Consider the following 253,137-nt stretch of genomic DNA (forward strand, 5'->3'; position numbering starts at 1 on the left):
AAGGTGGTAGGACAAGCTGGATCTAGGCAAGGAAGAGAATTTTTGGAAGTGTGGTATTCTGGAAATGATGCAATTAACTGGCATATTGATTTGGATCCGGTGTTTGAACCCATGAGATTGAGAGATAATAGAAGAGGAACAACTAATGAGAATGTGATCACTGGCAATCAGTTTAAATTGGAAGGCATGTGTGACCAATTAAGAACTAATGACTGATTAGGACTATGGGAAAGGACTATATAAAGACTGGTTTTAGAGGATCTCTCACTAGGCACTGTTGATGTTACTTCATTTAGTAACTAAATGTTTGTAATTAAAAATTGTTAAGCTCGGTGAACATTTTAAATTATTAAATGGAACATCCCAAGCTGTTTTTACTTTTATTATTAATTAATTAGCATTAGAGAATGTAATGAAGAGGCAACATCAAGCCAGAGAACCTCAGATTTAAAAATGGCAGACAGAGAAAAACCGTACAGGTATTATATACTGTAGTAATAATGTTGTAACATTTTAATCTCTCTCAGCTTTCTGATCCTTCTGTGAATCTTCAGATGACTAAATAAAAGGAACATCAATTTGAAACTGACTTACTTGACTTAAACCCTTGTACTCCCAGTGGAGCATAGGTCAACTACAAGTTTTTTCCACTTCACTCTGTCTCAAGACAAAATTTCTAACTGACTCCAGGAGTACCCCAGTTGTCTCAGTAGATTTTCTCCATATTTTGTGTTTTCCTTGCGGATTCCATTTGAGAGGTTGGCAGACTTGAAATTAGGTCCATTTAAAAGTTGACTAGTCTGGTTACAGATTTTACATTTGGCTCAAAATCCACTGGGAATGTTTATGGTTTTTACAGCTGCTCATTGCTGTTTTTACTCCTCTTTGTTGCTGTGTGAAAGACCTGCACACCAGGGGATATTGAGGCAAAATCTATCTTTAATATCTGCGAAATGGTGAGTGTACCATGCTGTCACTTTCACAAAATATGCATATTGCAAGAATAAATGAAATAACATTTTTGCTAATCTCTTGCTGTTAATTCTCCTGGACCTCTCAACAGCTTTTGATACCACTGACCACTGTATCCTTCTGGAACACCTGGGGGGAGTTGGGTATTGGATGCACTGTTTTGCAGTGGTTCTGGTCTGACCTGTCAAGATGTTTTCAGAAGGTGGAACTAGGGGGCCGTTATTGACCGCATGGCAATTTTGCTATGAGGTCCTGCAAGGTTCCATCTTGTCCCCTGTGCTGTTTAACATCTACACAAAGCCACTGGGAGAGGTCGTAAGGCATTTTGGAGTATAGTGTCACCAATACACAGATGACACCCAAATTTATTTCCCTACCACAACAGAACCAGGCATGGCAGTATCTGATGTAAACATGTGTCTGGAGCTGGTGGTAGACTAAATGAAGACTAATAAGCAGAAGTTGAATCCAGATAAGACTGAGGTCCTGCAAATCAGGAGACCATGTTGTTACCTCAGGGACTCAGGCAACTATGAAATTTGAGCAAGACCCAAATCTTCGTTGTCCCTATTTTAGAAGCACAGGCCTCCTGCCCACTGCTGTAACTGTCACCAGTGAATATCACAGCCAACTAAAGTACATTAAGATAAATTAGAAAGAAATGGGCACTAAAATGTTTTTTAAAACATGTATTAAGTAGAGAGGGATATAGCGATTCAATTAATTAAACACAGCATCCATAACATGACACACAGCAACTATAATTTACAATAACTGTAACCCACAGTAACCAGAGGAATTAATTAGGCCTGAAGCCTAGGACCTAAAATATACCATGGAGAAGGAAAGAGAAGATAATAGTGAAGATCTTTGGCAAAAAGGAAAATAACGTTACAGTCACTGGTGAGGAAGGGCAGCTTGAAGCCTGGGACCTTCTACCACTGAGCTATTCGAAAGGTCTTTGGGAGGAACACTCGGGAGATCCCATGAAGAGATGGGGAACAGCTTCACTAACTTGCTGATGAAAGATAACCAGATGGAACTGACTCTTCGTGGTGGCTGTCTGAGGAAACTGCTCTGATGGAGCTGCAGCTGGAACTTAAACTGCTGCTTAACTGCTGTTCAACCACTGCTCAATTCCCCCCTTGATTAACAGGCACAGTATTTTATTTGACCAATGGCACAAAAGTTCTGTTGTAAAAGAGCAGAAAAATCCACCTGAACCTGGATTGACCCAGCCTGCCTATGCTACTGTCATCTGATCTCTTCACAAAATGGATTCTGCCTTTTCAAAATGGAATCCCACAGGAGACCAAACACATAACATAGTTATTTACAGAAAAAAAAAATCACCCACAATAGTGTGTTCAAGAACATAGCATGCCACCTGTTTTAGGTGGGGTTACTCTTCCCCTGAAAAAACAGGTACGCAGCTTGAGAGTCCTCCTGGACCCTTTTAACATTTGAAAATCAAATTTCATCAGTGGCTAGGAGTGCTTTAGGGCAGCTTTGCCTGATCCACCAGCTGCAACCCTTCCTGAACAAGCATGACTTGGCCACAGTGATCCACGCTCTTGTCACATCTCATCTGGATTATTGTAATGCATGCTATATGGGACTGCCTTTAAAGAGTCTTCGGAAACTTCAGCTGGTCCAGAATGCTGCTGCCTGAATTTTAACTAAACACGCGTTATGCAAAGCGCCTTATGCCAGTGTTCCAGCAGCTGTGCTGGCTTCCAGTATATTTCCAGGGAAAATTTAAAGGTATTGGTTATGATGTATAAAGTCCTAAATGGGTTGGGTCCACAGTAGTTAAAGGACTGTCTTTTTCCACATGAACCTGCCCAGGGACTGAGGTCAGCTGGGAAATACCCTGTTATTTCATAATAGCTGAAATAGTGGAAGCCACTGCCCAAAGACTACACTGAATACAAACATGAGGGCTAGGGATTGATTTTGATTGTAGAAACATGTGTCAGAAGCAGTAAAGAATCAGAAAACCAGGAGATAGTAAAAGAAGAACTTCTAGTATGACCCTGAGGGAAAATGAAGAGAATTTTTGGGAAAGAGGGCTGAAATCAAGTTTGAAAATATGAGCGTGGAAATTGCGTACTGTTTGATCATACTGGCTACCTCTACACTTGGATTCCTCTTCTGAAAAAGGAATGCAAATGAGGAAATCAAAAATGCAAATCAGGCACTGATTTCCATAGCTTGCAGTTCATTTGCATAATTTCTTTTCAGAAGAGATTCTTTCGAAAGAAAGCAGTGTAGACAGGGCTGTTTTGAAAATAACCCCATCTTCAAAAGATCCCTTCTTCCTGAAACAAAATAAGAAGGGTTCTTTCGAAGATGGGGTTATTGTCAAAACAGCCCCATCTACGCTGCTTTCTTTCTTTCAAAAGAAACTCTTCTGAAAAGAAATTATGCAAATGAACTGCAAGATATGGAAATCAGTGCCTTGTTTGCATTGTTGATTTTCCTCGTTTGCATTCTTTTGAAAGAGGAACACAAGTGTAGATGTAGCCACTGTGTTCATGGAGGAAGGATGCTGTGTACATTCTTTGTAAATAAAATGTATCATCAATTTCTTGTTCCAGTACAGACATCCCACAAGACACAGAATACTGACTAATTGCTCAGGCTAAAAGGAGCAACAATAATACCAAGCAAAGATATATTGTGAGCACTCGATGTTGCAGATACCTCAGTTACATCTATCTGTATCAAACATGGCAGATCCCAGACTGCAGCTGACAGGTGCCTGAGGGTGGGGAAACATTTTGGGTGCTGGGGGAACCCCTTTTTGTTCCCCTCTTAAGTTCAGAGGGTGCAGTCCTACAGGCTGGATAGGCAGCTGGGGCTCATCAGGAGTCAGCCAACAACAGGCCATAATTAAAGCACGGTGACCAGTTAAGGCCTCCAGGCTTTTTATAAGAGACTTTCCCCAGGCAGCAGGAGGGGAGGGAAGGGGTGCCCAGAGAGAAGGAGACTGGAGGGGACGAGTGGAATCGAACCAAACAGAGCCAAGCTGAGCCCAGCCCAGCCCAGCCCAGCCCAGCCAGGTACCCCAGCAACACGGTAAGGGGATGGGGGGGTGGGAAGACCCAGAAGGTAGTGACGGATGAAGAGGCCCAGGGAAAGGGCACTGCTGTGGGGGAGGGGCAAAAAGCCCCACCAGCTCCCTTCTTCCTTAGGGTCCATAGGCCAGAGTCCAGGGCAGTGGGAAGGACAGGATTCCCCTCAACACTTCCTCTGGAGGGTGGACCAACTAGGGCAGAGCCTGAGCAGCTAAAGATGGGCAAAGAGGGACCTGCTCCACCCCAAATTCAGACTGGCCTGGGCTGAAAGTGGCTCAGTAAAGGGAGACCCTTGCCTTTGGGAAGTCACAGGGTAATGGAAGGGGCCTCTGTGAATTTGACACACATAAGGAGCCACCCAGAAAAGCAGAACCCTTAACGGGCGGTCGAGGGGTCTGTCACACAAGTTTCACTGTAATAAAACTCCAACACCAAGTGAAGATTTCTACAGATTGTATTAATATGCCCACCCATAAACGGTATTTTTAAACACCAAAGTGTGAGAGTCAAAGTCAAACCTGGTACCACTGGAGCCACTCCACTGAGTTAACTAGAGTTAAACAAAATAAGCTCACATGTATTTGTCCCTTAGAACCAAATTCTGCTTCCATGTTCATCTGTACACATCTATTTCATTATTTAACCTCTCTCTTCAATGCCAATAAACTCATGATAACCATAAACTGTTAAAGAAATTGAAGCACTTGCAATGAGTATTATTCTTGGAGACACCTGTACCAATAAGCTTCTTGATCTTGGTTGTAGTGCTGTAGAAGAAAGATCAGTGACAGTTTTTGTAATCATTATTTGCGTTGCTGTAGCAACTAGAGGACTCAAGGAGGGATCCATATCACCAATGTCTTAGTCCCTGCCCTAAATTGCTTCCTATCTCTCCCTAAGTGACGAGTGATTTTTCCCTTGCTTCCAAATATACCTTTTCCTAAGCTGTTAGGACCTACAAAAATCAAAAGTTTATATATTAGTTAAATTTAAGGGTCACTCCAGTTCTGCATTCAGATTTGTGTGGGCTGACCCTTGCACCCTTGTCTTCACTGAGGTTCTGTACAGGCCACATGTTCTTATTACAAGACAATCAGTAGTCTGTATTTTTTGAGTACGTTGTTATGGCAATCCCTATAACATGCGTACACCAGTTAGCATTTATTATTTTAAAAAGACACAACCAACTTGAAATTTCTCTCTCACCCATCTCTTTTGCTTCTATATTCCATGCAGAAGACAGGGCCTTAACCACTGCCTTCCATCTTTACCAGTCTCCTACTGCAATCTCAGCTTCTTCCCTGGTCACTTTGCTTCCAATTCTGCTTCTATTGTTTATTTCCATGTTATCATTGGTCTACCTCATTGCCTTTTGCCCTGGAGGCTCCTGTCCACTACCTGTCTTATTATATTATTTAGGTATTTCTCCATGTACATGCCAGCCAGCTACCTTTTGGCTAGCTTGATTTATTGAAACATAACATTGAATAAGGGACATTTTCTGGAACTTTGATGTAAAGCATGCTGTCATAATCCATTCGGACACTGATGCCTTCTATATCAGGCTTTTGGCTGACCTTTTTGACAGTATCAGTCCCACACCATCTCTGTGTAGATCACTGGCACTCACAACATAGTAGGATATGTCCAGTTGACAGTGTAATTTGTGCTGGTGATAGCCATCTCATTTCACATAGGCCTAGTATATTTCTGTCCATTTGCTTTGTTATTTAGACTGTTTTGTGGCATATAATCCATGAACCAATCTTGGTCATGGATTTAGCACACAGCAAATTTATCAGTGGAGTAGCTTCTTACTGGGTTTGGCCACTTAGATTCATCATATCTCTTTTAGCTCTGTCTGAACTGGCGTGAGTTGGGTTGAGGTTGTTGAACTGAGCAGCAATGCAGGTTGAAGTATAACAAAAAAGTTAATATTTTTTTCTGATAGTGGCCCAGAATCTTCTTCCTTCTCCCTGAAAACCCCCTTGCCAGTTTTTGTGGTTTTACTGTAACATTTTTCTGTTTCTCTTTTCAATGTTTTTCATTCTGCTCATACTACATGAAGTTTTACAAACAAAAGCAGAAACTAGCTAAATGACTATGCAATGGAAATTCTGAAACTGGCTACACACAAAATGTTGTCAAATGCCAAACAAACTGAAAACAGAGAAAAATGTATTGTTTCCTCATCTCTTTCACTTACCATAATCTTGGGCATTTAACATTATTAAATACAGATTTACTCAGGCTGTTTCTTTGGCTGCACAGTGCACTTTAATACTGCAATGCTCGGTATTATATGTTGAAATGAAAGATTTCTGCCAATGTTCTAGATCTATAGAGCTAAATAAAATTGCTGTAAAACATGGGGAAAATTGAAATAATTAACCTTCTCTCTTGAGAGAAGAGAGTCTTTTTTTAGTATTATTTTACACATTTCAGTTTTGTTTTTTTCTCTAATTGGGAAGAGTAATTATTAGATAGTGACTCATATATATACAGTAGAACTGGTATTGTGTTACACTAAGTATCCCATAGCTGATAGTGTCTAAATTTGACAGCTTGATCCACCTCCTTGCATCTGCTGTAGCTTCTATATTAGAAGCAGGGAGGTAAGGCTTGCCTAGCAGGAAACACAATAGGAAGAAAACAACAGGGCGGGGGGAACCAATGTGAATATGTATGTTACAAAGAGAAGTCAAACAAAAGATAACCCAGAGAAAGCGCAATACTTTTGGTGGTTCCTCCAATACATTTATTTTGTTATGAAACACCCCATCAGTCATTTAAAATGGATACATCATATGTCTCCCATTTTGGCATCCATGAACAAGACAAACAAAAAAAGCCGTGCATTTTATGCACAAATATTTACAATAAGAAGAGGATACACACTGCTCTTACAGACGGCCAGTAACTAAAAACTGGTACAATCCATAACTGAGTAAACAACTGATTGGGTCTGAGGCTTAAACTGAAAAGGAAGTGAAGAGTTAGCCATTCTGCACCAAGAACAATTTTTCAGGTGGCAAAGTGAATGCTATCTGTGGCATAGCTACAGTTCAATGGACAGGGGAAATTTTCATTTTATAAAGCAACAAGAAGTCCTGTGGCATTGTATAGATTAACAGATATTTTGGAGCGTAAGCTTTTGTGAGCAAAGACCCGCTTCATCAGATCTGAGTGGGGAGGTTTTCAAAGGAGGATTTAACGAGGGAGTCTCAGTCAAGGAGATGGCCAGCCCTGACAGTATCTGTTCAGTTAGGGTGGATGTGGCCCATTATCAGCAGTTAATGTGGAGGTGTGAACATCAAGAGCAGAGAAACTACTTTTGTAATGGGCCACCCACCCCCCACTCTCTGTTCAATCTTTGGTTGATGGAGTCAAATTTGTAAATGAATTGCAGCTCTGAAATTTCTCTTTGGAGTTTATTTTTGAATATTTGTTGTAGGACTGCTACTTTTAAATCTGTTATTGAATGTCCAGGGAGATTGAAGTGTTCTCCTACATGTTTCTGTACATTACCGTTCCTGATGTCTGATTTGTGTCCATTTATTATTCTTTTACATAGAGATTTCTCAGTTTGCTCAAAGTAAATTGTAGTGGGGCATTACTGGCACATGACACCATATATATTATATTAGACAATGTGCAGGTGAAAGAGCCCCTGATGGTGTGGTTGATGTTAGGTCCTGTGATGATAGTCACTGGTGTAGATATGTGATCAAAGTAGGCAGCGAAGTTTGCAGGGATTGGTTCCAGGTTTAGAGTTATTGTGTTGTGGTCTATAGTTGCTGGTGAGAATGTGTTTAAGGTTGACAGGCTGTCTGCTGGCGAGGACAGGCCTGCCTCCCAAGATCTGTGAGAGTGAAGCATCGTTGTCCAGGATGGGTTGTAGATCACCGATGATGCACTGGAGAGGCTTTAGCTGGGGGCCACATGTGATGGCCAGTGGTGTTCTCTTGTTTTCCTTGTTGGGCCTGCCTGGTAGCAGGTGGCTTCTGGGTACGCATCTGGCTCTGTCAATCTGTTTCTTCACTTCCTTAGGTGGGTATCGTAGTTTCAGGAAAGCTTGAGAAAGGTCTTGTAGATGTTTCTCTGTCTGAGGGATTGGAGTACATGCGAAAAACACCTTGACTTCCTCTGAATGAGTATTTTCTGTAAGGTTGTATCTACACTACAGATATCTTTTGAAATATCATCTTCTGGAAGATCTTCTTTTGAAAGAACACATTCACACACAAAAAAGCAGACTGAAAGATCAATCTACTCTTTTGATAGAGGGCATCCACACTGCCTCCCCACCCTTTTGAAAGAATAGGCCAGGGATTGAAAAATCCATTACCATGAAGACTGCTTTTGGTGAAAAGAAAGGGCCCACGGAGTGTCTGCGCTTTTTTTTTTTTTGAAAGCAGCTTTCAAAAAGGAGATGCTTTTCCTGATCTGGGAGTGGAAGAGGGCTTCCAGCAGAAAAAAAGAAAAAACCCACAAACACATTCTTTTGATTTCAGATCGAAAAAGTGCATTGTGTGTGGATGCTCCATGTGTTCTTTTGAAAAAGGCTGGATTTCTGAAAAAACTTGCTAGTGAAAAATCAGCCTAAATGTTCACTTTGATTTTAAAAAGTATTTAAAAATATTTAAGAGTAAATGTTGTTTGGCATATTTGCTATGTGAATAGCAAGCCAGTCAAAACTAAAGAGAAGGTCAACCGAGAAAAAGAGAGGCAACAGAAAGTAGACAGCAGCATTTTCTTCAGAAGGATAGGCAGGATCCTTTCCCACAAGCAGCACATTTCTTCCAAGAATGACTTCCTGTTTCTTGGTTTTTGTGGATTGTTTTCATAATGGCTGGATAAATCAACAGGTCTCCAGTTTGCTCAAGCAAGCTCTCTCATACTAATCACAAGAAAAGGTTCCTTTGCTGTGGACAAGATTCAGAAGGGAGGGAGCAAACAGAGATTTTTGGCAAACAAGTAACTGTGAGACGGGGGGAAAAATGTTCTTGGTCTAACTTCTGTGAAGAAGGAAACTGTTGTTGACATACAGAGGGATTTAGAGAGGTTTGTAAGTATGCCCAGTTTGGAGACCTAACATGGGATATAGTCCTAACATGAACTCATAGAAGAAATTACATACGAACAGCTCTTAACCTGTGTTTCATGATTCAATATTTCTTATGAGAGCAATTAACTATAAAAGAATGGAGAACACCAAGTCCATGCAGGATGGAGGTAAATTTGAATCTAAATATGGGCCAACTCTCATAATGAGGTATGAGTTTGGGTGTGGCAGACGTTTGGGTGGCTGTGTTTGAAATTAGCTCTGTGGCTGAACTGTATGGGAAAAGCATGTGCAGTTTTCTTCATGTTACACGTAAAAGTACAAAATGCATATACTTGGGTTTTGTTGTGTTTAATCTTCTTTACCTGAAAAAGCCTTGGGTATAAGGCTTTCATAGCATGGTTCCAGTTCCCCACTATATAGCTTGCAATATGTAACGTGCTCTAGTCCAGCGTTTCTTATACTATGTTCAGTGAACAACTCGCTGATATGTCACAAGCGTTTGGAAAAATAATTCAAGGTTTTTCATAACATACATGGATGGTACATATTGTTATTAAAAATCAGATAAGATGGCATTCCTTCATTGCTATGATGTCCAATTAAAAAACAATTTTGTTTTGCTGTATATGTTGCTGATGGGGTTTTCCTTGGTCTGACAAGAAACTGTTCATAGTTGTTCCACAGAAAAAATAGAATTGTTTGGTGTTCTGTGGTCTCAATTTTAAGAAACACTGCTCTAAGCTAGTGAAAAGTGAAAGCAATGGCAAGGTGGTCATCCATTGTATGAACAAGATGGTTCAGGCACCTTCCATGCTATTGTCTCCACCAACTCCATGCCCTCAAGACAGCAAGGACAGGATTTTTACTGTTAAGTCCAATCCTCAAAGATATTAAACACCTGGCTGGAGCTGCTAGATAGCACTTCACCTCATAGTGCCAAGCCCTTTATTTCATTCCAAATTTTGGCTGCGCTGAGCAGACACTGCCATTACATAACACATGCACTTTCTGTCACTGGAAGGAGGAGATGAGATCCTGGGCTATTTCCATGAATATTCACCCTAAATCTTTAGACCATATACATCCTTGCAGGATTTCTCAGTTAAAAAACCTGCTAGGATACTGGTATTGCACTCATGACACTAACTGGCAAAATTTGTGACAAATTCTGCCCTATCATTGACTTTATACTAAAGCAACAAAGTCCGTGGGCTACATGAAGTGAAGCTGGGAAAACAAGAGTGGGTCTCTTTTGTATTTAGAAAATCAACCCAAGCAGATTGTTTCAGTGATGCCAACCCAGCAGTGGCAGGAGATCTTCAAGTTAGGAAGACGTGCTCTCTGTTGCAGTACTATGTATGCACTGAATATTGCCACCACAAGGCTCTTCCTTTCATCCTTTTTGATGAACTGGGAAACATAGCACGACAGGACTGTTAATGCAGTTTCTGTCCCTTATGGAACCCCTTTATCATCACAGGGCCTGGCAAGTTCCCAAAGGTTTTTTAGGTTCTCTTAGGGGTGGCTGCGTCAGAAGGATGGATTCTGGACACTGGGAGGTAGGGCCAGGTAGACTCACACTGCTACTGGTTTCCAGCCACCCCCTTGATCTGAGGTCAGTGAGAGAGGAAGCACTGAGTTGAAAGTTCAAGGGCAGAGAAGACATATGCAGGCTAATAAATTTATCAGCCATCTAAGAGAAGATGGGATATCAGGAGACAGTAAGGGAGATGGGAATTGTGCTATGTCTGAATGGTGGGGGATAGAAATCTTGATTGGAGGGGAAAGGAAAGCAGGAGAGGGGCACTATCCATCAGTCTGAACTTTCATACTAAGCACATGTGCCTAAATCTATCACAGATTATTTTAATTGAAGTACGCAGATGTTCTTCTCTTCGGCTTCTTATCATAAACTATATGCAACCTTCAACTGCATTTAGCATTTCTGAGCCTAGTGCAGTAGGGAGACGCTTTGCTGAAATGTGAAGAGAGAGTCCACTGTAAGAGACACTGAATCAGTGTGGATAAAACAAAAACTAGCCCGAACTTTGAATCTGATCCAAAAGGTCAAAAAAGTTGTGTTTAACTATGGCCTGGTTATACAGGTTAAAAGGGATTATCGTAATGATCCCTTATGGCTTTAGACTCTATGAACTTCTAAAAAATGTATTATTCATTTTGATGTATGCAATTAAAATGGGTGCACTTTTAGAAAATAGGTGAATACAAATTTTTCTGGTACCTCACAATTTTACAGAGCCAGTAAAAGCTAAAGAATAGAAACTAAGGTTTGAAACAAATTGGATTACATGGGGACAGAACCCTATAAAGTAGTTAGGAGTTGTAGGGTAAATATTTTTAAATAATAAATGCCAAAAAGGACATATCTAAAGTTTCCTTAAGCTCAAAGATGTGCACGTATGAGAATCTGATTTGGGCCAGTCCTTAAATTTTGATCTTGGAAGTCTGTCATTTTTGGAACTCGTTTTTTTAATTCAGATTCGTCCTTTCAATAAGCCCTTAAGATTTTCCTGCTGATGGTTAAACAAACAAAGCACGTTGAAAACTGGTTTCTAATCTCCTATTTACAGGCTTATTGCACCAGGCTCCCAGCAGCTCGCATGGGTGATTGTGGTTCTCATATAGTCACCTGAGAAAGGAGTTCAGAAGTGAACAATAGCTAGTTTCCCTGCACTTGACAAATGCAGATTTTTCCCTGCAGGACACGACTTTTTGCTGATATGATGATCCCACTTGACAAAGCAGAAATCTAAAGAAAGGGATAGAGGAGGATGAGGTATTGAATAAACAGCTGATTTGCTTCTCCCTCTTGAGATCATTATGTTGGCCCAAAACGTCCTAGCCACTGACATTTTGACTTATATTCAATCCCTAAATAAAGCATGTAGCACCACCTATTCTGTCATCTATCGTGCTTTGGGCATATACTGAAAAATTTATAGTTCTGTCTTGGCAAGAAAAAAAAGAGGATGTGATTGCCAATGTTTAGCTGCATCAAGAGCAACGTTCCTGCTAATTTTTCCATGTGGATGTGCACCGCCAGTCAAAACACATGTTGCCTACTATGGGTGCTCTGCTAATCAGCTGGGCAGCACCTGAATCTTTCCTGTGCAGCCACCCAAGAGCTCAGCTTACAGGGGATACTGCTTAAGAGACATAACAGGGCTTCTAACCTGGCCTTTGGGAAACAGTGTATAATCTGTCATCTGGTACACACAACAGTTTTAAAATAGCGTACCCCAGAGGATCAGATTATCCAGGAAGAAGAGAAGAGAAACATGCAGCCAAGGCTTCTGAACACATGCTACAGTGGCAGGAAATGAGTAGCAGATATGGAAGGAGGGACCAGCTAGAGAGTTTGAGAGCAGTAAATACATTAGATCTAAACACGTGCTTGCACACAATCAAAATCTACCTGATAAGCAACCCCAGCAGGTTCATCAGGATTCCAGGAAATACAGTATAAATCAGCACTGAATTTGGACATTAGACACCAGTCTAGAGTGGCTGTGAACTAAAGAGAAACTCCTGCAAAACATCTTGTCTTTATTCCTACATTTATTTGATTTGGAAAATGAAGGGGCTAGCTGTGCTAGTTGAGAACCTGTAATCAGGCAGGTGTTGTGGACCTCCCCAGGTCCTATAAGTCCAGCGATACACCTCAGTCAACATCTACATTCTCTGCTACTCTACTTGTGGGTCACAATAGTCACAGGATGTCAGTTTTGCTGAGCTGAGTGGTGGGTTTTGTTATATAAGCAGCTATTCACTAGTGACTAGGAAGAGAACAAAGCTTTCCTTCCTTTGGAATAAGTGGATAGGGTGGTCCCCATCTTGCACACTTCTCAAAAATGGGTGGCTTTTGGAAGTATAAAACTACAATTTTTTTTAAAAAAATAAATAGTTTTGTTGGAGAGCTTATGATTGATCCTGCTGTGGTGTAAGTAGATGGAAGTTTTGCCACTTATTTCAATGGAGGCAGCACTGGGTCCTTAATTTGTGTTTTTACCAGCTCCTTCCTCCATTTTCTGATTTTTTTAATCAAGAGCTGGGAATCACCTACCAATGACACAGAGCAGGAGTAAATCCAGCATCACATCCTCCTTCTCTAAAAGTTCAAAATACCCCAGCTAGAGAGTGAAACCTCTGCTGCTATTGTGAATCAGGCAGAACGGGCAAATCAGGCAGTCGGTGTAAAAAACATGGGGGAGTTGAGTTTGTGCAGTAGCACCAGCGAGAGCAAGAAAGAGGCTACTTCTAAGTGTAGGAAAGGCAGCAACATCCTGTAAGGCTCACCTTCTTCAGTCCTCCAAACAAACAGGGTTAGTCATTTGGCAATGTTCCAACAACTCAGGCTTTCCTCTTTCTCAGTGCTGTCAGGGGCTGCATCTACGCTATGAGATTAAAGAAAAAACTAAATCAGTTAGCCCAGTTTTTTCCAAGTGCCTGTCCCCACTGTAAATTCCATTAGCTTGATTTATGGACCACTAAAAAAACCATAGTAACCCGACAGGTGTAGCATTCAACTCAAATTTAAAATTCCAAACTAAAGGTAGTGAGGAAGTGCCATGTCTAAATCGAATTCATTAGCCTCCACAGATCTCACATATGTGCCCCACAATGCACCACAGGTCTCCGCTCTGGCCTCTTACATCTCCACTGCTCTCAATTGCAGAGGAATTAGGCAACAGGAAGATGGTTACATTTGGCAGCTGCAAGCCCGTGGCTGTAGGGTCATGAGAGGCTGAAAAAAAAAAATTCTTTCTTTGCTATGAGCATAGCTGTGGTGTCTATGCTTTGTGTATAACCCTGCTAGCTGCCTTTTTTCCTGCACTGCCTACTGCCAGCCACTGCCCCCGCCCCACATGTGTCAGCTAGGCTGTGGGTCATGCTTGCCTGGTAGTACAAGAAACTTCTTTTCAGCCATTCATACATTGTGTGGTGCCTCCAGGGGGAGGGAAGGCAGGGGATGTGGGGGTCAGGACAATCTGGAACATTCCTGCACCCAGCTGCATCACATGGCTTGACCCCAAACCAATAAAAGGACGTGCTGTGCTAGGTGCCAGGCTGATTGCATCTGGCGAGAGTCATGATTTTCAGGAGCTGGCTGGAGCTGGGGGATCTTGTAGCCACCCGGGGACATCTACCTCGACAGTCATGATTTTTGGGGGCTGGCTCTAGCCTAGGGTCTTTTAGCAACTCCAAGCCATACTTGTTGTTTCAGTGAAGGCACTGTAGTAGTAGAAGCAGAAGTAGATCGTCCGTCATGTCCAACGATGACGTCTTGAGCTTGCACAGGCTCATCAGTTGTGGACTTGCATGTGGCTGCAGAGTCCAAGCTTTGAATGGCATGGACGTTCACAGTGGGGGCAAGGGATTGTCCTGGCTCTGTTGGTGCAGCTGCCACTGTTGCTTTCTTCCTCTCACGAGCAATGAGGCATATGCATCGCTGCCCTTCAAAGTTGTCATATGCGTGTCATATGAGAGCACGCCAGCCTGTTCAGACTTTTGCATTCTGCTCTAGCTGATCTGGTTTTAAACCAGCATGAACAATGTTGGCCTTCATGCAGTCTTTATACCTCTTGCGAGGCCTACCTTGAGTTCACCGTAGAGGAGTTGCTTAGGGATCCTTGATGCCTCCATTCATATGACGTGCCCTGTCCAGCAAAACTGGGCTTTCAGAATCATGGTTTTGATGCTCGTGGTTCCTGCTCTGTCCAGGACTTCCAGGTTCGTAACTCTGTCCTGCCATTGAATGTCCAGTATTGACCTCAGGCTGTGTGCGTGGAAGCGCTCCAGCAGTTTTATATGGTTTCTGTACAAGGTCCAGGTTTCACAGCCATACAGGAGACTGGTCAGGACTACAGCCTTGTACACTTTCAGTTTAGTGGACTGTCGGATATTGTGCTGATTCAATACTCGTGCTCTCAGACGTCCTAGTGCCTGGCTGGCCTGGCAATTCGTGCTCTCAGACGTCCTAGTGCCCGGCAGATTCTGGCATAGATTTCTTTGTCAAGGGATCCACCATTGGTTATCACACTGCCAAGGTATTTGAACTCCTCTATTGTTTTTAACTCTGTTCCTTAGCTATACAATTACCATAGTTGTTGAAGTAAGACTTGCAACGAGGAATATTCTTGTTCTGAGGGTCTTCTTTTCCACGTGCAAACCTCTCCGTAGTCCGTGGTCTTTTAGCCTGATGAATCATTCAAGTGTCAGTGCAGCAACCATGTCTACTTAGACATGAGGATCTTTAGTAGGAGGCCTAAATCGAGATTCAAGTTCCTGAAAGGACCTCCGGGGCAGTCACGATTTTCATGGCTGTCAATAGTATACTGGTTTTAGCCACTCTGGGCCATTACTGATGATTCATTGGAGTTTCAGTGTAACAATTGTGTCTACTTAAGCACAAGGGTCTTCTTTTCCAGGTGGCCTAAATCCAGATTCAAGTTCCTCAAAGGGCCTCTGTGGGCTGTCACAGTTTCATGGCTGTCAACTGCGTACTGTCTTTTAGCCACCCTGGGCTATCACAGCTTATTCATTTGAGTTTCAGTGTAGCACCTGTGTCTACTTAAACATACTTAACAGACAGGGAAAAGAGGGGAATGAAATGTGGCATCATATACCCACATCTACTTGTGGGGCCAGAATGCTATGGGGTTCAGGAAACTGGGGTATAGGTTCCCACAATACACTGCAGCAGCACTTGGATTTAAGCTACTTGTGTGTAGGAGCAGCAAGTTGATTTTGTGGGGGGCATGTGGGAAGGTGAAGATGCTCAAAATTGAATGGATAAAACCCAGAGTTAAATCAATTTTAATAAAATGATTCTCTCAATGTAGATGCAGTTGAGATGGGCCCAGAACACCAAGAGAAATTTGGGGCCTTGGTATACCGTGTTCCCTGGGATCCTACTTCTTTCCTTTTCACTTTGTTTACACAGACTTCAGATGTTGTTGGGTGAAGAGCTCGTATCCCCAGTATAATAGTCTCCTTTATTCACCCTCTTGTCAAAACTGCTTGGAGAAGCAAACATTCAGTATGACAGGCCCCTCCCGGCTGGCTTTGCTGCTCTTGCTCACTAAAGTGAAAATCCTCATCCTGAAATGAAAGACTGTCTGCCATAATGACCTCTCAGCCTCAAGTGTCCGATTCCTCCTTCCTTATACAAGAATGTGAGGCAGGCAGGTTGTTCTCCTCAGTGCAATTTTCCCCATCCTCTGCTTGAGCTTATGTTAAATACAGATCCCACTGCTGTCTCACACCAAAAAGTAGGAAAAGACAAATTAGGTCCTGATTTGCATATGAGTCTATTTTTTAGACACTCCAGTAACTATGGATGCAATTAACAGCATTTAAATGCTTCAGTGCCTGCTTGTGCTGGCATTTGAAAGTGTATTATTTTTCCCCCCAGTTTTTATGAGACCTGTAGTCCGAAGTACTGAAACACCAGGGAAGGAGGTGGCTGTTAAGGGAGGTACAAGGACCATAAAAGCTTGCTCTTATGGCCTCACCAACTTGATTTTTAGACCAAGAAGAAAGCTCTGCCCCAATCCTCTCCCTTAAGTATAAGGGAAAGAGCACCATTTCTGCAACCTCCTAAATTAAATTGAGAGGAAGAAAGAAACCACTCTGAGGCAGAGAAAGACAACACAAACAAACAATCACAATATTATTTCTTACTCAGCTTTCACACTTTTTTTTAAATAATTTCTCTGCTCAGACCAACACCTACTGAAATCAATGTGTTAGCATAAAGAGCCAAATAAGGCCTGAGTAAAAACTGAATAAAGAGCTCAAGACTTGCCCACATAATAATGCCTGGAACTTGTCAATCCATATGATAGAGCTGAGAAAAATACTGTTCTCCTCTATGACAGGGTGTATAAATCCTGAACCGACAGAGAAGGGACTTGGGAGGCTCATGTTTTAAGGTAGGTCTGCCACTCTGGTTCTGCAGAGAAGGCTGCAGTTTCTCTCCCCTAGGTGAGCGAGAAATGAGGGTGGGTACTAACTGATGAAGAAAGGTTTATTTAGTAGGCCTAAGAGAGAAGGGTGATGAATCATAGGATACTAGAGCTGGAAGGGACCTCAAAAGGTCATTAAGTCCAGTCTCCTGCTCTTATAGCAGGATCAAGCACCATCATCCCTGTTAGATACTTATCCAACTGTTCTTAAATATCTCCAGTGATGTAGATTCTACAGCCACCCTATGTAGTTTATTCCAGTACTTAACCACTGTCAAGGAGGAGCTTAAAGAAGCATGGTAGGTAGTAGTAGTACAGGGAACATAGTAGTAGGGTTGAGGTGCCAGGCCTTAGCTGCTTACCTTAGGGCCCTGAACTGGAACCTAAAATTCCAGAGGCTGGGCCTAGGCTCTCCTGCCATCCACTACAGAGTATTATTGCTAGGGGGAGTGAATGAGAATCCTGCCTGAGCCACTGCAGGAATAATGTAGTCAGGGCAGCTGGTGTGAGGACTGCCTGAAGGGGAAAAAAAGGTGAGACCTGGCTGGAGGTTGAAGTCAGGGAGCAGCCATGCTGTGACTCCATGAGTAGGAAGAGGACTGCAGTTGCAGAAGATCAGCAGAGGGACACTGAATCAGACAGAGCTAATCGCTGGAAGGAGGCACCACCCTATGGTGAGAGGTATACCATGTGACATTAGGATTTCAGACAGAACTATACTCAGAGAAATTTTTAGTACACTTTCTTGGTCAAAGCCACTACAAGTATGTCTGCCCAAGCTGGAAATCATACCTCCAACTGCTGCATAGATGAACCCCAAGTTCAGTGCCTGTTCAGATATGCAAGTTTGAAATCCAGAATCTTAGTGTCAGCTAGTTTGATTCATCACAAAACATAGAAAAAACTTACTCAAAGGAGGCCATGGATTTCTTCAGTGCATTTTATGACTGCCCTGATCTTTAACATGGTTGCAGCCCACAGAAACTACATGTGTTTGCAAACAACATTCAGTCATGCCTGGACTGGAAGGCCAAGAATCTAATTTATTTTTGGCCACCCTTCAGAAGCATTCCTTCCATGATAGGATGAGGTAACATTATAGTATTTGGCAGAAAATAGGATATTTCTCCTCAGGGTGAGTCTTTTAAGTATACTCCCAGGAAGTTGCAGACCCAAATGGAAGTTTTGCTGTGTTTAGTTAACTTTGGATTTCTGTTTCTTGGTATATAAAGGCTCAAACTCTCTTCTGCACCCTTTACCTGAGTCAATCACCAGCTCCAGGTGGATCAAGCACAGCAGCAGAAGTCAGTAGAGCTTACATAATAACAAAAACAGCAGCATGATTTGGAGCAGTAAATGAAGCCTTGCTAGGATCACTCTTCTGCAAGAAGCCATTTTAAATGCTTTCTATGCAATTGCTCTAAAGTGGCAGCTATATATATACATTAATGAATGTCAGTTAACAAACTACACATGTGAATTTGTTCACAGACCTCAAAAAAGGGAGAACAAGGACTGCTTTTTACACATCTGGCAGTCATTTAGTCATTATAGAACTGTGCATATGAAAATATTGCATAACAGATTTACAGAACCAGACTCTTCACTAGTGTAATCCATTAATGTCAATACAGTTACACCAGGGATGAATTTCTCACATTCTGTGTAAACGCTTTTCTTGAAAGACAGAGAGAGGAAACAGTTTAATATGAAGGCTTCTCCTCTCTCTTTCTTCCCTGCCCCTCTTAAAACAGCTGGCAGCTGGTTAAGGCTGGCTTACTGGCCAAGAGCAATTACAAAAGTGAGCCACGAAAAAGAACAAGAATATGGAAAGTTGCCGAGAGGAAGGGGGGAGTGCCACTGAGAGTGGGGTAATCTTATTTTTGAAAAAAAGAAGATCTCTGTCTTTCCTAGGTGAGAAGTAAGAAGAAATTATGTTATGCATCAAGAACTGAAGCAGATTGTCATCTGCTACTTCCAAACCAATGTGAACTGTGTCCTCTGATCTGCTGATGCAAGTGAGTCCCTCCACTGAGATTTCTCTAAGGTACATGTGAGCAATTGAATAGCACAGTGTATGTTTGCTTGGCACAGGGGGTTCATTACAAAGGTAGCAGTATGACCATCACATTGTACGCACAGAGGATTTTGTTTCTCTGGTGGGCTAAGATACTATTTTAGGTTGCAGAGATCTACTCACTGAGTATACAGTGCTAGCCTGAGTGACTGTGGTAATAATCATCCTTAATACTAGCTCACTGTCAAATCATGTTAGCTAACTAAAACTGTTCTTTCCTTATCAATTTTGGGTAATATTGTGTGTGCCTAGACTGTCATGCACTTGCTGTATATCTTGTGGGGAGTCACTAAAACTTTTTGTGCCTCAATTTCCCCATTCGTACCATAAGCAAAACCATACATATGTAACCACTATCTCTCACTAGGGTGATGCTAGTTAATATTGGTTTGTTTGCAGCAAAAATGTATTGAGCCTCTAGTTAAGTTGGTGAATGTGAAGACTCAGGAGCTTCTCAATCTCCTGCACATCTACTTATAACAGGGGGTGTGTCTACACTAGCTGGCTACTTCGAAGTAGCTGGCACAACGTCAAAATACCACGCGTCATCTCTACACGCGTCGTGTGCTATTTCGATGTTGAAATAGAAGTTAGGCGGTGAGACGTTGAAATCGCTATTTGCATCCAAAGATGGGAATAGCGCCCTACTTCGATGTTCAGTGTCAAAGTAGGGCATGTGTAGATGATCCGCTTCCTGCTACTTCGAAATAGCGGGGTCCTCCATGGCAGCCATCAGCTGAGGGGTTGAAAGATGCTCTGTCCAGCCCCTGCGGGGATCTATGGTCACCCTGTGCAGCAGCCCTTAGCCCAGGGCTTCTGGCTGCTGCTGCTGCAGCTGGGGGTCCATGCTGCATGCACAGAGTCTGCAACTGGTTGTTGGCTCTGTGGGTCTTGTGCTGTGCAGGACAAGTGTGTCTGAGAGGGGCCCTTTAAGGGAGCGACTTGGGGCTTTGCTGGCCCCTTATTTCGATGGGGAGCACTTGTGTGTGTGGACGCTCCACAGTTCCTTCCGGGGCAGCTCCTTTCAATGTTCCCTGTCGCTACTTCGACATTGAACGTTGATGGCACCAGCCCTGGAGGATGTGTAGACGATACACATCAAAGTAGGCAATTTTGATGTCCTTACTTCGACGTAGTGTGCTAGTGTAGACGTAGCCCCCAGGGAGTGTTCCTGTTTCATGGTTTCTTTGTTAATTCAGCTCAGTCACATCTCAGGCATTTTCTGCTTTAGCACACGTGCATGATTTCCACCCCCCCACCCCCAACAAAATGAAGGATATGTCTACTCTGCAGTTGTACCCCATGCTCCTGTATGTGTTTTTTGTCCAAATCCCATTACTGTCCATACACACCACACTCAAACATTTACTAGTTTAAAGCTTTGAACCCAGGCTTGCTTGCACAGCTGGGAGTATGGGTTAAAGCTGAGCTTGGAAACAAGACAGCAGAGGTGTTACTAGGCAAGAATCAGGAAACAGGAAAAGAGTCAGGCCTGGAGTGGAAGCTGGAGTGCAGAGAGCAAGGTGTGGCCTTGAGTCAGTCAGATTAGTATCAGAACCAGTCAGCAGGCAACCTAATAAATATAGCAGGCCTGTAGAAGACTACTTGATTGGTGGCAAAGGTCAGCAGACCCGCTCTTAAGCCCATCCGCAGCAATTCCGTGGCTGCAGAAAGCATTTCTACTCTGCCTTGCTTCACTCCAGGTAACCTACGCTCGACACTAACATCTGGACTCATATTCCTAGCAGCTGACTCCTGCTCTAGTCAATAGGCACATCCATCCACGTCTCAGTCTCTGACAGTCTGAGCAGCCTTAAAAACGCAAACAATAAGAAAACTAGAGCTGACCTGGCAAGCCTGGATCTCACAAAGGCCAATATTTCTGACAGAGGTAGTGGGAGCCCTATAGAATCTACAGGCCCAAAATGCAGCCTTACAAGCTGGGCCACTCCATCAGTTCTGGATCTTGCACTGTATTATCCAAAGCTCTCACTGGCTGACAAGTTGAATGGTGATCATCAGAAATATTGTGGGCTTCTAAACCACTGTTGGCTCCTACTTCTGCTATACCAGCCTTTGCACCCCACTAACTAAGCCTGTGTGGGTCTGATTCTCCTCCTGCTGAGCTAGAGGCCCACTCTTGGGAGTCTCCACCTCTGAATAAATTAAGGCAGCTTGTGGGACAACGTGACAACTTCATTTACACCATGGCAGTGATTTTTCAAGGATCCAAGTAGCAAGCATACAACCAAAGCCCTGCATCAGTTGCTGTGGTAGTGAGGCCAGCCAGTTGCTCCAGGCAATAGTATTCCAATGCTTGGTGGTATACACTGAGAGGAATAAGACTACCTAGTGTTATCATTTACCATTGGCCATATTAAAGATAAACAGGCATATATGGAATCCCTGTCTGGCCTAATTTCTTGTGGATCTGGGCATCAAGATCATGGACTGTGAGTGAATGCCAGCAAGAAAAAAATGGCCTCCTTGGCTCCAGCCAACCCAGCTGGCTCCTCCCAGGGTCATTCTCATACCAGTCCCATGCCAGTTCACCTGATCCAGCCCTACCTATGTCACATAAGGGAAGAATCAACATAAGACGTCACGCTCAAGCCCATGCAGTGGGGACCCAATATCATTTGCTTCAAGCTTGATCTGCTCCCTGATCAGGAAAACGATCAAGTCCCTGCCCTGATAGAGGGTCTGGGCTTCATTGGTACTCCTTCCCAGCAATATGCAGCAATGTTTGTCCATTCATACTCTAGTGGCCATTTTGCATTCAGTACCTCTCCAGCTCCGGAACCATATGATGCCCAACACCAACCTAGAGGGATTGGTGGACTTGGGTGTTTTAGGTCATTTTAAGGATCTGGATCTCATATGAGAACAGAAGATCTGCACACAGTTCAAGGACTTCCCTGAGTTAGTCAAGCTCATAGGTCACTCCTTGTGTTGGCCACCAACAAACAGATTTCTTAGTAATAACCTCTCCTCTGGAGAAATCCACTGAGAAGTCCTCCAGTTTAGACTAATTCATACATGCATATTCATCAGTTGCCTTTGGCATCTCCTAACTCATTGCTCGTGAACCACAGATCCATTGCCAGTCAAGCACAGTATGCGTTGACTCCCATTTTTTGCCAACAGATCTGTATCCTGAGAGCTAACCCTAGGACCAGCAACAATCTATGGCTTACTTGTGCCTCTTAAGAATTCAGAAATGCAAACGGGATATAAAAGTAATCCTGGCAACCACAGTGACCTCTCCAAATGGCTTCAGGGAGTCTTGTTAAATATCAACACTTGGAAAATTTGCTAGACACAAAAAGGGGCAGTAGGCTGTAGGTTTTTTGATAGCTACAGTTGCACCTCTGAATTTCAACTGGTAGCAGAGGTTTCCTTTTAGACTCTTTTACTCAACCTCCAAACCTGAACTACAGGCACTCGAGAGCCATCCTGAAAAACACCTGCAGAAGAGGTTAATTTGCCCCTCCACATCCCCAGTGAGAGTCCTAATTTTTTTGTGTTAAAGGTGGTGCCCTTTATCTTGTGTGGACTAGCAAGCTCTGAACAAGATTATAATCAAAACTAGTACCTCATTCTGCTTATTAATGAGTCATTCAAAAGACTCTTTTTTGCCTAGATCTTCATAAATCCATGCCTTTGCAGAGTTTATGACCTAGTGGGAATCCAGGAAGGAGATGAATGGAATGCCACCTTCCATACCAAGCTCCGCCACAATAGGCACTTGCTCAGTCCATTTGGTTGTTCAATGCCCCAGCAACACCAGCATTTCATAAATGACATAGTCAAGGATGTGCTGGACCAACTTATCATTTACTTGGACAATATTTCATTTTTTTTCTGAAAATTGTATGCACATGATTGCTTAATGCCTGTCTTGGAGACTCTCTGCTGAAAGCACTTGTACTTAAAGCCCAAGAAATGTGAGTTAAATAAGGTCACAGTGGAATTTTTTAATATATTTTCCCTCCTGAACCTCCCCACACCTTGCATGGGTCCATGGTGACAATATATGTCTGTCCCACATCTAAAGACACACATGGATGCAATGGTTCCTCTGGTTTGCTAATTTCTACTGGCAATTTAGTAAAAGATTTTCTAGCCTGGTTCATGCATAATGGTACACTTGCAAAAGAGGAATCAGTTTTCCTGGTCCTCAGATGTTCAGTTGGTTGGTAATTGACTGAAGAGGACATTCATGTCAGCATCCATTCTGATTCACCCATTCAGCAATTTCTGATTGAGGACAACATCTCACATTTTTGCCATAGATGCAATTTTATCCCACCTGTGTGCTTTTTATTCTGAGAAGCTAACCCTGGCAGAAAAAATAGGTGGGACAAAGAACTACTAGATGTCAAGTTGGCTTTCAGAGGGTGGGCTGATTCCTACTCCTCAGAGACCACAAGAATTTGGAATTTGGAATACTTACAGACTGCTTAGACATCTTAGCCAACATCGGATCCACTGGCACCTCTTCTTCACTCACTCTTACCCCTTGGCAATAGTTTATCACAAAGGTAAGAAACAGGAAGGCAGATGCCATAAGCTGTAAAGATGAGTAACTCAAACCTTGTGATGAGCCTTCTGCCGCCATACTCAAGAGCCCTACTTTCAGAATGGGATGGAAAACTAAGTCTGATATCCTGTACCTGCTCTTTGACAACCTATTTACAACCCTGATTTGTGAGCCACCAAATGATGTCATTTCCTGACCTAACTACACATTCAAATTCCAGAAGAGCCCCTTCTATTGCAAAGGCTGTATGTGTGATCTGGAGGACTAACCTAGGCTTCAAATATTGAAAATGACATGGTTCCTGGCTTGCTAGCCATTTCAATATGGGACAAGTGTTCATAACCATCTCTTTTTCATGGGAAGGGGGTGGAGAGCACTCAACGAAGTCTTTATCCTGTGGTTGTCTTCTTTTTTTTTTTTTTTTTTTTTTGCCCCACAATGGCTCATTTGGTTTCATTAGACCTTCTTGTGTTGAGGACCTTAATTAATGCTTCTTTCCTGTTTAAGTTACAGGAGTGTACAGTGCAAACACTCAGTGTAAGTTCATACCATGCCATATGGCTGTTTTAAGTGTTATACAAGTATTTCATCAAGTCTAAACACATTCTTATATACTTAACATCTGTTTTAACAATACTAACACACAAGTGACCCAAATTGGTTTCCATGTCAATGTTCAGTGAAACCTAGGGGCCTTGGTATGAGCAAGTACGTGGTCAACTAGCATCACACACACACATCTGATCCAGGGGTTCCCTGTAAAATCCTATGTATCCCCTGTGCCAATTGGCACCAAGGGTTTTTGGGTCAGTCTGCCAATAAAGACAAAGGAAGGATCATACTCAGACTAAGCAGCTGTGTTAATTAACTGCTGCAAAGTCTAAGCTTATTCCCTTTCTTTATGTTTGCACTATTGCATGTTTATTAAATGAAGTTGCAGGACTTGTACATATCCCTAGTTCAATAGGCAACTTTTGTGTAGATCCCCAGTGTAAAATAGCTTATGCAGATAATTTCTTTCATTGCTACAGACGATGGAACAGTTCCTATTTATAACAGGCAAGGTTTTTAGCAGCATTTATGTGGCTTAGGCTTTTAAGTCCCTCATAAATCCCTTTTGAAAAAGGTTTTGCAAATAGGACTCAGGATCTTAAGTCATTAAGAACTTCTGAAAAGTTTGCCTGATGTCATCTCTTCGTGCCTGTCTATCAGAAACCCAACTGCTTATGATAGACTTAACTAGGTCATCACACATGTGGTAGGTACCTTACATGAAACAAGATGGTATAATTGTTAATCACATGTACCAAACATTCATTCAGAAAACCACAAAATTTAACAATGGCTGTGTGACTCCAGCATAATGGGTAAAGTCTTAGTTGATATATTTAATGAAACGTCATAAACTATAGTTAAGTAGTTGCTGTGCAGATCAAAATGGCCATCCCATGAGAAGGCTTGGCTTGATTCGGGGCCCACTTATGTTTATTGCAAACAAAGCCTGTAATTTACCACCAGTGGGCCTTCATTATCCCATGTGCAAAAAATACCCTATCTCTACCTCTTCCTACATCCCTTTGTACACTGTTGGGAGCCCCAGGACCCATAAAGCACTTGCCAGGGCACACACACTACAACTGGCATTTGTACTGGCCACACAAGAGAGAGCTAGTTCTTGCATAAAGCCAGCTGCAGGTTGGCCCTGAACTCAGTTCCCTGAAGACAAAAATCTTTCCAGTTTCATAGAATTGCAATTTTAAGGATACATGTGTGCTGTTCTATTGATTTACAGTTTGTAACATCTTTTCCATATTGATCTCGTGTCAATTTATTTATCTGTGGTAGGCCCAGTCCTGTTTATGTTCAGTGGGAAGATGATCGGAGTCCATAAAGGCGAGGCTATTTATGGTGACTGTTGGATCTGAGTCTGCTGTCACACTGGTTAGAATTGAGAACAACCCCATTGATTTCATACAGGTTACAACAATGGAAAGCCTTGATAGAATAATTGAGAGGCAAATCCTTTTTATTTTTTTTCCTACCAAGTTCAGGAATTTAATTTAAAATTGAGGTTGTTACCTTATATGCTGTTCTAAGATCAACATTTCAGGCACAGAAATTTTACAGTGTCTGCAACTTTGGAGGGAAAAACTGACATCCTCAGTCTAGTCACAGCTAACCACATAGTGACTAAATATAGCATCAGCTAATCTTCAGGATGTGTCCACAATAACAGATTACTCAAAATGTTCTGCTGCGATTCCCTACTAATATTATGCCTACAACATAATGTGGAAGTTTTAAAATACCTCTGTAATTATGGTAAACACAGACAATAACCACCAAAATTGCAGAGTACTATTTGCTGTTCCTGACCTACATGCTGTATATAGAAAAGTAAATTAAACAATTCTGCCTGCCATGTGTAAGTGGTTATGTGAATTCCAGGTATCTGGTTAAACGTAGGGAATTCACATTTTGGGGTGGTACAAAATTCAGCGTGTGTGTGTGTGTGTGTGTGTGTGTGTGTGCGCGCGCACGTGCATACACTGATTAAGGGGAAGAATTTTGTATGGTGATCTGTTTGTTTGTTTTATCCATCATTTCAAGAATTTTCAGGTGAAACTACTGAAAATTAACATACAATGCCCACCATTTTCAATGGGAATTGTATGTCGTGTCCCACGAATATTTTCTCTGAATTGCCCATGTTGGAAATATATGTTGCTCAAGGGCCAAAACCAACAAAATTTTCATTGACTGAAAAAACACTGGGGAAGGGAGCATTCTCTCTAAGGCTATGCCTACACTAGAAGATTTGGTCAACAAAACTGGCATTTTGGCAACAAAACCCAGGGAGCAGTAAATTGATAGAATGCACTTTTGTCAAGAGTGTTCTGTCACTCCTCACAAGGTATAACACCCCTGTCAACAGAGATAAATTGACAGAAAGCCAGTCTGGATGTTCTGTGGGGGGGGACCCCCTGTCAACAGACGGCGATTCTGGGACACTGGGCAGCCCTGTCTGCTGTGATTCCAGTTAGCCGTTTTGTAGAGAGAGCAGCTGAACAGTCTGGCTACTCTCTGTTGACGGAGTCGATCACTATTGCGATCCACTTGGCAGTTTGGCTGTAATCTGTTGACAGAAGTTTTGTCGGAAGATATCTTACATCAAGAAATCCATGTCTGCAGGAACAACTGTGGCACACAGTTCTGCATATTTAAAGAAGTCTACTTTGGCTTAATTTTGAACAAGAACAGATAGCACCTTGTATTTCTGGAGTCAGACATTAACTACTTTATCATTTTTTACAAATGCTTGCTTTCCACACAGTGCTGTAAGATTTACTGAGCATCATATTAAGCCACTTTTTTTTTTTTTGGTCTGTCCAGTAAATCTCATTTAAATGTTGGATAATGCAAATAGGACCACTGTATGTACCAATCTTGCTGTACATAGTTTTAGGACATTTGCATAGAAGGTATAGTCACTAACACATACTGATCATAAGGTGCCATATCCTGAGAGGTGTTGAGCAGCTAGATTCAGCCCACAGTGCCCAAGAAAGCATGCCTTGATTTTTCTGAGCCAAAGCCTGAAGTCCTTACTCAGTTTTTCATCTGATTTCAATGGGAGTTTGCATGAGTTAGGTCTAAGTAAAATTTAATTTTTTTCAGATCCATTATAAATGTACAATGCTTTATATTAACCCTTACAATATTAAGAAAATATCCTTAGTAAATTGCACTGAGAATGGAAATCAAGAACTCTCACTCACAGCTGTGCACTTTGCTTGCAAATTCCTGAAAGCTCCTCAGACTAACTTCCCACTTCCAGCTGCCAGTTCCCTCATGATGCTGCCTGAAAAAGTCATCATCTGACCCACTTCCGGGATGGCAGTTCCTTCATTCCTTCCTGTACACTGAAGCAGTGTTCCAAATAGCCTAGATGAAAGGTGAAGTAATATGAATATTCCTACAGCCTTTATAATGTGTATTTATAAAACTATCGTGTTGGGTTCTGGGAATAGGAGACAATGAACTCATTTCACTGTGAGGACTTTTAAAGAATAACTGTTTTGGGTAAATGGAAGAAATAAGCTAACCAGCATTAACCTTAACACTCACCTGAGAAGAGGGTTGAATTTGAACTCACGTCATTGGTGATGGCTCTAACTGCCAGGCTAAGAGTTGGTGGCACAGCATCTCCCTACTTATTTGCCCTTAGGGGTGGGGAGGTCTGCAAGAAAGGCCTTAAGAACCTAACTCTAAGGAGGAGTCCATGGTTGTAAATTCCAAGATGACTGAGGTGCATCCATACGGCTCAGATTTGAGCAATGCCCCCTTAGCATTTTTAACTGGTTTGTTTAGATGGCTCCCCACTCAGCTGGCCAGCTTTTGTGGATCACATTCTTAGATACCTATGTGCCCCAGAGCCTCCCAATGTCAACTGGCTAAGGCTTCACTGCTCTGTAATAGCAAGTTCTATCAGGCCTGGCACATTCACTACACCTAATTCATTATTGTCACTATATTTATTCCTAAATAAGATAATGTGAAATATTAACTGAAAGCTCACGTCATACTGATCATCATTATCACTTCAATATGCGTGTTGAATAGTAACAGAGAGGGAGCCGTGCTAGTCTATACACTATCAAAACAAAAAGCAGTCAAGTAGCACTTTAAAGACTAGCAAAATAGTTTATTAGGTGAGCTTTCATGGGACAGACCCACTGTCCCACAAAAGCTCACCTAATAAACTATTTTGCTAGTCTTTAAAGTGCTACTTGACTGCTTTTTGTTTCAATATGCATGTATAGGTGTTCTCCAAGAAGCTTGTATGTGTGTACTTAAAGGCTGGGTCTACACATGCCCCTTCCTTTCAAAAGGGACATGTTAATGAGCGGGTTCAAAGATGCTAATGAGGTGCTGCAATGAATATGCAGCGCTTCGTTAGCATAATGGCAGCCGCAGCGACTCAAAAGTGTGTCTTTTCGAATCGTGTGCCGCCCATGGAGACAGGACCTTCCAAAAGGACCTGTGATCAGAAGAAGGGCTTTTAAAAAACTGGGGGGTCCTTTCGGAAGGTCTCGTCTCCATGGGCGGCGCGCGATTCAAAAAGCTGCACTTTCGAATCGCCGTGGCCACCATTATGCTAATGAGGCGCTGCATATTCATTGCAGCGCCTCATTAGCATCTTTTGAACCCACTCATTAACGTGCCCCTTTCGAAAGGAAGGGGCACGTGTAGACCCAGCCAAAATTTTTAAAATTAGGTAACGAGGCAGGGTTAATTAAATAAGATTTTTCCCAGACAAAGAAATGTTCATGTACTTGTCTGCCTAGATTTCTGATATAAATTAACCAGGATGAGCCAAATACAGTAGGACATTATTTGCATCTGAGATTAACAGGATGATAAGAAAGCAGCATGGTGTCCTCTCACAAGGGAAAAGGAAGGAAAAGAGAACTTCAGTTGGGGGTACACTTCAGAAGGGTTCATTTCGAAGATCTGCTGGACTGTGAGGAGAAGGAGGGGAAAAAATGCCTTTGTGATCTGTTCCTGAGGAAGGAAAAAGGACAGTGCTTCTTGTATCTATGAAAGTTAGATCCTGGGTCTGTGGGCTGGTGATACTGAGTGGTGCTTTAAGTGATAAGCTTATCTTAGGCCAATATTTTAGCCATCTAAAGTTATATTTGATTTCTTAGATGTGTAGAAGTTTCTGTTTTATTTGTAGCCATATCTGGTTCCTCTATCCTTGCTTTATATCATTTAAACCTCTAACTTCGCTTAATATTACAGCAACAAGGAAAAGCTGATTAACAAAGTGTGATTTCCTAATTGAATCATACAAGCTGGTGTGCACATTCTCTTCAGAGACAGCAAACTTAGGAATTTCTGCATGTATTCAGTGATAGGGGCTGAGTTCTCCAGCTTGGGAACTGGGGTGTGCCCAGTGTTACCTACATTATACAGGCTGGTAGATTTTTGGAGAGGATTGATTGGGTCACTGATTTGTGAGCATCAGGGAACTGATGCACAATTTATCAGCAAGTCTGTCTTTTGCTAAGACCGAGAAGTAACAAGGGCTACGTCTACACGTGAAGCCTACATCAAAGTAGCCTATTTCGATGTGGCGACATCGAAATAGGCTATTTCGATGAATAACGTCTACACGTCCTCCAGGGCTGGCAACGTCGATGTTCAACATCGACGTTGCGCAGCACCACATTGAAATAGGCGCAGCGAGGGAACGTCTACACGCCACAGTAGCACACATCGAAATAAGGGTGCCAGGCACAGCTGCAGACAGGGTCACAGGGCGGACTCAACAGCCAGCTGCTCCCTTAAAGGGCCCCTCCCAGATACACTTGCACTAAACACCACAAGATCCACAGAGCCGACAACGAGTTGCAGACCCTGTGCATGCAGCATGAATCCCCCGCTGCAGCAGCAGCAGCCAGAAGCCCTGGGCTAAGGGCTGCTGCACACAGTGACCATAGAGCCCCGCACGGGCTGGAGAGACAGCGTCTCTCAACCCCCCAGCTGATGGCTGCCATGGAGGACCCCACAATTTCGACGTTGCGGGACGCGGATCGTCTACACGGTCCCTACTTTGACGTTGAACGTCGACGTAGGGCGCTATTCCGATCCCCTCATGAGGTTAGCGACTTTGACATCTCGCCGCCTAACGTCGAAGTTAACTTCGAAATAGCGCCCGACGCGTGTAGCCACGACGGGCACTATTTCGAAGTTAGTGCCGCTACTTCGAAGTAGCATGCACGTGTAGACACAGCTAAGGTGATAAAAGTTCTGGTCCCTGAGAAAGTGTCACAACCATGTATTCTATAGGGAGCCTGGGCATATCACTTAGAACTATGGATTCCAAGGCTTCTAAAAATTGTGTTGCAATTCTGAGTGATCTCCCTTTGTGGATATACCTTCAAGTATCTGTGATTGGTCATCTTTCCTGCCAAGGGAGGATGAAAGAGTTTTGGGTCCACTCCACCCCAACCTGCTGCATCTGTAAGACCTTGTTATTTTTCCTGATGTCCAACTTAAACCACCCTTGCTGCCATTTAAGTGCATTGCTGCTTGTCCTATCAGTGGTTGAGATGAATAATTTTTCTCTCTTCTCCTTGTAATAATCTTTTAAGTATTTGAAGGGTGTGTTTCCTGTCCCCTCTCAGTCTTCTCTTTTCCAGACTAAACAAACCCAGTTCTTTCAATCTTCCCTCATACCTCACATTTTCTAGACCTTTAATGTTTTTTAGTCTACATCTGTCCTGAAATGTGGCACCCAGAACTGGACACAATCCTCCAGCTCAACTCTACACTGATTAGGCATCCAATGAAAAATTACTTCTTGTGTTTTTGCTTAGAACACACCTATTACTACCCTCAGAACACTTGGTTTTTCTAGCAACAGTGACATATGATTGACTCATATTTAGCTTGTGGTCCACTACGATTCCTAGATCCCTTTCTGCAGGGCTCCCTCCTAGACAGTCACTTCCCATTTTGTATATGTGAAACTGATTGTGCCTTCCTAAGTGGAGTACTTTGCATTTATCCTTATTGAATTACACCCTATTTGCCCTATACCCCTCCTCCAGTTTGTCCAGATCAGTTTGAATTGTAATCCTAGTCTCCAAAGCACTTGAAATCCCTCTGTTTTTGTATCATCTGCAAACTTTATAAGTGTATTCTCCATCTTTGATGAAGATACTGCACAGAACTGGTCCCAAAACTGATCTTTGCAGAACCCCACATGTTATGCACTTCTAATATGACTGTGAACTGTTGATAACCATTATCTCTAGCCTAGTCTGTCATTATCAGATGTCATTGTAAGTATTTCCATGAGGTTATGCAAGAGCTGGGGGAACAGGATACCAGAAATATGGGCTCTGCTTTGGTGCATGAAGCAGATGGGTGAGACTAAGCAGAGCAGGGGAACCAGAAGACTTCCTTGAAGCAAGCTTGGGAACTTCATCTCCCCCACCAAGGTCACAGAGGGAGAGGGAAGTAAAAGGATTATCACTGAAGGACTAAAAACATCACCACATAACACAGATTTTGTCGATGAGCAGTTAAGAGGTGTAATGCTGAGGTAAGCCTTTGAACAAATCACCTCCGCAAATGACGAAATAGCGGAACCCCAATGGGTCAGGCAATGGTACCTCTGTTCTGTGATAAATGCTTCTCTCATGTACAACATAATAAAAAAAAACTCGGCAAAGTAAGAACATAATTGCTGGAACAGTGGATGTACCACCAGCCACTCCTGTTGCTAGCACAAAAATCCCTGGTGCGGGACACTTATGTCTGGGGAAAAAAGCATGTCTCAAATAGTGTCCTCCCATTATTACTGACCTAGGGTCCACCAGGAAATAGAGATTACTTGGCTTCCTGCCCAAAGTGCCCACTGGCTGTCCCAAAAGGGGTCCCATAAACTCACCTAAACCAGTTCCTGCTGATAGAAACCCCCTTCAAGTACGTTACAGTGAACCTTTGGAGAACAGCATCAGTACATTCTTGTAATCTTGTTACTCACAGGCCATTCTGATATATTTCACAAAGGCCAGGATGGTTGCCTCAGAACTCATGAAACTTTTCATACAGCGGGGTGAACTCCAGGAAATAAAAGATCAAGGGACCAATTTGACATCTAGATTGATGCAGGAGCTACAGGCCCCTATAGACCATCAAGTAACATCTAGAAACAAATGAATTGGTCAAGAGTTTCAACTAAAAGACAATGCTGAAGACATTCATGGCCTCTGATACCAAGATTTCAGACCAACTACTACTCTCCTCTTGTTCATTGCAAACCTCCACTGGCTTCTCTCACTTTTGAGTTTTATAAGATGGTAGCCTTGGAGAATACTAGATGTCTTCCAAGAAGGGAGGTAGGTATGCCGTAAAGGCCATTAACTCGGTCCAATACAGCTTCACCTTCACAAGCATCCAAGAGATTGAGGGCATTTGCTCATAAAAACCTTTCAGGTGCCCAACAAAAGGAGGAGCAAGTCTACAATCAGAATGCTAGCCTGATCATCACCATCAATAACCATGGGCTCAGCGTCCGTTGGTGTCCAATGACTCCCTCACTATTTCCTTCCATCTTTCTCTGTCCAGTGTGGAGTGGCTGACTTTCTGTAGACTAATTCCACACCAATCTACTATATCATCTATCCATTCTCTGTGGGGTCTGCCTCTTCTATTCGAACCATCCATTATGCTAGATACCAGGGTCTTGATTTTTTTTTTTTTAATCCATCGTTCATTCTGCAGATATGCCCGAACAGCTTTAACTTCTATTGTATAATCTTCTACAGTAGATTCTCTTTCAGATGTATCTTCCAGTATAATTCCTTGTTGGTGACCTTCTGCATCCATCCTATTCTCAGGATCTTTCTATAACTCCTCTCGAATGTCAATATCCTTCTCTTCGAATCTTTCGTTATCACCCATGTCTCATGTGTACAACATGATGCTGAATACATGCATTTTCAAGATACTCAGCTTCGTTCTTAAGCTAATCACTTTGCTTTTCCAAATCTTATCCATCGCCTTCACACTTGCTCTTGTGTTTTGTTATTCTAGTTGCTATTTCCCTCTTACAGTCTAGATCATGCACTATGTTGCTGCTAGCCTGCAGACTGTCAAATCAACTGAAGGGTATCCTGCAATGTATCTAAATTATTAGCTCATATGGCAATGACCTTCTGAAGTGATGCGTTGGGCCCATAGGCTATGGAGTTCATCTTCCCAGGAAGATGAATATAATATAGAAATCTGCTGACACCGTGGAAGAACAAAACGGAATGAAGGTAGCTTCGTGACTGCCGAAACCTGAAGAAAAGTCTCAGTCTTCCAACCTCCAGAATCCTGTACAAGTGTAAGTGTGTTCCAGACTCCCACCCAACAGAGAAACTAAATATGCCAACTACTGTGGGAGGATGCCACAGCCCCAAAATGTCAATATTTTATTTATTTCTCCAGTCATGGGGAAGCCTTGTACTCAAAGTCCAGCATCATGTTTACAAATCATCACAAAAAACAAAACTAAACCCTTTCCTAGTAATTTCCTCAGTATTTCATTTTGAGGGGCGTCTTAATTTTGTGACCTTAATAGCCCCAGTTTCCTAACACCTTTTCCATAGTTACCAATAAAACACCACTATGATGGTTAAATCCAATGAAGGGAATCACTGCATGCACCAAGTGGCTGTATTTGTCACTTCAACTTTATCACTTTAAAGTCCAATATTGTGCAGGAAAAGCACAAACTAATGAAGATTTTTCCCCCCATACAAAGTAAGAGAGCTAGGCTCAGACTGCATGATCTCAAGCTCTGAAGCAGGTATGTGGCAGAGTAGATCCACATCCCGTTCAAGAAAGGGTTAAATACCTTCTCCAAATCCAGTCAGGTCCAACCCACTGCAGCTGCATAACTTGCTAATCCTGGAGAATGGTGGGCTTTTAAAAGGGAGGATCCCTGCTCAGGCTAGCATTCAGGAGCAAACAGAGCTAGCTAACAGAGCTGAGTCCAAAGAAACGGGTCTGTCTACTAGATAAATTGCTTGTGAGCACCAGCCACCAGAGCGCTGCACAGCTGGACCCTCTGTGGAAACAGAGGAACAGTTTATCTTTATTCTTCCAAGTTCTGGGATTCAGCTTTGGTTGTTTGGGCCTATTGTCCTACACCCTTGCATGACACCACAGGAGCATTTTGGATTATTTTAAACTCACAACCTCCAAAAGGTACAACCTGGAACCCAGATGACCGTGATGTCACCATCCAAAGAAAGAGGTCTAAGACAAGAAATGTGCTCTGTTTCTTTCCAAGGAGGCACCACAGAGGTGCTACCAAAAAACAAAGCCTCTTTGAAAATGGGACTAAGCTGTTTGATTCACTTGTGCACTTTTGAAAAAGTTGCCCATGATTAAATTTAAAAAGATAAAAGACAGTATGACTTACATGGCTTTGTTATCTTTCATCAAGTTATGACTAATAAAGACTCAGAAATGTTCTAAAATGTACAATGACAAAAAAGGAATAAAAACTGAGATGCCTGCCATTTCAGAGGGAGCTAATATTAGTACATATGTCTGGAAAGCACCATTGAAAAGCCACTTCTGTATTTTGAGGAAAATGGAGGCAAGCCCCATTGCATTTTTTTTAAAGAAAATTTAAAGATTTACAATGAGTTATACTAAAAGATGTTGTCTGAGGACTAAACAAAATGGTAGTTTACCGTATAAATGAGATCATGTTCCTTTTGACCTAAAAACCAATGAATATATAAACTGTGGCTCTTGAAGATGAGTTCCCATATGGATCCACATTCTTGGATGTTGCATACCTCCATGGAAATGTCTAGAAAGCTGTGTCCACAGAGGAGGTATAATCACCATGGTATGAAACCGCTTCTTTTTCTCCTTCAGAATTTGCCCACATAGTTACATATGCAAAACAAAAAGCAGTCAAGTAGCACTTTAAAGACTAGCAAAATAGTTTATTAGGTGAGCTTTCGTGGGACAGACCCACTTCTTCAGACCATAGCCAGACCAGAACAGACTCAATATTTAAGGCACAGAGAACCAAAAACCGTAAGCAAGGAGGACAAATCAGAAAAAGATAATCAAGGTGGTTTGTGGATCTGGAGTGTTTTGATATCTGTTTTGTGCCCATTAAAAGAATCACAGGCACTATCTCATGCTCCTCTACTAACATCATATATGCCATCATGTGCCAACAATGCCCAGATGCTTTGTATATTGGACAGACTTCTAACTCCCTTAGACAAAGGGTTAATGGGCACAAAACAGACATCAAAACACTCCAGATCCACAAACCAGTCAGTCAACATTTTAATGGAATGGGGCATTCTATTAATGACCTAAAGGTATGTGTGTTACTGAAAAAGAACTTTTGCACCGTTCTTCAAAGGGAAGCAGCCAAGCTGGCTTTTATATTCAAATTCGGCACATTAACACATGGTTTAAACCGGGACGGGAAATTTCTGAGTCACTATGGCTAGGTCTACACTAGCCCCAAACTTCGAAATGGCCATGCAAATGGCCATTTCGAAGTTGACTAATGAAGTGCTGAAATGCATATTTAGCGCCTCATTAGCATGCGGGCGGCCGCGGCGCTTCGAAATTGACATGGCTCGTTCAGACGGGGCTCCTTTTCGAAAGGAACCCACCTACTTCGAAGTCCCCTTATTCCCATCTGCTGATAGGAATAAGGGGACTTCGAAGTAGGCGGGGTCCCTTTGAAAAGGAGCCCCATCTGGACGAGCCACGCGGCGGCAAGCCGCATCAATTTCGAAGCGCCGCAGCCGCCCGCATGCTAATGAGGCACTGAACATGTATTTCAGCCCTTCATTAGTAAACTTCGAAATGGCCATTTGCATGGCCATTTCAAAGTTTGGGGCTAGTGTAGACACAGCCTATAGGGCTCGTCTGCATATTTGACTTAATCTAATTCTTGACCTCCCCCCCTACCCCTCCACTCTCTGATTTGCTCACCTTGATTATCTTTTTCTGATTTGTCCTCCTTGCTTACTGTTTTTGGTTCTCTGTGCCTTAAATATTGAGTCTGTTCTGGTCTGGCTATGGTCTGAAGAAGTGGGTCAGTCCCACAAAAGCTCACCTAATAAACTATTTTGCTAGTCTTTAAAGTGCTACTTGACTGCTTTTTGTTTTGATAGTGTATAGACTAGCACAGCTTCCTCTCTGTTACTATCGGAGGGGTAGCCGTGTTAGTCTGGATCTGTAACAGCAACAAAGGGTCCTGTGGCACCTTATAGACTAACAGAAAAGTTTAAAGCTCATGCTCAAAACTTTTCTGTTCTTCTATAAGGTGCCACAGGACCCTTCGTTGCTGTCTCTGTTACTAGTTACATATGCTTGCAAGATTAAAATGGTAGACACAGTCCAGCAGGTGCCTCTGAGATGTCATTACTTTAAAAATGACTGCAATACTGAGGGAATAATGCTCTGTAAAGGAGCATATTTCTAAGCAGAATATTTCAATGATAGAGGTGTTGCAAAGTCATAGTGTTGAGGGTTCCTTAGCCTGACAGGTTGTACATGTGGTATAGCAAAGCTTAGGAGAGCAGTATAATTTGTAAAGAACTTGAACATATTGGGCTTTAACTGCCTGGTATAGACCCTGACAGTGTATTCTAAAAGATGTCTAGCTTTAAGTTGATAAATCTAGTTCCAGTACAGGACTATGTTGATACAAACTAGGTACCTTTTGAGAGCACTCTAGCAGCGTCAATGGGAAAGTTAGAGGGCACATCGTTACAGCACTTTACTTCTGGTGTGCTTTGCCATGCTGTATAGACAAGCTCTTAGCTGAATATATGCTAATTCACATAGGTGGCTGAGCACCTTTGGCAAGTTATAGCAGGCAAGTTTGCATGGTCTGATTTATTTGGATAGATGGACCAAGCCTTGGTTTTATTTTGATACAGCAAAAAAAGGCTAGGAAACTTACAATTTATTTGGTGCTATATCAATATTAACTTAATGTCTTCTTGGCATCTGAAGTATGGAACGTGAACCTCCCTTGGACGTGAGTGAGTGTTTGGAGGAAAAATACAAACAAGTTAATGGCCTGATTTGAGATGGAAACCAGAGACCACTTTAGAACAGGAATTTGAAACTGAGAGACAAGATTTGGTATTTTTGCGGAATGCAGTGTTGCAGGGAAATCCACCTTCGGGAACTGGATCTCACTAACTCTGAGCTGACATTATGATGATGAGTAATACCACAAACAGAGAGAGATGGTAGGTGGAATATTCCAATAAAGGTTTGACTAGGGCCTTATGTCAAAACAAGTCTTAGGGTCCATGATGGAGATCACTCATACATAGTAGGGTAAATATGCAGCCAGCGCAGCTGACAGCCTCCATGGGCCCCAGAGCAAGGTAGGAGGGTCCCATCTCCACTCCTGCAGAAGGAACAAGACCTCATGTGGAAGGGGCAGGGCCTCAGGCAATCCATCCTCAGTGCCACTTGTACCATAATGCTGCCTTGACTCAGAGCCTTGCAGAGCAGTGCTCCAGTGGCATTTCAGAGTCCAGGATATTCCAACCCCATACCCTATTGGCAGGCCTGAATGCAACATCTATTATAGAAACTTTATTACTGGATGTTTGTTAGAAAGCTAGAATTGCAGCCAGGTGGTGTCGGATGGAACCCCAAATGAATTAGTCTATCAGGTCCCCTCCTTTGTGAGCTGCCTAGAGAAACAATCACTTTTCATTTCATTATCAAAGTTTTCCAGGTTAAAGGCTTGCTGCTTTCTGATAGAATCTTCTGACTTTTGCAGAGCCCTCCATCTACTGCCTCCTGAAACCCAGAAGCCATGCTGCCAGTTTAGAGACTTGTAATCTGGGTAGAGAATCTTGCCCCTATCCTAAAATAACAGATCCAGAAAATTGGGAAGCTGAACTTTATATGGTTCTGATATCAGTTTAAGCTAGAGCTATCAAATCAAGCCTAGGCTATCGACAATATTTTGGCTCAATTCTGTTTGATTTCTGGGTGGTGTGCTCTGTATTACACAACCCTACCCTTTGTGGATGATTAAGGAACAACGTTGCTGGGCTACAAAAATTCCCAGTCAGCTCTTGACTGTAAAAATGGTGCTCTGGATGGAGTAAGTGGCATGAAATAGAATTAAGGGAGCAAGTCATCTGTCTCAGAGTGAGGCACAGGTAGCTAGTGTCTGGATCAGTGGACCTAGAACCTGAGATTGCGGCCTTGGTGACTGATGCCTTCGCATCCCCACTGGGAAACTAAGCAAAATGTTCTCCACACCAACTATTTAAACAAAGAGGTTACCCAGTGATCTGCCTGGACAGCAATTGACTGAGGCCAAGTCTACATTACCTGGAAGATCAACTCGCTCAGGGTCAATCATCCATCGTTTGATTTCATGCAAAATCTACCTGTCAAGGGTCAACAAGGAGTAAGGGATGTCAGTGGAAGAAACTATCTCATTGACGTTCTTCAGTGAGGACAGCCAGGTAAGTTGATTGATTGCAGGTTAGTCAATTCTAGCTGCACAATTGCCTTAGTAAACCTAGAGTAAGGCAAGCTTCTGGCATGCTAATGCTACAGACCCCAACTTTTGCCTTATCCTGCTCCTGACTCCTGCATGCGACCCCATCCCATCTTGACCTTGCTACCCATTTCCTGACTCAGCTTAGTAACTATTCCCAATTCCTGCCTTTGACCCTAGCCCATATTAGGCCCAGCCAACGGTGTCCTGGTTGTGACAGGTGTAGCCAACTGATGCACAAGAAAGGGTAATCATCCACAATAGCTAAGAAAAAAGGAAACCTGTGTTACTGACATGTTTATGGGTCAAGTTCTAAGGATGGATGGGAAAGAGAATGCTCCTCATATTGACACTGCAGATTTTATATACTGCCTGCACTACACCAGCTCAGACAATGATGTACTTAGAACCATAGAGTTTAAGGTCCCCAGGAACTGCCATATTATCTAGCGTATCACAGGCTCCCAGCACCACTCAGCCACCTCTGTTCCAAGCCCCACAACCAGAGTTAGACCAAAGTTTAGTTTCCAGAGGGCTGTAATAATTATACTAACAGGGTAAATCTCATACACCACTTAAGCACATAGTCATGTCCTTCTGATACATTGTTATCAATATCAAGCAACAATTAATTACTTTGATTCTTTATGCAGCTTTTACTCCTATGCTCTGAAAACCATCCTTTCCGATCCACAGCACAAAGAATCCATCATAATAATAGCTGACATTTATCTCTTGCTTTCTATCTATATTCAGTGGGCTCCAAAACTCTTGCTTATTATGAAGGTGCTTTAAATATGCTTAAGACACTTTAAAGACACTTTTCCAGTCACCTTTAATTCTAAAAAACGTAAGCAGGGCTGAGGATCAAAAACAGTAACACCCTGTCACTAAATATCTTACAGCTTCAGCATGAAGCACCGTGTTATGTCATCGCCTCCTAAAAAACTCCATTCTGATAAGGTGTGACAGCTGAGCTTGCACACATTTATTATGCCCTTGTGAAGTATTATGGCATGCTGTACAGAGTGACATCCTGATAAATGCTTAATTGTCCCCTGTTTACAAACATCCTTCTTCCCATTATATCTTCATTCACCTCTGCCATGTTCTGTGTTACTTTGGACTATAGAATAACCATTGTCCTTTTTAGTTTTCATATACAGAACATATTTCTAAAGCCTTTTGTGGGCATTTTAGATGACTAACTTTATACAGAATAAATCAGATTGTACTGATTTGTTCTACATATAGTCTTTTTAAGTTAAAACTATGGCATGAATATTTGCTAACCATTAGAATACCAAGATTATGCCATTCATACTCACGTATTGTGCTCTATAGCAGCATCTGGAATTCTGAAGCAAAAATCTATTTGAAAAGTAACATTTTTTTTCTGAGACAATGTTCTGTGGCTTAATATTTCATAAACTATCCTTCCATATTGCTGTGCTTTCCTGTCATTTTTCCAGCCTATGTGATCCATCCTGTTCTCATACTCTTACTCTGAATTTCACCTGTCTGCTCCCACTTAGAGATTTTCTTGCATGAGAATGAAGGTTATTTATGTAGTGCCCTAAATATATATAGGGCTATACCAGACAAGATGTTTTCACTTCTGTGACGAGCTTATGCCACATTCATCTGCATTTTTAAAAAGAGGGGTGGGAAAAGGCTATGCCTTTCTGAGGACAGCAAGTAAGTCAACCTCTGAATATTACAAGAGCATAGAATGGTTTAAATGTGATCATTCTCCTATGCAGTGAGAACAGTGAAAGCATTTCTGGTGTCCTTTTGTCACATTGCACACTTTTGGGGAAGAATATAAGAGTAGCCATTACTGGATCAGACTAAAGGTCCATCTAGCCTATTGTCCTGTCTTCTGACAGTGGCCAATGCCAGGTACATCTGGGGGAATGAACAGAACAGGCAATCATCAAGTGATCTTTTCCCTGTCATTTATTCCCATCTTCAGACACAAAGAAGATAGGACACCATCCCTGCTTTATAGTCTTGGTATTCATGATGTCTGTGACTACACTACAGTGAGCTGTCGACAGAAGTCGCTGTAGGAAGAGATCTTCTGACAAAACTGTCAACACAGTGAGGCCACACAAAAGTGGATCTCAAAAGCGATCCACTCTGTCGACAGAAAGTGACTGGATTACCTGACTCTCTCTTGACAAAATGGCCAACTGGAACAGAGCAGACAGGGCTGCCCAGTGATCTGGAAGCCCTGGTTGTCAACAGAGGGGTCCCTGGAGTGTTCATACTTTGTTGTTGTTGACAGATTATGTTAAGAAAAGTGTTCTGCCTCATGGGGGAGAGGCAAAAGGCTGTTGACAAAAGTGCTGAATTTTGTCAACGTACTATTAACCAATAGCATTTTGTATGTGGATACTCCTTGACTTTTGTCGACAAAACTTTGGTAGTCTAGTGTAGCAGTAGGTAACATCTTCTGGCAAGGATTTCTGCAGGTTGACTGTGTTTATGTGAAAACTGTCTTCCTTTTACTTGTTTTAAAACTTTTGGCAATTAATTTCATTTGGTGACCCAAGAGCTCTTGTGTTATGAGAAGTAAATAACACTTCCTTACTTTCTTCCTCCATACCAGTCACGATTTTATAGAAGTCTATCATATACCCATTTAATTATTTTTTCTAAGCTAAAAAGTACCAGTCTTATTAATCTCTCATATGACAGCCGTTCCATAACCCTAGCCATTTTGTTACCCTTTTCTGAACATTTTCCAATTCTAAAGTCTCTTTTTGAGATGGGACCAGCACATCTGCACACACTATTCATGAGGTGAGTGTACTATGGATTTATATAGAGGTAATATATGTTCTATCTTTCCCTTTCATAATGAATCACAACATTCTGTTCACTTTTTTAATTGCTGATGCATATTAAGTGGATCTTTTCAGAAAAGTAGCCACAATGACTACAAGATCTCTTTCACTTGGCGCGTCTGGGGGAGGTATATCATGTAGCCTGTGAGCCACATCCAACATGTTCCTTCTCTGTCCTGTCCACCCCTTCCCACTTGCAGCACCTCCTGCTCAGAAAAGTGGAGATGATGTTTTAAAGCTGGCTGAAAATGCCCTTTTGTGTGGGAGGAGAGAGGCGTGCATGTGGAGGGGCCCTTCTGCATGTGCAGATCTAAGGGACACAATCTGTCCTTGAGTTCCCTTAACATGTTCCATACTCAATGCTGTTATATTATCCTTCCTGGAAAACTTACGCTCCAAAGGAGATAATTTCCATATCTGGCAAGAGTGCTTGATTCACATGTGCATTAAGTTGGGCTTCCTCTTTTGGGAACTAGAGCAAGCAAGATTCTCATTCAATCTGTTAGCGTGCCTTAAATGTAACAAATAAAGCAGGATGAATAAAGGCAGTAATTTTTCTTTCTTTAGTTGTAGCAGCAATAAAATCAGAAATGCTGAAAATGGAAACAACTGCATGGCTTGTTATGGTGGGAGATCTCAGTTGTGATACCAATGTAGTTGTAACCTATGAGTGTGATTAACAAGTAGCTATTCAAAAGTCAATAGAAGTGGATGAAACATGTAATGTATGCTCATCAATCTCCTCCTTCCAAAGTATCATTTATTATGATACAATAGATTGGGTACTATATTAAGGGGTTGATCTAGCGAGGCATCCATAGACTATGTTACTGGCTACAAGAGACTGACAAATTCATTACAAGCATGGAACCAGCTTGGTGATTCCAGGAGACACCATCATGTAGCCCATCAGGCTCATCCACTAAGCAGAACTTGGTAGCTTCACACTCCTATTCCATAGCTTCTCCCTGCCTGATCACTGACTGTTTCAATTCTCAAATTATGAATATTTATGACTCCAGCCACCATGACAACTTACTCTCCAGCTCATGGAAAAACACTGATTTGCCTAGCAACTACCAGCTCTTCTGGATGGTTCTGGGCACCTCAGGTAAATAGCCTTGCTCTGTCTCTCTGCATGTAACCACAGACATACGCAAGGAGTCAGGGGATGGCTGTTTAAAACACAAATCCATTATTTTCTCAATTGTCTTCCTGTCTCTGAACAAATAAAATAGTACCATGCAGAAGGAATGTGGAATACAGGACCAGAATTCTTAGAAAAGTTCTGAGCCTGCTTTACATTACACTGGACTGGACAAATTTCTATCTGGCCCCAAAATCAGGTGAACAGAAAAATAAGTTTAACCAACTATTGCTACATCCTTGCCCCTCAGCTGCACCAAACTTATCTCAGTTATAGATGGGAACATAACCCGCTATCCTATATTATATACCGTTTATTTTTGTTCCAAAACAGACCAGTTATAGATACTAAATCAGCTAGCTACTGGTCCAACATGCAAAATACAGCAGCTGAATCTGGATCTATATTTCAAACCCCACCATTTTGGGAGTGTTTAGATCCAGAGATGGTTTGACTAACTGCCAAATTCAAAACAAAAACCATGTTCAGATTCCAATCACATTGCCAAAGTTTGGGCGCGTTTGGGTTTGTGTCCAGAGAAATCTGAATCCTGCATTAATGTGGTCTGAGCATTGGAATGACTTGGGTTCTGCTCCTGGCTCTTCTATAAGCCTGTTGGATTACTTCAGTTAAGTCACTTGACCACTCTGTGTGTCAATTTCCCCATCTGTAAAATGGGAGAACAATACTTATCTCCTTTGGACAGTAGTATTACAAATGCTGTATGGCACAGATTTAAAAAGAAAATGTTACCCTCAGTGGTTTATCTCACTAGAAGTTTGGAAATAGGCAAATGGCAGTGGGTCAATTATTGAAAACCTCCATGTAATTCCATCCTACTGACTACTCCCAAATATTATTGGTTACTTATTCTCTCAGTAAATTTTAAAGAAAAAATTGTTAGTTGTAATTATATATTTCATGTAGTTGCACTAGTAGCTGAAAATTGAGATATAGCTCTGCTCAAGTGATGAGGAAGCCTTTCATAAATTACTGTTCAATAGATATACTGTTCTGTATAGGTATATGATCTATAGATCTATATACCTAGATTTCCAGAAAGCCTTTGACACGGTCCCACACCAAAGGCTTTTATGTAAATTAGGCGGTCATGGGATAGGAGGAAAGATCCTTTCATGGATCGGGAATTGGTTAAAAGACAGAAAACAAAGGGTTGGAATAAATGGTAAATTTTCACAATGGAGGGGGGTAACTAGTGGTGTTCCCCAGGGGTCAGTCCTGAGACTGATCCTGTTCAACTTGTTCATCAATGATCTAGAAAATGAGGTAAGCAGTGAGGTGGCAAAGTTTGCAGATGACACCAAGTTGTTCAGGACAGTCAAAACCAAAAGGGATTGTGAAGAATTACAAAAAGATCTCAGCAAACTGAGTGATTGGGCAGCAAAATGGCAAATGAAATTTAATGTGGGTAAGTGTAAGGTAATGCACATTGGAAAAAATAACCCAAATTACATGTACAACATGATGGGGTCAAATTTAGCTACGACAGATCAGGAAAGGGATCTTGGAGTTATAGTGGATAGTTCTCTGAAGACATCCACGCAGTGTGCAGTGGCAGTTAGTAAAGCAAATAGGATGTTAGGAATAATTAAAAAAGGGATAGATAGTAAGACAAAAGATATCGTACTTCCCCTATATAAAACTATGGTACGCCCACATCTTGAGTACTGTGTGCAGATGTGGTCTCCTCACCTCAAAAAAGATATATTGGCATTAGAAAAGGTACAGAAAAGGGCGACTAAGATGATTAGGGGTTTGGAACGGGTCCCATATGGGGAGAGGCTAGAGAGACTGGGACTTTTCAGTCTGGAAAAGAGGCGATTGAGGGGTCATATGATAGAGGTATATAAAATCATGAATGGTGTGGAGAAAGTGAACACAGAAAAATTATTTACCTTTTCCCATAATACAAGAACTAGGGGACACCAAATGAAATTGATGGGTAGTAGGTTCAAAACTAATAAAAGGAAATTTTTCTTCATACAGCGCACAGTCAACCTATGGAACTCCTTGCCGGAGGAGGCTGTGAAGGCCAGGACTCAATTAGGGTTTAAAAAAGAGCTCGATAAATTTTTGCAGGTTAGGTCCATAAATGGCTGTTAGCCAGGGGTAAAGTATGGTGCCCTAGCCTTCAGTACAAGGGCAGGAGATGGACGGCAGGAGATAAATCACTTGATCATTGTCTTCTGTTCTCCTTCTCTGGGGCACCTGGCATTGGCCAGTGTCGGCAGACGGGATACTGGGCTGGATGGACCTTTGGTCTGACCCAGCATGGCCATTCTTATGTTCTAAATGCTCTAATGAAGAACTGATGGCAATGCCACAACTACTTTTAGCTGGGAAGTTATGATTAGGAAGGACAATGTTTTGTCACAAGTCATAGATTCCAAGACTCCAGGACTTTCAGAGACCTCCATGATGTCTTCTGCTTCTCATCCACCGAGATAGCAGACCCCAGCTGTCACTTGGCAGTGGTCACCATGGGCACTGCTGGGACCCTGGAATGCCAAACCACTGACCCAAGAACCTCAAGCCACCACAAACAGTGTGGATCCCAGAGCTGTCAGCCATGGCAGCATCAGGTGCTGGATCCCCTTCCACAGCAGGTCTCTGACTCACATGTCCTGCTGCATGTGATTCAGACTTCTGTTGTTCCCTTGCCTCAAGGCCCCACCACCATTACTTTTTAGTAAAAGTCACAGACAAGCAACAGAATCTTCACCTTCATTATGACCGATTCATGACATGGGCTTGTTAGCCAAAGCATGGCACACTGTAGTAGTGTAACTTATTGGTTCTAACAAAATATTTGCAATGATCAAATTTCCTGCCAAATAGGCAAAGAAGCAAACACTCCTACTCATTCATAGGTGGAGTTCCACTGAGGTTAATGGGACTTCTCAGCAGTCCACACCAGAGCATCTGTTTGCAGGACTGGGGTAGGAATGTGTAAAGTAAGATTTCTTCCAATCACCAAGTACCCATTATCTTTAAATGAAACTTGCCATTTTACAATTCTTTGAGATGCTTTAATAACAGCAAATTGTTTGTCTACATGGGTACATGCAGAAAAGTGAATCAAAAAAAGGGTGGCCAATTTTTCCAACTGGATGGCCGGATTGCCATGAACAATGTCCAGTCTGTCTGGTCGAGAAAGCTGGCAATCTTATAATTAACTAAAGTTATACATTTAAAGTAGATTGAACCACATCAAACCCTCTTGTGCATATTCTCATTCAGAATTCAAGTGGCCTTTTGGTTAAACTTAATCCTTTTTGGAAGTGAATCAAGATAAATTGATTTAAGCCAACTGTCAAGAATCAGGGCCTTCCATAGAGCCAGTCTCCCCACAACCAAATGAGTGCAGCTGGCCTGTAACAGGCTGCTTGATTAGTTTTACTGCCTGACTAGTGGGAACAGTTAACAGAACAGTTCTTCAAGCCAAAAACAGGAGCATTTTAGTAATTGCTTGTGGAAATTCCTGCGTGTCCCCAGCTATGCTCCTATTTTGGACTCAACACTGCTCCTGGCTATAACCCTGGGCTCTTACTTGTGCCTGCCTGTCTCTTGTTGTGACCATTGGGAATGACTGCCCACGTCCCATCTCTGACAGCCACTTTAATTCTAAATAAGAGTGTGCTCGTATGAGTTTAACATGATTTTACTAATCCACATTAAAAGTTAATTTGAATTAACTTTTCTGAGTAACACACAGACACATCCTAATGATAAGGAGCTAGTTCTCTATTGCCTTGCACCTTGTGGTTGTATACACTGGTGCAAAGGGAAGTACGTTACCACTGGCTTGAATGAAGACTTAGGATTTAATAGCCTTCTTCACAGAGGTAAATGACTGCCTAAGTGAAAGGCAGTAGAGCATTAGGCCTATATGTTTTTTTTAATTATAATTCTTGCGGTGAACTCAGCTATCTAGCACTTGAATCATGCTGCCTCACAAATTAGCCACACCGTTACTCTGACCTAAATTATTGGTTTGTAATTGAACACAACTTTCAAAAGGTTTCTCATTTAGAACTGAACTTTTTATGACCTGTGTAGAAAGCATTCAGTATAGAGTAAAAGCTATAATTAAAATGTCCCAAACTGATTAGCCTTTTTCATACCAAGGCGCAGTTTACATGAATAGTCATTCCACATGAAGCATATTGCAAAAGTATGTTTTTGTAGGGATAATTGTAGAATGCACCCTATTTAACCATTGTGGGACTGTTCCTCAACTGACATAAACTGATTTAACTCCATTCACTTCATACAGCAATGGTGCCAGTTTGTACAAGCTGAAAATTTGTCCCAAAAATCCTTTAAACCATTCCCACAACTTTTCTTTTTTGCCCTGCTGCCACTCCATGGCAGGTGAGAAGTGAAAGGATTCTACCACCGATTGTGCGTATGAAGACCCCAGGCCCTATGTGAAGCTACTTTGGCTGATCATTAGGAAGGGGTTTGTTCTGATGTACATAACTTTTGAAAAACAGAAAACATTGAGGTCCAGGGTCCACTACTAAATATTGGGCACATCTAAATGGGCACTTAGCACAGCACTGCTGCCAGCAGCACTATGCTAATGAGGTTTCTAGAAGTTGCAAATGATTGCCCATTTGCAAACTCACGTGGCTAATTAGCATAGCTGTGCGAGATTTCACTGTCAACAGAAGGGGTGCCAGCAGCACAGACGCCGTGTGGACGTGCTTCTGCTGGCTAAACCCCACCCTCTATCACCAGTCCCTTATCCCGGAAAAAACTCAGTGCTGCTGGCAGCAGTGCTGTGCTAAGTGCCTGTGTAGATGTGGCCATTATGGCCACAGAACACTACAGTGATCTGTCATCTGAAGTTCTGGTCAGAAGAGATTTTCCAGCAAAACTTCCATAGACTGATCATGTCCACACACAAAAGCGGATCAAAAGAGCAATCTGCTCTGTCGACAGAGAGTGACCAAATTGCCCAGGTACTCTCTCGACAGATTGGCCAACCAGAAGCACAGCAAACAAGGCTGCTCAGTGAACTGGAAGCCCAGTCTGTCGACAGAGGGCCCCCCAGATCATCTATGCAGATTTTTGTTGACAGAAACTGTCAACAAAGGTGTTATTCCTCATCACAGAGAGGCAGAACGCTGTCGACAGAAGTGCTGAGTTTTGTCGACACATTGTCGACAAAACGCATTTTGTGTGCAGACACTCCATGAGTTTTGTCAACAAAATCCTGGTTTTGTCAACAAATCTCTCTAGTGTAAACATAGTCAATGAAATTCTTGCTTATTTGTTTTTTGGGGTTTTTTTCCCCCTATGCAGGTTTAAATCCAGGGCTTGGGTAGAACAAATTTCATATGCCTGCTGAAATGTGGCCTATGACATGTAAAATGACCAAGGTGACTTTTTGAAGTACCATTGTTTATATACAGCTCGCCTTAGCCTAACGCAAACTATCATTTGACCAATTATTATTATATACGCCCTGTATGCATAAAATAATCAAATTTAGAGCCCAGTCCTGTAACGTTTTATGCATGCAAGCAATCTGAACTCAGGTAAATAGTCCTATTGAGCCTAGTAGCCCTACTCAGAAGAGCACGATATACTCAACTAGCGGCTTGCAGAATCATAAGTGTATTGTTGCCCTGTACCTGGCATAGTCTTTGCATTAGTGCCATGTAATTCCAAACAAAGTGTAAAAGTTACCAAATTAGAATGGTAACACCTTACACTGTTTGCACTCAGCTGGTTCCATTGTAAATTACTCTGCAAGGTACAGAACAATGAAAAATTTAGCCAGTGCTTAATCTGTAATGAAAGAGGTGCCAGGCCTCAAGCATTTATTTATTTATTTTACATTAATAACTGATGCAACAGGCCAAGAGATGCCAGGGCTATGAACTGCCCAAGCTTCGAAGTGCTGGGGCTCAGCCCTAGCAAATCCTGGCACAACTTAAGCACTGAACTGGGCCCTCAGAGAAGCTACCACCAGTGAGCAGTGACTTTTTATAGGAAAAAGGCAAGAATTATTTAATTAATCATGCATGCTGTATGCAAGATGTACAAAATAAAATGTTGTCTCATACCATTTATTGTTTAGTTTCCATCTTTTGAGAAGTACCTTGGGCCAATGTTTCTGTTTACTGGAATTTAGAAAGAATTCTAAGTTTAAATGGAAAAAGAACAAAATCAAAAATAATTTTCTAATTTTAAAAAAATGTACATGTTCAGTTTTGTTTCGGTTTTTTTTGGTTACATAGTGCTCTTTCTAAACCTGGTTTTAGTTATAAGTACCTGATGCTAGTCAAAACAGACAAGGAAATGAGACTTTAGATGCTTCATTTTTAGCTAACTGGTATAGTCTGCACTGAGTTAGCATTTTAAGTCAAAATGCCTGTGTAAAAATCATAAAATAAATACTACCCTAACAAGAACTTTCACTTCCACAGTGCCTTTCATCTGAACATCTTAAATTACAGTCAAACCAGAGAGTAGGGCCACTGATGGAGGGTGGGGGGCAAGAGGGTACTGCCAGATGCCTGTGCAGTATAGTCTGGGCATCACTGAGAGCTAGCTGGGGGAGGCATGGTATGGTCCAGGCAGTGCAGTCGGCTGGCTGCCCCTATCCCTGTCCTTTCTGCTTGTGGTCCTGCCCCTTTTGTGGAGCCTGGAGCTGAGCCCCACACTTCCCTCACCCCCACAAACACACACACACATATTGCCCTGAATGGCAAAGACTGTCATTAGCCCCACATGAGAGCTGTGAACACCAGAATTACGAACTGACCAGTCAACCATGTAGCTCATTTGGAACTGGAAGTGCATCATCAGAGAGCAATAAAGACAAAAGAACTCAACTCTCCAATCAGCTGTATTTGCATTCTGCTTCTGAAAGGGGAATGTAGTATAAATGCAGCCAGGGTGTTTTGTTTTTATATATGTTTGTTTTAGGTGTCTGCACTTTTCCTTCTCTAATGTGAAAAGTACTAAGATGCTATTCTGGGAACTATGCATCTAACTTCGTGGACACTCTAGCTACCAAAAAACCTACAGTCCTCTGGCCACCAAGTTGTGAAAAATCAGGTGTTCTGAAAATAATTACCCTGTGGTGAATTACAGAAATAAAATGCAGACCGTTATATGTTATCCTGGTTACAGAATTAGCAAAAATGTACCCTCTATGTTGTCTAGTTCCTGTTGGAGAAAAGTACTGCTGAACTGCAGGTTTTTGTTTAAAATTAACCTTCTTACCAGCTTCAGGCTCTTTAGCATATATTTACTGGGTCCCTAAAGTAATGTTCTTAAAATAAGTACCAAGGTATTAAGGGCCTGATTCTTGCCCTTTGGCAAAGAAAATATATTAGGCTGAAAATATTGGCAGATATCAAGCAAAGTAAAACTTCTTTCTAAGTGTATTCCTTTTCACTTAGGGCAGGTTTCTTTGTAGAAATTGTTTATAGATCTGCAATTCAGAAACACGTTGTCAGGATTTAGCCATGAGTTACCTATGGCTCTGTTTCTAGACTTAAAATGTGGTTGTTCTCCCCACATAGTCCATTTGAAAATGGACTATAAAATGGCATTGTGGGGTTCTATATTTATGGTGTGCCAATGACTCAAAAAGTCTCCGCTCACAAGTTAAAGGATGTTGTTTCTCCTAAATGCCAACAATGCAAACTACCGCAGGCATGTGAAAGTAAAACTGCATTCTTCCTTTCTCCCACATAATCACCAGAAATAAAAATTCAGTTCCTCCCTCTCTCCTGGCGTGTCCTTCCTTGAGACCCATTTTGGCAGTGATGCTTTGGTGAGTGGCTATTGAGAATAGCTGTTTGTATGTATTCATGGAATTAGAAAATGAGGGTGAGTCATCAAATGATTTGGTGCTATAAATTTGTACACATAACACATTGTATTATCATTATCCTACTCCTCCCTCTCACTTCTTCTCTTATCACTTATCAGTCTCACTAGTTGTTTCTTGTTCCCTGTAGCACTGTACGCTCTTAGGGACAGAGACCCTTCTTTCTTTGTGATTCAACAGTGTCTTGCACAATGGGGCCACCAACCTGACTGAAGCTTTTGAGAACTCTGCTTACTGAAAACTCAGCTAACACACCACCATGTCTAGAAATGTAGGTCGCAAGAATCTAAGGTCATGCTGCCTAGCGGAAGGGGACTGTATTCTGGTAGTGATTATGGAAAAGACTTGGAGGGCATGACGGATAACCAGCTAGACATGCCTTCTTAGCTACTGCATTGCACTGGGAGGTCATTAATGTGAGCCTGGGACACATACGCAGTAGAATATTGAGGAGGAACAAGGAGGTAGTATTGTCTTTATAAACAGCAATGGTGGGTCCATTACCATAAGATTAGGCCCAGGTCAGCTGTTCAAGAATTGGAAATGATTCAGACAAGAGCTACAAGAATAGTTTGAAGTCTGGAAAATTAGCCTTACTATAAGGTACTAAAGAAGCTCGGTCAATGTAACTTATCCTAGAGAAGGCTATGAGGTGATTTGCTTGTGATCTATTAATAGATCTATGAGAAGACGATTTGATGGCTCTTTAATTTAATAACTAAACAGTAAAATTCAATAGTAACAGAGAGAAAGCCATGCTAGTCACTATACTATCAAAATAAAAAAGCAATCAAGTAGCTCAACTAGTGAAATTCAAGGGATGGAAACTGAAGCTGGACAAACTAAGACTAGGAAAAAAGGCAGATATTTTCTAAATTGGTAAAAAATACCAAAGGACATGGTGGATTTTTCAACACTTGAAGTCTTTAAATCAGTGCTGCATGTCTTTCTAAAAGATGTTTTATAGCTCTACCAGAAGTTATAGGCCTTCATGCAGCATTGTGAAAGTTGACATTCTTGTCCTCTCAGAGGTGTCCCACAGTGCCCCAATATGACCATTCTGGCCACCACTTTCAGCTCCGCTGCTCTCCAAGTGTGCAGAAAATGGCCTGGAAAAGTTTGAATTTCATTTCCTGTTTGCCAACTTGGCCAGTGGAGCAGGCAGTATGCCTCAGCAGCACATCTCAGCAACACATCTAGCTATGAATTCCCCGGGTCACAGACAAGTTCCAGCATGGAACATGCAGGAGATCCAGGACTATATTTCTGCAGGATGGGGAAGAGGATGAAGCTGTGCTGGCACAACTACTGTAGATTTACCCACTCTGAATTGACTACTCACTGACCGCTAGCTGTCTGGCATTGCAAGCGTCCACAGCGCTGTTGTCACACTCTTCAAAACTGTCAGAGCCAGACTCATTTCAGTAATGCTGCACTTCAGGGCAGGGGGAAAGCTATTTGCAAAATTCCATGAAAGTGGTCTTATACATGTGGAAGTTTTACCGCCACTGAGGATCATCCCGTATTTGCAAACCAATACAGTCCTTGCCATTCTGAGCCTGTTTCATGGTCCCCCAAACAAGCTTCCCACTGAGTGCAGCCAGTATCCCCCCATTCTTCCTCTCCAATATTTTATACACATGTATATCTGGGTCTTCCTCAGAGTCTTCATCATTCTGAAGGCTGCTAAGGGTCTGTACTTACTGCAGCTCAATGTACAATGTACTCACAATACTTGCCACAAGTCTGAAGCCAGACGGGGTCCACGCCAGCTATGCAATGGCACCTCCACAGAAATGAAAAAAGGTCAGACCCAGCCATGCGATTGGGTGCACGGTCGGGAGCTGGCTGAGTACTGGCACCTCCTTTTTTACACTGAATATATAACCGTGCATGACATCAAAAAAGTGTCAGATGGTTGTGGTGCAGCTGCCAGTTATTCATGGAACACCAGTGTTCTGGGGAACATAGTTTAAGAAACGCTGCTTTAGGTATTGATGAAATCATCAAGAGTCCTGTTCACTTACGATGTTCATTATTTACACGTTCAGGTTGTATACATTCTGATGACATTTTTATATCCAACCAAACCTCAGTCTTCTCAGGATGAATGAACAGAAAATGACTGCTGAACAAGAAATGATGATACCTCTAATTAACTGTCACTGTATTATAGTGGAGCCCAATATGCTGTGTAAATTAAGTGTGTGCCTGATTTTCTCCTGCCTCACACCTTGTGTACCAAGTTGATGTGGAATGGCAGCATTTGGAGCAGAATGATAGCATTTTACACCAAGCTGGCAGAAAACTTAAGACAGCAGGAAATCAGTCCTTCTCTCAGAACTTCCATTACAAAGCTACATTTTCATTTGGTTTGCATGTGGCTATAAATTGCCCTGTGCACTTGAATTCAGTATAAATGGTTTCAATCAGGGAACACGTTCTTAGAGCAATGATTTTTTTTAAAAAATAAGGTTAGCTGTTTTGAAATTATATAAGTATCTTTAGAATGTACATCTTTGCTAGCACATATTGTGGGTGTTTTTGTGCTCGTACAGCTTATTAAGTAGTTTTCATTTTCAAACTGAAAGTTGGAAAGGGACTGAACTACTTTACAGTTTAGAATAATCTCAATACTTTAGAATACTTAGTCCCACAATGACTGCAGAGGACTGGACTAGATGACATTATGAGGTCCTTTCCAAGCTTCCAATTCTATAGTACAGTATAGCACCTCATGTTTGTCAAGTCCACTCCTATCATTTTTACCAAAATAAGCAGTTACGCTTGTTTGTGTCTTGTATGACCACCAAGGCGCATATCACTGTTTGCAATAAATAGGACAAGTGTCAGCGGGGTAGCCAAGTTAGTCTGTATCTTCACAAACAACAAGAAGTCCTGTGGCACCTAATAGACTGATATTTTGGAGCCTAAGCTGTCCTGTGTAAAGACCTGCTTAGGAGGGCCACTTTTTTGTAGGAAGAAATCTATCAAATGCTAATGACCTGATTGTGGCAAAAATCAGGTTGTTAGAGATGCATGCACTTAGATTTGTGCCCACATTTCACTTTGTGTCCAGTCTTGATCTTGTTTAAGTTACAGGCATAGCTCATGTCAGTTGTAGAGGCCCAAGCCTTTTGTTGGTGGAAAATTATTCCCACAACACAGAGGCCAGGCCATGACCCCACTTAAGCTAGACCTGGCATGGTCTCACTAATACATACCCATAAACTTTCATATGTCAGGCTTTTGTGGGGACCAGGATGTGTCTCCTTCTGAATTTTGGCTTTCCTTAGAAATCACATAATATCTTTCCAGAGCCAATTATTCCTTTATACTCACATGGAGTAAATCAATGAAAAATTATCACAGTAATCAGTAGAAGTGTTACGTGTGCATATTTGTTTATGCCAGTTACTTGATTCTGAATGTTTTATTAAAAAGTATTTGATTTAAGTGCAAGTCACTATAATAACATTGAAATTGTATATTGTGAGAACAGAAAGGATCCAGCTAGCTGAGATTTTAAAGTTGGCAGTTGTGACTGCCCCCACCCCCAAAAAAATAGGATCCTAAACCTGGCAGGAAATCTCCAGCTACAGAGGTTTCCAAAAATTCCTGCAACAATATTAAAGATGTATGTCTCACCTTATTCAAATGAATGTGAATAAAATTGACTTTTCAGAGTGGTGAAGAACAGCATCCCATGTAAATACATTCAAATACCAGAACAGTGAAAGAACCTGGTGCACACACTAGCTTGATACTGCTCCAGCTAGGGTGGAGAGGGGAAGAATTGGAAGAAAAACATGTTTTGGCCCATGTGCTCTATTGATCCCTAACTATTGTTTAACTTTAAGCTATTTTTGCACCTCCCCTGTCTCCTACTTACGCTAGACTTGAGGATCTGAGCCCCTCTTTGTTTTCTGTACTTACGAAAATTGAGGATTTCAGTGTCTGCATAGTTTAGAGAACCTCAGAAATCATGGGGTAAAATTTAAGATCTTTAGATCCATCTCTCCCTACAGCTGTGATGCACAAACTGGGAGACTCACCCCCTGGAGGTGGATAGGGAGGTTCTCGGAGCAGCCGAGAGTGTGAAAATGGAACCTGCTGTCATAATAGCAGTAGCAGGATACAAATAGAGTTGGTAATGTGGGTGGCATGGGACCTGCACTTAAAAAAATAGGCCTCCTGCATCAGAGACAACACAAATAGCCAGTCAGCAGCCACTGCTCTCCAAGTGCCCAGCTTTGAAGGCAGCACAGCTGCCAGCAGAAGCACAGAATATGGGGGCAATGGAGGGGAGGGCAGGACAAGTTCCTTGAATGGTAAGGGGGATGCAACTGGAAAAGTTTGTGCACCATTGTCCTATAGTATACTTCTGAGCTACATCTACACTAGAGAGTTTTGATGACAAAACCCCGGTTTTGTTGACAAAACGCGCAGAGCGTCCACACTAAAAATGCATTCATTGACACACTGTTGACAGAACTCGGCACTTTTGTCGACAGCCTTCTACCTCTCCCACATGAGGCAGAATGCCTTTCTCAACAGAATCTGTTGACAAAAAAAAAAGCTGTGTGGATGCTACAGGGGCCCTCTGTTGAGAGACACGGCTTCCAGGTCGCTGGACAGCCATTTCTGCTGGGTTTCCAGTTGGCCATTTTGTCAAGAAAGTGGCCGGGCAGTCCAGCCACTCTCTGTCAAGCAAATGGATTGACACAGTGATCCACTTCCATGTGTGGCCGCAATCTGTTGACAGAAGTTTTGTGGTCAGATATCTTTCAACAGTAACTTCTGTCAATTGCTGTAGTGTAGGCATAGCCCTAGTGTTTGTCTGTGTTTAAATACCCAAAATGGTGGGACTTAACCCATTTTCCTTGAGAAAACACTCCGCAATCTAATGCATCCCTATAATCAAGGAGATTTTCTTGATGTTCAACTCAGTGCAAAGGTTCTCATAATGACAACATCATTTTAGTACAGAATCCATCTAGAAGTCAAAGGAAGAATGGCACTGTTTAAAGCATTCCTGTATGTAGGCACCTGACTAATAGAAGCATTATTTGCAATTGTATCTTTTGCCTCTCTTTATACTTCTCTCAAAACAATCAAATTTGGGGAAAAGACAAGCACCAATTTCAGTCATTCCTTGAATAAGGGGGAAGTGTTGTTATGAAATGGTGCTCACTGGAGGCACGCCAAAGTTACCATGCTTTCAACATCTAGCAGGAATAGGAAGCTGGAGAGCACAAACATCTGAAAGTCCAGAAAGGATAACATACTTCCAGTTACAGCTTTCTATATTTGGTAGACAACAAAGGCATTGCACATCACTAATTAAACCATATGGACTACATTTAAAAAAAAAAAAAAGCCAGGCCTTTCCTTGTGGCATCATATGGTTTCAGCATTTGATCTGTTCCACTCACCCCTCCCATGTCTTTGATATAATTAGTTGCACATGTAGGTTTGTTTCTGTCTGTTCTGATCTCAGCTGGAATCTACAACTGTGCGCTCCTCAAAGAGAAGGAAGAGTCAGGACACATAGTTACTTTTTATCAGTGTATTTTACTGCTATCTGCTCCTCACGGAACAAATCACTTGTATCCCTAGGCATTTTGTTTTCTGAAACTTGCACTTTTTTTTTTAAGTAGCCTTTTGTATTTTGGCACTTTTCTGTCAGTATAATACAGGAATTGTAAATAAAGGAATACCTATATAAACATCACATACCTACTAGTGGTGTCCAGAAATTGTCAAATGTGGTCCCACACTGTTTTCTAACTTGAGCTTATCAGTATGGTAAACTCTGTCTTAGCCAGCATGCTATCATTCAGAACTCTCTAATAACTGGCATTTTAACCGTAAGTAAATTTTAGTTATGTTTAGTTATGTTTTCCGTAAGTACAATATAGTAAAAGTAAATACAAATACATATAGCAAATACAGTATGTTTACAGTATACAGTACTACTGTTGTTGGCAAGGTACCCTGCATACATTTTTGAAAACAAAAAAGCTGTCCAGTAGCACTTTAAAGACTAACAAAATAATATACTAGATGATGAGCTTTCATGGGACAAACCCACTTCTTTAGATCATAGCCACATTGATTAGCTATGATCTGAAACCAGTGTGGCCATGATCTGAAGAAGTGGGTCTGTCCCACAAAAGCTCATCGCCTAATACATTATTTTGTTAGTCTTTAAAGTGCTACTGGACTGCTTTTTTTTCATAGTATATAGACTAGTACAGCTATCTCTCTGTTACTATGCATACATTTTTGTTCTTTTTTTTAATATCTAATCTTGTTTTTCTTTAGTGTTATGCATTGCTAGGTATACCTCTCTATCATCCAGAATATTTGAATATCCAGCAACCTCCCAGTCCCAGGACTGCAGGATATGAAATAGTTTACAGTAGTATTTATTTGTGTAACTGTGGCTCCTAGGTGACTTAGTCATGGATCTGGATCCCACGCAGTGGGTACTATACAAACTATACTATACAAACATGGAACAAAACCAAAATGTAGCTCCTGTCCTAAGATGACGATGAAGGAAGCAGGGAGATCAAGCTGCAAACCTTTTCCAGTAAGCCATACAGTCTGTAGTGGGTAGAGTTGTTTCATGCCTCAAAGATCTGAGGACGGCTATTCTCAGATAACATGATAGGTTTAGTATAAAGATACAGATGGAGCTTTGTGAGAACATCCTATGTGCAATTGTGCAGCACTCAGTCACATTGAAGAAGGCTTACTGATGCAAGCAGTCCCACTGAAGTCAATGGGACAACTAGTATACATTATTATCACCTATATGACCTGCATATCTGGGTTTGGGGTGAACAAATAATACTTCTTCAAGGTCATTAAGGACTCATTTGTTCATATGTTTCTCAGTAAATATGTGATTGTTTTATATAGCATCCTTCATATACTTTAGTCTCTCTTTCTCTCTCTCTCTCTCTGTCATGTAGAATTGAAGGTTTTCGGCAGTTGTTGAGAAAATGTCAAAATTTTGACAGGAAGTGGAAAGCTGTAACATTTTTATGGATTTATTTTTCCAGTTTTTGACTAAGTTCTAGTTTTCAGGCAAGATTTACAGTGCTAAAGTGACTCACTTGTTCCAAGAGAAGGAGGAGGAGGAGATTCAGAAATAGGGCAACACAAGAAAAACACAAAAGAAGAGTGACTTCCAAATGAATAGGAATGGGGCAATGTATATCTATATGAGAGAGAGAGACTAGATTGGAGAAGCAGAATGAATGAGCAGAGCAGATGTCAAAGCAGAGAGGGTAGAGGCATTGGAGGAGAACTTTGCAATCTATGAAAGTGGCTCTTAAGGGGACACAGATGTTGATAAGAGGGTGCATGTCTTGTTTGCTTGTCTCCTCTTGGTATGTTTTATGTAGACAGGATAACCTACATTAAGCTCTTTCATGTGCGGCATCCCCAGAACAGGGAAGTTGCCAGATATTCAAATATTCTGGATAATACAGAGGTATACCTAGCACTGCATAACACTAAAGAAAAGCAAGATCAGATATTAAGAAACAAACAAAAATGTTTGCAGAGTGCTTTAATTTCTCAGCAACAGTAGTATTGTACACTGTAAACTTATACTGTATTTGCTGTATTTATTTGTTGTTACTATCACTATACTGTACTTATGGAAAAAGTAACTGAAATTTACTTATGGTTAAAATGCTGACTATTTGAGAGTTCTGGGTGATAGAATGCCAGATATGGACAAGTTTACTGTATAAACTAGTTCCACTTGAGAAGCTGATCACATTTTGTCTAGTTCCTGTGTGTAATTTGAGAGCTACCATTTAACTGAAAATTCACAGTAGGAAAAATTACTCGTTCACCCTTTCATTATGCCCATTTTTAAAAGCTATAGTATTTTAAGTGGAATAACAACACCTTAGCTCAGAGCTGTTTTTCTCTCAAGCTAGCTGACACATATTGACTCACAGGCTTTCAGCTTGATACCAAACAATGTTCCTTCTGGCTGATGACTATCAAAAGAGAAACAAGATGTTAGCACCACTTCAGTCACAAGGATTGTGACAGGAATCATTGATCCAGGGAGTGGGGATTCCTGATCCAGTGGAATGCAGCAGGCTAAGACCACAAGTTTTGTGATGTGGAAGGATAAAATGTTTATGTCCACATGACACAGGAAGGAAAGGGAACTTCTTCAGAATAGAATTTAAAAATAACAATGAGACTGTGGCAGCAATTCTGAAAGTAAGTTGAAAACACTTTGGTCACAAATGTATGTAATTTTATTCTAGCAATTCTGATGGATCTGTCCTTTGGCATTTGCAGTAGTTTTTTGCACAGAAGGAATTATAAACTTTTTGCCATTTGCTGGAACTGTCTTAGTTCAAGATTTCCAGTGGAATTTGGCCTGATACAATGCACATTGCCCATTGACCTCCACCCAGTACTCTCCTCCCCACAAGCAGGTGACAAATCTCATGGAAAACCTTCTAGAGGGATTTCAAAGTGAGGTATTGGGGACTACACTGAGATACTTGAACCAGAGGAGATCTGTGCCCAGAAGGTTAAGATTGACGGGGCTAGTACGTGTTCACCCAAAGTCCATTATCACCATACATTGGCTATTTATTTAAGTAATGAGTGTGGTCATGAGTAGAATATGAGGAATCAAGTGACTGCCAGGTTGAGATATTACCAAAGCAAATCTCAGGAGCTCATCAGTCCTAAAAGATGCTGATTGTTAATATATCACTAATGGTAAAACATTATTACTAGTGTGTAGGAGTGCAAAAACAATCTTGAAAGTGGAGTTTAAGATTAAAAGCTTGACCCTGTGATTCAGCCAAGCAGAGCTCAGGACCACACTGGGTGGGTTCCCAAACCTGAAACTGAGTTTCTAAGGAGAGTAAAAGAAGGTTCAAGGCTATGCAATCTTATATGGTTACTGTTTGTTGGCCCAAAATGCAGTTCCAGCAGCTAGGGCCTGTCTGGCTTCGTAGAAGCCCTGATCTGTTTTGCCCTGAAAACATCCTTTGCACTGCTAGGGTGAGGGAATGTTATGAAGACTATTTGCTTTGATCTACAGGAAGGTACTTTCCTTGCATCTGGTGCAAATTCAGGCCTGGTGAATCTCATTGAAGTCAATAAAGTTGTAGCCACTTAAACCAGTGGTAGATCTGAAACAAAATCCTGTACAGGCCTTATAAAAACAGAATATATGCTCTGAATATTAAACCTGAAAAGCACAGCAAGCATATGCGTACTTGGCAGTGATATGAGAAGCATTTGTTAATTAATTGCTAGAGTGGAGGAGAGGATTTTGTCGCCAACTGGATTCAGATGACATAGCACTTAAAAACACATAAAGGAGTCGTATGTTTTTCTATGACATGCACAATCATTGACTGTAACTCTGTTAGTTGATGCTGTCTATGTTGACCACATAAACCACAGATTTACTGCAAAACTGCAAGAATATATTGTTAGATGCTCTGTGTCCTACACAGCAAAACTTGATATGCAAAACACAGTTTTTATAAGTGCACAAGTACTAAATAAAACTTTATCACCAGCTAAAAATAACAGCTTTTTGTACTTTACCCACCATGGTTTTGTCCCACTTCTATTTCATTACTGGATGTTTTCAAGCCTTCTTGGTGAATGTCATTGATTCCATAGAACCACCTCATTGTAAAACACCACACGGCCCAGTACTTCTTTGCCAGCTTCAGTACAGCAAGTGATGTAAAACAGATGAATAAGTGAAATGAACATGTTTTGCATGATTCCTCCCGACTCCTGGAGACAAATCGCCTCCCTTTCCTTGTTCTGAAGTCTGAAATCTTTGAAAATTACTGTAGTTGTATGTGTGCTGCTCAGATGGTTTTTGAAGATGGAGTTTGAATAAAGGTAATTACAGGGTTCACTTAAGGTGCCAAGGTTGGCACATGCTACACACACAGTATTATACAGCCACCCTGTAAGAGTGCTCCAAATCCATCAGTCACCATGGAAAAATTAGAAGCTTTACTGGATTTTTGCCTTTCCAAACAGACCATTTCAGCTTCTAAATGGACTCCATAATTCTGCATTTAGGCACGAAGGATTTAGGTGAGTCTACTTCTATGGCATGTTGTTGGTAACTTGGAGCAAGGCAAGAGAAGCGAGTCAAAACAACTAGCTATTTCATTAAAGTGACAGCGTTAATCTTGATGCCCAAACCTGACTCGTAATGTCAAAAATTAAAACTTTGCCTCTGAGTACAAATGGGTCAACCCACCAATTCACTGCTAATGGTGATCTTCTGGAGGTTCCATTCTGATTACTACTACTATGTACATGTACACAGAACTTTTCATTTCAAAGGCTCCCAAGAACATGAGGCAGTGGTCCTGTCCATTCATACAGTATAAAGTGACAGCCAATAAAAGTGGTAAAAGCTTATGGGAAAATGTTGCCAAGTGGAAGATAGCTTGAGACTTTCTTTGAAAAAGACAAGAGAGATATGAGAGTTGCAACCACACCCTACAAATATAGTTTGCATGAGTGGACCTGTGCCCCTTTGCATGAAGTCAGGGTCTCATGTAAGAGCAAATATCTTTTATGTTTTATCAAGTCTGTAAAGAAACTAGGTATCATTTTTACAGCCCTTTGGATACTTAGGAGTTACATAAAACTGAATGCTGAACTGAGTGAAGATTCCTGAGAGTTGTCTACTGGGGCAGACCCTTGATATACGCTTTGTATTTCTAATCCACTTGCCTTTTAGTTGCCAGTAAAAATTGTTTGAAAACTTAGAGTTCAAGGATTAGGTTTGCAGTTCTTCCCATTTATTTCATTATTTCACCTTGGTATCCTTACATAACAGCCTACACCACTGCAATCAAATGGTGACATGCATTACAGAGACAGATTGGTACGCAATGTAGCTGATAGTTTCAGAGACTTCCCAGGGGCCCAAGGAATGGATGAACACATGAAGTTGAAAGTTTTTAGTCTACACCTGAATGCAGATCCTCTCAGAATAGGGTCTTCAATAGCTCCTTGTTTGACACATCCCTCCCCTTGTAGTAAATGTATTTTTATGAAATGATCTTGAAGAAGAGTGATACAATTGATATGGGTTAATATTTCAAAGCTTTTCTCTTTCTCTTCCTCTCCTTTTTCTCTGGAGTAGATTTCATAGGGTAAACGTCTCTTTAAAAGTATCCTTTTACAGCTTGTTTCTTTATCCTTACTGTTACTAAAGATTGGCACTTTTTAGAAACACCATGTTTTTCACTATCAGATGCTAATCTACATAGCAATATGAAAAAGGAGAGCAGGGGCTGTCCTACTTCGGTGAGAGTTTTGCTTCAAAGAGAGTACAATCATGCACTGACTTTTATCAAAGCACTTTAATTTTCTAAAATACTGGATGAATGCCTACGCAATACTATCTTCTGCTGCTTAAGCTGATCCCTGTTTTGCACTTAGTCAAGTCAAATACAAGTTACAGGCTCTGGGTTTAACTGTTATCTCTGACCCAGACAAGTCATTTAATTTATCTGTGCCTCAGTTCCCCATCAGTAACCACTTACTTTGTCTTTTGCCTGTCTTGACTATTTTGATCTTATCTTCTTCCAGATAGGGACTGTCTCCTCCTACACCTACCTACAGTGTCTAGCATCATGGGGACAGATCTATTTTGGGCCTCTAGATTTAACACTAACATAATAATAATTACTAATAGCTTAACTTTTTGCATTTATTAATTTTGGAAATGTAGAATATTTTCACATTAGCCATATCTTGCAAGGTCTATTAGTATAAATGCTTCAGGATTGAGGCATAATGGGGGAGAAGATGAGTGTGTATGTATGTGTGAGAGAGAGAGAGAGAAAAGAGGGAAAAAACAATGGCACTTTACAAACATTTAAGAGAGGAATGACTTAGTAATGGAAGAATTCCACAAAAACCCAGAGCACATTTCCAACCATGTGTTCTATATTGTACTTGTATAAATTTCCTAGTTAGAGTGAACAACTGGAAACACTCTGTCAGTGTCCCGGATTACAAGAAAAGCAGTATGTTTCCTAACTGCCACAGGTTTCTGAAATGAACATAGACTGTTTGGGTGAATTGCCATAATGCAAATTAGCTTTAGCCAAGGAGAAGAAATTCTCTCTCACCCTCCCCTGCAAAAGCTATTTATGCCTGAACAGGTCATCTATGTTCAAGCATTTTTGTTAAGCCCACAGACACAAGATAATGCATTAAATTTCCTTGCTTTCCTCAGGTAATGCAGAGATCTAAAGCTAAGTCTGCGCTTGTAGCATCCGCACAGTAGCACATGTCCCTATGGCACTATGCTAACTGCCTTGAGTCCAAACATGCCTGAACCCTGTTGTTACATACTGAGGGCTGCTAGCCCATGCATTGCTGCTATTATCCATGCTGCTGAGACTGCAGTACTATTCTCATAGACTAGTTATTCAGACAAAAGCCATAAAAACAAAAAAGCAGTTAAGTAGCACTTTAAAGACTAACAAAATAATTTACTAGGTGAGCTTTCATGGGACAGACCCACTCCTTCAGACCATGGCCATACCAGAACAGCTGAAGAAATGGATCTGTCCCACGAAAGCTCATCTAATAAATTATTTTGTTAGTCTTTAAAGTGCTACTTAACCGCTTTTTTGTTCTTATAGTATATAGACTAGCACGGCTCCCTCTCTGTTACTAGACAAAAGCTAGTGTAAGTCTACATGAGCTGGGAATCATCTTCCTAGATCACAGTATAGATGTAGCCAAAGAATGAGGCATCATAATATGGAGTAATTTAAAAAGAGCATGCAAGACCTGTCTCTGAATTGTTTATACTTTTGTGAATTTGGTCTGACCATTCACATTACCTTAGTACAGTTCTGAGTGCAATTAAATTTCCTTTCTTTGTTGCCTCTGATGAGTTTTTTGTTTGTTTTTAGTGGGCAAGGAGGATAAGAAATGGCATGACAGAATGGCAGATGGCATGACCCTTCTGAGAGAGAAGAAGAGCATCAACAATAGGTGGAGAGAGCACTTCAGCAACCTTCTCAATCGACCCTCCATTGTTGACCCTGTGGCCCTAGACCAGATCCCTGAGAAACCCACAATAGACAGTCTTGATCTGGCCCCTACAATGGATAAGGTCAAAAAGACAATCAGCCAGACCAGCTCGTGCAAAGCCCCTTGGATGGACAGTATCCCTGCTGAAATTTTCAAAGTGGCAGGACCAGCATCACTTGAAGCCTTTCCCAACATCTTGATCAGCATCTGGGAAGAAGACATGTCCAAAGACTTTAGTAGTAGTAGTAGCTTCCTTCAGTCTACATAGACTATGGATCGCGCCCTTCGTAGTTCCATTTGGGATCATCATTTGCAGCGTCAACTGTGACTGTGAAGGCCCACACGTGAGTGACAGTCCCTGCTGCACCTGTTGCATGTGTAGTGGGTGTCTTGCAGGTCCTTCCTGTGCTTTCTGTGGGCTCGCTTCTCCTCTGCTAGTTGTCTGATCCTCATCTCACCCTTCTGAAGGCCCTTGTGTAGTTTCTGCCTCCATCTGCTGTGGTCATCTGCCAGCTCCTCCCAACTGTCCGGCTCGATGTCTACCCCCCTGAGGTCCCTCTTGCAAACATCTTTGTAGCGCAACTGGGGGTCTCCAGGAGGTCTTTTGCCAGAGGCTAGCTCGCCATACAGGATGTCCTTTGGGATCCTTCCATCATTCATCAAAGACTTTAAGGATGCCACAATCATCTCGCTCTTCAAGAACAAGGGCAACAAAGCTGACTATGGAAATTACCGGGGCATCTCCCTTCTCTGTACTGCTGGGAAGATCTTGGCTCAAGTCATCCTCAACCGTCTGGTCAACAACATCTCAGAGGAGAACCCACCAGAGGCACAGTGTGGTTTTCACCTAGGCCGCAGCACCATTGATATGATATTTGCTGTTTGTCAGGTCCAGGTAAAGTGCATAGAGCAGAACTTGAATCTGTACACTGTCTTTATAGACCTGACCAAGGTGTTTGACACCATCAGCAGAGAAGCCCTGTGGATTATCCTGTCAAAACTTGGCTGCCTGAGAAGATTCGTTAACCTCATATGCCTGTTCCACGATGACATGACTGGCTTTGTTCTTTCAGATGGCGAGTCCTCAGTTCCATTTGAGATAGCCAATGGTGTGAAGCAAGGGTGCGTGCTGGCCCCAGTGTTATTCAGCCTCTTTTTCACATGCATCCTCAGCCACGCAGTTAGGAACCTGGACCATGGCGTCTACATGAAATACAGACTTGATGGGTCACTTTTCGACCTTCGTCATCTGAATGCTAAAACCAAGACGATTGAGAGACTCATCCTTGAAGCCCTTTTTGCTGACGACTGCACACTTACGGCACGCAAGTCATCTGATCTCCAGCTCATCGTCAACAAGCTTGCTGATGCCACTCACCTCTTTGGTTTGACCATCAGCCTAGGAAAGACCGAGGTACCATTTCAACCTGCTCCAGGATCTGCTGCTCTCCCTGCTTCAATCTTTATTGAAGAACAGAGTTAAAAACAGTAGAGGAGTTCAAGTACCTTGGCAGTGTGATAGCCAATGATGGCTCCCTTGACAAAGAAATTAATGCCAGAATCTGCCAGGCCAGCCGCGCACTAGGACATCTGAGAGCGCGAGTGTTGAATCAGCACAATATCTGACAGTCCGCTAACCTGAAAGTGTACAAGGCTGTAGTCCTGACCAGTCTCCTGTATGGCTGTGAAACTTGGACCTCGTACAGAAAACATATAAAACTGCTAGAGCGCTTCCACACATGCAGCCTGAGGTCAAAACTGGATATTCAATGGCAGGACAGAGTTATGAACCTGGAAGTCCTGGACAGAGCAGAAAACACAAGCATCGAAGCCATGATTCTGAAAGTCCAGTTTCACTGGATAGGGCGCATCATATGAATGGAGGAGTCAAGAATCCCTAAGCAACTCCTCTATGCTGAACTCTCCCAGGACAAAAGGAATCAAGGTAGGCCTCTCAAGAGGTGTAAAGACTGTGTGAAGGCCAACATTGCTCATGCTGGTTTAAAACCAGATCAGCTAGAGCAGCATGCAAAAGACTGAACAGGCTGGTGTGTTCTCGTACAACACACGTATGACAAATTTGAAGAGCAGAGACGTGTACCCCTCACTGATGCTCATGAGAGGAAGAAAGCAACAGCAGCAGCTGCACCAACAGAGCCAGGCAATTCCCTTGCCTCTACTGTGAACGCCCATGCCGTTCAAAGCTTGGACTCCTCAGCCACATGTGAGTTCACAACTGATGAGCCTGTGCAAGCTCAAGACGTCATCATCAGACATAACAGACTACCTACATCATCCCTCAAAAATGTGAGGCATAACAGTCTCTGGACAGAATACTGTCAACCGAAGTGCAGCGTAGACTCTTCTGTTGACAGAATGGGCTTCCAGTTGCAGGGCAGCCCTCTTTGCAGAGCTGCCATTCCGTTTTCTGGCACCAGAGGGCAGTGCAGCCTGGTAGTTCTCTGTCGACATAGCAAGTTGTCTGTAGATGCAATCCATCGACAGAATACTGTCGAGATTTCCCTGCCAAGAGTAAATTCTGTTGACAGATACTTCAAGTGTAGACATAGCCTAGAAGTGAAAGGTTCTCATTTTCAGTTGTAAACATGAGTTACCCTAAGCCTCTTCCTCCTACCTCTATAAAAATCATTTTAAACCTGAATATCTTGAGGTTTTTACATTTTAAAATTATGCACAAGGATTCTGATTCACATATCAATTTTATTGAGATGTTTATGGATGATGTGCAATAAACTGATCCTGAGAGCAAAAGGATGTGAAAGACCCAAATGTGGGCAAGACTGATGCCAGTAGGTCTAGCCCTATGAAAATGGCAGTGTGCAGCTGTTCTGTTTTAGGGAAGGAACTCAGAAACACACAATTCCCTTCCCAAAGTTCACCATGCCTTTTAAAAGAAGCACATTACTTTTCAACCATGATTGTTAGCAATACTGGCCAGGGAGGAGGATAAGAGGCAGAGCTGAAGTTCTACCTACTCTTCATTCATTTTCCCATCTGCTTGGCATTGGAAACTGTAGCCTTAGAACATTTGCTCATCATTCTGTGCTTAGAGGAGCAATCTGGATAAGCCAACGTGCATGAGTGTTTAGGGAGCCTTTATGCTCCTTTATTTCCCTGCACAGCTTTGTAAGAAACTTCCAGGTCCAACTTAACTAGAAAACATTTTAGTTGTCTACTACTGGGTTGCAAAAATTCAGCTGTTCTTGTGTGAGCTTTGGTATGTTTCGGGACGTATAGAGCAAACTTCTACAATCAAGTTGAAAAATGCTAACAAAAGGGGTTACCATACAAACACTGATAATAGTTCTTACCATAGTCCGGGAAGCAGATCATATGGTCATTTTTTCCCTAACTGTTAGTATCCCCAGCATAAAGGATATCTCTTGAGGTGAAAATTGTGTAAAGAAGTGAACAAAGTTGATTGCTTAAGCCCCGAAGAAGCAGATATTGCTGAAAACTGGTAGATAGTAATTTCATTCCAAAGCAAAAGTTTTCCCAATTTTCTTTTGTGTTAAATCTGTGAATCTGATGTAAGCCTACAGGATGAGTCCAGGTTTATTGGCTGGTCATGATTGGGCTTGTTTAGCAGAGTTCAGTTCACTACCAAAGTGCTTGATCTGGATCTATAAACTACCTTTTTATGTTTCACAAGTTGTTGCTGTAATCAAATTGGCTGTGGGCCTAAAGCTAGCTGTGTAACTCAGTGACAGTTGCTACCAGAGCACCAGCAGAAAAGACAAAGAACTAATACATTTGGAAATCCCAGCTATGGATGGAACTGCTTGGAGAGCTTTTTACAAAGTCAGTTTTTTGAGTCCTTCAGAGTAAAATGAGGTTTTAAAAAGTACTTGCTTCATTAAGTAACACACATATAACATTGAACTGTGGTGAATTTCATTTTTATTTGTCATTTTAAGTTTAAACAGGATATGATATTTTACAATAGTATCAAAGGTTTTGTAATGTCTTTGTTGTTAGGCCTTAGTAAAGCAAAACACTTCAATGTGCTTAACTTTAAGCAAGTGAGTAAATTCACAATAAAACTTAAGCATATGCTTTATTAGATTTTAAGCATTTGCTTAATTCCTACTGACTGGAATAGGATTTAAGCATATGTTTAAATAAAAATATATGCTACGGTATTTTGCCTAACAATAGCCACCTCCATCCCAGAAGTTGCTACTTGGAGCGTTGTATATGTTATGATTTGAGATTAAAGGAATTATGTAAACATAAAGGCTACATCTACACTAGCGTTCCCCTTTCAAAAGAGGCATGCAAATGAAGGAAATCAAAAGTGCAAATGAGGCACAGATTTACATATCTGGCACCTAATTTGCATATTCTAATTTCAAAACAAGAAAAGCAGTACTGACATGGCTGTTTTGAAAGCAATCCCCATCTTGGAAAGAACGCTTCTTCCTAAAAAAAAAAATAGGGAGAAGGGTTCTTTTGAAGATGGAGATTACTTTCGAAAGAGTTGTGTCAATACTGCTTTTCTTTTTTCGAAAGAAGCTCTTTTGAAAGAATATGCAAATGAGGTGCCAGATATGCAAATCTGTGCCTCATTTGCATTTCCAATTTCCTTCATTTGCATGCCTCTTTCAAAAGAGGAATGCTAGACTAGACGTAGCCAAAATGATTATAATTTCCTTTCAGATAAATCACGTAATCCTGTAATGTGCATCTCTTGCTTAAATTCTCTCAAATTAATAACAAGAATTTTGGTAGACTTTTTGTGCTATATCTGTATGAACAAACAGGAACCAGAATACTGACTAAAGGCTGAAGGGAGAATAGATAATTTGGCCCAAAAGAACTAATCACACCTATTCTCCCTTTTCTTCAAAGAAGGATGAAATGCAAAAATCGCTTGAGAGTGATTTAAAGTTATCCCTGGATAGCTCTAATTTATGTAACAGTCCTCCCACATTCTCTGCTAGTGATGCATTGCTATTTCATGAACAGCTATCTCTATAAACTTAAAGCAGTCACCCACAATCACACATATGCACATAACCCCCCCACAGTTCCACACATCTATCCAAATTTCCTTCACAACATTGTCATACATCAAATAGCTGAAAAATGGACTTTTATGGGAAAATATGGCATATCTTTATTTTTAAATACCCTTTTGAACTCAACTGCTGCATCAGTGGAAATGGTGACATGATTATCAAAGAAGATTAGATTACATAGAAATTGTCGTACTGGTTCAGATAAGCTATCCATCTAGTCCAGTGGTTCCCAAACTTTTCGGCATCACGTCCCCCTTTTGATTTTTGAGATTCCTTCACCCCTCCATCTCTTCTTTACCATCATCCAACCCCACTTTTAACAAAAAATTAAATTCATAATTTAAAATAAACATAAATACGTGATATAAAAATGTTATTTCAAATTAAAAACAAGCACAAATAGTTTTTCTTGGCCCAAAAATGTAATAAAAATGTAATTTAACATCAAAAACACCAGAAACAAAATGAATGTAATGCGAAGGATGACACTGCATTTTCTTCACAAGTTGGAAAATCCTAGGTTTGAAACATGAAAATGCACAACACACATCACTTTTGACATCCAGTCGATTTCTTTGTTTTGTTTTTTATGTGAGTAAACTTGAAAAGCTTTTTTCATGGGGGTGTATTTACAAATATAGAAGAATAATATGTAGCACTTTTTCCTCACCTGTCCAAGCCATAGCCGGCTGCCTCAGCCTCACACTGCCAGGGCCAGCTGCCCAAGCCCCACAAGCCACCCACCTGAGCCCCTCTCCTCCCCCAAAGCCAGGCACCACCAGCCCCCCACTCTTACCCCATCTCCCTGCCCTCCCCTCCCCTGAGCCAGGCTCCCCCAGCCCCATCTAACCCCATTCTCCTCCTCCTCTCCCCCAACCCACACTCCTTTGCAGAAGGCAGCTAGCTCCACGTGGGTCTTTGCCAGCAGCCTGCTTTTTATAGCAGCTGCACCCAGTTGGCCACGTAAAATAGCAGGAGCTGAGAGCTGGAAGCAAAACTGACTCTTTCCTGGAGTAGGGGGAATGAAGGGGGGATCTGGGTTACCTCATGCCCCCTGTGGAATTTCTTCACACCCCTCAGTTTGGGAAACCATGATTTAGTCTATGGGATCCATTTCTAAGGCTGTGTCTACACTAGCCCCAAACTTTGAAATGGCCATGCAAATGGCCATTTTGAAGTTTACTAACGAAGCGCTGAAATACATATTCAGCGCCTCATTAGCATGTGGGTGGCCACGGCACTTCAAAATTGACACGGCTCGCCGCCGCATGGCTTGTCCAGATGGGACTCCTTTTCGAAAGGATGCCACCTACTTCGAAGTCCCCTTATTCCCATCTGCTCATAGGAATAAGGGGATTTCGAAGTAGGCGGCATCCTTTTGAAAAGGAGCCCTGTCTGGAAGAGCCGCGCAGCTGTGAGCCGCGTCAATTTCGAAGTGCTGCAGCCACCCACATGCTAATGAGGCGCTGAATATGCATTTCAGCACTTCATTAGTAAACTTCGAAATGGCCATGCAAATGGCCATTTCGAAGTTTTTGGCTAGTGTAGACACGGCCTAAGAGTGACAAATACCAGATGCTTCAGAAGAAGGTAAAAGAAACCCCTATACTGGACAGTTATATAATGGAGAGGGTTCTTCCTAAACCCAAGGGGTGCATCTACACTTGCATTCCTCTTTCGAAAGAGGTATGTAAATGAGATAAATCAAACATGCAAATGAGGTATAAATTTGCATATTGACATCTCATTTGCATAGTCTAATTTCAAAAGAGCTTCTTTTGAAAAAGAAAGCCAGTGCAGACGCTGCTCTTTTGAAAGTAAACCCCATCTTCGAAAGAATCCTTTCCATTAAATAATGGGAAGGAGGCTTCTTTCAAAGATGGGTTTACTTTCGAAAAAGCAGCGTCTACACTGGCTTGCTTCTTTCGAAAGAAGCTCTTTTGAAAGTCGATTATGCAAATGAGGTGTCAAATATGCAAATCTATACCTCGTTTGCATATTTTGATTTGCCTTATTTGCATACCTCTTTCGAAAGAAGAATACAAGTGTAGACACACCCAAGCAGTTTGTGGCTGGCTAATGCCTTAAAGCATGAGGATTCGTATGTCCTAGCAATGTTTATCCTAACTTATGTAATTGGTGATGTGATTATCCATACCCTGCTTGTGTGAAAATCACCATGAGATTTTTAATAGGACCTTCTGGCCGTGTCTACACGTGCCCCAAACTTCGAAGTTTACTAATGAAGCGCTGAAATGCATATTCAGCACTTCATTAGCATGTGGGCGGCAGCGGCGCTTCAAAATTGACGCACCTTGCCGCCGCGCAGCGCGTCCAGATGGGGCTCCTTTTCGAAAGGACACCACCTACTTCGAAGTCCCCTTATTCCCATGAGCTCATGGGAATAAGGGGACTTCAAAGTAGGCGGGGCCCTTTCGAAAAGGAGCCCTGTCTGGACGCGCCGCGCAGCAGCAAGGCGCGTCAATTTCGAAGTGCCGCTGCCACCCGCATGCTAATGAAGCGCTGAATATGCATTTCAGCACTTCATTAGTAAACTTCGAAATGGCCATTTGCATGGCCATTTCGAAGTTTGGGGCACGTGTAGACGTAGCCTTTATGTCCCAGCTAAAAGCTATCATTGAAATCTAGCATCACAGAGTCTCTCTGTAACTGCATTAATATATGGGTCAATCTGTGTTAATACTACCAAAGATATTGGTCCTATCGATATCTTGAGGTAGTTAGCTCCCTGGGTTATACATTACATAAAACAGCCACTGAACTGCTTGCTGCCTTTGTGATTCTCAGGCAGTGCAGAAGGTTCAAAGAATTGCTGTAACATTGTCACTGGGTATTCTTAATAGATGTTGAGCTGGCATAGCTGAGTCCTATGCTAGCTTCCCACCAGCTCCAAGCACAGAGGGCATGTCAGGAGCAGGGATGGATATGCTGTGGGTGGGGAGGAGAAGCAGTGGCAAACATTCTGCTCAGGTTGGCCTTAGCTGGCAGATGGTCCCTTGAGGAAAATGCCAGCTGGAAATTGTTAGAATAGCCACTGGGTTGCTCTAAAATGCACAGGAGATGGAGGTGGCACACAGAATCAAAATGCTGTAACACATTCCCCAATGGCCCCCAAAAGAACCTGGCCCACTCTTTAGTTTTATTAATTTTAAACTTGTTGCCTTTTAGTTGCAGTGACTGACTTTGTTTTTATCTAAACAAAATTAAAAAGGGTAAATAGGAGGGCAAGACTGACCTCCATTATTTCATGTACCTCTATTGTGCTCCCTTTTATTTATCTTTCTATCTATTTATCTCCTTTTTGGGGGGTTAGTTGGTTTTTTTTTGTTTGTTTGTTTAAATGGGGTGACTCGAACTGAACATACTGTCCACGATGAAGGAATTATGTTGAGTTATATAATGATACTGTAATATTTTCATCATTTTTTCTCACTTTCCATATCCATCCTAACATTTTCTTTGCTTTTTAACCATTTCTGTACGTGATGCAGATATTTTCATTGAGCCATTCAGAATTACTTCCAAGCTTTTTCCTGAGTGGTAACAATTAATTTAGAATTTAGCCATGTGCAGAAGTAGTTCAGATTACTCCTTCTAATATGCATTACTTTCCATTTGTCAACACCCACTTTTATTTGCCATTATGATGTCCATTCACCTCCCTTTGTTTATTTCCCTGTAGAGATTCTTACAGTCATTTCTGGTCTCAACTAACCTAAAAATTCTTATTTCATCTGCAAATGTCATTGCCTCATTTTTAGCCCCTTTCTCATGACAAATAATAAATATATTAAACAAAACTGAAATACTTTCAAAGGCAAAGGCAGATGCACAGAACTGGACCCAGTATTCAAAAGGAGCCTCCTTTGCACAACATTTTTGTGTGTCATGATTTTTTGATGTCAGATGTAAATGATGAACTGTGACAGATCATGAAAAGATTTATTCATCCCCATACAGTCTAGCAGGATGAAAAAGTCTGGATATTAGCAGTTCTTCCTCTGACTCACTAAGGCCGTGTCTACACGTGCACGCTACTTCAAAGTAGCGGTGCCAACTTCGAAATAGCGCCTGTCACGGCTACACGTGTTGGGCGCTATTTCAAAGTTGAAATCGACGTTAGGTGGCGAGACGTCGAAGTCGCTGACCCCACGAGGGGATGGGAATAGCGCCCTACTTCGAAGTTGAACTTCGAAGTGGGGCACGTGTAGCCCATCCGCGTCCCGCAACATTGAAATAGTGGGGGCCACCATGGCGGCCATCAGCTGAGGGGTTGAGAGATGCTCTCTCTCCAGCCCCTGCGGGGCTCTATGGTCACCATGTGCAGCAGCCCTTAGCCCAGGGCTTCTGGCTGCTGCTGCGGCAGCTGGGGATCCATGCTGCATGCACAGGGTCTGCAACCAGTTGTCGGCTCTGTGGATCTTGTGTTGTTTAGTGCAACTGTGTCTGGGAGGGGCCCTTTAAGGGAGCGGCTTGCTGTTGAGTCCGCCCTGTGACCCTGTCTGCAGCTGTTCCTGGCACCCTTATTTCGATGTGTGCTACTTTGGTGTGTGGATGTTCCCTCGCAGCGCCTATTTCGATGTGGTGCTGCCCAACGTCAAAGTTGAACGTCAACGTTGCCAGCCCTGGAGGACGTGTACACATTATTCATCGAAATAGCCTATTTCGATGTAGCGTGCACGTGTAGACGTAGCCTAAGTGACCTCAAACAAGTCACTGAAGACCAAATTGTCCTTGGGTCCTTCACGACGGGGGAAAGAGCCTCTTCCAGCACATTGAGCAGCCTGTAAAAGGTATAATATGTACAACTGAAATCTCAGTGTTAGGTAAATGCAAGAATTTCTCCCTCTGTACTCCCCTGCAGATATGCAACTACCAGAGGGTTTAAAGCTATGTGTCTACTTCCCTCTGGCCTGACCAACAATGAACACTACACAGAGCTGCCATTGTAATGAGCAGGCTGGTTCATTACTGGGCATTGTTACCCTCCCGTTGAACACCCAGGCAGGAGAGGCTTCCACAGCCCCTTCAGCACAGGAAAGAAAAGTAATCTCCAAAGATCAGAAGAGACATGACTCAGAAGGCATTGGTGACTGACCTGGGGGCAGTCAACTGGGAGTCAGCTGCTAAGGAAAGGCTGGAGAGCAGGCAGCCTGGGAGCTGAGGCTGGAGGGTCTCAGAACTGAACAGAGATACACCTTGTTGTTGGCAGGAGTCTAGCAGTGTGTGCAACAAAGGATACACAGCTGTGGCCTTCAAGCAGGATGATCATGTGGAGGAATTATAATGACACTATTATCTCATTAACCCGCTACTGGACTGCCATTGGGGTTGCACAGTTTTGTCACCTCCAACGTGCAGAAAAAAACAGGCACTGCCTTCCTCCCACACACACCAGCCTGGTCTTTCTTTTCCTCTCTCAGCCATAGGGTTGCCAACCCTTCAGACTGTTCTGGAGTCTCCAGGAATTGAGGGTTAATCTTTAATTAAAGATTATGTCATGTGTTGAAGCCTCCAGGAATACATCCAAGCAGAACTGGGAACCATATAGGCACCGAACCATCACCAGCTGCCTGAATCCGCACCTCTCCTGCCCTCACGCAACTAGCGGTGCAGCATGAAAGTGCAAGGCTGGAGGCAGTCTGAGGCCTTTTTGCATCTAACTTTCCCTTCCCCCAGGCTCTGTCTGACAGGAGAGGAAGGAGATACCAGACCACTGTCAAATCCTCAAGCAGGTAGTGGGGAAGGCTGACCCACGAGAAACAACTCACCTACCCTCTTCCTTGTACCAAGACAGCAGCTGAAGAGACCAGACAAACTCAGAGCATGTCTAGAAGGAAGGGAAACTCTGGGAGACCTGAGTCTTAACAGGACATTGCATCTTTTGACTGTGAAGACAGTAAAAAAACATAGCCAAGCCGACTCCAACACAGTATAGTGCTCAAAAAAGTACAACTGAGCCCTCCACCCTGTGGGCTTCAGTTACCATTTGTAAAATAGGAGTAATAATGCTCATCCACCTTTGTACTGTACTTTGAAATCTACGACTTTAGAAACAGGGCTCTTTTATAACAAAATATTATTACTACTGTCATCATCAATCATCATCATCCCGACTGAAGAGAGGCAAGAACTATAACTCTTGGAGGGGTAGAAGAGGAAAACTTAAACAAGAAGTTCCATTGCTGATTTCCATCACCATGATAATACATGGATATACTCTTTGGGAATAACTGAATGATCCCTGAGTAGTGTTCTACGTGGTTGTTTTGGCAATTTCTCTTACAAGCATCTCAGTGATACACAGGGTCTTTTCTAAGGCTATGTCTATACTAGAGCTTATGGTGGTACAGATATACTGATGCAGCTGCACTGCTGCAAGATCTCTCATGTAGATGCTCTAAGCCAAGGGGAGCAAGCACTCTTGTTGCCATAATTAAACCACCCCAACAAGTGGTGAAAGCTATGTCACGGGGAGAAGGCCTCTCACCAACAGCACTGTGCCCACTGTCACTTATGCCAGCAAAATGTATGTCTCTCAGGGATGTGCTTTTTTACACTCCTAAGTGACATACATTTTGTCAATGTAAGTAATAATGTAGAGAGGGCCACAGTCAACAGAGCTTGCAACTGTCACTCAAGCTAAGTGCACAAGATTACATCTAGACTTTGTTCATTTTTCTGTGCTTCTTCTCTGTATTTGAACCCTAGAGGTTGAGAAAAATAATACGTTGCAATTATATATCATGTTTTTAGCCTTCAATCTCAGAAGCACTTTATAAAGCATTATCATACCCATTTTACAGATGAGAAACTGAGGCAAGATTTTAAATAACTGGCCAAAGATCAAACAATACTAGAGTAACAAAGATGGGAACAGAAGTCAGAACTGCTGACTTTTAGTCCTGTGTTCCATGCACTAGACCACAACTTCCCCTAAACAACACAAGCTTTTGCAGATGAAACAAAAATATGTCTGTAGTTCCTTTTTTATGTATATTGGAGCAGACTGTGGTGAATTGTTTTATCTGTTCCATGTTGCTGGCCCGCAGGCAATGCTGTAATTTTTGAATATATTTAGAACATTATTGCTTTTCCTTTTGAAGATTTAGAGGCTTGCGTCTCCAGGACTGATAAAGGATAATGATAAATAAAACCAAGAAGAGGCACAGCGTCCATTATATTCAACCTAGAATAAGGGAAACAGGGACAGATCCCTGTATAATCTACATTGAGCAAAACCCTCTTTTAAAAATTATCAGATTTCAATGGCTTTTACTTGTGCTTGGATTAGTTATGTTTTCCTCTTATGACCCACCTAACTGTTGCAGTACTTCATTATGCTTCAAAGGACTGGGCTGAAGATTTGACTGCAGATCATTGGAAGCTTTTTCTCTCATTGCCATTTTTCATAGTTACACAAACACACACACACTACCTATTCCAGGGATTAGGCAAGAACACTTGAGAAATACTGAAGTGACATCCTCAACAATAAATTCACTAGTATAGCTTAACCCGCAGCCCTGATGGTGGGAGGAAGGAGGAAACAAAATAAACACTCCTATTTCTCAGCAAATGCTATCATTCAATATACGCCCCCTTCCCTTTAACCAGGGAGAAGGGATGACCTAATCTCTTAAAGATGAAAGACAAATTTTGATTGAAGGTATACATTTTTAAGAATAATGGAAATTAATCATCAGAGCAATTTATAAAGGTGGTGCAGTCTCTATTAATGGCAATTTTAAAATCATTATTGGATTTTTTTCCCTAAAAGATCTGCTCTACAAATATTTTTAGGGAAGGACTATGGCCTGCATTGTACAGAAAGTCAGACTAGATGATCTCAGTGGTCCAATTGGGCCTTGGAATCTGTGAATGAAAAGATCTGGCCTATTTTGAAACAATGGGGAAATAAGTCTAAAGTCAGGCATGCATAATCCATCTTATACGTTATGCTGATTTTAATCATAAGTGTCATCCAGGGAGAGAGGCAGCGTCTTCTTTATGTGGATCCGGAGACATTTGGAAATAGTAAAATTGTCAATAGTAAAGCAGGAAAAACAGAACCGATCAATACTATTTATGATCAGTATTTCAGATGACATAATCATATATGATGGTAATGATAAAACAGTTCAACAATTTTTCAGGAGGTGTTAAATAGCACCTAATAAATCACACATTTTTAAAATCAGCAAATCTGAAAAACTTGTATCCAAGAGTTTTTAAAGAGCTGACTGAGGAACTTGCCGAACCATTAATTTCAATTTTCAGCCACTATTGGTACACTAACTAAATTCCAGAAGACTGGAAGAAAGCTAATGATATGTCAGTGTTTTAAAAGAGTAACTGAAAACCTGAATAATTATAGGCCTGTCAGCTTAACACTGATTTCAAGAAAAAGATTGCAACAGCTGTTAGATGACTCAATTAATAAAGAATTACAAGAAGAAATACAATTGATCCCTTGGGTTTATGGATAACAGATCCTGTAAAATTAACTTGATACAGTTTTACAAGATCACAAGACTGATAGCGATAGCAAGGTTGGTGTAATAAACTTCTGCAAAGCATTTGATTATGATATTTTGATACTAAAATAAAATTATACAAAATAAACACAGCTTATATTGCACAAAATTGGCTAATTCATAGCTCTCAAAATGTTACAGTAAATAGGGATTCATTATTAAGTGGGTGTGGAGTCCTAAATGGATCAATTTACTGTCCTTGAGATGGTTGAAGACTTTACCATTGGACCCATTTGTTCCTCGCTGTCCTTTTCCAAATAGGACAGCCTATATAAATAAACAATATACCCAACAATTCCAATATTTCAGGATCACAGGGCAGTGTTCAAGCTGGGAATTTATGTTTGTATGGTGTCTGCTCAGAAACAGACAATTCATTCCAAATCCATGTGACTTTATCCACAAATTGACATGGAATTCTTTCTAAATGGTAGAAAACTCTTGTTTACCTTTTCCTTCTAGGAATAATTACCAGCAAAACAAACAGAATTGAGAGCAAACATCTCAAAGCAGGCTTGTGCCTTAATGCAGAATGTCTTCCTATCTTGTCTCTATTTGACCACTATTGCAGGGATGAAAGCATCTAAAACCTTACAACCCACCCCGCATCTGGGGCTCCCATGTCCCATAGGCACAGAAGCTAGAACTAAAAATTATTTTTCCCTGTAGTGCAAATTATTTTAAATAATACACATCAAATCACAGGAATAACTTCAGAAATTCAAACTGTTTGTCACATCTACCTAGATGATGCAAGTAATTACAGAACTTTGGTTGTAATCTGTTCTTATAATGTGATGGGGGAAAAGCTTGTTTTCAACATACAAGGCTCTATGGAGGAAGTCAACTTTCTGTATCTTTTGTAGGCATCTGGAACCTTGCTTGGAAGTTAGCAAGATCTGACTTTTTGTTAAAGTACTATTATATATTTAATCAGCTCATTTTAGTTAAATTTTTATTAGTATGATATGTGTAATGACCACTAAGTGTTTAACTAATGCTAAGATTGCGATTGTGGAAAGTTGGAAACATTACCCTACCCCTTGAAAAAATAAAATAATTTTGGACAAAATGCTGTAACTCAGGAAAATGTTTTAGCATCCATATTTCATATTTTTGTTAGTTATCTACACTAATGTCTGGATGTGATCATAATTTCTTGTGATTTGTGAGGGAATACTTCCAAATTAATAGTTTAGAATTGAAACCTAAACACAGCATTGTCAATTTAATTCCCACAATTACACAATGCTGAAATAAATATTTGAGGTGGACTTTTTAACACGTCAATCCCATGCTGATAAAGAATTATGCACACAAACTCTACTAATTCCCACTCTTTATATAAGTCCCCAATCAGAAATGTAAAAGGTGTGCCAACCAATGTGAACAAATATTAATTCCTATCTTCAGCTATTTCTTTAGCCACATTCACAAGCATAAACACAACACATTTTAAGAGATGCTGAATATGTATATTAAATCAAATTGACTCAGGTTTACATTTTCCCCCTCATGTCAAGTAAGTAACCATCACAAGACATGCTGGACTAGTGCCACACCACAATAATTTCTTGTTAATTGAATACTTTCAGTTCAAATATTTGAGTAGTAAAGAATGCCAAAGACAGGTTCAGACCAGGGCAGAGCAGTTTTAGATATGTCATTTTGCATTAAATCTGTGAATGTAAAAGGAAAGTATTGCAGGAAACTTCATGCATAGTTCAATTAATTCTTGTATGTTTTATGATTTCCTAATTATATACATTTCCTTCATTTTATCTAATCAGTGGCTTCAGGCTACCCCTATTTCTAACCCATGGCAAAGGAAGGGAAATTAGTTGAAGCCAGAGCACCCTTGTCTTCTGATGGTCCTTGGTTGCCAAAATGGCACCTTGAGCTACCGCCAGACACACATAAATGTCAGCAGTTGTGACCAGCATGAAACCAGACACTGTCAGCAGTAGAGAACCACAAAGCTGCTGTGAAGCCACTTTGGCCTGTCCTATATCTCCCAGCTGTGCCAAATGCCCACAGTTGAGGATCAGTTTTCATAATTATAATAAAGTGGGGTAGATATTAAATATATATTGTTACAATACAAGGTTCTAATAGCCTGCAAGCTATGATTCATCTTTTCCAAATCTTGCAGATGGAAGGGAACTTTGGATTATGCCTTTCACAGGCATAAAGAGCAGTGACTGTAAGCAGTTACATCAGTTTGGATGCGTCTACACTTGCATTCCTCTTTCAAAATAGGTATGCAAATAAAGGACAGCAAAATGCAAATGAGATGCATATTTGACACCTCATTTGCATATTCTTATTTCAAAAGAGCTTCTTTCAAAGGAAGAAAACCAGTGTAGATGCTGCTCTTTTGAAAGGAAACCCTATCTTCGAAAGAATCCTTTGTCACTTTATGTAATGGGAAGAAGGATTCTTTCAAAGATGGGGTTTACTTTCAAAACAGCAGTGTCTACAGTGGTTTTCTTCATTCGAAAGATGCTCTTTCAAAATAAGAATATGCAAATGAGGTGCCAAATATGCAAATGTGAGTCTCATTTGCATTTTATTTCCCTCATTTGCATGCCTCTTTCGAAAGAGGAATGCAAATGTAGACACGCCCTTTGCGTTTTGTTTGAACTCTGGAGGGTGGCAGAGGCTTAAGACAACCTCTCATGACAGAGCAGCACTGTTTAGCTGAAGTATCTGCAAAATAGGATTATTTATGTGCAGGCTATCACTACCGCTGTTCAGGGAAACAAGACTTGCGTACAAATTTATAAATAAATAAATTACACTAACAGAATACCAGATTCAGCCTCACTAATTTCAGTTCCAAACAGAATTTAAGAATGACCATACTGGATCTGACCAGTGGTCTGAACAGTAGTCTTCCAACAGACCTAGGCCATGTGCTTCAGAGAGAATGAACAGAACAATCAGTCAGTCACAGAGTAATCCACTTGCTATCATCCACTCCCAGCATCTTGCAGAGACCAGGGACGCTCAGAGCATGTCCAACCTTTTTACCTAATGGTGCCACAATCAACACATATTCTCTTACTTCTGCTCTCTTTGCCTCTCACAGATACTGCCTAAGGGAGCAGAAATCACTCACAAGTCTCTTACTACACATTCTCCAGCTTAGGAATGTTCCCAGGAGCAAAATTGTCATAGCTGGCTGTGGAAGTAATGGGAGGTTCTTGAGCACCTGGCATCCCCTAACTCTTACATGTACTGACAGTACTGATCATGACACTAAGGCCACACCTACATTTCTGGAAAAAGTAAGTCTAAGACATGCAACTCCAACTTTGAGAATAGCGTAGCTGGCGTCGACTTACCTTAGGTTGAATTTTTGCAGTATTCAAACTAGGGGAGGTCAGCAGGGGGAAACTCTCCCATCAAGTTCCTTTACTCCTTGCAACCTAGTGGCGTACCAGGTACAACGGGGTGCCATCAACAATTGATTTAGTGGCTGCAAACTACACCTGTTAAATCGAACCCCAGGAGATCAAGCTCCGGAGTCTCATTCTCTGAGCAAGTGAAGACAAGTCTTTAGTTAAAAAGAAAATGTGAGCTGCACCTTGCATCTTAAGATGCACCTTTGAAAACCCCTGCTTAAAATGCCACAGGTTCCACTCCACTATTCTGGTTTATGAAGGTTCACGTGCTGCATTTATTTGAAACCCTTTGTGTCTTCATGATATTCTGCAAAATGTTTCATCTCATGAGGTACCATAGTGAAACAACATTTAATAAAAGCCTGCAAAAAAAATCCTCTCCAAACATCCTCTTCTACCTCATGAGCCTCTGTCTCTGCTGCATTTGGGATTTAAATAGAGCTATATCATTATTTGACAAAGTGAACTGATTCCTGAGCACTTCTTGTACTGGAACATATTAATCAACTTATCTTTGTAAACTATTAACTTATAGGATCTTAGCCATTTAAACTTTGAAACTGGTATAAAACAAGGATTAAGTTAACAGGAAATTACATTATCTGCCAGTCTCAAAACAGAAAGTAAACTGAAAGCACTCTCACTTAGGTAACTAGAATAATCCTTTGTCTATGGCTCAGACTAAAATATTTTTCTTCTTTCACACATATGCTGTGATACAAATAACTATTTTATTCTTCTTGATTATATTTTGGGGTTTACGATATTCAGTTTTAACTGATAAATGCCAATATAACACTCACAAGAGAAAAAAATGAAACTGGCTGTTTATCCAGTAAACACTAGAAATGGTTACTAGTATGTAAGTGTTTGTCAGCTCAGAGCAGTAATGCAGACTATGGGAATGTGATTTCCAAATCATGCTATCATATTGCATATTAATTGACCCATGTAGGCTCTGCTGGTGTACACTAATGTTTCCATACTTTCCCTTAACATTCGAAACAGCACTACATAAAAGAGCTTTTGGGAATATTACGAAGAGATTATTCATTACAGCATATACAAAGAGAAAGCCTCCAAACTCCTGATTTGTGGATATTTATATAAAATTTTAAAAATTGATTAAAAATGCCCTTAATGAAATTGATACATCCCCCACCCACTCCCAAAGAAAACAGAAGTACTAATTATATTGCAAAGGTCTTGTATAATCATTGGTTGCTGGATGAATTTTTATGTATTGAAATGGCATTGTGCCACACAATTGATCTATTCTTTGAAGAGAATATTTTTAAAAAGATTATACTTGTAAATGCCTTAAGGTTTTACAAAGCAATTAGTAATTACTCCTCTAATCCTTCTAAGCAAGAGAAAAAATATTATTACTGCATGTTATATATTAAAGATATACATTAAAGCCATTATCAGAGAAACCGTGATACCAGTTACAATAAACGTTCCATGCTATTTAAGTCAGAACTCTTCTTACACACAAAACTGCTGTCAGTAGGAATATTTATAAGGAATTTAAATATAGTATACAAGATAGACCTTTTTGCATGACTACATAATGCTGTGTGAAATAAAAATGGGTCTATTGAAATTCCTGGACAGATGGAACAAACTAAAAAAGTGTAACCTCTTTGAGGCAGAGCAGAGATCACCCTTGTTGCTGTGTTTGTAGGGCTCCTAACACAATGGAATCCTGGTCCATGACTAAGCTTTTAGGTGTTTCAGTAATACAAATAAATATGCCTCTCATTGTATCTTCTTGGACTGCTTCACCCATTCACAAAAAGCTTCTGAGAGGGACTGCTGAAACTTGATCACCTGACCTAAGCAACTACTCAAGGTAGCCAGTAAGAAACTGACCAACAGAAGTGAAACAAAATTATATTGGAAACATGGAATAATTGTAAGTGGTGGAATAAGAGAAGGAGATAACCTTTATCAAAGAAGCTCTTCTAATTACCCACTCCTGACCCGGGGAGGTAGTGACGAAAAATAACAATACAGGACTCTTTCGAGGCCCTGCAATTGGAATGAGTACAGTAACATGCTTACTCCATGACTGCCTGAAATGGGTTAAGGCAGGGTTTTTAAAGCTCTCTTCCTCCAGCATACCTATGCTTCCATTTTATTTTGTATATGTTTTAGAGAGGTTAAGTCTGTGTTTCATTTATTGTTATGAGAGGCAAGGTGGGTGAAGAAATATGTTTTACTGAATCACTTTCTATTGGTCAGAGAGAAATGAGCTTTCACGTTCACACACTGCTCTTCTTCCCATCTCTGTATGTCTCAAAGCTTCTCTCTTTCTCTATCAACAGAAGTTGGTCCAAAACAAGATATTACACTGCCCACCTTCTCTCTCTAATATCCTGGAATCTACACAGCTACAATGCTGTGTTATGCACTATACCATAAACTGGTTCCAAATTCACAAAATGAAGAAACCAGTTAAAAAGGGGTCTTTCTTCAAAACTGAAAGTGTACCGTGACTATTGTGCATTTTTTATGGACAGTACATTCACAAAGATTTAAACTGGTTGGATTCAAGGCAAGCACACCACAGCACATCCCTAACAATTTAACCGTGCCTAGATTTTCCATTGCATGGTTGTTCCTAAAAGCAGTACCAATGAAGAATTATAGGGAAGAGGACACACTGACCACATAAATTATTAAAGATTCAGTTCTGTCTTCTTCCAGTCACCTCCTCTCCAGAGTACAAAAGAAAGAGGCATAGGTGCTGCTGTTGCTGATATCCCCGATAGCCTTACTGTCAAGCCTACAGGCGAGTTTAACGAGGAAATATTCGATTCTCTAAGAACACGCTGCATGTGCCTATGTGAACTCTGCTAGCCATAATAAATTGCAGTCATGGGCCTCCTGCGCCCACTGGAGAGGGAGAGGCATTTGTTTGAAGTGTGTCAGGCCACGCTTCAACCTCTGACGGCAAACACTATCCCTTCTCGCATTCCTCCATGTCTGCAATCTTACACCTCGTGCTTATTAGCAACTCCTCTCCAAGCATGTCGGAAAAGAACGTGTTGAACAGACAGGAAAGTAGAGGCTCGTGTTTATAGAAAGTATATTGATTCCTTGCATTGGCAAACAGAATAACGCATGCAATGAGCGTGTTCTGCAGCTACTGGCATGTAACCGGAGCAGCATCCTGTTCCCTCTGAACTCAATGGCAAAAATCCCATTGCCTTCCTTGTAGATTAACCATTCCCTTCTTCGTGAACAGAAGCAACTCCCGTTTAGCCCAGCAGCATTAATGAATACCGTGCAGCGTTTCGTGGTGCAGCAATGCAACCTCAGCACTAGCGCTGCTTGCATGCACCCGGTCCGCCCCCTTGCAGTGTGGCAGCAGATCCCACTTTCTGTGCAGAGGAAGAGAGGAGTGCGTGCTCTGTGCTGCACCCAGCCAGCCGCCCTGCCTGCAAGCGACTCCAGCCCTTACGGGGAGAGAACAGACCCAGCCGATCCAACTTTGCAGGACTGCAGGCGAGTTGGCTCCACGGCGCCAGTGCAGCCCTGTAGCCTCGCTGGGCCCTCACCCGCGCCGACCTGGTCGGCAGGCAACTGCTCCAGTTTTCTAGCTAACTAGCTCCAGTTCTCCCTCACTGGAGCGCGCGCGCGCACACACACAGTCACAGGCTCTCACACACGCACATCCAGGCGGCAGGGAGGGTGGGGGGTTGTCGATTTCGGTGCTTTATAGATCCCTCCGCGAGTGTGTGCCGCTGCCAACTCCTTGGGAAGTGAGTGGAGCAGCAGGAACTACTTTCGGGCAACTAGCTGGCCCCGGAGGCGCGGAGCTGGGAGGCGCTGCAGGCCTCTCCGGCGGCTGGCGAGGAGGAGGAGGACGGGGACGGGGACCCGAGAGGATTATTTTCCCTGCCGCCCCCCACCCTCTCGTGCTTCGCTGGTCTCAAGCTGTGGTGGCGGAAGGAGCCTGAAGTCAACGCTTCCGCCCAGTTTTCCTGCGAGGCGGTGGGAGGCGAGCGCGGGGCTGCGGCTAATGGAGTTGCTGCCGCCGGGGATGGAGTACGGCTGCTGAACTTCTCGCCGGCTCCGGCTGGGGGCTGCCGCCGTCCGCTGCGCCGCGGGCTCTCGCTCTCCTCCGTTGCCCCTCGCCGCACACCGAGAGCCGTGACGCAGCCCGGCGCCCCCCGGGCCGCCCGGCTCGGCCCCCGCTGGGGTCTGCTGCTGGCTAAAGGCTGGGTGGGTGAGGTGTCCCCCTCCCCCGCTGCCTCTCGACCTTCCCCCGCGGCTCGCGGGCGCTGCTGGTCTGGGCACTGCGGCGGCGGCTCCCTTCCCCTCCCCGCTGCCCCGGGGCTGGCTGCGAGGGGAGCGCCCGCTCGGCGAGGAAGAGGAGGGAGGCACTGAAGGCGGCTGCAGCGGGAGATGAGCTGCAGCAGGAGGACGGCGGCGCGGAGTTCATTGCAGCTGGGAGCCTTCCTCTTCCCCCAGCGCCAGGCGCCTGCTCCTGGGGAAGCGCGGAGAAGCTGAGGCCGGGACCGGACAGCGGGCTGCCCCCCTGCGGCTGGGGGATCCCTCGATGTTGTTCTCGGTGGGGAGGAGGCAGCGGCGGGGCTTAACAATGGTGAGGGGTCTGGTGAGTTCCTGCTGCGCCCTGGCTGCGTCGGTGCTGCTGCTCCATCTCGCTGTCGGATCCCGGTGAGGAAGAAAATGAGCGAAGAGACGGCGACTTCTAACAACGAGTAAGCCACGAGCGTTGCTCTTCTCGTGACCCCTCCGGCCCCGGGCTCCTCCGCCGGTGCCCAGTGCAGCTCTCCAGCTTTGTGGCTGCTCCGTGCGCTTTCCCTGTGGGCGTCTCGCGCGTCTGTGGCTGCATGTGAGGGAACCCGGCGGGGGCTCTTTTCGAGTTGGGAGGCTTATTTCACTAAGGCTGGGCTCCGGTCTCTGCAAGGGCAGTGCCGTTGCAACAGGGCAGGGGCGGCGGCGTGGGTCGGGGTTGGGGAAGGGCTGGGGGTCATGTCCGAACGGATACCCAGAGCGCACCCCGCCTGTCCACATGCAGCCTAGGATCAAAGCCTAGATCGTGGCTGTTTCCCACTAGTGTGTGGGAGCTTCATCCTAAAGGCAACTGCTGCTGAATTTTAATTGGGTGAGTCAGTCAATGTAAATAAAGTTTAAACCTTTCCCTAGAGCCCCCCCTCCGTTTTTTTTTAAATGAGCTGTTGGGGACTTAGTTTTTAATGGGGAGGGGAGTGTCTTAAATTCGTAATGTACCGAGCTTGATCGAAATCAGGCGGCCTCGTGGAGTTTTTAGGCATTTGTGCTATTACATTGAGTCTGTGGCTATTTACATCTTGAATGGCGGGGTAGAAATAATAACTTACTAGGAAATGTGCCCTCATGGCGTTTAGAATTGGAAGTACTAAGTAGTTTGAGGTATGTTTGGTTTCAGCCTTCATCAGTAACGGTTAGTTACGGGCTGGGTAATCCTTTCCAGAATCATGATGTGCAATTTAGTCATTTGCTGGAATTTGTTTTATGAATTATGTGGCTTGTCGTAGGGCAGAGACAGCTCTCGGTGATGGAAAATAACCACTCCGTGCCTTTAAAAATGCATTTTAAATAGCGAGTTCACTTATATGACAAAAACGTCCCCGGCAGTGGCAGGCAGATTGTCATTTGCAGTCATACCGCTAAAGAAACCACTCCGTAAGCTGTACCTCGATAAGCAAAGCACATTTTTTCTTTTTAAAACATTGATTAAATTTTCAAGGTTGGGTAACTGGAGTTTTGAGAAATCCTGAGCGATAATCGATAAAGCACAATGATCGGTGAATTGCATGGTTTAGAAAGAGAATTGCTTCAGTATCGGTGTAACGAGCCAGAAGCAGTCGCCATGTTTTCTTTTTTGTGAATCGTTCTAATTTGCATACCACAATCTTCATTCATAAAAAAAAAAAAAAATTTAAAACACTATCACCGTTGACATTAAACGAGACCTGCCATGTAAATTGTATAGGCCTTTCCCCGCACGTCAACGGACTGGTTATTGTAAGAAATGGGAACATTAGGATTTTCAGTTCTATTTGATCAAAAAAAATTGGTTGTTGACAGAGTTATGTGGGAAATATCAGCTTGGGGAGGTGCTGGAAGCACGTGATCTACTCCATTCATAAAATACCTGGTTGTCCATTCACATTGCAGTACACTGTCTGCTCCGAACAGACTTGCAGGTTACATCTGGATTGACAGAGAGAGACAAGGTTTATGTCAGCGTGCAAGGGGGGTGGCAAGACTGCTTGCTGCTGGGGAGTCTGGAGAAATGTGTACTTTTTGTTGTTGGTTTTCTTTTATTTTATTTGCTTTTTTTTTAAATAAAGATTTCAGTAGGAGAGAGAGACATTAATCCAGAAATTACTTTATTAAATTTCAAAATTTATTATAGAAAGCATATTAAGGTAATTTTATTTTTAGTGAATCAGAAATGAAATACTGACAAATCAAATTGACCCATGCATTTTATTGCATTGTTTTCAATACAGACCATTTTGCTAATTCCCATAGCAGTCAACAATTCAAATTACTTTGTAGAATACTAATTGTTTCTGTGACATGGAAATAATATAGTTTTTATTTTTATTATAAAGTTTCTAATAAGTCAAATTTTAATGAGAATACTACAAATCACAGCTCAGGTAATGCTGTATCTTCTGTTAAGTAATGCGTTATATTGGAAAATTGAAAATTCAGTGAAATATTTTTCTTTATGAATTTTACAGTATTTACATGCAGTCTTTCATATTTAAACTTCTTTCTCTTACTGAAAGTTTTTTTTGTTTACATATCAAAGGAGCAGAACACTTTTTTTTTAAAAAAAAAAAAAAAAAAGAGAACCAATATAGAAGGTGCTGTTTTTAAAAAAATTACTTTTAAATTAGGCTGCCTAAATATTGTTGAGCATCTCAGTTTAAAAAAAATCAAATATTCTCGGAAATTTAGTTGTTGGATTCAAGTTATGCAGCCAAAAAACAGCTGGTGTTTGGTTACCTGAATCCTTTATTAGAAATACTACATTAGTTGCTGTATGAAAATCCTTGTGTGATGTTGATAGATACATTGTTTGCACAGTTTAACTGCATGTGAAGGATACTTTTTGGAGGGATTGGGGGAATTTTGTTAACAAACCAGCAGAATGGTCTTTGAGTGATTTTTAATACTTAGGATGGGACAGTTTTTTCCCCCTAGATTCTTGAATGTATACAGATAACTAATATAAAAACTTATAAGACAATGTCAACTCAAAGATGATAATTTTTCTCTGTGTATAGCTTTGTTACCTATAATTATAATAGGTAAAAACTCAAGATTACCATAACAGAAACATTCAGAACAACCTCCTTTTTTCATTTTCTTTACTTTGTGTTTTGACCTCACTTAGTTTAACTATTTCCTCTGCTTATGTATGTCTTTCACATGGCGACAGAGGAGAGAACAACATTATTGCCTTATACATTAATCTACAAATTTCTCATTACATAAAGGCAAATACGGGTACTCAGAAAGACATTTTGTTGCAATGTAAGTAACTGAGAACTATACTTGAAGCTGGGTTGTTACTTCTTGTGCTTGAAAAACTCCCGTGTATAGAAATGGCTTAATGATTGAGCTCTGTATTTGTTTAGAGTTTGATTTTATTTAAGAATATATTTTTATCTTACTGTAAATGTCAGTGAAATAAAAGGGTGGGAAAGTTAAAAGCTGTTTCAGGTGTCACTGCTTGTTGTGTTTAAATGAATATGTAGATGGTCGCCTTACAAAACTATACTTGCTAAGGACAGGATTTTTTGTAGTTTTGATTTTTGTTTATTTGCCTTAAATTTTCATCTTGTTGTAAAGCATGATCAAGGCTTGGGGGGCGGGGCTGGCCTGTGCTGTGCTGGGCGGGGCCGGGCTGGGCCTGGCTATTTCCATGACCATTTGACATAGGTGATAGACAGTAAAGGAAAGTGAGTTGTTTTTGTCATTTCAATGTAGTGGAATAGTGAAGATTTTTCTTGAAGCTGATAGGCATAAGCTAATAATGCTGATTTGATTTATGCATAATGTGAAAATGCATCTTGCAAAGTTTCATTCTTTCTTGTGTGCACCTCCATTCTTAAGCAGAAGCACGCCAATAATTCAACAATCAGGCTTGTACTGAGCAGAAGAAATTTACTATTAAGTATAGAGGGAAGGTGAGTGAGGTAATAAATGTTATTGGCCAACTTCACTCACCTTGTTGTACCAGTGTTGACCTCAGGATGTTTCGAAGGCAACAAGACTGCATATGTCAATTCAAGTTGCATTTTTTATGTGGAAAAGCAACCACTACACTTGAATGAAAGTACAGTATTAAACTAATTTTGTCAGTACAGTTCTGTTTTGGGATCCGTTAGTTCAAAAGTAAGTGGCACCCTATTGGCAGATTTTCCTAATTATTTCCTGTTGTTGCATATGTTAGCTGCAGATTGTCTGTCAGTGAGAGAAGTGGTGCCTGGTTCTGCAAGCCTTCTTCACTGTTTCTCCCGACGTTTTGGGGGGCATTTGTGCATATGTTAAGCTTGCACATTTAGACTTTGATTTGTAAGTTGTTCGGATTTTTGTGGATGAAAGATGATCTTATGTTCATATGTAGCGTTCTCATTTCTTTTAACAATCAAGTCATATATTTTCCCGTTAAATATGTTTCAGGGATTTTTTTTTTTTTGGTAGAGGTATGTTGCTATCTGCACTTCAACAAGGAATAGACAGTCTCTTATTACAAGGCTATATCAGTCTGTTATGTCATGGCAGATCTGAACTATCCAGTTGCAAGATGTACGCACAGAAGATCATGTGTGGAGGGGAAAATGTTGTGTCTGATGTATAACCTAGCTTTGTTTCCAAACAGCTTGTTTTTGGAGGTACAACATCCAAAACAAATGAAAGCATTCCTAGGACTTTAAAATTGCAGTACAGTGAATATATTTTAGGTAGCACGTTGTATTTCTAGCCAAAATATTGAATGATTGGGTTAATATGAGATGTTGACCCTAGAAATGAAACCAACTAGCTTGTTTTCATTGGTTTTCGGGTTTTCATTTGTTTCTAATGCACTTTTGCAGGTTGCACAAATACTCTGAAAAGAAAAAATATATACTTTAAAAAATCTAGATTTTTTTTCTATTCTATCACTTAATAATTAACGTTTGTATAAATAAAAGGTGTTTAAATGAGATTTTAAAAAAGTAAATTGATAGTGTCCATTCAGTATTCATTAATTAGCTTATTGCTTCCATTTTATAACATGTTTCTTTCTGGGGCTTATAATTAGTTAAGATTAGGTATTTGCTGAACATACTCGTGTGTATATGCAGGTCGGTTCTTTGTTACGAGTATTTGTGCATATGCAGTCTTTTTATTCTGCATGTAATTACTGTCTATGTCCTTGCATCTCTGTTACACTACAGAAATTTATGTGGATAAGTGTATGGAGATGCACCAGTTTACTTAACAAAGTGAACCCTGAGCTTCATGATTTAAGGTTTGTTAAAAATTGTAATCTGAAACAGTATCAGGAAAATTTAGAATTGTACCTTTGCTGTGGATAATCACATGATATTGTTATAATTTTCCTGATTAGAAAGCCAGGATGGAGAGACTCTGTGTTTTATATAGAGCAGGTAAATCTAGTTTCTTATGAAATCTACAAATGGACACTGAGGATGCCAATATCTGCATAAGTGGATTAACAGGATTCAAAGATGGAAGTGTTAAAATGAATACTGGAAATCTGTGAAATAATAATACATAAAATACTGAAAATATAAGGCAAAAAAGCAGAGAAAATTAATATTTTTTTTTTAAATTTTAAATTGACTTTTTAAAATATATCTTTTAAAATTTGACTAACTCTGTTAATGCCTAAACTTATTATAATCTATGCTAAATAATAAAAATTATACTAACAGATAACTATTTGCTGTTAATTATTTGATTTGCTTTAAAAACTAGTGGACAGTCCTTTTTTGCTTTAGCCACCGTGAGATTTGTTTCCGCGCTGATGAGTTCTGCTTCACACACGTTCACTTTCCATCATCTGAGTCAGATGCCTTTCACAAAAAGTTGATTTCCTTTTTGGTAGTTTGGTTTCTGTAGTGTTTTCACCTAACTGTTGCTCTTTAAAAACTTTTGAAAGCATGTTCCATACCTGGTCTCCTTAGATTTTGGTAGGCACTTCAGGTAGTGCTGTAGCTATTTTTAACAATCTTATATTGCAGATCTGACAAAAGGCAAAGAAGGTATTGGTGAAACAGAATCAAACAACATATGCTGGCTTATCATCTGAGACTGCCATAACACTAAATATATGGCACAACATAGGTGAAACCACAGAGCAGGAGATGGACGATTCTCCCCTAAGGAGTTCAGCGAAAAATTTTACACCTTTTTTTTTTTTTTGATGAGCAGCCTCAGTTTTGAAACGTTCTCTGGAGTAGTGGCTGAAGCATGAAGGGGCATATGAATGTTAGCCTATTCAGTATGTAAATATCTTGCAGTGCCAACTACAATAGTGCTGTGTGAATGCTTGTTATTGTTTTCAGGTGACATTGCTAATAAGAACCAGGCAGCATTATCTCAGAATCATAGGGCTGGAAGGGACCTCAGGAGGTGATCTAGTCCAGCCCCTGGCTTTAAGCAGGCTCAATCCCAGCTAAGTCATCCCAGCCAGGACTTTGTCAAGCTGGGACTTAAAAATGTCTAGGGATGGAGAATTCACCACCTCTCTAAGCAGCATATTCCAGTGCTTTACCACCCTCCTGGTGTAGTAGTTTTTCCTAATATCCAACCTACTCCTCTCCTTCTGTAACTTCAGACCATTGTTTCTTGTTCTGCTATTTGACACTATCCTCTTTCTCTCCATCCTCAGTAGAGCTCCTCTTCAGGAAGTTGAAGGCTACTATTAAATCACCCCTCAGACTTCTGTAAACTAAACAAGCCCAGATCCCTCGGCCTCTCCTCATAGGTCATGTGCTCCAGCCCCTTAATCATTTTTGTTGCAGTCTGCTGAACCTTCTCAAGTACATCCACATTCTTTTTATGCTGAGGGCCCAAAACTGGACACAATATTCCATATGTGACCTCACCAGTGCCGAATAGAGGGGAACAAGGCCTCCTCTAGATCCGCTCGAAATGCTCCTCTTAATACACCCTATTATGCTGTTAGCCTTCTTGGTTATAAGGGCACACTGTTTACTCATATTCAGCCTTTCATCCACCATAACTCCCTAGTCCCTTTCCGCTGTACTGCTGCTGAGCCAGTCGGTCCCCAGCCTATAACAATGCTTGGGATTTTTCCATCCCAAGTGCAGGACTCTACACTTCTGCTTGTTGAACTGCATCAGAGTTCTTTTGGCCCAATCATCCAATTTATCCAGGTCACTCTGGATCCTGTCTGTACTCTCTAACATAATCTATCTCTCCCCCCTAGCTTAGTGTCGTCTGCAAACTTGCTGAGGGTGCAATACAGTCCCTCATCCAGGTCATTGATAAAGAGGTTGAATAACACTGGCCCCAGAACTGAGCCTTGAGGCACTCTGCTTGAAACTGCCCACCATCCACATATTGAGCCATTGACCTCTACCCGTTGGGCCCAACCATCAACCCAGCTTTCTATCCATCTTTATAGTCCATGGATCTAATCCATACTTCCTTAATTTATGGACAAGAATGTTGTGGGAAACTGTATCAAAAGCTTTGCTGAAGTCCAGGTATATCACATCCAGTGACTACCCCACATCCACAGAGCCTGTTACCTCATCATAGACACTAATCAGATTGGTCAGGCACAACTTGCCCTTGGTGAATCCATGCTGACTCTTCTTGATCACTTCCTCTCTTCCAGGTGCTCCAAACTGGATTCCTTGACGATCTCTTCCATTATTTTCCCAGGGATTGAGATAAGGCTGACCCGACTATAGCTCCTTGGATTGTCCTTCTTTTCTTTTTTAAACATAAGCACTATATTTGCCTTTTTCCAGTTATCCAGGATCTTTCCAAATCTCCAAGAGCCTTCAAAGATAATGGCCAAAGGCTCAGCAAAGTAAACAAACCTGCTTGTCGTACTGATTGGCGGCAAAGAAGATTGAGTTGGCTTGCAGGTGGCTCAAAGTTTTACATTGTTCTGTGTTTGAGTGCAGTTATGTAGCAAAAATTATATTTGTAAGTTGCAGTTTGACATTTAAGAGATTGTATTACAGTATTTGTGTAGGGTAAATTGAAAAGGATTATTTCTTTTTTTACAGTGTACATATTTGTTACAAAATGTACATTGCTCAGTCTAGATTATTTTTATATTCTATGTTGTAATTAAAATATATTTGAAAATGTAGAAAAATATCCAAAATATTTATAATTTAAATTGGTATTCTGTTTAGCAGTGCAGTTAATCACAGTTATTTTAAACAAGTTGTTTTGAGCAAATTGCTTCAGTTAACCACCATTTATTGTCAACCTTAATAAAAACTATTTCTGATAGGATGAGGCCAACTAATTCTAAAAATCTTGAAGTGCAGGGTGACCAGAAACAGTTTAATCAGTAACTAAAAGTAATCCTTCATTTTATTTAATCAAAGTTTTATATACAAAATATGTTGATAAACTTGTTTTTCTTGTGTGTCCAGCATATATAAGGCAGTTTCATTTAATAAAAATATGCTGGTTTTGTGCACTTGTAATTGAATCTTAATTTCCATTAAAATAGAGCTTAATGCAAATTAGAAGTCAAATTTTAATCATCTAGTGAATAAGAAATGCATCACTCACTGTTTTTTTACCACAAAAATATTAGAATTAAGGCTCTGGATGAATTAATTTAAAATATCTAATCACTGACATTACAGTTACATACATATATACATACCTGTATGTCCTTGGTTAGTGCAAAGCAAAGAGGCCAAATTTTAGCATGAAGGATAGCAAGCAATGAGCATCAACTAATCTTTGGAGAAATAACTAAAAGCACAATTGCAAAACAAGATTAAAATTATTTAAATAAAGATTTCCTGTTTCCAGATTTATATCAGGATGCTGGTGATTTTATTGCTTTGAGCCAGATGAATTCACCCTCCAGAGAAGTGATCTTTTATTTCTAAAACAAGGGATGCCTTTTTATATAAATTAAACACAATCTGAAAGGAATTAGTCCGTAATAGAGTTTTAACATCATCACATAAAGTAGTTGGAAATTTCTGGGGAGCCCAAATACGCAAACATATTCTGCAGATTCCCTCTTGGTTAAGTGTGTCTTGTGGAATCTGGACTGAACATGGGACTGACAATATATCTATAAGGGCCATCTAGTCTAGTGTTCTCTTTTAGATAGTGGCCAGTATCTGTGGCGTTAACAGCCAGTGTAAGAATCCCACAGTAGGCAACTGTAGAGTATTCTGCCCTATAGTAGATCTCATCGTAAATCTAAAAGTTGATTTAAGCTATGAAGGAGGATATCCCTTCCACATAATTTTTACCTTCAGTTGCAATAAATCTGAATATTTTTGATATTCACATTGTTTATTGAATATTGTTAGTTCCTGGTTTCTACTGCTTGTTGCAGGGGTCAGCAACCTGTCTAAGGCAGAGTGCCGAAGTTTGACCTTTTGACCTCTGTATATGGTCCAAGTGCCACTCATAGGCCTACTTACATCAGCTTTGTTAATAAGTTAAGATGCAGAGTTTTACCATTTAGTTGGTGGTTGGTAGCATTAGCTGGTCTTCCATTAATCAACAGGCAGCATGGGTTTGAGCAAACTTCCAGCTGCATGGGGAATGAGGAGCAGGTCTGAGCTCCTGCCCTGTGTGCCGATTAAAATCGCCTCATGTGCCACTCTTTGCAGTAGTGCCAAGGCTTACTGTCCCCTGTCCTGTGGCAATGAGTTTCCCAGCATTTCTTTGAATTGCATTCGAATTTCGCACCTATTGATTTCATTGTCCTTTGTTCTGGTGTTAGGAGACCAGGAGAAGGGAAGTTCTTGATTTCCTTTTTTTGCTAAAACAACAAGAAGTCCCGTGGCACCTTATAGACTAACAGATACACTGGAGCTTAAGCTTTTGTGGTCCAAGATCCACTTCATTTGATGCATTTCTTTATGCTGTATATTTATCTTTTCCTCTTTTAATCATCTTTTCTAAAGGAAACAGTTCCAACTTCCATCCTTGCTTCATATGAAGAGTTACCTTATCCTTGCCTCATGTTGTTTTTTACCAAACCTCATTCTAGTCCTGCTGTCTCCTCGTTGAAAGGGGATGATGAGTATTATACACAGTATTGCAGATGAGACCCCCATCAGTGATTTAGAAAAAGTATGTCATATGTAGTATTCACAATTTTCTTCTTCATGCTGCTTAAAATTTTATTTACTTTTTTGACTGTAGCCTCAGATGAAGCAGAAGTCCTCATTGATTTGTTTGTTGTGAGACCATGTCCCTTTCCTGAGGAAAGAAGGAAATCCATAGCACAGAGTGAAAGAAATGCTTCCTTATCAAAGAACTGAGGGTAATAAGTGGAATAGCTTACTCATAAAACAGCTATCTTGCTGTACAGTAGCGTGACAAGATATGGATCACCTTGTGTGTCTCTTTTCACGTATCTCATATTGCATAAAAACTCCTTTTTGACTCCAGACATTAGTTTAAGAAGCAATTGATGATTAAAAATTGCTGATGTATATATTCCAGTGGCTTTTGTTCATATATGCCTTTGGGAAAATAAACATGCTGCATATCTTTATCAAGAAAGATCTGTTATAAAGACGAGACCTCAAGTGAGGAGTTTGAAAACATTTTATCAATATAGGGACCAAGACGACATTTTTTGGCCTTCAATTCATCTAATTCTTATCTATCATTTTCGTAGTCATAGACTTGTGATACTGTAAGAGATCTCAAGTAGTCCTTTGTCTTAGTACCATGCAGTCATGGCAGGATTAAATATTATATGAATTCTAAGCTATCCCTGACTGTTCTGTGTCTAACCTGCTCTGATAAATCTCCAGTGATGGACATTCCACAGCCTCCCAAGGGAATATATTACAGTGCTTAGCTACCTGGGCTGCACCGACACTGAGATAAATTCTAATTTAATTCAGTTAGCTTGATTTTTACCATGTGACTGTATTCACTGTGAAGACCATTAGCTCAATTATTGGGTGCACTAATCTCAAGATTACAAACTTGCAGTTACCTGACGGGTATAGCATCAAGCTCGAATTCAGAAATTCGATTAAAGGGCAGTGTGGAAGCACCACATCTTAAAATCGAATTTATTAGCCTTGAGAGGTGTCCCGTATGTAAACCAGAATGCCCCCTCTCACTGCTACTGTCTGGCTGCTGCTCTGCAGTAGCAGGAAGAGCCTGGTTTTTCCAAGTGTGAGCAGCAAGCCTTTAGCTGTGGGTTCATGTTAGTTTATGGCAGCCTGAGAAATGGCTTCTTTCTTTCTATGCTGTTAACAGTGTGCATGCATAGGGAATTCGCAACTGTCTGTACACTTGCTGTTTTTTTTCTGAGCTGCCTGGCACCAGCCCCTGCCCTCCCATACCATGTGTCAACAAGAATGTGCTGGGGGTTGTGCTTGCATAACATGCCAAAAAAACTTCTTCTCAGCAGGTTACATTTTTGTGCAAACCCCCTTCCTCCCCCATAGGTGCCACACAGCCTGAGTTTTTCCCGTGCTCAGGCACATCACGTGGATAGCCCCCAGCCAAACCTGGTCAAGATTCTAGGGACTTTGCTGTCGTCGTGGGGGAGTCTCCTCCAGTGGTCAAGATTCTGGGAGTTTTGCTGCTGCCATGGGGAAGGATCAGCTCAACTGGTCATCCAGCAACACCCCGTCTCCTTCCTTGACCTATACGTGGGCTCATGCTGTCAATGGGGAAAAGTCTCCCCTGGGGGCTAAAGGGCTTGCTGCTGCCGATGGGGGAGAATACTTCAACTCGTCTTTCATTGGTTTCCCCACTGTCCCATGTGTGGTCCATACCTGGGCTTGCTGCCTCTGGGGGAAAACCAACAATTCTTTTTTTTTTTTTGTGCAGTAATGGGAGGGGGTATGGATGGCCAGTTGAGAATACATTCACTCCACCCTTGTTGACAATATAGTGTAGGAGGGAAGCCAAAAATTATTTCTTCCTACATTCTTCTCACACTCAAGAAACCTTCCAGGCCTCGCATGATTTTCAGGGATCACATTTCAGCAATGGTGGAAGGGAGTATGGATGACCAGTTGAGAACACAGTCATTGCACGGAAGCCTTATAGTGCACTGGAAGGCCAAAAACCCTTTCCATTAACAATAATATGGACACAGACTGGCTAACCTAGTGAGGAGGGCTTTAAACTAGGTTCGACGGGAGCGCGGGAGCAAAGCCCACAGGTAAGTGGAGAATATGGAAACCTGGGTGATGGCTCAGAAATGGGAGGCAGCATGGGCAACAATGTCAGAGTAAAAAGAGGGTCAGGGCAAAACAGGGAGGCAAGATCAAATCAGTATCTTAGATGCCTATATACAAATGCAGGAAGTATGGGTAATAAGCAGGAAGAACTGGAAGTGCTAATAAATAAATATAACTATGACATCGTTGGCATCACAGAAACTTGGTGATATAATACACATGATTGGAATGTTGGTATTGAAGGATACAGGCTGCTTAGGAAGGATAGACAGGGAAGAAAGCGGGGAGGTGTTGCTTTATATATTAAAAATGTACACACTTGGACTGAGGTGGAGATGGATGTGTTGAGAGTCTCTGGGTTAGACTAAGAGGGGTAAAGAACAAGGGTGATGTCCTGCTAGGCGTCTACTACAGGCCGCCTAGCCAGGTGGAAGAGGTGGATGAGGCTTTTTTTAAACAATTAACAAAGTCAAGCAGGGCCGCAGATTTGGTGGTGTTGGGGGGACTTCAGCTATCCAGATATATGTTGGGAAACTAATACAGCAGGGCACAGACTATCCAGTAAGTTCTTGGATTGTATTGGAGACAATTTTTATTCCAAAAGGTTGAAAAAACTGCCGGGGGGAAGCTGTTTTAGATTTGATTTTAACAAATAGGGAGGAATTGGTAGAGAACTTGAAGGTGGAAGGCAGCTTGGGTGAAAGTGATCATGAAATCACAGCGCTCACAATCCTAAGGAAGGGTAGAACAGAAAACAGCAAAATAGAGATAATGGATTTCAGGAGGGCAGATTTTGGTAAACTCAGAGAGCTGGTAGGTAAGGTCCCATGGGAAGCAAAACTGAGGGGGGGGAAAACAGCTGAGGAGAGTTGGCAGTTTTTTCAAAGGGACATTATTAAGGGCCCAAAAGCAAGCTATCCCGCTGTGTAGGAAAGATAGAAAATATGGAAAAAGACCGCCTTCGCTTAACCAGGAGATCTTGCATGATCTCAAAATAAAAAAGGAATTGTATAAAAAAGGGAAACAAGGAAAAATTACAAAGGATGAATATAAGCAAACACAAGAATGCAGGAGAAAGATTAGAAAGGCTAAGGCACAAAATGAGCTCAGACTAGCTACAGACGTAAAGGGAAACAAGAAGGCTTTTTATAAATATATTAGAAACAAGAGGAAGACCAGGGATGGGGTAAGGCCATTGCTCAGTGAGGAGGGAGAAACAGTAATAGGGAACTTGGAAATGGCAGAGATGCTCAATGACTTCTTTGTTTCGGTCTTCACTGAGAAGTCTGAAGAAGGAATGCCCAACATAGTGAATGCTAGTGGGAAAGGGGTAGGGTTAGAAGTTGAAATAAAAAAAGAACAAGTTAAAAATCACTTAGGAAAATTAGATATCTGCAAGTCACCAGGGCCTGATGAAATGCACTGTAGAATACTCAAGGAGCTGATAGAGGAGGTATCTGAGCCTTTATCTGTCAGCTTTGGAAAATCATGGGAGACAGGAGAGATTCCAGAAGACTAGAAAAGGGCAAATATAGTGCCCATCTATAAAAAGGGGAATAAGAATAACCCAGGAAACTACAGGCCAGTCAGCTTAACTTCAGTGCCAGGAAAGATAATGGAGCAGGTAATTAAAGAAATAATCTGCAAGCACTTGGAAGGTGGTAAAGTCATAGGAAACAGCCAGCAGGGGTTTGTAAAGAATAAATCTTGTCAAACTAATCTGATAGCTTTCTTTGGTAGGATAACAAGCCTTGTGGATAGGGGAGAAGCGGTAGATGCGGTATACCTAGACTTTAGTAAAGCATTTGATACAGTCTCTCATGATATTCTTATCAAAAAACTAGGCAAATACAATTTAGATGAGGCTACTATAAGGTGGGTGCATAACTGGCTGGATAACTGTACCCAGAGAGTAGTTCTTAATGGTTCTCAATCCTGCTGGAAAAGTATAACAAGTGGGGTTCCGCAGGGGTCTGTGTTAGGACCAGTTCTGTTCAAAGTCTTCATCAATTATTTAGATGTTGGCATAGAAAGTACGCTTATTAAGTTTGCAGATGATACCAAGTTGGGAGGGGTTGCAGCTGCTTTGGAGGATAGGGTCATAATTCAAAATGATCTGGATAAATTGGAGAAATGGTCTGAGGTAAACAGGATGAAGTTTAATAAGGACAAATGCAAAGTGCTCCACTGGGGAAGGAACAATCAGTTTCACACATACAGAATGGGGAGAGACTGTCTAGGAACAACTATAGCAGAAAGGGATCTAGGGGTTATAGTGGACCACAAGCTAAATATGAGTCAACAGTGTGATGCTGTTGCAAAAAAAGCAAACATCATTCTGGGATGCATTAACAGGTGTGTTGTGAACAAGACACAAGAAGTCATTCTTCTTCTCTACTCTGCTCTGGTTAGGCCTCAGCTGGAGTATTGTGTCCAGTTCTGGGCACCGCAGTTCAAAAAAGATGTGGAGAAACTAGAGAGGGTCCAGAAGAGAGCAACAGGAATGATTAAAGGTTTAGAGAATGTGACCTATGAAAAAAGGTTGAAAGAACTGTGCTTGTTTAGTTTGGAAAAGAGGAGATTCAGGGGAGACATGATCGTGGTTTTCAGGTATCTAAATCTACACCTACCAATACAATTTATGCCATCATGTGCCAGCAATGCCCCTCTGCTATATACATCAGACAAACTGGACAGTCTCTACATAAAAGAATAAATGCACACAAATCAGATATCAGAAATGGCAATATACAAAAACCCGTAGGAGAGCACTTCAATCTCCCAGGCCACACAGTAGCAGACTTAAAAGTAGCTATCCTACGGCAAAGAAATTTCAGGACCAGACTCCAAAGAGAAATTTCTGAGCTACAATTCATCTGCAAATTCGATGCCCTCAGCTCTGGCTTAAACGAAGACTGCGAATGGCTGGCTAAATACAGAAGCTGCTTCCCCTCCCTTGGTGTCCACACCTCCAGATCAACGGCTGGTAGTAAGCCTCACCCTTGCTGACTGAGCTAACCTTGTTAGCCCCACCCTTGCTCTGGCTTATTTATACCTGGCCCTGCAGATTTCCAAGACCAGCATCTGATGAAGTTAGTCTGTGCTCACAAAAGCTCATGCTCAAAACTTTTCTGTTAGTCTATAAGGTGCCACAGGACCCTTCGTTGCTGTTACAGATCCAGACTAACACGGCTACCCCTCCGATACTTGACAGGTATCTAAAAGGGAGTCATAAAGAGGAAGGAGAGAACTTGTTGTTCTTGGCCTCTGAGGATAGAACAAGAGGCAACGGACTTAAACTGCAGCAAGGGAGGTTTAGGTTGGACATTAGAAAAAGTTCCTAACTGTCGGGGCGGTCAAACAGTGGAATAAATTGCCAAGGGAGGTTGTGGAATCTCCATCGCTGGAGATATTTAAGAACAGGTTAGGTAGATGTCTGTCAGGGATGGTTTAGATAGTACTTGGTCCTGCCACTGGGGCAGGGGGCTGGACTTGATGGCCTCTCGAGGTCCCTTCCAGTCCTCGTGTTCTGTGATTCTATGATTAATATATGGGGGAACCAAAAGTTATTTCTTTCTTCTTACATTCTTCACCCTGCATTATTTTCAGGGATCACATTTCGGCAATGATGGGAGGTGGGATGGATGGCTAGTTGAGAATACAGTTGCTGCACCCATGTTTGCAATGTAATGTGTGGGGAAACCAAAAATTCTTTCTTGTAATTTTGAGTGTCTTTTGCATTATTTCCAATGGATTGACGTATTTTCAGGGATCGGGAGGGGAATGGTGAAAGTTCAGTGGAGGAAGATGACGTCAAGACTAGTGAGCATACTTGGAACACTACGGCAATGAGAGAACTGTGGCATAGCTTCCCAAAATGCACTACTACAACAGTTAATGTTAGCCAATATGTGTGTGGCAGCAATGACTTGACTTTGTGGGGAGCAAGGTATGAAATGAAGATGGTCAAAATTGAACTTATAAATTCCAAAATTAGAAGATAGATATAAATAAATTCAAATATATTTCATAGTGTAGACGCAGCCCTAGACCATTAGGAAGTTTTCCCTTATGTTCTGCCTAACCTACCCCTGCTGCAATTTAAACCCTTTATTGTCCTAGCATCAGAGGTTGAAGCAGAACAGTTTTTCTCCCTGCTTCTTGTAGCAACCTTTTAGATACTTGAAAACTGTTACTTACCCCCAAGTCTTTACTACTTAAGAACAAACAAACCCAGTTGTTTCTATATTCCTCATAGGTCATGTTTTCTAGACCTTATTAGTTTTTCGTTGCTCTTCTCTGGACTTTCTCCAATTTGTCCACATTTTACATGAAACATGATGCCCTGAAAACTAGATACAGTATACTAGCAGAGGCTTCATCAGTGTGCTATTGAGTGAAATAATTACTACTTGTTTTACTTTCAGCACTCCTGCTAATATATCCCAGAATGGTGTTTGCTTTTTTTGCAACAATGTTGCACTGTTGATGCATATTTAACTTGTGACCCAGTATGACCCCCAGATCCCAGTCCATTATTTCTGTTTATCAGCTATAAAAATGAAATCCATTTTATTTCTGTTATTCGTCTTTTTTAAGGTAGATGGGAATTAATATAAATTCCTTCAAGTGTGAGGAGGGAAAATGTATTTAAGTGTTCTGAAGGCTGCAGTTCACTGCAAAAAGTACCTTTAGCTCAGTAATGAGTGGTTTCCTGCAAATAATTGCAGTCCTGAATAAACTTCCAACTCAATCCAAGTGAAGTGGGAGAAGAAAAAAAAAAGTCATCCTCAAAGTAATAAATCATGATCATTGTATTTATAGATTGGCTGTCGCCATGTGGAAGTAGAAAAGAACACACGAACATTAAAAGCTTCTAGTTCACTGGTTCCTAATGCCACGACAGATTCATTAAAAATAGATTAAATAAGTGTATAGCATACTTTAAAAGGCTGTACTTAAACACAGGAGTTTGGGCTCAGGCAGACAGATCAGAAGCCACTGATGACTTAACTGTATCCTGCTTTGTAGCACTGGGGAAAAAAACAAAACAAACCACTTTTTGTGTCACAGATTTTTATCTCAAATGTGCTTCTGAAGATTTTCTTTAAAGTACCATTAGTGTTTAATACATGTCGCCATTATAACTGTATTGTTTCATCTAATGATCTTCATGTTAACTTGAAAGGCAAAAAGTCAATGTTATTTTAGTGCCTCTTCTGTAAGAATGCATTGATTCTGGCAACATAAAAATTTAATAAAATGATTAGTAATGTGATATGCCACAGAAACGTAAGTATTCATGTTCTTTCTCTCTGACAAGCATAGATACTCGTTAAATGAGTAATGCAAATGACCAAACAATATGGTCCCAATGTGTGTCACAGAAGAATATCACAAACACCAGAATCTGAAATATCCTTCATTTAGTTAAAGTAAAGGGGATGACAGATTCTTTCAAAGATGAGAATAAATGTATGTGAGTAAAAACAGATGTGTTCATCACACTTTACAAATTTCCACCCAAAATTCCTAATTAATATGTGTATTTTGAAAAGCCAAATATTTCTCTATTTAAAACACTTAAAGGAATATAGTCAGCTTTCATTGGTTGAAATATTTTTGTAAGAACAAGCTTCTCTGAAGCCTGTAGAAGTGCTTCCCTGTCCATTTAAAAATAACTCAATGAAGAACAGTTTAAAAAAAAATCACCTATAATGTGAGATGCCCCAGTGTCAGCAGCATGGATACTGAAATTGATCATGAACAGAAGTTAAACTGACTTATTTGATTTTCTTTTTTAAAGGAGCTGAGACTAATGCAGAGAGTGAACAAGCACAGTAAAGAGTAAATTATAATTTTAAAATTTTAATCTTACTAATTTACTTCAATGTTGGTAACATAGCTAAATAAGTTAGTTTTTAAAAGCTATTATTTTAACTTATGTGATTGGTTTTAAAAGGCTATAACAGAATCAGTATGATGTGGTCCACAACACGATATAGTGCCTGTGATTTCCCATTCTGGAATAGCACAGCACTATTTTGGTGAAGTGGTAGATATTTAACGGCAGGAGGAGTGACATTCAGGAAGGCAGGAATTAAAAAGGCAGTGGGGAAGGGAAGCACTCGGGTTGCTCTTATTTAAGGCAGTTGTATGTGGCTGCCTGTGGGCTTGTGTGCACTCCAGAATTATTAAAGTGTTATGTGCTGTAGTGCTTCCACTCTTGCTCCCAGTAAATTACTGTGAGGGAACCTCAATGGAGAGGCATATGTAAGCTAATTGTATGCTGGAGGACTCTTTCTGTTGGCGTCTCTTCTTCCCTTATAGCTCTGTATACACCTGAAACAGTATAAAGGGGTTGTAGAAAGGATTAGAATCTGGTCTCGGGTCTCCAGGAGGTCTCATCCAATTCTTAATCATACTGCCTTTGAAAATTAATATGGAAAAGCTATTAGTTTGGCAGTGCTGTATTTCTGCCAGTTTCCAGGCCAGAAATAGAATCTAAGGCTACGTCTGCTCTTACGAGGAATATTGACAGCTGCTACACAAGTTTGGGTACGCAATCTGCATATCTAAAATCAATTTTTGCAGCCATCAGCTTTTGTCCCTATTCTCACTGCAGAATATCAATGGGAGCACTCCTCCCATTGACATTCCTTAATCCTTATGGCTTGCCAAAGTTCCAGGGTCGACATTGACCCTGGAAAGCACTGTGCGAGACGGCACCCTGGAAGATTGGCCCCAGGCTTTCAGTCTTCTGTGGCCAGTGTAGACCTGGCCTTAAATTCCCAATTCCCTTCATTCCTCTGTCAATCAAATACTTGTAAGCCAATGGCAAAATGTTTCTTAAATCCTTTTCTCCTCTTCCAGAGGATAACTGTCTAATGCTGTTACTCACATAGCTCAAGTGTTAGAGGTCTGTGTTTTGTCATTTAAAGTCCTGGTCTCTGGCCACAGTGGTGGCCCATGCGGGGACCGTTACTATAATTCCACGTGATGGCATTTTTGTATTTTCAGTTTGCTCTTTAATAAAAACACCTGCACATGCATAGAACACTAGTCCCAAGGAACATAGGCATTACAAGGTTGAGAACTCCAAAGTTTGAAAATGCATGCATTTGCTTTTTGAATCTTAGTGCATGTGTATAAATGGTAAGACCTCTGACATGGTTGTAGGGCCAAGAATGCAACCCTCCAGTACAGTGCCTTAAACACAAGGAAACGTCCTTTCCCTTCTTGTAACCCTCTGGCTGGTTCGCTGTTTGACCTGCAGACTGAATGAGGCAAGAGTAGAGCAAATAGCATGTGACCATGTAATTAAACTATCATGCTTGTGGTCAAAGGACAGAAATAAGGTTTCTAGCCTTAATTCTGACATTATCTAACTTCAGAGTAATGTACTTTGAAACACTGACCTCGCCCTAATGGGTTTTTTGTGTGTAATTTAGATAGAATTTTATTCTGATTCTTTGCTTCATCTATGAGTCAAAGGGTTTCTCATTTACTGTAATTTCTGGGTATTATTGATGTTATTCCTGGGCAAGTCTGTACAATGCTCTAATATTTTCTAGCTAGGATTGTTGTGAATTACTTCTTAAAACTCTTCAGCTTGATGGTACTTTTCTGTGCATAAAAGGATACTTTAATGCTGGCCTGCAAGTTTATTCATTACATATCAGTTGGGAAGGTTTTCTTACCCCCCACTTCCCCAAACTGAAACTGTTTGCCCATTCTTTTCTCTTGCATTGTGGGGAAACATACATTTTTTACTTTTAAATATGCTTTTAGTCCTCCTTTTTAAGTTTTCATAAGACATTAGCATGATGAAGAGAAGCACACAAACATCTGACCTGTGTCTTTCTGCCTAAATTGCATTGCATATCTGTGATAAAAGCACACTTTATGGGTAAAAATTAGGGCCAACATCTTTTACATTCAACTAATCTGGAGCTTCATTGATTGGGTTCTTTATAAAATCATACATCTAGAAGGAAAAATTGCACTAACTGTGTTTCTTAAACTATGCATGAACAACTCACAGGTGTGCCTCAAGTATCTGACACATTTTGATCTCTTGAATTTGTGATATGTATTTTTTGTAATTAAAACCAGATACAATGTTACTTTTTCATTGCTATGATAGCTGATTAAATTTACTTCATTTTGTTTGTGCTGTCTGTTTTGTTGTTTGGTTTGTCTGTTTATTTGGTCTGACAATTTTTGAAGAAAATTTTCATGGGTGTTCAATATAAAAATATTATTGTTTGGTGTTCCATGATCTCAAAGTTTAAGAAACACTGCACTAAAGGACCTTAGCTGAAGTAAATGAGACTCTTTGAGTGTTCTCTAAAAATGATCAGTAGATATTTTAAGAGATCCTAAAACCTAGTGGAGAGGCTTGAAAACTTTGGCCTTCCTCTCTCTCCCTCCCTTCCTCCCCCCCCTTTTTTTTTTCCCGCTGAAACCAGTAAATTCATATTGAAATGGTTCTTAAGACAATGAGCCTCCATGGAGGTTCAAAAGAAGCTGGTGGGAGCTGCGGATGCTCAACATGTCTAAAAATCACATACTGTAACACATACTGAATTACTAGAAAATAAGCCCTGTAGATGAGCAGGCAGAATTTTAATATGCCTTCACCTGTGCCTCCCTCTAGGCAGATGAATTTTTAGTTGGTTATTAACAAATGTTGAAACTTAATCACAAGATTTCCAGTATGTTATCATTGTTTTTGTATGTGTCCTGAACTTCTGTAGTTTAAAACAACATGGTATTGTTATCTTAGCTGTCATAAGCTTTAAATCTTCCTTGAAGAACCCCATCCCTGCACTTTTTTTTTTCATACAGCATTGCTATGGCAACGGGAAACAATTCTGCATATTAGCAAATCCATGATAGATATTGGAGGCTTTTTATAAATCATTGAAGTGGTTGCCTGGGGCACTGAAAATTGAGGCTCCCCCACCCCCATAAGAAAGCCACTACTAATTAGCAGTGGCAGAAACATTTTAGAAATTGAAGAATAGCGCTCTAACATTTTATAGAACCCTCAAGTGTATATGTGGTGATACTTCACTATAGCTATGTCCACACTACATTGCTTTTTCAAAAGGGGAATGCAAATGAGGGAGATCAAAAATGCAAAGGAAGCGCTGATTTACAAGTCTTGTGCTTCATTTGCATAATCTCACATGATCACATTTTCAGAAGAGACTGTTTCAAAAGAAAAAACAACCATGTAGACAGGGCTCTTTTGAAAATAAACCAAGTTTCTTAAAGAACCCTTCTTCCTTTTTTTGTTTGTCTCTAGTTTTTCATGTTATTGACTGTCTTCTAATGCAAGAAAGTTAAAATGCACCCACATTAATTCCTTTGCTGTGAGGTGAGGTGTTTTCAACTGTTTCCACTCCACTATCAACATCAGACTGTACCAGTCCACGCAAGAGATCCACTTCCTGGATACTACAATGCAAATAACCACCACCCTAAACCAGAAACCTACTGGCCGTTGTGCTTATGTACATGCCTCCAGCTTCCATCCAGGGCACACCACACAATCCATTGTCTACAGCGAAGCACTAAGGTACAACCTCATTTACATCAATCCCTCAGACAAACACCAACAAGACCTTTACCAAGCATTCTTAAAACTACATTAACCACCTGGGGAAGTGAGGAAACAGACTGACAGAGCCAGATGTGTACCTGGAAGCCTCCTGCTACAAAACAGGCCTGAAAAGCAAAATAAGAGAACACCACTGATCATCACCTATATCCCCCAGGTAAAAACTCTCCAGCACATCATCAGTGATCTACAACCCATACTGGACAATGATCTGTCACTCTTATAGACCTTGGGAGGCAGGCCAGTCCTCGCCTACAGACAGTCTGCCAACCTGAAGCAAATTCTCAGCAGCAACTATAGACCACGCCATAGAAACTCTAAGGCAGGAATCAATCTCTGTAATTAACTTTGGTGCCTATTCTGCCCACGTATCTACACCAGTGACACTATCGCAAGACCCAGTCACGTCAGCCACACCCTCGGGTTCATTCAGCTGTGCATCTGCTAATGTAATATATGCCATCATGTGCTAGCAATGCCCCTCTGCCATATACATTAGCCAAACTGCATAGTCACTATGTAAAAGAAAAAAGGGGCAGAAATCAGATATCAGGAACAGTAACGTACAAGCAACATGTAGGAGAGCACCTCAGTCTCCCTGAGCACTTAGTAGTAGATTTAAAAATAGCAATCCTGCAACAAAAAAACTTCAAAAAGAGACTTCAAAGAGAAACTGCAGGGCTACAGTTCATTTGCAAATTTGACATAATTTAGGATTGAACAGAAGACTGGGAATGGCTGACTGCAAAACTACAAAAGCCAGTGTCTCTTTTCTTGGGGTTCACACCTCCACATCAGCTGCCAGAAGTGGGCCATGTCCTCCCTTACCGAATTGACTTCGTTAACTCTGGCCATCCTCTAGATTGGTACTCCCTTCTTTTCATGTGCCTGCTGTATATTTATACCTGCCTCTAGAATGTCTTGAACAGAGGCTTGCATATATGGAGATGTTACTCAAGAGTCAGGAAGAATGCTATGTTATTTCAAGTGTTGTAGATATTCCAGAGTAACCCTGTGTGGACACTTATTCCAGACATTCTGCATGTTGGTCATTTTCCCCATGTAGACAAGCCCCAAAAGATCTCTTCCTCCTGGTATCCTCTGATTATTTTTTGCAGATTTATAGAGTCCAAGGTCATCTACTCTGACCTCGTATAACATAGACCTTAGAACTTACCAAATACAATCTCTAGAGCTCATACTTTAGAAGAATATCCAATATTGATTTTAAAAAGTGTATGCAATGTAGAATCCACCATAGCTCTTGGTATATTGTTCCAATGGTTACTCTTGCTGTTAAATATGGGTGCTTTATTTTTAGTTTCAATTTGTCTAATTTCAGCTTCCAGCTGCTGGATCATGTTATACCTTTTTCTGCTAGATTGAAGATCCTATTATTAAATATTTGTTCTCCATGAGGATACTTAGACTGTACCTAAGTCACACTTTAAAATTGTCTTTTGTTTAGCTAAACAGATTGAGCTCCTTAAAACTTCCACTGAAGCATGTCTTCTGATTATTCAGTTATTTTTATGGCTCTTCTCTGAACTCTCTAGTTTATCAATATCTTTCTTGAATTGTGGACACCAAACACAGGGATTAAATAATCTCTTCTCCCACCCAAGATACCCTATTTTAAGTAAGTTCATTTGACCATAGTGTCACACTAGCAGCTCATATTCACTTTATTATTACCTATCATAACCCTCCAAATCTTTTTCAGATTCACTGCTTCCCAGGATAGAGCACACCCATACTGTAAGTATGGCCTACATTCTTTGTTCCTAGAAGAATACATTTTCATTTTGTCATTTTAAAACACACATTGTTTACACCCTGTTTCCCAGTGATCCAGATTCTTCTATATCCCTCACTTCTTCTTTACTTAACATCTTCCCCCAATTTTTGTGGCCTCTCTGAACTTTATCGGTGATTTTGTTTAAGGTCAAAATCCAACCCTCCCAGTAGGCCTTCACTAGACAACAACATCCATTTGATAATGATTCCCCATTTATAATTGCATTTTGAGACTTATCAGTTAGCCAGCTTTTAGCTCATTTCATGTGTGCCGTATTACAGTAAACTCTCGTGCGATTTCGAGTTGCATTTAACTCACATTAAGATAAGTTAAGCGCAACTCAAAATCCCACTCTACCCTGTCTCCAGTTCAAACCCTTCCACCCTAGTTCAACCCCCACGTGGCCCAGCTCACCATCCCTCGCCCGTAGCTCTGGCTCAACCCCCCATGACCTGGTTTACAACCCCCCGTGCTTGTCTCCATCTCACCACCCCTGTGCACAGCTCTGGCTCAACCGCCCCTTCCCCCTCCGGCACATGGCTCTGACTGACCTCCCCCACACCCCTGCACACAGCTCCATTTCAACTCCTCCACCCCAGTTCAGCCCCCCCCCACCACCATGTGGCTCCTTCTCAACTCCAAACTCCCCCGGCCCCAGCCCACTGCCAGGCTTAATTCTCCCTAGCTGCTCCCCCGCAACTCTGGGACTTACCCTTCGAAAGGAGCTCCAAGTATTGCAGCTGCAGAACATATGTTCCACCTGGGAGAAAAAAGCCACCCCACCCAATTTACATGAAATTCGAGTTACGTGAGTGTGTGTGGGAGTGCAACCCTCGCATAACTTGAGGGACTACTGTAATTTTGTATTTTTCTAGTTTCTAATTAAAATATCATGCAGTACCAAGTGCAATCTCTTACACAGGTCTAATTATATTACATCAAAGCAATTACTTTTATCAAATTTGTAAACTTATTTAAAACAAAATATGTTAGTTTGACTGAGTCTGTTTTCCACAAACCCACGTGGATTGGCGTAAATTACATTACTTCTCTTTAATTCTTTATTAATTGAGTCTCATATCAACCTCTCCATTTTCTGGCCTAAGATCAGTGTCAGACTTTCAGACCTGTGATTACCCAAGCACTCTCATTTACTCTTGTTTATCCTTTTAAAATATTTCTGTAAGATTAGTTTTTTTACTAGAATTTTCCCTATATTCCAAGACTTACTGAGAAATATTAATAATCTAGCAAGTTCCTTGACCAGCTCTTTTTAGGTGCAAGTTATCTGGATCCTTCCTAATTTTAAATTGTTTAACTTAACAGTTTCTGTTTTAACATTGTCCTAAGATACTGGTGGACTGGAAGGAGAGTGGCATGGCCGTAGGTATCTCGTTATATACAGACCAGAAATATTTTTGAATGCTTCTGTCTTTTCTGCATTATTTATGGTAATTTTTGCCTTGCCATCTAGTAATGGACCAGTACCATTGTTAGGATTCTTTTTGTTCCTAGTTTGATTTTAAAATCTTGTCTTGAATTCTGCTGGCAATGGGTTTCTTCTTGTGTCCCTTTTGCTTCTCTCATCATTCTTCTATAAGTTCTAGCTTCTAATTTTATGTATTACTATTGACTTGCATTTTTTTCCATTGAGGGGGGTGTGTGTGTGTGTGTGTGCGCGTGCGCTTTTTTTTTTGCATGTGTGCCTGCATTTGATGGTACTGAGTACTGGCATCTCTTCAGCCCTAGCCATGGGATTGGCCATGGGTAGGGGAGCCAGCTGACTACCAGCTCTTCTTTCTTTACCAAAAAAAAAAAAAAGGTGGGGGGGGTGTGAAAGAGAGCATGAGTGAGATATTGATGTTCTCACTTCCTCATTAAACCAGGTTTTTCTCCCTCCCCACTTTTGGAAATATGACCACCTCCTCAATTTTGGGTTTGGAGGCCTCTAGTAGAATGTTTGGGTTTTTTCACATTTATTTATTTATTTATTTATTCCCTCACAGTTTTTAATCCTAGTCTTTGGGTGCCAAAAATGTTAAGCCTATTGACCACTGTTGAGAAAAAATATACACAGTGTGCTGTTACAGGCATCTGATTGTATAATGGTTTCGGGATAGTCATTTCTAAGCTTCTTTCATTGTTGAGTAGACTACTTTTATCTTTTAGTTAAGAAACTGAGGGTATGTCTATATTACGTGGGTCAGTTTTGCGCACCTGGTAGAGACATGTGAAATTGAAATATAAGGGGTCAGCAGTTGTGAGGAGTAAGGAGGTCAATGGGAGAGTTTCTCCCATCCACCTCCCTCTGTGAAGACAGCCAGGTAAGTCAATTCCAAGTAAATCAATTCTAGCTGCACAGTTCCCATAGCTTGAATTTGTATCTACAGTCAACTTACTTGCCTAATGTAGACCTGCCCTAAGACTCTGGCCAGGTAGCACCTAAGAGATTTTGGATAGTGTATTATTGCAATCTAGAAAAAACTCTGTTCGTTAGTCTGAGACAAAAAATGATAAAATGGTCTGAAGTAACATTTAATTTCTTCATTATTGCTAGATGAACACTGCAATTGACAGTGGGGATAGAGGTCTGCTGGGAGACTCTGTTCAGTGTTCTCCCACTTAGAGAGAGAAGATTAGCATCGACATGGAGCAGGGCCTGCTCAGCCATTGCTCTGAGGCTGTAGAATTCTCTTCCCTGGGATATTGGCATGGTGCCAAAATTAGCATTGTTTCTGCTCCACACTAAAGCCACCCTTGTACTCGTTCTTATATTGATGTTCGAGTTTGTGTGAGTGTGTGTTTTTCCTTCTCTTGAGATCTTTTATGAGGTTTTATATCCCTTTTGGGGTTTTGTATTTTTAGGCTTTTTATGAGGGGTGTGTGTGTGTGTGTATATCTATAGCTATATCTCTATAATTGTGAGCCATCTCAAATATTTTAAACAGAAAGGTGGGGTAAAATATTTTAAATAAATAATTTCTGTACCACATCTACTATAATTTCAAATGATCAGTTCTATTAACTTTTTAATTTTTTTTACAAACTCCGCAGTCTCCAGTTAATTCATAAAGCAAAGGTATTATTGGGCGTATTAGTGTGCCTTATTGAGTTATTAAATGTAATAACATATTTAATGATAAATGCAAGTGTATGTGGAAAACAACAAGAAGTCCTGTGGCACCTTATAGACTAACAGATATTTTAGAGCATGAGCTTTTGTGGGCAAAGACCTGCTTTGTCAGATGTAACCCCTCAGAAAAGTATATGTAGGAAGATTGTTTGTTCTTTCTTTCAAGTAATAGGGGGTTTCTTTCTGTTAAAATATTGTCAACTTCTTCAGCTGTTGCCTCTAATTCAGCTGAGAATTGTTTTAACTCTTGCAGCTCGTTTTTTCCCCTCCACATAAGGATTTATTGTTCCTTTAAAAATCTGTTTCATTGGGCATCTTCAAATCTTAAATGTGGGTTTATAGCTATGGTTTTCAATCATCCTGTAGTGGAAAATGACTTCCAGTGTGAGAGGAAAGTCTGTAGTGTTGATCCTGGCTACTAATAGAACTATTCTTCTGTTCACCTTACAGCTGCTAAGTGTTTTATTTTGCATCCGTTACAGATGATGCTCAAGTAGCTATCATCACAGGAGACAAAAATACAATTTGATTAAGTCAATTCATATCAGTTGTTAAAACAGAAATATCAGTATTTTCTGATGATAGAGAAAAATCCATTGTATTCTATTAATTTACCTTTAAATAAGTATGAGGGAATGTATATATCCTGAAGGGGAGGTGACTGACTGGCCTCCCTACTCTGTCAGTCTACTTTAAAACTTGTAAGTTAGTCATAATGAGTGTAATATTGTGTTTCATCACTGGGGTTAAATCTGTGTCATGTAATCCATGAGAAAATTCCATAGCAAATAATGGCTCTTTCTGTTATAGTTTCAGGTTTAGTTAATGTTGGGATTATAAAAACAGCAGGGGGCAGAGGTAGGCTAGGTGGCTACCACCTACTTCAGCCCTATGTACTTGATTTGTCAGGTTTTTATTGCAATTTTTTTTGGGTCCTTTATGGTTGTAAATGTCAGTCTGTATTGGAAATGAGATTGATCTGATGAAGTGAGTCTGTCCCACGAAAGCTCATCACAGAATAAATCATTCTGCTAGTCTTTAAAGTGATACATTTCTTCTATTTTGTGAATAGTGAAAAGTCTTCCCGCTTGTCAGACCTATTAGCATAATATAGAACCTATGAAAGAGCCTTTAAGTGGTAATGAAGCTATTTAATAAACATGGGCCAAGGATACTGTTAGTTTATTTACAGACAATAGTTGTGTATTATTGTAATAGGTTTATAAAACCTTAGTTTAATCAGATACTTAAAACAAATTTTAGATTGTTACTGAAGATTTATAAAACCACATCTCTAAAAAACCTTTTGAGTATTCAGCTTTCACCTTAAATGCTATGCTCTCCAGACATAGCTTTTCAAAATAAATTCTTCAAGACTTTGTCTAAATATGCATTTTACTTTTAATTTTATACTACAAAAACTTGCTCCCAAAGTCTTTGGCTATGTGTACGCTAGAGCGATCTGTTGACAGAGATCTCTCTGGCGATCCACTCAGAGATTTTTAGTGTGCATCCTTCAAGTTTTAATGATGAAATGAGGGTTTTTTCGACAAAACTCTCTACTGTAGACATGTTTTTGTGTCCTTTCTTTCTGTCCCTGCTATAATCTTTCTCAGCCCTATTGAAGAAAGACCTTAAAGGAGCAACATTCCTTTTTTTCCAGATAGGGAAATTCATTTGTCCAGTTTCCTTTACTTCTGGCTGTTTGAGTGAGTGAGTTTTAAGGGAACCCTCACCCAAAATCAGTCCCTTTTAGTAAAATATAAAATCCTTTGTTATGACTAAAATCTTAGGGAACATTTTTAACATATGGTGAAATTTCATAAACATGTCTATTGTTATGGAGATCGTACAATACATTAGTGTTTCCTTTGTTATGAATACACTAAACTGCTCTGACAGATTTCTTTAAAATAATGTCTTTGTTTCAGTGCATTCAATATGTGATAATCTGGAATAATTATTTTATGAAAGCTTAAGAGTTTGATTTTAAACAATGAATGAGTTTAGATATACTGATTTAGAAAACCTGAAAGTCAGCAGAGCGGCACATTTTATTCCATAGATAATAAACCCTCAATTTTACAGACTCTGATTTAGCAGATTTAGGGGAAAAATGGACATCCGCCAGTGTCATTCCCCACCTCGCCCCGTTGTTCCCCAAGTCTGCTTAATTGGGGCCTGTAAAATCCTAAATCTTCCCCCCCTCCAAAAGTAGGGTGACTTACTCAAGCCACTGGAGCGGCCATTGCTGCACCCTTTACCATGTCCTGGACTGCTGCCACCGGAGCCACCACATGCTTCTCCCATGAGGGGTGGGGCACATACACAGGCAGAAGGCACTTGCATACATGTCTCACCCTTGTGGGGGAGACACATGGTGGCTTCTGCGGTGGTGCAGCAGGCCAGCTGCTCCACTCAACCGGTGGCAGGCTCCAGCCATGGTGAGCTGGCCACTCTAGCCATATGGCAGTGGGCCCTGGTGTGTTCCTCCAATGGCAGTGACTCTGAGTCCCAGGCATTTGGGGGGAGTTGGGGGAACCAGGCAGGGGTGGGTAGGCAGTGAACCCTCATATTTAACACCTCTCCCCCTTTATTAGTCCATTAAATGGAGAGATGATCGTATTTAATGTTGTATTCAGCGGGACAGTTGACTTGCTTTTACTACAGTTTTGCAAATTCATCTCTAATGTGTTCATGGTGTGTCAAAAAACCTGTAACTGACAATTTTTATTCCCAAATTTTGTATTTTTTAGTATTTTAAAATTTAGCATTTAAGTCATTAGGTACCATCACATGTCCAGTTTTCACAATCTAGAATGGAGTGGAAAATATGCTTCATTTTCATTAGAAAAAAAAATTTTGGGTGTGCATACGCTGCTTTTTGGCTCAGGGATTTGGCTGAAAGGATTGAGCAAGGAGCAGGAGGGAAAAGAAGAGGGGAAAACAGTGTGGGGCCTGGGCAGAATGGGAGTGGGGCCCATGTGCAGCAGGCATGGAACATGGGCAGGGGCACAGGCTGGGGAGAGTTTCTGCTCGCTGACCAAGACTTGCAGTTTATATCATCATAGAAGATGGTTTATGCTTTGGTTTAAACCATTGTTAAGCAGACACTTCCAAGTTAAAAATGATTATCATAGCTTGATCAAGCAAGGCTAAGGTATAAGTTTGTGGAAAATGTGCAAACTGGTAGTACTCCTGTGTTGCTTCATCTTAAATTTGATGCCTGAATGAGGAACTGTTTTCATCATTCCGGTGCCTTCACAACTACATTGAAACCTGTAAAGATTGAGGTGAGGGGAGGTATTTAATGTCTTCTTATCCATAGTGTAGTGCAAACAAAGTAAAATAAAGTTATGCATTTATTATTGTAGCTAAGTATCAAATGAAGCAAAATCAAATGTTATGAGGCTAATGTTAAAACAAAACCCCAGATAACATTTTCATCTATACTAAAGTACAGTGTTTTCAGTAGCAAACAATAGCCTTTCCCTAATGTCTCTTAGCAGTTAGAATTATTCGTCAAAACAGTTGTGTAAATAATTTGCTTAAGCCTTGTGAGAAAGGTGAGTGGTAGAGAGAAATTATTCTGCCTTTACCAGTTTGAGTGAAAAATACTAAGACTTTGTTTGGAGATTTCTTCTTTAGCAAAATGCTGAATTCATTTTCATTTAGTAATCAGGTCTAGGATTTCACGAATATAATTTCAAAAGACTGCAGTTAAGTTTTTCCCTGTGCTTTTTCCATACGTAATTTTTCTCTAAAACAATAATAGGAATTATATTAACTTCCTCATTATGGGCAGGGACTAAGGATTTGGTCCACGATGAGTCTGAAAGTTCAAAGCACAGAGTTATAACTAATGAAATTCCAGTAAGTCATCTTTCCTAGTCTGAAATTTCTTTATAGACTGAAAATTCTGATATGCCTTTACTGATGAAACAAAATCTTTAAAAGCAGCAACAGTAGCTTTGTTTTTCTGGAGAAAAAGTTAAAATGGATGCCAAATGCTCACGTACTGAAATTTTATGGGTCTCCAAATAACGTTTATTAAACTACAGACACATGTTGAAGTGACCAGATGGTAGTACATGTGGGTCTTAAATTGCAAGTCAGTTTACATAGCACACGATAGGTAATAAGTTGTTGTTGCATAATGAATTAAGAACAGATTTTTAGTTTAAACTGAATTATGTTGCTTTTATGGTTTATGCATAGTTAAATTCGTCATTTTACATATAATGGGATCGTAAGATATCTGTGTGTTTTCAGAGGGAATGTCAAGGTGCTGGAGCTAGTTTGGGTTCACAGACTTCTTTCTTAGGCCCACTGTAACTGCAAATTCACAGATCACAACCGAGAACACCAAATTTAGGAAAAAGTGCCAAGAAATAGGACAAATTTACCTCAAAACTAGAGATTATCCACCCATAAAATAAACCAAACTCGCAATGAAAATGAACTTCTGTCTCAGCCCATTAGCTGACACAAAGTTATGAAAGCAGTTTCCTTGGGCATTCTAGTCCTTGAGTCAGCCCAAAAATCAATGGATTTAAAGGTGAATCGTTCTTTAACACCAGTTTAATCAAATAACAAGTTCTTCTGATCCCAAAGGACTTAACAGTATATATCCTGGCTCTTGCGCAAAAATCACACTGATTCTAATCCTTTAGTGTCTCAAAGGTTTTTTCATAAAAAGAAAGAAAGCTAGGAGTTCCAGTTGGGTCAAAGAATCAAATATATACAACAAATATAACATTCTTGATAACAATGATGAACTAAACTGCTGGATTAAGTCAAGTCCCCAGTTTCCAAATCTCTGAAAGATTCTCAGTCTTTGGTTAGTCTGCTCCCATTAGCATAAGTCCCTAGTCCAGAAAAGAGGCAAATTGGAGATGTTTCCAGAGCCTTTATAGCTTCTGCCATGTGGAGGGAATCCTGATGTTCTTGCCGTGGAAAATTACAGGTTAAGATGGAATATGGAGTCACATGGGCAAATCACATATTCATGAAAAATCTTGCTGAGTCACAAGATTACCTAGACTTCAGATGGAACGTCCACAGGAAAGTTCATTCAGTGAGCTCAGTGTCTCCCATGGTCTATTGTGATTTAAGTGTCCCTTGATGAGCCACTTAATTTAACTTGTCCCTTCAAGATGTTCTGGCTACCTAGCTCAAACACACACATTTGAAATGCAGGCATATAGCCAATATTCCTAACTTCAAATACAAAAAGAATACGGTGAACTCTTCCATATCTGGTAACCCCTGACTGGGAGATTTCCTGATATGCAAATATGCTAGTTAATGGAGAGCAGCTGGGGAGGCACAGGCAAGGCTCAGAAGAGGCAAAGCCACAGGATCCCCAAATGGGGTTGGGGGAACGCTGCTGGTGCTGGGAAGCCAGCAAGCCACCAGGGCTGGGAAGCTATTAGCACCAGGGCCAGTTGGAGGGGGGGAGCAACACCAGGAAGATTGCTGGGGCTGGGGGAACCCTGGAAAGCTGCCAGGGCTGGCAGAAAACCAGCTGGGGCAGGGGGAACGCTGGCAAGCTGCCAGGGCTGGGGGAGCTCCAGCAAGCTTCCGCGGGAACACCAGCAAGCCACCAAAGCTGTAGGAATGCCATCTGGGGCCAGGAAGCATGCAAGCCACCTGAGCCAGAGTAATGACAGTAAGCTGCCGGGACCGGGAAGTCATCAGCACTGTGGCCAGGGAAACGCTGGTTGGGGCCAGGGCCATGAAGCAGGCAAGCCACTGGGACCAGGGGAATATGGGCAAGTCGGCTGGGGCCAGTGTAACGCTGGGGCGCAGGGGAATGGTGGCACCTCTGGGAAGCCTACTGGGACTGCAGGTACTCTGGTAATGACAGGGCCAGGAGGAAAGCAGCATGTTGTGCTGGTTATCTGAGAGTGCCAGTTGAGTGAATAGCGGATAAGAGTTTATTGTACATGTGTACAAATAGCATAATCATGTTAAGCAAATCATAACATTTCCATAGACCTCTTACATGCCATATTTTGTATAAGCTTTGTTGCAAATGTCCAATAGTGGTTGCAACAATGATTTATGTAGATGCATTTTAATCAGATAATGTCACACACACTTATTAATATGATTGCTGTAATAGAATTATTAATGTGACTGTAAATACAAGAGGAAGTGATGGAGTGGAGGAGCAAGGGCAAATTAATTAATTTATATAACAATATGAGACTTCATTACCCTGACTTGCAGAACATGGCCCCAGGCAAGAAACTTTAGTTTAAAAAAATGAAAAAGTATAAATAATGTGGGCCTATGAGCACAGTGCAAAGAAGTCTTGCCTTTTGTTGGTTTTTTGTTTCAAATAAAGTCACTTAAATTCACATTTACTTCCACAATTTTAATTGACCTCTAAGCAATAAGGATTTTACCTGTGATGTCACACATTTGACCTGCTATTAAAAACCAAGTGATGCGGGTGTGCCAGATATGTAAAACAATGTAATATAGTTTGAAAAAGACTGGAAATAAGCTGTTATCAGCCTCTCTAGTTAAACTGGCAATAAAAGAAAACTAACATATTCCTATTCCAGTGCCTTTGATCCTATAATCCTAGAGCAAAATACTGCTTTGACTTTATAAGTCATGGATCTATGGCTCCTGTAAAAAATTTATCCCCACCATCTGCTAAAGAAGAGGGTATTGGTATGCTTAGCCAGGTGCTGTCCCTGAGCCTTGTTTGGGGAATCTTTCATCACAGCTGTTTGCTATAGATGTCTAAAACTAAGATTCTTCTCCCCCATCAGCTTTGGAAGTGAGGAGAAACTATGAAGGAGTATTTCTTTACTGCTCTCCCTGCCTTAGTTTCCTGTCTGCTACAGGTGTAGAGATGGGCTTGCATTATTGCCCCATCACTGTTCTTCATTTTCATCACCATGACCCTTCACCTCATTGATGGCAAGCTTTCAGATGGTGTGAAGCTTGTCTATAGAATGAACGGGAAGCTTTTCAATGTCAGGAGTCTGAAGGCTAAAAGCAGGACCTCCACAACCTTGATCATGGAACTCCAGTATGCGGATGACAAAATGATTGCTGCTCTTTCTCCCACAGCCCTTCACACTACCTTAAGTGTCTTCACTGAAGCATACGAGGGTCTCTGCTTCACACTGAACATCAGAAAGACCAAGGTGCTCCACCAACTCTCACCAATGGGACAATCTCATGTACCTTCTATTGAAGTCAATGGAGAACTGTTGGAAAATATGGAACAGTTCCCATACCTTGGAAATCATCTTTCTGATACAGTCGACACTGGTGCAGAAATCCAGAATTTTCTGAGCTCTGCAAACTCTACTTCCACCCGCCTGAGACAAAGGGTCTTCGAGAACTGGGACATTAATCCCAAGGCAAAGCTCCTTGTATACTGTGCGGTGGTTGTTCCAGTGCTACTGTACATGTATGAAACCTGGACAGCATACAAGCATTATATGAAGGTGCTTGAACAATATCATCAACGTTGCCTCAGGAGAGTCCTAAAAATGTCTTTGGAGGATAGGTGAACAAACAGTCCTGGAAGAGTGGAACGTGACCAGCATTGAAGCTATTATTATTCATCAACAACTTTGTTGGGATTGTCCACATGCTTTGGATGTGTGATCAGCACCTCCCAAAACTGAGTCTGTTTTCCGAGTTGGAGGAAGGACAGAGGAGCGTTGGGGGCCAGCGAAAGTGATATAAGGACATGCTGTGAAAACACACATGGAAAAGTGCAGAATCAGTGTCAACACTTGGGAGAACTTTGCCCAAGCCTGTCCCCAGTGGAGAACGATAATCCATGAGGGGGTGACACAATTCGAGAGGTCCCACTGCAGTGCAGATAAGGAGAGTCAGAGAAGAAGAAAAGGACATCAAAAACTACCCCACACCCCTCCAACAGCTACCAACACCTGCCCCTTCTGTGATAAGATCTGTGTCTCCAGAATCTGGCTGATGAGCCATCAACGAACTCAAATAGGAGGGTGACATGAAGACGTCTTACTCATTATCAAGCGACCTCCAAGCAAAGAGACTATTCTCTCTTTTTCTCATTCTTTATCTCAGTCTGATTCGCCCTACTAGTAGCACTGTTGCATTGGTACTAAAAAAAATTGTTTTTCATGTAATAGTGTTGGTTTGATCTCATTTTTCGAACCCATAATTTTCAGCTTCACATTTTTCGTGCTGGATTATGCTTTAAATTTTTTTTTAGTTAACTCTAGAGAATCCAAATCACATGTAAGCAGCCAGCTTCGTTGCTCACATGAAGGCAATCTTAAAATGCAAGTTCCAGTTATAGGTTGGCTATAATCTGACTCTCTTCTTTTTCCCTGCACAGTTTCCCTCTGCAGATAGACAACTTGGCTGTTTCTACATGTGCCGCTTTCTGGCATGCTAATAAACAGTCTGAAATATGCTAATGAGGTGTGTATGTCCATTCCTGATGCCTCATTAGCATAAGGTCACATGATTTGGAGTCCGGAACACGCTGTTCCGGACTCCAAAACAGCGTGTAGAAGCGCGGCCCCCGGGGAGGAAGAAGCGGCCTCCGGAAGGAGGACTTCCTTATGGAAGACCCCCCGGGAGCCGTGCTTCTACACACCATTTTGGAGTCCAGAACGGCATCTTCCGGACTCCAAATCATGTGACCTTATGCTAATGAGGCATCAGGAATTGACATATGCACCTCATTAGCATATTTTGGGCCATTTAAAAGTGGCATTTGTAGAAACAGCCCTTGTGTAATGCAGATGTCTTATAAATCCCTTTCAGTGAATTTTAGGGAAAGTGTTTGTGTGTGGCTGTGCTGCTCAGGTTTCTCTGATGCTGGGAGTCATGAGTCTAGAAGCTGCTTCATTGCCCATGAGAAGGATTGGAGGATTTGATTAAAAGGGAAGGCACAGTTGAATAGAACATCGCAGAGTTCTGTAATTCTATACAGTAGATTTAATCTAGCAGTTTGACATTCTGCAGCTTTGTTCACTGACAGGTTTTTATGCATAAGGTCAGTACTCCATATAATGAAATCTGGATCACGTTTCTAATAGAAATGTGAATGTGGGAATCTACATTTCCTACCCCATCTGGGTCTTTTCATAATATGCTTCTTTTTCCTCTGTCAGACCGAGGGATCATGAGAGATGGACCACTGATGTTTGTGTACAACTACAACCAGAGAGACAGACTCTTTGAAACAACAATGGGGTAAAGTCTAAGGTGGAGGAAGTAAGAAAGACAACAGATTTGTAGATAGAATGTTGGGCAATGGGATTAATTCTTTTATCATTTTTTACCAGAAGTTTATTCTAACGGAGATCACTTTTGAGCCATTTGACTCTTGCATGCTATACACTGCATCAACAAAGTCTTGGATGTAGCAGGAGCATATCCATCAAAGGGTAAACACATAAATAGGCTTATTGTTCCAGCTTGAAATGAACTACTGTACTATAAAATGCAGCATTTCATAATGAATGTAAAACAGCCACTAAATGTGGAGCTATTGACCTGTATTCACTACCCATATTTAAAATTTTTCAATTTAAATATTGCAAATATGAACATAAACACCTAGATGCATATATCAATTATACAGAAGTATGTGCCTTGCATATTGTATTTTCACAATATCTATCCAAACTAGTAGGAGAATATAACTATCAATCTTGATCTAAATAGTCCAGCATTAGAGGTAGTTTTACTTCAAAAGTTACTAGGTCCTTTAGAAGTAGGAGGTAAGAATCTGCTTGTTTCAGTAGAGGGGTGTGATTTGTAAAGTTCTCTAATGTATTGGCTGTAAGTGCTTAACATATATCCAGCTGGTATATGTTTCTCAACCTTTTTTATGAAGTACCCCTTTTACAAAAAAAAAAATGCCCCCAGCACCCACAATTTTCAGATGCAAAGTTCGCCCCTCCCATTGCAACGCATTTGTTTAAACAATTAATCAACTTAATTGTAACTAGTTAGTTGGAAGAAATTGCTTTTAGGCAATAAACATGCCATCATACTTATGATTGTACAAAGAGGATAAATTAAAAAAGTGAACATAAAATAAGTCCAATATTTTTATTCATACATATGTATATATTTTATGTAAACATCAATGAACAGTGATCAATGAAATTACAAGAAAATTTATAGTTAATGACAAATTTGAGTTTGTTTAGATAAAATCAAATGTTCAGACCTAGGTTTCAAACTGCTGAGGGCCACAGTTCAGTCTATGTTTCTGATACAGTTTCCTGTGTACTACCTTCTTCCAAATCTTCAGTTTTATTCTTTATTTTCACAAGGAAAATAAACCCTTTTAGTTGTAATTATAAATACTAAACTAAAATTATACAAATAGCAATTCTGTCACTTTCTTTGGGTAACAAGCATAATATCCCAGAACCAGGCACCGCCAGCTCGTGACTTGAACCCAATCCCCCCTCCCCTCCTCCAGAGCCAGGCAGCCCCAGCCTGCCCCACCCTCCACTTTAGCCCAGTCCCCCCCTCCTCCAGCCACAGGCACAAACACACCTTCTTCTGTGATCCAATGCTGGTGACTCACTGGAGCTGCTGCCATTGCCGTGCACTTCTCCCTCGAAGCGCTAGGGAGGGATGTGTGCACAGAGTGGCACACAGCGGTCTCTTGGATCTGAGCGTTTAATTGCTCAAAGAGGCGCATGTGGCTCCAGTGTGCACACCCCCCAGACTTCTCTGGTGTACCCCTAAATGTACACGTACCACAAGCTGAGAAACTGCTCTAAGCCATGACTAGTTCACATTAATGTAGTTCTGTGGAGGAACATTTTAAAGTGCGCCAGCAGGGTCTAGATAGGGTAGTTTGAGCACAGCATGAAATCACATGCCTCTAATGTGTTCCAAAGCCCTTACGCCAGCTTTGCATATCCTGTACTGAAATCTGTCCATTATATAATTAGAGCTGTTTTGCTATTAAAATAAATAAACATGATAGTTTGAGTTTTATCCTCCTTAATGTCTATCAGTGTATCTGGAATAGAAAATTTAAATGAGCAAACTATGAACTGCAAATAATTACTTATAATGCAAAGTTGCAGGACAGTGTGTTGAACACAGAAGGTATTGATGCATGTGTGGTAATCCACATCCTTGACCAGATCTCATGTGTGACTAAAGCTATGTAGATACTTTGCTGTTTACAGGAGTATGACCAAAGTTAATATTGATTGCGCTAGGCAGAGGAATTTCTACCATATGACTCCTTAATAGTGTCACTTTAGATGTGTCTGTAAAATATTTACTCACTTTGAAATGTCTGCATTTAAGGAGTATGGGATGTACTTATCCTCAAAAGATAGTATACCAGAGCCCAACATTAAGACGTAACGATTTGAGACTCCTGAGAGAGACTGGATGGATGAGGTAATATCTTATATTGGGCCAGCTTCTGTTGATGGAAGAAATAAGCTTTTGAGCTCCACAGAGCCCTTCTTTCAGATTGCTGCATTTTTTTTGCACCATATAAATCATTGGGGATCCTCACCTTAAATAACAGAATCTTTGTACAAGTGGAATTCCAGGAATCCCTGTACTGGTCCTGTTTGTGTATATATAATATATTTGTCTTTATATTTAAAACAGGGAGGTTTTTTGTGGGACAAGGGGGACGGAGCAGAGGAAAGGTACGCAAAAATAGCCAATAAATGCACATCAGCACAAGTATATTTGGGGAAAACAGTAACATTTCAGAGTATTATATAGGATCTTCATGACCACAGTCGTTACATTAAAATTATGTTTTCATACTACACAAGATGAATTAACAGACTTAAGTGAAAGTCCATAGAGTAGAAGTATTATTACACAATAAACTCTGTCATTGGCGTTCTGTCATCCAGAGCGCTCAACTGGCATTTTAACCATAAGTAAATGTTAGTTAGGTTTTCCATAAGTACAGTATAGTGAAAGTATATACAAATAAATACAGTGTAAGTTTACAGCATACAATACTGCTGGTTTTGGTACATAAAGTACTCTACAAACATTTTTGTTTGTGTCTGAACATCTAATTTTGTTTTTGTGTAGTGTTATGCATTGCTAGGTGTACCTCTCTGTTATCCAGCATATATGAATATCTGGCATCCTCCCAGTCTCCAGGCTGCCAGATATGAGTTTACTGTAGATAATGAAGATGGTTTGAAGAACAATTGATTTCAGTATTCTTTGCAGTGGGAAGCTTTTTGTATGCTGAAAAGTTTTTATCATAACCTGTTTCTCTTGAGGATATTCAATTTTTAGCTCTTGATTTGGTGACACATATGCAATTTCTTTTAATGTAAGTCACAGAAAAAATGTTTCAACGTGTCAACCTGCAGGTCTCTTTAGACAGAGCATATTGATGTAGTATATGTTACGTTATCTGAAAATAGTGTCTTGCGGAAGTCTTGAATATAAAACAAGAAGAACGAGATTGAATATTTACCTCTGTTTCAGAAAACTGTGAGTGTAAAGCATTAGATTTCAGTCTCTCAGCTGGATAAAATTGTGTTTAGAACTTTGCCACTGTTGTCGCTCCCCTAAAGTATTGCAGGATAGCAAAGTGAGAAATTTCAGTATTTTGACAACAGAAGCATAGCATGTAATGAATATGTGGCTTTAATGGTCTATATATTTTTGGTAACTACTAACATGTTAACATCACTACTATATGACATTGTATTTCCATGTCTCCATACTTAAAGAAAAGTGAAACTTGAGAAGCTTAATAGTGTTTATGTTCTAGTAATTTGTTTATTAGTAAAGTATCCACAGGTCCAGTCCTGTTCTTTGTGGATTCTGAAGGAGTTTTAGAAGTAGCTTAGAGTGGAACATTAGGGACTTATTGGGGAGCCTCTGTAGCACCAAATAAACTACTTGCAGAATTAATCTCAAAAATGCATGCTTTTAAATACCTTTGGTTATGTTTGTACAAATCCTAATACAGTGCAGCTTCAAATCTAGTTAGAACGTCTAAAACATTAGCATAATACGTACATTAAATAACTAGACTAAAGTTTTGACCCAGTGTGCTTGATTTGTTTTTAAGTATACTGTGCAGAGTTGAATATAGTCATTATTTAACTTTGAAAATAGCAATATTGTACAGTATTTGAAAGCTGTCAAAGTAATGATTATCACAGAAAATGACAGCTATACATGTTAGATTTGCTAATATTCAAGTATTTTTTTCAGTTGAATTGTTTCCCTGCAACCTAATAGTTACCACACTGATGATCAACCCTTTTTAGAGAGGCCAGAATATCCATGTTTTCTGTTACCAGACTTTCTCTCCTTCCTCTTCTGGAACCAATTTTGCTTCCTACTTGTGTATTTAGTCATACGAAGTAAGTTTAATTTTTGTGCTACAGACACACACTTCACCACCTGTACTCCAGTTTATCCTGTTAACTCTAGCAAAGAACACTTAATTAAAAAAAAAAAAAAAAGAGAGAGAATCCTCCTCTGGGATGAAGCAACTGTATTTCTTCTTCGAGTGTCCCCGTGGGTGCTCCACTTTAGGTGTCGGGCTCTCCCGGCGCCGCAGATCGGATCTTCCAAGCAGTTTCTGCCGGACCGCGCATGCGCCGCTCCCTTGCGCACTCCTGGCCACGTGCGCGATCTGGTCCCCACCAGTTGCTCTTAACCGCCGTCTGCTGCAGACGGAATCCAACTAGGCTACAGCCAAGTTAGCGTATTCAATGGTTTTTAGCTGTTTTTCTTTAAAGTTTTCAAGTTCTTAGTCTATTCTTAAGTTAGCCAGTTGTTATTTTCAAAAAAAAAAAACAAACAACAAGAAACAACAAGCGGGACGGAACTCAGTCCAGTCCTAGTAACAAGCGGAGCACCGGAGGCCAGGAGCCTAGGACCATGAGCCCTCCTGCCTCAGCAGGCTATCTGAGAGGGGGAAAACAGCACAGAGAAGGTGCTAAGTACCCCATTAACAACTAAAAGACTCACCAAAAATGTCCTCTTCAGGATTCAAGAAATGTGAGTCTTGCCGAGAGGCAATGCCAGCGTCTGATGGGCACAGTCACTGTATAAGGTGCCTTGGGGAGTCCCATGTCACGCAGAAATGCTCCTTCTGTGCAAAATTAACAGCCAGAGCAAGGAAGGACAGGGAGATGCGGCTTAAAATGCTGCTATTCGACAAGGCCCTCCAGCCAGACGTGCCAGAGCGGCCGCAGCAGGAGGGACCCTCCAGGGCCCATAAAAGGAAAGCTGCCTCCCTCACCCCATCAGCACAAAAATGGAGGAAAGTCTCCCCAACCCGATCCCTGCCGGCAGCAACAGCGAGCGGGACGGGAGGAGCGCACAGCCCCCAGCTGCAGCGACAGCTGATCGGCGGCAGCACGGACAGCCACGTGGAGGCGGCTCAGCCTCTGATGATCAAACAGCCGCCCCGCACTGCAGGCAGGGCGGCGGCTAAACAAGCGCCGGTACCGGCGGCACCGCAGGCAGCGGCAGCGACTCCCGGGGAACCGGCGGTGCAGAGCGTGCAGGCACGCAGCCTGCAGGCACTGGAGGACACCGCCCGCGCGGCACTGCCCAAGAGCGTGCCGAGCGCGGCGCAGATGGGGCCGAGATCCCCTGCACGTCAGGGGGCGGAGCCACCCCCTCAAGGGAGGGGGAAGGCTGCACAGAAAACAAGGCACCGCAGCCCCTCTCCAGACAGGGCTGCAGAGTTGCTTTCTCTCAGCCCTCCGCTCATGCTGCGGACTCCAACTAGAAGGCAGGGGTCCCCCCCTAGCCAACCCGGAGCCCCCGTCTCCATTTTTACAACCAGCCTCACCCTGGCTGGGACCACCCTCACCCTTCTTGGGGTTTGAGCCGCTGGAGTACTATCACAAATCGCTCTCTCCAGTGTCCCATGTCTCTCGACGATCTCGCTCCCCCAGACGCAGGGGGTACGCGCCAAGGGAGTGGTCCAGGTCACCTTCCCAAGAACAGTGCCCATGCTGCCATGGTCGTCCCTATCACGCGGGGCATAGACACCACCGGCAGTCTACCAGGGAAAGATCCCCACAGACGGTCCCGTATCCCCGAGGGCAATCGCGAACGGGGACAGAGACTCAAGTATCTCAGGGGGAACTGGTTACGGAACCCCAAGATTTTCCCTCGCAAGCTTCCAGCGAGCGGATGTACCATCGCCAACAGGAACCGGAAGGGTCCAGAAAGGCGTGTCCTAGTGGTTCCTCACTCTCCTCCCCGGACAAGGCTACGGCCCCGGGGGATGTCCATCCTCCGGACGATCTCAAACAGTTTCAAGAGCTGTTTAAAAGGGTGGCCTTCACGCAAGGCATCCAGACAGCAGAGGTGCAAGAGAAACACCATAAGCTCCTCAAAAATCTGAGACCTCCGGCCTCCTCTAAAATAGCAATACTGCTTGACGAAGCAATCTTGGAGTCCGCCACTACGATATGGCAGACCCCTGCGACTATTCCGCCTGTCCACAAGAGAGCGGACAAGAAATACTTTGTGCCGGCGAAGGGCATGGGGTTCCTGTTCAGCCACCCACAACCAAATTCCTTGGTGGTAGAGTCGTCGCAACAAAGATCAAAGACATCTCAATTCAAGACAGGGGGAACAGACAAAGATGCCAAGAAGCTAGAGCTGTTCGGCAGAAAAGTCTACTCCTCCTCCACACTACTGTTGCGAATGGCAAATTACGCGGCGCATCAAGCGAACCACAATTTTGACAACTACACTAGGTTAACCTCCCTCATGAACTCGCTTCCAGAGGACAAGAAACCGGTGCTCAAGGCCATCGTGCAAGAAGGCTACGCGGCCTTGAGGACGGGAGTTCAGATCGCCCTGGATGTTGCGGACACAGCAGCACGCTCCACAGCTACGGCAGTGGTGATGCGAAGGGAGTCCTGGCTCCAGACTTCGGGTATACCGAGGGATCTGCAGGCAAAGATCGTCGATCTTCCCTTGGACACGCAGAAGCTCTTTGCTGAATCAACTGACCCGGTCCTTCATTCCAGTAAAGATTCAAGAGCCACACTTAGGACCCTGGGGATTTACACCCCTCCATACAGAAAGAAAAACCACTACCCTCAACAAAGATGGTACCAGTACAAGCCACAGCGTCCCCAGTACCACAGGGGTTACGAGCAAGGGCGACATCAACAGCACCAGCAGTACAGAACTCCCAGGCGACGTTCCCAACAGAGCCATGCATCCTCGGGGCAGGGCCAAAGGCCACAAGTTTGACACACAGATCCAGGGCTGCGCCATCACTACCATCGCACAAGGTCATCCGAAGCTGTTATTCCACCATCGCCTCCGACCATTCTACGACCAGTGGCAAAGGATCACCACAGACAAATGGGTGGTGGAGATCATAGCCATGGGGTACGCCATCCCCTTCCAGTCGCTCCCACCGCCACGACCTCCACCCAGGCCCCACCTCCAGGAGGCCTCCCACGTAGCGAGGCTCAAGCAGAAAGTAGACCATCTCATGCTCATAGGGGCAGTGGAAAGAGTGCCGGAGCAACTGCAAGGGAAAGGGTTCTACTCAAGGTACTTCCTCACGGAGAAAAAGACAGGAGGCTGGAGGCCCATCTTAGATCTTCGAGGCCTCAACCGGTACCTGCGCAAGCGACGCTTTTGGATGATCACAATTGCCTCCATCCTTACGGCACTGGACGATGGAGATTGGTTGGCAGCCCTCGACTTACAAGACGCGTATTTTCACATAACTATCCATCTGGCTCACCGACGATTCCTCCGGTTCATGGTAGGCAAAGAACATTTTCAATACAAGGTCCTACCGTTTGGCCTCTCCTCGGCCCCCAGAGTCTTCACCAAGACCTTGGCAGTGGTGTCAGCCTACCTGCACAGACAGGGGGTATTTATATTCCCGTATCTGGACGACTGCCTACTCAAAGGGGCCTTGAAGGAAGAGGTACTACGCATGATACGCATCACAGCAGGCACGTTCTCTTCGCTTGGCCTGGTTATCAGTCTGGCAAAATCAAAGATAGACCCCACACAGGACATAAAGTTCATAGGGGCACGCATAAATTCTATTACAGCGAGAGTGTACCTACCAGAGACACGCTTTCGGGCCATCGGCTCCCTCATGCAAGTCATCACCTTCAGCCCTACGGTGCCGGTTCCGACGTGCTTACAGCTGCTGGGCCACATGGCAGCAGCGACGTTCGTAGTACAGAACACCAGGTTACACATGCGCAGCATGCAGCACTGGCTGGCGAGCGTATACAAACCGGCAGCATGCACCGTTCACAGGGTGGTGTCGCCCACGACAGGTGCGCAAATCCCTGCAATGGTGGGTAAACCCCAAGAACATGCTAACAGGGGTACCCTTCCACCAACCACAAATATCGTTTTTTCTTACTACAGATGCCTCCCACATAGGGTGGGGAGCACACATGTGCGAAGAGGTGACGCAAGGACTGTGGTCCTCCACAGAACAGTCACTGCACGTAAATATACTGGAGCTCAGAGCAGTGTTCAACGCCTGCAGACACTTTCGAGACCAAAAACAAGGCAAAGTAGTCGGGATCAGTACAGACAATACCTCCACCATGTTTTATATAAATCGGCAAGGAGGAGCTCGGTCCCGTGCCTTATGTGCGGAAGCAGTCCGGTTGTGGAACTGGTGCATCGCCAACAATATAACCTTGAAAGCCTCGTACTTACCAGGCGCTCGCAATGTGAAGGCAGACCAGCTGAGCAGGCGTTTCGCACTCACGCATGAGTGGCAGATCCGTCCCGATCTGCTACGACCTGTTTTTCACGCATGGGGCTTTCCCCAGATAGACCTGTTTGCCACTCAACACAACAAGAAGTGCCCACGATTCTGCTCTAGGGCAGGACTGGGATGGGGGGTCCCTGGGGGACGCATTCGCGATCTCCTGGAGGGGTCCCCTGCTTTACTCTTTTTTCCTCCCACAGTGCTGATCCACAAAGTCTTGCAGAAAGCCAGGAGGGAAGGAGCCCGAATGATCCTGATAGTCCCAACGTGGGATCGACAGCAATGGTTCCCCCTACTCCTGCGCATGTTGGACCGTCCACCGATGCCCCTTCTGGTGGCTCCAGATCTGCTCACGCAAGCCCAGGGGTCCATAGTGCATCCGCACCCCCAAGGCCTGCAACTACAAGCGTGGTTAATCCATGGCTCAGCTCCCTAGAGAGCACATGTACGGAGGAAGTGCAACAAGTCCTAGAAAGTAGCAGGAGGACTTCCACCAGGAAGACCTACAAGCAGAAATGGACTCGCTTCACGGCATGGTGTTCTACCAAACAGCTAGCCCCCCTTTCGGTGCCTATACCTGTAATATTAGAGTATTTACTGGACCTCAAGAGAGGAGGACTCTCACTATCCTTGTTAAAGGTCCACCTTGCCGCCATTTCGGCATTCAGACACGAAGAGGAAGGGCACACGGTGTTCGCCCATCCCATGGTTACCAGGTTCCTCAAAGGGTTGGTAAACCTATACCCCCCCTCGGAAACAGCTTCCACCTTCGTGGAACTTGGACCTGGTGCTTAATGCGCTAACGGGACCACCGTTCGAGCCTTTAGCCACGGTTTCCCTCCGCCTCCTTACGATAAAGACGACCTTCCTTCTTGCAATCACGTCAGCTCGCAGGGTGAGCGAGCTTGCGGCAGTTATGGCAACGCCACCCTGCACAGTATTTTCCAAGGAGGCGGTAACCATACGGCTGCATCCAGCCTTTGTTCCTAAAGTTTCTTCAGAGTTTCATATTAACGAACCTATTGTTTTACCCTCGTTTTATCCAAAGCCTCATAACTCTAACAAAGAGGCGCGCCTACACCTCCTGGACGTGAGGAGAGTGCTAGCCTTCTATATAGACAGGACCAAGTCCTTCCGGAAAACGCATAGACTCCTACTCTCTCTCTCTCCCAAATCGAAAGGAGAAGGTCTCTCTTCGCAGAGAATCTCGAAGCACATCGTGTCCTGCATAAAAATGTGCTACGAACTCAAAAAGACTCCTTTACTGGCCACGCCCAGGGCTCATTCCACCAGGGCGGTGGTGGCATCAACAGCCTTTTTCAAGGGCGTTGCGCTAAAATACATTTGCAGAGCGGCGACCTGGTCATCCTGTGACACCTTCGCCAAGCACTACGCCCTTCAGAGGGTATTCCAAGAGGATACCCAGCTCTCGACAGCGGTCCTCTCGGGGACAAGCTGTACATGATCCGATTACCCACCTCCTATCTTGGGTTACTGCTGGGTAGTCACCTAATGTGGAGCACCCACGGGGACACTCGAAGAAGAAAGAAAGGTTACTCACTGTAGTAACGGTGGTTCTTCGAGATGCGTCCCCGTGGGTGCTCCACTACCCGCCCATCCTCCCCACTTCAGATCTCTGTTTAGTGTTTTGCAGGAGCATCCGAGGCGGTTGGTCAAGGAACTGGCGGGGACCGGATCGCGCACATGGCCAGGGGCGCGCAAGGGAGCAGCGCGCACCGGCGCATGCGCGGTCCGGCAGAAACTGCTTGGAAGATCCGATCTGCGGCGCCGGGCGAGCCCGACACCTAATGTGGAGCACCCACGGGGACACATCTCGAAGAACCACCGTTACTATGGTGAGTAACCTTTCTGTACAGTTTGATAGCACCCTGTTCTGCAGTAGATTTCACATCTAAGAAGTCAGGCTTCTATATAGGGAAAACTTGAAGCTCTTAACGTTTCAGATCCTTGTACCTCCCCTGGTACAGGAAGAACTTCTGAACTCAATAACTGTAGAAGATGCTGGAATCATGGGTTCGATTCAGCAGGAAATATCCTATAGGTCAGATTGTTATGCACTTGTTCAGTCTGAATGTATATTTCTTACATTAGTGGGTCTCATATTTTCCCAGTTCTAGTCTGTCCATTTTTTTTCTTCTTCCATGGTGACTCAACCCAAAAAGTGTTTCATGTTATCACTACAGCACATCTTCAAATGCAGCTAAAGATTAAATACTGAAGAAAATTAATTGTGTTTATATATGAAAAATAGCACTAACTTAATAACTGATTTTTGCAATCTGTTTTCTGTCACAAAAACAAGACACCTTCTACCCACCAGTTTGTGTGCATATTCTGCAGTGCCACCAAGGTTCTCCTTTTGTGCCTCAGTCTGAAGCTGCCAGTCTTGCACGTAAAGATGTTGTTGTATTTTATTTTTTTATCTCCTTTCACATTGCTACTGTAGATTCTTCAGACGGGGACAGATGGACCTGGGGACTTCTCTGTTCCTCACCCTTATCCTTTATTTAGGAGCAGCATCTCTTACCTTTTACTTCATTTCTGCTGCCAGAGTTGCTACTTTTGTAGGCAACCTCACCTCCTGTTCACTTACAAAAATGATGGTGAATCAATAGTATTTTTCCTTTTTTAAAAAGAGTCTCATTAAAAAGTAGATCTATAAGGAAATCTATGTACTAACAGAGAGGCTTTCAGATTCATGTCATCAGTGATGTTTCTGAAGCCTATATCAGACTAACTACTAGCTCTTCGAGCGTGGCTTGAAGGACTTTGCCTGTGCCCTTTCAGGGGCGGAGAAAGAGTGAAGTTATGTCTACACTACACAGCTGACAGCAGCAGCACAGCTGTATTAGAGCAGCTGCGCTATTGCAAGGTTTCCTGTGGGTAGCCACTCTGGGCTGATGGGTGAGAACGCTCCCATAATGTAGTTAAACCACCCTCAATAAGCAGTGAGAGCTACGTCAACAGGACAGCATCTCCTGCCCACGTAGCATTGTCCACTCTGGTGCTTTTGTTGGTGAAACTTGGGGTGGGTGGAGGTTTCCACACCTGGGACTAACAAAAGATTTACCAATAAAAATGCTAGTGTAGACATAGCTTTAGTATGATATCTATTGAGTTGGGCTTTTGGGTTTCTTTTATTTCAGCATAGTGGAATTTTCCAGACAATTAGTGTCATTTGTCCTTCAGGATCTTGCAAACCTGGGAGTACGTTAGAATCTGCAGTGCAAGGTGATGTACAAAGGATATTTTTAAACATAGTGTTGTGCCCTTCTCAGCCTTGTTGTTGTTGTGATAGAAAGAAGTCTTGAAAAGTTAAGTTCCTGGTTTTGTTCAGGATAGTCTGAAAGATGTCTAATGTTAATGCTGTTTTGTGTAGGAAGGCTCAGCATCATGTAGTAGATGGTGTACATACTCCTAGGCCTTGTCATCACTGGTGGGTGTGTGTGTGTGTATATGTGTGTGTGTTTTTAAACCTTGGGACAGCTATTCTGCATGACCCATCCCACCTAGTTTGCCCTGTGTAAACTGTAAGGTACTCTGTCCTTGCTGTTTCTAGTTTGGGATAGCTTGTGCACATGAGCTGCTCGAGAGTTAAAAAAATTTTTTTTTCCTAGTGAAGACTAGGCCACAGGGATGGCTACAAGGTTAAACTTAAGTAAATGAAAAATTAATTAAAGCACAGATTTTTTTTATTTGCATAAAAACCAGAGTTCCTTTATTTAAAAAAAAAAACAAACCAACAAACAAAAAAGCTCTTTAAAATTGAGATTTACTTTAATTTGTTAAAGTTTGAGTTAAATAAATCATTTAGTCAATACATGTTTGCTGCTAGAGTTTAAATAAAGGCATACCACAGAGCTAGTGGAAGTCAGTGGTTGAGCACTTAAAACCACAACTTTGTTTGTGCTAAACCAGCAATTGACCATTAGTAGCCTCTTCTGTAGATGCAGAGAATATTCTGTGTGTCAGTTAATTCAAATAGTGAAGTTTAATGACTAGTTGGTTTCAAAGTTAAAGAACTGAGTGGGAACTGAGAACACAGTAAAGCTTATTTTTGTTTTCCACATCATGAATCAAGTCAAGATGTGTGAGTATGAGTTTTACAGTGCTGAATGAAGCAATCCAGTTCATGTAACTGAACGTAATACCTCCTTTGTTTAATTTAATTTAATTTTAAATGCAAAGCATTTTGGTTGCTTTTAGTTAAAATAAACATTTTAAATTTTTTTATTTGAATTATAATGTCCATCTAGTGCAGCTTGATGCAAATTACGAGTTTTAAAAATCTATGGCTATGTCTACGCTAGCCCAAAACTTCGAAATGGCCATGCAAATGGCCATTTCGAAGATTACTAATGACGCACTGAAGTACATATTCAGTGCCTCATTAGCATGCGGGCGTCCATGGCACTTCAAAATTGCCACAGCTCGCTGCCATGTGGCTTGTCCAGACAGGGGTCCTTTTCGAAAGGACCCTACCAACTTCGAAATCCCCTTATTCCTGGATTTTGACGTTAGTGGGGTCCTTTAGAAAAGGACCCCCTGTCTGGACGAGCCACGTGGCAGCGAGCCGTGGCAATTTTGACGTGCCGCCGCCACCTGCATGCTAATGAGATGCTGGATAAGTATTTCAGCACGTCATTAGTAATCTTCGAAATGGCCATTTTGAAGTTTTGGGCGAGTGTATACACGGCCTATATGTTTTAGAGAATTTGTGCCTCTTGGCTGTAAGTGCATTTGTTCAAGAATCTTCCTAAATGGTAACATCTAGGACCACCAAATTTGGTGTGCACATTCCTCTTCTCCTAATTTAAGGCAAGATCAGGATTTGGTTCTGCCAGGAAAATGGGATGTGCTTGGAATGGCATTGTGTTCCATAACACTAAAATGGAGGGATCCACTAGGAGAGACAGCGATTGCAGAGTGACCACATTGGAGTGGCCACACCAATAAGGGAGAGGCTAGCTGGTGGAGGGACTCTAAATACTGCAGGTGCTACCCCCATTCTCATCCCCAGCAGGCAGCATGTGTTTCTATTGGTGGTGCACATCTGCACATGCATTGGTGCACATAACATTTATTCCACCTATGGGCTACATCTACACTAGCCCCAAACTTCGAAATGGCCACGCAGATGGCCATTTTGAAGTTTACTAATGAAGCGCTGAAGTGCGTATTCAGCGCTTCATTAGCAAGCGGGCAGCCGCGGCACTTCGAAATTGACTCGCCTCACCGCCGCGCGGCTCATCCCGAGGGGGCTGCTTTTCGAAAGGACCCCCCTACTTCGAAGTCCCCTTATTCCCATGAGCTCATGGGAATAAGGGGACTTCGTAGTGGGGGGGGGTCCTTTCGAAAAGGAGCCCCATCGGGATGAGCCGCGCGGCGGCGAGGTGAGTCAATTTCGAAGTGCCGTGGCCGCCCACATGCTAATGAAGCACTGAATATGCATTTCAGCGCTTCATTAGTAAACTTCAAAATGGCCATTTGCGTGGCCATTTCGAAGTTTGGGGCTAGTGTAGACATGGCCATGGAGGGAAAAAATTAGAGGGAACACTTGTCAGGAGCCCCAAGGAAAGAGAGAGAGATAGACGTGGGTGAGGGGGGCCAAGGCCAAGATGGGGAGGGGAGCGAGCAGGACCTGAAACATGGCTGTAGCCAAGGGCTGAGGTTGGGGATGGGGATGGGGATGGGGATGGAACAGAACTGGGAATGGAGAGAGGCTGGGTGGTGCTGTCTGCCCAGCCAATGATGGTGTCTGGTCCAGACTCTGCTGTATCCCTTGAACGTTCCTCCATACCTCTATAGGGAGACATGCCTCACAGTTTCTGGATCTGTTCCCTAGACTATCCCTGAATAGCATTTATTCTAGTATGTTCATAAAAACTTCCACTTGGGTGGATTCCACAGCTTGCTTGGAAGCCTGTTCTGATGCTTAACCAGCTATCTCTTATGTTTAGAAACAGAAATGACTCTCTTCAGTATCCCTGACTGTAGCGTAAGCCTTTTACTTCTTGTTCTATCTTCAGTGGACATGGAGAACAGCTGACCATTGCCCTCTTTTGTAACAGCCCTTAACATATTTGAAGACTTTTTTTTAATACACCTCAGAACATTCGCCGCCTTTGCAACTGCAGCTCACATTGCTGACTCATACTTAATTTATGGTCTACCGTGAACCCCAGATCTTCTTCAGTACTAGTATCTTACCATTTATTGCTCTCTTGTAGCTGTTCATCTGGTTTTTGTTCTACTTCCTAAGGCTGTGTCTACACATGCTCCCTCCCTTTCAGAAGCGGCATGTTAATGAGACACTTCGGAACATGTTAATGAGTTGCTGACAAGCATATTCAGTGTCTCATGAGCATAATGGCAAACAGTCATGCTTCAAAAGTGCTGCTTTCAAAATGCAGGCTGGCGGTATAGACACTGGCGCTTCAAAATGAGCACCAGGCTTAGAAATTCCATTTTTCCCAAAATGAATTGAGAATAACTTCTCTAGGTCTGCTGAAAATGCTTCTCTTAATGCATCCCAATATGCCATTAGCCTTCTTGGCTACAGGGGCACCCTGTTGACTCATATTCAGCCTCTCATCCAATGTAATACCCAGGTCCTTTTCTGCCACACTGCTGCTTAGCCAGTCGGTACTCAGCCTGTAACAATGTTTGAGATTCTTTCATCCCAAGTACAGGACTCTGCACTTGTTCTTGCTGAACTTCATAAGATTTCTTTTGGCCCAATTCTCCAATTTATCTAGGTCACTCTGGACCCTTTGCCTGCCCTCCAATCTGTCTACCTCTGTCCCTAGCTTAGTGTCATCCACAAATTTGCTGAGGGTGTAATCCATCCCCTCATCCAAGTCATTAATAAAGATGTTGAACAACATGAGCCCTAGAACCGATCCTTGGGGTACTCCACTTGAAACCGACCACCAATCAGATATTGAGCCATTGATCACTGCCTGTTGGGTCCAACCATCTAGCCAACTTTCTGTTCATCTTACAGTCCGTATATCCAATCCGTATTTGCTTATGGGCAAGAATGGTGTGGGGAGACTGTATCAAAAGCTTTGCTGAAGTCAAGATATATCACATCCACTGACTTCCCTATGTCCACAGAGCTCGTTACCTCATCAAAGAAGCTAATCAGATTGGTCAGGCATGGCTTGCCCTGGGTGAATCTATGTTCTTGATCACTTTGCTCTCTTCCAAGTGCTTCAGAATGGATTCTTTGAGGATCCCCTCCATGATTTTTCCAGGAAATCAGGTACAGCTGACTGGCCTACAGTTCTCTGGATTTTCCTTCTTCCCTTGTTTTTTAAAGATAAGCACTACATTTGCCATTTTCCAGTCATCTGGGACTTCTCCCAGGCTCCAAGAGTTTTCAAAGATAATAGCCAAAGTCTCTGCAATGGCATGTGCCAGTTCTCTCAGTAACCTTGGATGCATTAAAACTAGACCCATGGATTTGTGTGCGTCTAGCTCTTAACCTGTTCTTTCCTCACCGAGGGTTTCCCACTTCTCTCCCATACTGCATTGCCTAGTGCTGTAGTCTGGGAGCTGACCTTGTCCATGAAGACTGAGGCAAAGAAAAGCATTGAGTACTTCAGCCTTTCCCACATCATCTATCACCAGGTTATCGCCTTCATCCAGTAATGGCCCCATGCCCTCTTGGATAACCCTCTAATTCAGTGTTTCCCAAACTTTTCAGCATCACACCCCACTTTTGACTTTTGAGAAACCCTCATGCCCTCCCGCGTCTTTTTTACCATCATCCAACCCCCCCATTTTAACAAAAAATTCAATTGGTAATTTAAAATAAACACAAAAACTTGATATAAAAATGTTATTAAAAATAAGCACAAATAGTTTTTCTTGGTCCCTTGTGGGTGCCTCTTGCAGCCCTAGGTGCCTGAGCCTATTGCCAGCCGTCAGAGCTGCCTGCACAAGCCACCTACCCACCTGAGATCTACACTGGCAGAGCTGCAGGCCCCAACCCTGCATTGCCAGTACCAGCTGCCTGCCCACCATCCACCCATGTGCCAGCTGCCCGCCCACCTGATAGCCTGAACCCCTCCCCACCTACAAAGCCAGGCACCACAAGCCCCTGCTCTTACCCCATCCCCTGCCCCCATCTATCCCCATCTTCATCCTCCTCCCCTCCCGCTCCAGCCCACATTCAATCACGTATGCAGGAGGCAGCTAGCTCCAAGTGATTCTTCGTCGGCTCTCTGGTTCTTATAGCAGTCGCGCCAGGTCATCCACATAAAATGGCGGGGGCTGAGAGCCAGAAGCAAAGGCCATCTCTTTTTCCAGGTGGGGAGAATGATGAGGGGGCTGGGTTGCCTCAGGTTCCCCCTGGAATTTCTTCATGCCCCCCAGTTTGGGAAACCATGCTCTAATTGTTAATATGCCTGTAGAAACCTTGTTGCCCTTCACATCCCCTTGTAGCTGCAGTTCCAGTAGTACTTTTGTTCTCCTGATTACTTCCCGGCATTGGCCAGCCACATATGTATACTACTTCTTGGCCGTCTTTCCAAGTTTCCACTTCTTGTACCCATCCACTTTGAGTTTAAGCTCACCAAGGATTTCCCTGGTAAACCAAGCTGGTTGCCTGCCATATTTGTTTTTCTTATTGTGCATTGGGATGGTTTGCTCTTGTGCCTTCAATAAGACTTATTTAAAATACTGCCAGTTCTCCTCATCTCCATTCCCCTTCATATTAGTTTCCCAGGGGATCCTGCCCCTCCGTTCTCTCAGGGAGTCAAAGGCAGCTGGTCAGTACTTAAAAAAACAGAACTGTAATTCTTCTTCAAGTGGTCCCCGTGGGTGCTCCACAATAGGTGTCGGGCTCGCCCGGCGCCGCAGATCGGAAATCTTCCAGCAGTTTTTCCTGGATCATGCATGCGCCGGCGCGCACCGCTCCCCCGCGCGCCCCCCGGCCACGTGCGCGATCCGGTCCCCACCAGTTCCTTCTCAGCCGCCATCAGCTGCAGACAGAATCCACTCAGGCTAAGGCCAGAGTCAGATAAGAGAGCTGTTTTTCGTGTAATTTGTTGTTTTTGTCACTTGGAAAAGAAAACAAGGACAAAGAGAATATCAGCAAAAAAAAAAGAGAGAGAGAGAGGAGCGAAGGAGAGAGGAGTGGACGAGAAGGCCCCTTAGGCCACCCGCTGCCCCGCAGGCCGGTGATAGCTATTTGGGGCGAAAAGGCACTGATTATGCGCTAAGTACCCTATTAACAGTAAAGGACTCACCGGGATGGCAGCCTCAGGTTTTAAAAAGTGTGAGTCATGCTGCGAAGCTATGCCGGCCTCCGATGGGCATAGTGAATGCATCCGCTGCTTGGGGGAATCACACGTTACCCAGAAGTGTTCTCATTGTGCTAAGCTCACAGCCAGGGCCAGGAAAGACGGAGAGATAAGGCTTAAAATGCTCTTGTTTGATAAGGCTCTCCAGCCGGAGTTGCCGGAGAAGCCTCACCCAGAAGGGCCCTCTGGGTTGCATAAGAGGAAGGCAGCCTCTCTGACCCCCTTGGTGCAGAAAAGGAGGAAGCTCTCCCTGGCTCGATCCTTGCCAGCAAGTTCAGCGAGCAGGACAAGCGGCGCGCAGAGCCCCCAGCCGCGAGCTCAGGGAAGCGGCGGCACAGCAGCGCACGTGGCAGAGGCTGAGCCTCCGATTACACAACAGCCGGCACGCAGGGTGCCGAGAGCGCCAGCAAGGCAAGCGCCGGAATCGGCGGCACCAGCCCCCGCGGCACCAACGGCGCAGGGTCACCAGGCACGGAGCCTGTAGGCGCTGGAGGAAACTACCCACGTGGCACCGCAGCTGAGTGTGCCGAGCACGGCGCCGACAGCGGGGCCAAGATCCCCAGCACGGGAGGGGGCGGTACTGGCCCCACAGGGGAGGGGCAAGGCTAAAGCAAAAACCCGGCACCGCAGCCCATTTCCAGACAGGGCTGCGCTGCCTTTAGCACCAAGCCCTCCCCCTGTGATACACACGCCTCACCGAAGGCCTGTGACTCCACCGGTTTATCCAGAACCTCCCTCTCCATTCCTCCAACCAATCCCCCCCTGCTGCTCAATACTCCCGTGTACACTCTCGATCGGGGACAGAAACACAGTTGTCTCAAGGGGAGTTAGTTTTAGAACCCCGGGACTTTCCTTCACAATCCTCCAGGGAGCAAGTGTATCATCGACCACAGAAGCCTGAGAGTTTGAGGGAGGTTTACCCCAGTGGTTCCTCCTCATCCTCCCCAGATGGTGCCGTGGTCCCCGGGGATGTCTTCTCCCCCCCCCCCCCCCCGGATGACCTTAAACAATTTCAAGAACTGTTCAAAAGAGTGGCTTTCACACAAGATATTCAAACGGCAGAGGTGCTGGAGAAACATCACAAACTCCTGAAAAATTTGAGACCCCCGGCTTCATCCAAAATTGCTATTCCGCTGGACGAAGCCATTTTGGAGTCAGCCACTACCATATGGAAGACTCCGGCCTCTATCCCGCCTACGAACAAGAGAGCGGATAAGAAGTATTTCGTCCCAGCAAAGAGCATGGAGTTCCTTTTTAGTCACCCACAACCGAATTCTTTGGTGGTCGAATCGTCTCAGCAGAGGTCAAAGGCCTCTCAGTACAAATCGGGGGGATCGGACAAAGAGGCTAAGAAGCTAGAGCTGTTTGGTAGGAAGGTATATTCCTCCTTTACCCTGCTATTGAGAATGGCAAATTACGCGGCACACCTAGCAAACCACAACTTTGATAATTACTCCAGGCTTACTCCTCTCATGAATTCACTCCCGGAAGACAAGAAGCCAGTGTTAAACGCGATTGTTCAAGAGGGCTATGCAGCATCGCGGATGGGAGTACAGATTGCCCTGGATGTGGCGGACACGGCGGCACGTTCAGCAGCTACAGCAGGGGTCATGCGTAGAGAATCCTGGCTCCAGACGTCTGGTATCCCCAGAGACCTGCAGGCGAAGATCATGGATCTTCCCTTTGATACACAAAAGCTGTTTGCAGACTCCACCGACTCGGTCCTCCATTCCAGTAAGGACTCGAGAGCCACACTTAGAACCTTGGGCATTTATACTCCCCCATACAGGAAGAAAAAATTTTACCCTCAGCAAAGACGCTACGCTTATCATCCACAGCGTGCTCAATATCAACGAGGCTACGACCGGGGCGCCATCAACAGCAGCAGCAGTACAGAACTCCCAGGCGACATTCTCAACAAAGCCGTACGCCTTCGGGGCAGGCCCAAAGGCAACAAGTTTGACGGATACGTCGGGGGCTGCACTATCAATACCATCGCTCAATGCCACTCTCATCTCATGTTCCATCATCGCCTCAGACTGTTCCACTCCCAATGGCAAAAGATCACCACAGACAAATGGGTGCTGGAGATCATAGCCACGGGTTACACGACCCCCTTGCAGTCACTCCCACCGACGAAGCCTCCTGCCAGGCCTCACCTCAGAGACGCTGCCCACGAAGCGAGGCTCAAGCAGGAGGTGGATCACCTCATGTTCATAGGGGCGGTGGAAAGAGTGCCGGAAAAATTCCAGGGGAAAGGTTTTTATTCACGCTACTTCCTAACAGAGAATTAAACAGGAGGCTGGAGGCCCATCTTAGATATTTGGGGCCTCAACCATTACTTGCGCAAGCAACGTTTTCGGATGATCACAGTTGCCTCTATACTCACGGCACTGGACGATGGAGACTGGTTTGCAGCCCTCGACTTACAAGATGCTTACTTTCATATAACAATCCACCCAACACACAGACACTTCCTCCGCTTCATGGTCGGCAAGGAGCACTTCCAGTACAGGGTTCTACCGTTCGGCCTTTCTTCGGCTCCCAGAGTCTTTACCAAAACCCTGGCAGTGGTGTCAGCCTACCTGCACAGACGGGGGTGTTTATTTTCCCATATCTGGACGACTGCCTGCTGAAGAGGGCCTCGAAGGCAGAGGTCTTACGCATGATACACGTCACAGCGGACACGTTTTCTTCGCTGGGCCTAGTTATCAACCTCGCAAAGTCAAAGACTGAACCCACACAAGATATAGAGTTCATAGGGGCACGCATAAACTCTTTCACAGCAAGAGTATACCTGCCCGACGCCCGCTTCCGTGCCATCAGTGCGCTGGTGCAGGTCATCACATACAGCCCCACGGTGCCGGTCTTAACGTGCCTACAGCTGTTGGGCCACATGGCGGCAGTGACATTTGTGGTACAGAATGCCAGGTTAAACATGCGAAGCCTGCAGCATTGGCTGGTGAGCGTTTACAAACCGGCATCCCATACTGTCCACAGGGCGGTGTCGCCCACGACAGAGGTGCGCACATCCCTGGCGTGGTGGGAAAATCCCAAGAATCTGCTAGTGGGGGTGCCCTTTCACCAACCACAAATTTCTATTTTTCTTACTACCGATGCCTCCCGCATAGGATGGGGAGCGCACATCGGCGACAAGGTGATGCAAGAGCTATGGTCCCCTGCGGAACAGACACTGCACATAAACATATTGGAGCTCAGAGCAGTGTTCAATGCCTGCAACATTTTCGAGATTACCGGCACGGCAAAGTAGTCGGGATCAATATCAACAATACCTCCACTATGTTTTACATCAATCGACAAGGAGGAGCACAATCCCGTGCTGTATGTGTGGAAGCAGTCTGATTGTGGAACTGGTGCATCACCAACAACATAACGTTGAAAGCCTCGTACTTGCCGGGCGCTCACAACGCGAAAGCAGATCAGCTGAGCAGGCACTTCGCACTCACGCATGAATGGCAGATCCGCTCCGATCTGCTACGGCGCATTTTTTGTACATGGGGGTTTCCCCAGATTGATCTGTTTGCCACCCAGCACAACAAGAAGTGTCCCCAATACTGCTCCAGGGCAGGAGTGGGACGGGGGTCCGTGGGGGACGCATTCATGATTTCATGGAGGGGCCCTCTACTTTACGCGTTTCCCCCCACAGTGCTTATCCACAAGGTTCTGCAGAAAGCCAGAAAGAACAGAGCTCGCATGATACTCATAGTCCCAACTTGGGATCGGCAGCAATGGTTTCCCTTGCTTCTGCGCATGTCGGACTGCCCACCGCTTCCTCTACCAGTGGCACCGGACTTACTCACGCAGGCTCAGGGGTCCATAGTGCACCCGCACCCTCAGGGTCTGTGTCTGCAAGCATGGTTAATCCATGGCTCAGCTCCTTAGAGAGCACGTGTACCGAGGGAGTACAACAAGTCCTGGAATATAGCCGAAGGACCTCCACCAGGAGGACTTACAAGCAGAAATGGACTCGATTTACAGCCTGGTGTTCCACCAAGCATTTAGCTGCCCTTGACGTGCCTATACCTGTAATACTAGAATACTTTTTGGACCTCAAAAGAGGCGGGCTTTCTCTATCCTCGCTAAAGGTCCACCTCGCTACTATATCAGCCTTTCAGCATACAGAAGAGGGGCCCATTGTATTCGCCCATCCTATCGTCACAAGGTTCTTGAAGGGGCTGGTAAACCTGTTCCCCCCTCGGAAACCGCTTCCACCATCATGGAGTCTGGACTTGGTGCTCAGCACGCTATCAGGTCCACCTTTCGAACCATTAGCCACAGTTCCCCTCCATCTCCTTACGATGAAAACAACCTTTCTCCTTGCGATTATGTCAGCCCGCAGGGTGAGCGAGCTCGCAGCAGTGATGGCAGTGCTGCCCTGCACAGTATTCTCAAAGGAGGCAGTAACCTTAAGGCTGCACGCAGCCTTTGTTCCAAAAGTTTCTTCAGAGTTCCATCTTAACGAACCAATAGTTTTACCCTCATTTTACCCGAAGCCTCACAGCTCCAGCAAGGAGGCACGCCTGCATCTCCTGGATGTGAGGAGGGCGTTGGCCTTCTGCATAGACAGAACTAAGTCCTTCCGGAAAACGGACAGGCTTCTAGTCTCTCTCGCTCCCAGGTCAAAAGGAGAAGGTCTCTCTTCACAGAGAATCTCAAAGCACATTGTGCCCTGTATAAAAATGTTCTACGAGCTTCGAAAGACTCCTTTGCTGGCCCTGCCCAGGGCTCACTCCAACAGGGCGGTGGCGCCATCAACAGCCTTCTTCAAGGGCATCACATTAAAAGACATCTGTAGAACGGCAACCTGGTCATCCTACGACACCTTCGCCAAGCATTATGCCCTACATCGGGTATTCGAAGAGGATACCCGTCTGTCGACAGCAGTCCTCTGGGGGGCAAGCTGCACATAACCCGATTACCCACCTCCTTACTTGGGTTACTGCTGGGTAGTCACCTATTGTGGAGTACCCACGGGGACCACTCGAAGAAGAAAGAGAAGTTACTCACCTGTAGTAACGATGGTTCTTCGAGATGTGTCCCCGTGGGTGCTCCACCACCCGCCCATCCTCCCCGCTTCAGATCTCTATCTAGTGTTTTTCAGGAGCATTTGAGGCGGTTGGTCAAGGAACTGGCGGGGACCGGATCGCGCACGTGGCCGGGGGCGCGCGTGGGGAGCGGTGCACGCCGGCACATGTGCAATCCAGGAGAAACTGCTGGAAGATTTCCGATCTGCGGCGCTGGGCGAGCCCGACACCTATTGTGGAGCACCCACGGGGACACATCTCGAAGAACCATCATTACTACAGGTGAGTAACTTCTCTATATCTGCCCTAGCTTCCTAAATCAGTATGAGAAATTTTGTGCCCGTAAATTGACAAGATTCTTATATGATTGTTATTATAAGTTGCTGAAGGGTTGTTATTTGAATATGTCACTTGAAATAATTACAAACTTGAGACCACAGCCAGCTTTTCTTCCAAATGCCCTGTTGCAATTCTATGCAAACAAGGACATTTTCCTTACTGTGTTCTTTCCTAAGCTGTATACTAGCCACAGGAAATAAATGCTCCACTCCCTGGCAGTCAGACAAGCAGTGGCCTCCTACACTGAAGGAGTGGAACCATTAAAAAAAAAATCAATGCCACTCTTCATAGGAATTGTGGAACATATAAAGGGACTTTTCCTTCTCTTCCAAAAGGATCTCTTCTTGGAACATGTCCTGGATCCCGGAATGCTCTGAGTTGGCAAAGATACCTGTCCCAGCACCGATAGCACACTCCACAAGAACACCGATGTTCTCAGAAGTGCTCTTGGCACAAGTTAACGATACAAGGAATCTGTAGGGCAGCGATGTGTTTATCAGTCTACAGCTTTCCATCTCACTACACCATTTTGTATCAGGCCAAAGACAATGGAGCTTTTACAGAGCAGTGCTACAATCAGCATTTGTAGGTAAGGCTTGTGAGTCACCTGCTTGGAATCAATATGCGCAAGTACTAAAAGAAGAAACAGTGGTTACCTACCTCTTCTTTAACTGTTCGAGATGTTACTCTTGTTCATCACAAGACCCACTTGCTTCTTCTCTGGTGGTGTATCCAGCAAGATGGAACTGAAGGGATGGCAGGTCAGTACAGACCTGTGACCACTACCATGACTGTGCAACTCTAGGGGGTTTGATGGTTGACCTGACAAGTACCCCTGTGGCCAAGGGGGGGAAATCCTTCTGATGATTATGCACATGGCACGCACCTTCCTACTTGCAATGGACTTGAGGAACACAAGTCAAGGACAACTGTTAGAAGAGAGAACTTTTCTTCAGTTGATAACCATTAAAACACATTGATTTGTAACTAAATATAGACTTTACAGTAAGCTTACGATGACTTTTTTTCTAAGTAGGGGAATAAGTTTTATTTATATATTCTAATGCTATAAATAAATCTATATATTGCTTAGCATTATGATTTTTAATGGTTGCAGTTATTTTGTTAGAAAATGGCTAGTGGACGGATTTCTGAGAAAAATGAGAATTCATTTTTATTTGTGATTTTGGTTAAGTTATAGTTGGATGGAAATTCAAACTCAATTTATGCACAAAACCATGATTTTTAAAAAAAAATTAACAGGCTTAAATGTGTGAAACATATTTTGCATTTAAGACTATCTGGTTTACTGAGAAAAGGTGTTTTCTGATCACCATTGTCCTTCACAAGACAGTCGCTCATCTTGTCACCTCCTGGTTCTTAGATTGAAGATGGAAACAAATTTTTCTTCTTTTTCAACTTCCTTTTAATTTTTGCACAAAATAGTCCTTGAACTGAATTATCTGAATGAGCTAGAACAAATTGAATTAACTGAAAAGAAGAAAATTATTCTTTCATCATTACAGAAGCTTCTGTCAAAGATAGTTCGTTGACATGCTATACTTGTTTCCAGGTGCTTAGTCAGTGTCTTCCACCAGCTCAGTCATTCAGCTCTCTTTGAAACTCATTAGCAGCCCCAACATACTGTTCAAGAATTTATTTTAATGATTTTATTTTATTATAATTTTGTATTGCAGGTAGGTTGCCATAATTTCAAATAGGTTTATTGGGGCAAAAACAATTTTCCATCATAGATTTTTTTTTTTTTTTGGCATTTTAAAAAATTTAACAGACTTTTTTTTTTAAATCCATCTTGTGTAGAATATAAATGGATTAATAAACAAACTAGTTAAGAGTTTCTTGGAATTTAGCACGAGTTTTTATATTGTCTAATAAAACTTTGTAACTAAAATAATATTGCCACAAGAAACTTCCTACTTTTCCAAACAGAAATCCCATTGTTCTTAAACTGTAGGTAAGGTTTCATCTCTTATATTGAATGGTCCTTGCTGACTTGGATACATATAACTGCTAAGTAAAACAGATACCCAATATGGAGTTTGCATTCTCTTATGGGCTGTGTCTACCCTAGAGGGTTTTGTCGACAAAACGGGCATTTTGTCAACAAAACCCGGGAATATCCAATTCCCAAAGCATTATGTTGACAGTAAATCAACAGAACACAGCACTTTTGTTGATAGTCTTGTCCCACTCCCCATGAGGCATAATGTGTCTGTTGACAGAGATCTGTTGACAGAAAGCCAGTCTGGATGTTTGGGGGGGGCGGGGGGCTCACTGGACAGACAGGGCTTCAGGGACACTGGGCAGCCCTGTTTGCTGTGCTTCCGGTTGGCTGTTTTGTCAAGAGAGTGGCTGGGCAGTCTGGCCACACTCTGTCGGCAGAGCAAATTGCTCTTGCAAGCCACTTGGTAATTTGGCCGTGATCTGTTGACCAAAGTTTGGTCAGAAGATCTCTTCTTACACAAACTTCTGTCGACAAATCACTGTAATCTAGACATAGCCATGCTGAGCCTGGTTCCTGGAGCTTCAACTTATTCCTTTTAAATCCCTCAGAGCGTCTTTCAATTAATTTCATCCAATTTTTGTTTTTAGTATTTTCAACCTTTTTTAAAAAAGAACTCCAGAAAGGAAGCAGCAAGATGAAGGTATAACCAACCATGTCATGATCTCTGTTCGGAACTCTTTGCTGTTGTCAAAATAAGGATATGTAAAAATATATACCGTGGATTCCTCTTGCAGTTGCTATGCTTTTTTAAAAATAGGCTGGCTGCTTATGCTACCTAATACTGTATGCATGCCAGTTCAGAATAATACACTGAGGGCTTCAAAGTGTTATCTTTATTCAAGAAGAAGACATCTCCCCAAAGAGAGTACCCCTGCATGATTAAGTGGGTGTTTTTTACAGGTGATGAGCAAGTTGTCAATTTTTTTGGTGATATTCAGTTGCTGCTGGACTATACAGACCAGTAGCAAATAATGTTACATTGCAATTAATTTCTTTGAATTAAGAGGCTTATTTATTGTCTTGTTTTATGTTTTCTTCCTGAATGAGCACACACACTTGCCACCCTCACTTTATTTCCATAATTTGGTCCGTGTGAAAGATAACAGCTTGGCAGTATTTGGAAATGAAGCTGCCTAACCACATAGGAGTTAAAATGAACTAATAGCTGTCAAAGGCTCTCCTGGTGATATCTTAACACTGTTCCTCAGTTCTCTGAATTAGAAGGAATATTCAGAGCATAGTTGTCACCATTTCCTTTCAATCCCTGGCATTTGAGACTGCCAAGAACTGTGCTAATTATAACAGACGTAGAAATATGCATCATAAAGTTGTACATGGGCTACTTAAAAATCATGTTTCTGATCCTTACTGACTTTATCTGGATTTTTACTGGTGACTGACTGCAAAACCGTTAAAACAACCTTGTATCATGAAGTTCCTCTCTTCTTTTAAGGACTGCATACCTAGAAGCTTGTTGATTTCCCTTTTGTTAGTCTGTAAGCCTCATTATAGCCCCTCTTGTGAAAGTTATGCAGTTGTGAAAATAGCTGAACTACTAGTTCAACATGATATAGGGGGCTTTTCATGCTAATTATGTAGCTGCTTTGTCATCAAGTGGTAGATTAAAAATTGGTGTTTAGATTTCGTATCTTAAGATAGATCAAAATTTGAATCTAACTCGCATACTGTCCATTTCAATATTTTACACTGAAAAAATCTAATGAAAAATTGCAAGCTAATAGTCTACATTAAAGGCACAAAATCTTTTTTGTTCTGAAACTAGTAGATTTACTAGGGCTGTCAATTAATTGTGATTAGCTCAAAACAGATTAACTTGATTTTAAAAAATAATTACAACTGCAGTTTTAATCACACTGGTAAGAAACAATAGAATACCAATTTAAATTAGTTATAAATATTTTGGATTGTTTTTACATTTTTAAATATATTGATTTCAGTTACTACACAGAACACCAAGTGTACAGTGCTCACTTTGGCATTGTTTTATTACAAATATATGCATGGTAACCAAGATAAACAAAAGTAGTAGTATTTTTCAGCTCGTATCATAGAAGTCTTGTAGTCCAGTGAGAATGGAACTTAACATAGGTTTGGTTTTTTTGTCACATAACTGCACTCAAATAAAAAATGTAAAATTTGGAGCTAACAAATCCACTCAGTCCTATTTCTTATTCAGCCAATTGCTGTCAAGTTTGGCTATGTTTATGGGACCCTGTGCATTTTCCTTTTGTTATTCCATGTGCCTCACTTTAGCCCCTCATTATAACCTGTAATTCCCTGACCCGTTACGTACTTTCACAGTAAAGAAATTGCACATGAGAACCTGTATGATGTAAATTGCAAAGCACTATTTTTATTTATCTTTATTTCAGTGCAGATATTTACAATAGAAAAGAGTATACACGGTATTCTGTATAGTAACTGAAATCAATACATTTGAAAATGTAGACAACACCCAACCATATTTAAACAATATGGCATTCTGTTGTTCAACAGTGCAACTAAACTGATTGTGATTTTTTTCATCTAGCAATTAATCATTAATTTTTAATTATATGACAGGCCTAAAATTTACTAGTATTTACTAATAGAAATGTGCAAAACATGGGGATTTTTTTTTTTTAAATAGAAGCTGTAGCTAAAACTTAAATACTTGAGTTTCATTGTAGGAACAAATTTATTAACCAAAATATACTTTTTTTCCTAAGAAATGAATCTTTATAATGCAATTGTTGACAAACTTCGCGGTACTGGTGTTGTTGCACCTGACTGTACCATGTATACTTCTGTTCAGCATACATTATACTACTTACGTACAAAGTTCATAGCCTGTTTAGAGATTAACAATGACATTTCTAAAAAATATTGTCTGTTTTACCTAACATTACTTACATATTTGCTCAGGACTGCTTGACTTGATGTGGTTTGCCTAGATTTTTCACCAACGCATGTGGGAAGAGAAACAAAGAATGATGCATAGTTTGTAAACAGATATGAGTGGAAAGGTAGGTTTAAACTAAATGTAGGCTCTAACTTAATTTCTGCTTCTCCACTTCATAGGGAACTGTTTGGGTTGACAGTAGGCTTACTTCATTTAAGTTTAGTTGAAGGATTGAGGGTTGGACTCCCATTTTCCTCTTGGGGAGAAACTGTGGTGGAATTTGCCAGTGGCTCTGGAGCTGAGCTGACTGTATGCCAGGCACTTACAGTGGAAGGAGCTGCCACAGAGATGTGAAGGCACCATGGGATGTGGGATGCAGAGACCATTTGTGTATCCTAGATGTGATCTTCCCCTTATAGTATTGCTGGCTTTAGAGTTTTACAATCCATGAGAGAGGATGGATCTGGAATGTTGTTAATAGTAGCATTTCTATAGTGCTGGGAACCCCCTGGTGCTAGGTCTTATACAAAGACAGAACACAAGGAAGTTCCCTGCTCCAAAGAGCTTAGGATGTAAGCAAAAGACAAGAGACAACATGTCTACAGACAGAGCAGTACAAGGAAATAGTAAAACAGTACTGGTTGTCATGAAAGGCAGTATTTTCAGGGTATCAGACAACCTCTAACCATTGCTGGGTTGGTCGCGGGGGAAGGAATTGTTTTAAGGCATCACAGCAAATGAGGGCTCTGAAGGAAGTATTTCTAATTATGAAATAGCTTTATGGATATTTACAGGGAGTTTCTCTCAAGGGTGAGGGGCACCATGGCAGAAGGCACAAAGGTACTTTGTTTGAAAACTTTAATGCGTTCAGAGTGACATGATATCCGCCATACTTCCACATAAAATGTTTACTGTAAGCTACCTAGTTGTTTTAGGTATCCCAGTCTCATTTACTCTGTCAGCAGTTAATCATCCATTCATTTTATTCCAGACATGCCCGCACCTCATTGTGCGCATTGAGGGTTGTTTTTCTGCTATCCATCACTGCCGTGACTAGTACCTTACACTGGTTTTACTGTTCTCACATAATCTGAAGGTGTCCAGTTACTGAAGTGATTCTGTCTATACACCTAAAATGGCAGAACCTTGAGCGTGAAAAAATTGTAAATTAGCAAAATCTAGATAGTTCAGGTACCAATACTAACTGAAAACTGAATTGTTAAGCCAATGACCAGTCATTTTTCAGAGAAAGCCAAAGCCACTGCTGATTCCAAACTTCATTTTTACATTTTTTTCCAAAGGAGGCTGGGTGTTGTCTGACTACATTTTTTTTAAGTGTCATATCATCTAAGATTCAGTTAAGTCTGCCTTAGGATACACACTTGTGCATGTCCTCGGCTTGGTGAATTGGCTGAAAAACTTACAAAGCCCGTCTTCCTTATAATTGTTAGGTGTTTTCAGACTTGATTCTGCTGATAGACAAAATATCAAGCTATTCTAGTGCTGTTGTTACTTAAAAGATCTTCAAAATTCAGAAATAAGTTTTACTTGTCTTTTTCCAAGCATTCTGGCAGAGGCACCTAATGCAATATGGTCTCTGTTCTGAACAATGTACAGTTTTGACTGGATGTGCCACAAGAAGTAAGGGTCAGACAGATAGGTAGATTACATAAGAGGCAAAGATAATAGTTAAGTTTGTGGGGTGGTGGGGGGAAGGTGTTCCTTGGTTCATGTATTGCAGACACAGTTGGACAACCATAAATATAGCAGGTTCCAACACTTCCCACTGTAAGAGCGTGTTCTCTCTGATGCTTACAATTCTGGCAAATGTTAGTTGTTTACTTTACACTACACAGTGTGTCTGCCTCCAGGCTTTTTATTTTGTTTTACTTTTTTAAAGTTTCAGCTCTAATTGCCCTGGTTGTTTTCAAGAATGAGGTTAGGAAAAATATTTTGTATGCTTGTGTTCCACATGATAGAATTTGTTCCAGTTTTGCTTTTTTTTTTTTTTTTTTTTTTGGGGTGGGGGGGGGAGTTACATCCAAAGTCTATAACCAAGTCAATGGGAGCTCTGCACTGAACATGTAGAATATGCTGAGTACTCTGAAAAATCAGGCCCAAGATGATCCAAGTTACCCATCTGAAATTAGTGGAAAGTTCTGACAATTTTATCCTTAATATCTTTATACCTCAATTTTCCATGTCTTTAATTGGGGATAATAGTATTATCTAACCTCACAGGGATGTTGTAAGGATAAGTTAACTGCTGATGAGAATACCATAGAAACATCCTAGAAAAAATGAATAACTTTTTTATTCAGTGCTGGGGTTGGGCATTGTGTGTTAAATAAGGACTACAGCAATACATTGAATGTAGAGCATAAATATTCATTAACAAAATGAGACACAGGTTCTACAAGGGGAGACAGTATGCTTATGGCTCCACTGTACTTGCTATTTCAGGATACAAATGTATCCTGAAATAGCAGCTCTATGGCTAAACACGGCACGAAATAGCAGCGCTCTTGCAAGCATGGTATTCCGGTTCCGGTACCCTTGTCGTATGAGGGATAGTGGAAACTTTGAAATAGCTGTTTATTTTGAACTTTGGACAGCACCAAGTTCAAAGTAAGTTAACTCAAAATAAACTACACTATTTATGCAACGTCAAGTTATGTCTACATAGCTGTAGCCTATATGATTAAACAGGGAAGCTGAATGAAGGTTATGTGACCTCTCTTTATTCTGGCATTTCCTAACTTGGTTTAATTTTGTAGCCTTAATGTTCTTTTTAGTATAGTTTTTGGTTATAAAACACAGCCTGATGGCTCAGTTTTCTTGTTACAGGTGATAAATTGTTGGCAATATTGCCAGGCTTAAGGTGCCAGATATAACGAGATGGACTCCTCAGAACTGATGAGATTGGATGCCAGAATGAAAGATTTAAAAAATCAAATAGTTGTTAATCTGTTTTTGATTTTTCCTCTTCAGTCCTCTGCCAATGTATGTGATAATTTTAAGCTGAACACAAAAATGCATGCCTCTCTCTGCCTACTCAGACAGGGAGAACTGCTATCCATTTCCTAACTCTTTCTTGACTCTCTCTTCTTCTAGTAACAGAGAGCTAGCCGTGCTAGTGTATATACTATCAAAACAAAAAAGCAGTCCAGTAGCACTTTAAAGACTAACAAAATAGTTTATTAGGTGATGAGCTTTCGTGGGACTCTGTTCCTTAAATATTGAGTCTGTTCTGGTGTGGCTATGATCTGAAGAAGTGGGTCTGTCTCACAAAAGCTCACCACCTAACAAATTATTTTGTTAGTCTTTAAAGTGCTACTGGACTATTTTTTTCTCTTCTGCTAGTTTATTTCATTGATTTTTTTAAAAAATGAGCTGAATGATAAATAGTTTTAGAACTGCCAACCTAATTAATACATAATGGTTTATACTCTCATACAGAGCTCATTACCTTCTTAGGGTTAATGAGTTTCACAAATTGATACTCATTTGTCTAAATAATATGACAATAAAAATGGAATTGGTTTTGCCTTTTAAAAGCAGCACTTCCTTGACATCCTTTACCATTTCTCCCTCAGCCCCACATTGCCTGAGTGGACAGCACTCTACTCATTTCTCTTGTTCCACTCCCTTGCAATCACCAAATCCACTTCCTGACTTCTTACCGTTGCTTGCTCATTCTCATTCTCCATATCTGCTTTCAAAGTGTCTCCATTGTTCCTCACAGTTCCTGTGGCCTGTCTGGCCCTTTGAATCAGAGAGGAAGTCGCTTTGCCTGTGGGCATAGCTTTAATCACATCGAAAACTGTGGGAAGTGGCAGCTGGCTTTATTGAGGACAGCCTCCCTTACAAATGCAGATGAACTGTACAGAAATGGTGGCTATCAGGTATCCTGCTGGCTTCAGCCCTATTTATAGTAATTGGAGGCTAGTTTGAAAAGTGGAAACTTTATGATTTGTCAGCTTTTAATCTTTTCATCAGACAGGTAAAAAAATCCACCCAAAAGTTGCTGGAGTGGCAACTAAATGGTGAGAGTCAGGGTTACTGGTTAAATACATTCTCCTCTACTTCCATGGCTCATAACAGGAAGTGGATTTTAGGAAGGCTTTGACTGGGCACAACATGTAGCTGTGTGAACACATTCTAGAAGTATGAGGAACAGAAAAAGACTGCTTCAAACACAAATACTTTGTTTTGTAGTAAATTTGCTCTTGTGTCCCAAATGATGAATTTTAGCTTTTTTTGCTAAAGACAGCTTCTGAGTATATTCTAGTGATATGAACTTTCTGAGTGGTTACCTTTTCAAAACAAGCCTTGTGGAGAAACTGATTATGATTAAAGCCATCCTGCACCCCACGTGCATTTAACTGTTGAAAAGGGAACAAGTTGTTTTTTTTTTTGTTTTGTTTTTTTTTACTAAAAGGACGCTGTCAAAAATATTTTTCACATTTCTTAATGGCCAAGTTGCTGTCTGTAATAATCTCTTGAATTCAAATCAGTTTCTTACAAATTCTCCATTTATCATGCATCCTTTCAGTGTTTTGTTGTTGACATCCTGTAAGGACTTCTAATATATTAAATGACTTCCTCCCAGCTGAGGATTGTACTGAAGTGATTCTGTTTATATACACCTACAATGGCAGAACCTAGAAGGAAAAAATTGTAAATTAGCAAAATTTATCTTGATCAGGTACAAATACTAACTGGGAGATAGGGAGCAAAGGAACACTAATGCATTTTATACTATACTCAGATAAGAAAAAACTAGGTCTAGCTTGCTCAGTTCAAGTGTTCAAGGAATCATTTTTAATAAAATTCAAGAAAATGAAACTTACACTATCTGGAGTCTGGGAATGAAATGAGTAGTCTTTCATGTCTCAGAGCTCTCACACAGTGCTTTTTTGGAATGATGGTATGTCTTCAATACAGAGAAGATCAACCTTGCTGCAGATGATCTTCTGGAGTTCGATTTAGCATGTCTAGTAGAGCCATGCTAAATCAAACTAAAAGGGTATCTACATAGGCACTGGTACTTTTGCCTATCATTAGGAGAAGGGGAAGTATATGGTAGAGCTCCTCCATCCATTGTGTGGATGGCAGCAAAAATTGATTTTAGAGAAGCTGACACCCATTATGCAATTCTTGTAGCTGGATTTGCGTATCTAAAATTGATTTTACCTGCTAGTGTAGACCTGGCCTAAGATGTCCTTTCCTGGTGTCATAACAATTTCCACACACTGCTCAACTGAGAAGGCAGCTTTCATTCTGGTATCCTTGTGCTTCAGTTTGGGGACCAGCTCAGCTCACAGCTCTAAGAAGGTTGCTTTACACATCCGAAAGTTCTGTAGCTACTGGTCTTCATCCCACACCTGCATGATGTGCTTCCCATTAATCAGTGCTGGTTTCCTTAATCCAAAAGCACTGATGTCCCCTGTACAACTGCTCAGTGACAGCAAATGCAGTGACAGGTTGCTGCTGTCCACATCATGCATGCCATTAGGGTCCTCTGAGTCTTAAGAACATAAGAATAACCATTACTGTGTTAGACCAAAGGTCCATCTAGCCTAGCATCCTGTCTGCAAATAGTGGCCAGTGCCAGGAACCCAGAGGGGGTGGACTGAAGACAATGATTAAGTGTCTTGTCTCCTGCCGTCCATCTCCAGCCTCTGACAAACAGAGGCCAGGGGCACCATTCCGACCCCCTGGCTAACAGCCTTTCATAGACCTACCTCCATGAATTTATCTAGCTCTTCTTTGAACTCTCTTATAGTTCTAGCCTTCACAGCTGCTTCCGGTCAAGGAGTTGCACAGGTTGACTGTGTGCTGTGTGAGAAAGAGCTTTCTTCTATTAGTTTTAAACCTGCTACCCATTAATTTCATTTGATGTCATGTAGTTCTTGTGTTATGGGAAAAAGTAAATAACTTTTCTTTAGTCACCCTCTCCACACAGATCATGATTTTATATTCCTCTATCATATCTCTCCTTGCCCCAATTTTCCTCTTTTCTAAACGGAAAAGTCCAAGTCTCTTTAACTTCTCCTCATATGGGACCTGTTCCAAACCGTTAATCATTTTAGTTGCCCTTTTCTGAACCTTTTCTAATGCCAAAATATCTTTTTGGAGGTGAGGAGACCACATCTGTATGCAGTATTCAAGATGTGGGCATACCATCATTTTTATAAGAGGGGCAATAAAATACTCTTCTGTCTTATTTTCTATCCAATTTTTAATAATTCCTAACATCCTATTTTGCTTTTTTGATGGCCACTGCACATTTCGTGGGTGTTTTCAGAGAACCGTCCAAGATAACCCCATGATCTCTTACCTGATTATTTGTAGCTAAATTAGCCCCCATCATATTATATGTATACTTGGGGTTATTTTTTCCAATGTGTATTACTTTACACTTTAAATTTCATTGCTGTTTTGTTGACCAATCAGTCGGTTTGGTGAGATCTTTCTGAAGTTGTTTACAGTCTGCTTTTGTCTTGACTATTTTGAACAGTTTAGTATCATCTGCAAACGTTACCACCTCACTACGTACCCCTTTCTCTAGATCATTTATGAATAAGTTGAATAGGATTGGTTCTAGAACTGACCCTTGGGGATTACCACTCGTTACCCTTCTCCATTCAGAAAATTTACCATTTATTCCTATCCTTTGTTAGTCCTGTCTTTTAATCAGTTCTCAATCCATGAAAGGATTTTCCCTCTTATCCCATCCTAATTTACATGAGAGCCTTTGGTGAGGGACTTGGTCAAAGGCTTTCTGGAAATCTAAGTATACTGTATCTACTGGATCCCTCTTGTAGGCATGTTTGTTAACCCCTTCAAAGAATTCCAGTCATAGAATCATAGAATACTAGGACTGGAAGGGACCTCCAGAGGCCATCAAGTCCAGCCCCCTGCCCCAATGGCAGGACCAAGTACTGTCTAAAACATCCCTGATAGACATCTATCTAACCTGTTCTTAAATATCTCCAGCGATGGAGATTCCACAACCTCCCTTGGCAATTTATTCCACTGTTTGACCACCCTGACAGTTAAGAACTTTTTCCTTCTGTCCAACCGAAAACTCCCTTGCTGCAGTTTAAGTCCATTGCCTCTTGTACTATCCTCAGAGGCCAAAAAGAACAAGTTTTCTCCCTCTTCGTTATGACACCCTTTTAGATACCTGAAAACCACTATCATGTCTCCCCTCAATCTTCTCTTTTCCAAACTAAACAAGCCCAATTCCTTCAGCCTTTCTTCATAGGTCACATTCTCTAGACCTTTAATCATTCTTGTTGCTCTTTTCTGGACCCTCTCTAATTTCTCCACATCTTTCTTGAGCTGCGGTGCCTAGAACTGGACATAATACTCCAGCTGAGGCCTAACCAGAGCAGAGTAGAGAAGAAGAATGACTTCTCGTCTCTTCTTCGCAACACACTTGTTAATGCATCCCAGAATCATGGTTGCTTTTTTTGCAACAGCATCACACTGTTGAGTCTCATTTAGCTTGTGGTCCACTATAACCCCTAGATCCCTTTCTGCTGTAGTCATTCATAGACAGTCTCTCCCCATTCTGGATGTGTGAAATTGAAATAGATTAGTAAAACATGATTTCCCTTTACAGACTTCTTCCTCTAGCAATAATTTCAAGATGACCTCCGCTGTCATGCATGACATTCTCACCACAGTTAACACAGCATGCGAGAGAAGTGCGTGATCCAGAGGTCAGATTGCACAGCAAAGAATGGCACTTGGAAAAAAGATGCAAAAGGACAGTCGAAGCCCCTGAATAAAGTACTGCCTGGCAGAGCAATTTTACCAAGTTCCAAAATGCCCCTGCTCTGCTCTTGCTACCACAACACCTAGCAACATATGGTGTTGCCAGGCACTGTAGGATATATATCCACAGTGCATTGCTTTTGTTGTCAGCAGGAAGGCTAAATATGTGCACACAACCTGATGAGACCAAGCGAGTATAAACAGGCTTTGGTGACTTTTTTGGCAACTTGTGTGTATCAACATTAGTTTCCTCAACAAAACTTAATAATGCAGACATAGTGCAGGTGGAGACTTCCACTTCCATTTACCACTGTGCCAATTAAACCTAAACAGTAGTTTAGAAATGTCATGTCAGAATTAATACAGAGGTGGGAACTCTGAAAGATCTTACAGTCTTATCTATACAAGCCAGTACAAATTGATTCATAAAATTCCCAAATGTAGATTTGAGTTCTAGGGCACAAGAACATGTGAAGTATTAGAGATTTTAGAGGCTAGTAGCTGAAATTGCGTGAGAATTCATAACAAATCTCTACTGTATTGGCAAAAGATACTGAAAATTTAACCTTTTGGTTGTTGCAGTTTAACTCACAAATACAGATTTGTTTCTGTTACTTAAGTGCACTCAAAAATAAAACTCTAAAATTTTAGTGGCTATAAATCCGCTTAATCCTACTTTTTGTTCAGCCAATCACTAACACAAGTTTGTTTACATTTACAGGATCCTACCTATAATTAGTATTCCTTCCCCAAAGCATTTTTACAAACAGAGATTATGTCAGTACTTGTGTAAAAGGAAACTGGGGACAGATATTGCTTTTGTTTTATCTTCATTGCAATGCAAATGTTTGTAGCCAAAAACAATACAGAGTACTGTACACTTAGTATTCTGTGTTGTAATTGAAATAAATGTTTGAAAACATAGAAGAAAACTCCAAAATATTTATAATGTAATACATTTAAATTGCTATTCTACTATTGTTTAACAGTGTGATTAAGACTGTATTAATCATAATTTTTAATAATTTGGCAGTCCTAATTCAGTTAATGTTTAGATGAGAAGTTTTCATCATTTTAGTATGAAGGAGTTATTAATATACTTCACCAACTTAATTTGTGTGAGGAATTTTTATTTTGGAATTGTGTGCTCATTGACCTTAACAACAACAAATGGATTTCACAGAAGTTTATCAAAATATCTGTGGCTTGAATGTTGTCATAGCTCAATACGCTTAACAAGCAGATTTATGTGCCATTACTCAGGTCCGTAATTAACGTGGTGGTGTTGGGGTTTTTTTTTAAATGTGCATGTTTTATGTAAATGATTGTATTTTTTCAAAAATACAAGTTATTTTTATGAAATTTTTTGGATTTTTTAAAAAAGGGATTGTTATTATTTTCATTTAATTTTTTAAGTGAATTTTTAAACTGAGAATTCCAACGGGGCTGTTTTTTCTTTGTCCCTATAAACTCTTACAATTTCTTGTGTTTTAATAAAATAAATAAAGGCGGGGGGGCTACAGTCAGTTTGGTTTCCAGTAACATTTTCTTATAATTTGCAAACCTTAAGCATTGATTTAGCTGCGCCAAGACAGAGCATTACTTCAATTTTTTTCTGTTTTATCTCTTTTCTCTAAGGTTTGTTAAGGAGTAATTGTTTTCCAGATTCTGCCTATTTTTCTGGCGCATCTTGATGAGTCTCTTTCAATATTCACTCATTTTTGTCAGTTTTTAAGACTACTTGATTTGGTGATTTTTTTCTGTAAGGCTTTATGAAAGGCATTCTCATTCTGTGCACATCCCATTTTCCTGGCACAACCAAATTCTAATGTTGCTTTAAGTTATAATAAAAGGAAACTGTTTGTTTGTTTGGCCCTAGATCTTACTGTTTAGAAGGAGTTCTAGATCAAACTCTCTAAAATACATAGTAGATAGATGGTACACTTAAGCCAAAGGATTATCGTGAAGTATTACTGTAACTTGGCAAGTATTTTGGGATATAGTAAAAATACAAATTAGTAATATTAGAAGAAGTACTTCTGTTAATGTGCAAAGGTAAGTTCCAAACTTTACTTCTGAAACCTCTCAAGGTCTTTATTCTGCTTGTTTGTGAACTTTATTCTTGTGGACTTTTGTTTCTTTGCATCAAATTTGTAGTTAGTCTGGTAGAAAGACAGCAGGAATGTGATATTTTGTCAGACAAATTTGTGGCATCATCCACTGTTTTCTCATGTTTATAGGGAAGCCCTAATATTCTTGATTTTGCTCAGAAGGGACATCAAATATGATGTTGAGAGGAGTGCCCAGAGCTATTCTGAAGTAAATGGATTTTAAATGTAGAAGCAGATATGTTAAGATGTTGCCTTTGCAGCTGAAATGCTCCTAATCTAGATGTGAGACCGATTATTAGACTTGCAGTAATAGTACACTATGAAAATTAAGCTTAACTCCTACTGATTATGTGGCTGATTCTTGGAATATAAGAATGAGTGACTGCCTGGCAGTGCTGCTTTGATGCTTTTCAGGATTGATTGTGGTGCTGAGATGGCTCCAATAGTTATTACACAGACCATAGCAAATGTTTATCAACTATCAATTTTTAGCAAGAAAAGAGAGAGGTCGAGTGAATAACTTGTTTTTTATATGACACCCAAATCTAAAAACATGTTTTTGTGGAAGCTTCTTTCATTTTCCAGTTTTTACAGTCCCATTTGCACAACTTTTGTGTATTTGATCTTTAGATGTTTCATAGTGCATATTTTATTTGAATTTAAAAGTTAAAGTAAGAGAGCCACAAAAAATGGCTTTAGTTTTATTATCCCAGAAAGAGGCATTTTATTATAAATAGTACTTCAGTACAGATTTTTTTGTAAATTTCTAGTTCAGTTCTCATAGTTGATATAACCTCACTCAGGTTTACTCTCTCATGATCGCCAGTGCAAGCCAAATATAAGATGATTCTCATACTTGTAAAATAGTGGATTGCTTTTTATGAAGCGTATGAATGACTGTGCAAATGGAACAATCACACAAGTTCCTTCGTAAACCATATACTCTCTTTAATTCTTTTAAGCATAACAAGATGCAAATTAAAGATCATATACTCGCATTTCCATTTTTTTAAAAACAAAGCAAGTTGGCAGAGACTCTTGTATCAATAGAAAATGTTTTTTAAAATTTTGGTGAGCATTTCTGTGTTTTACAGTGTTAAAAAAACGATACAAAATGTAAAATTGAAGTAAATTTAATCATATATAAAACAGAAAAAGATGATGTTGGGAGAAAATGATCCTAAAATAAGTTTTTAGTGTTCTTTTAAAAGTGCAGCTTCAGCAACAAGTAATTTTAGATGTTCATAGAAATTGCGTAGTTCAGTGAGCAGAAGAAATTTGTCAGTTAAGATTCTCTTTATCCAGAGGACTTTATGCTGCTGTATTTGTTTGTCTAATGCTTGTAGAACATAATTTACGGAATGTGTGAAAACATATAGTTTGTAAAGCAAACAGGAAGAAGAAAAAAAGGCAGGCTTCCTAGTGGAGAACCTGATCCTGCTCTGAGTTCAGAGGCAGTAGGATCAAGCCTTTCTCATTTGTTTACTTTTCTGCATAACTGATAGTGGAAACCTGACTCACTTTATAATTAGTCTTCAGTCAGAAACTAATGCTTCCTTGCTATAGTTGGACCGTTAAATATATGGTTTCTATAGCTGTTTGTATCTTTATTGAATGCTAATATGGGTTGGGAAAATTTCTCCCCTAGTGTGTCTGATCACCAGATAATTCCCATAACAAGAAATTTTATTGAAAGTGCCCAAGAAAAAGGAGATACATACAAAACAATTTTTAAATGATTTGATTTAAAATAAAAGCATGTTAAAAGATAGTTTAATATTTGGTAGATTTCCAGGTTGTAGCTTCTGCTTCCTCTTTGGTTGACTCATGAAAATAGAAATCAGTTTACAACATTTTATTGTTGTTAATGTGATCTTGGTTTTTCAAATAAGACTGGACACTTAGTTTTCATAAACATAAAATGGCTAACTTATTCATGTTGCATCTCTTTCAGTAATAGTTATGCACGAGTGCGAGCTGTGGTGATGACCCGGGATGACTCAAGTGGTGGATGGTTACCACTTGGAGGGGGTGGACTAAGCTGTGTCACGGTCTTCAAAGTCATTCACCAGGAAGAGAACAGCTGTGCTGATTTTCTTATCCACGGAGAACGACTCAGGGATAAAACGGTAACAAACTACATTATGAATACAATGTGTGTATAATTTGATAGAGCCTGAAAGTAACACCTACATGTTGTTGCTCTACAGAATAATTACCCTTCGTAAACATAGATGTTGGCACTCTTTGTAGTATGATTTTACACTCTTTAAATATTCTAATGCCTAAAAGAGTAAAGTGTTTTATTTTTTGAATCCCTAAAACTTTCTTCCTACAATCTCTAAAATTGTGTTGCCATTTAAGAAGTTCCAAATTAGTTTGTTTTTTGTAGATTTCTTTGCCAAACAATTAGGTTTTTTTTCTCCCTTCTGACTTTCTAATAGAGCTTCAGACTAACATCTCTTTATTTGATCATTGGCAAAATCAGTGGAGTCAGCAAAATTCAAAGAAGGGCAAAAATTCAACAATTTGGAAGCTTAGCAGAAAAATGAGTTCAGAAGAAATTTCACTTGGACTATGAGCATTTTATTTTGGGTCAAATTTTGCACATAGCCTAAGGAATTTTGTCTTTAGTAATTGCTTGAATATAAGCTGTCTGGACTTAGGTATAATAAACACTCAAAACCAGTGCACTGCTTGAAATTTCACAATGAATAGTAAAGCACAGCATACTATGCACACCGCACTTCACACACTCCAGTTGGAACTTCAGGTCCATGTACACAAGCCCGTACTCTTAAAAATACTTTCATCGCTTACATACATGAAGTGTGAATTTTCCTTCTAGGACAAAAAGGTTGAATTGTTTTTTAGATCTGTGTTGCTAATTATCATGTGTTTGTAACTGCTCCTCCATCAGTACGGATGAATTTTCCGTCTTTATTTTATCACTGTTCAATATGAACACCCTCTGGCTCTGAAGGGCAGATTTACTGTCTAGTTTTCTGGAATCTCGTCCACCAGAAGTTGATTGTTCTCATCTTCATATGAACATGTTTCCACCTCCGCTTTAAGTACTATATTCTTTCTGAACCACTGACATACACCTTACCACACATATATTTAAATGTTATTGAAGTTGTTGGGAAGCAGCTGCTATATATGAATACCAGTAGAGTGAGGAAGGTAACTAGAATGCAGGCAAGAAACTTGTTTCCAGTGCAGTCTGAGCAAACAATGTGAGAAACTCCAGTGAATACAAATACCATTACAGACTGGAGAAAGGGTTGCTGTGCAGCTAATGGGAATAGGTGATTGGTACGACGGTAAAAGGAAGCTGTGCATTTGTATTGTCCCTGACTTCAAAGGAAGACTTATAATCAAAAGCTAATGTAGTGACTCAGGTGAAAACATCTGATACCACTGGTGATTTTGGACATCTCTTGGGATAAAAGAAGTGACCCCATATCCTGTTTTGGCTGGGACAGCCCCATGTTTCAGCACCAGGAAGGCATCCCAATTTATTTTAATAAAGGGGCTAACTGCCCCGTATTCAGGCCCCCTGCTGAGCTGACCCTTTCCCCCCCCCCCCCAACAATGCAGGCTGCCACCCGGTTCCTATCTCCCCACAGCCAGGAGGAGCACTGGTGCAGCTGCTGCCCGCTTCCCAGTGCACCAAAGCCTGGGGCAGCTGGTAGGTCCCCCACAGGGGCAGCAGCCCTGTTCCTGACACCCTGAGATAGGGGACAGCCAGAGAGGCCCCCACAAGAGTGGCAGCCCTTGTTCCCAGAGCCCTGAAGCAGGGTGTCCTGTATTTGGGCTCGGGAAATATGGTCATCCTAACCTGGTAGCTAGGGTAAGTGGGAACATCCTCAAACAGTATTTTATAAGGGAAAGTGTGCCTATCTCAGTGTGTCTGTTAAGAGCATGTATACGCTGCAATGTAAGTCCAGGGTTAGTGGAGTTCAAGTCAACTGGCCCTCATTAGGGAAGTCTGGGTTTGAGCATCTCTTGTATTTTACAGGGGGTCCCCATTATAAGTCATTTTTCCTATAAGTCATCAATTAATTCAGGAAACTAAATTTGTTTTACATCACACAGATCCACACTTACGTCATTTTTCAAGGGACCATAATCTTTTGCAGCGTCCTTCTTACTGTCTGTAAGTCTTGGAGTGAATGCATTGCAAGTGCACATACTTTATCTTAATATATTTGTGTAATCCTTTAACCCTGACTGGGAAATCAAGTGTTGATGCAAAGTTGTGTTTTTGGCAAGAGGCCACATGTTAGTGTGAGTCTCGCTGTGACAGTAGATGTAATAACAAGCATCAGAAATGGTGAACATGCTGCCAGCGTTACTTGCCATCTTGGCCTGCTTCCGACAACAGTTCATACCATTGCCAAGAATGCTGATGATATAATGGAAAAGGCTAAGCATACAACACAGCATTCTTCTGTAAAGGTTGCTCAGCAAAGAGGCAAGGTGATGGAAATGATGGAGACAGTGTTGGCTATGTGGTTGGATAACTTGCATAGGCAGAAAATGCTGATAAGGCTCAGTGCCATTCAGGAGAAGACAGTGAGGTTATTTGAATTCCTGAAGGATAAAGAGAAACAGGAGATGGGAGGTACTTCTAAAGAAAAAACACTTAATGTTAGCTATGTTTCCACAGTTCCCAGTCATGTTTTGGGTTCAAGAATATCAAAATAAAAAAGCGGTCATGTAGCACATGACCAACAAAATGATTTATTAGGTGACAAGCTTTCATGGGACAGACCCACTTCTTCAAGAATGGGTTCAAGAATGTTAGAATGTAAGGTGAAGCAGCGAGTGCTGACATGGAGCCAGTTGATGCGTAAAAGGCGAAGTTGAAAGAGAGAATTTGGGAAAGAGGATACGATCCACTACAGATGTTTAATGTAGCTGAGATGGCACTTATTGGAAACGAATGCCGAAATGAGCCTACGTTTCTGTTAATGGAAAAAGGTGCGCCAGGACTCAAAAGAATGCCTGACGCTCTTGCTCTGTGGCAATGCCAAGGGAGACAAGAAAATTAAACCACTGCTCGTTTATCATAGCAAGAATCCTCGTGCCATGAAAAAATTACATAAAGTCTCATCTCCCTGTTGTATGGACGTCTCAGCGGAAGGCTTGGATAACAAAGCAAATATTCTGTGACTGGTTCATGGATTGTTTTGTTCCGGAAATGAAAAAATGTTGCGAAGAGCAAAATCTAACATTCAAAATTCTTCTTGTAGGCAATGCTGTTGCATGTGACTAAGATTATGAATCATTATGACCCAACATTAAAGTTGTGGCAGAGTGGCTTCTGTTTTCAATATAGTGGGTTTCCAGTTATTGGGATAGAGGGTACTTAGGAAGTATCCCCACAAAATTGTGGGTTACTTCCAGCTGACCCCAAGGATTCAAGTCAAGCAGGGCTATGCTAAAATGCAAAGCAACAGGCCTTAGTCTCTTGGTAATGGCTTAATTCAAGCTTGGGCCATCAAGCCCTGAAGAGTCCTGAGTTAGCATAGATTTGTACACTGCACTGTTACAGTGTAAATGCAAAGTGCAGGCTTCAGCCTGCAGTCAGGTACAGGCTTACTTGCAGCATAGACTTACCCTGACAGTCAGAGAGTGAAGAGGTGATGTTAAGAGCTATTAGATTAGCATTCTTCCTATGTTGCTAAAATTTGTGTAATGCCAGTTTGAAGTGTCCAACTGTAGACTCTATATTCAGGCATGTAACTCTTAGTCCATGCCCCTCTCTTTTCTGCAAATGGAGAAGAAGTGTTTGTTTGATCTGAAGAGTGTTGAGATTTGGTTGTTGTAGCCCTATGAAATTATTTGCAATTGCTCTGGAAGAAAACAGATCTCTATCTGCAAGCCAAGAAAATTGGACACCACAGTTATTAGTATTATTGTCAAAGGAATGGAGAAAGAGTTAGTCTTCCTGCACAATGGGGTTATCAGTTTTGGTTGGATGTATTTCTGGAGATTTTTAATCTTTCATAAAAGATTAATGTTGAATTTCTTGAGACTCTCCAGGCCAATGTGTTGCAGCAGTGTTTCCCAATTTTATTTGGCTATGCAACCCTTTTAAACTCGAAAGACTTTTGCGGAACCCCTAACAAATCTTATATACAGAGCTGAAAAAGTAGATGACAAATAATAAGGATGATAATAAACAAATGCTAAACAAGGTCAAGAGATCAACATTTAGTTTAACTGCACAGTTTTAAAGACAAAAATCACATTTAATGTGTGCAAAAAACAAAACTCAAAAGCTAATATGCATTATATTGGCAGTTTTCAATGCGAAGAGTGTTTTCTCTTTTCTTGACAAATTCTTTTTATATTTGGTTTATTAATGGAAAGTTGGATTTGCATAACTGGCATGGCAGTCAAACAATTTCTGTATTTCATTTTTGTTGCTGTGTAATTTAAGAACCCAGTTTTGCACACAGGTATGTGCTACCAAAGGGTAACAACTGACAAATTGCACATCTTAATAAAGCTGAATATTTTTGACATAAGCAACCACAAAATGACTGAGTATGGGGCTTTATGGTCGTATATAACAGGCAGTTGCACTACTGACTGGGCACAGCGCTGAGTAGTGACATCGTCCCCACTCGATGACTAATCAGGCATTGCACAGGGACACTTGTGGCAAAAAAATGAAAATTGTTTTTAATAAAATTCATAAATGCTTAAATATTTTTTTAAATCATAAAATGTTATTTTAATGGAATTTTCTCATGGAAACCTTATTTTCACTTCGCAGAACCCCGGGGTTCCGCAGAACACCATTTGGGAAACACTGTCTTGGAGGGTTGGCAACCCTGTTCACAATAGGTTCTGCAGAGACTATTGTGAAACAAAGTGGAACAGATGGAGTTCAGGTCTTCCATCCTGAATCACTTCAGCAATATTTATTCTTTGATTTTTTAAAATGGGCTTCTTAATTAATTGTTGTTTTAAAATCATCATTAGAATTGTGTGTGTAAGCAAATAAAATGTCTGCAATTTCTGGGAAAGGCTAACAATTTTAACTTTGTGCATCCTGAAAGCATCTTGAATTGTTTGTTATTGAGGCTATGATTCTGCCAAGATTTAAGCATATGAGATTCAGTGGAAGTATTTGTGTTTAAAGATTTTCGACATTTGTGTAATTTTGTCAGATTGGAGCATATCCAATATCATATTCCATTATCATTCCCATCTCCCGCATATGAATTCTTCATCTGTGGAAAGTAGAATTTTCAGAAATGTGCATTTTTGGTTTTCCTTCCCATAGCCATATACAGTCTTCCTACATTTAATTAATTTTCTGTTTTGTTCCTGTGTGAAATTGTCTTCATATATTTCTTTTTTTTTTCCTTAAATCCTCAGATTTAAAGCAGCCTAGAGAGTGTTTTCCTTTTCCACAGGAACTCTTGCTACGAACTGGGAAAGAAAACTTATTTTGACAGCATAAATGTGTGATTAATCTGAATGTCAAATATTTCCACCAGGGAGCCTTGAGATATAGATATATATTTACATTGTTAGGGTTTAAGTAATTTGAGAGTGTGAATTGACCAAATAAATTGTAGCTAGGAAAGCTTCTGTTCTTCCTCGAGTGTCCCCGTGGGTGCTCCACGATAGGTGTCGGGCTCGCCCCGGCACCGCAGATCGGATTTTTCCAGCAGTTTCTGCCGGACCGCGCATGCGCCGGCGTGCGCCGCTCCCTTGCACGCTCCCGGCCACGTGCGCAATCCGGTCCCCGCCAGTTCCTTCTTAACCGCCATCGGCTGCAGATGGAATCCGCTCAGGCTGCGGCCACAGTCAGCGTATTTAATGTTCTTAGTGTTTTTAGAGTTTCTTTTCAGTCTTTCAGTTAGCTTGTTGTTTTCTCTTATTGCAAAAAAAACAAAAAAAAACCAGTATATAACAGCATAGGCAGAAAGCCTTAGTAACCAGAGGAGCAGCAGAGGCCCAGGGATGTAAGGCCATTAGGCCTCCTGCCACGGCAGGCTGGGTCCGAGAGAGGGGAACAAGCACAGAGAAGGTGCTAAGTACCCTATTAACAACTCAAAGACTCACCGCAATGTCCTCTTCAGGATTCAAGAAGTGAGAGTCATGCCGCGAAGCTACGCCGGCCTCCGATGGGCACAGTCAATGTATTAGGTGCCTGGGGGAATCTCACGTCACCCAGAAATGCTCCTTCTGTGCAAAGCTCACGGCCAGAGCCAGGAAGGACAGAGAAATGCGGCTAAAAATGCTGCTCTTTGATAAAGCCCTCCAGCCAGACGTGCCGGAGCGGCCTCAACAAGAGGGACCCACAGCGCCCCATAAAAGGAAGGTGGCGTCCCTCACCCCATCAGTGCAAAAACAGAGGAAGCTCTCTCCAACCCGATCCCTGCCGGCAGCCACAGCAAGCAGGACGGGTGCAGCACATAGCCCCCAGCCGCAATTACAAACAAGCGGCGGCGCGGAAGCGCACGTGGCAGAGGCTGAGCCTCCGATGATTAAACAGCCAGCCCGCACTGCAGTCAGAGCGGTGGCCAGGCAAGCGCCGGAACCGGCGGCACCGCAGCTAGCGGCACAGACCCCCGGGGCGCCGATGGTGCAGGGCTCGCAGGCACGTGACCTGCAGGCGCTGGGGGAGACCACCCGCGCGGCACCGCAGTTAAGCGTGCCAAGCGCGACGCCGACAGCGGGGCCGAGATCCCCGGCACGGAAAGGGGCGGAGTTAGCCCCACAGGGGAGGGGAAAGGCAGCAGAGAAAACCCGGCACCACAGCCCTTCTCCAGGCAGGGCTGCTCTCTCTAAGCCCTCCCCTTATGCTGCGAACTCCAACAAGGAGGCAGGGGTCTCCCCCAGTCTACCCTGAGCCTCCCTCCCCGTTCCTCCAGCCAGAGTCACCATGGCTTGGGCCACCCTCACCTTTTCTGGGATTTGACCCCCTGGAGTACTACCACAGATTAGTTTCACCACTGTCTCAATCACCCAGACGATCTCGCTCCCCCAGACGCCGGGGATATGCGCCTCGAGAGTGGTCCAGGTCTCCATCCCAGGAACCGTGCCCGCGTTGCCATGGTCGCCCCTATCACGCTGGGCATAGACAGCACACCCCCAGGGACAGGTCCCCCCCAGACGGTTCACTATCCCCGAGGGCGATCGCGGACAGGGACGGAAACGCAGCTATCTCAGGGGGTGTTGGTTCTGGAACCCCGAGATTTTCCCTCGCAAGCCTCCAGCGAGAGGATGTATCATCGTCAACAGGACCCCGAGGGCTCAAGGGAGGCTTACCCCAGTGGTTCCTCTCTGTCCTCCCCCGACTAGGCTACGGCCCCAGGGGATGTCCACCCCCCGGACGATCTCAAACAGTTCCAAGAGCTGTTTAAAAGGGTGGCCTTTACGCAAGGCATTAAAACAGCAGAGGTGCAGGAGAAGCACCATCAGCTCCTCAAAAACCTGAGACCTCCGGCCTCTTCTAAAATAGCTATTCCGCTCGACGAAGCAATTATGGAGTCCGCTACCATGATATGGCAGACCCCAGCGTCCACTCCACCTATAAACAAGAGAGCAGGTAAGAAATACTTCGTCCTGGCAAAGGGCGTGGAGTTCCTGTTTAGTCACCCACAACCAAATTCACTGGTGGTGGAATTGTCTCAACAGAGGTCGAAAACTTCCCAGTACAAGGCAGGGGGAACGGACAAAGATGCCAAGAAGCTAGAGCTATTCAGCAGAAAGGTCTACTCCTCCTCTACCCTACCGTTGAGAATGGCAAATTATGCAGCACACACCTAGCGAACCATAATTTTGACAATTACTCCAGACTAACTTCTGTCATGGACTCGCTTCCAGAGGATAAGAAGCCGGTGCTGAAGGCCATCGTGCAGGAAGGCTACACAGCCTCGAGGACAGGAGTTCAGATCGCCCTGGACATAGCAGATACGGCGGCACGCTCAACGGCTATGGCAGTGGTCAAGTGCAGGGAATCCTGGCTTCAGACATCGGGTATCCCGAGGGATCTGCAGGGGAAGATTGTCGATCTCCCCTTTGACACGCGAAGTTGTTTGCTGAATCAACTGATTCGGTCCTTCATTCCAGTAAAGACTCAAGGGCCACTCTCAGAACCTTGGGGATTTATACCCCTCCATACAGGAAGAAAAAGTATTACCCTCAGCAAAGACGATACCCGTATCAACCCCAGCGTGCTCAGTACCAAAGGGGCTACGAACAAGGGCGGCATCAACAGCACCAACAGTATAGAACTCCCAGGCGACGTTCCCAACAGAGCCGTGCATCCTCGGGGCAGGGCCAAAGGCAACAAGTTTGGCAGACAGATCGAGGGCTGCACTATCACTACCATCGTGCAATGTCATCCAAAGCTAATGTTCCATCATCGCCTCCGACCGTTCTACGCCCAGTGGCAAAAGATCACCACAGACAAATGGGTACTGGAGATCATAGCCACGGGTTACGCGATCCCCTTCCAGTCGCTCCCACCGCCACAACCTCCACCCAGGCCCCATCTCAAGGACACCTCCCACGCAGCGAGACTCAAGCAGGAGGTGGACCATCTTATGCTTATAGGGGCAGTGGAAAGAGTGCCGGAGCAACTCCAAGGCAAAGGGTTTTATTCAAGATACTTCCTCACAGAGAAAAAAACAGAAGGCTGGAGGCCCATCTTTGATCTTCGAGGCCTCAACCGGTACTTGCGCAAACAACGCTTTCAGATGATCACAGTCGCCTCTATTCTCACGGCACTGGACGATGGAGTTTGGTTCGCAGCCCTCGACTTATAAGACGCGTATTTCCATATAACAATTCACCCAGCTCACAGATGCTTTCTCCGGTTTATGGTCGGCAAAGAAGATTTCCAATACACGGTTCTGCCGTTTGGCCTCTCCTCGGCCCCAGAGTCTTTACCAAGACCCTGGCAGTGGTATCAGCCTACCTGCACAGACAGGGGCTGTTTATATTCCCATATCTGGACAACTGCCTACTGAAAGGGGCTTCGAAGGAAGAGGTACTACGCATGATAAGCATTACAGCAAGCACGTTCTCTTCGCTGGGCCTGGTCATCAACCTGGTGAAGTCAAAGATCTACCCCACACAGGACATAGAGTTCATAGGGGCACGCATAAACTCCATCACAGCAAGGGTTTATCTAACAGATGCTCGCTTTCGCGCTATTGGTTCCCTCGTACAAGTCATCACCTTCAGCCCCATGGTGCCGGTTCTAACGTGCTTACAGCTGCTAGGCCACATGGCAGCAGCAACGTTTGTAGTACAGAACGCCAGATTGCATATGCGCAGCATGCAGCATTGGCTGGCGAGTGTCTACAAACCGGCAACACACGCCGTCCGCAGGGTGGTGTCGCCCACGACAGAGGTGCGCAGATCCCTGCAATGGTGGGTGAACCCCAAGAACATGCTAACGGGGTACCCTTTCATCAACCACAAATCTCTATCTTCCTCACCACCGACGCTTCCCACGTAGGGTGGGGAGCACACATGGGCGAAAAGGTGACACAGGGACTGTGGTCCCCTACGGAACAGTCGCTGCATATAAATATACTGGAGCTCAGAGCAGTGTTCAACGCCTGCAAACACTTTCAAGACTATATACAAGGCAAAGTAGTTGGGATCAGTACAGACAATACCTCCACCATGTTTTATATAAATCGACAAGGAGGAGCTCGGTCCCGTGCCTTATGTGTGGAAGCAGTCCGGCTGTGGAACTGGTGCATCGCCAACAATATAACCTTGAAAGCCTCGTATTTCCCAGGCGCTCACAACATGAAGGCAGACCAGCTGAGCAGGTGCTTCGCACTCACACACGAGTGGCAGATCCGTTCCGATCTGCTACGACCGCTTTTTCACGCATGGGGGTTTCCCCAGATAGACCTGTTTGCCACTCAACACAACAAGAAGTGCCCTCAATACTGCTCCAGGGCAGGACTGGGACAGGGGTCCCTGGGGGACGCATTCACGATCTCGTGGAAGGGCCCCCTGCTCTACGCATTTCCTCCCACAGTGCTCATCCACAAGGTCTTGCAGAAAGCCAGGAGAGAGAGAGCCCGCATGATCCTAGTAGTCCCAACTTGGGAGCGACAGCAATGGTTCCCCTTGCTCCTGCGCATGTCGGACCGCCCACCGATGCCCCTTCCGGTGGCGCCGGACCTGCTCACGCAAGCCCAGGGGTCCATAGTGCATCCACACCCCCAAGGCCTGCGACTGCAAGCATGGTTAATCTATGGCTCAGCTCCCTAGAGAGTACATGTACGGAGGGAGTGCAACAAGTCCTAGAAAGTAGCTGAAGGACTTCTACCAGGAAGACCTACAAGCAGAAATGGACTCGATTCACTGCATGGTGCTCTACCAAGCAATTAGGTCCCCTTGATGTGCCTATATCTGTAATATTAGAATATTTACTGGACCTCAAGAGAGGCGGACTTTCCGTATCCTCGTTAAAGGTCCACCTTGCCGCTATATCAGCTTTCCGGCATGAAGAGGAAGGGCCCACGGTGTTTGCCCATCCCATGGTTACCAGGTTCCTCAAGGGGCTGGTAAACCTGTACCCCCCTCGGAAACCGCTTCCACCTTCGTGGAGCTTGGACCTGGTGCTTAACGTGCTAACGGGACCACCGTTTGAACCCTTAGCCACAGTTTCCCTCCGTCTCCTTACGATGAAAACAACCTTCCTTCTTGCAATCACGTCAGCTCGCAGGGTGAGCGACCTCGCGGCAGTTATGGCAACGCCAACCTGCACAGTATTTTCAAAGGAGGCGGTAACCTTACGGCTGCATCCAGCCTTTGTTCCGAAAGTTTCTTCAGAGTTTCATATTAACGAACCTATAGTTTTACCCTCGTTTTATCCAAAGCCTCATAACTCTAACAAAGAGGCGCGCCTACAACTCCTGGACGTGAGGAGGGCGCTGGCTTTCTATATAGACAGGACTAAGTCCTTCCGGAAAACGGATAAACTCCTAGTCTCTCTCGCTCCCAGATCAAAAGGAGAAGGTCTCTCTTCGCAGAGAATCTCGAAGTACATCATATCCTACATAAAAATGTGCTACGAACTTAGACTCCTTTACTGGCTCCGCCTAGGGCTCACTCCACCAGGGCGGTGGCGGCATCAACAGCCTTTTTCAAGGGCATTGCGTTAAGACATCTGCAGAGCGGCGACCTGGTCATCCTACGATACCTTCGCCAAGCATTATGCCCTACACAGGGTATTCCAAGAGGATACCCGTCTTTCGACAGCGGTCCTTTCGGGGGCAAGCTGCACATAACCCGATTACCCACCTCCTTTCTTGGGTTACTGCTGGGTAGTCACGTATCGTGGAGCACCCACGGGGACACTCAAGGAAGAAAGAAAAGTTACTCACCGTAGTAACGATGGTTCTTCAAGATGTGTCCCCGTGGGTGCTCCACCACCCGCCCATCCTCCCTGCTTCGGATCTCTGTTTAGTATTTTTCAGGAGCATCCGAGGTGGTTGGTCAAGGAACTGGTGGGGACCGGATCGCGCACGTGGCCGGGAGCGCGCAAGGGAGCAGCGCGCACTGGCGCATGCGCGGTCCGGTAGAAACTGCTGGAAAGATCCGACCTGCGGCGCCGGGGCAAGCCCGACACCTATCGTGGAGCACCCACGGGGACACATCTCGAAGAACCATCGTTACTACGGTGAGTAACTTCTCTTTAATGTAACCTCACTAAACTTAAAGCATTTAACAGGTAATTACTGATTAGTCTGACACTGTTCCTAACTTGGAAAATCCTTCAGTTACTATAGAAATTACACTCGTGATGAGCAAGTGTTAGCTGGATCCTATGTAGTGCCTTCAAAATTACACGTGCTGGGTCAATTGAAAAAACTCAGTGCAGTCTTTCTAAATAAAATACTTAAAATGTCATATGATATTGACAACGGCATGGAACAGTAAACTGTTTCATATCCAGCAGCTTCAGGACTGGGAGGTTGCCAGATATTCTGAATAATAGAGAAGTATACCTAGCAATACATAACACTAGGGAAAAACAAGATGAGATATTAGGAAACAAACAAATGTGTGCAGACTACTTTATTTACTGACAATGGAAGTATTGAACACTGTGAACTTATACTGTACTTGCTGTATTTACTTTCACTTTCCTGTACTTATGGAAAATGTAACTAAAATTTACTTATGGTTAAAATACTGGTTGTTTGAGAGTTCTGAATGATAGAATGTTGGGTATGAAATAGTTTACTGTAATAGTTTAGGAAGGAAGTCAAAGTAGTGGCACCAACAATATTGATTTTAATTTAGGAAAGGGAGGCTTACTGCTGGACAAGCTTACATGGCTTGTTTAGATCTCTGCTGGAATGTGAAATGTCACAAAACACACTTGGCATAATTACACACTTCTTTCTTTATTATAGTCAACTTCCTAGATCTGGTTTCAGCTAGTCCACCTGGAACAATTACACTCCCATTTTAACATGGTCAGATCTGCTTCTCTGTCAGGCTATGTAAAGATAGGCATATTTTTAACTTGATATTAACATTATGAAATATACTTTAGCTTAAAATTCCTAGGTTTTAGAATGTTGTAAGCCTTATTTGTTAGAGTGTGCTTAACTAATTTGGCTTTTTGTTTAATTACGGTGCTTTTCTGTTATGGCTTGCACATTTCTTCCGTGTAATGGAACCTAGTATAAAAATAAAAAAGAGGAGGGTGGCTTAATTTGGTTCACCCATCAGAAGTAACAGATGGAATAGGTTACAAACTGTGTTCTGGGAAAAAATATTTGACTGATTTTGAGAGATTCAGAGATGCATTTTGTAAAGGTTCACTCTATCTCAGTATATAAATATATCACTTTTGGAAACTCCATTCTGTTTTCAGTCTCTTATAACTATATGTTGGAAAGAGATTAGCATTCTGGCACAAGTATGCTAGTTAAACTCAAAATCAACTAAACCACACATTTGCATGCTAAAATACATATATAGAAGAACTATTTATTACAGTTAGTTCACTTATGCTAAAATGATATTTTAAAGTAGAACACTGGCTTGTGTCTCTAAAGTTTGATTTATCTCCTGACTCTTACTAGAAAACCAAAGTCATGTAATTTATTTTCTACTCTTTCATATTACATGTTCTTCAGAAAATAAATATTATTTCTTCTAATAATGAGAAGCAAATACTTGACTTTGAGAAAATAACACAAGTAGGAAATGTTTTTGTAAAAGGCTGGTAAACAGCTGTAGAGAGTATTGTTTTAGATAGAGAATTTTTAGACTGGGTCTTCATTGTTCTGCTACACAGTGGAGCAGTTTAGCTGAGTTTGAGGCTTTTGTGACTCTACCTTGAAAAATTAGTTCTTCTGCAATTTGAGATTAAATTGTATAGCAAAACTTAAAAAAACCCACCATTTATAATTTTATAAAATGTCACTGTACATAGGATATCTTACTTGACTGAAACAAAGCCACTCTAGACAAAAACAAAATATTAAAAATTAGGACCATAATCTTTCAAACACTAAATCATGTATATAATATAACTTACTTGAATATTTCAGTTGACTTCACTCAGGCTAAGCATGTGCCTAGAGTTTAACCTGTGCATAAGTGTTTTGAGCATCATAAGCTATAATTGCACTTTATTTAAAAGCTTTCTAAAACAAAATTGCTTTGCATTTGTTGTTCATTAAAAATTTAGTCTTTTGTAATATATTAACAGTCTGAAGTTTTTCTTTTAAAAATAGAAGGCTAATGTTAAACTGTTGTCCTAGATTTGGACACCTTAACAGAGGATTTTCACATGCTTTTTAAGAGCACAAGTCCCATTAAATGTATTTTGCAAACCCTGAAAGCATATGTCGTAGGCAAAGCATTTCAGCTTTCTTGACTGCAAGAAGTTTAAATATTGGCATAGGTCATCAGTTACAAACATAGCATAAGCCATTTACTTATCTATATTGTAGGGTTGTTTAACAGCTTAGCCAGTTAAAAGTTTTACCTTAGATCTACCACCTGGCCCCACTGAGGTCACGGACATGATGTCTTTCCATCAATTCCACTCTGGTTGTGGATTCCCATGGCAGCCTGGGTGTGCTGCTGTCCACCCTTCTGACCCACATGGCTGGCTGCTGGTGGAGTTAGCTGGTCAGGGACAGTTAACTGGTAAGCATACATCCCTATTTCGTCTTTTGAGTTAATAGTGTCATAGTAATGATTTTAATGAAGCCATAACTTATCTTTCTCAGTACACCTGGGCATTTTACTTGTGTGTGAAGGAGGGAAAACCTATATAGATTCTAAAATTCTGCTATCAATTAAGATATGAAATAAATAAAAATCCAACTTAAGAATAAAATGGGAAGAAAGTGAAAAGCTAGAAGCATAAATAAAAATTATGGAAATTTATCTGTCCTGACTGGCAGGAATGTAAGTAGCCCAACACCTGAAGGCCCAGCCAATTTTTATTCTGCTTCTTCAGCTATCAGAAAAAAGGCAGATATGGTCCACAAGCTGCAAAGCCAAATAATCTAAAGCAACAAAACAAACTTCTAAGCTAATGGTACCTGTGTTTCTAGTTCAGTCCTTCCCAGGAACAAGGGGGTACCTATGCTGTCTCCATAAATTCAGCTCTTAACATCCTTATTGTCACAAGACAGATAAACTCGTAAGATCAAGTCACAATCCTGTGGTAACTTCTCTTCTCCCCTCAGTGCCTGAGTAGACTTTGATATTTGTGTCTTAACTGGATTCCTCCATAGGTTTGCCGCTTGGGTTTGTCTCAGTTCCCTTCCCATTGGAAAATGTACATGCTCCCTCAGGCAGGGTGTTGCCTTCAGGAAGCCTTTCTGCCCCTTGAAATGTTCTGGCTAATAGGCCTTGGAAGAATCTGCTCTAAGATGCCTGAACTGATACCCATGGATTTACCACCAAACACAGAGTAGACTTTGGACTTTCAACATAGGGGCCAATAGCATATGAAAAGAAGTCCCCAAAATACAAAAATATGAGAGGGTGTCTTCTCTCACGGGTTTAATTTTTTTTTCCTATCTAGAAATTTTTCATATCTTAGGTCTTCCTCTGAACCGAGAGAAGGATATGCATTACTGGAAAATGCTCAGTACAGAATACTTTTATAACTTTTCAAATGATAGTTTACTCAATCTGCTGATTGTGCTTATTCTGTTTTTGTGCATCTATAATTCCCATATTTGAAGTTAGAAATGTGAGGTATAAACCAGTTTTATTCATTTAGATATGTTAAGTGAGGGCCATTAAGCATATTTTAGAAACTTGATGGCTTGTTGATAAGGTCAGTAATGTATAAATGGGTTTGTTTTTCTTATGGAGGAATCCATAGGATGTGCTGAGAGTCTCCACAGAGACATGTAACTGGGCCACCTGATGTTGGGATCCATGCTGAACATTTCACTTTTCCCCTGAAAGTGAGGAAAAAGTTTGAATTGAGCACAAAGGATTCCCACCTGTGGCGCAGTGTATACAAAGAAAGGAAGCCAAACGTAAGGGGCTGCTACCAGATGCTAGGATCTGCTTACTTATCTAAATTACTCCTGGAAACATCTAAAATTGAAAGGGGGGAGGATCAAGGCCAGATGGGAGGTTTTCCAGTCTGTGAAAGAAGATAATTACTGTTAGGGCAAGGTATTACAGGTAACGCACTTCTGAGTGTATTTGGCTTACCTGGGTGATGTTTTGTTTTGTTTTTTAATTTGGCTAACTAATTTTGTTCTGTGTTCTATTCTTTATAGCTATTTAAATACTACTTTTTATATTTAATAAACAAAAGAGATTTTATTAAGAAACCCAGAGAAAGTAATTGTTGTCCGGGCACTGGAGGCAAGCAGATGTGCATATCTCTCTCTCCATAAGAAAGAGGCAGGTCTGTAGAGAGTAAGGGTGTGTCTACACTAGGAATTAACTTCAAAGTTAGGTACTACTTTGAAGTAGCTAGCGAAGAGTCTACATGCATTTTCCCTTACTTCGAAGTAGGGAGCCCCACTTCAAAGCCCTTGCTCTATTCCTGGATTAGGGTGTGTGTAGACACTCAACTTTGAAGTTATTTTTGTAGCGTAGACACAGCCTGAGAGATGTATATGGGTTCAGGTCCTACTGGGGCTGTGCACCTGGGTGCTGAGGCACATGCCTTTAACTGAGCCCCCCCAGCCCAGCACGGCCCCAGCTCATTGCCCCCACCAGCCCTGGTCACCACCCACGCATGGCTCCAGCTCACCCTCCTACCCCCATCTGTGGCTCCTGCTCACCACCCCTCAGGCGTGGCTCCAGCTCAGCCTCCCCGGCTCTGGTTCCACTCTGTGGCTCCAGTTTAATCCTCCGTGGCCGGCTCACCACCTGAGCAGGGCTTCGCCTCACTACCCCACATGCATGGCTCCTGCTCAACTGCACCCCTCGCCCTCCTGCAGCCCTAACCCACCCTGAGCTTAGGCCCCCTTCCACAACCCCAACCCACCACCAGGCTTAACCTAGTCCAGCTGCTCCCCCTGCCCCGACTTACCTTTTTGCTGCTTCCCCAGCTGCAGAGCTTGTGTTCCACCGGCGGAAAAGCCAGACCGAATCCAGCTGCGACCCCCCCCAAGTTGCTTGCAACCCCCCCAGGGTGTCAGGACCCACAGTTTGAGAAATGCAGTCCTAGAGCACCAGTGTCAGCAGCACAGAAGTGAAGAGTAGCAATACTACTCTATGCCACCCTTTTTTCTGTGCTGCCTCCTTTGCCATTAGGTGGCTGGAGACTGGCAGCGACTGACTGAGGGCCCAGCTCTGCAGTCAGCAGTGCACAAGTAAGGATGGCACTACCATGGTATGCCATCCTTATATCTGCAGTGTTGCTGGTGATGGTTCTGACATCAGAGCTTGGCTCCTGGTCAGCAGCCTTTGCTCTCCAGTAGATCAGTGCTGAAATAAGGGTAGTAGTATTATAAACAGAGCCTCTTTCTCACCCTCACCTCCACACAATCCATACACTTACAACATCCTGAAATTTGAGATTTAAATAGCTGAGACTTATTTCATCTACAATTTTAAAATCATATGTTTGTTAAATGGATCGTGAATTTGGTAGGTCCCTAATTGAAGTGTATGAAATCGATAATTCTGTATCATCTTCAACTGAGTGTTAAAGTGGAGGGTTTTAGTCAGCATTAAAATGCATGATCAGAACAATAGCCCTTTTTTAACCCAGTTTTTGGACTATGTCCACACCTTCATATAACACAAATTTTGTTTTTTGTTTTTGTTGTTTTTTTTTTAATTGACTTGTATAATATGTGGTTAGGAGTAGGAGGAAGAGAAGCTGAAAGCTTTGGAAGCTTCTTGGAGGCAAACAATAGTGATGCATTTGTAGGTGTAACCCAGTGACATTTTGGTGGAGTCAGGAAGCCGAGACACTGCTGACAAAGTCTTCTTTACACTGTGAATGGGTGATAGTGAGCTGCCTCCTCATCCTGAGTGCCACCTGAAAGCATCAGAATAGGTAATTCAGGACTGGGAAAAGCATAGTACAGAAATAAGTATTGATATTTAGATTAACTCAGACCTGAATAAGAATCACTAATAATCTCTCACCTGGTTTGGCGTTTTTTGATGCAGAAGTAAAGGCAGGCAGAAAGAGACCCTACTTTTTCCCTTTGTGGACAGTTCTACCTAGGATGGAGTACCTCAGTATCGATCATTTGCAGGGAGTTGAGAGAAGAGCTACAAAAATAATCTATGAATGTGAAGAGATTCATATAGGAAGAAAGACTGAAAGATCTAAATTAAAATTAATAACATCATTGCACAGAGAGGAGTAATTACTGATAATAGAAGACAGTTGAATTCTGAACAGTGGGATTAATAGAGTGCAAAACCTAACTAGGAAAATAAACAGTCCTAAGTTCACCTAAACTGTGTAGTGGTTTCCCAAGAGAAGGAAAGAAAGTTCTGTCAGATGCCATGCTTCAAAATGGACTGGACAAAGCGTAAAAAATAAAAATTGGTGAACAGTTCTGGATTGGGAGGAGGAAGAATGCGCATATAGGTAGTCTAAAAATTATTGCTGTCTATTTCAGAGCTGTTTTAAATACAGGACATTGTTGTCAGAAAAATGGCAATGATTAGCCTAAAACTTTAATATTTCTTACACCGCATGTTATCATATCAGAATGACACATTTTCTAAAGTGTAGCCTTTGCAAATTGTTTTCTTTGTTGGTTTCCACAGAAATCGTAAATGGCCATTATTAAAAATATAGAGAGTGGAGTCCTGTGGCAAATATGGGTTTGTGATGAGGGACTCTTGAGGATACAAGGGAACAGAATCTTTCAAGTGGTATTTATAATTAGTGGGTAAAAATAATATGGAGAGTACATTGTTCAACACTTCTCTTTATGAATACTGTGTTCAAAATTAATCCTCATTTTGTGCTTGTTACAAAAGACTTAGATTTCCTGTCTTAAGAAAGTGGGGGGGGGGGACAAAGTGCATTGTACAAAATAAATACTAAAATTATCATTCTGAAAAGACTGACGGATTTAATGGGGGAAAAAAAGCTTTTAACAAGTTACAGAGTGCTTTAAATTTAAAAGTGCAGTAAAAACATGAGACCACAAGACCCCTGTTACAGACTGTTCACTATTGACATTTGTAGCAACAAATGTAATAGAACTGTCATTTTTCTGTTCTAAAGTTATCACACAGAAAGTTTCACAGTGATATGACAATTGTTTTGTTTCGTAACAAGACAAACTCCATATGCCTTGAGTGTTTATTTTTGTGGTCAGAAGTTTTACACTCTTATTTTTCTTAACATTATCACTGTTTTTATTGCAAAAGTAGATCAGTACAAATTATAGGGTTTTTTATGATACATTTGTCTGTTTTAGCAAATAGAGTGCAAAACTATAGCTGTCTATATCGTGCTTGTTTTCAGCTTTAATTTCTTTAATGTGTTAAGTAGGTTTGGCTTATCTACATGTATTTTCTCCAGTTACTGTATTCATTTCTGGGTTCAGTGACTTCTGCAGAAGGGAGAGAGAAATGGTTTTGAAGTAGCATACAAGTTGGTCCTACCATACGCTCAGAAGCTGTGTTAATAGTGCTCTTGCTGTACGTCTTTTAGGAAAGCAGTACTAGGGCTCTTGCTGATGTAGACATTCACTAAAAAAGAATATCGCTCCTCAACTAAACTGCTATATTGGCTGAAATGTCTACTCTACACTTGGCCTTAGTTGTGTGTACTGGGAAGAAATTGCACAAAGACTTGTTAACTGTATTTAACAAGTCATTTTTCAAGGAAAATTCCAAAGATGTTTATCAAATATCCTATTTTTATAAATGTTTTGATATTTTCAGAGAATTAAAATATTTTTTTCTTCTTGGTTTCTGGAAGGTGGTTTTGGAATGTACATTAAAGAAGGACCTTGTTTACAACAAAGTTACCCCAACTTTTCACCACTGGAAGATTGATGACAAAAAGTTTGGTCTCACGTTCCAAAGTCCTGCTGATGCGCGAGCTTTTGACAGAGGCATCCGTAGAGCTGTAGAAGATCTCTCTCAAGGTATGCGTCTTGGGTGCGTGTGTGGGGTTGGTTGGTTTGTTTGTTTGTTTGTTTTTAATTTATCCATATGAACCACATGAAATGAGACAATAAAAGTATTTTGATTTACTACTCTTAAGAGACTTAGGCCGCTTCTATGCAGGCTGCTTCTGGAGGCCTCTTCTTGAAGACCCCCCCCACTCCAGGGGCTGTGGTGCTACATGCTGTTTTGGAGTCCCAGAAGAGCTTCTTCCAGACTCCAAATCATGTGACCTTATGCTAATCAGGCACAGGGAATTTACATTTGTGTCTCATTAGCATATTTTAGACTGTTTATTAGCATGCCACTTTCTCATGTAGAAACAGTCTTAAAGAATTGGTCTGTTCTACAATATACTGTGGTTGTAATGATTAGGTAGTTTAATAGTACTTTGAATTTCTCTAGCACTTTACATCCAAGGATCCTAATTCTCAAAACATCCCTGTGTAATGAGGAAGTATTATCTCCATTTTACAAATGAGGAAACAGAGACAGAGAATTGTTTGCTGACATGCCCAGAATGTGCCAGAGGCCAGTGATGGAACTGGTTAATTATCCATAAATTCCCATTCTTATATTTCTTTTTAGCTGAAAGTCCATCATTCCCATTAGTTGATCCTGTTTTGTATATATCAGTGGATTCGCACTAGTACCTCTTGGGGGCATGTCAAATTATATCTTCTTAACATGTGAACTGTGTATGTGAATAGTCAAACACACTTAAGATTACTTTCTTTGCTGAGCCCCTTAGTCATAATAATTTTAAGTGATTCTATCAAAATAATTGAATGCACAAATTGTATAGCGGATCCATTGGAAGATGTCTCATGGAAAGTTTTAAGCAATGGTCTAATTACCAGCAAGTCCTAAAGCCAGGCTTCTGTCTGTGTCTTAGAAACTGAGTGCACAAAAAAGACAGTGCAATAAAGATTGTTTTGAGATAGAAACACAATAAATTTGATGAAAGCAAAATCAATATTTGTGAATGCCAAAGTGAGAGAATGTCCCTTTCATACTTCCAACAGGGAAAGTAAAGCAGTGGAGAATTTGGTATTTTGTGTAGATAGTCACCAGAGATGATTTAATTTTTTTTTTCATGTGCATGAAGCAATACTAGTAAAAGGAGACATACTTTAAAAGGCACAATGCTAATTGTTTTTTAAATGACTTGTCATGAGCAGAGCTGTATGAGAGAAAATGCAAAACTAATCAGTAAACTCTTGAGCACATTGTTTCCCCCCCACCCTTTTAAAGTTGGTCCATGTGTAGCATGTGTGCACACACATTTTTGATAGTATTCCAAAGTAACTTTTTCAAGGAAAGATTTTTGTCTTGAGATATATGCAACATATTTCCTTTTTACTGATTCATGTGGCTAACCATAACTTAGGGAATGGCAAGGTTATACACTTGAACCTTGTTAATCTGGGTGTTTGTGAACCAAGAACACCCATGGTACGGACGCCCACATGGCTGGAACTCCTGGGTGAGGAAGCCCTGAGTCTCACAGGCCAGATCCAGGCATGCTGCTGGCTAGCCCATCCTCATAGGAGTAGGGACAAACAGCTCTGCATGCTGCCATTTCTCCCCAGTCCCTCCTGCTCCCATTGGCTGTGAATTGTGACAAATGGTAGCATGGGGTGGGGGAGCCATGTGTGCTCTGGAAGTGGGGCACCAGCTAATCACTCCCTCCCCCTCATTTCCAGAACCCTGAACCCCACCCCCCTCAAGATTTCTCCCTTCCTGACCATGTACCTCCACCCCCCAGCATGCCCCTGTCCCATATCTCCCTCCCAGACCCGATGACTTAAGAAGACATAGTGAACACTTTCATATCCAGCATTCTATCATCTGGACGTCTCAGATAACTGCATTTTAACCATAAGTAGTTACATTTTCCTAAGTACAGTATAGTGAAAATGCATACAAATAAACACAGCAAATACACTGTAAGTTTACGGTGTACAATACTATCGTTGTTGGTAAATAAAGTACTCTGCATTCATTTTTTTTTCTTAATATCTAATCTTGTTTTAATTTAGAGGTTATGCAGTCCCTCTGTTATCCAGAATAGTTGAACATCCAGCAACCCTCTGGTCCAGGGGCTGGCAGATATGGAAGAGTTTACTGTATCACTTCTTGGCTTTTTTTGGCTAAGATAATGTGTATATTTTATGACGTGTTATACTTGTGCAGTACTCTATAATGGCTTATACGTACAAAGGCCTTAGTAATAGACTTTGTTTACCCTTCTTTATGATGAACACTCTTGGTCCACAAAATTTCATAATCCAGCATGGCCTATTTCTCAAGATTGCATGATTAGAGAGGGTCAAGTATAGTATGAAGGAGCAGCACAAACTATATTAATACTTGAAGCATCTGTAAAACTTCTAATCCAAAAAACGGTGCCCTCTTGTAAATGGTGGTAAAGCTTTTTTTTTTGGGGAGGGAGGGTGGGAGAGTGGGGTGCGGGGTGGGGGGGTTAAGCTTTTACAAGCCAAGGAGAGAAAAGTATAGTAGGTGACTAGAAAATTTTCTTAAAATACATTAAAAATTACTTAAGATAAGTAAGATGCATGCAAGTCACTGGGGCCTGATGAAATTCATCCAGGAATACTCAAGGAGTTGACAGCAGAGATCTGAGCCATTAATGATTACCTCTGAAAAGTCATAGAAGGTGGAGAGATTCCAGAAACCTGGAAAGGGCAAATATAGTGCCAATATTTTAAAAAGGAAATAGGGATTATAGACCAGTCAGTTTAACTTCTGCATCCAGAAAGATAATGTAGCAAATAATTAAGCCATCAATTTGCAAATGTCTAGAAGATTATAAATTGATAAATAACAGTCACCATGAATCTGTAAAGAACAAGTCATGTCAGACCAATCTGGTAGCTTTCTTTGACAGGGTAAGAACCCTTGTGATAAGGAAGCAGGCAGTGTAGATGTGGTATGTCTTTACTTTAGTAAGGCTTTTGATACTGTCTCACGTGAGAGTCTCATAAGCAAAGGGAATATTACATAGATGGAGCTTCTAGATGGGTGCATAAATTGTTGGAAAATTATTCCCAGAGAGTGTACAGTTATTCTGGAAGGTCATATTAAATGGGGTCCCTACAGGGATCTGTCCTGGGTCTGGTTCTGTTCAATATCTTCATTAAAGATTTTAGATAGGCATAGCTCAAACACTTAAAAAGTTTGTGGGTGGTAACAAATTGGGAAATGTTGCAAATGCTTTGGAGACTAGGATTGAAATTCAAAATGATCTGAACAAACTGGAGAAATTATCTGAAGTAAACAGGATAAAATCAATAAGGTCAAATGAAAGTACTCCACTTAAGAAGGGACAATCAGTTGCATGCTCATAAAATATGAAATTAATGTTTAGAAAAGAGTACTGTGGAAAGGAATATGGAGGTCATAACGGACCGTAAATTAAATGAGTTAACAATGTAACACTGTTGCACAAAAGAAAATCATCATTCTGAGATGTATAGCAGGAGCATTGTAAGCAAGACATGAGAACTAATTCTTCTGCTCTTCTCCATGCTGATTACTTAGCTGGAGTATTGTTCCCAGTTCTGGGCAACAGATTTTGGGAAAGATGTGGACAAAGTGAAGAAAGTTGCCCAGGCAACAAAATGAAAGCTCTCGAAAACAGGACCTATGAAGAAAGACTGAAAAAATGGGTTTTAGTCTGGAAAAGAAAGGATTGAGAGGAGACATAAGTGTTCTGGTACATAAAAGGTTGCTGCAGGGAAGAGGGAGAAAACTGTTCTTCATCTCTGAAAATAGGACAAGACAAGAAAGAATGGTCTTAATTTGCAGCAAAGGGACATAGGTTGAGCATTAATTAAAACTGCATATGTTTCAGGGTGGTTAACCACTGAAATAAATTACTTCAGGAGATTTTTAAGAACTGGTTAGACGAAACCTGTCAGGGATGGTCTAGATAAAGTAGATTATCTACTTATTTAAAGGTCTGAGAATTTAATGTCCTATGTAATTACTGAAGGTTGAGATGGAACAATTTAATTAATACACAAGTGAAGGAAGTTTTGTTTAATTTTTGCCTTCTTCATTTTTCCACAGGTTGTCCACCATTGCACAGTGATGCTGAAGTGGCTGAAGATGGATTTCAGGTTAGCTTTTTAGCTTATTATCAGTTGCATAATATGCAGTAAATAACAGTTGATTGACTTGTGTAATTTTATTTCACTGTTTCTCCCTAGAATGGATAGTATTTTAAGTTTAAAGTCAGTTTCCTATATTCAGTGTTTTGAAAAGTAGTCAGTCCATTCCATCTGATATCTTCGTACTACATATTAAACAAGGTGATGATTTGCTGTTTTTAAAGTCCATTTTTGAAGATCGTCTGTCTGTTCCAGAGGAATATATGTGCTGTTGAAACAAAGTTTTATCCTCTGGTAACATTTCAAGAAAACCATAGGATCTGTCTTTTTTTTTTTTTTTTTAAATAGACAATTTTGTTTGTTTGAGCTGAATGTCATTGTGCTGTTGTATATTCTGCAAGCACTGTTCATGATTAGGTAGTGGAGGGGTTTGTTTTGTTTGTTTGGAGGATGTACAAAACAAGCTACGAGAGTCATAGAGGAAATGGGAAGAGTCCAGTCCAAATAGATTTGCAATATCAGAAAACTTCAGATAATTTTAAATCAATCTGGTGTCGTAAAGGTGTCCCTAAACATCTTTTCAAGGTTTTATTCATCCTAACAACATTATAAAACTAATTTTTATTTGAACTGTTCTTGAGCAATTTCAATAGACAATGAGATTAGTGGTTAACAAGCTTCCTTTAGGTATGCCACAAAAAATTAGGGCACTTTACCAGAGTACTCTGAAATTGATATGTAGTAATGACTAAAGTGTTAGCATATAATTAAACCCCCATGTCATTTCTTTGTAAAGCATAAGAGCTTTTCATTTATAAGCATGCCAGTGTTCTAGTCCCAACTATTTATTGTAGCAAATACAACGAACAACTTGGTTACTTTTTTCACCTTTTCAGATACAGTACATAAATAAAGGTTCTTTTTCTGAATATTGTGATTCTCCTTGAAGACTTCAGAGTCACTCAGAAAACTTATAGTAATGAAAAGCAGTTTTTGAAGGAAATGTTTTGTATTTAGATATTAAATTCTGTTATACGTTCTTTTTTCCAATGTATTGAACTTGAATATAAAAAACAAACTGCTAGTAAGACCTTAAGAGTAAAGAGCTAATATAATTCCAGCATATAGAAAAGGTTTGTAGTTCAAGTGCATAGGCAAGAGCAATTTATTCCATTTTGCGATAAAATTCGGGATTTTAAAATGGAAATTCCTTATAAAACAGTGGTGTTCAAACTTTTTCTGTCACGCTGCTGCTCCCACCTCCCCACCCCCAACCCCCCAGCAATGGAATCTGTCTCCGCATGTGCACACCTTCCGTTACTGCACAGTTGGTTCGCCAGAGAAGCTTGGTTTGAAGAGGGAGCTGGGAAAGGAGGAGGAGTTGTCCTGGGGACAGAGAGGGAATGGGGGAAACGTGAAGCTGCAGCTGGGGGGCAGCATAGAGTTGCCGTTTGGAACAGAATGGAGCTAAAGGTGGAGCAGGGTGAAGTGGTATGCGCTCCCCACACTCCCACCCCTTAATAGCTGGCCTGTGCACTGACGCATCTCCCACCCAAATGTTCCTCTGTGCCAACCCCCCACCCCACAGTTTGGGGTATGGTTATAAAGTGTAGATACAAGGGGCAATAATCTAAATATTGTTAGAAAAAAACATTGTTAGAAAAAAATCACTTAAAATTGTATACGTTTTAAAATAACATAATTTAGGCAGGCTTGTAATGATAGAATAACTTGTAATGTAGGGAGAGTGGAGGCAGTGTCAGTTTCCATCATAAAATGTGATTGTTCCCCCTTTCATAGCATTTGGTCTGATTTGCAGAATCAATCTGATTACAGAATCCATCATGTCTAGAACGCACTATATAAAGTGTCGCCCCACACACACACACACACACACACACACACACACACACACACACACACACACACACACACACACACACACACACTTCCCATTCTGTCTGAATCACATAAGTGAGGGATATTTTTGATGATGAAGAAATTTGCACAGTAGATGAGGTGGACAGGAAAGGACAGGTGTAACTGGGATACCCAATAAACATTTTCAGACAAGGTTAGTACACTGCTAGTAAACCAAACTTCTACAATCATTTGAATATTAGAGGAGGAAATTAAGGTTTATTTATTATTTGGGGCAACTGCTGTAGCCATCAAGATTGGAGTTTATCTTGGCTACTTTATGATCATAAAAATAATACCCATTCTGGGTATTTCACTAGCAGTTCCTTTCAGAGCTGCTGATTCCATGCAGTCTTGAATTGGTGCATTGTCTCACATTCCTGTCAGTCAGGCTGACTCTTGTATGTTTAGATACACTCTGGGAAGGTTGCAAGCATTTCTCTGTAGGTTCTGGTGTTTTGGCACCTTCAGCTCTGAATGGTCATCCAGGTACCCTCTCTGCTCAAGTTCCACTTGCTGCATCTGAGTAAGAAAGAAGCATTTAAGGAATAAGTGCTCACAAGATGAGGGACCCAATATTAGTGCCAGGCACAGAATGCTCTCCTTCCCACAGTGTGTGGCACCAAGCTTGCCTGTGTGCTTACTGTCCTCTAGTGTCATTATCCCCAGGAGTCCTAGCAGTACTCCAGGCAGTTGTGCCTCTAGATGCTTTTGAGGACCCACCTACCCAGGCCACAAATGCCAAGTTTCGTAAAGTTCTGTGTTCTACCATTAACCACTGCTCAGAGCAGATTGTGTTGACCAGAAGTTTTAAGTTTATGGTTATGTGCAAATTTCATTAAACAATTAACACTAATGTCACTCATAGAGCAGAACAAAATTTGTGAGCTATCACCTTTTGCTTCTTGACTACTAACAGGTGGCTCTGCCCTTTAAAAATGTGAGGAATTCCTTGCTGAAACTGCAGAATGGAGCAAATTGAGATGGAATTTTGGATTTTCTTTGTATTTGTGTGTTCTGGGGACCAAAAGGATTGGGGGAATCTGTCATATACTAAGATGTGCTAGTCTGATTGTAGATAACTGAATCATTTCAGTAAGATTCAGTACAGCATGCTACTGTAGGGCTTGGTGCTCCTTTGTGTCTTCATTGCAGGATTAGCATAATAGGAGCATCATTAGATTTCATTGATTGTACCACATAATTTGCTTACTCTTCAATTCTTACCCTCTAGAGTGCACCTCCCTCGTTAGAGAATCTAACCTCTCTTAATTAAGGCAAGTACTCCAGCTCTGGATGCTGGGGAATTCGCGAAATGAAATGATCCATAATCACTTCCTTGACAAAAGTTCACATGCTAAATATCTGGAGAGACAGAGTTCAACCTATTTTATTGCACAAAATCTTAAAAGTGTTCATCCCCATTCCACTGAATTTATATTTTAATGACTTTGTGTATGTGCACAATAAGCCCTTTAGTTTAAAAAAACATGAAGGAGTAGGAGAAAAGAAGAGCCAGGGGAGTATTAAAATATTAGAAGCTATATCTAGAAGTTAAACCCCAAAATTGACCTAATCTGCATTACTTGTGCAGAGGTGGAATGCTAGACTATACATGTGGTTTAAACCAGAATTGTGTTGTAACATGTCCGGTAAAGAGTTCATCCTCACAACCTGTAGTTATCATAGTTAATTTAATATGAGTAAAATGTCTACATGTACTAGTTTCAGAAAAGGAGAAGAATGGTAAGGAGGAAGAGCTTGTGTTAAAATTTACAAAAAATAATGCCAAAAAAAGTAATATCCTAAAATTCACATCAGCAGAGTGGCCCCTATTTGCAACTATTTGTACCACAGACCAGAATTCTGCAGTTCAGCCTGTATTTTGTAGTTGGGCTGCTAAACAAAGTAACTGAGATTTCAAAACTGTTTTGCTTCTGTGCTTATAGCAGGTTTTACAACATTACATGCTTAATAGAATCCCTTTAATGTGTGGCAGCTAAATTTTGGTGACAGCTGAACTTTTTGCTTTATAACTTTTTTTAGGAGTCTGTGTAAGTTTGTAGCCAAGTGGCTTTTAGGTTTTAATTAAAGAAATTTGTGGTAAAGCATAAGCTTTGCTGATACTGAAATCCATAAGAATATTAGTATAAACACTGCAAATTTTGCCGCAAAATTTTTAATAAAGGCAAGGCAGATTAGAGAACATGAGTAATGAAATATTTTTAAAATGAAAATGTTCATACTTTCTGATAAAAAAGATGAACAATAACATAAGAATACCTAGGAACAATTAATGAGGGAGAAGGTGGCTTGTGTAATTTATTCATTAGTAATTATTGGTAAAGCATTCCTGTTTTTTGTTTAAAGAAACTTAGGAAAATTCCCTATTGACAGACAAGTCTAACAGCTTTTCTCAATAGAAATCATTTTTATTTGATCTTCAAGAAACACAACTTTAGTTAGGTACTTAAAACTTTTTAACTGCAAATAATCTTGAAATCCTGAAAATATTTTAAAAAAATCAGCATTTCAGTTTTTCCCAAACAGCTATTAAGTGAAAAATTGGTACAGCTATATTTATTGATTGCAGTGAGAGTAAAACTACCAATTATTAAATCACTTGTGTGTTATATCTGAAGACTTCCACTGCTAATTTTCAGCATTCAGCAAACGTTGTTTAGCATCGTAAAATACCACTTCGACACCATAATTGGTTAGCTGACATTATTTTTCAAGAACCCACTGTAAGAAAATTGTTTAACATTTTAGGTACAATTTAGGAACTTGTTAGTCTGTTAATTTCAAATGTAACTTAATATAAACATGAATGCAATCATAAATGGTGTGCGTGTGTGTGTAAAAATCATGCACACATTTAGAGGTTCAAAAGGACAAAATTTTGACTGACTGTAGTGGGTGCACGCAGACCCGTTTATTGCTTGTGTGTGGGAAGATAAGCAGCGAGGCATGCATTTATTGGATTTTTCTTGTTTAAATATAGGACATGTGGGCTCAACTGAAGTTCTTGTTTTTGCATTTAGTGTACCTGCAATTTAAGTGGGCAGCCCTAGTTGTTTCCCCTCTAACAAATATAAATTTATAGATAGAAGTATTTTTTTTTAATTTTTAAATGAGGTTAAAAAATCATAAAACAAAAGTGAAGAACTAATCAAGATATTTTAATGTTTTCATCTGACAGTGAAGACTAAACATACAGTATTGTTGGAATACTTGTATGTTTCAGATTGATACGCTTATTTTAAATTTTGATTTTGAGAATTGCAAGATACATCAAGTATATCACAATGCCTGGCAGGCATTGTTTTTCAGGTATATTGGAATGACTGACAGCCCAACAACAATTTTGAGGCAATAAAATATTAAGCTCTTCCATGAGTTACCGGCTGCAGGGAAAGACAGGAAAATTTAAATTTGATAGGCTTTAAAAAACAAAAGTGTTTGTATTCCCTGATTCAAAGAAAATGTTTGACTGTTGATGTCAGGGTTAAGTGGCAAAAAGACCTGTAATTTGTCTAAAATTCAGCAGACATGAAGTGATCTGGTCATGTTCTATTTTGTAAATTTAATGAGTGTTCAGGTTTTTGTGTGCAAATTTAAATAAGTTTAAGCTTCATCTTACCAAAAAATAGCTCTGACATTAGTGGGCAATTGATGGGGGTAGAACTACTTCCATAAATGGTCAAGGGCCCCATTTTTCTATGGAGCAGGTGTGGGAGGGTTGAGTGCAGAAGGCAACTTAGGGTAAGGGGACTGGGGTGCTGGAGAGGGTGTGGTGTCTGAGAAGCAGTTTAGGTGAGGAGGGAGTTGTGGCTTAGGGGAGGGTATTGGGGTATGGATGCAGAAGAAGTTTCTGGCCTGTGAAAGAGTGGAGGAAGGTGCATGATCTGGAAGGGAGTTGGTGTGCAGGAAGGGGATAGGGTGCCAAAGGGAGGCTTTGGCCAGGAGGCGCTTACCTAAACGGCTCCTGGACAGCAGCACTCTTATGGCATGCTTCCCTGCCAGCCAGCAGCCCTAGACCACTCAAAGCCACTAGTTGTTCCATGTGGCTCTCTGCACTGCGGGGGAGTCTTCATGCACTGCCCCTATCCCCAGCAAAATCTCTCAACTGTTATTGGTTGGTTTTTTTGTTTTTGGCCAGGAGAAACTGAGAGATTTTGGTGAGGTTGAGACAGCGCATGAAGTTCTCCCCTGCAGCAGAGATGGCCAGAGAAAGCAGCCAGTCACTTTGGATGGCACTGCTGTATGCCACAGGGGCAGGCCACAAGCTGGATTAAAAGGCTTGGCAGACTGAAACCAGCCTATGGGCCATATGTTATCCACCCTTGCTTTATGACCTTGTGCAGCTAACTGTAACTCTAATTCAGCAGTGATACTGTGATGTTGTGTAATTTCACGTATTACAGGATTAAGAAATTCCTGCACGAATTATTTGCTTGCAGTATAAATAGCATGCTAACTAGGTTTATTTAAGTCCAAGCAGTAAATGTGAGAGTCATCTGTATTAGTTATTTAAATATAATATAGGAACGGGGGGCGGGGGAGTGGAAAGGAAGGAATAAGACATACTGACCAAGGAAGAGGAAGTACTATTTTTTTCTGCTTAACACCAGTTATCAGCTAATTTAATCTCTTCCTCTTTACTTTTTCCAAAGATGGATCCCCGATTATGTTTTATGAATTTGTATATCAAATTTGATACACACAAATTAGTGTTCTAATGTTAGGCAACACAGTTTTTAAAAACTTTGGTGTTCTAATATTGTTAGGCAAAACAGACTTACGGGAGGCAATATGTATGTTGTATGTCTTACTTAATTTTTCCTCAAACTGCGTAAAATATTCAAACTAATCTTGACAACACTTCCAAACTTTCAGAATCTAGGTCAAATAGAGATGTGATTGTTTATAGAGAAGCTGTTCCTGGCAAATCTGAAAATTGTTCCATCAGTCTAAGAACTAGCTAAGGCTTACTTCAAATTTATTGAAGTCTGTTTCACTTAGTCACATGAAAAAAAATGACTTAAAACCTCCACCTGTTGGTTAAAATTAAGCAGCAAAATTTCAGGCCTAATGGAAGTAATACAAGTTAGGGAAATGTGGTTGGTTGTTCTTTCTGTATAATCATTCAAAATACTGAAAGCAGAACGTTTTTAACAATGTTTGCAAAACAATTCTGAATTCTCTGTCGGGCTTAGCTCTGACAAACTGGGAGAAGGGAGGAGAGAAGTTTTGAAGAAGAGAGAAGCTCTTTCTGGTTTTCATTTTCTCTACAGCTGTCATCTGGCTTTGAATTCCACTGGAGAGCTACAGCTGGACTCATTTTATTGCTTTTCCCAGCAGCCTTTTGCCTGTGAGCACAGAAATGTTTTAGTAGTCTTGGGGAAAAAAAGTTAGTATCTCTTAGCAACCATAGGACAGTAATTATTATACCAGCAGCTGGGAGCAAACCAGATTTCCGTTGTGCATTAAAAACTGGCGTAGATTACTTTACAGATGATATTGACTAACCTGTGCTAGTGCTGAACTTTGCAGGCTGTGGTAAAAGGATATTGAACGTGGGTGGTGTGTAATTGCTGTGCACAGTAGAAGGGGGGGATTTGTGTAATATATATAGTATATTTAATGTGGCAAGTTTGTTCTTATTGAAGATTTTTATTTACTTGGTTCTTATTCAGAGAATTTTTTCAATACTAGTGGAGTTTCTGTCTAAGACCTCCTCAAGTTGTACCGCTATTTACATTATAATGCTGTTTTTTTTCTGATGTCCATAATCATGCCATAAAAATTCACATTGGATTAAAAAACATCTGTCTTCTGCCCCAAGTTGTTTTTTTCAAATTCAATAAAATTTCTTTGGTTATTTCTGAATTATGAATTCACTAAAGTTTATTGGCTCATTTAACTGTTTTGTACGTATAAAAAGTAAGCAGCTTTGGTTAAATAAGCTAGTCATTTCTGATATTTTGAAATGGAAAAATAAACTCAACAGCAAAGATAATTAAAAGGATAATGTCTATGTTATTAAGTGAAATGTGGACTTTTCTCCACTTTTCTTCCTCAAGAGTTACTACCTCATGAACTTCAAATACATTTTCTTCTCATCTCCATCCTTCCCTGAATAATGAAGAGGTCACTTCACTAATACAAAAGGATTTGGATTGCTTGAGAAGCTAGGCTCAAGTACATAGGAACAAATGATAAAACACAAAATATTCTGTAGCCCCCACCCCCCCACCCCCATGCCGCTGTTTGTATGATGCTATTTTAGCACTCTGGCTCAAAGCTAGAACTTGTGTGTTTTACCCAAGCAGGAAATTATACTTCCAGCTGTAATGTAGACTTTTCCAGAGATATGCCCATAAACTATATTAATGCATATGCAAACGGATGCTTTGCCTATGGCTGTTACATGGCTGAATAAATGCCAGTTTTGTAAATGCAAAATAGGTGCCTTTGTTTGACAGTTTAGCTCTTGTAAAATTGAACATGAAATCCAGTATTTAGGGGGTGGGGGGTTTTGTTTTGGGGGTTTTTTTGTTTGTTTCTTTTTGGTGCCTGAGTGTGGCTTCGTAGAGCCTCCAGTAACAATTGTTAAATCAAGACTGGAGATTTCCTAAAAGATTTTCTGCAGAAAGTTCTATACAGAAGATCAGACAGTGGTCACAGTGATCCCTTCTTACCTTGGAATCCAACATGAGTCTTGGAAAGTTGTTCTGTGGGTTAATTACTCTTACCATAAAACATTTGTGGTGCATTTCCAGTCAGAATTTATCTAGCTTCAACTTCAAGCCATTGGATCATGTTATACCTTTCTCCAATCGAAGATTCAAGAGTTCCAGTATTAAATATTCCCATGTAGATACTTCAAGTGTAATCAAGTTACTCTTTAACCTACTCTTTGTTCAGATAGCTTCAAGGAGCTCACTTGATATAAGGCATGTTTTCTAATCCTTTAATCATTCTTCTGGGTCTTCTGTGACCACTCTCTTACTTATAATCATCCTTCTTGAAATGTGAGTACAAGAACTATACACATGCTAGCCCTGGTTGTACCAGTACCAAAATAACTTCCTTATTCCTAGTCAAGACTCCTGTATTCATGCATCCAAATTCGAATGAATCTTTCAGTCCATTCATTCCATTCAGATCTCATGTTCAGCTGGTTATTCATTTCTACCCCAAAAGCTTCATTTACCACACTCCCAATTTTTGTGTCATATGCAGACTTTCAGTGATGATTGTGTTTTCTTCTTGGTAATTACTTAAAATTACTGCATAGCATAGGGCCAAGAACCAGTTCCCACAGAACTCTATTGGAAACAAATCTGTGCAATGATAACAATTTCTCATTTACAGTCACCTTTGAGACCTGTCCATTAACCAGCTTTAGTCCATTAATATGTTCTATGTTAAATTTGTATATTTCTATTTTTAGTCAAAATGATCAACAGTATCAAGTCAAATGCCTTACAGAAGTCTAAATGCATTAGATCGGTGCTATTATCTTTTTATCGAGCAAATTTGTTGTATCAAAAAATTGATTTGGAGAGCAAGAAATGTGTGCTTTTTAGAACACTTAAGAATTTCAATAACAGGAGCTAAAAGATGACTTAGATTAGGCCTAACACTTCATTTTCTGTTATGCATTTAAATTTGAGCATTCTAGATATTGTGCAAGTCTATATTTTTGCAGTATGTTGTGATGATCCCTTCAAATCTATATTTTTGTTGTTTGGGAGCTTTTTGGGGATGCAAGGGAACATAAATCCATTGTTTTTTAAACTACAAAAGGCAAAAGGTGCAAACAGGAGTTTTCTAACACCGAGAACCAGAACTTTTCAATTTAGCGCACAGGTATTAAATAATTTTGCACAAAAATGCCTCTTTGGTAGCAGCAGCAGTCAGAGCACTAGAACCCTGTGAAGCACTGCAGCAGCAGCACTGGTCTGCCACTCCACGGGGCCATGACAGGGGTGAATGGGAGGACAGTACTGCAGTCTGCACATCACTAAATGTCTGACTGCCCTTGTCCCTGCCCCTTCCTGGGATGCAGAGCCTGGCCCACCTCCCACCTTACCTGGAGCGCATGGTGGCTGCAAGCCCCACCAATGGTACAGTCTGACCCAAACAGCCATACTCAACCCTATGCACAGGAATACACAGGGGACTGGTCAAGTAAAAGGAAAAATTCTGCAGATGGTTCTAACTGAAGTGTTGGAGAAGGTTTATCATTTTCAGAACAAGCAGGTTGGTGGTCAGCCTCTGAATATGTGCTATCTCTGGGCCCTGAGGGGTGCATTCTGCATTTACTTGGGAGAATTCTGCACTTGTACTGGCAGAATTTGCTCAGAAATTAATGTTGTGGGTACAGAATTCCCATTTTTCTCCCACAGAAATGGGCTCTACAGCTGCTGGCCACAACAGGGTACCACTGAACCCAGCAAAGCCTAGCTCACAAATAGAAAACACTGCTGGGAAGGAGAGTAGGGAGCTGGAGGATTCCTGGCAGCTGAAGGGAGGAGGAAGCATGCAGAAAACTCCACACAAGCCTGGATCCAGCATCAGGCTGGTTTTTTCCTCTGAATGCCTGGGCTCTGGAGGGGTAGGAAGTGAAGCTATCTGGGCTACAGAGGAGCTTGCAGCTGGGATCTGGGGTTGCAGCTGTCTGGGCTGGGTAGGGGCCTGGAGCTGGAACCTAGGGATATGCAAGTGCCTGGGCTTGAGAAGGATGCAGCTGGGGTCTGGGATGGTGCGAGGGGCACAACTGCATTTGGGGGGCAGGGGGCAGTATCAATGTCTGAGCTGGGGCAAGATGCAGCTGGGTTTTGTGGGGAAGGTGAGCATCAGGGCCTCATGACTATGGTGCAGAGGTGCATACAAGTCTCTGAGCAGGTGGTGCTGTGTAGGTTGGCACTCAGGGGCCGGGGATGTATTATATAGCGGGGTGGTCTGATTGCCGGCCCTCCTAGCTGCATATTGTAATCTTCAGAGTTTGAACGTCACAAGACACACACAATCTATTCTACAGGGCAGCGCCTGCTGGCACATGGGGCTAAAGCCCCAAGACCTTCCTCCTTCAGGCAAGAAACCTCTAGCCACATCACTGTCTGAAGGGCAGAAGTTCCATGCTTTGCTTCCCTACCTCCTGCAGTGTGGTAGGCAGAAAATAGAGGTGGGGTATTGTATTATTGTATTTTTATTATTGTATTATGTACAGCTGTAAAAGAGACTCAGTTTGGGAAAACTTGTGATAGTTATTTTGACAAATGAAATGTGCAGAATCCCCCCGTAGTTAAAGTTAACATATTGCTATAAAAATCCATTTGGGGTAAGCCAAGGGACAGACCAGTGTGTCACAGACACATCAGTTTTAGTCTGGGGTGCTTACCTTGGACATCTCTCAACTCAAGCTTTCACAGCAGAGGAGCTGTCCCTCCCCATCAGTGTGCGTGAGCTCCAAGCCGTTCACCTCACTTGTCAGGTGTTTCTACTTTATCTCCATTGCTGCTATGTCATGGTGATGACAGATGATACAACAGCCATGTATTACATCAATCGGGGGGGGCAGAGGGGCACTTCTCCTTGCTTTGTTCAGAAGCTCTGCGCCTGTGGGCACTCTGTATAGCCCGCTCCATTCACCTGGAGGCATCCTCTCTCCCAGGGGTCTAGAACCGGCTGGTGAACCGCCCAAGTTATGGGTTAATCCATGTGGAAGTCCTCCACTTGATCTTTCGAAAGTGGAGCTTTCCCTAGCTGGACCCCTTCATCTCTGAGACCAACCCCAAGTGCCTCACTTTCTCCTCCTTCCAGGGCCTCAGCCTGCACTCCATAGCAGATGTGTTCCTAATTCTGTGAACTCTGGTACTGTTCTATGCCTTTCCTCCATTTCCACTTGTGCTCAAGGTGTTCCTCAAGGTTTGCAGTCTCAAGGCAGATGTCCTTCTCATAATCCCAGCATGAGCTCATGAGCATTGGTACCCTATGTTGATGGAGCTTTCCATGCTTCCTCCCATTCAACTTCCCCTGCTTCTGGACCTCATCAACAGAACCACAGTCGCCTCCACCATCCATACCTCTGGTCTCTTTATCTCATGGTATGGTGGCTTCATGGTTGACACCTGCCAAGCAGGCTTGCTCAGGACCAATACAGCAGGTCCATCTTAGCAGCTGCAAACCATCTATGCAGTGGTCCTACCTGGCCAAGTGGATACACTTATCCTTCTGGTGCTCTCAGTGCAATCTTGTGCCTCTGTCTACCTCTGTCCCGCAGGTTCTGGACTACCTCGTTTTCCTGAAGCAGCAGGGCCTTGTTTTTTCATCCATCCAGGTGCACCTAGCAACCATATGAGCCTTCCATTCTGGGGGTGGATGGATGAGTTTTCACGCACCCAATGAGGGAGATGCTTCCTCAAGGTCATGGTCCAACTTCATGTGCTGGTTTGCCAACTGGTCCTGACATGGGACCTTAGCCTGGTCCTCCAGGTGCTTATGGGCCCCTCCCCGCCATACCCTTTTGACCTGCTGGCCACTTCTTCTCTCCTCTATTGCTCCTAGAAAGTGTCCTTCCTGGTAGCTATCCTCTGTGCCAGAAGGGTGTCTGAGTCCCTGCGTATGGTGTTCCATAAGAACAAGGTCCGACTCTGTCCTCACCTTGTGTTCCTGCCAAAAAATGGTCACCTAGTTCCACGTTAGTCAGGACATCTTCCTGCATGTGTTCTATCATCAACCGCATAGCTTCCAGCAGGAGTGACAGCTGTGCTTCCTTGATGTGAGGCAGGTGCTTGCCTTCAGCATTGACCAGACTACGCCCTTCTGTAAAACCACAGAGCTCTTTGTGTACGAGAAGGAACTCATCGTGGTGTTGCAGCACATCACAACCTGTGTATAGGCATGTTAAGTCTTGCAAAAGTCCTCCCATCACCTGTGATGTCACACTCTATGCAAGAGCTGCAGTAGCCATGGGTAGAGCGGTGAGGCCAAGGACAGAAGGCCCAAAGTCAGCTGATAGTCTCTGGGCTAGAATTCGGAGGAGATGGCAAGCCCTGGTTCCCCTAGTAGCCAGTGGGTGAGTGCCACTGAGGGAGTGAGCAAGATAATTGCCTAAACTTACGGAGGAGTTAAAGTCTTCCTGAAGTTGGGAGTTGGGGAGGACACAACCAGAAAGCTAAGCCAGGAAGAGGAGGTTGTGGTTCCTGAGGCTGCAAGAAGGGCAGCAAATAGGCAGAAGACACAGTGACAGTGAAGAAAGCACAGAGAGGGCATTGGCCTTGAACTAATCCCCAGAATACCAGGAGCAGGCACCTGTCCGACGATGAGCGATGCACCTTGTGCTGCTTAGCATTCTCCAGTTAAGAGGGCACAGGCATGCACGCATCCTATGCTGGAATAGCGATAGGGACAAAACATCTCAAACTCAAGTTACTCTTTTCATCTCATCCAGATCTTCAGAGATCCAGAACACAGTGCTTTCATATACTTCAGCTGCAGAATTCGTCCAAAGAAAAAATATGTATCTACCGAAGGGGGACTTAAAGATGCAAAGTACCTCACTGAGTAAGCGAAAGCCCTTGGTTTGCATCCAACTGGAAAGTACTCTTGCATTTTGAAGTCTTTTCTCTGGTCCTGTTCAGTAGTTTGTGTTTAATTGGCTTATTCAGATCTTTTGCCTCTTTCTAAATCCTCTGCTTGTTCTTCTGTATTACAGTGACCACCATTAACCCAGTCGATGTTTGACCTTGTAGAGTAACATCAGGTTTTACTGCCTAGTCAGTTCTAGTTTTTAATTATAACTTTCAGTGACAACAGAACTTTATGTGGCCTCTGAGATGGCTGCTTTGAGGGTCAGCTAACGGGGGTCTGCATCCTTAGATTTATTGCCTCCAGTCCTCAATATACCCCAGCTCCTTAAATATCTCAGAGTCTTTAATATTATCTCTATTCTGTTCACTAGATTGATCATCTGCATGCACAAACCATTGTTCCTGTTCTTCCTGTTCTATTATCTCAAGCTATGGCTGTGTCTACACTAGCCCCAAACTGCGAAATGGCCATGCAAATGGCCATTTCGAAGTTTACTAATGAAGCGCTGAAATACATATTCAGCGCTTCATTAGCATGCGGGCGGCCGCGGCACTTCGAAATTAACGCGCCTCGCCGCCGCGCGGCTCGTCCCGACGGGGCTCCTTTTCGAAAGGACCCCGCCTACTTCCAAGTCCCCTTATAAGGGGATTAACGCGTTAATTTCGAAGTGCCGCGGCCGCCCGCATGCTAATGAAGCGCTGAATATGTATTTCAGCGCTTCATTAGTAAACTTCGAAATGGCCATTTGCATGGCCATTTCGCAGTTTGGGGCTAGTGTAGACACGGCCTATGAGTGGGATTTTTCCTCAGATATTTTAATATATATTTGCCATGTGGTCTTATTTTCTGCCCAGTTTCTGTAATCTCAGTATCAATACTGGATAGTCATTAGTAGTTTTGTGCATGCTTGCTGCGACTATGCGGCATTCAGCTCCAGTGTCTATCTTGAAATTTTCTTTTTGTTCATTAATGTCCTGTTTTTACAAGACAATCTTTTAATAAATTTGCTTTTTAAATTTGAGACCCAACCAGTCTCAGTGATGTGTGTGCATCATTCTTTTCAGAATTTTCCTCCATCAGAATGTCTACGTGTTGTTTTTTCAGTTTGTGGTGAGAATAATACAATTTTGCAAACAACATCACAATCTATGACCAAAATCAACAATAATTAATATGTTTGTGGGCAGTTCTAGGCAACCTGTATTGGAGACTGGACTCAACAATCGCTCCTAAAAGTGGTTCTTCCATGTCTAATTTGAAGTGGGTGGGAAAGAGAGGCCTAGATTACAGCTGCCTATGCTATATCTGTCCTACGAATAGGTAATTTCATTCTCTTGGAAAGATGTTGATACTGAAACCATTTTTAAAAAAAATTGTTCTAGACTGTGATTTTTTTCCTCCTAACAACATGTATTGAACATGTATCTTGTAAAATATGTGTGCAAATACTGAAGAGGTTTACAGTTTGATCTTAGTAAAGATTTTTATGTAAATGTTAAATTATGCCTAGAACAGAATAAAGTTGAGTTCTTCTGTTTTAGGCAATTCAAGAAAATACTTCTAGTTCATTAAAAGATCACCTTTTCCAACATGAAACCATAGTAACCAGTGAACCTTATAAAAGTCCGAACGTAAGGCCCTCGACATTTGAGGAGTTGAACTCTAGACAAGCCTACTTTCCCTGCCAAACCAACCAGGTAAGAGATTTCCAGCCAGAGATGGCCTAGAATATGACAGATGTTTTTGTTCCCCCAATCAGGTGAAATTGTAACTGTAATCACCCCGGAAAGACTATATAGAGGTTGAACTTCTCTTCTCCTGTATCCTTTACACTCCACTGGTGCTGGACGAGACAATCTGTAGGATGAGACAATTTGGTACAATACCAATACTTCCACTGCTTACTGGACTCTTAGAATGCATATAAGGGTAGATTAGAGCTAAATAACAGCACAGAACACAGAGAGCCAGGACTGGTGGCTGTAAACAAACTTTATGGTATCCGAGGAAGCTTGGCTGCACCCATGATAAGTGGTTGGTCCGGCTAACTAGAATTATGCCAGATTATGGATGTTGCTGGACTAGAGAAGTTCAGCCTGTAGTTAAGTTCCAGTTTATGGTATTTTCTGTTTTAAAAACTGCTTTGTTTATGCACACTACCTTACACAGAGTTACATGTTTAAATTGTGGTTATGTAAGGCAGTAGTTTCAGAAACTGAGTTAGAAATTCTACAAAAATGTAAAACTGCAGCTGGTGTAAACTAATGTAGTATACTGAACATGAGAATATATCTTTTCAGTATTTTCTGAAGGATATTATGTTATGACTCATTTCAATTTTAAATATGAAATAAACTGTGAAACTATTATTTAAATTGCTAGATATTTTCCAGTAATTTTCATTAGTATAGCTTCATCATTTTTCTGTATTCCATTTTAAAGTGATATTTACCAGTGTGCTGTCCTAACCTTGCTTTTTTTTGTCTAAAAATTATCAACCTTGGTTCCAACCATAGAAACATTTCTCCTTTCACTTAACATACAATTTTATGCTAGCAATTAATCCAACACTATGTGGGAATGGCTAGGGTGACACTTCAACCATAAGCCCCCAATACGTAGAAACTGGAGTCCTCACTTCCCAAAAGATAATTTGGAAGTAACATTTTGTAAAGTTTTTTAGCCATTCCTGAGTTAACCAGACTGGGTGAAAAGCTGTTATTTCCATATTCTGAATGTTCAGGTTTTTATTACCCATTTTTGTTTTTTGACAAGCCACTTATTTTTGAAATTTCTAATTTGCTGTGGTGTTAAGTAAGTCTTCAATGAAACATTTTTGTTAAGTATGGAAGAGCTGTTTTGGTTAGAAATCATAAATGGATGTTTGTCACTGTATTGTACAGAATATTTTTCTAATTAATATCATAAAAGAAATTTCATTTATAGCATTGTAAGCAATCAGATTCCAGAATATAATGCTTGGGACAACAGGAAAAATACTTTTACTGTGCAATTTGTGTGTGTGTGTGTGTGTTTATACAGAGAGAGAGAGAGTTACAAAAGATGGTAGGGGGAACCACTGATCCAGGAAAAGACGCTTGGAATCAGTAAATGTTAAAATACAATTTCCAAAAGATAGTGTTACATACACTATTTTAAAAAAAAAAAAAAAAAAAAAAAAAAAAAAAAGAAAAAGAAAAATACTGACCTTAAACTTCAATGTGATGTATTCATTTTGCTGTTTGTGTCAAAATGTCAAGGCTTTTGATGGTCAGCGTGGAAGTCAGGGCCATTTTTATTGACTTCGGTAACGTGTTTATTATAGAGGACTTTATTCCCAGAAGTTTTTGGAAGCTTTTTACCAGACAGAGAATATGTCAATAACATATACTGATAATGTTGAAGTTCAAATAATAGTTCAGTGCAATTTATTAGAATATGCCTCTGTTCCTGGAAAGAAACATAAAAAGTGAGCCCTTTAATACATTAGGTCTTCTTCATATGTCACCAGACCTTTCTGTCTGTGCCCCTGGCTGTGAAGTAGGGATATGTGCCTATCCTCTCTGTAAAAAGGCTTTTATTATAGATTTTTGCATGAAGTGCTAACATTCAAATCCAGTATACCTAGGCTGTTGAATAACCATAGAAACAGAGGTAAATCTGAGATTCATAAAGCATTCCTTTCAACGCTAAGGGCCAGTAGCATTCTGCACAATCCTCTTTAGCATAAGCCCTCAAGTCCCTTGTAGACTGTGGGATATTGTTGATTTTGTTCTAGATTTTTTCAGAATTGTAGAAAGATCAATGAATGTTTCTCGTGACTTCACTTTACAGAGTTTCAATTGTGTATAGACTAATTTGCATGTGGAGTTCTGCTTAAATTCCAGTAGATGGCATTTTTGGTGGAGGTAGGGGAGAATGAACCTCTCTCCTCCGGCAACATATGTAATCCAGCATAATCTTAGTTCACCGACAGCTGCTTAGCCACACCTGTGATAAGCTTCTCATGGTCCCATAAAGTTTGTTTACAGCCACCAGTCCTGGCACTCAGTGTTCTGTGCTGTTATTTCCCTCTGTTTTACTTCTGAATATCTTCTAAGAGCCCAGTAAGCAGTGGAAGCGTTGGTAATGCTGCTAGACAATGTTGACCTCCCTTGATCCAGCAAATTCTCTTATTTTGGCACCAGTCAGGTCTCGAGGGTGCTGGACTAGAGAGGTTCAACCTGTATATACATTTAAAAGACAAAACAAAATAAAACCTTTTGGCATGAATGGATATTTGAGTCACCTGTTGAGTAAATGGTAGGTTTTTATCTCAACCATAACATACAAAACTGCTTAATGTAGTGTTATGAATAAGAATTATAATGGACAAGATTAAAGAAATTCATCCATAACCCAACCCCAACCCCAACCCTTCCTGTGTATTTAGACTACAGTGGTATTCTGACTGTGCCAGCTAAGAAGCAGTGAATTTGCCCACATTGGGTGGGACACTATTTAGGAAGATGTGGGAAATACACAGTACAGAACAAATGTCCAAGCCTAGTTTGGATATGCTGTCTTTGAAATGAAATGCAACATTAAGGAGCTGACCACAGTGACACTATTAATCTCTTGGTACTTCCTGCTAGGCTAAACACATTAGCACCAATATTCTGACTAATTTGCAGCTGGGTAGTTCTATTAATGAAATTCTCATTAGAGTTCCAATGTGATATAGTATTCTTTCTCACTCTCTTTACAAACTTTGTTTGGTGTTAGGAGAGACCACATTTAACCACTGGGTGATGTGAAGCCTGAAATATATAAATGGAGGTGCAGCTGTACTCTTAGGTTAAAAAAATGGGATTGTTCTCAATGGAAAGGCATGCTGTAAATGTAATTTGTTTTGCCAACATTGTTTTGTAGATAATTGAACCTGGGTCACAGGTTGTCATAGTCTCCTCCTTTTAAATTGGTTTAAAGATACCCACTATCAAGGTGTATCACCAGTCTTTTAAAAATTACTTCATACTCTTAATGCTACTAAAATTTGTGTCCTTGTAGATTTTTCCCCTGCTTTCTTGACCTCTGATTTATCAGGTTTCTCTTCAGGTGCACTGCTGCCAAGTTTTTTAATGTATCATGATTGAAGCATTTGAGCAGGTGATGGATTGGAAGATGATCAGGGGACAGAGAAGTGGATACAGTATACATGTACATGAATGAATTAATAAAAATAACAACCTTTACAAAGAAGGGGAAGGAGAAAAGGTCCAAGTTCAGGACTATTAACAATAGTCATGTCTTTCATGCTTTATTAATTATCCAGCATGTGGTGTTGTTTTTTTAAAGGAAGGAGGGAGTTTTCTGTTTTTATTAGACTGTTTTTCAGTATTTTCAGTGGATAAAGGATCCCTTCAGAGGGGAGGTAAATGGTAGTATATTACATTTCTAAGTTAAGAATTAACATTTATGACAAACAAGCTGTAAATGTTTTTAATTATCTATATCTGGTCCTGATGCTAAAACCTGCTGTGATTCAGCGGACGTCTGACGCCCTTTCAGAGCATGGATCCTCTGCTCACTCCCTGCCCCAGTCTGACCGGCTCTGAGCGGTTCCAGGTGCCATCAGTGCTCGAGGCCTAGCCGGTGGCCCAGGATATCTTGTCCTCACCAGTGGTAGCAAGACCACACCACAAAGGGAAGCTGCCCATGGCACTGCCTTGGTCTCCACACAGATGCCAGTCCCTTTCCAGTGGGACTTTGAAGGTTTCAACTTCATGCAGAAAGAGCCACAGAGCCGTCAGCCTGGCTTGATCCGTGATGGGACACAAGGTCACTGAGAGAATCAGGCAGGACTCCCCAGGATCTCAATGCAGACCTTCCCAGGAACTTCAGTGGTGAAGTTCCTGGAACTAGTCACAGAGAAGTAGCCATGTTAGTCTGTATCATTACAAAACTAAAAAGCAGTCATATAGCACTTTAAAGACTAATTAAATAGTTGATTAGGTGATCAGCTTTTGTGGGACAGACTTGATCAGGTCTGGAAGAAGTGGGTCTGTCCCACAAAAGCTCATCACCTAACAAATTGTTTTGTTAGTCTTTAAGTTGCTACAGGATGAGTTTTTTTGTTTCCTGGAACTAGTTTGCTGAAGTGATAAATCGGCTTTTGACAGCAGCAGCCTTTTTTGCAGGAGCAGAGAGAATATTTTCTTAATTTCAGTTTATTCAACTAGTTCAGTTCAATGACTGTTTCTTTCAGAGTTAAGAAACCAACTGAATGTGAAAACTAGATGTGAGAGGATGAAATCTACTAGTGCTAAAATCTTGAAGGTCTAGATTGTATCTAGTGACCAGAAACAATCAGTTCATTTCACTAACTACAGATATTAAATAAAAGGACATAAATCAGTCCGTTATAAATGGAAAATGTTTGATTTTTTTTTAAATAAAAATCTTGTCTCCGGCACATTTAATTAGTTTTATTGAACTAATAAATAAACCTTGTTTTCCCATTGAATTCTAATGCCCATGCAAATAGATATTAACACAAATGACAAAGTGTTCTAGTAAATAAAAATGCACCCATTTTATAAAATAGTGTAAAAATAAAAATCTGGATAACAGTATTCTAAGCTATATTTTTTAATTAAATGTGTATAGATACACTTTATCTTTCTGGTTAGCAAAAAGGATAGAATGTAATGTTCAGTTGCAGATCTGCATGTTTACAAATCAAATTAGAGTCAGATTTTCTTTTGGAAAATGCCTGAAGTGTAAATGCAGAGCAAGATTAAAATCAAGTACTTAAATTTAAGGTTTCTTGGTTCCTGGTTTAATCATGACTGTCATCAGTGATTCAGATTGCTTTCATTTAAATCAATCCTCCCTGTACAGGATATTGCAGGAGTCAAGAATTCAGCAAGATTCAAAGAAAGATTGGATATTTTGTGAGGATAACAAGAATAGAATTGTTATAGTAGTTACTAAAAGACATCAGACGGAATCAGGGTGTTTTTTGACAGTATTTGACAGTACTGAGTACCAGTGCCTCAGCAGCCCCAGCCGTGGGATTGGCTGGGGGTGAGTGGCGGGGAGCCAGCTGAATATCAGCTTTTATATATCTATATTTTTTTTAAAATACAAGGATGGAATTTAAGGCATGCTCCCTGGGGAACAGGTATTACATGCATCTACTGTGAGATTTCATGCTTCTCCTTCTGAAGTCTGTGTTGCTGCAGAGGAATCCCTAGTTTGAGACACCTGAACAGGCAAGGCAGACACCAATGGCAAGCCTCAATTCTACACCACTAATTTGTTGTCCCAACCCTTTCCATTCGTTAACTTCGCTCTTCCATGGGGGTCCTTTTGATATAATACCTCTTCAGACCTTACACAACATAATCCTCCCCAAAGTTTCCTTTGCCTTTTTTTTCTGCCTGTCTTAGGCCTCTTAACAGGTCCTTCCCACAGCCCGTCCTGTCCACTTCCCTAGAACTGCTAATAGAGAGCCCCACTTCAGGCATGTCCTCATATCTGGTCTTTATTTGGGCCATTGTGAAGAGAACAAAGCACACACTGCTCCCATGAGGCTCGATAGACAGAATAATAAAGTTTTATATAGTGCTGCTTTTCTCAGGATTCATTGCTGTCACAACCCCCCATACTGGGCTAAAGAAAGATATATGCTTGCCGTTAATGACCCTGCACCACTACAGTGCCTTAGATTTCTGTCGTCATATTTTGATGGGCACTGCAGCTTTTCAAAGATAGCCCACTTTATTTTGCTCTAGAATAGTAGAATGTTTACTACTGCTGATTCTAAACTTTATTCACTGTAGCCAATCTAACTGTTCATGAATCTCAAATATTCAGCAGAGGTTAACCTCCCCTATAATTGAGGGACTTGTTTGCAGTTGGCAGGGAAGGAAAAGGATTGTTTGTTTTTAATCCTTGCTCATAAACTGAAACTTCATAGCAAACTTATTTTCATTAACAGTGAAAGATGGCTCTCATCACCAGCCAATCTTTCTATAACTATGAAAAAGTTATGTTGATCTTGGTTTAGCAAAATTTCCATTAGATGCCAGCTGTAGTCTAAACCTTTTTTGTGATAACTAGCTGTGATCCTCCATCATAAGCATTAATACCTTTCTTGTGAAGTACTGCTTCAGTAAGCAAAGACAACTCCATTAGAAAGTATTTTGAAATTATTCAAGAATACATGGTGGTGGCTTTTGTTTCCACGTATATTATTTGATCATCTGCTTCGTAAGATAAGTTGAGCTCACACCTTGTAAAAGTGTTTTGCAGATTGTACAGAGTCATGTATAAACTGAAAGCATTATCTCCTGGCAATGGGGAAAAGTTCTGTGCCCTGATTTGTGTGGTAAATGAAGTTCTAATCTGTGTACCTAAGCATAATTTTAACAAGATGCTTCCATTTACCATTTCAGGTCCCGTTGAAATCAACCAGACACGTCAGCTTTCAGGATGAAGATGAAATTGTTAGAATAAATCCTCGTGATATTTTAATACGTCGTTATGCAGACTACAGACATCCTGACATGTGGAAAAATGACCTGGAGAGGGATGACGTGGACTCCAATACTCAGTTTTCTAAGTCTGACAATAAAAAATCGGACTATCTATATCCATGTCGGGATGGGACTAAGCTGAACTCAGTAAAGGACACGAAGAGTTCTGTGGTATTTAAAACACAGCCTTCCTCATTAAAATTTAAAAAATCAAAAAGAAGGAAAGAGGATGGTGAGCGTTCTCGCTGTATATACTGCCAGGAGAGATTTAATCATGAAGAGAATGGCAGGGGGAAATGTCAAGATGCTCCAGATCCTATAAAGAGATGCATATACCAAGTTAGTTGCATGCTTTGTGCAGAGAGCATGTTGTATCACTGCATGTCAGACTCTGAAGGAGATTTCTCTGACCCCTGCTCATGTGACACTAGTGATGACAAGTTCTGCTTGCGATGGTTAGCCCTGATAGCTTTGTCGTTCATTGCACCATGTATGTGCTGCTACCTCCCCTTGAGAGCATGCCATCACTGTGGTGAGGCATGTGGGTGCTGTGGAGGAAAGCATAAAGCTGCTGGATGAACAGTTTAGAACCACATGGAGCTGAAAATCTTTGTTGCTGGGAAGTATCTATCTTGGATTTGTGGAAGCTTTTGGTGGGCAGAAGGAAATCTTATCTCGTGTAAGAGAAGCCTGATGTGGAAGAAGCAGCAAGACTTGTCAGACCTTAGCATTTTACAAATGCTAGCCATGCCTAACTATTTCCTTTCAGGGCATGGTGTTTCATTGCAAGTTGTGAAGGTATTTGGAAAAGGAAGCCTTTTCTTACTATTGGCTATAAAATGAGTATATAAACTACAGTTATACTAAAAGGGATTAACTTTTGCCATTTTGTACATTGGTGGTTTAGGTGATGGGGCTCTTAAAAGAATTACATATGATTTGAGAGGAAATTAAAAGTGCACTAATGACAGTTGATTTAAGACTTAGAAAAGTTAATGCTTGGCAAATGAGAAATGAAACTGATTTAAGTGCAACTAAATCACTTATGAATAGATTTTTGGCAACTTTATATATAAATAACAAATGTTTATATTTAACTAAATGTGTAAGGTACGAATTATTACATATTAAACTTTTTCTTTCCCCCTTTCAGTTATATAGTAGGTATGAATCATATCTACAGTCACATTCCATGATAATATTTTAAATATTTAATTAGTTTATTTAGTATCATTTCTATTCCAGATGGACAAATTGGTATTTTCAGTCCTATTTCCAGTCAGCTGAAGTTTGTATTGAGTTGTAACCATGCATTCTGGTAATCTCTAAAACCTTTAAAATATTAATTATTATAGTCTTTGGTGACCAATATTTTTGTTAAGCACAGATGTAATGTCTAAAATGTTCTAATAGGAACATAACATTTATTTTTATATGTAAATGACATTGGTTTCAATAGTATAGCAAAAGGAAGTTGTTTTCTGTTACTCAACCAGCAAGTTGTTTTCTTTTGGGGTGTCTTCCAAAACTATTTTATCACATTTGCAAATGTTCAGCAAAGTAAAAGGTCCAATAAGGCAGTTGTAATGATATGTCATCAGTGTTCTCAATTTATCCTTCTGTTAAACCAGAATTATGTTCCGCTGTTTATCAGATACTATGATTAAACTGAAAGATTAATAATTAACCAAAATTGAAATTGTTTTCATTATTCTGAATTGTAGCATCTTTTATTTCAATTAGCAAGAATAAAATTATTCTGTTTAAAAAAATTAACTTACAGCTCATGAAAAATAGGAGTGAACTTTTTGAGTGTATGTGTGTGCGCGCATGCGTATAATGTGTATAAATTGGCCACAGTATTGTAATACTAAGTGTTTAATTTACAGAGGTCAGGTATTCCAACAGGTTAACTGTTAAGTTCTAAACAAGTTGTCATGACTTTTTTTTATTACATGGTACAATATATTACATTCACGTATAATTTTCAGTTAATGTCTTGTTAAAATTCTAACAGAAGTAAAGACATTCATTCTTTTAGGAAGATATCCCAATAGAGTTGGAATATGAAAGAACGTCCGTAGTACTTTCTTCCTATGAAAAGTTGCATAGTTGATTTTTTTTTTTTTTTTTTAATTCTTAATTTTCTGTGCATTTTTCCAGCGTGGGTGTATGTAACTTTCCTTTCTTACGTATATTAAAGCTTTTGTTAGTTCTCTTCTGTAGCCCAGGAATCAAATTCTGAACAAATGTATATAACTATCTGTAAAATACTTTTTTAAATAAAACATTTATATTTATATGACAGCTTGAATTGACAGCATTGTGTACATAGAGCATCTTGAAGTATTATTTCACATTGAAAAGAAGACAAATATATTGATAACTGTAGAAGTTATGAAAGAGCTTCTAGTTTTGTACTAAAAATTGATTGGATGAACTAAGTCCAAGAATATGACACTGTAGCAGCAGTCTTAAGTCGCGTTTTTACTGTTTATATATTTGAAAGCTGCTACTTGGGATGATTTTCATGCTTCACATGTTTTCAGATAAACTTGGTTGCCTAGAGTAGACTGTTACTTAAACTACTTTTCATTAGTGAAACTAGAAGGTTTTCCTTGTGAATAAAATAAATATTTGTAAGTGCTAGGTTTTTAACAAGATTGAGCAAGGTATGAACAACCTAAGAAAAGAACTTGCTGGCTGCATAGGAAAATACTGTAGAATTGTATCATGTATATACTTCAGGAAAAAATGAGTTCATCAGTTCCCTCTGAGCACTATTCAACATAGTGCAACTCCTGGTCCTGTACTGTATTTTATATGCAATATATATGCTTTAATATTTTTACTGATTGTGTGCAGTAATATTTTCAATTTGCATTTAACCACTTTGTTGCTAAAATTTTTGCCCCCATCCTTTTCTTTACTCTCTTAAAAATTGGGTCCATTTAAAGAAGTCAGTACCATTGCTACCTTTTTTCACCATGGATCCTGCTAGCAAATCACCTAAATTAAGATGAATTTCAAGAATTACAATGATGTACACTGACACATGGGGTGGATGTAGTGATGCACAAAGATGTATGCCCCGTCTGCCATTTGGGTTCTTATTTGCTTTTGGAGGTCCTTTCTGATTATCCAAAAATTGGAACTTTGCAAAACAATTCAGAAACTGTCCCTTGCCCCTTCTTGTCTGTGGTAGTGCTAAGTGAAGCTTACCTTTGCTGCTGAAATCATTTCTCAAGTTTTTGAAAGGGAAGAGGGAAACTTAATGCAATATATCTTTCTGAAAAATCAGGAGTCAGATTTTTAATCTACCATTACAAAAACAAGGCTTTTTTTTTCTCCTGGGGAAGGAGGTTAACTGTAGCACTTGGGCACCACCTAAAGGAAAAACTAAAGGCAATCATGATTACATGGCCCAGTCATTTAATGCAGCTATATTCCCAGACAAATAGCCACCTAAACACAACAGAAGACTGTTTGAGGTAAAGGTTTCATTATAGCTGACTTTAAAAATAAATAATATTTGCCAAACTATAAATTTGCAAAATGGTCATAGATTATGTCAGATGGGTCTAAAATATAAAAAGTATACCACTAAAATCAAAATAATGGCTAAAATCATGCCTGAAACAAGTGTTCTACCAGTGGACCTTCAAGAATGACTGGATGGGGTTGCGTTTGTTCGGAGCTTTTACTTATCCCAAGCTGGTGGTACAAACACTCAAGTAGATAGAGAAATTTAATTCTTTGGGTAGCATTATCTTAAACAACCACAAATAAGCGCACCCTCAGCCCAACACTTACAAAACACAATAGTGAGAAGCCCGTGTTACGTAGTTGTTGTTTGAACAGCACAATAAATGGTTGGATAAATTTCCAGGTGTCTGTAGCAAGTTGAGGGATGCTTAACACATGCACTGTTCTCTGAATAAACTCTTAAAGTATGCATAGATTTTGCATGTTGAAATGTAGCACCGTTTCTGACTTGTACTTTTTTGGATGAGCTTTCCATGTGTATTTGAGGATAATGTTGAAACTCCATGTAAATAATGCACAATTTTTAAATTAGATTTTAAATCACCACAGAATTTACACTATTGTATGCAGACAGTGCAGTGATGTGTACATGCTTATTAAAGGAATCTCAAGGATTCGGGGCTGGGGGTTGGGAAGCCTTGTGGTACTGTTAGTCAGCAGCCAGGTGGTTAAAATTTCCATATGCTCTGGTGCACTGATAAACGTAAGCATTTTTTTTGAAAGCTGCTTAAATTGCAAAAGTTGTTGTTAGTTTTAAGAATTCTGAAGCATTACCTAGTAGAGGAACAGTTGTATTCGAAGCTACAGTATAATCTGTACATAGATTTTCATTTGTGAACAATGCCTCTCCTTTTGCTTAGTGCCATTTGCTTTTCACCCGAACAACCTCAAAAGTGCCTCACTTGTATATTTTTTCCATTAAAAACTTAACAGCTGTTTCTTTCTACTAAATGATGTATGATTTAGTTTAACTCTTGTCATAGATGTATTTCTTCTATGTATAAGAATATAGCGTGTTACTTTTGAGTATATAATGTAAATATGCATATATAAGTTTGTAACTGTTTTGTTACATCATACAGTTGTAAGCTGGCATCAGATAATACCATAAAACAGTTTCAGTGTTTTTGCTGCAATTACCTGATTAAAACTGTCATGAAATTAAACAGGTGATATGTTTTTTCCATTCTCTTTTGGGGCTGCTCAGAACAGTACATAAGACTTTTAAGTGTTGTTGCTGGAGAGTAAAACACATGTAGAATTAATATTTGCTAATTAAGCAAAATGTAATCAAAGCTGTAATACATTTGAAAAGTTACCAGCTCTTGTTTTTTTTATGATGGTCTTGTATCCTTTATTGGTGCAAAAGGCATTACTATTGTATCTTAATCAAATGCTTGTTTGTTTCAGGTTATTCTGTGTATATAAATAATACATTAATTGCATCTACATTTCTAGTATGGTGCGGACCACTTTAAATTTTGCTGTTTTTTGGGTTGGTTTGTTGAACTTACGTTGAAATATGCAAGACACTTAACACTTTTGTTATAACCCTATGTTTGGATTTTAATTTTTAGATTTTTCACAGACGCATTAGAAAAATGTAAACTTACGACAGATGAAAAAAAGTAGAATAGAAAAAAATGAAATTAGCAAGTGCATCAAGGGCAAAAGTCTGTTCATCAAAGAAGAAATTCAGTGGAAATTGGACCTATAGAAAACAGCAATGTTGGATATGATTTGGAAGGTCAGTTGTCAAAATTTAGTACAGACTTTTCTAAATTGAATTTTATGTGCCTCTTTCTCTTGCAAATGATTCCTAATTTGTTACACATGATAAAGTGATTTCTAGAGGGGCTTTGCTACATGTTTCATTTGAACCACTCCAATATGTGAATACAGCTGCGTATCTAATACCTGAGGATGGCTGGTCTGATTATGATCAAAAGGACTGAGCATCTGAGTGACATGGCTTCATTACCTAACTTCCTGGAAAAGCTAACAGACTGAAAAGGTAGCTATTACCATATAAAGGAAGAAGACAAACTACACAGAAGCTGTGTCTACACTTGGATTCCTCTTTCCTATTTTGTTTCTGGAAGAAGGGTTCTTTTAAAGATGGGTTTTACTTTCAAATGAGCGCCATCTACATTGCTTTTTTTCTTTCAAAAGAAGCTGTTTGAAAAGAATATGCAAATTTGTAAATCGGTGCATTTTCAATTTCCTTCATTTGCATGCCTCTTTCAAAAGAGGAATGCAGGTGTAGACACAGCTAGAGAGATCAATACCTTTATGTTTTTCTACAACCCATGAAGGGATGGGGACAGAGTACTCTGGGGAAAAATTCCAAGTTGAAATGTGTAAATACCAAAGGACACTTGGCTTAGTGTTCCAGCAAGTTTTTTATAAAATAATTTAAGAACTAAAAATTTGGGGGTGGGACAGGTGGTCCAGGTGCTCCATGAAATCCTGTCTCTCTCTACGATTGCCACTGTTGTCAGCTGGCTGATAGATACCTGTACATGTCCTCACTTCCAAAAGAGCAAAACAGAAAAATAGATGTGATTGGTTTTAGCATTAAACACCAGGGTAAATCAGGTTCTGGAGCAGCAAGATGTTTAAATGTGGAACTGAAGGCAACACACAACATACTCTAGCTTGCAGCTAGAAGTCTGGTGGGACAAAAATGCCAAAACTTTCCTGCTGCTCTTAATTGCTTTGCAATTACTGTACAAGGCATGATGTACTTGTTAAGTGTGTAGACAGACATTCATATCCAAAAGAGAACTGATTGTGCATTATATTGAAAACAAATTTTTAAAAATTCTGAAATCAAATAAAAGGTGTGAAATATGTCTCTGTGTATGTGGGTAACAGCACAAATCAGAATAACTCTGGAGGAACCAAAATTGACTTTGGAGTAGCATGAAAGACCAAGAACCATATTTATATGTTCAAAGAAAATAGAAACCCTTGAAAATTTGATTAGTTGTTGTTTTTAGTTTTATCCCTGGATCTAAGAACTTAAAGGTCTGAGCAGCAAATGTTTCCAAATCTTCAAAGTAACTGAAACAGCAGACCATCTGAGTGAGAGGTTTGCTTATATCAGTGGAAGTTGTGAACAGTAGCTGTTGTGAAACGCCATTCCTTAAAAATCATATCATATATATATATATATACATATAGGTTTATAAATAGGAATATATAACTTAAGTAAGATGTCAGTTTTAAATAAGCACTAAATGGTACTATTTCACAAATGTGTATGCCCATTTTTAAGTACCTGGAAGGCCAAGGTGAACCATCTTATGTTTTTGGCAATGATTGGAAAAAAGAGAAAAGTAAATACCAACCGAACGGCTTTGAGAGACAGTACTGAAAGATAAACCAAAATGTCAGTATGGATGCAGAAGCAAAATCCAATCCTCAAAAATGGTCTGTGAATATAAAGCAGATATCCTCAGATTTTTCAGGACCCTACTTAACAACATTTGTAATCACTTGTGCTCTTTTGGTATCCATGGATTTGTAGGACCCTATCCATATATGGTTAACTCCCTTTCAAAAACAGCACAGCAGGAAGACAGACAGATCCTAAGTAAAAGCTACTGCTCAGTTTGACTACCTAAAGAAAAGGTTTTGAATGGAAGTAGAGGTTTGAAATACCTAGGAAAAGCCCATACTAAGCCTGTCTGATTTGACAGCTTCATGGAGAGCTGTGTCAGGATATAGCATGGCTTTGGGGGAAAACGTGCAGCTTTAATTAAAAGCAATGCACTTAGAGGTGGGGAAAAATGCATGTTCTTAGCCTCTCATGAGGCATCTGGATTCTTGTTTTAACTAATAAACACTAGAAATAGTACAAACCCTTGAAATGTGTGCTTTCAAGTTGTGTGTAACTTGCATTAATACAAGTCGAGTACAACTCAAAAACCCCTTGACCCTAGCTTAACCCTGTTGACCCTGGCCCTCCTCCCCTGCCCCCCTTCAGCCCTAACCCACCCCAGGCTTAACCCCCTTGCTCCACAGCCCCAGCCCATCTCCAGACTTAACCCTTCCCAACTGACCCGCCCCCTGGCCCCCAACCCCAGGGCTTACCTTTCAAAAAGAGCCACCCTCTCACTCATGCAAAATTCCAGTTACACGAGGGAGCACAGGAACATAACTCGAGGGACTACTGTACTTCTAAAATGGGTCAGCAACCCCCGGCGCACTAGCCGATTTTCATGAGCATGTGAGGTGGGAGCTCAGCCCCACTCCTCCTCCCCAAGGCAGCCAAGAGCTTACTCACACACAGGAAGTACGCTGTCCATTTTTGTCTACACAGGTCATTTTCATGGTCTTCCAAGACCATTCTCCAATACATGAGGACCTCTGATACCTGCTGTTTTTGGGTGTTACAAAATCAGTTGATACTATCTCTGCAGGACATTATGATCAGATTAGGTTATAACCCTTTCGTGTTCCTTTTTATGAACCATTTCTAGTACTCTGTACTGTCACTTTATTTCCCATTTTTATAACTGATAGAGTGTGCTTCAGCATGAAGATTTGATACCCCTATGTTCCTCTGTAGATGACTCAACTAATCATCCCAGTAATATGTTACTTGCTACAAAATGAACAGTGAGCATACCCAAAAGGGATGAAGGTGATCACCTAGTGCGGGGATGGGGAACTTCCCAGCACGCTGGGTGCAAGTGGTTTGTCAGGTTAGCAGCTAGCTGGTCATGAGACAGTTTGCACTCCTGAGTGTCTGCAGGCACAGAGCTCTACAGTTCCCTTTGGCCATGGTTCGCTGTTCCTAGCCACCAATTCCCACAGCTCCCATTGGCTGGGAATGGCAAACCGAAGCCACTGGGAGCTGCAGGGCTCCATACCTGTGGGCGTCAAGTAAACAGGCTGTCAACCTGCCATTGGCTAACCATGTGTGGCCAGAGGATCCTCATCTGTGATCTAGTGTGACCTTTTTAACACGGGCTACAGGACTTTCCTGAATCTACTCTCATAGGAACTAGAGCTTATCTTTTTTAATTTGATTGGCTGTGTCTAAGTTTGCAGTGATGAAGAGTCCACCATAACCTTTGATAAGTTGTTCTAGTGGCTAACATTTTACCGTTACATTTGCACCTTATTTCTAGTCTGAACGCGTCAAGCATCAACTTTCAGCCGTTGGATCTTGATACACCTTTGTCTGCTAGACTGAAGAATTTCTATTCCAACATTTCTGTGCCCATTTATGCAGTATAGTCATAGCCATGTTGGTCCCAGGACATTAGCAAGACCCAAACAAGAGCTCTTTGTAGCTTGAAAGCTCACTCTCTCTCCAACAGAAGCTGGTCCAAAAAAAGACATTACCTATTGCCCTATAGGTGCTTACAGATTGTGATCATTACCCCTTAACCTTCTCTTTGATAAGGTAAGTTGAGCTCATTGGACTTCATGTAGAAATGTTTTTCAATCCTTTCCTCATTCTCAGTTTCTTCATTTGAATCCTCTCTAATCTTTTGTTTCTGTATCTACACAGTATTGCTACAGTTGTAGGGTCAAGATGGAGCCTTCTGTGCTGTCTTTTTGATAGCGTTGATACTGTTTCCCTAAGATGTTGTCAGTGTTTGACATTTGCCTCCAGTTTAGGAATGAAATGCAGCATTGCAATGAACCCTGAGCACAGAGGACAAACCACTGCACTTTGAGTATGAGCTTTATCCTTAGGTGTAGCAATGTCTATGAATAAGGATACCTCCTGCTTCCCATGGATATGGATTCCAAACTACAGACATGGTCTAAGGTTATATAATGGGTGCTTGAAATTTATTTTAATCTGGAATATGTTACTGAAAGCTTCCTGGGCAGACAGCCATGTCTGTGCTCTCCAATACAAAGAGAGAGCTCAGTCTATTCATTATTTTTACCTATGTTCAAATGTGTACCTAGCCACATTTATACAATTGTAGGCCCAAATTAGTTCCTTTGGAGAGACGATATCTAATTTTCAGTGAACAATTTTTTAAAACAAAGTGCTTGAACGGTCCTCGTGCAGTTCAAAGAGCAGTAGTTTGCATTTGTAATACACTCACCTTGTCTTCTCAGTTGGTAAACACCGGAACAAAAGTCTGAGAAACTTGAAGGTCTGGTTTCTGTGCCAGTGGTTGAAATGCTCTGCCTGAGGCAGATTTGCAGTGCTCCCAGATGACTCATTTGCTGTACTGGATCCTGCATGCATGTTTTCCATAATGCAGATAGTCGTGTATTGTCAGTTATTCCAGAACTCTGCTTTTGGAAAAGAGAGCAATTTTTTCCCCCTTACAGGACTAATTCTGTCAGAGGAGTCCATTTCACCATATTAGCTATACCTTCTTTCCTGAAATTGGCAATACATGGTTCCAAAAGTTAGGAAAAAATTTGGGGCCCACAAAATAAGCTCCATCCATGTGAGTCACCAAAATGAGATGTTCATTGTGTACATTCTGAGAGTCACTGAGCTACTTGAGCCTGATTCGTCCTTTTTGAGATTTCAGTGTGCTTGAATACAATCACTGTTGTAGTTCTGAGCATCACTCCTCCTTGTCTGGGTCCAAACCAAGTGAGGAGATCTTCCAAATGTCACCAATTCATGGCACTAAAAAGATGTTTCTTTCATAAATCATGCAGCTCTATGATCTTCCTGCACCTTTTAAGGAACGAAGTGGGTCGTAACAGTGATGTTTGAATTAACATACTGTGATAAATGAGGCCATTGGCATCTCTGCTACAGACCCGCCAACACAATGGAAGTTTTTCCCAAACCTCAGTCAGTTTTTAAACCAGTTATAGCTGCAGTCTGGCTTGGATGACTTGAATTGTTTTCACTGAACCAGTTCTAAGATGAATTTGGAATTTTTGCAACATTTCTCCGCTGTGGACAGGATTTATGTGGTTGCTCAGATTTTTCTCTGCACCAATTCTTGCTCATGAAGAGAGACATCCTTCTGTAAGCAGCCCCGTACATATGCAACTTGCACTAGCTGTAGTAACCACTTTGAAGCAATATTTATATTTATATGCCTATTTAAATTTATCGATGTAACCATGCTAGTTAAATCATTGCACCTATTGTATGTAAAAAGTGTAGGGCTAGATTTGGGGGGCCTGTGCATGACAGAAATTGGGAGCCCCCTCCTTTCTGAGGCACTGCAGCAAGCCTACTGATGGTTTGGTGATTGTGATACAAGCAGTGGTGTGGGGAGACAAGCCCCAGATTGCAGCACCACTTCTTTGCATTTGGCCTCACAGGTCTGTATTTCCTAAGCAACAGACAATATACGTGGGAGAGACCCACAAGGAGGGTGAGACAATAGGCTATAGCTTGTTCTACCATGTGAGGCAGGAAAAAGAACAGGCTAGGGTTCTGAGATTCTTAACAAACTATAAAATACCATATGCTGACCTGGTTACAGAAAAACAACCGTGTGTAGGCACAAAACACTCTTAAGTGTCCATGATTATTCTCTAAGGCCTTGGTTCTACACTTTTGTGTGTGTGAATGGACCCATGGGCCTGTGCAGCAGCTCACAGAGATAACTGGCATTCTGTGCAAGTACTCTCTGAAGCACAACAAATTATAGGACTGAAATCCAAGTTTTAACGTTGTTTGTGTAAACCCAACTCTGGCTTAGAACCAGCTTTGCTAATAACTTGGTTACAAAGTTGGTTGAATGTTGTAAGGTAACCTGATATTTTACCACTGTCCCTTGTAATCTAACATTCTCCACACCATTCATCCTACCACCACTGTTGTCTTCTCCATCGGCCTGCCCTTTTTTCCACAATACTCGCTCACTTGCTCCCTTTTCACCTTCCTTTTCTCCAGTCTCTTCCCATCTGTGATCTGCACAGTCATATTTTTTTTCCTAGATTGACTCATCCGATTGGCCTCAATAGGTCATAACTACAGTGGTGGCCTTGATCTCAACTGTACTGTCCTCCTGTCTTACATCTACAAATCCACTTAGCAATGCCCTGGCCACATTGACCACATACACCCTGCAGTAGCTCCGCTCCTGCTAAAAGGCAACTCCACACCTTTAATTCCTATCTTCTTACCTCTCTATCGATCTATCTACCTGCACTCGATTCCATACCTTTAATTCCTATCTCCTTACCTATATCTATCTAGTTGCATGTGTGTGTGTATAATATAGGTAAGATATCTATCTATATATCACCGTTCTGTATAAAAAGTCCTAATTCTTCAGGCTCCAGAACTCCAGCCTTTTCACTCATTCAGAGCAGACGCATCCTTCAACAATTCCACTGACACCTTGTTTGTTTCAAACTCTAGTTCAAAGCTGCTGGTTATTACATTCTTCCACAGATTGATCCAGTTCATCATATGGAGCCTGTTACTCTTTCTACTCCCTCATCTTTTCCCTACACTAATCTGGCAGTGGCCCTCTTCTAAGCTCTTGACACAATTTCACCATGCCAATGTAATAATCTGTCAGTTGAAACACCTCCTTTTATCACCCACTCTCAATGTTAGGGGGTTGTCCACATGCAAGATTGCCACATGCAAGATTGCAGTGATCTAAATCATGGTGTGACTTAAAATCCATGAAAAAAGGCCAGATAAACACTCCTGGATATTAACCTGGCATATGTTTTTAAAATAAATATATTAAGAACAGATTTGAGATAAAATGCAATAATCCTCTATTGAAATGAAATGGTGTCTACACAGGTTTACACTTGTTTGCTAAATCTATTTTAAACTAAAGCTAAGCCAGTGCCACATCTGCAGATCGGCTAGGGCTATATTAGATTTCCAGAGTGGGTAAATGTTTGGGGTTTTTTTTTCTTCCATGTGTACCTCTTAATTTCTCCCTCCCTTTGCTTTTTGATAATGACTTTTAAAGAGAAAATCCTCATCACTAAAGTCTGTTAAATCAGATTTAAAGCACCAGTGGAGGTTACATGTGCTACAATGAAGCAATACACAGAAAGTGGAAATAATTTCAAATTACTGAAATACTCTCTCTATGTGGACAGAGTCTGATTCCATCTTTTGGTTAGAGTGGAACCAAAAATTGTCCTACCCCTGAATACTGTGATAATTTCACTCTTAAAAAAACTGAACAGAGTGAGGAGATATGTTAATAGGAGTATACTAAGAATCTTCCCAACCTGCTAGTGTATCCAATCACTTGAATATTAATGGCAGAGGGTTGTTCCCTCTTAGTGGGCTGACCTTTGATTCTTCTCTTTCTGCTGATTATTATCTCTGCAAATGAGAACTGATAACTCTTCAGGCTTTTCATTTTCAGGCCTCCTTACAAAGATTAACTAAATACTCAAAGGCCGGTGTGAAGCAGATGACGTGTGCGGTCTTCCATTTGCATGTGGGGAAACTGAGACAAGGGTTGGGGACTTGCCCACAGGGGACATTTTTGCATCAGAGTGGCTGTGTGAATTTAGGGGTTTGGCTAAGAGCAGCTGTCATGGACTTGTTGTACTAATGGAAAAAGATTTATGCATTGGGATAAACTGCACCACTGCACATCACTTTTTGTAATGATGTTTGCATCAATGCAGTGCTGGTGCAGCTGTACCGTGCAAAAAGAAAAAGTCATAAACCAGCTCTGAAGTTTCTTGAAGACTGTCTTGCGGGCAATCTCCACCAATAACTAACCCAATGGGTATAATACTGAGTTTACACATGTTAATCTGTAGTGCTTTCATTGAAAACTTGAGTGACTGATGCCAGATAAGATTTTCTCAGTCATCCAAGTTGCTTTGGAGCCAGGGTTGCATTGGAAGTATATGCAGACTTAGGTTCATAAATGATGGAGACACCTAAGAAAATGTAGCTTGGGTAATTTTAAAAATATTCCCCTCTAGGCCTCATTCTGCACTGCCTTGCCCCTTGCATAGACAGCTACACCAATGAAAAGCAGATGTAAACTACCACCATTCTAATTTGGTAACATTTTCACTCACCTAAATAGAGGGCAAGGGCAGTCAGTACAACCTAAAATTTCATACAGCCAATGACTGGTACACAGTGCTTTATGTACTATACACTGAAATGTAAGTACAATATTTTTATTCCAATTGACTGATTTTATTATGTCATAAACGTGAAAAGGTAAGTAATTTTTCAATAAGCATACTGAGACAGTTCTATGTTGGTCTGATTTTGAAGCAGGTACTTTTTTAATTGAAGGGTGATTTGGGGGTACACAAGGTAAATCCTGAAAGAGGCATACTACCCTAGAAGAGTTGAGAACCACTGTGCTAGAGAGCCAGTATGAATGGCGGCAGGGAGGGACTAGGAAAGAGTGGGTGCAGGTAAAACAGCATGTGGCAGCCACATGAGTGCTATCTATAAAAGTATGACCCTCGTGGTTTATGCTACACAGACTTTATACAACTGTGATTGTGGACAATTTTCATTCATAAATTAGTTTTTAGTTGTGCTGATTCCATACTGTGACCCCAGTGCTAGTCCTGTGAGTTTGTCTTTGCTCCCTGCAAAAACAACACTGACACCCTTAATTCTTCTAAGTTGCGTGGAAGGGCCCTGGTAATTTTTTCCTTTCTTTCCTCTCTTCCACAGTAAGTAATCCATATAAAATTCAGCATTGCTTAGTCACGCATTAATAGGTTGTTGCTAACTGAGTGAAAAAATAATGTGATCTCGGGGCCAGTCCTGTGTGGGAATGAGCATCCTCAGCTTCCCCTGAGGCCAACAGGAGTTAAATGTTGAACATCTCTCTGATTCAGACCCTTAGCTAGTCAAAGTTCTCACTTAGATGACTCAGGCTGCGTCTACACAATGAGATAAAATCGAATTTCAAAGCATTAGCTCAGTATTAAAACACAACTGTCTTCACAGCCAATACTATTATCTCAATTTATTGTGCTGTAATATCGATCCCAAAATATCAATATTTTGGGATGGGTATAGCATCAAATTCAAATTTAAAATCTCAAATCAAGGCTAGTGTGGATGTGAATTTAATTTGAAGTATTAGCCTCCAGAAGTGTCTCGTATGTATCCCACAAAGCTATGCAGTGATCATCCAAGTATGGCCACTTCATTGTGCGCTGCTCTCTATCCAGGTGTGCAGGAAGAAGGTCAAAGGAAGTCCTGCAAAGTTTTGATTTGAATTTGAATTGGAATTTAGCAGCTTAACCCTGCAAATATAAAGGACACCCATTATGAAAAAATTCCTTTGCCCATCACATCGCACCAATCAGTAGCAATTGTATCGGTAGCCACCTACTGCAATCAGGAGCGCTCAGGTTAGTGATCTGCCTAGCACTTCTCAGGCTCACAAGAGAGCCCCAGCTTGGACCCACCAGGAGCTTCTGGATCTTATTGCCATTTGGGGAGACCAATCAGTGGCGAAGAGACTTCGGGTGCCCAAGAGCAATGCAGCCATCTATGATCAGATGTCATGCGAGATGACTACCTGTGGTTACTCCCAGGACTTTATGCAATGCCAGGTGAAGGTGAAAGAACTCCTTTCCCCCAGGTAAAATGACCTTTGTGATCTACCAACCCCTGCAACACCATGGAGGTACCTCTTTCAGATTATATACTGTAATGCCAGGTGGGCCGGGGCCATTATTTCAGAATAATGCTGTTGTGTAGGCATACCTATAGGCCGCGTCTACACTAGCAAGTCCTCTTACAAAATCAGGACCTCTTCCAAAAGAACAAGCGGCATGTCCACACACAAAATGCACTCTTTTGAATGCCTTTTGAAAGAACGTGGCGCTTCTTTTGGAGACACTCTTCCCCTCCCAAATGAGGAAGAGCACCTTCTTTTGAAAGATTTTTTCAGGAAAAAAGCATGTGTAGACACTCCAGGGGCCCTTTGCGCAGAAGAGCGGTCCACATGGTGCCAGATTTTTTGATCTCTGGCCTGTTCTGTCAAAAGAGCAGGGGTTGTGTGGACACAGATTGCTCTTTCAATCTGCTTTTTTGTGTGTAGATGTACTCTTTCAAAAGATGATCTGAAAGAACTCTTCTGGAAAATCATCTTTCAAAGTATCACTGTAGTGTAGATATGGCCATAGGGCTCAGCGGGCTCAATCATATGATGCACAAATCTCAGCAGGAAAAGTGGGGTAAAATTAAAATTAAACAACGAGAGAGCAAAAAAGTTCAAAGATTGAGTTGTGAATAGGAAGCATTTAATACCATTATAGGGCAAGAGATAAAAGTAGTGTATGCATACAAGAGTCTAGCAACTTCCTGAATCTTCCTGGCAGCAGCTCTTAAAACCTGAGATTATACCACTTTGTCATTTCTGACAGCATGTTTTAAGCTTTATCTTCCCTCGTTCAGATGTGTTTCTGAATTATGATTCATGCTTCACAGTGCAAGGTGGTTACTATGCATATAAGATGATCTTTGACAATAGCTGAAATACTACTATTCATGTGGTTCCGATACATGTTTTGTACCGACTGAGATTGGTACTGTGGGGAGACATTAAATTGCGAGAGAGAGAGAGAGAGATACACCCCTCTCTCTATGTACAAAACAATTGCTCTTTCAGTGGCAGTCGGAGAGCTACTAATCTGTAAAAATCATCATGTGTAACTACTTTTCCCCACTTTGCATGATTTGCACAGAAGCTCATCACGTACGCTGATTGCTGCAGAAGTCACAGAATCTGTGACCTCCACTAGCTCCATGAGACGCATGAAACCCTACTCATTAATATTATGGGAATCCACAGAGATTTCTGCAAGGTCAGAATTAGGCCAGGTTTCTATTACAGATTTTGATAAGTTGGCCAGTGTGTGACGAGGTTTGATTTGTGACGTAGCTATGCTGGGATATACTGGCCAAACTGCCATTTTTCTGGTGTGGCTTGGGGAGATGGACCAAGCTATACTGTGGTACCATTTAAGGATGAAACTGCACCTCAGACGGCTTTCAGCCCCTCTCTAGTGGACCCCTTCGGTCACAGGTCTAGCTTTCTATAACCCACTGTAGGTGGAATGACTTGGTCCAACCTTACTTATTCAGGGGCCTGAGGAGCTGGCTCATCAAGGCTAAGAACCTGGTGACTGGGGTTTGAGTGTATATTGGAATGTTCTCTATCAAGATCAGTGGTTCTCGGCTAGGGGTCTGGACCCCCTGCAGGCCATGACCAGGTTTCAGGGAAGCTGCAAGTAAGGCCAGCATTAGACTTGCTGGGGTCCAGGACAGAAAGTCAAAGCCCCACAACACAGGGCTTAAACCCAGGGCCCCAAGCTCCACCTGGGCTGGGGTGAAGCCTGAGCAACTTAGGTTTTTTTTGAGGAGAGCACAATGCGGCATGGGCAAGTACTACCCCCTAATGCCGGCTCTAGCTTACATATACAGAAAAATAATTGTGGTAACACAGGAGGGCAGCAGAGGTTTTGCAGCATGTTAGACGGGCCTCAGAATGAAAAGGTTGAGAATCTCCTGGTCTAGGCCCCTGTGTTGCCTTTCCTGCTTGCCCTAACAACACTTCTTGATCTAATTCCATAGCAGATAGCCCATCATAAACACAGTGGTGTACCACATAAAAATTACTACAGATATTTGAAGTTCACCATACCTGGCAAAAGCACAGCATTGCCAGTATAAGCAGTGCCCCCTCAGGGAGTTCTTTGCCAATATAGCATGCTGGTATGCCTATGCAGGCAGCATGCTCATTAGCATAGACTTGGCTTGAGCCTCACCAAGGGAGATGGATGCAACTGTACATGTGCTGAAAAATAAGGCTTCCTGGAGAAGGAAAAAAAAATGTTTACAGGCTTGATCTGCTGTGCTACTTTTTTGTTAAACAGTATAGTAAGTTTAAAAACTGTCAGCAACGAAGCCAATTTAAAAAAGATAATTGAATATTTTTTCTTAACTAAGTGGCTTAGCCACTAGTTGACTGTTTGTTAGAACAGGACAAATAATGAGGGAGAGGGGGAATGAAGGGAAATCTATAGGTTCTGTGGGAATGATGATGTCAGTCCCTTGGCTCCACCATGGCCCCCTTCTGAGATATAGAGTTCCCCAACCCTTTGAGGTGCAGCCTTGAGATCCGGACGGCGGAGTGATGCAACAGAGGTGGTAATCAGTTCTTTCTGTGATCACATATTGGTCATCATGGGGTCAGTCTCAACTTTGGATATTACGTAACTTTGCTACCTTTCCTAAATTTGGAATGCTCCTTTTCAAAAGTGTTCACTCCTTTACCCACACACACACAACTTCCATAGACTTCCTGTTTGACCTTTGGCAACTCAGTCTTTCTGGGCTTCCCTTCCCCATCTGCAGTGGGGATACCAATACTTCCTTATCTTACCGGGGTGTTCTGAGGGTAAATACAATAAAGATTAGGAAGCAGTTTGAGAACTACAGACAAAAGAAAAGCATAATGGCATCTTACTGGTTAACACATGATGCCATTTGTCAAATTGTATCATACAAGGCTTAACTGCATATTTGATATTTTAAAGGGCTTATATTTTATGGTTTATAACCAACGTTACAAGGACACACAATCCAGACAAACACTTTCTGTAAGAATTGAAAAGAATCTCAGAATTTCCTGCATATTCCCTAATGTCATGTAAAAAAAAATCCTTCATGGATAACACTTCTGTTTTCACCCCAACAGCAGTTTGCTGAAGCACTTGGAATTTAGACAATGCAGACATTTGGGCGGGGGGGGGTCATTTTTAATAGGACTGTGGGGCTGCTGATAATATCTGATTTTATTTTTTTTTCCTTTCGCGAAAGCTTGGAAATATGTCAGGAGCCTGTTAGGACCATCAACTAGGATATGAAAGTTTGAAGAGAGAGAGGAACTTACAAAATGAGAATGTAATTCATAAGAATGCTAGAAGGTCAGAGGAGGAATTCGGTGCTGTAAGAATGGAATGGATCTAAACCTTTTATTCCTGATAGGGGAAATATATAGTCATAAAAATGACTGCTACTATTTATGAACGTCAGGTTGCTAGGTGACATCGTGTGCCGCTCACTGCTTAAACTACCACCCACAGTTCTTGAGCAACAGCACCCAGGGGAGGAATGGAAGGGATTAGAGATGGAGGAAAATCAAAGCATCAGAGTTACTGTAAAAAATGGTGGTGGGGGTGTGTTAAACAACAAACTGAAGATGCTAAAAATCATGTGTGCTGTTTTTCTCTTCCTAAAGTATTTTCTTCCCTTTTTAGCAGAGTGAATTAAGGATGGATGAACAGGTTCCTGCAGAAGACACACCAGTGAATTATTTGACAGAGAGAGCCTCATAGACAGCTGATGTCTCCACCTGAAAAGCAAAGTTTAAATACTTTCTATTATGCATTCATACATACATATGAGTTTGTACCTGCTGGAGACTGAGTAAAGGGGTTAGCACCACCTATTAGTGTTTGCCTGAAACTTCCCATTATAAGATACAATTTTCAGTTACTTAGACCATTGTAAGACTGTTTGGGCTTAATTTTCCCATGCTTCCTGACCATCTCAGGCTGGATTTTTGTGGCACTTTTAGCCAAAATCGTTCAGCCATTTTCAAGACGGAAGCTACATAAATGTTTTGCCTATGTTAAAAAATTCTAGTGACCTTTTGTTTGACGAGCTCCTGAATCACAATGCTTTGGAGCAAGGATTTGAAATTGGGTACGGAGTGGCCTTTATGTCACAGAATCATAGGGCTGGAAGGGACTTCAGGAGGTCATCTAGTCTAGCCACCTGCTTCAAGCAGGATCAACCCCCACTAAGTCATCCCAGCCAGGACCTTGTCCAGCCGGGACTTGAAAACCTCAAGGGATGGAGAATCCACCACCTCTCCAGGCAACGCATTCCAATGCTTCACCACCCACCTGGTGAAGTAGTTTTTTCTAACATCTAACCTACACCTCTCCCTCTTTAACTTCAGACCATTATTCCTTGTTCTGCCATCTGACACCACTGAGAACAGTTTCTCACCCTCTTTGTAAGAGCTCCCCTTCAGGAAGTTGAAGGCTGCTATTAAATCACCTCTAAATCTCCTCTTCTGTAAACTAAACAAGCCCAAATCCCTCAGCCTATCCTCATAGGTCTTGTGCTCCAGACCCTTAATCATTTTTGTTGCCCTTCGCTGAACCTGCTCCAGCAAATCCACATCCTTTTTATACTGGGGGGCCCACAACTGGACACAATATTCCAGATGTGGCCTCACCAGTGCCGAATAAAGAGGAATAACTACTTCTCTAGATCTGCTCAAAATGCTCCTCCTAATGCACCCTAGTATGCTGTTAGACTTCTTGGCTACAAGGGCATGCTGTTTACTCATATCCAGTCTTTCATCCACCATAACCCCTAGGTCCCTTTCCATCGTACTGCTGCTGAGCCACTTGGGCCCCAGCCTGTAACAATGCTTGGGATTCTTCCGCCCCAGGTGCAGGACTCCACACTTCTCCTTATTGAACCGCATCAGATTTCTTTTGGCCCAGTCCTCCAATTTATCCAGGTCCCTCTGGATTCTCTCCCTACTCTCCTCCAAATCTACCTCTCCCTCTAGTTTTGTGTCATCCGCAAACTTGCTGAGGGTGCAATCCAGTCCCTCATCCAGGTCATTGATAAAGATGTTTAATAACATCGGCCCCAGAACCGAGCCTTGCAACACTCCGCTCGAAACAGACTGCCACCCAGATATTGAGCCATTGACCACTACTCGTTGGGCCTGACCATCAAGCCAGTTTTCTATCCATCTTATAGTCCAAGGATCCAATCCATTTTTCCTGAACTTATGGACAAGAATGTTGTGGGAGACCGTATCAAAAGCCTTGATGAAGTCAAGGTATATCACATCCACTGACTTCCCCATGTCCACAGAGCTTGTTACCTTGTCATAGAAGCTAATCAGATTGGTCAGGCAGGACTTGCCCCTGGTGAATCCATGTTGGCTACTTTTGATCACTTTCCCCTCTTCCAAGTGCTCCAAAATGGATTCCTTGAGGATTCCCTCCATTATTTTCCCGGGGATTGAGGTAAGGCTGACGGGTCTATAGTTCCCTGGATTGTTTTTCTTTCCTCTTTTAAAGATGGGCACTAAGTTTGCCTTCTTCCAGTCATCTGGTATCTCCCCTGATCTCCAAGAGTCTTCAAGGATAATGGCCAAAGGTTCAGGGATGTCAGGGATGTGACTTTTGCCAACCCCATGAAAGTATGCCCAAATTTGGCCAACTGGCATTCATTTGTGAAGTCATAGTTCGCATACACTCAGTAGAAACATCTTATCTTTCATTGGCTAAAATCTCCAAAGATTCTTGAGTATCTCACAGCTCATAGTGCTGATCAGACAGTTCATGAGTCAGTTATAGGGTAGCCTTTTTCCCTATAATAATTGTTTCCTACTGCACAGGCCTGGGCACCAAACCTGAGCACAGAGGAGACAGACTCTGAGCTCTAACAGGGATCTCCCATTTGGCACCCAGGTGTTACAGCAAAGGAAGCAGTCTGTCAAATACAGAAGGGACAGCAGCCTGAACAGGCAGAAGAGAAAGGAGTAGATTGTGACAAGGGGTCTGGTGAGATTGGGCCTGGAAAAGTAAAAGGTGAGAGAAATTGGAATTTGTAGTGCCAGGAGAATAGGATTTGGAGTGAAGAGGTAGGAATGAGAAGAGGATGCTGGGACAGGGATCCCATGGCTTCCAGGCTCGCTGTCTCCCAATGCTGTCTAACTCAGAGCCTGGCAACTGCTCAGCAAAACTGACAGAAATTGTTTCCACTTCAGTCAGCAGCTGCTGGTTCTGGGGAGAGTGTTTCATTTTGGAAACACCGTATGTCGCTGTTTCTGAAATAAAAGATTTTAGAATTTCCAGTCCACAGGTAATTTTAAAATACTGAAATTTCTTGCAAACCAGTAATTCTGAGGTTTGGGTCATTTTCGTTATTGTATTTGTTACTTATGTGTGCTAGCAATGCACCTAGGAGCCCTGGTCACACACTTACGATCTCCTTGCTCTACTCTGTGTAACATCAATGCTTCCAGGAGGATAAATCATAAGCAACTTCAAATAAGACAGATTTAAAGGTGCATGGTAAATAAATGCATCCAGCTCTCTGAGATGATCATAAAAGATGAAAGCAAGGGGAATTATCAGTTCGTCTTCCTTCCTGGGAAGGTCTATCCTGCTGCTTTGTCTGTCAGCCAAAAGAGTTGTTCTTTCTCAGCTCTCAGGTTTCTCACCTCCTTTCTTATCCTAGGATTATTCTACTCTTTTTTCTCACCTTTCTAGACCCTATATGATGATTTGGGAAATCTGTACAATTTAAGAATGTGAATGATATGAAGCTATTATAAAGTTCTTGCCCAGAAGATTTCTGTATCACTGAATTGTCGGTATAAGTGTGGAATCCACTTTGTGAGTTAAGTCCATTATGGGTAAGATCTGTACATGAAAATTTACTTTAATGTTTGTTTTTTGACCACACAATGGTTATCGCATGGAGAGAGAAACCACTGTGGCCAGGTTGGTCAGCAGCGCACTGTCAGGTTGAAGCAGTGGAAAGTCACTGAGTGAGTGATCAAGCCAGAGTTTTATAAGGACGCGCAGAGACAGGAAGTTTGGGAAGAAAGAAAGAAGGAGAGAGATGACCAAGGTCAAAGTAACTGCATTGCAGGAGACAAGTCCATATTTCAGTACAGAAACAGTGCACTGTAACAAAATGACACTGGGCAGCACCAGAGGATCCTGATCCCAGACCAAAAAAATGTTCTGGAGTGGTGAGCAAACTGAGGCAGGAAAATATATGTCAAGATTTGTCATTTTTATATAACTCTCTACATTACTTTTGTGATTAGATAAAAAGCAATAGTGTGTTTAGAATTCTGTGCAAAGTGCTTGTGTTATAGGCTATCCCGACCTCATGATGATCCCTTGAAGAGCTCAGCCGAGTTCTGTGAGAAAGTGTGTTATAGGGGCACAAGTGGAAAAGGAGGGCTTTCACTTCTGGAGACTTCAGTATAATCTAGATGTGACGTGTAGTTTTACTCAAGTACTGTAATTTTCCAGAGGGACACTGGTGACTTGTCTTAACTGCATTTCCCCTGCACCAAGCATCTGTACTTTTACTGAAGTAACCTTTGGCATATTTTTTCCACCTCTGGATAGCGGAGATCGTAGGAGTCAGTGCTCATCCTGGGAACACAGGCAAGTGGTCCATGAGAATCCCTTTCTGTAAAGGGGCAATGGACGAAAAGTCCATGCCTGAAAATATGCTGAAGAAAAAAAGGGGAAAACAGTACTGTAGCCCACTGATATCCAGGGAAGCTTTTACAAAGAAGTCTAGTGAGCCACCAGCAGGGGGAGCCTGATGAGAGTTTTGACATCTTCCTGTACCCGTTTTCCAGCTACTACTTTATACAGAAAACCCGTAAGAAGGTAAGTCAAAAATACTTTTTGACCATGCACATCCAAAACTGCTGATGTTACGTTGGGTGGGCCTGAGTTTTCATCATGAGGCTTCATCTTGATCAGGACTCAAGACATTCGTGGTTTGAGGTTCCCACTTATGGAACTCTCCTCTAAATACATCCCTCTGAAACTGGTTTTGAGGTTTGATGGAAAGCTTTTCTATCCAGGTTGGTTCATCATTTTTTATCCTTTTCTGACAGCTCTTCCATTTTGAGTTTTCTTGGCCATCCTCTAGACTGCATTTCCATGAGCAAAGTGACCCATCTTTACTTTAGTGATAATTCCTTTCACAGAACTTAGGTACACAGTCATCAAAAACAAATACATGCTAAATGCCCCCTCTCTCCCATTGCTAGGACCTCCCTCCTGCCTCTTCCTCTCTTGCGCCATCTTGACCCTTTCTGGAACAACACCTACCAGCAGTTAGTCAACTGCCCCTTTGTGTGGCTGTTTTCTTTTTTTTTTCTTTTTAACATGTGTACACGGGCATGTTACTGTTCTGATTTTTTTCTCTAAAGAAAACCCAGACGTCAATACTGAACTGATTTTTTTTGCTCTGACCATAAATTTTCAATGTGCCACAACTTTGTAGAAGCTCTCACTGGGAAGGGGAGGAAGCTGAAGATTTTGGCATCACTATGGGGACAATGCTGGCTTTTGATATTTGGGAAGTTGTGGGAGGTGGATTGAGATTTGGGGATGAACAAATCAGCTGATCTTTTTGCTAAAATGATCAGTTGCAAGTGATCAATGTTGACATTTAAATTACCTCTGTAAGGTTTCAGAGTTGATGCTTACCTGAGACAAGCGGGCTTATTTCTTAAACACTTAAAGCCCTTGTGTTTTAAGACACGCACAGCCACAGAAATATGCCACTGCATTGATTTGCATGCAGTTTGCCTTTAATTTTAAAGCATCGTTCTGTAGTAAGGAAAAAAATCTATTACAGAATACAATATACTGCTTTTTTTACTGGTCCGTACATGACCAGCCTCAATGAGGGCTGAAAGACACTTTTGTTTCATATGCTTATTTGTTTACGTTTCATTTGTGCATTAAAAAGTAGACAAATGCCCTGGATTCTTTTTTGTACGCTCCTGGTAGTCACACCTTTCAGACAGGGAGTTGCTCTCAAACTCTCATGGTTCACTCCCTTCCCGTTGGAGACCAAGCGTGTCTCATTTGCAATACCATTTCTCAAGAGAGCAGTTACTCTGAGGTCTCGCTTTATCCCACCCTCCCCAGAAGGGATTGGCATGTTCTTCTGCCAAGCCATGGAATCAGAGCACTCTGTGGCAGTTTTCTCCAAGTGTGCCAGCAATCTAACCATTTCAGCATTAGCCACAACTGGTGTGAATTTCAATCCTCCAAAAGAATTTGAAGCTGTGGTTTGAAAAATGATGCTGCCTATTTATTAAAACAGCAAGCGTGATCCTACCAAGCCAGCTTACTAGCTTAACAGATGGAAGCTTGTTAAAACCTTTATTCCAATATGTTAAGAACCCAGTTTTGCTACAGATTGTGAAATGAGTCAAGCCCCAGTGGAATGGATGGCTCATACCTTTCAGTTCTCAGCTTCTCCTTCAAGCCTCAAGATTGTTTCCCTCCCAAAGATTTTTCCCCAGATCAAATCAAATCACTGACATTTGTTTTCAATAACTATCTTATCTGTCTTCTGGCTTTTGTTTTTACTAGGCACTTTGTCATCTGTTTTAGCAGTGAAGGGAGAGCAGAAGGAAAGTGGTTATTTTTTATGTTAATTTAAGGCCTGTTTCTGTCCTCTTTAGTCACAGTGGCTGTTTCTACACATGCCACTTTCTTTGAAAGCGCCATGCTAATAAATGGCCCAAAATGTGCTAATGAGGCACAGATGCAAATTCCCTGCACCTCATTAGCATAAGGTCATGCGATTTGGAGTCCGGCAGACGTTCTTCCGGAGGGAGGGGGGTCTTCTGGAAGGAAGTCCTTCTTCCGGAGGCCCCTGCTTCCTGAAAAGTTTTGGACCTGAAAATGCTTTATGAAGGTAGCCAAGTAGTAGCTTTCCCTGCCAGATAGCTGAGTAGATTTCAGCAAAGAGAGGCTGAGTGAGCTGCACTAGGTTGTATACCATAAGCAAGTGGTAAAGTCAAGAAAGTTCCTGTCGACTCCCACCCTGTGGTGCTTTACTCCATGTAAGGGAATCTCCCTCTCATTGCCTTCCATTCCCTCCCTCAGAGGGATGCTGCTGGGGAAAAGGCACAAGGAGTCCACTGAGCCATGGGGAAACGCAAAAAAGGCAGCTAAGCAGGAACACAAAATGACTGGTGAAGAAACTGCAGAGCAGAAAGTGGATGTTTCCTTATGTTTTTAAAGGTGTGTTTACTTGGAAGCTCCTTGGTGCACTTTTTTTTTAAACTTTGCCTTCAAATAACCTTGAGCCATTATTGTAAGAAGCATAGCACTCTCTTCTCCCATATGATAGTCATATGAGATGCATTTCTTGGGGCCATAAAGAAGGAACAGTTTTTTGTAAGTATGGCCCCACTGCTCATGACTATCACAACAAAACTGGAGACTGAAGGGGGAAGGACAGGCTGAAGAGAAGATGAGACACTGAAAAAAAGAAACGGAACAGACTACATTACAAAAAGACACTTGCCTCTTCCTTCTTTCCTTTGTGGCCAGTTGAAAGCTGGGGGGCTGAACAGCTGGAGGAACTCTGGGGTAGGGCTGCTACTCTTAGAAGGGGCACTATTTAGTGGTCTCATGCAATTCAGAATGGAAGGTAGTATCACTCAGGGGAAAAATATCTTCAAAACTATGGTCATAATAAAATACTAAAATTAAACATGTCTTCCCAGATTCACTCTCCTGGCTCTGAAGCATTGCGAGCACCTCAAGATCTCAAGACGGGTCCAGGTCTTTCTTCTCCTCCTTTTTGGAGATGGGAGGCACTTCTTATATTATCCTTAGATGGCTTCTTTAATGCCATAAATGCACTTGCCCAAAAGAGAAACTGGAAATGTGGAACTCTTGCATACCCATAAAACAAGAGTAGGATGAGGTTTCATTATGAAACCTCTCAATCCTCTAGGACTATTAGCTGGCTTCTTAGGATGCTTTTGAGTTACTGTCCAACATTGCAGACCACATTATATACATGACAGGGATTGCTTTTGGTCTGGAACTCTTCTCCTATCAAGCCCACAGGACTCAAATACCCAGATAAGTGTCTTCTCATCATCCTGTTCTTGTTAAAATACTACTTGCAAAAGAACTGCTTCAAAGTCCATTCACATTCCTCTTCCTCCCATAGAAGACTGAAAGAGGAGAAGAGTTTTAACAACCCAGGAATACCTCACAATGGAAGTGTAAGGCCTCGTATATAACTTTTTGTGTATTCAGGAAGAAATTCATGTAAAATCCAGAGAGTCAAAATCACAGTCAAGAATTCTACAGGCTTCCTTCTCAAGTATGCTGGGTTTTTGTTCAGCCCAGGGAGTAAAACCCGTGTAACAGAATGGAGACTCAAGCCATCTATCTGCTGCTCTTCACAATAAAATACTTACATTTAAAGTCTAAGAAGTAATAATGTCAATGTAAATCGTGATGTGATATGCTGGATACTTCCCTGAAAATATTCACACCATATGGGCTGAAGAGCGAAATGGGCATGATTTATTTTTAAAAGAATGAGAAATATGAGCTTGGAATATTCATTGCTTTGTCCTGCCAGGCTGACAGCCAGGATTTGCTGCGGAGGAGGCCAGATCTGCATGTCTGGTGGCATATGTCCCATGAATTTGTGGCTCAGTCTGGTTGCTAGAGGAATGATGTCCAAACCACAAAAATCACCATCACTCCTCAGCAGTAACAGCTGATGCCAAGGATTCAATGGGCAACCTGGGGACTGAATTGCCTTCTTGCCTCAAATATTTTTCTGTCTAAATATTCTAACTAAAGTGATTTTTTTCTGATGAAACCCCAACCATATTTAGCCATTGTAATGACTATCAGTTTCTGTCTCGGAGGCTGAATTCAAGCCAAAGAGGTAGAGGTGAAAGGCACAATCTCTCATTAGCAAATCCCTGAGTCATCCATAGATACCTAGGCTAGACGTGACCACTGAGACCCTCAACCATGACCTCCTTTATAACACAGGCCACAGAAATTCCCCAAAAGTCATTCCTAGGGCCTCTCTCTTAGGGAAAAAAAGAAAATCCAATCATGGTTTAAAAATTGTCGGTGATAGAGAATAGAGTATCCACCACAACTCTTGGTAAATTGTTCCAGTGACTAATTAGGCGCACACACCTTATTTCCAGTCTGAATTTGTCTGGCTTCAATTTCCAGCAATTGGGTTGTGTTGTACCTTTTCTTGCAAACTGAGGAACCCATTGTTAAATATTTGTTCCCCATGCAGGCACTTACAGACTGTAATCGACCTTCCATTTACCTCCACTTTGTTATGCAAAACAGATTGAGCTCTTTGAGTCTCTCACTGTAAGGCATGTTTTCTAATTCTAATCATTCTTATAGATTTTCTCTGAACCATCTCCAATTTATCAACACATTTATTGAATTTGGACACCAGCACTGGACACAGTATTTTAGTGGTGGTAGCACCAGTGCCAAGTATAGAGGTTAAATTACCTCTCAACTCCAAATCTAGACTCCACTCTTCATGCATCTATGACACTTTCTTGGGGTTCCCAGCAGTGTTAGTCTCTATGACCTCCCCTGCTCTTCCTGCTTGCCTCAAGAAAGAGACATGCTGGTGCTAAGCTGGCTGTCATTTCCCTGACACAACTGATATGTTCGTGTCATGAATGAATGTCAGTAAAGGGTTAAACACAGAGATAATGGGTTCTGTGTTGGCACGCAGCCAGGTGAACCAGCAGGTGGAGGGAGAGGGGTATTTTTAAATTGAAGGACTTACATGGTGAGGGGTTTTTATTTTGTGTAGCCAAAGAAAAGATGCCCTGAGATGGCTTAAGCCTGAACATGCTTGGAGGACTGAGTAAATATCCAGGTCTCAAAGAAATCTAGGCATACTGATAAGTAAGTAGAAAGGAAATGTTTAGATAGATGTGATCAGGTTATTTTTTATTTTTGGGTTTGGTGTGGGTCTTCTCAGGCTGGCTGATGTACCTCCCTGTACAGTGTAACTTTAAAACTGAATCCCAAGGGAAAAAAGTCTCTGCCTTATAATCCCCCATTTTTAAGTTGCTCTGTAATATCTAGTAACCAAGTATGCTTTATCTTGTATATCTTTTGTTAACACATCACCATTTTAAACAATTATTTGATTCCTGTGTCCTAGAGAAGGGGCAGTGTGTATGCATGCCTAAGAATGAAAGATCAGCTATCAGAGATTGTCATTTATTTGTTTTTGTTTTCAAGCTCTCTCCTAAGGAAGGTTAAGAGCTTGGGATTACCCCACATGGACACTCCCAACTGAGTCTTCCTTGGTTTTAAATAGGGCTTTTCTCAGCTGGGTGGTGAACGCTAACTCATACTATCAGGGAATCTGTGATCTTGAGAAGCTTTCAAGCAGAGGCTTATAGAGGTATGGTATTTTGAGGTCTCTTGTGGGCCCCCACCTTCTGCACTCAGAATGGGGAACAGCCTTGACATTTGGCCACACCAACAATCTCCTCCAGGCTCTGCCAATTCTTATTTTTCCTTGTAGGTTAATTTTGTGTGTAATCCAGTCCTTAAGCACCCTTGAACCATCTCCCCTGTCACTTCACATTCACAGTAATTAGTAGATTTGCTGTTCCCAAGGGAACACTATACACACAGTGTGATTGGTACCATTTAAGATCAGGTCTTTCATTACACCACAGCTTGGAGATATAGTTACAATGGGGGTGGGGGGGAAACATAAGTTTCTTAGCAAAAATTAATGAGAGAGAGAGAGAGAGAGAGAGAGAGGACAGTGAAACAAATAATTACAGATAAACTAAAAGTATAACTAACTTCTTAAGCTCTTACCTTCATTTTTATAAGCTATTTTTGTTTTATTTTGGTTTTTTGTTTAAAGTAGTCTCTCACCTAAAGAAAGCTTTCCCATCAAGGAATACGGAGCACAGGTGGTCTTCTTGTCTATCCTCCCTGTGGAAGGAAGGGGTCCGCGTAGGGATCGTCGAATCACAGAGGTAAATGCGTGGTTGCGTAGGTGGTGTAGCAGGGAAGGATTTGGTTTCTTTGACCATGGGATTCTGTTTCATGAACAGGGATTGCTGAGAAGAGATGGGATCCACCTCACTAAAAGAGGAAAGAGCATCTTTGCGGGCAGGCTTGCAAACCTAGTGAGGAGGCTTTAAACTAGGTTTGTTGGAGGAAGGTGACACAAGCCCAGAGGTAAATGCAGAAGGAGGAGGGAACAATCAAGTGGGTTTCCTGGGTGAAGGGGAGAAAGTGGGCCAATCGGCCCCTTCTCTAAGATGCTTGTACACTAATGCCAGAAGCCTGGGGAACAAACAGGAAGAATTAGAGGCCCTGGCACAGTCACACAAGTATGAGGTGGCTGGAATAACGGAGACTTGGTGGGACAATTCGCATAACTGGAGCACAGTCATGGAAGGTTATAAACTGTTTAGGAAGCACAGACAGGAGAAAAGGAGGAGGAGTTGCACTCTATGGCTACGTCTACACGTGAAGCCTACATCGAAGTAGCTTATTTCAATGTAGCGACATTGAAATAGGCTATTTCGATGAATAACGGCTACACGTCCTCCAAGGCTGGCAACGTCGACGTTCAACATCAACGTTGTGCGGCACCACATCAAAATAGGCGCTGTGAGGGAACGTCTACACGCCAAAGTAGCACACATCGAAATAAGGGCGCCAGGCACAGCTGCAGACAGGGTCACAGGGCGGACTCAACAGCAAGCCGCTCCCTTAAAGGGCCCCTCCCAGACACAGTTGCACTAAACAACACAAGATCCACAGAGCCGACAATTGGTTGCAGACCCTGTGCCTGCAGCATGGATCCCCAGCTGCAGCAGCAGCAGCCAGAAGCCCTGGGCTAAGGGCTGCTGCACACGGTGACCATAGAGCCCCACAGGGGCTGGAGAGAGAGCATCTCTCAACCCCTCAGCTGATGGCCACCATGGCGGACCCCGCTATTTCGATGTTGCAGGACGCGGATCGTCTACACGTGCCTACTTCGATGTTCAACTTCGAAGTAGGGCGCTATTCCCATCCCCTCATGGGGTTAGCGGCTTCGACGTCTCGCCGCCTAACGTGGATGTTAACATCGAAATAGCACCCAACACGTGTAGCCATGACGAGCGCTATTTCGAAGTTAGTGCCGCTACTTCAAAGTAGCATGCACGTGTAGACATGGCTTATGTGAGGGAGCAGTATGATTGCTCAGAGCTCCAGTATGAGGAAGGAGAAAATCCAGTTGTGTCTGTGGGTTAAGCTTAGAGGTGGAAGTAACAGAGGTGATGTTGTAGTTCGTGTCTGTTATAGACCTTCAGATCAGGGAGAGGAGATAGATGAGGCTTTCTTCAGGCAGCTTAGTGAAGCTTCCAAATCACAGGCCCTGGTTCTCATGGGAGACTTTAATCATCCGGACATTTGTTGGGAGACCAATACATCAGCATACAGCCGCCTTAGTAAGTTCTTGGAGAATGCTGGGGATAACTTCTTGGTACAAGTGCTGAAGGAACCGACCAGGGGCCGTGCGCAGCTTGACCTGCTGCTCACAAACAGGGAAGAACTAGTAGAAGAAATAAAAGTGGGAGGGAACCTGGGCTGCAGCGACCATGAGATCGTAGATTTCAGGATCTGGACGAAAGGAAGAAGGGTGAGCAGTAACATACAGACCCTTGATTTCAGAAGAGCAGACTTTGACTCCCTAAGAAACCGGATGAGCAGGATCCCTTGGGACATGAAGATAAAGGGGAAAAGAGTTGAAGAGAACTGAAAGTATTTTAAAGAAGTCTTACTGAAGACACAGGAACAAACAATCCCACTGCGTAGTAAGAAATGCAAACATGGTAGGCAACCAGCTTGGCTTAACAGGGAAATCCTTAGTCAGCTTAAATTCAAAAAGGATGCATACAAGAAATGGAAATGTGGACTGTTGACTAAGGAGGAGTATAAACATACGGCTGGAGAATGCCAGGGAGTAATCAGGAAAGCAAAAGCACAATTGGAACTGCAGCTGGCAAGGGATGTGAAGAGTAACAAGAAGGGTTTCTACAGGCATGTGAACAATAAACAGGTTATCAGAGAAGGTGTGGGGCCATTACTGGATGAGGGAGGTAACCTAGTGACAGATGATGCAGGAAAAGATGAAGTACTCAATGCTTTTTTTGCCTCAGTCTTCACGGACAAAGTCAACTTCCCCATGACGGTCCTAAATGATGTAGTATGGGAAGATGGAGGGCAGCCATCTGTGGGGAAGGAACAAGTTCTGAGCTATTTAAAAAAACTAAATGTGCACAAGTCCATGGGTCTGGATTTAATGCATCCCAGGGCACTGAGGGAATTGGCAAAGGTCATTGCCGAACCTTTGGTCGTTATCCTTGAAGACTCTTGGAGATCAGGGGAGATACCAGATGACTGGAAGAAGGCAAACGTAGTGCCCATGTTTAAAAAAGGAGAGAAGGACAATCCAGGGAACTATAGACCCGTCAGCCTTACCTCAATCCCTGGGAAAATAATGGAGGGAATCCTCAAGGAATCCATTTTGGAGCACTTGGAAGAGGGGAAAGTGATCAAAAGTAGCCAACGTGGATTCACCAGGGGCAAATCCTACCTGACCAATCTGATTAGCTTCTATGACAAGGTAACAAGCTCTGTGGACATGGGGAAGTCAGTGGATGTGATATACCTTGACTTCATCAAGGCTTTTGATATGGTCTCCAACAACATTCTTGCCCATAAGTTAAGGAATATGGATTGGATCCTTGGACTATAAGATGGATAGAAAGCTGGCTTGATGGTCGGGCCCAATGAGTAGTGGTCAATGGCTCAATATCTGGATGGCAGTCTGTTTCAAGCGGAGTGCCGCAAGGCTCGGTTCTGGGGCCAATGTTATTCATTATCTTTATTAATGACCTGGATGAGGGACTGGATTGCACCCTCAGCAAGTTTGTGGATGACACAAAACTAGGGGGAGAGGTAGATACGATGGAGGGTAGAGAGAGAATCCAGAGGGACCTGGATAAATTGGAGGACTGGGCCAAAAGAAATCTGGTGCGGTTCAATAAGGAGAAGTGTGGAGTCCTGCACCTGGGGCGGAAGAATCCCAAACATTGTTACAGGCTGGAGACTGACTGGCTCAGCAGCAGTATGATGGAAAGGGACCTAGGGGTTATGGTGGATGAAAGGCTGGATATGAGTAAACAGTGTGCCCTTGTAGCCAAGAAGGCCAATGGCATACTAGGGTGCATTAGGAGGAGCATTTCGAGCAGATCTAGAGAAGTAGTTATTCCTCTTTATTCGGCACTGGTGAGGCCACATGTGGAATATTGTGTCCAGTTTTGGGCCCCCCAGTATAAAAAGGATGTGGATTTGCTGGAGCAGGTTCAGCGGAGGGCAACAAAAATGATTAAGGGGCTGGAGCAGAAGACCTATGAGTAGAGGCTGAGGGATTTGGGCTTGTTTAGTTTACAGAAGAGAAGACTTAGGGGTGATTTAATAGCAGCCTTCAACTTCCTGAGGGGAAGCTCTAAAAAGGAGGGTGAGAAACTGTTCTCAGTGGTGTCAGATGGCAGAACAAGGAGTAATGGTCAGAAGTCGAAGAGGGAAAGGTGTAGGTTAGATATTAGGAAAAACTACTTCACCAGGCAGGTGATGAAGCATTGGAATGCGTTGCCTAGAGAGGTGGTGGATTCTCCATCCCTTGAGGTTTCTAAGTCCTGACTGGGCAAGGTCCTGGCTGGGATGACTTAGTGGGGGCTGATCCTGCTTGAAGCAGGGGGCTGGACTAGATGACCTCCTGAGGTCCCTTCCAGCCCTGTGATTCTGTGATCATCACCATTCATAGATGCAAAAGGCACACTGGCAACTTATGTTCTGCTGATTATCCACCATGACCTTCAATTGCTAATCAAAGTCAGTGATTCCCAGGATTGAGTCCTTCATGCCTTATATTTTTTGTTCCTACCTGTACACATTTACATTCAGCTGAATGAAAACACGCAGTTTGCTTAAGGCCACTTTACAGAGCAATCCAGATTGCTTTGAATCAGTGACTTGTCCTCTTTATTTACTAGCTTTCCACTTTTAGTGTCATCTGCAGACGCTAATGGTAGCAATTTTATATTTTTTCCCTATGCTGTTGATAAATCTGGTCTTTTCTTTCTTACAGTATATGTTAGGAGCTACGCATTTCTGCTTTCTATCCCTAACAGAAGTTATAACCCTAAATTTTCAGCAGGCCCAAAACAAATGAGGAGTTTCTAAACTTGGACACCTGGGAGAGAAAACCACACAAGCTAGTAAAATGTCCCCAAAATAAAATCCATCTCAGTTTTTTACCTACTATATCTTGCAAGCAACTTATCACAAAGTTTCCAGAAATAGTCTGTTCTGGGCTGAGCTTCCACATCAGACCAGTTCAGGTGGATTGGTTTGGTTTTTCTGAAGGTGGAGAAGTGAGTCTAAGACCATATCTGCACTACAGACTTTGGTCAATATAATTTATATCAGCCTAAAGTCTGGCTCCTTGTGTCAGCACTGCATATTGAACAGGAATGTCTGTGTCAATCCACAGGAGCAGTGTACCATGGGTAGGTATTCCACTGTGCAACTTCCCCTAAAAGGGCACACTGACTTTTGGGAAAATTTTGGCAATGCATTGTGGGGCAGAAACAAGTTGCACAGGGGTGACTGGGAGCCAAGGATCATAGTCCCATAGCACAGCTTTCCCCATCCCATAATTTTTGTTTTTGTTTTTTTTTAAATCCTGCTAATCTGAATGATGCTTCTTTCTGTCCACTACTCATGACAGAAGCATGGAGCCCACAGACCTCTGCAATATTGTCATTAATACTGCAAACACAGGATAAATAATCCTCTGGTACTGGCAGAGTCCCAGGAAGAACCTCTTCAATGGGGGGCGTGACAATTTCTTGAAGGACAAATTGCTGAAGCACACACCAAACAACTCAGTATTGTTGGTGGGATTCACAGCGCTGCTGCAGGCAGTTGGGCACCACTTTGGGGCCTGAGAAATGAGGTGGGAATGCATCATGGTGGGGGTTTGGGATGGAGAGCAATGGCTACAGAACTTTGGATGGAAGAGGCCATATTATAGACAGGTGCAGAGTTCACCCTAGCACTCCAGCTCATGGCCACCCAAATGAGAGCTGTGCTGAGAATAGAGAAGCGAATGGCAAGCATACTGAGGAAGCTTTCAATCCTGAATTTTGGAGGTAGAGATTCCATTGTGGGGGCCATTGTCATGCAAGCATGTAGGGCCATTAATCATCTCCTGCTATGAAGGACTGTGGCACTCAGCAGTGCGGAGGACATAAAGGATATATCTACAGCAATCAAGTTGTTGAACTGTGTTGAGGTAATAGGATGCACACATATCCTTATTTTGGCACCAACCCACCTTGTCACAAAATACACCAAGAGAAGGGACTACTTTTCCATGGGTATGCAATTGTTGGTGGATTGCTGGGGGTGATTTATCGATACCCGCGCAGACTGCTCAGGGAAGGTGCATGTTGCTTACATCTTTAAGAATTCAGGACTCTTCAGAAAACTGAAAGTCTGGACATTCTTTCCCAAAGGGCAAACTACTACTGAAAATGTTGAAATACTGATGGTGATTCTGGAGGAGCTAGCTTGCCCCTTGCATCCTTCTCTCATAGAACCATATATAGATTGCTTTGTCAGAATCAAGGAAGATCTTACCTACTAGCTCAGGTGTAGAATGACAGCTGAATGCTATTTTGGTAGGCTGAAGGGATGCTGGAGTTGTTTTCTCAGTGGGAAAAATATCTCATGGTTATAGCTGCCTGTTGTGTCCCACATAATATCTATGAGGCAAAGAGGAAAAAGTTGCTGTTGGTTGGAAGGCAGAGGTGGAGATGCTGTCTGCTGACTTTGAACAACCAGACACAAAGACCATTAGAAGAACTCAGCACAGAGCTGCACTAAAGAACCCTTTAATACTCAAACACGGTAATTGATTGTGGTGGATTGTGTTTCACTTGACCCTGATATTTTGAGAGCTTTTAGAAATTTTGTAGAGCTTGCTATAAATCTATGAATATATCACAGTCTTTTAATATGCCTATGACTTATGCTGTGTTTGTTCTACATTTATAATTATTATACTGTGGAGTTGTTTAATTACAAATAGTGTGTGCTTTGAGTAGTATTCTCCAGTAGGTATTCTGAATTAATAAACATGAATTTATTTCCAATAAAGATAAATACGTTACATACCAAAATCAATGCAAAAAGGTTGTTAAAATAAATACAACATAAACTTCTAAAATACATTAATGAAACAGAAACTTGAAAATTTAAACATGGTAGAAAACATTCCCATCTGTTTTGGCTACTTGTACAGCAACATGGTTCTGACAGGTCAGTGTATGTGAAGCTGTGGTTGTCCTTACTGTCCCCCTAATGTGAAGTCATAGGAGTAGGTGCATGACTACTAATGCCACATGCAGTCTTTAATTTATAATGAAAGATAGGGCAGAGCTCCAACAATTAGATGCTGGAGCTCAAGCAATTATTTTACTTTCCTAATTGATATGGTAAAGCCCAGAGTTATGGGAGCTATGAACTGCCAAGCCTAGAGGTGTTGGGTCTGAGCGTTGGCATATCCTGGCACAAATTAGGCACTGGTCATGTGGAATGTCAAAGGATATAAAAGGGTACTAAAATTGATTCCATTGACTTCATAGAGAAGCAAGCCATGACTGATGGACTTGCTGGTCAACAACTCTACAGCATTTGTGTTTGCTGTCTGAGAAGATGCATTATGTCCTGGTGCCCTTCCTTCTGCTTTCATGAGTATTTTTCCTGTCTTCTCTTTCCATCTTCATGTTGTCTGTCACAATCAGTCTCTATGTCCTCTGTTCAGTCTGAAACAGCACCAGCTAGCAGGATCTCATTGAGCATATCCTCCCTAGTCATCTTCTTTCTCATCCTTATCAGGCTCAGGTGTTTCACAAGTGTGGAGGGGCCATCCCTCAAGACATAATAGAAACAGCCTCAGATGAATCATTGGATTTACAGTCACAATGGAAAGCAAAAAATAAGTTTCAGAACCGCCTTCCCTTATTCCATAAAAGTTTTCAATAAGACATGCTTGTTGCCATTCCAGGGTGGGAGGTCTTCTGCACAGCACACTCCAGCCACATCAGTGGTGAGTCTGGCCTGCCACAGGTGAAGGTGGGGGAGGGAATGAAGAGGGTTGGTTGAGCATTATAAGAAAAACAGGTGTGCACACCCTTCCCAAGGTTTCTTCCTCTTCATCAGGCTTGTCAGTGCTTGACTGACAGCTCTGGCTAGACTGGCATGGTCTTGAAAAGATCTGAGCTAATGGCAGAGGTGCTTCCTCCCGACACGTCCTTCTCCTTGTTGTTCTGTTGTACGCAGAGTCAGGCTGGTTAAACTAAAGATGTTTTTCTTAACTGATTTTAGTTAAACTGGTCCAACTTTGGGAGGACAGCCTTAAATCAATTTGATATTGATAAAAGTGTACCCAGGCATTTGTTTGCACTAGTTTGACTTAATTCATTTTTGAAATCAACGCCTATGCACAGATAGGAAAATATCACATTGTGAATTTTAGACTTACCGGGCTGAAAGAAAAGTGAGTGCTTGTCTACACATAATTTTCACAGATTTATTTTACATTAAACTGGAGCAAATTCCTGTGGCCGTATGTGTTTCTACACTAAAAAGTTAGGTTGACCAAGTTCCTTTGGTGTGAAAAAGCCACCCCTGCGGTGACCTAATTAAGCTGATCTAACCCCTGGTTTGAACAATGCTGCAGCAAAGGGAGAACTCTTGCTGTCACTGCGGTGAATGTCTCTGCTAAAGCCACAGTGCTGCAGCCGTGCCAGTGTTACGGTTTAAATGCAAACCTATCCATGTAAAAGGTCTTATTTTTGTTTGTGTTTTTGTTTTATTTTTAGTATAAATCAATTAGTAATTGATTTAACCTAAATCATATGTCAGGGTTATATTGATTGGAGAGTGTCCAGACAGCATTTTGTATTATCTTAACTAAATCTACTTTAAAACAGATATTTTCTTAAGCCAGTAGAGCTTTGCATGTAGGTGGGCCCTTTAAGCACTTCCTATATCTTACTCCCCTTCTTTCTCTGCTGCTATGGTCCCCTCTAGCGGTTGATAATTTTCTGCTGTTTCTTTTTCTTTGAACAAAAATGCACAGACTATGTTGCATTAGAATAATGACTGCAGAGTCTATACCTCTTGAATTCCATTTACATTTGATCCTGTGGGGGCAAAAAGACAGTTCATGCTGCATATTATACAGGAGAAAATAAGTGGATTTTTTTAAAGGTTTGCTTATTGTATCTGGAAAATATTTTCTCCATGAAGAAACTGAATGCTGCTTTCCCAAAGTTAATCCCTTTATCGCATCACACCATAAAGTGTGCATCCTGCAAAGTGCCAGCCACATGGACCTTGAGACCCTTCTTTATTAATAACAACAAAAGGAATACTTAATGAACAGACGTGACCTTGAGCTCCTGGGGAAAGATAGGTGAAGAATGGAACACAACTTCCCGCTATGCTATTATTTGTCTCCGTCCAAAGAAATCTGTACTATTGCATTTGATCTATACTTCTACTGAAAATTTTATGTGAACATTTCTCCTCCACATAAACTTTCATAATAAAAGAGAAGAGAAAAGTGGATCCTATGTCAAGAGCCATACTACTTCATGTACCAATCCTCTTAATTCTTGCAAACTAAGTAGGCTGAAATCCAGTCAATATTTGGTTAGCAAACTAAGAAAGTTATTTTTAAAATCCAAGGCAAATAGTTTTTATTGAGGTGGGCCAACTCCACAGATGAATTTTAAAAACAGAAATAATTCAAGAGGAAAAAAAAAAGGCACCAAAAGGAGGAATGTGTGAACTGAACAGCCGTTTTCCAGGAAATGTTTTATTTCTATCTTTGAAAGTGAACCCAGCCCAGCTAGTCTTCTGCATCCAATAATGTTTTCCCCAAAACACTGACAATATTATGATATTTCAGCAGACTTCAGATTGACCTGAAATCCGGGCCAACCATCAACTGAGATTAACCTGGTGTTTTTCCTGGTGGGAGCAGATCCTTGCCTTGCCTGTGCTATTTCCAGCAAGTGACTCTGCCCAAGCCAATCTGCTTATGGAGTGACTGCCAACAGTTGTAAGTTACCACACAGTATTTCCTATAGAAGCCTATTTTAGCCTTTTTTAAAAAACAATATAATAAAACAACAAAAGAGCTTTCATGCATATGAACAAGTCTATCAGTTTAACATGGGCTCTGGCATGTGAGTCTTTCAACTCCCACCCTCTACTATCCAAAAGAGTGTGTCTGGGCCACAAGTTCATACCTGTCTTGGCTGAGGATTAGCACTCAGGCTCTTAGGCTAGGGCTACACTAAGCAGTTCTTTCAAAATAACAGTATCAGAGAGGAGCCGTGTTAGTCTGTATCTTCAGAAACAACAAGAAGTCCTGTGGCACCTTACAGACTGACACATATTTTGGAGCATAAGCTTTCAGGGGCAAAGACCAGCTTTGTCAGTAGTTATTTTGAAATAACTGAGCTGTCATCCGCACTACACACGTCAAGTATCAGAAGGGTAGCCATGTTAGTCTGGATCTGTAACAGCAACGAAGGGTCCTGTGGCACCTTATAGACTAACAGAAAAGTTTTGAGCATGAGCTTTTGTGAGCACAGACTCACTTCATCAGATGCTGGTCTTGGAAATCTGCAGGGCCAGGTATAAATAAGCCAGAGCAAGGGTGGGGATAACAAGGTTAGCTCAGTCAGCAAGGGTGAGGCTTACTACCAGCAGTTGATCTAGAGGTGTGAACACCAAGGGAGGGGAAGCTGCTTTTGTATTTAGCCAGCCATTCACAGTCTTTGTTTAAGCCTGAGCTGAGGGCATCGAATTTGCAGATGAATTGTAGCTCAGAAATTTCTCTTTGGAGTCTGGTCCTGAATTTTTTTTGTTGTAGGATAGCTACTTTTAAGTCTGCTACTGTGTGGCCTGGGAGGTTGAAGTGCTCTCCTACGGGTTTTTGTATATTGCCATTTCTGATATCTGATTTGTGTGCGTTTATTCTTTTACGTAGAGACTGTCCAGTTTGTCCGATGTATATAGCAGAGGGGCATTGCTGGCACATGATGGCATACATTATATTGGTAGATGTGCAGCTGAATGGGAGGCCGTGGGAGGCAGACCAGTCCTTGCCCACAGACAACCTGCCAACCTGAAGCAAATCCTAACCAGCAACTATACACCGCACCACAGTCACTCTAACTCAGGGACCCATCCATGCACCAAACCTCTTTGCCAGCTCTGCCCACATATCTACACCAGCAACACCATTACAGGACCTAACCAGATCAGCCACACCATCGTGAGTTCATTCAGCTGCACATCTACCAATATAATGTATGCCATCATGTGACAAAACACACCATGCACTTACACACACAGCACCTTTTGTCAACAGCATATCAATGAAACCCAGCACTTTCCCTGAGGAGACTCTGCCTCTCTGCTGCGAGGCATAACACCTTTGTTGACAGGTTTCTGTCAACAAAACAGCTGTGTAAATGGCCCCAGGAGGCCTCTCTTGACAGACAGGGCTTTTGTGTGGCTACACTATGTCAACAGAAGTTTTGTCACAAAATCTCTTCAGAAAGTGGTTTCTGTTGACAGAGCACTGGTAGTGTAACCATAGCCAAAGTGAGAGGAATAATGTCTATTTCTCAATAAGTGCTATTAGGACGCAAAATAGTGTCCTTTTGAAAGAAGACATAATGGGCTCCAATGCCACTATTTCAAAATAGTGCTATGGATCTGGAAATGCTATTTTGAAATAGCTGGGTGCTATTTCGAACTACATTTTGGCCATGGCCACATTAGCCCCCTCCTTTCAGAAGGCCTATGGTAATGTAGCACTTTGGAATATGCTAATGAGGTGCTGACATGAATATGTGGTGCCTCATTAGCATAATGGCGCTTCAAAACTGCCAGTTTCAAAATGCACTCCACCCTTATAGCCGGGGGCCTTTAAAAATTACCCCCGATTTCAAAAGCCCCTTGTTCCCAGAACCAGATGGGAAGAAAGGGCTGTTTTGAAAGGCCCCCGACCACACAGGTGGTAAGCATTTTGAAACCAGCAGTTTCGAAGCACATGCAGTTGCTCTTCTGCTAATGCGGCACTGCATATTCATGAAGTGTCTCATTAGCATATTCCGAAGTGCCACATTACCATAGCCCTTCCAAAAGGAGGGGCTAGTGTAGCCACAGCGTTTGGCTACATCTTTACTAGCCCATTCCTTTCAGAAGGGGCATAGTAACGAGCGAGTTGAGAAGATGCTGATGAGGTACTCCCATGAATATGCAGGACCTCATTAGTATAATGGTGGCTGCACGAGATTTGAAAGTGCTGCTTTTGAATTGCACGCCACCCATGTAGACTAGTGCCCTTCAAAAGGACCCACTGGACTTTGAAAGCCCCTACTTCATATTTGGTTTTAGGAAGAAGAGGCTTTCATAGTCCGGGGACAGCCCTTTCCAATGGCGCCCATCTACACAGGTGGTACACAATTAGAAAGTGGCACTTTTGAATTGCACTTGGCTGCCAGTATGCTAATGAGGTGCTGCATATTCATGTCAATGCCTCATTAGCATCTTCCCAACTCACTCATTACCATGCTCCTTCCAAAAGGAAGGGGCTGGTGTACACGTAGCCTTTATGTGTAGTTGTTATTTTGAAAATAAGATATATTGAAATAACTGTTTCAAAATATCTTATTTCAAAATAGGGCTGCAGTGTAGCCATAGCCTTATAGGCCAACTCCTTCATAAGAACTGTGGAGCGGGTTCCTCTCCACTGGCTGGATCAGAAGCAAACATTTAAGCCTGCTTACAACCTATGCTAGTTATTAAAAATTCTATTTTGTCTGTTGGTCCCTGGAGAATCCAGTCTGCACTAACATATATTAAACCTCACCTGGTCCATAGCAGTGCAGGGTGGGAGCAGGAGCCCCCTGCCTGCCCCATAGGGCCAGGGGACAGATCCCTGGCTTGGGCTCGAGTCTCAGAGGAGGGAGGCTGGAGTCTGGGCCGCAGCAACACCAGGCGCTGTTTGTGAGCAGCCCTGGATCACCTCGGTCTGGCAAATTCTCTTGTTTGGGACTTGACAGGTCCAGACGATGCTGGACAAAGTGAGGTGCAACCTGTGTTAGCATTCCCCTCCTTCTAGATGTTACATTCTTTCCGCTATAATGCACACACAATTGCATTTCTAATTTAATGGATCCCAAAGGTATTAAACCTAATTCAATAAGGTTTAATGTAATTCAGTGAAGTTGTATCTTAATTCTATTTAGTTTGTCAAGGATATTGTCAGTCTGTCACAGGGATACTTAATGGTCCTGGAATATTCATTAGAACTGGAAAATATATAGCTGGCAAACCTGTAACAAAACTTTTAAAAAAGTGTGTTAAGGAAAGTGCTAAAATGCCTAAGTAACACTGTATTCAATTATCACATTCCTAGTTTTGTTCTGAATGATTATTTCACTTCCAATTGTACTAAAGCTTAATACAACTAACATTTCTTACCATGCTCCTACAGTGACATGAAAATTGCTTGGTTCCTAAAAACAGCTTTATAGCTATGATTCACAATCGGAAACAGTGCTTTGTAGTTGTACTGTTTCCAAAAAGACATCAAAAATAAACTTTGTAATAATGAAAAGCTTATTTATACCCCATATTTTTCCAGTTTAACATTAATTGGGTATGTCTCTATGCTATATTGGATTCACTTAGCTTCAGGCAGGAAGTTAATGAATAGTGGTTACTGTTGCTGGGTTAAGTACATGGAGTTTCAAGACTTTAAGGCTGTGTCTACACTAGCCAAAAACTTCAAAATGGCCATGCAAATGGCCATTTCAAAGTTTACTAATGAAGCACTGAAATACATATTCAGTGCTTCATTAGCATGTGGGCGGACGCAGCACTTCGAAATTGATGTGGCTCACCGCTGCACGGCTTGTCCAGACGGGGCTCCTTTTCGAAGGGACCCCGGCTACTTCAAACTCTCCTTATTCCTATCTGCTCACAGGAATAAGGAGACTTCGAAGGAGACAGGGTCCTTTTGAAAAGGAGCCCCATCTGGACGAGCTGCGTGGTGGCGAGCTGCGTCAATTTCGAAGTGCTGCAGCCGCCTGTATGCTAATGAGGCGCTGAATATGTATTTCAGCACTTCATTAGTAAGCTTTGAAACAGCCATTTGCAGAAGTTTTTGGCTAGTGTAGACATAGCCTAAATGCACATGTTGTCACAAACAGGAGGGTGACACGAAGATGTCCTACGTATTATTGAATGACCACCACGAAGATAGTGAAAATAAGAACAAAAGTATTATCAAAGATTCAAGATAATAAGTGACAGTGTTTTAGGATACTGGAAAAAAATGGATACATAGTAAAGATGATTATAACATGCTCTTCCTAGAGACTTAACTAGCAGGTTAATTTCCTGCCTAAAAATACCTTATCTCACTCAGTATTTTCAACCAAGGCTGTCTGTGATCCCATTTTCATAAATACCAACATGTTTGTTTATTTCCAGGGTGTGGGATGAGGGTGGAATCTGCTTTCCCCTCTCTGTATCCTCCCACCCTCCACCAAGTTAACTGTCTGTATTCAGAGCCAGGATCACAATCCATGGTTTGTTTTAATTTTTTCCCCTGCGTGCTGCTTTTCATTTGACTTTTACATCTCTTTATTAACATTTGACTTTAAATGGGAATTCGTTGTTAGCATACAATGATTCATTTATGTTCCTGCAAAGAGAGATTCCTTATCTCCTATCTAGAGAAAAACCAATTTGTCATGTCTGCTGGTGACTAACTGCTTGATGCAGACTTGAAAACCATATTTTAGTATATACACCTAATTCCTTACTTTGTGTCTGTATGTACATTTCATAATGATACTAATGATCACTGTGACCCCCCGATTTCATTTAAGACCTTACTTGACATTCTTTGGTGAAGCAGGATGCACATATCAGACTCAAGATATACCTGGCTGTAACTCCCTTGACAGCCAGTATTAAGGGTTTCTTGGACCACATTGACATGAGTACTGTGACTTTTTTCTGTTAATGAAGAAGTAGGTACTTCTCTGCACCAGGGAGGTGTAGACACAGCCTAAATCCAGGCTCTGGTGAATTACTAACTCTTGGACTCTGTTCTCTCCCTTACTCTTTCTATTAAATGTCTGTTTAGAATATATCTAGCTACAGCTGTGCTGCTTCAGCTTTGCTAGTGGAAGTGTAACTGCTCTATGCTGATGGGAGACAGGCCATCAGCATAATTAAATACCCAGAATGAGCGTTGGTAACTATGTCATCAAGAAAGCGTCTTCCACTGTCCATACCAGCACCTCTGTTGGTGAAACTTATGCAAATCAGGGGTGTATTTTTTCACATTCTGATCAATAAGTTTTACCAACAAATGTGCTAGTGTAGACATGGCAAGTGTGTGAAGATTTCAGATGACTTCCTCTGCAACAACATTCCCAGGGGAGAGTCTCTCAAGCAGCCAAAGTTCAAAACACACAGGAATTCATAAGTCAAAGCCACGTGCTTCAACTGATAATCAATTACAGTGCTGCAGATTCTAGTGATTTTTATGACAGGCTTTTTAAAATATATTGGGTGGTTTTTAAAGCTCCAGCTATAGGGGTTTTGTGATTAGATGGAAACCTCAATTTTCAATTAAAAATCATGAAGTTGCTAAAATGGGAACCCTAAAGGCTCAAATACCAGAAGGCAAATAAAAAGAAGCATATAAGTAATTAGCACCTTATGATTTTTAAGCTAATGTCATGATTTTTCAAGACCTCTCTCATGATTGTTTGGGCTAGTAAGCAGGTAGTTCTGTTCAGTACTAACTTCAGTTTCAGTTTCCAGCATATAACCCCCCAGAGGTCATATTACTGTTAATCTCAAGATAACTAGGGACTCAATAACTGTGACACAGACCCATTTCTGCCAGGAAAAGCAGCACTTTTTGTGCCAGGGCAGATGGAAGCAAGTGCCTTTGGCCAAAGCTGTTTGCATTGTGTGGTAAGCTAGACAGATCTTCTCTCTTGTCCCACACCCAAATCTCCTGCCTCTACCCACTCATGCCTTGCCACCATCACCATGAAGAGAATTTTCTGGAGCCATGGTACGCTCTCTCTGTCTACTAGACAGGTCTGCCCTAGAGGGACCTGCAGCACCCCAGCAATGAGCCATTGTGCCCTGGGACAGCCAGAGCCCCATCGTGATTAATGCCACACAGTTGCTGGTCAGCACCTGAAGACAGCCAATGAGTCATCACAGATCATCTTTGCCCATCTTAGCTGACAAGAGTTAATGGGCACAAAACAGACATAAAAACAATGGAATGGGCCAGTCTGTTAATGACTTAAAAGTTTGTGTCTTACTGAAGAGGAATTTTCACAACGCTCTTGAGAGAGAGGCTGCTGAACTCTCTTTTATATGTAAATTTGACACATTAACATGTTGTTTGAACCAGGATGGGAATTTTCTGGGTCACTATAGCGGCTCATTTGCTTACTTGGCTTAATCTAATTCTTGACTCCTCCCCCCCTTCTGCCCCTCTACTCTCTGATTTGCTCATCTTGATTACTATTTTTGATTCTTTGTGCCTTAAATATTGAGCCTGTTCTGGTATGGCTATGGTCTGAAGAAGTGGGTCTGTGCCAAGAAAGCTCACCTAATAAATTATTTTGTTAGTTTCTGTTACTAGTACAATTAGATGATGGGTCACTAATATGCACCTCTAGCCAGCGACAGTAACACAACCTGCTGTTCAATTAGGCACAACTGCAAGTATCCCATGGCCTGCTAGGGCCTGAGGGGGAACAGGCAACAAGTGATTTTACAGGGCCATGACCTAACCATGCCCTGGGTAAGGAAATATCTAAAAACCTAGACGTGCCCCCTGTGTAGGGTTGCCAGATGTCTTCCATAAAAATACCAGACAAGTGGGGGAGGGGGTTGAATAAGGTGAGCTGGCAGGGAGGGGGTGTTAGTTGGCAGGGGTAGAGCCTTATGCCTCCAGAAGCTGAAGCCCCCTGCGTGTAGGGGCTGGGAGCCAAGGTGGGGGGTTTAGCTGAGGATGGGGGGCGTTGAGCCAGGTGGTGGGGGGATCGAACAGGGGCAAAGGTGTGTTGGGCTGGCAGGCGAGGTAGAGCCCCGGTGCACGCCTGCGGTGGCTGACAGCTGGAGCCCCACCCGCAGGGGGGTGAGCTGGGCCAGGTGGGAGAGTTGAAAGGGGGGGCCTGAGCAGGGCGGGGTGGTTGAGTGGGGAGAGGCTGGGAGCCGAAGTCCCGCGGGCGGGGCGCTTTGGAGCCGCAGGGCGCTGAGCCAGCTGTGCTGGGAGCGGGGTGAGCTGGGGCTGCATGGAGGTGGGGAGGGTTGGGGACGGGACACGCGGGCGTTGAGAGCCGAGCAGGGGGTTAGAGAGGAGGCCCAGATGTGCGGCTGGGGGAGGTGAGCCGGGGGCTTGAGCCGGTTGAGGTTTAACAGGGCTGAACCGCTCTGAGAAGGAGGGGGAAGGGGGTTTAGCCCGCCTGGCTGCCCGCAGCTGCAGTAAATCAGGCGGCTGAGAACCCCGCGGCTTCATTGTGCGAAACTCACGTTAAAGCACGTTTTGCGCACCCGGCGCCGCTGTACAGTGACAATACCCAGCATCTACCCGACCGCTAGCCTTTGATTTTTTTAACCGGGGAGGGAGCGCGAGTACCGGATCGCCCAGTTCAATACCGGACACCCGGAAACCCTGCAGGGGCCCTATGGCCATGGCAGTAACTGAGCCCAGGACGGTGGGTCAGGCGCAGGGTAGGGCAGCGGGGAAAGCGCAGATACTGCAGCGTACGGCAAACGTCATCAACCCTTTCCCGGCTGCGTGCACCGCTGTCCCGAGAAGCGCCCAGGGCAAGGGGGCTGGCAGCTGCTGGGGGCAGGGAGCGGGGCAGCTGCTGGGGGCAGGTT

The 253,137-nt window shown here is 41.7% G+C and overlaps 1 protein-coding gene across 2 annotated transcripts; it reads left to right on the forward strand.

The window, feature by feature from the left end:
- The first annotated feature begins 84,627 nt into the window (after positions 1-84,627).
- Positions 84,628-211,607, forward strand: SPRED1 (sprouty related EVH1 domain containing 1). 2 transcript variants are annotated; one of them, XM_074996941.1, is made up of 6 exons: positions 84,628-85,541; positions 161,065-161,239; positions 180,532-180,700; positions 184,815-184,864; positions 199,921-200,076; positions 206,821-211,607. In XM_074996941.1, the coding sequence occupies exons 1-6, from the start codon at positions 85,510-85,512 to the stop codon at positions 207,478-207,480; spliced, it is 1,242 nt and encodes a 413-aa protein (XP_074853042.1). In that variant the 5' UTR covers positions 84,628-85,509; the 3' UTR covers positions 207,481-211,607. The 2 variants fall into 2 exon arrangements, with proteins under 2 accessions (XP_074853042.1, XP_074853043.1); XM_074996942.1 differs by lacking the exon at positions 84,628-85,541 and adding an exon at positions 108,614-108,648.
- Positions 211,608-253,137: the final 41,530 nt, after the last annotated feature.

This window comes from Carettochelys insculpta, chromosome 6, assembly GCF_033958435.1.
Source record: "Carettochelys insculpta isolate YL-2023 chromosome 6, ASM3395843v1, whole genome shotgun sequence".
NCBI classification, from domain to species: domain Eukaryota; kingdom Metazoa; phylum Chordata; order Testudines; family Carettochelyidae; genus Carettochelys; species Carettochelys insculpta.

Excerpts from the sequence above, each read along its gene's own strand:
- SPRED1 (XM_074996941.1), top strand. The coding sequence starts at position 85,510 with ATGAGCGAAGAGACGGCGACTTCTAACAACGA. Across the intron at positions 180,701-184,814 it reads TGTAGAAGATCTCTCTCAAG|GTTGTCCACCATTGCACAGT; the intron begins GTATGCGTCTTG and ends ATTTTTCCACAG. Across the intron at positions 184,865-199,920 it reads TGGCTGAAGATGGATTTCAG|GCAATTCAAGAAAATACTTC; the intron begins GTTAGCTTTTTA and ends CTTCTGTTTTAG.